General features: G+C 39.1%; 1 protein-coding gene across 15 annotated transcripts; it reads left to right on the top strand.

Moving 5' to 3' along the window:
- Positions 1-20,498: 20,498 nt before the first annotated feature.
- UNC79 (unc-79 homolog, NALCN channel complex subunit) lies at positions 20,499-183,858 on the top strand. 15 transcript variants are annotated; one of them, XM_070753573.1, is made up of 52 exons: positions 20,499-20,681; positions 25,144-25,264; positions 36,186-36,331; positions 38,715-38,885; positions 46,970-47,062; positions 49,923-49,978; positions 52,796-52,925; positions 54,351-54,415; positions 56,891-56,979; positions 59,858-59,898; positions 63,005-63,033; positions 66,812-67,041; positions 67,668-67,839; positions 69,434-69,664; positions 69,879-70,069; positions 71,623-71,746; positions 75,053-75,193; positions 76,267-76,494; positions 81,283-81,510; positions 84,121-84,262; positions 85,759-85,841; positions 86,171-86,319; positions 88,070-88,227; positions 91,638-91,819; positions 91,958-92,159; positions 93,126-93,305; positions 96,550-96,615; positions 97,025-97,314; positions 103,488-103,670; positions 104,835-104,997; positions 107,624-107,776; positions 108,843-110,078; positions 113,099-113,206; positions 124,110-124,226; positions 130,458-130,541; positions 132,426-132,528; positions 134,387-134,527; positions 135,331-135,369; positions 137,297-137,409; positions 137,491-137,576; positions 140,121-140,294; positions 141,620-141,688; positions 145,303-145,413; positions 151,517-151,621; positions 160,115-160,192; positions 163,642-163,731; positions 168,191-168,366; positions 170,789-170,975; positions 172,926-173,123; positions 174,443-174,541; positions 178,784-178,825; positions 181,499-183,858. In XM_070753573.1, the coding sequence occupies exons 1-52, from the start codon at positions 20,660-20,662 to the stop codon at positions 181,697-181,699; spliced, it is 8,016 nt and encodes a 2,671-aa protein (XP_070609674.1). In that variant the 5' UTR covers positions 20,499-20,659; the 3' UTR covers positions 181,700-183,858. The 15 variants fall into 15 exon arrangements, with proteins under 15 accessions (XP_070609674.1, XP_070609586.1, XP_070609566.1 ...); XM_070753485.1 differs by having other exon boundaries at positions 36,027-36,331; positions 96,553-96,615; positions 97,028-97,314; XM_070753465.1 differs by having other exon boundaries at positions 36,027-36,331; positions 96,553-96,615.
- Positions 183,859-226,535: the final 42,677 nt, after the last annotated feature.

The raw sequence follows: 226,535 nt of genomic DNA, 5'->3' as shown, positions 1-226,535 counted from the left end.
TTTTAACTAATTAGATTTGTTTGTATGCATTGTTTTATGCCACTCTGAATCCTCGGAGAGGGAAGACATACAAATCTAATAAATTATAAATTATTATTATATTGTATCTTGTAAGCCACCCCAAGTCTTCGGAGAAGGGCAGCATGCAAATCTAAATAATAATAATAATAATAATAATAATAATAATAATAATCATCATCATCATCATCATCATCATCTATAATGAAATAGGACTGAGGAAAATGCCTGCCCTGAAGTTTTATTTCTATTGGGAGTGATACTAACCTACTCATATATCTAGAATCCTATGTGTGTTTTAGTGGCTGGGACCACATAAAGTAAATGTCTGCCTACTTTATTTATTTTGGGTCAGTATAGCAAGTGGGATTAATGATGAATTGCCTTCTAATTAGTTTCTGTTCCCCATTAGAAGACTGATTTAATTACTGGTTTGCCCATTTAATTACTTCTGTCTGCTTTGGGGAAGCAATATTATTTGATAGCACGATGACTAATTAATAAAAGAACAATTCATCACTAATCCCCGAGGTAAATTATAAAAGAAACAACAAAAGGAATCAAAAGAGCAAGGAGGGAACTATTAAATAATATTGGAAGGTACTTTAATTAAACACTCTTCTCTCAAACATAGAGTGAAATGTAGCCATGGAAATCATTGACAGTAGAGGATATATGAAAGGGAAATGAAAGCTAGTAACTATAATCTAGATGAAAAGATGTCAGTAATGGCAGAGAGATTAGCAGGAAGCTAATTAGCTGATCAGGAGTAAATGGAGATTTTGCAATAACCTTCCCCTGGGGTGAGGTGGGAATGGAGATTTTATAGTATCCTTCCCCCTGCCATGCCCACCAAGCCACGTCACTCTCACCAAATCATGTCCACATAACTGGCAGTAAAAGTTTTTTAATTCCATCACCGTCCCCAAGTCATGGATCATTCATTGGTAGGCAGGAGCCAGGGGAATAAACATTGCATAATAAAAATGCCAGTAGTCTTCAAAGAAAACTGAAGTGCAAGTAAGTATCCCACCACCCCTTTTATCACTTAGAAAAGCAGCTCATGAATGTACAGGTTGTCCTTGATTTATGACTACAACTGGAACCAGAACTTCTTTCACTAAGTGAGGCAACTGCTAAGTGAGTTGTGCCCACTTTTACAATATTTTTGCCATTGTTGTTAGGTGAGTCACCACGGTTGTTAAGTGATACTTATGATCATTAAGTGAATCCAGATTCCCCCATGTGTTTTGCTTGTCAGAAGACCACTAGGAAGGTCGTAAATGGTGATCACATGGCCCCCGGTTGCTAGAACCATTATAAATACATACCCATTGCCAAGTGCTCAAATATCAATCATGTAATTGTGAGAATGCTGCAAAAGTTGTAAGTGTGCAGACTGGTTGTAAATCATTTTTTTCAGTGCTGTTGTAACTTTGAATGGTTGTTGAATGAATTGAGGGCTGTATGTAAGTTTGGGACTAGATGCAATGGCAAGTATAATAATATTCCAAAAGTTGAATTCTTAAATAAAATGTCAACATTGAAAGATCTAAGCATAAAAATGAAATGTTCTCTTCCTTGTGTTTACAGCTTTCTCATTCATTTTACCAGTTTTCATAAAATTAAGAAACATTAATGTAGCATGTTTTTAACCAGTTTTCATAAAGTTAATCAAGATTGCCTAAAGTAAAACTAAGATCACCAGATGGCACTCTGCAACAGAAGGGTGTGACATCCACAACATATACTCAAAACAAACAAACAAATAAATAAATAAATATCCTCAAAACATCTTAGTCTGAGTTTGTGACTACTTTTAAGCCTTTGACAAAACATGCCTGAGCAAGGACCTAGCCAAACATGATTGTTGTTGAAAAAAGTAAGCAGGACTGAAACTGATTATATTTGATAGGGAACCTGCATTGAATACCTGTAGACAGATGAATTATGATCGTAGAAAGTTTAATTTTTCCATTTCCAAACTGTGAAAGGTGGATTATGAGTTTTGTTTGCTGAGAAATAAATAAATAAATTAGACCAGCTCTTAATTTGCTTGGCAGCCTCACTCACTGCCAACAGTAACTACAGTGTACTAAGACCAGTCTTTGAAGCAGCCATTCGCATTTCCCACAGTGCACCTGATGGAGAATTTAAGTGTGATCTTGGATGCACAGCTCAATGTGGTATCACTGCTGGAACTCTTAATTCTGATAAAGGAGTCTCATTGTTCCAGCTATTCATGTTGCTCTTTTCTCTGTGATCTGTCTGTTTCTGTTGGTGAGTTTGTTATGTCTTCCTGATCACCAGTATTCCTCAATAGCAGCTTGGAACAGTTCAGCATCTTTCTTGGATACTGCAGCTACAGGTAATCCTTGAGTTATGACAGTTCACTTAGTGACCATTTGAAGTTACAACATAACCCGTTCTCCCAGTACTTACAACACATCCACGAAGTTACAAATGTTGTAGCACCAGCATGGCAATCGTTCACACTTACAAACAACCACAGAGGCACTGCAACACTGCCTATTCTCTCCCCCACTCCACTTGCTGGGTCTTCAGTGATCCTGTGGATACTCACTTACCTTGCAACAATCTAGTGAGCTGTTGGTTCCTTTGCCTGCTAGGTGTATTTGTAGAAAACAAAGCCTTAAAGTAGTGTGAGATCATTAGTGCAAGATCTCATGTGACTGATCTTGTACTACAGTACTTTAGGCCTCCATTCTCAGTAAACCAAGGCCTGCACCAGATCTGACCAAAGAGTGTTTGCAAGACAACAAGACTTTGGGGCAACGAAATTGCATTGCTTCAACCCTCCCATCATCTTGAAAATGCTTTTTGTTCTGATATTGGAAGCTTCTGGAGGCCATGATCTTGCGCAAGAAGCTTGCAGTCTCAGCGCGAAAAGCATCTGTATGCCAATGGGAGGCTTGAAGCAATGCAATTTCATTGGCTTGCAAATGCTTTTCACACTGAAATTGCAAGCAGGCAAAGAAATCATGACAGAGAGGCTGGAGAAGAGGCAGCTCATTAGATCTTCATAAGGTAAGCGATCCAACATGGGAGGACGGGGGTTGGGGTTGGGAAGCAATTGTGGGGATCCTATGGGACGGAGCATGAGGTCTCTCAGTGGGTCATGGGAGGCCTTGGGTGGTCTGAAGCAGGTGAACTATTGCAGTGCTAGGTCCCCCATGGCCTTCCCTGCCTTGAGTTAGCTCATGTGCACTTAACGACTTGCACATTTGATTAGCGAATGCGTGGGCGAAAGCAGGGTGTGATCACGTTCATTTGATGTGATTTACTCCAACAAATCCTTGGGTTATGAATGTAATTGGCAGGCTACATTACATTCATAGAAACATAGCATTCCTGCATTGGAGTTTTGCTTGCTATCGATCTATTACCTGGAACCCTTCAAAGGTAACTTATTGTTCCTTTTGCCTTTAACTGGCTTGACTGTAGAAGATTCATAGCTCAACAATTACCTGAATTATACTGGTGGGAAACCATTTACCCAGCAAACTTTTTTCTTTTAGAGAGGCCATACACAATAAAGCAAAAACAAAACTGAAACGTCCCTAACTGGTAGGGGTGGAGGTGGATTCATGATTTTGCTGTTGACTACCTGCTAATGTTCTACAGTACATAAGACCTACTGTGGTTTGCTGGCTGAACCCTTTCCCCTAGATATCTGGAAAAAGGCTTCAAGCCACCTTTACCTGGTCATCTCTGTTGTAAGCCACCCCGAGTCCTCGGAGAGGGGAGGCAAATAAATCCAATAAACAAACAAACAAATCTTCTACAGTCAAGCCAGTTAAAGGCAAAAGGAACAATCAGTTACCTTTGTAGGGTTCCAGGTAATAGATCGATAGCAAGCAAAACTCCGATGCAGGTGGATTCTTGAAAGGATAGCTTTATTGGAAATACCATATCTGGTGAAAAATGACTCCGAGGGTTCCCATATGTTTCACCTAACTAAAAAGAAAGGTTTTCTCATTTTCTCAAAACAATCAGTCACATGGTCAATCACAGGTGATCTGGTTGCCCAGTGACCTCCTTTTTCCAACCAAGTGTGAGAATTTCTTTGATTCGCAAGATAAAGTACAGTCATACCTTGTCTTACGAACCTAATTGGTTCCCGGGGGAGGTTCGTAAGATGAAAGGTTTGTAAGACGAAACATTGTTTCCCATAGGAAACAATGTAAAGTCAATTAATCCATGCAACAACAAAAAAATCCCCGCAAAAAAACGCTGCCGCCCGGCTGTCACCTTTTAAAACAGCCCGGGGGCTTCTCAGCGGCCTCCCGAATGCCGAACGCCAAACCCGAACTTCCGGGTTCGGAATTCGGGAGGCCACCGAGAAGCCCCCCGGCTGTTTTAAAAGGTGACAGCCGGGTGGCAGGGCTTCTCGGCGGCCTCCCAACGCCGAACCCGGAAGTTCGGGTTTGGCGTTCGGGTTAAGGAGGCTGCTGGGAAGCCCCCTGGCTGTTTTAAAAGGTGACAGCCGGGCTGCAGGGCTTCCCAGCAGCCTCCCGAACCCTGAACTTTTGCCGAACTTCCGGGTTCAGGGTTCGGGAGGCTGTTGGGAAGCCCCGCAGTCCGAATGTCACCTTTTAAAACAGCCGGTGGGCTTCCCAGCAGCCTCCCGAACGCCGAACCTGGAAGTTCGGCAAAAGTTCGGGGTTCGGGAGGCTGCTGGGAAGCCGCGCAGCCTGGCTGTCACCTTTTAAAACAGCCAGGGGGCTTCCCAGCAGCCTCCTGAAGCCAAACGCCAAACCCGAACTTCCGGGTTCGGCGTTTGGGAGGCTGCTGGGAAGCCCCCCAGCTGTTTTAAAAGGTGACAGCCGGGCTGCGTGGCTTCCCAGCAGCTTCTCGAATGCCAAACACGGAAGTTCGGGTTTGGCGTTCGTAAGACGAAAAAATTTCGTAAGAAGAGGCAAAAATTTTCTGAACCCCGGGTTCGTATCTCGGGTTGTTCGTAAGACGAGGGGTTCGTATCTTGAGGTACCACTGTATTTTGTTTTGGCTACAGAATCTCAACTATCCCAATTCCCGCCTCCTGATCCCTTAGCTCCAGTGTAGCAACACTGTAGCTCCAAGATGGTTTCAGTCAGGTCAGCTTCAGGCTTGACAACTTTTTTATTTGGTCTTACTGTCATCATCCAGTTCAGCCTGGATGATCTGGGGCAATAGTTTCATAGCCAGCAGAAGATCAACAATGGCCCAGCTTATCTAAAAGACATATAATTGGGAGAAGACATGGTTTTTATACCTCCCAAAGTCCTTCTCACTTTAAAATTTAAATTTATGTCTTGTGAAATGCTCTGTTAAGCACAGTTAATTATTCTATTTTAGTCTTTATGCTTAGCAGCTATCAATTGCTTTTAAAAAAAAGATTATATCATAACTTGTTTTTATTTATTTGCCTTAAGAGTATAATGCCATATGGCAACTGCCAGTAATATTCTTTCAAAATAAAGACTTGAGAAAGCTTTTGTCCTAATTTATAAAAAGATTGTAGGATACAGAGTTCTCGGAGAGGGGCGGCATACAAATCTAATAAATTATTATTATTGTTATTGTTATTGTTATTACTACTACTACTCCTAACTTTATTTATTTATTTATTTATATTTATTTATATTTATTTATATTTATTTATATTTATTTATATTTATTTATATTTATTTATATTTATTTATATTTATTTATTTATTTATTTATCTACCAATTTTCTGCCACCCATCTTACCTACACAACTGTTTCCAACCTTCTTGCATGTGATTCAGAAAGATTAGGAGAGAGAAATTGAAATTTATCCTGCTGATAAATAGATCACTTTTATTTTCATAAGGTATTTCCTCATATATAACTTGATTCCAAAGCAAGACTGTGGATAATAAGTAGTCTTAACTAGACAGGAGGTAGATGTCTTGGGTAGTGTATGTAGGTTCCATATACTGGCTACAATGGAATATACATGATTGCTTCAAGAGCAATGCTTGAGTATTGTTTTAGATTAGTATAATTTTATATCTGGTTTGAGATATTATTTTTGTTAGGTTTTAGTTTTGATCAATATTCTAAGTTGGACAGATCTAAAGCTACAGTCAACTAACACAACTGATTTAGCTCAGAAATGTGGCTATTCAGTCATATATCAACAAAGACAAGTTGTAGAAGCTGATTGGAAAGGCATTGAAATGGGTTGCTCTATTCTTAATTCGATTATTTCATATAGTAAGTTAGTACTTCATTATTCCACAGCAACAGGAAAGCGTCAGTTCAGAATTTTTCTGGAAATCTTGTACTTTTAGTATTTCAGCTCTAAAGTAGAGCATGGCCTCAACAGAGGGACCGAGATTTTGCAGGTACTGTATATGGGAAAACTCATTGGGAGTTGGACACTATATAAATTTAATATGTTATTGGTTTTTAAATTAAAATTCCTAATGCTTTTAATTTCTTAAATCTGAATTGTTCCGTGCTGATAGCAGTTCTAGCCTATATTTCTCAAAAAACCTCAAGGGGTTGACATGTATATAAAGGGATCTTGGGGTTTTGGTGGACAGCTCAATGAAGATGTCAACCCAGTGTACAGCAGCAGTAAAAAAAAAAGCAAATTCCATGCTTGGCATGATTTAGAAGGGAATCGAAAATAAGTCAGTGAGTGTTGCATTGCCTCTGTATACATCGATGGTGAGACCACACTTGGAGTACTGTGTACAGTTCTGCTCACTTCACCTCAATAAGGATATAATAGAACTGGAAAAGGTGCAAAAAAGGGCGACAAGTATGATCAAGGAAATGGAGCACCTCCCTTATGAAACCAGGTTGCAACGCCTTGGTCTCTTCAGCCTTGAAAGACGGCGTTTAAGGGGTGACTTGATCGAAGTGTATAAAATCATGCATGGGATAGAAAAGGTGGATAGAGAAAAATTATTTCTCTATCACACAATACTAGGATGAGGGAGCACTCCCTAAAGCGCATAGGTAAGAAAGTGAGGACAAATAAAGGGAAATATTTCTTTACCCAGAGGGTCGTTGGTTTATGGAATTCACTTCCAGAAGAGGTCATGACAGCTGTCAGCCTTGATAGCTTCAAGGCAGGATTAGACAGATTCATGGATGCCAAGTGTATTGGTGGTTATTGAAATGGATGTCCATGTGCTGTCTCTATATTGGTTGAGGTAGGCTGGATTCCCTTGGGTACCATTCGTTGGGGGTCAAGGGAAAGGGAGGGTTTTGCCTTCTCTTTCTGCTCAAGATCCCCATATACAATTGGTGGGCCACTGTGTGACACAGAATGTTGGACTCGATGGGCTTTGGCCTGATTCAGCATGGCTCTTATTATGTTCTTATGTTAATATGCCTATATATATTGTTTTATCGTCTGTTGTGAGCCGCCCCGAATCTTCGGAGAGGGGCGGCATACAAATCTAATAAATTATTATTATTATTATTAATAAATCCAACATTTTAACTTACCAACATATCCATGCATAAATTTAATAATGTGAATTAGAATCCTTGAAAATCAAAATAATCATTAATGTAGGTTTTTTCCTCTCTCCCTTCTTCCCTTTCCTTTCACCTCTCTATATAAATATCATACAAAAACAGCTGTTGTGACTTCCTGTAGTTAAATAATGGCAGAAGATGAAATGTGTGTGTTTTTAAAAATAGAAATGTTTAATTTGCCTGGGAACAATTATGTTTATCTGAAATTGCCTCTGTTGTAAACGGTTGCAACTGTTTGAAATCCAGATAGACACCTTAGCATATTTTTGCTATGATTTGTCATCCATTTTTGGCCAGTTAAAAGATGCCTCTAGGTTTCAATAAGCTGCCATAAGCTTCTATAGAACAACCACAACTCATGCTGTCCCAATGTTTTTGGGCTATTGGGATATCACCATTCCATTTTGTGTATAAAAACTAACAAGGCAACTGTACTGTGTTGCAGTATTTTCATGAAACTATACCTACCATAGAAGGTAACTTTGTAGTACCTCAATGGGATAGTATAGACTGTAGTGACACAGATACAGTATATCTGTATTGCAACATCTTCCCAACATCCCTTAATGCTTAATAATATTGCCCAGCCTAATTTTCTATGACTGAAGAGGGTATGCTAAGAAAATTGGAAAGAGCATATAGTTATTCCAACTCCGTCAGGAATTGAACAATCAGATCATGGAGCACACACTTTGTTAAATTGAGAGGACTTTCCTGCAGTAATCCCACATATTTGCAACAATGTGTGAATCGACAACCCCTTTACAATAAGCCTTTGAAAATCTCTAAAGTTGTACATTGTATATAGTCATTTCTTAAAACGAGTTTTTAATGGAAATGCAATAGTTTCTATTGGTATTTTGGGTCAGGGTTGTCATTTGGCTTTAGTCTTCAGAGAGGGACAGCATAGAAACAAACAAACAAACAAACAAACAAACAAACAAATAAAACTTTGTTATTTTGTTTTATTCTGAAATGCTCCTTAGAAACTTTAAGACCATGATAGCTGGCAGACATACTTTAAATTCTCTGTAAATAAATAAATCAACTGAGCAAGCAAACTAGACAAAATTATAAAGATGGTGGGAAGACTGGGGGCAGTTTTTGGGATGTCTATGGAGAGTCTCATTCATCCAGGTCATGGTTGTCTGAAGAGCTAAAGAAACTTCTTGGATGAAAAGCGAAATGTCTTCAAAGAAAAACTCTTCCAGTTGCCTCTTGAAAAAGCACCTTTGGGTCAGCTTTTGTGATGGTACATCTGAGGCCCACAGCATATTTGTTCTTTGCTTGTGAAGTTTTTGGTGCTCCTCAAACTTAATTGTTTGCTTGAAGATGTTTCATTACCCAACTAGGTAACATAATCAGTATGAGACCTCTTTTCACATCTCGCAAGAACAGGGAAGGCAAACTACTGTATATAAATGGGCAACAAATTCCACATTTGCCCACACTGATGATGTTACCTAGTTGGATAATGAAATGTCTGTGAGCAGACAACCAAGTTCAGAGCATATCAAGAACTTCATAGTTCAGTCCTACAAACAATGCCTTCCGCTGTAATAAAATCCAGAAATAAAATCCAGAGTACAGAAAATGATTTCTAATGTTATAATTTAGCTGCACACATTTATCAATTCAAGATGTTAAAAAGTTGTTATATTATAATAATAATAATAATAATAATAATAATAATAATAATAACAAAGCAAGTGCAGCCATTTTTTTTTATCCAAAGCTTTTCTTAGTTTAGCTTTTTAAATATTCAACTTTAATTCACAGAAATTTCACCCACCATTTTTAGGGTGTTTATTCACTTAAAAGAAATGGTAGCAAGATGAGTGAGAAACTGTTATCTTCTCAGGTACAGAAACTTGTGAGTCAAGTGCTGGGAAAAGGTGAGATTTCTCAGCAATATTTTTTAGCAATGCATCTCATTCCCTGATGACAATGAGTTGCCTTTATTATGGAGAGAGAAAGTATTGTAGAACTACACTAAACAAGCCATGACCTGTTGGGTCATTGTTTCAGAGGTATTTTTCTTATCTAAGACAGAATGACTATGGGTGAGCAAAATTGCAGGAGCTACTTTGACTTCCTGCCAGTTTTCCCATTAACGTCCTTTATAGGAAGTTGGCTGAAAATGACGGTCAGTGGCCACAGCAGTGGCAGTGTAAGAGCACTGAATTGGCCACAACTTTGCTAAATTTCAATCCCACAAGAGTAATCGGTCCTAGATTTTGGACACATTGTATAAGTTAGCCCAACCTTGGCCACTTGAAGATAGAGAGGGTAAAAGCAGCTTCCCCATGGAGCCCTTCTGGAGGATGGAAATGGCCTGTTTCCCAACTTTTGGTGGGCCCAGTAGGTTCGTATTTCACCCTCCCCAAGTTCCAAATGCTTCTCTGGAGCTGGGGAAGGGTAAAAACAGCCTCCCCCATCCTCCCAGAGCCTCTGTGCAAGCCAAAAATCAGCTGGCCAGCGCCCACATACATATTGGAGCTGCGCTATGGCAATGGCTTGCGTGCCAGCAGATATGGCTCCATGTGCCACCTGTGGCACCCATGCCATAGGTTCACCATCACTGGTATATATAGTAGCTGCACTGAGGTAGGAATCCCTTACATAAGTCAAAGCAATACTGAATGCCATAACATGTGAATTGGCTTTTAGATACTACAAAGTTGAAACTGACTAGGAGTTTTCCTACTTTTGAATTATTTATAACAGGGTTGGGAATCTGCAGGCAGGTAAGGGTGAGTTAAGCAGAGCGGGCAAGGTGTGGAAGTGACTGGAGAGGGGAGGAGCTGGGCTGCGTGGTGAAGTGAAGGCAACATATATAGGACTGGAATGGGTGGGGTGAGCATCAAGTGGGTGAGTGGGGAAAGTGAGCATTAAGTGGGCAAGCACCAAGGAGTTGGGGTGAGCAAGTGTTGAGTGGGCAGGCAGGGTGAGCAAGCACCGACTGGGTAGGGGGCGGAGCCAAGCAGAGGTCGCTATTGGTTCGGTGACCCGGGCCAAATTACTGCAACTGGTTTGGCTGAACCGGTGAGAACCAGATGAATACCACTTCTTATTTCTCCCCTCCTATCAACACTGACTGAGAGTGGCACAGAGAGGTGGCTCCAGAGGAAGGAAAGATAGAACCAGGCCTCCTTCTCTCATCTCCCAATGCCGCCCCAGGAGAATACCATGGTCGATGGTATCAAAAATCATGAGATTAATTTAGCGATATTTGGGATATACTATATGGTGGCTTCTCTTTTTTCTTTTTTCTTTGACCCCTTTATATATATTTTAGCTATCTTTTTTATATAGTAATTTAAATACCATATTGGAGATAATTGGAAATATTTGCTCCTTTTCTTTGCCTTTAAGGTTCTCTTTTTTTCCCTTTTTGTTTTAAAGGGCATTTATTATAGAAGAGGGTTTAAAGTATATATGAAAATTGATATGGAGGAGATTTTTGAGAAAATTGAAACATTTTGATCTAATTACTTCGATGTGATTAAGAATAGTAACAGCCTAAAATGTATACAGTTCTTTTTTTTTTTAACTTTTTTTTAATCATATGAGGAATTGGAATAATTATTTTTGGGTCCAGATGTTAAATCGTCAGGAGGTGGCATTGGTTTAATCTGTGCATACCGAAATTGTAAAAATGTTATATTCTAAATTAATTTGAAATTAATGGTATCTTTTTTTCTGTACACGTGATTGGAGAAGAAAAATTAAAAAAATCCCGCCCCCCAAAAATCATGAGAGGTCAAGTAGAGCAAGGTGGGGGGATGTGACTGAGTGGGTGTGGCCAACTTGACATCACTTACACCCATGCCTACTCAGTCACATGACCCCTCCACCTAGTCCTGCCCACAGGAAAAAGGTAGGAAATTTTTGGGAATTTCCACTTATCTATTCCTCCCTCTTTTCACCAGTCGCCCCTGTTTCACCTTCTTTAGTGGCCCAGGCCTTAGCCTCACTTCCTCCCCCACCACTGCCTCTTGGTTTGGGCTGCTTACCTTCTGCAGCAGCTGGTCCAGAGTCTGGAAGACAAGCCGGCTGGAGCTTTCGGGGGCCCTAGGCAGTTGTCACAGCTGCAAAGCAGCTCTCAAAGAGGTGGCTGCAGGCTGCTGAAAAGTACCAGAGTTCTCAGAAAAAGCTGCTGCTATTCCGTAGCTGCCATGTTCCTTGCACATGTAAAACCCATTGAAGTTGCAATGCAATGGAATGAGCATGTGCAAAGAACATGGCGGTGACAAACATGTTGTGCAGGGTGAGTGACTGGCAACTGGGGGACCGGTTTGGGGATGTGGCAAGATGGCCATTGCTACCAGTTTGATGATCTTGGTCAAATTTCCGCCAACGGTTCATATGAACAGGTGTGAATCAGCTGAATACCACCTCTGCTCAGCTCCTTATGGAACCCATCTGGGTCCATTAGTCAATGTGAGTAGATGAATCTAATAGATTCTGTCTCCCTGAGGGGAGGGAGGGGTACAGCTCTTGAGAAACATTGCCACTTCACTGTGATCCAACCATGACAAGGGGACAAAGGAAAGGTCCACCAATTCAAGGTCACATAAGCACGGCTCTGACAAGAACACCAAATTAGGTATTACTAGTCGGGCCCTGGATGATCTAGGATAGGCCCATAGAAGTCATGATTTTCATTAAATCTCGTGCTACCTCTGACTCTGCCCCCAAGGATGGGAGGTTGAAATCCCCCAGAACTATAAGCCTGTGGAATTCTACCGCCAGCCCCATGGCAAAATATATGTTAATATTCTTTGTACCCAATTTGTAGTAACGGCATTTAAGTTTAATTAAAAGGTATATTATTACATACACAATTTAATGAGGACACTTGCTGTTATAAAGAGGAGTTTTATTTTCATTCACAGTCTTTGAAAATAACATTTCCTCCAAATTTAGCCTGAAATAATCTTAGATAGTATTGAATAAAAGTACATAATTTGTTGCTATAGGAATAAGCAGTATGAGTTGATATCCAGGTCTGATGGTTAGAAGAAATCTAATTAAATCACACTTTGTTTGTTTAAAAAAACCACAGGGCTACTTTAAAGGTGGAAAAAACAGTAGTATCTATGTTGAATATTTTTTTTTCTATTTTGATTCAGATATGTTGATTAACCCTACCTATCATCAAGTTGGAGAAAGCTGATCCAGAAATATATATCTATAGAGCCTCGATGGTGCAGTGGTTAGAGTGCAGTACAGTGGAACCCTGACATAAGAGCTGCTCTACTTAAGAGCAACTCGAGATAAGAGCTGGGAGGGGAGAGATATTTTTGTTCTACTTACAAGCCCAAATTCGAGATACAAGCGCCAAGGAGCTGTCTCCTGAAGCCAAACGCTAACTTCCGTGTTCGGCTTCAGGAGACAGCTGCGAAGCGGCGCGCGTGTTTTAAAAGGTTGCAGCCGGCCTGGGGGGCTCGGGGGGGGGGGGGGTGCTTGCAGCTTTCTTTCTTGCTCTTTTTCTTTCTCTCTTTTATCTTCCCTTCCTCTATTTCTTCTTTTCTTTCTCCTTCCCACCTTCTTCCCTCCCTCCCTCCCTTCACTCATTCCTCTCTTACTCTCCCCTTTCATAAGTTTCCTTGCTTCCTTCCTCTGTTCCTGTCCCTTCCCCCTTTCTTTCTTTCTTTCTTTCTTGCTCTTTTTCTTTCTCTCTTTTACCTTCCCTTCCTCTATTTCTTCTTTTCTTTCTCCTTCCCACCTTCTTCCCTCCCTCCCTCCCTTCACTCATTCCTCTCTTACTCTCCCCTTTCATAAGTTTCCTTGCTTCCTTCCTCTGTTCCTGTCCCTTCCCTCTTTCCTTCCTTCCTTCCCACCCTCCGTCCATTCATTCACCCATTCCTCTCTTGATCGCTTAAAGCCGGTCCCTGGTGCAAAAAGGGTTGGGGACCTCTGTCCTACAGGATTGGGTGGCAGAGAAGTTGAACATATGTAAATTTAAAAGTTTAAGAAAGTTTACAAGTTAAGTGAAAGAAACTTCATTATTCATTTATATGTACATGTACATTTCTTCATTAAAAACATGTCTTTCTGCATAATTTAGACTAACTTTGTGAGTTTTTTGAGGGCTGGAACCAATTAAAATTATTTACATTAATTCCTATGGGGAAAAGTCGTTCGAGATAAGAGCTGTTCGACTTAAGAGCCCAGGTCCGGAATGAATTAAACTCGTATCTCGAGGTACCACTGTACTGCAAACTACTTCTGCTGACCACCGTCAGCCAGTACTTTGGCAGATTGAATCTCAGTAGGCTCAAGGTTGACTCAGCCTTCCATCCTTCCAAGGTCAGTAAAATGAGGACTCAGATTGTTGGGGGCAATATGCTTACTCTCTGTAAACCACTTAGAGAGAACTAAATCTAAATGCTAATGCTAAATGCTATATGCTACAGTTGTTTTTCCTGTGAAGAGGAAATAATGTACTGAATTTAAATGCTTTTTATATTGTTTTTCCTCATTATAGGAATTTATATAAGGCAATTAGTGATTTAATGTTCAATTAAAAGAAAATAAAATATATCTAAGACTATATACATAAACATTTATATACACACACGAGAAGACTGAATGGATGAAAGATTCTACTTTAAAAAAAATACTGTATTTTTCAGAGTATAAGATACACTGGAGCAGTGTTCCCTCTAATTTTTTTTCGGGGTGAGCGGAAAAGTATAGTGTCTGAGCGGCAGTCCCTTTGGGACTGGGCGGAATATAAGTATAAATAAATAAATAAATAAATAAATAAATAAATAAATAAATAAATATAGAAAGAAAGAAAGAAAGTGTGGGCGTGCGCTATCACACATGAGCGAGTTCTTGCATCCATAATTCTATCCTTTCTATGTCTCCCTCCCTCTTTCCTCCCTCCCTCTTTCCTCCCTCCCTCTTTCCTTTCTATCTCTCCCTCCCTCTTTCCTCCCTCCCTCTTTCCTTTCTATCTCTCCCTGCCTTTCCTTTGTATCTCTCCCTCCCTCTTTCCTTTCTATCTTTCTCTCCCCCTGCCTTTCTCCAAGCCCTTCCTTTTCCCCCTCCCTATCTAACTACCCCCTCTCCCTCCTTTCTATCTCTCCCTCCCCTTTCTCTCTCTCTCCCTTCCTTCATCTTTCTTTCCCTCTCTCTCTCCATCCCTCTTCTTTTCTCTCTTCCTTCCTTCCTTCCTCTCTTTTTTGCTCTTTCTCTCTCCCTCCTTCCCTCCCTCTATGTCTTTCCCTCTCCCTCCTTCCCCCTCTTTCTCTCTCTCTTGCTTTCTTTCCCTCTCTTTCTCTCTTGCTTTCTTTCTCTCTCATTCTCTCTCTCCCCTCCTTTCTCTCTCTCTCTCTCTTTCTCTCTTGTTCACCACGCCGGCAACAGAGAGAAAAAGAGAGAGAGAGACGGAGAGAGAGTGGAGGGCACCGTTGTCTTCGCCTCTGCCCGGCTCTGCAGCTAAGAGGCAGCAACGGCTCCGGCAGCAGGGAAAAGTCGTCCGGGCTTCGGGAACGCCTGCCCTGCCTCTACTGCAGCCCCCTTGCTGGAAGTCTGGGACGAAAGCACTCCCAGCGAAGGGCCTGCAAGAGGGGTGGGGTGGGCATTCCCAAAACGGACAGAGAAAGCCCTCTCTTGCAGCGAAAGCGCTCCCAGCCAGGGGGCTGCGAGAGAGGGCTTTCTCCGTCTGTTTCGAGAATGCCCGCCCCGCCCCTCTCGCAGCCCCCTGGCTGGGAGCGCTTTCGTCCCGAGGAACTGAAGCGGCCGCGGCCGCCACGAGAGAACTCGCACCCCAAGGCAGGGGAGGGCGGAGGAGAGGGGGCGGGCGGGGGGCAGGGCCGAGAGGCCAGGAGCGCTAGGGGGCCGGAGGCACCATGGAGAGGCAGGGGCGGCCGCGGCTCCTTTCTACTGCCCGCGCCTCCCCGCCTGCCCCCCCGTGCACGACCAAGGAAAAGGGTGAGCGCGCGACCGAGGAAAAGGGTGCGCGCGGCGGTATTTTGCAGTGCACGCACGCTCACGCGCGCAGCTTACAGGGAGCAGTCCACTGGAGTATAAGACACACCTTAGTTTTGGGGGAGAAAATCTACCTACCAGGTATTCATCTGGCTAGTGTTTTTAGTCTGTTCAGCTTCAGCACATTATTTTTCAAAGTTTTCAGAGAGGGGCGGCATACAAATCTAATAAATTATTATTATTATTATTATTAATAATTTATCCCCTGATTAGAGCTGAAAAAGCCTTTTTTCAGAGGGAGTAGGAATGAAAGCAAGCCTGCAAAGACTTAGGGCTGGACAAAATCTTCTTCAGAGGGAGTAGGAAGCTGGGAAGATTGTTAGCACCTAGTTAGAGCTGAGAAAAAAAGCTTCTAAAAAGCTAGATTTGAAGTATAAGACGCACCCAAATTTTCAGCTTCTATTATTATTATTATTATTATTATTATTAATATTATTATTATTTATTTAGATTTGTATGCCGCCCCTCTCCGCAGACTCGGGGCGGCTCACAACAATGCATCTTATACTCTGAAAAATATGATACTTGATGGGCTGTTATACAGAAAGGGCACGTTTTGTTTTTGCTTCACTACAAGTTCATGTTTAAGTTAATAAGTACATGTTTAATATGAACTTTAGAGCAAATATTGGTTGAAATCTAGGCAAATCTTAACAACAAAACCAATTATCCTAAATAATCCCTAAAGTTTTAAAACTCTTATTCTCTAAAGATGTTCTTTTTTGGACAGCCTTAAGTAAGAGGAAATCCAAAGATGCCTCCCAGGCAAGCAATTAAAAGACTACCCACTATTTTTGGATAGGTATAATAAAGAACCTGTTCCTACCTGCTTCTTGCCCCACCATTTTTTCAAAGTATGTAAAATATGCAACATTTTATCACTCTTAACCTCAAAGGTGAGGCCAGGTCACCTGTTAGGGTGTGATTGCTTTTGGAACCCTCACTGGATTATTTATTTATTTATTATATTTCTATGCTGTCCCTCTCCAAGGACTCAAAGACTTATGTTTGTGACCTCAGGATTTCCCCCCTACTATTCTTGATTTTATTTTGCTAAAACTGTGTATGAAATTGACTCTGTCACATTTTTTCTAATTCATCTCGATTAGATACTTATTTTATTGATAAAATTGAATGGGTCCAAAGATGGGGTACAAAAATGGTGGAAGGTCTTAAACATAAAACTTATAATGAAAGACTTAATGAACTCAATCTGTATAGTATGGAGGACAGAAGGGAAAGGGAGGACATGATCAAAACATTTAAATATGTTAAAGGGTTAAATAAGGTTCAGGAGGGAAGTGTTTTTAATAGGAAAGTGAACCCAAGAACAAGGGGGCACAATCTGAGGTTAGTTGGGGGAATGATCAGAAGCAACACGAGGAAATATTATTTGACTGAAAGAGTAGTAGATGCTTGGAACCAACTTCCAGCAGACGTGGTTGGTAAATCCACAGTAACTGAATTTAAACATGCCTGGGATAAACATATATCCATCCTAAGATAAAATACAGGGAAGAGTATAAGGGCAGACTAAAGGGACCATGAGGTCTTTTTCTGTCATCAATCTTCTATGTTTCTATTTTTGAAGTTTCTTACATTCAGGATAGGATTTATAATTGATAATTTCTTAGAGCAAAGTGTTCATAAGACTTATTTTAAAGTAACCTTGAAATAATGTGATATGCATAGCTGACTTCTATGGAGTGAATCATTTCTAACTCAGAAATATGGGAGATACAGTATATATTAAATTCTTCCTTCTGGGAAAGACTTCCTGAACATAGAAAATTGGCAATTCTGGGACAGAAATCTCTACTGTGTTGTGGAATATTTATTGAAACAAAATATGTTCTTATATTTTGGCTAGTTATTTTAACATGCTTCATGTTCAGTTAAACTTTTAATATGTCACTTGTGATAATTAGAATCAGAGTAAACATAATTGAAATATTATTGCATAAGAGCTGCAATTTTACATGATTTGGTAATACATTCCATGATTTGGTAATACATTCCAATGGAGAAAACTATTTTATTTATTTTCAATGTTTGAAGACACATGCAAATGACTCTGGGCAGCTTATAATATATAGTCTAAAAACAATATTATATAATACGTCATTAAAAATAAATAAAACTGCTGCTATCTAATTAAAAGTTTCTAACTTAATTTAGAAATTTAGACCAGAATTTGGTAATTTAGACCAGATTTTTTCCCCATCCATTTTCAAGAGATTACCTGTCTGATCAGTTTTGAAGATCACAAAGGCTTGCATATTTTCCTATTTCAGGTTGTCTGGTTGCTCTAATACTGATTCAAGGGTTTCACATGCACTTTCTAGCCTGAACACCTGCACCTGTTAAAAAATCCTACTTCCCCCCTTTTGATTCTGGGACAGCAATTAAAAATATTGAGATTGGTTTGAGTTTATCTGAGAAATGTATTATGTTGAAATTAGAAGAATTAAATGACTTGGAATAAAGTTGATAAAATAAGAAAGACTATTTGAGAAGCATAATGATAGTTTAAGAAAATTATACAAATGAGTAAGGTTTCCTATGGGGCATTTGGTTATGATAAAACAGGAGAAAAAAAGAATGATAAATAAGATTTAAAAAGTGAAGAAGCAAATATGGCATAATTATTAAATGGCAAGAGAAAGACTAACTATTTTGGTAAATTAATCTAATAGCGGTTAATTGGGGGGGGGGGGAGATTTTTGAGACCTGAGCTGCCTTCCTTCTATAAATACTGGTGGCTGGGTGTGGTTTGATGGCTCAGCAATTGCCTGCTGTGTAAAAAATTCCTGGTGAGTCAGTGGGAAGGCAGCTCAGGTCTTGCTGTGCTCGCCTTAGAACAAGGACAGAAGCACCAGCCTGAAGATGACGAGTGGGACCTCGTCGAAACGTCGCCAGAAATTTCTAAATCCTACATGGGAAGAAACCCGAATATACCAAGACTGTCATACCTGTACCTGTGAAAATCTATGAAAACATATATATATGTTTTTATGTCGGATCACCCTGGTATATTGAAGGAACGTCACAGCTCCTTTTTGCCTCTAGGCCCAACCCAGGACCATTTCAAGGCAGTTAATTTATTCATAGCTGACAACTATATTCTGTATGTATCAAATGTTTTTAGCTGAAATTTTAAAATTAAGGGAGACTAGGATGGAACCATTTCGGCTATGCCCCTTCCAGTCCTCTTAGAAAAGTGGAGAGGTCAACTGTAGACAATCTAAGGTTAAAGATTTTGGGGTTTGGGGAAGAAACAGATTCGGGAAGTGCATTCCAGACGTTGATCACTCTATTGCTGAAGTCGTATTTTCTGCAGTCTAGTTTGGAGCGGTTTACATTTTAGTTTGTATCCATTACGTGCCTCTGCATTATTGCGGTTGAAGGTGAAGTAGTCACTAACAGGAAGGAGATTTTGGCATATGATTTTACGAACTACAGTTAGATCAGATTGGAGGCAACATAATTGTAAATTGTCTAATAGCAGTATTTCAAGTCCGGTGGAGTAAAGTATTTTATTGTGAGGGGAGGAGTGAAGGACTCTTCTTGTGAAATATTTCTGAACTGTCTTGATTGCATCAATGTCTGATATGCAATGCGGGTTCTAGACAGGTGAGCTGCATTCTAGAATTTATCTGATTAATAATAATAATAATAATAATAATAATAATAATAATAATAATAATTTATTAGATTTGTATGCCGCCCCTCTCCGAAGATTTGGAGCGGCTCACAACAGTAATAAACGATGTACAAATCCAATATTTAAAAAACATCTAAAACCCATATCATTATGCCCTACGAAAGCAGAATATCAATCCTAGGTCTAGAAAGCTTAGAACTATGACGCCTAAAACACGATCTAAGTATTGCCCACAAGATCATATGCTGCAACGTCCTGCCTGTCAATGACTACTTCAGCTTCAACTGCAACAACACAAGAGCACGCAACAAATTCAAACTTAATATTAATTGCTCCAAGTTTGACTGTAAAAAATATTACTTTAGCAATCGAGTTGTCAAAGCGTGGAACTCATTACAGGACTCAGTAGTGTCAACCCCTAACCCCCAACATTTCTCCCTTTGACTATCCACGATTGACCTCTCCAGGTTCCTAAGAGGTCAGTAAGGGGCGTACATAAGTGCACTAGCCTGCCTTTCGTCCACTGTCCAATTGTCTCTCCTTATCTCATATCTCATAGATCTTTTCTTCCTTCATAGATCTTCTCCTCTATTTTTATATCTTCTCTTTATATATAATATTTCATGTCTATTCTCTTCAATATGTATTGTGTATTGGACAAAATAAATAAACAAACAAATAAAAATTAATTAATTAATTAATTAATTAAAAACCATACAACTCAGTCATACCATTCATAAACCATAATAGCCTGGGGATCTCTCAATTACCCCATGCCTGGTGACATAGATGGGTCTTCAATAACCGTATGTTTTGTATGCTCTGGTTTAGTGTAATCACGACGGAGGCAACCAGGTTTCGTTTCCCACAACAAACTTTGCCTCCCCCCCCCCCCGCTTCAGAAACAAGCCGCTCTGCTCTTTCCTCAGAGGACGAGAAAAGACGCCTTCCCCTTTAAAAGGTTGGCGCGCTTGAGACACCCATCTTCATGAATGGACCTTCCCCTCCTCGTGTGGGCGAGCTCATTCCGCTCATCGCCGGGGTCCTTTTCCTCGAGGGGGGGGGCGCGCAAAATGGTTTCTTCTTGACGGCGCAGTGTTGTTTTCCCTGGAACCGCACCGGCGGTGTAAAAGGGGCTGCGTGGAGGGGGGGCCGCGTCCGGCGCGCCTCGGGTTCCGCTTTCAGCTCGTCTCGAAGCCAACGCTCCCTTCGAGCCGCTTCTTCTCCTTTTTCCGGGGCGGGCGGGCAGGCGGGCGCGGGGGGTCCGCCGTGCAGTTTTGCGGCAATGGCAGAGCTAGAGGAGGGGGAGGGACGCAGCTCGGGCCAGAGCGGTCTCGCTTCGCTTCGGCTCCGGCGGATGGTCGCCGTTCTTCGCTAGCCGGCCACTGAGCCCCGCCGCCCGTGCTGGGCAACCACCGAGCAGCCTTTTCCCTGAAGGAGAGCACCGCCATGTCGACCAAAGCTGAGCAATGTAAGGAAGCCACGGCGGCGAGACGGGGGCCCGGTTTTCTCCGCGGGGGGAATTAAAAGACGCAGGACGCCGACGCCGCCCGGAGCTTTTGGGAGGGCGGACGGAGAGGTTGCGAGGAGGGAGGCCGGGGAACCTTAGCAAAAGGTGCGGGCGCTGTCCGTGGTGCTGAAGACGGCTAAGGTGTCCAAAGCCCGGCCCTGCTTTTGGCAAGCGGCGGGATGGAAGAGGAGCGGGTCGAAAAGCCCAGGCTTCCCCCGGGCGCAGCAGTTTTCCGTGGTCCCGTTTGCGGATTGCTTTTTTCTGGCGTGGCGTTTCGAAAGACCGCGATTTTAGGAAGAGGGAAAGCTTGACCGTTGTAAAATGGCAAGAGAAACCCAACCCGAAGCCAGGCCTTGAGACGTGATGTTGTTAGGATGGAATCATTTCCTTTAGAAAAGGGCCTAGCTTAATCTGTTTACTTCAATTGTCAATGCAGCTCTACCTTGGTGCTTATCGTTAATTGTGATGAGTACCAAAAATGATGAGTACCAAACAATCCCCCCCCCAAATAAGGAATAATATAGTAACAAGGCAGTCGACACTGACAAGTTCTTAACTGTGCATTGAGTAATCATGAGTGAATGATTACGATTGGATTTTAGTTAAATGGTTTATAATTGTTGGGGGCGGGGTTAGATTAGGTTGTACATTGGGTTTCTTCTATTTTGTATCCTGTATTGATTTTATCGTGTAAGCCGCTCTGAGTTTGCTGGAGAAGGGCAGCCTAGAAATCCAATAAATAAATCAATGAATTAAATAAATAAATAAACAAACAAGTAGTATTGAGACAAAAATTTTGCATTAAAATGTGTAGAGTACCAAATCTGATGACTTTCAAAGGAATTGAGTACCAAAGGGCCACTGTATATGAACATGTCTTCCTGCTGTGCTAGCTTACTCAACCTTGTCAACATCAGCCACAGCTCTATTGTTACTTCCTCTCACATCTACTCCAGTTTTACTTGCTGTTTTACCAAATAACACTGTCTTTCAGTATGGCTTTATGACTTACCAGTCAGTTAATGTTTACATACTTAGATAAATTAATATGTGATAAGAAAAGGAAGTAAGAGACTGGTCACAGCCATATATACAAGACAAATGTTTTTAAGGCTTCATCTCAAGTTACCATGATATATGGCTAATTATTTATGTGGTTTGGTTGTCTACTGTTGAATGAAATAGTATAATAGGATCACAGAAATATCAAATTGTATGGAACCTGTGGCTAGCTGCACTATTCTCCAGTGTAAATCTAAAAATGTTGAAATGTTCTGCAAATGTTTGCAGGGAAAATTAATTCATTTTGGGTGAACTTCTTAAACATCTTACTGATATAGTAAACAAATTCTCTTTCAAATTGGAATTTTCTCGCTTCTTAAACAAAACATTGCAGCTGCTGCTAGTAGTTGGCCAACATGCTTATCACAGGGCTACAGAAACATAAATCTGTGAAGGAGTACACAGTTGCTATATTCAAATCAGATGGCGGATATTTCTCAACAGGTATCTTTCTGAAGTTTTCTTAGAAACCATCTGGGAAGAGAAACATTGTACCAGACTATTAATCAGATAATTAATTATAGACGGTTTAGCAAATATCAGGAAATTGGTTTTTTCCCCTTTCCAGAGGAGGGATAGTAGTTTTCTGCACTGGATTTCTCAGAATACGTGTGGATGCTCCCTTAAAATGGCTGCCATAAAGGGGTTTCTTTCTGTTTATTTTTTCTTTTTAACAAAGAAAGAAATCCCTTATGGCACTATGGCATTTTATTTTGTAAATAGTTGTTCCCTCATACCCCTCTAGCTCTTCTTCTGCTTATCATTTTTCTTGGCAATGAGCACAGTTCTAGTGAAAATACTGAACTGTAGTCTTGCTCCAAATTTATAGCTGATTTTTCCTAAAAGGTCTGTGTGAACATTCTTGGAAATAAAGGATAATGGAGATTAGATCCTTGTATCCATTTCTCATTTTAATTAAAAACAGTTCTCTCAGAAACTCTCAGTTAAGCATAACACCAAAATAAATATGAGCGAGTACTTTGTTAATAATAAGACATGTTTAGATAATTTTATGTCTGCAGTAATTTTAGAGGATATTAGTACATGTAGAATTTAATTCATTAAGTGTTAAGAGAAAGCATCTCAAATCATGTGTTGATCATTAACAGAAACACAGTTGTAGTGTGTCTGGGAAATATAGTTCTATAAGTGAAATAAACTATAATTCCCAGGATTAGTTGGAGAAAAACATGATAGATAAGCAATCCATGCATCGTGGTGTTAAAGAAAGATTTGTTACAGGATAATCAAGAGCTCTTCAAATCTATTACACATTATCTACACTAGAAGGTACCAAACTAGAAAGCAAGAGAGTAACCTTGGGCCAGTTGAGTAACCTTGAGCCAGTCACTCTCTTTCTCTGTCCAACCCACCTTGCGACCATTCTTATAGTGGAGAAAATAGGAGGAGGAAGATGTGCTAGGATTGTTTGCCATCTTCAATTTTGTAAAAGTAATAAAGATGGGATATAAACAAACAAACAAACATTTCAAGGCTCTTGGTTCCTGTCGGGGAGCAAGAAAAGCCAGAAGATAGCCATGACCTTAATTCCTCTTTGTGATCAGAGTATTAGAATTCCAATACTGTATTTTTTGGATGGTTGGCACATTTGGAATTAGTAAAACATATTGTGGGTTATTTTACAAAAAGCTGCCATGATGGATAAAGCTAACCCATTTACTAAAGAGATATTGGCAAGGTTGCTCCCCCATCTTGATTTTTGCCTCCTAGTAGATTTTACTTTTTCAAATTACCATTCTTTCTTTTTTTAGTAGATGAACACATCCCTAGTTTATATATCTGCAGTAAGCATCTATTTCTTTTCCTCCAGGCATACATATCTAATTTTAAAAAGAAGGTTTGAATTTCCTGTAGAGGATTCAGGACCTGTGGTTGGTGATGTGATGACATCATCAGAATGAACATGGTTAAATATTCAGGTCTTTTAAATATTTAAGAACACACAGAAATATGTGCATTAAACCTTAGGATATCTAAGAGCATTGTTCCACCGAAAACTACAAATTTGCCTTTAATTCGATAACATGATTCTGGAACTGGAACACCAACTGAGTTGCAGACCATTGAATATTCCTGCTATAGAAGAGGGAATGCATACCTCATGGCTGAGTTTAAACTCAGAATTAAACAAAACCATTTTATGGCTAGAGTATGGTATGACAATAGTAGAGAATTCTTGTGCTGGATTAAGGCCATCCAATGTTTATCATATATTTGAATGCACTGCAGAGCAAATCTACCATATTTATCCTGTCTGAGAAAAATCATGGAAATTTTGGTAAATTTGTCATTGGATCTGTGGGTTTTGAATCAGTTCTCTTCGTTTAGTTAGTCAGTCAGACAGTAATGCATGGTGATGCCTAAATGTGGTGATACCTAAACATGGGAGTCTAGAAGAGAAGAGCTACCTTATTTGTTTCCCATATGCCTCATCTCACTTTCACGTGCATTTTTTCCCTTCTTAGTTGATCTACGGGTTGTTTTTTCTTCAGTTTGAATCTTTTCTGTACCTTTCGTATTATATTAGATTCAAGTCTGAATATTATGGTTGTGTTTCATAGTAATGTTGTTTGCTTGCATGCTGATTAGATTATTGCGATTTCAATGGACAAGGATCAAGAACCAGATAAATGATAATTACTGGTACACAAATGCTAATAATGGTTCTTTTAATTTGTTCTCTGTATTTCCAGTGATTAGGAACAGTCCAATAAATGGAAGAAGAAAATAATCAAGAGACCACAGAGTTAGGGGGGTATTGAAGACATATTTTTCTATGATTCATTGTCCACAATCATACAATTACTAAGTGTTTTAAAAGGATAAATGCCATAGTAACCAGAACTGAAGCTGCTAAACATGTTAAATAGAATATCTTAAAAACTAAAGCTACTACAAGTAGGTTGTAAGATGCAGAATTAAATAGTATGTTTACTATTGATTGGGTCTGTACATCATGTTAAGCATGTAGTTAAGTGTGTTGTGTAAATTGAAATTTTGTTACTCTAGTAATAATAATCCTGGTGCAAAAGGGTTTGAGTTACTATGCTAGGAAAGTTTTAAGCAGAGATCAAACATTAAGCCAGACCTGCAAAAAAATTTTTTGGGGAAAATTGGTTGGTTTACAAAGTACTTTGAATGCATCTTCTCTTCGGGTGCCCCCTTCCTTCTGCATCAACTTCACTAGATTTACAGCTATACTCGCTGGACATACTCAGTTAGAAATTAAATTAGTGAGCAAAGGGTTGTGGGCAGAATATAATAGAGTACATTGTTTTCTGAGGGAGAACTAAGCTAAGCATTTTCCCCATTTTCTTCTTTCATGCAATACAAAATCCAGTTGCTTCCAAGATCCGATACTTGCAAGAATACCATAATCGTGTTCTTCACAACATTTATCCTGTCCCCTCTGGAACTGACATTGCCAATACTCTGAAGTACTTTTCTCAGACATTACTAAGGTAAGTTTTAAATTATGATCTCAAAGAAAAATATTAATACTGTATGTATACAAGTAGCCTATTGACAAATGGTATGGCATTTTACAGAAGGGTCAAAGCTCATTGAAACAGTTTGAATTAAGTAACTATGGCAGAATCTGGTTAGATTGGGCCTTTAAATGCAGCAGAATAATATGGAATGAGATGTTTGAATTCTTTCTTACTTTTCTTCAAAGGAGTCATAAAATGAAAATAAGCAGAGAGAAACCCTATAGCCCAGATCAGGCCTTTCCTGGCACACTATTTTTCAGGATGATATTAATTTACTGGAATATTAAACAGTGATGAATTACATCAACCTTCACAAACTGGTCCTCTGGTTGTGCTAGGCTACAAAAGTCAGAAAAATTTAGTGTATATTTATGCTAACTGGAAATTCTGGGAAATGTATCCCAGAATGAGAAGGTTACATTTTCTAACTTGTTACCTTTCAGATGGATTACACCATATTTCCTAGAAGCCTATGGAGATTCTCAGTCATTGAGGTCATAGTTGTCTCAAAGGCGCTTTTTCAAGAGGCAACTGGACTTTTTTTTCTTTGAACACATTTCACTTCTCATCCAAGAAGCTTCTTGATGAGAAGCAAAACATGTTCAAAGAAAAACAAGAATGTCCAGTTGCCTCTTGAAAAGGCACCTTTGAGACAACTATGACCTCAATGACTGAGAATCTCCATAGGCTCCTAGGAAATATGGTGTAATCCATCTGAAAGGTAACAAGTTAGAAAAGATAACCTTCTCATGCAAAGGGAAGCATTTTGTTCTATTTTACATACCTTGGTTTTATTTTTATTTTTATTATATTATTCTGCTACATTCTGTAGACTGGGCCATGGCTTGCCAAGGTTAACTGCATGCTACCCAACATCCAATTCTAAATTCACAAATAAAAGCTTGGGTTGATTTTACTGATACTCAGCTTTAGAAAATCCAGAGGTTTATCAACCCAATTGATAGCCTTCTGTAAACTAGAAAATGTACAGTACAGTAGTTATATTATTGCCCTGTAAGGCTAAGCGAGTAAGTTATAATTAGAAATGCCCTCAATGTTTGATTAGTCTTCATTCTGAAAATATTATGAAAAGCAGTAATCTTTATAAGATTTTATAGTAGTCTCAGTTATTCTAGATACTTTTGATAATGAAATTAAAATTTGGACTCTGTCTCAAGTTTGTCCTGCATTCAGGATTTGGTTTAATCCCATCTGCAGTCAATAAAATTAGTAAAAAGCTTGTTTGCTGCATAGCTATAAAGCAGGAATTTTACTACGAAGATTCTCCAGTGCAGATAATCCTTGTCATCAAATTATCTTCTCCTCAGTAATGATGTTATCTTTGAAATGTCAGACTTCACCCCGCATATATTTACCCCAGGCTTTTAATAGCAACTTGATTTATTGAAATTATAGGCAACTATTTGTGACAAGATTTTCCAGCTGATTGATGCAGATCATACTGTTGATAAAAGTAGAGGAAAATGTTAGACTTTTTAAAGCAATTAGTAAACCAATGGTCTCTCCATTTACTCAGTACTCATGAATTTATGGCAAAATCAAAATGAATTCGGCTATTCTAAATAGTTCAATGCGGAAGCTAATATTAACACGCATGTATCGTATAGTAATCGTATAGTAATCATTTTTCATAAGCATATTTTAGATGGAGCTAAAGTTTAGGAATAGAAATCTAAATAACCCCAAACTGTTCTTTGAGCCAAGCTTGATCTGGTGATTTTTTGGCTGCATCCAGATAGCGAGTTTTAGAAATGGTTTGCCACTGGCCTCTTCCAATTTCCTAATATTGTCTTAGCTAAAAAATTACTTTGGAAATTAGAAATAAGATAGAATAATAGGACTGCATGGTTGATTACTCAACCACGACCCTCTGGAAAATAATGCTTCAAAACTGTTGCTAAGATTTTGTAAAACATTTTATGGAAGGAAGATCCATACTTATCTGAATGGCTACATTACCAAACACTCATAGTATCTCTTAATATTTGATCAGAACTCTAACCAAACTTACTGCAATTCTTTTTCTGATCTTAGACATATTTTTCCCTTTAAACCTCAATTTTCCTTCAGGAGCCAATGTATAGTAGTAACGATGAGAAGTAGAATGTGGTGGACTGAGAAGAGATGAGATCCAAATTCTCATTAGACATTGCAGTGTTTTGGGTAATATGGGTTAATAGAATCTCTCAGCCCCACTCACTTCATAGGATAGTTAGAACAATGAAATATTTGGATTTCATCCCTGAAATATGCAAACCTAGCACTTAAAAGTTCTAAAACCATGTGTATCCTTTCTTTAGATTGCATGGCTGCACAGCATAGTCCACTTAGAACTTCTAAAGAATATACAGCATATTAAATTAGTTTTCTTAAAACTAATTTCTAATAGATTAGTTTTCTTAAGGAATAGGTAGCAAACACTGCATTAACATAGCCACTCTTAAATATATATATTTCTTTCGTATATGATAAACGTTAATATGAATAGTAATGGGACAGATGAGAAGAACACACAGTTCAGTTCTTAGCAATGTCAACCTCTCTCCATCAAAACTTGTAGTCATATAGGAAGACATTTTCTGTAAAGAATTCAATGCCACCAGCATAATATGAAAATAGATGTTGCTCTATTAGCTGAATGTATCTTAACTTCCCATGTGCTCAAATGAGTTTAAACCAAAATCCTGTTGCTCATTATGACTTCAGAACAGTCATGATCAATTGAGTGATCTTCAGATGTGGTTGGCTAAAGCCACCTTGAAGTCTCAGAAAAAAGCTAAAATAATCTTAGGCCTGAAGAATAAGGGAGCTAATGCAACTATATATAGAGAGAATTCTCTATTCAGCAAAGTAAATTCTTTATATTGTAAATTAAATAAAAACTAAAGTTCAATCCAGAAATTCCTTTTATATATGTGTGAGTGTGAGTGTTTATATGTATACTATAATGTTTATATGTACACACACACGCACACCATTTCACTGAGCCCTTATTTGGCTGCTAGTCTTTACAAGTATGTTGCAGAGTTCTGTGTGTTGTGGAAATGGGTAGAGATTATGGAGGATGACTTTAATAGAAATATGAAGGGTCCCTTGTCTACGTAAAGGTTTCTGCATACAATATCTCCATCAAGGGTATCTTTCATAATCTCTACAACATTGTCAAAATTCTTGTAGTTACCTTAGATCTAGTCTAGAGGTAGGAAAGCTGTGTTTCTCCAGGTGTTCTTGATCTTTATCATCCCAAAACAATGGAATGCAAGACCTGGAGCCCAGCTATATCTGCAGCTGCAGAGCCCAGCTATATCTGCAGCTGCCACAAAAATTGTTTCATACAAAAAGTGGCACACTGAAAAATCAAACTGTTTTGCCATAGTTTACTCAATTATTTTATAAATGAAGATTGAATGGAACCAATATATTTTGTTGACTTTCATTAAGGACGATCTGGGTTGCATTTCAATTTGCTCCTAAAGTATCTTTCTTTTTAGTCACCCCAAGGATAAAAACATGACCCTTGATTTACAGACATCTTGAGAGGGTATCAAATTTGGGGAGGGGAATTGGGCTATGCTGGTTTTAATTGGAAAGATGGGAAAATGGAAAGAAATTGCATTGAATTTTTTGACAAACAAAACATCACATAAAACAATCACCATGCACAGCGCATAATACATTGATTCATTGAGCTCCTCCTTAAGTTTTTGGCCAAAAGCATTTCTCTGCATTTAAGCATGAATTTAATTTTCATGCATTGTTCATTTCCAACCTGTTTTATCCCAAGTTTCCACTGTGATTATAAAAATTATAAAAATGTAATAATTTACCTCATAAAAATAAGTTCTTAATAGGTTGACATTTCTATTAGTAGATTTCTGTTATTCAAAAACAAGTCAGGGTCTAAATAACCTTTTAAAAGCGTCTGCATACACAGTCAGATTATTCAGTTTTGTTTTGTTTGAAAATGACAGTGTGTCCGAAAGAGTTGATAAATGCAATTTGAACTTCAGAAATTATTTTTGAAATGGTGATAGTGACTTACAGTTTTCACTTTAGGATGCCCAAATACAAAAGTGAAGATAAGATAGGCTAGAAGAATCACAGTTACACAGAAGCAAAGGAAACTGTTCCCACTCTCTTACACAGGTGCCATTAAATATACAAAAGCCCTTTCCTTTTTTTGTTCCCTCTCCATATGATCCTAGAGAAATGTAAACTGGAATGGAATGAAATAATAGAATAATAGAATAGAATAACAGAGTTGGAAGAGATCTTGGATGTCTTATAATCAACACCCTGCTTAGGCAGGAAACCCTGTACCATTTCAGACAATGGCTGTCCAATCACTTATTTAAAACTTCAAGTGTTGGAGCATTCACAACTTCTGGAGGCAAGTTGTTCCATTGATTAACAGTAAGGAAATTTCTCCTTAGTACTAAGTTGCTTCTCTCCTTGATTAATTTTCACCCATTGCTTCTTGTCCTACCCTCAGATGCTGTGGAAAATTCCCTCTTCTTTGTGGCAACCTCTGAGATATTGGAACATTGCTATCATGCCACTCCTAATCCTTCTTTCCATTAAGACAGCAACTTTATATGTTTTAGCTGCCAGTCCCCTAATCATCTTTGTTGTTCTTCTCTGCACTCTTTCCAGAGTCTCAACATCTTTCTTACATTGTGACAACCAAAACTAGATACAGTATTTCAAGTATGGCTTTCCTAAAGCTTCATAAAGTGGTATTAACACTTCACGTGATCTTGATTATATTCCTCTGTTAATGCAGCCTAGAACTGTGTTGGCTATTTTGACAGCTGCAGCACACTGCTGGCTCATATTAAAGTGATTGTCCACTTGGACTCCAAATCTCTCTCACAGTTATTGAGCCAGGTACCATCTATGCTATACCTGTGCATTTGGTTTTTCTTGCCTAAATGTAGAAACTTACTTTTTTCCACCTTTGCATTTCATTTTGTTAGATAGCATCCAGTGTTCAGGTCTGTCAAGATCCTTCTGTATCTTAAGCCTATCTTCTGGAGTGTTCCTGACAGCTTCGTTAATCTACAAATTTGATTAGGTCCTTATCTATCCCTTCATCCAAATCATTGATGAAGATGTTAAAGAATACTGGGTCTAAAACAGAGCCTTGGATACTCCACTTGATACCTTCCTCCATGTAGATGCAGTTTGGTTGAGGACTAAATGTTGAGTACAGTTGGGCAGCCAGTTACAAATCCATCTGATTGTGATGCTGTCTAACCCACGTTTGTCTGTCTTATCAAGTAGTAGGTTGTGGTCTACTTTATCAAATGCTTTACTGAAATCTAAGTAGTTATATCTACAGCATTTCTATGGTCCACTAATTTTGTCACTTTGTCAAAGAATGTAATACAATTTGTCTGGCATGATTTGTTTTTAACAAACTCATGTTGGCTTTTGGTTATGACTTTGTTTGCATTTAGATATTCACAGATTCTTTGGTTGATTATCTTTTCCAGAATTTTCCCAAGTATTGAGAGAAATCTGGCCGATAGTTTCCTGGATCTATTTCCCCCCTTTTTTGAAGATGGGAAGTACTTCAGCTCTTTTCCAGTCCTCTTTTAGTTCTTTGGTGCTTCAGAATCTTTGAAAGATATAGTTTAGTGGTTCTGAGATCATGCATGCCAGTTCCTTCAGAATCTTGGGGTATAATCCATCTGGTTCTTGTGCTTTGAACTCACCTAGGGTAGACAGGTGTTCCCTTACCATTTTCTTCCCTATTTTAAATTGTATTATTAATCTGTTTTTTATAGTACTGTTTTTGATAGGTTGGATTAGTTTTTCCTTTTGTGTAAAGACAGACGCAAAAAATTCAGTTAAGCAATTCTGTTCTCTCCCTGTTGCTTGTCATCTTCCTGCCACTTTCAATATCCTAACTACATCCGGTAGGAACATCTTTGGAAAGGCATAATTGTGTACAGTTTTTACACTCAAATGTCCTTTTGTGACTGAAATTTTTGAGCACATTGAGAATTCTTTATGTTAGAGCTGTGCATCTTTAAAAAGATGCTTTGCAATATATAAGAGCAGATATAAGTCACCTCTTTTTAAATAACTTACAGCAGCTGTACCTTGAAAAGTGCATGTCGCTGCCTTGGTATCGGCTCCTGGGGGTTGCATAAACAAAATGTTAAAAAGTTATGATATTTATATAGTTACTTACCAAGCACATCTAAATTATATTAAAGTAACCAAAATACCTTTATAATTCCCAAGACATGTCACAACTTTTGAACAGCCCTAATGGAAATTGAATGTTGAAAAATTTGACACACCCTAACAAGGGGTTAGTCTAGAAGACAGCTAAGGTCCATTCCAACTCTTTTATACTGAAATTCTGAAATGTTGCATGTACGTGGACAGCACCTTTGCTTTCCTGGCAAACCTAGAGAAAGAGTATATTTGTATCTGTAGCATACAGAAACAAGATCATCTTCTAATACAATCCTATGAGGTTGCAAACAACAATTCAGTTCCAAAGAAGTGCTTTATACACCTCCTCATTCACAGTGAAGCATTATTTACATAAAAGTTGTTTGTGGAAATGTGAAAACCAAGTATATGACAAATCCCAACATGCAGTGCAACACTCTTTTGGCTAAGGAGATAAAAGGCTTTACCACAGGGGTGAAATTCAATTTCCCCCCCTTACTGGTTCTGTGGGTAAGGCTTGATGGGCATGGCAGGGGAAGGACACTGCAAAATCTTCATTCCCACCCCACTCTGGGGCCAGCCAGAGGTGGTATTTGCCAGTTCTCCAAACTGCTCAAAATGCCTGCTACTGGTTCTTCAAACTACTCAAAATTTCCAATGCCAGTTCTCCAGGACATGTCAGAATCTACTGAATTTCACCCCTATTGTACCATCAGAATTTAGAATAGCAAGAGAATAAGTCTAGCCATTGTATTGGAAATCTTAATAACTGATAGAGAATCAGCGATTGAAACTGTTGCCTCATTTATGTAGTTGTCCTTTACATGGAACTGCCCTACATGCAACTATTAAAACAGCAGTTCCCAGTTTGACATTCTCCAGATATGTTGAGCGTTCCTATTTGGCATGGGAATAGTAGTCCCAATATGTCTGTATTAGTAGTCCCAATATGTCTGTATTAAACAAAACCCTTATTGATAATTAAATAATTACTTTTAGGGAAACTTAAAACTGATTTTTGTCTTTAAACTTTCTGAGCAATACCCTAGCCGTATCTGAAGATACAAATGACACAGCCAGGTGGATCCAGTAGCCCCGTAAGTGGAAGTTTAATTTTGGAATGCTTCTGCTGGAGGAAATGCATGAGATTCCAAATTTTTCATCTTCATAAAAAGCTGCTCTATATATGGAAGTCAGCATGTAGGAATACCAGAAGGAGGAAAAGCCACTCAGATATGCCTCTTCCACTTATATCAGCAAAATCTCCTTCAAATCTCAGTCCTTCTGGAATGGAGGGAAGCTTTTCAGCCATGAATGGAAACTAGTCTGTATTGTTAATACCTTCTAAACAATTTATCTGATGAGATTTATTAGATTGTGGTTAACTCTGCATTAATATTCATATGAAGGAAAGACTAGTTTTGAAAAACAACAGAAGGGGATGAAGAAGCAGAGTGTCTTGTAGATTTGACTGTCCAAAAACCGAAAGGCTTCTTCCATATATAAAAAGCATTTATTCTTGTTTCTTATTTGGAAACAAGCAAAAGACAGAAAGTGTCTTGCAAATCCACTAACATTATTGCTAACAACATTAGTGAAAAGGGAAAGAAAGGAGAGAGTTTGAAGAAGGGTCAGGAGAATTGTTTGTTCCCTTTATCATACAAAATGTTGTGTTGGTAAACACAGATGTAAACGGAACAAGATATGATGTGAGTGCTTATTGGTCAGAATGGCTTTATAGCAGCACAGACTTCATATGCCTCTGCATATTTTTTTTTAAAGAACATGAATAAAAGCATGATATTGCCCTCATATTTTGCTATGGGACTTTTATTTGGCACATGTTTTGTTGTGGAAAAAATATTGACCTAGAAAAGCTTTTGACCTGAACTTTATGTTCTCTTATCCTTAGAGAATATATGAGAAGAAGAATTGTGGGAAACAAATCAAAACATAGTTTTTATCACTGAGATATTTCAATAATAAAAGTCATTACACTTTTAGGAAACAGACTGGATGAGGGTGGATTACTGCATGATGGGATATGTAGTCTCTGGACACAACAGTTCCATATTGAAGAGGACAACCTTGAGTCAAAAATTGGCATTGAGTGCACAAATACATATGAAAACTAAAGCTCAATATGATTTAATTATTGCTGCCAAATAAAGTGAATAATTTAGTGAAAATCAGAATGAAAACTAATAAGAAAGCAAGTAGAAAGATACAGCACAGGTGATCAATTAAAAAACTCTCCCTCCTTTGGGCTTTTATTACGATTAAGGTAGACAAGCTACTGGTCTAATGTAATAAAAATCAGTATCTTTTATCCCTACATTTCTGTTTATTACAATTTAGCATTGCTACTAGGGTAATTTTTGGATATGTTGCATTTAGATGATTTTTTGGTTTTATTTTATTAATAACTTTCATGGCAACTGGATAATAGTTAACTAGAAATCAATTTAGATGAACTGTTATACAAGGCACAATAAATATTTTAGAATTTAAATATCTTAGTATTCTCCAGCTACACAAGTTAAAGCTTTGGGACTGGGTCCATTCTCTACAGCAGTTCCCCACAGTTTGGTGCATATCAATTATGTGGGCCCCCGAATTCTCAGCAAATGACAAATTGAGAATTCTGTGTATTGTAATGCTAACTAAGCTTAAGGGTACCAAACTGGGGAAAGTAGCTTTGTACACTGGATGAAAAAAAAAGGGCACACTTGAACACACTTGTACATTTATAGACTGCAGCGCCATAATATGCTGTCTTTGTCCTAGAGCTATCTGTTACTTTCCCCCTGCTATCTTTGAAGATATCATTTGGGAATTTTTGCTTCTGAATAATCAAATAGTTGAGTCTAATAAAAGAAGGACTTTAAAAAATATTAAGATGTTTTTCTACACTCTTCTCAATAACCATCAGTGGAAAGTTAATTTCTGCAGTATGTAGAAAATTAACCATAGTCACAATGATAAGTGATTTTTCAAATAGTTTCTCTTTCATCACACAAAGATTAATGGATTTGTAATTTGGTGTAATGTAAATACACTTTTTATAACTTAATTCTCTAACACAAATCATTTTTGCAAGAATGGCAAATATCTGTAGCTCGGGTGTAGGACAAGTGTGAAGGTTCGTTTTTCAAACATTTCATTACCAGGCTAGGTAACATCTTCAATGCAATTTAAGGAATCCATCCCCTTAAACTCCACTGAAAATTTTACCTATCTGGTAACAGTACATTCACAAACAAGCCCACGCGAAATGAAACTTCACCCTCACAAATAATTTTATAATAAAGTAGCTTTTCTGATTTCAGTAGGAGTCAGGGTGTGCTTAAGATAATAATGCTAAACTTACTTATTTGGTGCCCAGTTAGACTACTTTCTGATTGTTGTTATACTCTTTTTGCAAGTCTCAGATTATAAAGCGCTTTACTAGCTAGATTATGGCCTTTTAGTTTGCTTACTTAGCAGCAGTTTTAAAACAGTTGTTTTTTTAAAAAATAGCATAATTTGATTATGAGGATTTTCAGAAGATGCAGCAGTCTATTTTTTGCTTCCCATGAAGCTTTTCTTTCATTCTAAATTATTTTTCCTTTAGTTTGTAAATTCATTAAATAATGTAAGTAGCAAAACAATGAATGCTAACACCTTTTCTGCTATGCAGTTATATATAACTGATAATGCTTGCTTAGTCCTTAGAAAATAACCACAATATAGAACAGCATTATGTTTCCTTCCTGCCCCCAATTAAAAGCAGACACAAATTATCATTCTCATTAGCTCACAAACATATGCTGCAGCCCATCAATTATATATTATTTTAAAGCTTACCTAATGTAGTTTAGCTAACATTTTAGAAATATATATTATTTCTAAATCCATGTGCCTGTTGAAATCTCATTATCTCAGATGATACTGAAAGACTGTCATGAAACAGTATCATGTATTACATACAGACATTATTTTAATGCAATAAACATGTGATTTTTAAGGTTCTCTTAACAAACACACATGTTTATTTTTTGCTAAAACATGTTTCTGTAAGTGTCACACCTATCTTTTGCAAGTATTTTATCTTTGGTTTTCCAATCATGAGTTTCAAAATTTATCTCAATATTTATTTGATAAAAGGTCAACAATGCAAACAATTAACATCGTGCTGCTGTAGCTTTTGTTTTCTTTAACAAATCACATCCAATTCCGTAGAACTGTAAAACATAGGTGTGCCACTGAAACATGCATTTTTATATTTTTGCTCCTTATGAACCAGATAACACATGAGATGCAATGGAAATTTCCCCACTTGTAGTAATTTTTGAACTGTATTTCTCCTAAGCATGGAAGTAAATGGTTGCTAGATTTTTCAAGATGCCTTAGTATTGGTAGAGACTGCATCTCATGTGGGATGTATCTGGAGTTTTATTATTTGTTTTATAGTGTCATTTCAATGTAATGTGCTGTTCTTTGTGTCTTTGTTGTCTCTTTTTTTTCTTTGTCCCCCCAACAGCATTTTGTCCCGCACAGGGAAGAAGGAGAATCAAGATGCCTCCAATTTGACAGTGCCCATGACCATGTGTCTTTTTCCTGTGCCATTCCCACTCACCCCATCTCTAAGACCACAGGTCAGTTCCATCAACCCTACTGTTACTCGCTCCCTCCTTTACAGCGTCCTGCGAGATGCTCCTACTGAACGAGGCCAGCAAAGTCGGGATGCTCAGTTATCTGACTACCCATCATTGGACTATCAAGGACTATACGTGACATTGGTGACTCTGCTGGATCTAGTTCCTTTGCTACAACATGGCCAGCATGGTGAGTGAATTCTTCTTATACTCAACACGATTCATAAAAATTGTAGGCATGTTCAGGCATATTTGGTGGTGCAGTGGTTAGAGTGCAGTACTGCAAGCTGCTTCTGCTGACTGCTGGTTGTAGTTCACCAGTTCAAAGCTCACCAAGCTCAAGGTTGACTCATCCTTCCAAGATGGGTAAAATGAGGACCCAGATTATTGGGGGCAATATGCTGACTCTGTAAACTACTTAGAGAGTCAGGCACTGTGAAATGGTATATAAGACTAAGTGCTATTGCTATATTTCAAAATATCTCCAAATCAGATGCCTTCAGATGTATATGGACTAAAGTGGCCATTTCCCCAGTCTACAGCCTATTAACCATACTACCTCTTATTATGGATTTTGTTTTTTGTAATCCAAATAAAGTCTAGGAGGGGAAGATTGGCTTAATATTACTTTGTAAAACTTAAGTCATTTTTAATTGCCACAGATAAAAATGTGTGTGCATGAGTATGTAATTGCACATGCACACACAGTCTTTTATATATTGAATTCAGCAATGGCTTGTCAGGATTTCTTTTTATAAGCCGTATGTTTGGATTTTACATTAATATTTTGTCTAAATAAGGTAAGAAATTATGTAACTGATTTTTGGTAATAATAATTCAAGAGACTGAATAGATTGACAAAAATATTAAAGAAATAACCTGGAAGCTCCAGGGTTTCCATATCTGCACCTGGAATAAAAAATAAACAGCCTGAAATTAATACACACACACACACACACACACACACAAACACACACACACAATATTAATTCCTGTATGTATGCAGTATATATAGCAATATTTGTAAACTTTGAAGCTGCAGTGCTATCCATGTATTTTTTGTCATTATTTCTTTTGTGTGAAAAGTGTATATATATGTAATGTATATACAGTATATGATTCATCAGATCAATGTGTGACCGAAGCATAGCAGTATATTAATTGTTTTCAGTGTAAATTTATTGTCTTGTTTACTGGGGACATAAGGAAACAAAGATTTTTGTGGTAATTGGCACAAGTGCTATAACTGAACTAAAACCCATTTTGAAATATTAGGATCATATTTAGCTGCATGTCCAGAAATCTCACGGACTAAAATATTAGATATTACAATATTGTAAAACGTGGCTGTATTGCAGCCAACACTAAATAGGTTCATGATCTACTAATTTTAATTGGATCAACTATGATTAAAATCAATCATAGATACTTCAGGTGTAGTATTGCTACTAGTATCTGAATATTTGGTCATTTACCGTTTAATGTTGCAACCCATAGTTCCCTCTAAGCTGAGCAGTGAGCAATCGCTCACTTAAAAATCATCATCAACTCAGAGTTTTCCAAACCTGCCCAGAAGCCGAGAAGGAAAGAGTGAGATGGAAGGAGAGAGAGTGGAAGAGAGGAAGAGAGAGAAACAGATAGAAAAAAGAGAGGAAGGAAAAGAGAAAGAAAAAGAATGGGAGTAAGGAAGAGAGAAAGAAAATCAAAATCTAGTTTGAAACTAGCTCAACTATTCAAGTGGCATTTTGATATTGATAGAGTTGCCCTATTATGAGCTCACTGTTATAGACACACAGTACAGTATTTTATTTTGAAATTCTCTGAGGCAAAACAGGGTGGGTTTTTTATTTGTTTGTTTGTTTGTTTGTTTGTTTGTTTGTTTGTTCGTTCATTCATTCATTCATTCATTCATTCATTCATTTATTTATGTGCCGCCCAGTCCCAAAGGGACTGCCGCTCAGACACTATACTTTTCTGCCCCCCCCCCCAAAAATAGAGGGAACACTGTTGCAACCTTCAATTTTGCAGACAGTGTTATTCAATGAGTTAGCAGGAAATATCATTAAGTACCAGGAGTTCCATATAAGAAAGATGGATCCCATTATCAGTTTTCAGAGACAATCCAAGGATCTTCTGGATATGAGTTGTTTCTTATCAGTTTTTGAAAGTGCAAGGATAACAGTGCATGAAGTGATGATAAAAAGTTTCACAAGAATTTTCCTGTTCATTGGTGGGGGTGTTAATTTTGGTTTTAGGCTACTTTGGGGCATAAATTCTAATTTCCTGCCACTTATTGTACCTTCTACCAATGTACTTAGAGGTTGTTTCATAGGTGGTTAAATAATTTCCACTTTTTTTCCTTTTTAGTAAGTAATGATAGACCAGGCAGTGTAGACGATTGAACAATATGTTTCAACTCTAGTTTTCCCGCCATCATCTTCCTTCCCATTTCAATCCTTTTACCTCTTCTGCTAAACCTGTTTAACTAATAAGGACATAAAATAGGAAAAAAAACCTTCACACAGTAATTGCCATTGTGTATTCATATTGGTTGTTCTTTGTGCCTCTGACAGATCTTGGACAGTCCATTTTTTATACTACTACATGTTTGTTACCTTTTCTCAATGATGACATCTTGAGTACTTTGCCGTACACAATGATATCTACTTTAGCTACATTTCCACCGTTTCTGCACAAAGATATCATAGAGTATCTCAGCACATCATTCTTGCCCATGGCAATATGTAAGTAAATTTGGTTTATTTGTATTTGCATGTAAGTGAATTTGGCTTTGGCTTGTGAAGGCGAACAGCATATTCTGGTTCGGAAGGTTGATTTTTAGAATACCCAAAGAGCTATAAATGCATGGGATGAATTGGCCAAAGGATTCAAATGTATTTATTTATTTATAAAATTTATCGGGCACAATCTTATCATAAGGTGCCTCTGAGTGGAATACATTCATAAAAATATATTTACATTAAATCATAAATAAATTAAAGCCAAAATTTAAAATCTAAAGACATGTGGGATGGGCAAGGAGGTGGAATTGGGGAGGTAGAATCTGCTGTTAATTAATCACCCCCAGTGTATTTTCCCCCCTTTGGGGCTCAAGGTCACCTGGCAGAGCCAGATCTTTAAGCTCTTATGCAAGGATAGGACTGGGGCCAACCTCACATTAGAGGGGAGCAAGATGTTGCAGGAGGCAGGAGCAACAGCAGAGGAGACCCTCCTCCTTGACCCTGAATTCAGGAAGGAGCAACAGCAGAGGAGACCCTCCTCCTTGACCCTGAATTCAGGAGCATTTGTTGTACTTCTTATCTTCTAGTTTTTGTTTTTAATAATTAAGGACTGCATATGGATGATTCTAGGCAAAAAGAAAATAGTTTCCTCACAAGTTTGTTTCAGGCCTTTTGAATCTCTTAAATATGTGTACATCCCCATGGGGATTCCACTATTTCCACATGCCATTGGATTGGGACTTTTTTGCACTGATATACAACATCCGTCTTCAAGAAAATAAAATTCAGAAAAGACAATAGTTTTAGGGTTAATATAATAGCTGGTTCTTTAATCAATTTAAAATCTGGTAACCATTCTCAAAACAATCAACAAATTCAGTCTGCCCTTCTATCACAAAAGAGAGGAATTAATATCAAAAGAGTAGGAGAAAACTTTCATACCCTAATTTGTTTCTCATTTGAAGGTAGATTACTTACCAAAATTTTGGCACTGTTATTTTTCCCCAATACATCTTATTAAATAGATTTCTGTCATTTTTTCCCTTGAGGTTTACAGTATTCAAACTGGGTTGCATGCAGCAAAACAGGTTTCATGTTAACACTTTAGGAAAAGGGAGCCCAATCTGACTGCTGTGAACAGTTTCTCTGATGCCCAGTGGATACTTTTCCATTTTAAAAAGACTTTTCATTTAAAAAAATAAGGTGATGTGCCTTAAATTAAATTGCATCCCCAGAAGCCCCATTAATATTGGAAAATACAGGGTAATTGCAATCCAATGCCTGCTTGGAAGTATGCAGCAATATGGAAGTATGCAGTATATACCAATAATATATTAATTGCACCTTTGTTTTATGTGTATTTTATCAGAATACTATTGGGAGAACTTTATTTCTCTTTTAAAATGTCCTCTCCTCAAATGTTTGATTTTCTTTTTAATTGTTTTGTATTCACCAGAATAAGCTATTTGCAATGTTTGAACAATATATCCATCTCCCAAATTGTGTAGCTTTTAGCTTTCTGTGAGAATCATCCAGAACTTCTCATCTCCATTAAAACTCCTAACAATGCATTTTTTTCAAAGAATAACACCTGAAATAATTGGCTTATGAGCCTCTGGTCGACTGAGAAGATGGTTTGCCTTATATTTGTCTACCCTTGAGCTATATAATTTTCTACTTGCTCTTTATTCTCTCTAAATTATTGTGACTTGTTATTCTTTTTTATGTGAAGCTCCACATTTACTATACGCTACGCTACGATACACTACGCTATGCTACGCTACTATACTATACTATACTATACTATACCCCCCCACACACTGTAATAAGGTTGATATAGAAATAAGCAAGCTTTAAAATTGGGTGGGAATATCAAGAACGAAGTTGAGAAGGCCATAGAATTTGTACTGCTAGTATGGTGGGCAGGTATCCTATTAGGGGTTCCCAACAAGGGTGCTTGTACCCTCACTAGGTAGAGGATGGAATTTTCTGGGGTACAACAAAGATTGTTTGTGTCCCTTATGAGATGGAACTTAAGACAAAGAGTACCTTGTGTCCTTAGTGATGAATCACAATTCACAATTTATTGAATAGAACAGAACAGAATAGAATAGAATAGAATAGAATTTTTTTATTGGCCAAGTGTGATGGACACACGAGGAATTTGTCTTGGTGAATATTGTCTCAGTGTACATAAAAGAAAAGACACATTTGTCAAGAATCATAAGGTACAACACTTAATGTTAATTTGAGTACAAAGAAGCAATCAAATTATATTAGGAACCAGTCAATGTAAATCATATGGATACAAGCCCTTCATGGCACCGGACCAGAATATCTTCGGGACCGCCTCCTGCCGCACGAATCCCAGCGACCGGTTAGGTCCCACAGAGTCGGCCTCCTTCGGGTCCCGTCGACTAAACAATGTCGTCTGGCGGGACCCAGGGGAAGAGCCTTCTCTGTGGAGGCTCCGACCATCTGGAACCTGCTCCCCCCTGAGATTAGGATTGCCCCCACCCTCCCTGCCTTTCGTAAACTCCTTAAAACCCACCTCTGTCGTCAAGCATGGGGGAACTAAAACATCTCCCCCTTGCCCATGTTGTTTTGCCATTTGATTGATTGACTGTGTGCCTGTTTTTTATGTATATTGGGATTGTTTTATGAATTTTTTAATTTAAAATTGTAATTAGATTGGTGGGAATTTGTTACTATGTACTGTTTTTATTATTGTTGTGAGCCGCCCTGAGTTTGCGGAGAGGGGCGGCATATAAATCCAATAAATCTAATCTAATCTAATCCACAAGTTACAGTCATACAGTCATTAGTGGGAGGAGATGGGTGATGGGAACAATGAGAAGATTAATAATAGTGCAGACTTAGTAAATAGTTTGACAGTGTTGAGGGAATTATTAATGATGGTGTTCGGGGGAAAACTGTTCTTGTGTCTAGTTGTTCTGGTGTGCAGTGCTCATTTTGAGGGTAGGAGTTGAAACGGTTTATGTCCAGGATGCAAGGGGTCTGTAAATATTTTTACAGCCCTCTATTTGTCTCATGCACTATACAGGTTCTCAGTGGAAGGCAAGTTGGTAGCAATTGTTTTTTTCTGCAGTTCTAACTGTAATGACTAATAATAATAATTTATTAGATTTGTATGCCGCCCCTCTACGAGGACTCGGAGCAGCTCACTAACTATCCTCTGAAGTCTGTGTCTGTCTTGTTGGGTGGGAGTTCAAACATTAATGAAATATTTCCTAGGGATGTGGAGAATAGAAAAGATTGGGAACCACTGCTAAATGTCTGTTCGAGGTTTGAAATTCTTACTAAAGTCTGTTCAATTCCACTCTGGTTTAGAGAAAGAAATGTTTGAAGTTGTCTTTTCCAAATTTGTAGTAACCTCAGTCACTATGGCCTAAACATGTATTTTTTAATTGTATCTATTTTCTAAACAGTACAGAATTGATTCAAAAATGAATATTTATTTAATTGCTGCCATTTATTTTTGGCTACTTCCATCTATTGGTGGACATAGCATTGTTCAGTTTAGATGCCGAAGTAGCAACCATTGTTAGAATGTACATATTTACATTTTAAAAAGCTGAAAATATTTTCAGAAATCAGCTTTCATATGACATTATATATTTGTGGATTGCAATATCTAAAAGCTGAAATGGGTCTTTGACATTTTAAATAAATAACTGGAACATTTGTGAGTATTTTTCTTCAATTGATTTTATTTTATTTTCATGGTGTGGATTCTTCACTAGTTTAATTAAGGAATCATATGTGTGCCTTTTTCCTAGTTAAGCAAAGACAAACCACCATATTTTAAACTATTTCAAGCATTTTAGAATTTCAGTTTGAGCTCCAGTATATATGTGTAATAGGTAGAACTGTATTCCTGTATCAAAGAAGTAAGTTCAGCATCATGGTCTTACCCTGGCAGGGAAGTGGGTGGTTCATTAAAATTCATTAATTAAACGAATGGAGTGGAAAAGAGCAAAAACCAGCCAGGTAACTTTACCAGCATACCTGAAGGGCTAGAGATTAATGTTCTGTGGGGAAGGGACACAGAACAAAATATCTTGCAAAATCTACTGATTTTTTAAAAAAATCACTACAAGTTCTGTCATGTTGTCAAGTTGAAAAGAAAAAGAGATCTCTATAAGCATTTCATTTTGGGAATAACAATACACTCTGACAAAATATTCAAAATAAGACCCCCTCTTGCAGGTCTTGGGCAATGAGATTTAACTTGTGTGACATATTTTATAACCAGACTCAATTGTAACTGATCTTGAGCTGAGCAAAATGGACTCTGCTGGGCACTTAAATATGAGTATGATTATATACCAGATCTATTGGATAGTGAGGAAATGAGGAAATCCTACTGAAAGAAAACACATTACTTTTTAAAAAACAGTATACATTGGGGTTTTTTTAAAGTACCGTAAGTTATCAGAAACCAAGCAAAATTTTAAAATATTATATTTTTATTGAATATAGGAGAGGCAGGGAAAATGAATTTGAAGTACAAGGAGTCCTTGACTTACAACAGTTCATTTAGTGACCATTCAAAGTTACAATAGCACTGAAAAAAGTGACTTAACCATGTTACTAATTTAACAACTGCATTGATTCACATAACAACTGTGGCACGAAAGGTTGTAAAATGGGGCAAAACTCACTTAACAAATGTCTCCCTTAGCAACAGAAAGTTGTGTTTTTAAGTTGAGGACTATCTCTGTGTATGCTTCTGTACCAGGAGGCATCTACCACAGTAAATTGCGTATACTATGTGGAAGAACTCTCCAGAGGGACATGAAAAGAAATATGAATCTTGAACATTCCTCTAGCAAACACTGTGTTTAAGGGAAAAGCTATTTTTTCTGCATGATAACAATTCTACTATTCCCCAGAGAAAAAGCAGAATTAGGAGAGATAGAATTGAAACTATCATTAAACCGACAAACTGATATCCATATTCACTTACCAAGAAAAGTGATTTTCATTGCTTGATTAAGATGGAGTGAAGCCAGATACTAAGAAACTGAAAACAATTTTTTAAAAGAAATGTAATTCCACTGCTGTCATTCTTCAATGACAAGGGGGATATTGTGATACTAGCAACTATGGAAATGGGAGAGCATTTCTTTAAGATCCTAAAGGTAAGCTGAATTCAGTAGCATATTCTTCCAAAATATTCATGGTTCCAGAAAAATTTTATGGTTTCAGAAAGACTTTATTGCAAAGATGTTTGAACAGTTCTGAAATGTTGTGCGTGTGTGTGGATAGACAGACAGACAGATTTGGAGTAGGTATCACCGAGATGTCAGAAGTCTTTTCTTCCAGCTTTGAAATAGCAACTTCAAATAGAGTGATTTTTAAAACACATGAAGATCCATTTCTAGCGCTATTAAGTTATAAAACAAATCTCATTCCAGAAATCAAGTATATATGAGAAGAACTGACTTTAGATCAACAGCTTCCACCCCTAATTCCAGCCTTGGAAGCAAACAGGCACACTCCCGGACTTGATTTCAAGGAAGTCCATGCAATGGATACAAAGAGAAGAACATGTATGGTGTCAGGGTTCTAAGTAACAGACCCAAAGAAGCTCTGTGGCAGCCCTGAAGCCATTTTGGGAGCATCTTCAAGGCTGCCACATGAGTTGATTAAAGAATAAGGAAAAACAGGCAAAGACCATAAGCCTTGTCTCCTGCAGGTATATTTAATAGTTACTATAACTGTAGCTAATTCTATTTAATCTAAGGCAGCTTGTGTGGAACAAAGATGAACAAACTGATCTGCTACCCATTCTGATACACCTAAGCACATAGTTGATTGTGGCTTATTGTAGAAATCAGATCATTGCCTATCAGTCATTTAACATCACCGAGCAACAAAATCTGGACATTGTTGAGAATGAGGTTCAGAAAATATGGAAAAGGCACATCAGTGGCAAATGTTGTCATTCTTCTACCTAGTCAGGTATGAGAATAGTAACTTCTTCACTGAGCTATTATTTGGTAGGAGTTTAATAATTATTTTGTACTGCCCTGCAGTCTTGAAAAAGACTTTCTTAAAGACTGCAGGGCAGTACAAATACAGTATATGTAATAATATTGGCATTTTCTCATTTGTGCCTAACATATATTCTGGCAGCCCTTTTTCTGTTCTGTCCTCGTGATTTTACCTTCATCACATGAGTGACAGACCTAAGTTGTCCTTGTTTCTATCAACTGTCCTCTTTATTTTGATGCTGTTTAAAGGAATACTGAAATTGTATAAAGTTTATTAGATTTGTCAGTTTGGAGGGAAATCAGGTGATGATTTGAAATGGACAGGCTAAAAATTGCAGTTGGGGACAATAGATTTCATGTTGGCATAGTTAGTATACCATATTTTTCAGAGTACAAGACGCTCTGAAGTATAAGACACACCTAGCTTTTGAGGAGGAAAACAAGGGGGAGAAATCTGCCTCTGCCTCCCAGCAATTTGTCTCCTTGCAGAAAACAGCAGGCAGCCTGTTTCAGTTTGTTTCAGCACAGCCTGATTAGCACAGGCAGCTGATTGTTGCTTGGAGCTGTCTCCCCACAATCAGCTGTTGCAGGCTGCAGGGATTGCCGTAGCCTATTACGGCCTCCGCACCCAGTTTTCAGCCTTCCTACGTCCTATTTTCAGCTTCCGCGCATCCCATTTTCAGCCTGTTTCGGGTGGCGGGGATCAGAATGGGTAGGAAATGGAGTGTGAGGAGGCAGAAAATAGGACATATGGGATGTGGAGGCCAAAACTGGGGTGCACAGAGGCAGCAATAGACAATGGCAATCCCTGCAGCCTGAAACAGCTGATGGTCAGGAGACCAATCCATCCGACAATCAGCTGCTTGTGCTGACTAGGCTGTGCTTGCTGCAAGGAGGCAAATTGCTGGGAGCAGAGGCCATAGGGTGGGGGCTTGTAGGTGGGCGGGCTACATTCAGTGTATAAGATGCACCCAAAATGTCACCCTCTTTTAATGGGGGAAATACATCTTATACAGTGTTCCCTCGATTTTTGCGGGGGATGCGTTCCGAGACCGCCCGCGAAAGTCGAATTTCCGCGAAGTAGAGATGCAGAGGTAAATACACTATTTTTGGCTATGAACAGTATCACAAGCCTTCCCTTAACACTTTAAACCCCTAAACTGCAATTTCTCATTCCCTTAGCAACCATTTAGATTATTACTCACCATGTTTATTTATTAAAGTTTATTAAAAAAAATATTTATTAAAGGCGGACAAAAGTTTGGCGATGACATATGACATCATCAGGCGGGAAAAACCGTGGTATAGGGGGAAAAACAGTGAAGTATTTTTTAATTAATATTTTTGAAAATCCGTGGTATAGCCGTTTTGCGAAGTTTGAACCTGCGAAAATCGAGGGACCACTGTACTCTGAAAAATACAGTAGTTTTCCACCAGCTCAAGAATGAATGGCTAGTACTAATTCAGCAATGTTGAAAAGCCTTCTGTATGCCACAATAAAATGGGAGAAATCAGATACATAAATAAAGTAGACCATTTGAATAATACAGGAACAACAGAGAAAGATATTACAGGTAGTCCTCAACTTACGATCACAATTGAGTCCAAAATTTCTATTGTTAAGTGAGACGTTAGTTAAATGAATTTTGCCCTATTTTACAATTTTTCTTGCCAAAGTTGTTAAATGAATCACTGCAATTGATAAGTTATTAACTCAGTTGTTAAGGGATCAGACTTCCCTGTTGACTTTGCTTGTCAAAAGCTTGCAAAATATGATCACGTGACCTTGGGACACTGCAATGCTCATAAGTATGAACCAGTTGCCAAGCATCTGAATTTTGATCACAGGATCATGGGGATGCTACAAACGTCGTAATGAAAAATTATCATAAGTCACTTTTTTCATTGCCCTTGTCACTTTGAATCGTCACTAAATGAACTGTTGTAAGTTGAGGACTACCTGTATAGGTAAGGTATTAATTCCATATTTGAATGAACTGCTTAGGATATTAATGAGACAAAATTTATATTGCTAACTGCTAATATTTTCTCTTGTTTTCTTTGAAGTGGGTTCTTCAAGGAGAGAAGGGGTACCGGCTCATGTTAATCTTTCTGCATCTTCAATGCTAATGATTGCAATGCAGTATACGACCAATCCTGGTATGTACTAGCTGCCATGGCTGTTTCTTATAGGAACAGAACTATTTGAGGGTGTTTTTAATCCCTCTCACTGTGCACTTATTTTTAAAAGGAATTGAAAATGGCTCTTTTAACTTCTCTAAGCCTAGTGCCTGAAATAGCTATTTTGGTGCTAATTAATTTCACAATGATGCAAAGGTACACTTAGAGATCTGGAAACAGGACCATAAGCTCTATTTTAACACCAAGAAATGGGACAGTTTTTTTTTTTAATCACAATGTCTTTAGTGATAATTGTTAACAACTCTGAAGTTCATATTAAATTTAGATTAAAAGGTGTTGATTGCTTCATGTTTCACATTGGGTAAAGTTTGATATGATAAGGCCTGCTTGGAAACAGATAAATTTTGCCTCCTTCTGTTCAATAAATTGATTGCAGGTAGAGAGAGAGACGAACAGTGGTTACATCAGTACAGTGGAACCCCGACATAAGAGCTGCTCGACTTAAGAGCTACTCGAGATAAGAGCTGGGAGAGGAGAGACATTTTTATATTTTATTTTATTTATTACTTGGATTTGTATGCCGCCCCTCTCCGCGATACGAGCCGAGAAGAGCCGGGCTGGCTTACTTTCCTTCCTTCCCGCGCTGATGCAGAGCCACTCGAACAAAGCGTCGCGCCCCTCTGATGCTTTCGGGTGCTTCTGAAGCGACGCTGGGCTCTTTTGCCGCCAAAAGCGTCAGGGGGGCGTGACGCTTTGTTCGAGTGGCTCTGCATTAGCGCGGGAAGGAAGGAAAGTAAGCCAGCCCGGCTCTTCTCGGCTCGTATCCCGGCACTTGGTGAGTGGAGAGGTGGTCGCCTCCCCTGCCGCCCCACTCTGGGGGTCCTTGGCTTCTGCTGGGGGTGGGGGGATCCGAACGCTGTTTTGAATTTCACATTCCGAGTGGCCCAAACGCCAAAGGCGAACTTCCGCACCTCAGGAGTTAGCTCGCAAACGGCGCGGCTGTTTTAAAACATCGCTGCCGGCCTGGGGGGGGAGAGGGAAAGGGGGGAGAGGGGGGAGAGAAAGAGAGAGGGAGAGAGAGAAAGAGAGAGGGAAAGGGGGGGAGAGGGGGGAGAGAAAGAGAGAGGGATAGAAAGAGAGAGAGAGTGAGAGATGCTCAGTGAGCCTTCCTCTATTTCTTGCTTTCCTTTTCCTTCCTCCCTTCTTTCCTCCCTCTACAGGATTGGGTGGCAGTGAAGTTACTCTCCCCTTTCATAAGTTTCCTTGCTTCCTTCCTCTGTTCCTGTCCCTTCACCCTTTCTTTCTTCCTTCCTTTCTTTCCTTCCTTCCTTTCCTCCCTCCATTTCTTGCTTTCCTTTTCCTTCCTCCCTTCTTTCCTCCCTCTACAGGATTGGGTGGCAGTGAAGTTGAATAAATAACTACAGTTTAATGAATAAAAATAAAAGTTTGCCATGTTGATTGTTTTGGGTAAAAAGAGGAAGGGAAGGAAAGCTCTCAGCTTATCATCTTATTAATAAGTAAAGTTACATTTATTCTTGCAATGTAACTTTGTGAGTTTTTTGAGGGCTGGAACCAATTAAAATTATTTACATTAATTCCTATGGGGAAAAGTCTTTCGAGATAAGAGCTGCTCGACTTAAGAGCGCAGGTCCGGAACGAATTAAACTCGTATCTCGAGGTACCACTGTAATAATAAATGGTTCATGTGGGTGTCTATTCAGTTATTATTTATGGTGAGCTTTTAAAGAAAAAAATAACTGAGCCTAATGTTTAATTAATTAAATTTTACAACTACAGCGATCCCTCGATTTTCGCGATCTCGATCTTCGCGAAACGCTATATCGCGATTTTTCCCACCCGATGACGTCACTCTCTTCCTTTCTCATCTTTCTTTCTCTCTCTCTTTCTCTATCTTGCTTCTTCCTCTCTCACACTCTCTTCCTCCCTCTCTCATCTCTTTCTTTCCTTCTCTCTCTTTCTCTATCTCTCCCCCTCTTGCTCTCGAGCGGCGGGCGGCGGGCGGGCGGGCTAGCGGCGGGCGGGCTAGCGGCGGGCGGGCAGCAGCGAGGAGCCGAAGATCGGGGTTTCCCCTTTGCGTGGGTGGCGGGGAAGACCCAGGGAAGGTTTCTTCGGCCGCCCAGCAGCTGATCTGCTCGGCAGCGCCGCAGCAGCGAGGAGCCGAAGATCGGGGTTTCCCCTTTGCGTGGGCGGCGGGGAAACCCCGATCTTCGGCTCCTCGCTGCTGCGGCGCTGCCGAGCAGATCAGCTGCTGGGCGGCCGAAGAAACCTTCCCTGGGTCTTCCCCGCCGCCCACGCAAACTCCACCATCTGCGCATGCGCGGCCATGGAAAAAGGGCGCGCATGCGCAGATGGTGTTTTTACTTCCACACCACTATATCGCGAAAAATCGAGTATCGCGAGGGGTCTTGGAACGTAACCCTCGCGATACTCGAGGGATCACTGTATTATGTGGATATGCTTTTGAAAAGAGGGGGAAATGATCAGTTGATCTCTGTGTATTAAGTAGCTGGTTACTGATGTCCTTCCTGATAAAAAGAAGGCAATGCCATTACACAATGGCTAGCTGCAAAGTATTCAGACCTTAGCGAGTTCTGCTATGGTAAAATATTTTTACTGCTATGGTAAAATATTTTTGAAATGGCCTGCTTTATTTCTTCTTCGTTTATTGTTGGGTATGCACTAAAATCTTTGGGGAAATTCAGATTGTTAGCTTTTGTTCTAATTGGATAGCAATTATCCAATTTGACCTTTGAAATCTCTCAAGCTATTTGATTTGCCAGAAAGTTAGTAATTAAACAATAAATACAGTGTTTTGTCATTTAATGAGATTTGCTTCTGGTTGTCTCTTCTTTTCCAGTGTATCACTGTCAGTTACTGGAATGTCTTATGAAACACAAACAGGAAGTATGGAAAGTAAGTTTGGGACCAGATGGCTTTTATGGAAACAGTACTGTATGGTGATTAATATGTCGGTAACTTTGAATTACTAAATCGTTTTGAAACTGCACTTCTAATTCCTTTCTTGGTGTTACAGAATACAGATCTGTTGTAGAATGACATAAATTTATGCATGTATTTTCCCTGTTTTAGACTTTCCACTGAAATTCTAGGTAAACATAAACAGAAATACGGAGAAGAAACATTGATTCACTCTTTTAGAAGAATCATGTATGCTATATGAGCAAGTTTCTCTTCCATCTGCTGTCTCTCCACCCACCATTGCCTGTCTGTCTCTGGGCTTTTCCCCATGGTTCTTTCTGACCATTTGGACGCGCTTGTTCTCACAGTATTAGTGGATTACAGATACACCATCAATTTATCACCAGCTCTATTGTGGTCATGTGAATCTGCAGCAAACTTAGCCCTTGAAGAATTTCTCCTGCCTTCTGCCTCCTCTGCCTTAGCATTAATCCCCCACCCCCCGCCGCCAATTTATATTCCTGGAATTCAATAGAGATGTTGGGTCCTTTAGCCTGGCTTTTTGATGGATCATGTCTTTCTTATTTGTTCATTTTCTCAGGTTCAATACGTTTATCCTACTTTATATAATTGTTAGATAGGGTGAATGGAAGAGGTGGACAGAAGTGGCTTCAAAACAACAGCTCTTTATTTGGCAACTATTTATAACCCAGCCAAGGCTCTATCTGACAGCCAGCCCTTTTATAGAGAGCTGCCAGACAATCTAGCCAATCAGCAGTCAATATTTTCCCTCTAGAATGGAGGACCTAACTGGTGCCTATCAGTCAACCCCAGCTATTGGTGCCACAGTTGTTTCTTCTGGATCCATGGGATTGCTTGTTGCAGCGTAGCCCAGGATACGATGGTGAGAGAAGACCTGGTGTCAATCGTCATGCTGCATGGTGACCCCTTGAGCAGGATGGTGACTCGCAGCTTCTTTTGGTGTGACGTGGTTGCTTGCCAGATTGTTGTTTGGCAGCCTTGGTCATGCTGACCCAGTCGGTTCTCCATCTTGGATGGAAACCATTGTGTTGAGGCTGCTTGGCATAGTCAGGCTTGCTTGGTGCTCTTCATGTTGCCTGTGGTGAAAGCAGCATGGTGCAGCAGACTCTTATTAGGTGACCGCGACGGTCATATCATTGATAGATGTCCTCATGGGAACAGTAGTTAGAGCGGTGATGATGCCCTCTGCACCTGGCACCTGGTGGAAGTCAGTTGTTGGGTGTGTTTGCCACTTTGTGCTTTTTGAATCAAATGCAACAAATGTCCTTATCACTGTCAGGTGAGAAGTCTCATGCCAAACTTTCGTGATGTACGCCAACCATCTTTCACATTCTTTTGGGGCTGCTTGTTTGCTGTAATGCCTCAATCGACCTAGCAGATGCCTCTGCTTCCCTGGCTTTGTCCAGTGCAATCTGGAGAGTGAAGGTGGTCTTTGAAAGTAACCTCAATTGGAGGTTAATGTCCTGAATTCTGCAGATCCCTCAGTCGAGCAGTAACTCATCTAGATCGCAGCCTTGCACAGTGCGGCAATGTATTCATTAATGGATTCCCACTCCTTCTGGTTCCGCAGATTGAAGGCATGGTGCTATATGAATTTGGAGGGTTTCGAGGCATATGGGTCTTGAGCATTGCCTGTAGGGGGACCAGGTGACCATCTGGATGGCTATTGGTTTAGCAAGTGCCTGGGCCATCTCAATCATGTCTGTGCCATAGTAGCTCAGGAAGAGCACTCGTCTGCAGTTGTCCAATAGCCCAATTAGGTCATTTGACTCTATTAAGCATTCAAAGTAAGTCATGTAAGTGTCCCAGTACTCCTGTGCTGGGTTAAAGTGACTTTGTAGGGCATGCGTCATCATGTCACCCGAGTTGGTGTTTTTGAAAGGCTGTTTGTCGAAAACAAACTGCCCAGGCTGGATTGCAAGGTTGTCAGCTCTTTTCTGGCCTATTTGCCTTCCAATCCCACCTTCGTCACCAGTGTTAGTTTATTTGGCAACTATTTACAACCCAGACAAGGCTCTGTCTGACAGCCAGCCCTTTTATTGGGAGTTGCCAGACAGCCTAGCCAATCAGCAGCCAATATTTTCCCTCTAGAATGGAGGACCTGACTGAAGCCTATGTGCTTCAGACTGAGAATATAACAGTAACATTCCTTGTGGCCAAAAAAAGAACTGCACCACTCTGAATTAGAATAATAACAAGCTGTTATAACAACTCCTATGTTAGCAGAAAATGTTTGGGGAAAACATGATATAGATTTTCATATGTAAAGTTTGTGAGCAAAGTTCTGGAACTGTAAACAAATTCATGGACTGATTTGGAGGCACCTTGTTCCTTAAATCTAAGTTTCTATTCCCCTTTGCTGTGGTATATAAGCATGAAAACAATAACAATAGGTTTAAAAGCGGAAGTAGTCATTGAATGGATTTCTATAGGTAGATCAGAGTATTGGTAATATCAGTGGTAATTAATTTTATTTAAAACTTTGGGGGTTGGAATATTCTCAGGAAAGAGACAATGTTGCAATTGTGTACATGACTATTTAAAAAAATATGTTCTATTTACCGACCAGTATGTAGAGTACTATACAGGATTTCAATGCTATGAATGTCTACTCAACTCATATGTGCCACTGAGTTCAATGAGGCTTATTTTTTAGTCTAACTTCCTCCAAGTCTTGGGAAGGATCATTGAATTGCTAATTGTTTTCACTTTTCTATTACTGTGCCATTGCCTGAAATTAAATGTGTTGCACCCTTTGAATTTCTCTAGGATTTGCTATATGTAATAGCATATGGTCCATCTCAAGTAAAGCCACCTGCAGTCCAAATGCTTTTCCATTACTGGCCCAACTTAAAACCTCCTGGGGCAATAAGTGAATACCGAGGACTACAGTATACGGGTAATCAACCTATGCATTAAAGTTAATACAATATATTGGCAGAAGTTATCAATAATGTCACTGACATATAATTGTTGTTTTTAAGCTTTGACTCCTCTGTATAAAATGTTTATCACTCTGTAATGAGCTCTGGGTTAGAACTTTTGAAATTAAAAATTGGGAGAAATAGAGACAATTTTCTCTAATTTCTCCTAATTAGGAAAGCACTTCTAATAGTTTCCAAACTAGAAAATTAGTTAAATGCTGTCAAAAAAATAGGGTGCAAATTCTTCTATAAGCATATGATGTTTTACTAAATGATGCATAAGAAAAAGATTGAACTGATAATTGAACTCTGTCTGTTAATACATAGTTCTGCATTTTAAACTAGACTTCTTTTCTAGCTTTTAAGTGCAGAAATATGTACTAAGAGACTGAGTTGTCGCTTGATGTTCTGATAATAGATTTACCATGAATTTCCATTTTTACTTTGACCACTTTAATTCTGTGATGAATTATACTGTATATCCATTGGATTGAAAAAGTAATTAACATTGATGGGTGAACCAGGCCTTAAAAATACTTTATACAGTGTTCCCTCGATTTTCGCGGGTTCGAACTTCGCGAAAAGTCTATACCACAGTTTTTAAAAAATATTAATTAAAGAATATATTGCAGTTTTTCCCCCTATACCACGGTTTTTCCTGCCCGATGACATCATATGTCATCACCAAACTTTTGTCCACCTTTAATAAAAAAAAATTTAAATAAACTTTAATAAAGAAACATGGTGAGTAATAATCTAAATAGTTGCTATGGGAATGGGAAATTGCAATTTAGGGGTTTAAAGTGTTAAGGGATGGCATGTGATACTGTTCATAGCCAAAAATAGTGTATTTACTTCCGCATCTCTACTTCGCAGAAATTCAACTTTCGTGGGCGGTCTCGGAATGCATTCCCCGCGAAAGTCAAGGGAACACTATACTGTGATTTTGTAAAGATATGCAGAATGATAAACAATACTTTACATTTAACATTTGTTTGTTTGTTTGTTTAGACTTCTATGCCATCCTTCTCAACTGACTCAGGGTTATCTATAAAACATTTAAGAAAATGTTTTATAGATATATCCTATCTAAAGTCCAACCCCAATAATTTAATCTCTGGAGTATCATAGCTCTTTTTTATAAACAATCTGGCATAGTTTAAAAGGCATTGTATGCTGAATCTTAATTGACAATTCAGTACATTGTTTTATTATGCTTCACTGTATTTTCCAGAGCTGACCTAACAACCCATGGTTAAATATTTAAGACATGAAACTGATATATTATCTGCTGAAATTCCTTCAGACGATATTGATGGTTTCATATAATGTTGAATATTACCAATGTTTAGCTTGTAGTAAACCTATTCAACTTTATCCCTCATGGCTTTATTTTTCAGCATGGAATCCCATTCATTGCCAGCACATTGAATGCCATAATGCAATTAACAAGCCAGCTGTGAAGGTAATGAACACTTCTGTATCCTGTAAAACATGCCCTGTGAGTAACCATTTCAGCCTTATCCCAGCTATTCATGGCATAATAAGCTCATTAAAAACAGAATGGAAGGTCATTGCCTACCACTCAAACTATTGCCAAGTATAGCCATGATAATCCCATTATACATTTCCTGGTAAATCCCTCTTTTCTATCAAGAGATTGTGAAAATGATTCTTTCTCCAAGTCTATTTTGTGTACCTAAAAATTCTACAAATAGTTCTGTAGTGATCACACATCTTTAGTGATCACAGTTGGAATTAACAACCTTGCACTATATCTCTATACCAAGTAGTATTATTTTCCCTCACAAAGACACTTATTTCTCCCTCCCATGTCCTTTGCACACATCCAAATGAAAACCAGAAATCTAATGAGAATGCAGAAAAGCAAGGAAAGTCCGAAACTACTTTTGCTACAGAACTGGATTTTTAAAAAACAGAAACAAGAGCTGTGGTGATATAGTGGTTAGAATGCAGTATTGCAGGCTAATTTTGATGACTGCCAGCAGTTCAATCCTGTCCAGTTCAAGGTTGACTCATCCTCCCATCCTATGGAAGTCAGGCGTCCTCCTCGATCCACAACTGACCTTAGAACACCATCTTTCGGCTGTGGCGAGGGGGGCATATGCCCAGGTTTGCCTGGTATATCAGTTGCGGCCCTATTTGGACAGGGAGTCTTTGCTCACGGTCGCTCATGCTCTTATCACCTCGAGGTTCGACTACTGCAGTGCTGTCTACATGGGGCTGTCTACATACCTTTGAAGAGTGTTTGGAAACTTCAAATAATCCAAAATGCAGCCGTGCGAGTGTTATTGGGCCTCCAGAGGCATGCCCATATTTCAACATCACTCCGCGGACTGCACTGGCTGCCGATTGGTTTCCGGACACAATTCAAAGTGTTGGTTAGAACCTATAAAGCCCTATGTGGCACAGGACCAGATTATCTCTGAGACCGCCTTCTGCCGTACAAATCCCAGTGTCCGGTGAGGTCCCACAGAGTTGGTCTTCTCAGGGTCCTGTCAACCAGACAATGTCAGCTGGTGGGGCCTAAGTGAAGAGCCTTCTCTGTGGGGGGCCAGGCCCTCTGGAACCAGCTCCCCTCAGAGATTCGCACTGCCCCCACCCTCTTTGCTTTCCGAAAAAGTTTGAAGACTCATCTTTGCCACCAGGTCTGGGGCCATTAGATCTCCCCCCCCCCCAACCAACGAATGTGTTTAGAATAATCTGTGGATTGAGTGAATGAGAAATAAATGTTTTTAAGCTTTTAGGATGTTTTTAAAGTCTTTTAACTGTTATTAATTGGATCAAATTGTTTTATTATGTATTCTATGTTTGTTGGGAGCCGCCCCGAGTCCACCGAGAGGGGCGGCATATGAATCCAATAAATAAATAAATAATAAATAAATGTCTAAGACCGCCTTCTGTCTAAGTGCTAAGTGCTATTGCTAATATTATTGCTAACTATAAATCCAACACTCCATTTTGGATAGAGTAATGGGTATAATTTATTCAAAATTAAACTAGCTATGAAAAGTAAATACATATTCTCTCTACTGCAGTTGTGTTTTGTGGTCTTTAGTATCTGGATGCTTGTGATGCTGTTGAAAAGAGTTATATGTCTGATTCTTATGAACTGATCCTTTAACTTTCAAACCAAATTTTAATGCAAAGCTAAGTTTATGATAATCAGAGCAGAATTACTCTACACAAATTTTTTTAGACTTAATCCTTATGGTAACTGTTGTTCCCACTTGTAATCCTAGTATGTAAGTGCTAAATATTTTGTGAGTAGGAAAAGAATTCAACCCATAGATTCTAGTTTGAGTAACACACGACTATAAGGAGTAAGGAATGATAAATTTCATACATCACACTTAACTATGATTTTATGAATTATGTTTTGTTGACCTACAAATGGCTGGGAATACAGGCATTAAATGACACTGTGAACCATCCTTTACAAAAGCACATGGAATGTGTTAAATAGACTATATTATAGCATATTGGCATAACATGCTATGCAACTCAAACAAAGTCATATCCTCTTTTGATAGTTTACTTAACAATATGCTCTTTTTTCCCCAGACCAGTTTTATTTGCATATTAGTTTGCTTGCTGAATCTCAAAATTGCCAGACTACTTTATTACATATGATGACATTATTTCTTAATACAGTATCTTCTTTACTGAATCTGTGCCGCAAAATATATCAAACAAGTATTCAAAATAATAATAATAATAATAATAATATAGCCCATTGTTGCCATTGTCAGTCATCCCAAGTAATTGTTTTTCCATATTCAAGCACTAGGGTAAAAAGGAAATCCAGGATCATATAATTTCTTTCATTCCAAATATACCTGTCCTCTAATGAGGCTTCATGTCGGGAGGGTGCTTTTGGGGAATGAGAAACTAATTCCATGCTTCCTGTGTATTTCAGATGTGCGTAGACCCTTCTTTATCTGTGGCGTTGGGTGATAAACCACCCCCTCTCTATCTTTGTGAAGAATGCAGCCAAAGGATTGCAGGGTGGGTAAATCAAGAGATGTGCACACACAGAAAGAGAGAGAGAGAAAAAACTGGAGATAAGCTTAAGAGACATTTTTTTTAAAAGTTGTGTTAATCTTTGGAGCCTGATTAAGTTAAAGCCGCTCCGAGTCGCTGGAGTGGGGCGGCATAGAAATCTAATTAATAATAATAATAATAATAATAATAATAATAATAATAATAATAATGTGACACTAAAATAGAAAGCAAGCAGAAAAAAACAACTACAGTGGTACCTCTACTTACAAACTTAATTTGTTCTGTGACCAGGTTCTTAAGTAGAAAAGTTTGTAAGAAGAAGCAATTTTCCCCATAGGAATCAATGTAAAAGCAAATAATGCGTGCGATTGGGGAAACTACAGGGAGGGTGTAGGCCCTGTTTCATCCCAGGAGATTCCTAGAGAGGCCCCACAGAGGCTTCTTGCCGCCTTTTCTGGCCCTGTTTCCTCCCAGGAGATTCCTAGAGAGGTTTCTCCCTGTCTTTTCCGGTTACAGTTTCAGAGGCTTGGGTGTGTAAGTGGGAAATGGTTCTTGAGAAGAGGCAAAAAAAATCTTGAACACCCGGTTCTTATCTAGAAAAGCTCGTAAGTAGAGGCGTTCTTAGGTAGAGGTACCACTGTACTTAATTTACAGATCTGTGTAAATACAACAGTTCGATTTTCTAAGTTGAATAAAAAATTACATTTGCTTTATTAACGCACAAAGTATATTTGACACTGCAGAAAATATGTTATAAATAAAAACAGAGCTGGGAGTAGTGTCCATGTCCTGACTCCAATTAAGCAAAAAGAATTAAGATTCAAAGATACAAGGAAGTAAAGAACTGTGATAGAAGGAGTTGGGATTTTCCAAGTATTTAAAGGAAAATTTTCCTGCTGTATGCCTCTATAATGATATAGTTGGCTAGACTATTTTTGATCTCAGTCTTTAGTAAAATCTATATATTATTACAACTCATGTCTAACTTTTAACTCGGTGAAACAGTGTATCATGGGCAACAATTTTTGTACCAAGGTACCTTACATGGGCTAACTTTGAGAATGTTCCCAAAATTGAGGACCCAGGACTCATGTGAAATTTGGCAAATTTGTGGTTGCTTCAGTGCTGTCATACTGTCACATGGATCTGTAGCAGAGATGGGAAACCCATATAACCAAAAGTCATATATTTTCTTTCATCTAAGTTCAAGCATCTGTTAGCTACTACTGTTTATAGAATCTCTGAAAATAAATCCAACTATCATTCAGCTGGTTGTAACAGAACATGTGGATGGGCTTTATTGGCTGCTGAGTGGAAAGAGAAGTCATAAGTCAAAAAGGGTGAAGAAAGGAAGAGGGAAAAAGTGACTTTTCTACGTACTTTAAGGTCTGGTCTTTATGCTGTAGCCTTCAGTTTAACTCTTATCTACCACTATTACATTCCCCAAAGGAATTCAGTATTGGTAAGAAAAAAATAAATCCTCTTCCTATTGTATAGCATTAAATTGTAAATTGTAATGTAAGCCATGTATTCCCTTTCATTTTTTGTTTAAGTATATAATAGGACTTCTCCCGTCACAGTATTTGCTTTAATGAGATACTCAAAATGGAACACATATTATTTTATTAAAATAGCAGTATTAAAAATGAAATTTAACCCAGGGTTGTTCATTAAGTGAATAAAATACATTATCATCAAAATTGGAAGTATGTGGCCACCAATTCCTGAACAAAAATTCTTTTCTCTAACACACAACACTAGGACAAGGGGCACTCCCTAAAGCTCATAGGTAAGAAAGTTAGGACAAATCAAGGGGAATATTTCTTCACCCAGAGGGTCATTGGTTTATGGAGTTCACTTCCAGAAGAGGTCGTGACAGCTGTCAGCCTTGATAGCTTCAAAGCAGGATTAGACAGATTCATGGATGCCAAGTGTATTGGTGGTTATTGAAATGGATGTCCATGTGCCGCCTCTATGTTGGTTGAAGCAGGCAGGATTCCCCTGAGTACCATTTGTTGGGGGTCAGGGGAAAGGGAGGGTCTTGCCTTCTCTTTCTGCTCAAGATCCCCATGGACAATTGGTGGGCCATTGTGTGATGCAGAATGCTGGACTCGATGGGCTTTGGCCTGATTCAGCATGGCTCTTCTTAAGTTCTTATGTTCTTATGACACGTCGGGCTGCTGCTTTATCATTGTTTTAGCATTATAATGATGCCACTTGCAAAGGATTCCTAAAAAGTCTTTTATTTTTTTATAAAAGCCACCTGTGTGTCAACATAATCCTTGCTTTAAATCTAAAGCAAAAACAATTAATTTGGAAAGAAGGCTAAGCTTTATACAGCGATGAGGTGTTTGACAATTAGAGCTACTAATTCGCTTAGCATTTTATCTTTTCACCAAGTAGATTTTCTTCTCTGTATATTTTAGTATCTTCTAAATTAGAATCTTCTTTGTAACATAAAAAATAGGCAGGCAGACTTGGAATAAATGAATGACAAAGAGGCTAAAGTTGTCCAGCTGCCAGCTGCCATTTTAGAAGTAAAAATAAACCTTGGATCTTAATTAGATATCAGGGAGCTCTTCCCTTCAAGTATGTTTAATGGAGGTTCCATTCCATTAAAGGCATCTCTTTCCCTTCATTCTCCCAGCTGTGTGAAACAGCTTTTCAGAAGTGTAAGATTAGCAGAAGTAGAAGAACTAATTGGTGGGAGTCTTCCAATCTCTTCCCCTCAACTTGTAGAAATACCTGCAGGAATTCTTCTCAGAGAATTCTTAAGAATTTAGCCGACATACACAATCATTATATTCAAACTATGGCTGTTTCATTGAAGAGATAGATGGCGTCACAGTCCATTCTAATTCTTTTCCTACTTTCTTTTAAGGGACCACAGTGAATGGTTGGTTGATGTTCTTTTACCACAAGGTAAGACAGAATTTAACATGAGAGAAACTAATATTCACAGTATGGATATAGTAATATTTATAAAATAATGGACTTGTAAAATGTTATAAAGATATTCAAAGGGCATTCATAGCTGGATGGAAGGTCTTTTATACAAAATCTCAGGTTCAGTTTCTTCCTTTTTCAGCTCAGCAGTTAAATAGTGGTGAAAGCAATTTTATCATTCTTAAAATTTAAGAGCTTTGGTGAAGGCAATCCTGGGGTAAATGGACATACAATCTTAAATAAAATACCATATTTGTTGGACTATAAGACAGTAGCATAGCATAGCATAGCATAGCATAGTATAGTAGCAAGATTTTGAAGAGGTAAACGAGAAAAAAAGGTTTTTGCCCTCCTGCTTCCCAGGAACACTCTGCAGGCCCGTTTTTCACAAAACTGGGATGCGCAGACGGTTTGGGAGGTCTGCAGAGTACTCCTGGTGCTGGGGAGGGCAAAAACGTGTAAGGGGGGGTGTTGTGAGGGAAAAAATGGGCCTGTTTTTCATGAAAATAGGCCCATTTTTTTTTTTCAAAACTGGGATGCACAGAGGGATTGGGAAGGCCTGCAGAGTGCTCCTGAAGGATGGGGAGGACAAAAATGCCTCCAATTTTGCAAATAACTGGAATGTTTTTGCAAAAACAGGCCAGTTTTTCACCTCCCAAACCTCCCACCCACTATGTTTTTGCCATCCCCAGCCCCTAGGAACACTCTACAGGCCAGCCAAACCCTCTGTGCACTGTTTTTTTTTTTAAAAAAAAATGGACCTGTTTTTGTCAAAAATTGGATGCATAGGGCAGGGTTTTGGGAGGCCAAAAATAGCTGTATTCAGTATATAAGACGCACCAACATTTTCACCTTCTTTTTTTGGAGGGGAAAGTGCGTTTTATACTCCGAAAAGTATGGTAGTTTTCTAAGTTGCTATTTCAGGATTATACTTTCAGAGGAGATATGAATGTTATTATCAAAGTGATTAATTCTTATTCTTGCAAACCTAAGACCCTTTCTCTCATTAAATAGAATCTGAACTTAGTCAGATTCGAAATAGACTCAATATAATCCTTAGACCTTGGTTAGCTTTATTTTAACTATGATTACATTTGGATTCATGAGGTTTAATAGGATATGATGCCCATTGGTTTTAGAGCTAATGTCACAGTAAACCATCACAATATATCTGATTTTTAATCAGATATAATGATGTTTGATTGGACAACCTATGGACCTCTACATATTGCTGTACTTTTACTCCCAGAATCCCTCACAATTGATCCAATGGTTGAGAAGTGAAGCGACATTTGCATATCCTGTGTTTTCTGAAAGATTAAAAAAAAAGAGAATCTTTGCTTCAGATGTTCCAATTGATAAATGGATGGCCAGGATGATATAGAGACACATTTAGTAGCTTTAATACTCCTTTATATGTACCTGTAGATAGTAATGGAAAGGACTGAAAATATTTTTTTACCTATCTCTGTTCATCTTTGTTCTCTGTAGGTTCAGGGATTGGCTGTTAAATTCAGGGGTTGGGGGAGCAATTTTTTGGTTCTGAACTTTTAATGAAACTGAATTGTCTGTCACAAATGTATTGTGCTTAATTGTTGATTATCCTCCCCTGCCAAATCCAATGGTATTCACTATTCCTAAAACTTTCACTTATAATTGCACTTCTTCCTTTTATGAATATTTTAGCTTCCAAACTTAGGAAATGAATGAGTTTATACAAAAATTTCTGTTATGCAAGTCAGAATCCAATACTGTACCTGGGCCTGGCCTACTGTTAAGACTGTGATAGTTATCTTAGGCAGCAGTCAGAGACAGTTATCTCAGGCAGTCGATATTAGGAAATAATATCAGAGTGCTGGCAGACAAAAATGTAGGTGTCATTTAACAAGTTCTGTAACCTCTAAATTAGGAAGTATTGTGTAAGGAAGATTTAACTGCCAGTTTAGTTGGCTTTTGGGCATAGAATGGGAAGAGTAATTATCTTGCTTTTGCCTCTGACAATAAAGGTGTTGTGGGCTAGCCCAAACTAGTTCCAGGAAAGAGAGAAATGGGCAAGATTTGCCTTGTTTTGAATGGTAGAAGGTGGAAGATTTGAGCCATGAAGGAAAACAATTCACTCTCTGTTACATACTTCCATACCTTATAATGCAGGGGTCCCCAAACTTTTTACACAGGAGGCCAGTTCACTGTCCCTAGGACTGTTGGAGGGCCGGACTATAAAAAAAACCTGTGAACAGATTCCTATGCACACTGCACATACCTTATTTCTTTCTCTCTCTCTCACTCACTCTCTCTCTCTTGCTTTCTCTCTCTCTCTCTTGCTCTCTCTCTCTCTCTCTTTCTTTCTTTCTTTCTGTCTCTTGCTCTGTCTTTTGCACTCTCTCTCTTGCTCCCTCCCTCTCTTTCTCTCTCCCTCTCTTTCTCCCCCTATCTTCTTTCCCTCCCTCCCTTCCCTCCCTCCCTCCCTTCCCTCCCTCCCTTCCCCCTTCCCTCCCTCCTTCCTTCCTCTCCACTTCTTTCCCTCACTCTTTTTCCCTTCTCTTTCCCTTTTCTTTCTTTCTCTCCACTTCTCCCTCTCTCTTTTCCCTCTTTCACCCTCCCTCTTCTCTCCCCGCGGAGGACTCACCCAACAAGCCTCCACCCTCCAACTCCGGACTCCCATTCAATCCCCATTCAGAAAACGGGAGCTAGCAACTCAAAAGAGGAGGAGGCGGCTGGTGTGTGCGTGTATGTGTGTGTGTTGTGCCCAGCTCGGCTTTCAGCAAGCCTTACTTTACCTCGGGTGAGATAAGATTGAGAGGGACGTTCTCACTGCTTTTCCAGTGCGGCCTTGGAAAAGACCCACGGGCCAGATAAATGGCCTCAGCGGGCCGCATGTGGCCCCCGGGCTGTAGTTTGGGGACCGCTGTTATAATGGCTTGATGTAAATCTGTTTCTAATCTGCTTATATAAGGTACTGAGTAACCCAATAAGATCCAGAAGCCAGAGACCATCCTAGAATTATGTTTTACTGAATACTCTATCATATTGCACTTGGTAGCAGTGATCATAACTCTTGATTTTAATTTCCCTTCCCTTCTAGCTGAAATTTCTGCTATATGTCAAAAGAAGGTAAAGTAGACGTGCATGTCTCATGGGATATAACTCAGCTTTTTGTGGTTGTTGTTTGGTTTCTGGTTCACCTCATCATCACATGCTGTATAAAAGTTTTTCTGTGCAAATTATCTTTATCTTGCAAACACATCTTGAAATTGTTCTGATTATTATGTGTTGACATAAAATTGGCCTACAATTCTAAGAGCTGTTTTACTGCTATTAATAGTACAATGTCTGGTTAAGTACGAGCATGCTTCATATAAAATTGTTAAACCAGGAGACCTGTTGAAATGAATAGAGACGGCAAAGGTAGGTTGGGTATCAAAGATATGCTCTGAAAGGAAGAATGTTACATTGTTTTTCTTCTCCATGGCATTTTTTCACCCAGGGGTTATTTGCTCAGTCTGAACTATTGTGATTGTCCTCTATGAGGATGGTAGATATCTTGGTAATGGGCAAAGCAATAGCAACAGAATTTCACAACTGTAAACAAAGAATAGAATCTTGTAGCACATCAAGATAAAAGAAGTTCCATCTTGCTTCATTTTTCATTTTTTGTCTTTTGTCATGTTATGCAAAGATTTTTTTTAAAAAAGATCTTTCTTGGTAGTAAAATTATATAGTAAGAACTGAATATCCAAATTGCAAGGTCTCCCTCTGTCTCTCAAAAATACTTGTGAATTTTTTTGTGTGTGAATTTTTCTGAGTGATTAATGATTTAGTGCAGTGATGGTGAATCTTTTTTCCCTTAGGTGCCGAAAGAGCGTGGGTGTGCGCTATCACACATGCGTGAGTGCCCACACTCATCATTCAATGCCTGGGGAGGATGAAAACAGCTTTCCTCGCCCAGGGCCGCCGATAGGCCAGTATTACTGCTACTAGCATCAGGGGCCCGGCCAAATTGAAAAATGGGGTTTAATACATAATTGGTATGTTGCAAAATGAAGTAGTTTTAAAATGGCGGTGGGGGGGGGGGCAGACACTTAGGCTGTATGGGGCCCCAAAATTCCTGATGGCGGCCCTGTTCTCACCCCCCCCCCCGAGACCCTCTGGAGGCTGGAAATGGCCTGTTTTCCAACTTCTCGTGGGCCCAATAGACTCAGGTTTTGCCCTCCCCAGACTCCAAAGGCTTCCCTGGAGCCAGGGGAGGGTAAAAATGTCCTCCTCCATCCCCTCCAAAGGCTCTCTGGAAGCCAAAAACGCCCTCCCAGAGCCTCTGTGTGAGCCAAAAATGAGCTGGCTGGCACACACATGCACGTTGGAACTGAGCTAAGGCAACAGCTAGCGTGGCAGTAGATATGGCTCTGCGTGTCACTTGTGTCACTCATGCCATAGGTTCACCATCACTGATTTAGTGCAAATCTCTCCACAGTATATTTATCCTATACTATTATGGATGGAGGTTAATATAAGAATAGTATTGTTCATACCTTCAGAATGTGGGTCTTGAACAAAGACACAGGTAAAGCACCTTTTCAAAATTTATTCGCAAAACAATACAGCCATCAAATGTCTAACAGGAAAACAGCCATAACCTTTAGTTTTAATGACTTCAGAAGCTAAAAATGTCTACAGATGCTTAGAATCTTCATTTGGAGCTTTTGACCAGTTTTCTACAGTCAGCTGCACAAAGCCTGCAGTTCTGCAAGAATTGCCAGACAAAGTTTCAAAGTCACACAAGCACCTTGTTTGAAATGAACCAAGCCATCTCTCATAGGCTTAATGAGGAACAGTGTAGAAAGGGGTGTTAGACTCAATTTCATTTAGAGCCACATCAGGGTTGTGTTTTATTTTGGGGGGGGCTGGGGGTGTGGCTAGCTTGGCATCAGTTGTTCAGGGGCGCCCGAATGCTCTATCAATGAAAACGGTCTCCTGAGTTCTGATTTTTGGCTGCGATTGCCTCCTACAACCCTCTGGCACCTGCAGCCCTTTTGAACTCGATTTTAGGATGCAATGGCTTCCTGCAACTCTCTGCCAGCGAAAATATATCATCATGACAGAGACAGAGCAGGCAGGTCCTTTGCTGTTTCCAGGGCAGCCCCAGGGGCCAGACCTAGCCCATGCTGTTTGAGTTTGATACCTGTGGTATAGAACAGTGTTTCCCAACCTTTTTTGAGCCGCGGCACATTATTCACATGTACAAAATCCTGGGGAACATTGAGCAGGGGGGGGATAAAAAAAGTTTGGACAAAAAATCTCTTCCTCCCTTTCGCTCTATTTCTCTCTCTCTCCCTTTCTCTCCCTTCCTTCCTCTTTCTTTCCCTCTCTCTCTCCATCCCTCTTTGTTTCTCCCTTCCTTCCTCTTTTTTTGCTCTCTTTCTCTCTCCCTCCTTCCCTCCCTCTATGTCTTTCCCTCACCCTCCTTCTCCCCTCTTTCTCTCTCTTTCTTGCTATCTCTCTGTCTCTCTCTTTTGCTTTCTCTCTCTTTCTCTCTCTCCCTCTCTCTCCCTCTCTTTCTCTCTCTCTCCCACTCTTTCTCTCTCTTTCTCTCTCTTTCTCTCTCTTTCTCTCTCTTTCTCTCTCTCTTTCTCTCTCTTTCTCTCTCTTGCTATCTCTCTCTTTCTCTCTCTTGCTATCTCTCTCTTTCTCTCTCTTTCTCTTTCTCGTACACCACGCCGCAGCAGTGGCATTGGGCAGTAGCCGTGGGGCAGCGGCAGGGTGGTCAGCTGTGAGGCGGAGCTCTAGAACGGAGGCACCGACGGCGGCAGCTGGACGTGTTGCTAGACACCGTACATGCTGGCGTTGCGCTGGGCATGGGTGTGGGGCTGGAGCCTCCGTCCCGGCCCAGCCAGCAGGCAAGTGCCAGCCATGCAATGCCAGCATGTACGGCGTACAGCAACATGTCCAGCCACCGTCGGTGCCTCTGTCCTGGAGTTCTGGCTCGCTGCCACCCACTCTGCTGCCGCCCAGCGGCTACTGCCTGGTGCTGCTGCTGCCCTCCCATTACCACCGCCCTCCCACCGGGCCCCAAAGCTCACCTGCTGCCGCCACCAGGGGAGCTCCAGCTGGGCGGGGTGCTGCAGTTGCCAGAAAACTTGGAAGGCGCAAAGAAGGAAGCTCAGCTTCCGGTCTCACAACTTTTTGCTCTTTGCACTCTCAGCAAAAAGTTGCGAGACCAGAAGCTGAGCTTCCTTCTTCGCGGCACACCTGACCATGTCTCGCAGCACACTGGTTGGGAAACACTGGTATAGAACACTAAATACCGGTACTAGGAGCTTGGTTATCCATTGCTGAATAGGGTAACAATTTAGAATCTAGTACAGATAATCCTCAATTTACAACCATTTATTTAGAAACTATTCAAAGTTACAATGGCACTAAAAAAGTGATTGTTTTCCACATGACCGTTACAGCATCCCAGTGATCATGTGATCACAATTTGGACAGTTGGCAACTGGCATGTATAGTTGCAGTGTCCCAGGATCATGTGATCACCTTTTGTGACCTTCTGACAAGCAAAGTCAATGGGGAAGCCAGATTAATTTAACAACCATATTATTAACTTAACAACTGCAGTGATTCACTTAACAACTGTGGTAAGAAAGGTTGTGAAATGAGGCAAAACTCACTGAGCAACTATCTTGTTTAGCAATGGAAGTTTTCAGCTATATTGCGATCATATGTCAAGTATTACCTGTCGCTCACATCTGAACTCTGCATTTTCCCACTCTCTATTATTATCCCACCTTTTCAACCCATTCCAAGGTAGTGTTTTAAATGTAATTTTCTATGACTGTCAGCTAGCTGCGTTTTGCTTCTATATCACATTTGTCTTGTTTTTGTTTTTTTGCAGAATTGCAGCTCACATGTTAGGAGAGCTGTTGTGACATGTTTCTCTGCTGGATGCTGTGGTCGCCATGGTAACAGGCCGGTGCGTTACTGCAAAAGATGCCACTCAAATCATCACAGCAGTGAAGTCGGAGCAACAGCAGAGACCCACCTTTATCAGACATCACCACCTCCTATCAATACCCGTGAATGTGGTGCTGAGGAATTAGTCTGCACGGTGGAAGCTGTCATTAGGTAACCTTCACCAGCAATTAATACAGTGGTACTTCTGTCTAAGAATGCCTCTACTTACAAACTTTTCTAGATAAGAACTAGGTGTTCAAGATTTTTTTGTCTCTTCTCAGGAACCATTTTCCACTTACAAACCCGAGCCTCTGAAACTGTAACTGGAAAAGGGAGGGAAAAGCCTCCGTGGGCCTCTCTAGGGGTCTCCTGGGGGGAAACAGGGCCAGAAAAAGCAGGGGGGAAGCCTCAGTGGGGCCTCTCTAGGAATATCCTGGGAGGAAACAGGGCCTCCACCCTCCTTGTGGTTTCTCCAACCGTACACATTATTTGCTTCTATATTGATTCCTATGGGAAAAATTGCTTCTTCTTACAACCTTTTCTACTTAAGAACCTGGTCAAGGGACGAATTAAGTTTGTAAGTAGAGGTACCACTGTATAGTCAAATATCCCTTTCTGCCCTCCATCATCTGTCCCATTATTGCAGCCTTTCCCAATTGCTATCACCCAGACTGAACCCACAATGCCCAATCAGATTTACTCATGGTTCCAGCCCAAGAAGCCACACTGGCTGACATTCAAAGGTTAGTATGGTGAACAGGATTTGGAGTACATCTTAGGTGTTCTTCATCTTTTAGCTTGCTGAAAGAGGCTGAATTCCATGCTGAACAAAGAGAGTACGAGCTCAATCGCAGGAGGCAGCTGGGCCTGTCTTCCTCTCATCATTCTTTGGACAACACAGATTTTGATAACAAAGATGATGACAAGCATGATCAGCGCCTTCTGAGCCAATTTGGAATTTGGTTCCTGGTAGGTGTGCTTTCCTCTTTTCCTTAAGATTCAAATTCTAGGAGAATTATTAGAAGCATCTCAGAGATTAAAACAATATTTCCAAATGTGGTACCTTACAGATGCCCTGTACTTTAACCCCATCATCATAGCCAGTCTTCCCAATATCTATTGCTGTCTGAACATTATTTGAGTTGAAGGACAATACATCTGTAGAACTGAGACTAGGGTTCTGAATCTCTGCGAATAGAGAAAGTTTATGGCTTCTGATGTTCGTTTTGCTAATATAAGGGAATGACTGAATATTGTTGTTCACATTTTTTAAAAATTTTGTTTGAAGGTATAATATCTGTAGAAGGTCTCTTTATAAACAACTTTGCAGGCTATAGAATTATAGACTAGAATAAAACCTAAATAATATGCATGACCGCAGCAAAACAAATACATGGATGTACTTCATTAGCTTAGTTCAGTCTTCACATCTTTAAACTCTCTTTTTATAATACTCTACTAAAAAACATTTCTGGAGAGCTCAAAAGCTTTTTTGTCAACTCCCCCTGAAAATGCTTAGTTAATCAAAAGTCGTTCAAGATAGCATCAATAACAATCTGTTAACCAAGACAAGTGATGTATAGATGGTTCAGATTGATTCCTGAATATGTAATCTGCTTAGCTAAAGTAGGAATCTGAGAAGCATGCCTTTTTATCAGACATGTTTCATAATAATCAGGATAAACAACTATTAACTGGCTTCCTAAAGGGAATGGTATTAATAGAATAGAATAAAAAAAATTTATTGGCCAGGTGTGATTGGACACACAAGGAATTTGTCTTGGTGCATATGTTCTAAAAGAAAAGATATGTTCATCAAGAATTACAAGGGACAACACTTAATGATAGTCCAGATACAAATAAATAATCAAATCATATTAGAAACCAGTCAATGTAAATCATAAAGATATAAGCAAAAAAGGTTACAGTCATACAGTCATTAATGGGAGGAGATAGTGATGGGTACGATGAGAAGATTAATAGTAGTTCAGACTTAGTACCTAAATAGTTTGACAGTGTTGAGGGAATTATTTGTTTAGCAGAGTGATGGTATTCAGTGAAAAACTGTGCAGTACTCTATAGCCTTGTTTTTAGGGTAGGAGTTGAAACAGTTTGTATCCAGGATGTGAGGGGGTCTGTAAATATTTTCACAGCACTCTTTTTGACTCATGCAGTATACAGATCCTCAGTTGAAGGCAGGTTGGTAGCAATTGTTTTTTTTCTGCAGTTTTAATTATACTCTGAAGTCTGTGTCTGTTCTTTGGGTTGCAGAACCAAAGAACAAATAAGATGGTCAAAGGGACTATAATCTGTGCTGAAGGTAGATGGAAGATAATTTTGTCTGGAGTTGCTTTTTTAATATTTTTGGCTTTTTTAATGTTATTTTTTAAATGTTATTGCTTTTTTAATGTTTTTGGCTGAGCTTAATAGTAATATAATAGTTCTCCTCCCACCCCGAGTTTTTGTTCCTTTGTTAGTCAAACTATCTGAAAGCATACTTGTTTCTTGTTTCTCTGCAATTTGATAAAGATAAAGAGAAAAATTGAGAACATTTTGTTTGCAGGTTAGCCTCTGCACCCCTAGCGAGAACACCCCAACAGAGAGTTTGGCTCGGCTTGTCAGCATGGTTTTTCAGTGGTTCCATTCCACGGCATATATGATGGATGATGAAGTTGGCAGCCTAGTGGAGAAACTCAAACCTCAATTTGTCACTAAATGGCTGAAAACGGTGTGCGATGTTAGATTTGATGTCATGGTGATGTGCCTTCTTCCTAAACCAATGGAGTTTGCAAGGGTAAGAATTATAGTTCTTGATTTATAGCAGTGTCAGAGATAAACATATTTAGATCCATAGGTAACGAACGTACTGAACAGTCTTAAATTACAGGGTTTAATATTTTGAGTGCTTGTACACAAAAAGAAAATGATGTGCTGGTTGTCTTCAGTATTATATATATAACTATATGACATTTAATACAGCCTTTTCCCCCTCTTGGCAATGTCCTCAGGTAGGTGGATATTGGGATAAGTCATGTAGCACTGTGACACAATTAAAGGAAGGTCTGAACAGGATCCTCTGCTTAATTCCATACAATGTAATCAATCAACCTGTGTGGGACTGTATTATGCCAGAATGGCTGGAAGCCATCAGAACTGAAGTGCCAGACAATCAACTGAAGGAATTCAGGGAAGTATTAAGGTAAGGGGAACAATATGCACTCTTTTTAATTCCTGCTGGAGGAACTGAAGTTTATATATTAGTCATCTTTCAGACAGTAATCCAAGCCTTACATATCTAAACTGCAACTTTATAAATGGAGCGTCAGACACGAAATAAGTTCTGTAACATGACATTTCAAGCCTTTTGAGAAAATGTTTTTCCCAAAAACATCAGATCTGGATTGGACCCAAATTTTGAATTGCAAGAAAACACTTTCAAATTCTATATTTCTTGTGATGCCTCCTTAGCCAATGGTTTGGTTACAATGATTGAGGCCCATGAATGTTATTTAGGAACTTATAGGTTGAACATTAGTTCTTGACATTGATATATCAATAAAATTCCAAGTTGCAGAAGAGCAGACACCTACAATCATAACTCTCTATGGTATTGTTTAATTTGCATCTTTTAAAAAAGGTGGACAGCCGAAGAATTGAATTAATTGATGTATCACACTTTTATTTTGATTGTAGAGAGAGCTGCTGACATATATTTACTTCAGTTGAATTTGTTCATTCCCATTTTATTATCAGTTCAGAATGGTTTACACATGTAATACAAAAAGAAAAGCATCCACAAATTATATAGTTACATTATTTTTTAAAGTGGGAATTAGAAAACTCTTAAACTTCCTAATGGTCAGGAATATGCATTATTGTAGCTTGTAGGAGTGATGGTCCTTTCCCACTGGAGATATTTGAGCAGAAATGCTATAATTCTATATTACCTGCACTGATCATAGTTTGGGCCTCAAAAATTGAGATTCTAAGGTATTCTCTATCCTTTCATATATGTCAAACTTTTTCATTGTCCATCATGCTTCTCATAGAATTTTCTTACATAATCTTATTTCTTTTCAAAATTCCATATGACTGTTTGCTCTTTTCATGATTACCAATTGGCATAGTCTCATTTGGAAATTATTCCAGTAAAAACTATTGCTATATGATGTAGAACCTTTATATATATATATGTCATATTTTCTTGATCAGGTGTCTGATGAAGCAAAATCTCACTGAAGCCAAATGTCTACCTAAAATAAGCAGTATAGCTATGTATGACATGGTATGAATAGAACATGACGTTTGTTTACTTTATATAATGTATTACAGAATTTCAGCCTTTAGTGCCGAATTTATTTTATAAAGTTCCAAAGTTTCCAAATGTGCATAATGTTTTAAAATAAATTTAAAATATGGTGTGTTTAAAAATAAATAAATAAAAATTATAGTGTATTATTTGAAATCAAAGTTGAAATAGGGTTGCTTTGATCTCAGACTTCTGGAATTTTTAGACTAGCTGTCCTAAATCAGTGCAATTTGAAATGTTTTAAAAATAGCTTGTTTTAAATAATAGATAGATAGATAGATAGATAGATAGATAGATAGAGATAGATAGGGGAGAGAGAGAGAGAGAGGGAAAGAGAGAGAGAGAGAGAGAGAATTGTTTGAGTGTTGTTTTTAAAGTTTGTGGACAATCTTTGCTCTTCTAGGCAACTGTCTTAATCAATCTTATGTCTTTCTGCATTGTAGTAAAATGTTTGATATTGAGCTATGCCCACTCCCTTTTTCTATGGAGGAAATGTTTGGATTCATAAGCTGTCGATTCACAGGATATTCATCCTCTGTACAAGAACAAGCTCTACTCTGGCTTCATGTGAGTGCTTGTTAAGGAGTGTGTAGAGTGATCTCTGAGTTGTCAAAACAGAGGAAACATGAAGTTCCAGCAGATATCCATCTGATAGCCCAGAGATATGAGCAATGGTTCAGTTAGACAAACCAGATACATTAAGTGTATAAAATATTATTTACTTTGGCAAATATCTTAGTCAAGTACAATCCTAGTCATACACAGTCAAATCAGTCAATACATATATAATACGATAAGTCTTACTTGTTCATCTTACAAATATATAAACCAGCATTTAATACACAGTTTCTACTACAGCAGTCGCAGAGAACATAGCAGAAATAGCAGAGAGAGAGAATTGTGCTTCTGGCTCCCTCTTATGGTAAACCACAACACTAATTCTTAAAGCTATACTGTTTTAACACATTTAGACATACATTGTTAGTTTGCTTATATATTGCCAAATCCAATCAGTTATGTACATATTTTTGATCAAGGCATTCTATAGAAATACATTCCAGTGTGTTGATAAGACATAGTTCCCAGGTATTATTGACTATGTATATTAACAAAATTTAATATATATTAATCCTTGCTAATTATTTAATGTGTTTGTCATGTTTTTAATTATTAGTATTAATTGATATTTTGGCTCACTATCGCAAGCAAATATTAGATGGCTTTTATTGTTATTGTCTTGAAACTACCTATGATCAAGCTTTGTGATCTGTGAGATGCTTTCACAAAATAGCTTACAGAGTCTGTACTTTTACTTCCTTTTCCTTGCCACCTGTTATGTTAATACATCTCAAGAAATCACATAGAGGCATCTGATGCAGAGGCTAAGCAAATCACATTTAGGTGTGTCTGGTTAGAAAGCAATGTGGCCATTCTCTGCATAAATTTTGTCATGACAGAAAGATGTGCATTTAAGAAATTAAGGCTTGCATTAAGAATCTTTTTGAGGAAGCCAACCTAAAAGCAAAAGTTGGGTTCACATATATAAAACCATGATTATTTGATTCTGATTTATTGAACAAATAATAAAAATTGGGTTTGCATAGTTTGCCAAACCATAAATTGTAGTTTCGATGGCACAATCAATATATCATATCATATAGCAGGGTGTCAGAGGTTGACTCCGAGGTCCTTTCCTTGTGGGGTTCCTCAGGGGTCGGTCCTCTCCCCGTGAAATCTCTGGGTGAGGTCATCCGAGGACATGGGGTGAGTTACCATCAGTATGCTGGCAATACTCAGCTATACATTTCTACCCTATGTCCACTCAGTAAAGCAGTGGAAATGATTTGCTGGTGTCTGGAGGCTGTTAGGGTCTGGATGGGTGCTAACAGGCTCAAACTCAATCCCGACAAGATGGAGTGGCTGTGGGTGCTGCCTCCCAAGGACACTTCCATCTGTCCATCCATCACCCTGGGGGGGGGACGTCTGACCCCCTCAGAGAGGGTTCACAACTTGGGCATCCTCCTCAATCCACAGCTGACTTTAGAACATCATCTTTCGGCTGTGGCAAGGGGGGCATTTGCCCAGGTTCGCTGCTGCACCAGTTGCAGCCCTATTTGGACAGGGAGTCTTTACTCACAGTCACTCATGCCCCTATCACTTTGAGGTTCGACTGCTGCAATATGGGGCTATCTCTGAAGAGCGTTTGCAAATTGTGCAGAACGCAGCTGCGCAAGCAATCATGGGCTTGTTCAGACATGTACATATCTCTCCAACACTCCACGGGATGTATTGGCTGCCAATTGGTTTCCAGACGCAATTCAAAGTGTTGGCCTTCTCCAGGTCCCGTCAACTAGACAATGTCAGTTGATCGGTCCATGGGAAGGAGCCTTCTCTGTTGGGGGATCCGGCCCTCTGGAATAAGCTCCCCCCGGGGATTCGTACTTCCCCCACCTTCCTTGCCTTCCGCAAGAGTCTTAAGACTCATTTATGCTGCCAGGCTTGGGGCTATTAGATTCTTGTACCCTGGCCGATGAATGTGCTGAGAGAAAGTTGATTGAATGGGAATGACTGCTCTTTATGGCTTGGGTTTTTAGATTTTATATTTAATTAATTGAATTTAAAATTGTTCTGCCGGGCTCTATGGTATGAGTCTCCCGAAAATTCAAGGGTACAAATTTCAGACACACACACACTTGAAAGTTCAAAAACAATGTTCTTTATCACAAAAATTCAAAAGAAACAAAGCACCTTTTTTGTATTGCAAAGAGCACTCGTCCCAAAACAACCTGGTAGTCTGTACAATCCTCTTAATCAGTCCTTAAGTACTTAGCTAGCAGCTGTGAAGGAACGTCACAGCCCTCCTTCTTCCACGAAGTGAGACCCCCACACTTTGCTCTGCTTTGGTTTCAAAGTCGTGAAAAATCAACAAACAAAGTCTGGAAACAGCAAGGCATGGTCCTGAAGAAACAACGATCAGATAATCTTCCACAAGGCCAAGCCAGCACGCTGCTATTTATATCAGCAGCTCTAATTACTGGAGCCCCACCCAAACACAGGTGGCCTCTCTTATCTCCTGTAATATTTTTTCAATTGGTTTCTTCTATGCATAATTCTGCGCATGCGTGGGTCTAACACTTCCTCATCTGAATCGATTGAAGATAATGGAGATTGGCTTCCTGGGCTGTGTGCCAAGCCCCCCTCTTCCAAGTCACCCCCACCTTCTTCTTTGTCCGAGGAAACTGCACTACCTGACTCTGTCAGCAATAAAATAGGCCTATGACATGTTGATGTTTCCCCTGCATCCACCTCCACATTCCTTGGGGCAGGAGCTGGGCCAGAGCCAACCACAACATAAAATGTTATACTTTTTTTTAATGTTGTAAGCCACCCCGAGTCCTCAGAGAGGAGCAGCATAAAAGTCCAATAAACAAACAAACAAACAAATATCAAGCCTACATCAACCTCCTCACACAAACATCATTAATATCATGAATATACCAACTAGGCTAGGGCATGTTTAATTTTTCAACTTTCAGTTTCCAAACATTAGGGGTACTCAAAAGTTGTGGCATGCTTTGGGGGTTGTAAAAATATTGTGGTTCCTTTAATATATTTTAGATGTACTTGGTAAGTAACTACATAAGTATCATAACCTTTTAATATTTTGTTTGTTTTATTTATACACACTTCAGTTGATCATCACATAGATTGCGATTCATTAATTCTACAACTACAGTTTCAACCCCCCAGGCTCTAGATCTTAATTTGTATAAAGACTAAATTAAATGCATGTTTAACATTCATTTTTTTTTCTTTCCTAGCACTTCAGTTTTTAGTTGAACCTGAGAACACTGTGTTCTTCTTCTTTTTCAGGTATTATCTGAATTAGACATTGTAGTTCCACTTCAGTTGGTAATCAGTATGTTTTCTGATGGTGTTAATTCTGTGAAAGAACTGGCAAATCAAAGAAAACCGAGAGTCAGTGAGATAACTGGGAACCTTGCAGCTCGAAGGGTAATTCATTATCAATTTCCTTTATAATAGGAGACACATTTTGCATGTAATTTTTTGACTAAGTCAGCAGGTGCAATCAGTGAAAATGAAGTGTGATTAAACTAAAGACCTTTGAAATGAGCGGGCTGACAATGCATTTAAGCATAAGACTGAACTTGGTTACTTAACAGGACACTGTTGAAGATTGCAAATTTATTCATTGTAAATAGATGCATTTAGAATCAGGTTCGAAGTAGGCAGGATGCTTTTTCACAGAACTAGCAGTTACTACGGGTGGTTTTTTTGTTTTTTGTTTTGCAGAAACCTACTAAATAGCAAATTTAGGTCTTTGACCTGGATCAAGACATTAATTATTAGGAGTGAAAGCTTAGTCATTTGCTATCTGTTGCAGACCCATCCTAGATCACACTGTTTCTTATTCATATTATTTGTATAGGGATAAAATTACAATAGAGAGTATATGGATTCCGCAAATATTGCAAGTAGCATGTGTGGAAGCATGAAACTGATGGGACACCAGCAAATGTTGAAAAGTTCTAGTATGGAAAAGGATTGTACCTCCATCAGTCTTAGTTATTGTCAACTATAAAGGATTCTGAGCATTTCAGGGTAACTTCAGCTGGAAGGTTATAAAATATGGCTATAAAATATAAATATAATAATATATCATTCTGATATATTATATAATAATATAATATGTAATTCTGGCAGGACCTAGAATTAAGGTTTTAGAAAACACTTCCTGCTTGTTTAAACATGTTTAAATTGTGTATGTTAATATTCCAAATAGAGGTGTCTATGTGGAGAAGGGTGGCATAGAAATCCGACCAAACAAACAAACAAACAAACAAACAAACAAACAAACAAACAAACAAACACCATCTCCCCATTATTAAATTACGCTTTTCTGCTTTTATGACTGCTTTATTAATAACAGGTAACACTATGTTCATTCTGGGGCAAAAATGTGTCTTCTCCAACTTTTTATCATGAAATGGATGTATTTTCTTAAATTAAATATAAAGAAACTTGCCTGCAATTCTGTGTATGTTATTTTATTTGGCTTCCTCTAGGTGAGCATTGCTTCCGATCCAGGACGCAGAGTTCAGCATAATACATTGAGTCCATTCCCAAGTCCGTTTCAAAGTCCATTTCGCAGCCCCATGCACAGCCCTTTCCGCAGTCCTTTCAAAAATTTTGGACCCCCTGGAGGAGGAAGGACCACTGACTTTGACTGTGATGATGATGATGAAATGAATTTGAGTTGTTTCATCCTTATGTTTGATCTAATCTTGAAGCAGGTAATAATATACATCCTGGTATTGTAAACATGGTCAATATTACAATCCAGATATAACCTCATCTTGTTTAGGAACATTTTAAAGAATATTTTAGTGTTTTATACAGGTGTCAATTTGCAAACCAGAGATTATTTATATACATTTAGAAAGATTCCATAGTATACAAACTTAATAGGGTCAAGAGTTCGCTAGGCCTGAGTGAGTTCCCTTGGCCTTTTGATAAGCATCATGGTGCAAAAGCCCAGATATTTTAACAAATCAAAATATCACATATTCATGAGATTCTGTGAGTATTTAATTTGGTGGCTAGGTGGAGGGTCTCTGGAGAGCTAGAGAAGGATCATTAATGACCTCTGATCTATTTTGGAGGGTTATAAAGTATAATTGATAAATATTGATTAAAAAGTACTGATTTCACACAACATACTGTCTGGAATTTGAACATGTTGTCAGAGATCTATATTTAGTTTACTTATTTATTAAATTTGTATGACATATCACCATTTGAGGCAACGTTGTTGAGTTGAATCCTATATTAAGTTCAAAATAAAACAGTTAATCCTTTGGAGATGCAGCATTCAAGATATAAATAGTCAATTGCTCAATTGACTTTTTCCCTATCAAAACTTCCTACAGCTTTCTTCCTACCTCTTTTTGAAGGATTGTGGATTACTCCAAAGACATACAGTAAAACCTCTGATCACAACCATAATTCATTCCATAACTTTGGTCACAAACCAATTTGGTTGTGATCAGAACCTAATTTTGGAAATTTGACACTTACACCCCCCCCCCAACAAAAAAGGCATTGAAGGGGAAATCGGCCACACAAAAAAAGTGAGGAATTTTTTGGTCGGAACCTGATTTGGTTGTGGACAGAAGCATTTGTAACTAGAGGTTCTGCTGTATTTACAAGTAAATTCCATCCAGAAGAAGCTTTGCCTGCCCAGCCTGAAACCAAGGAAACCAAGATTGAGGGTGAGGCTACTTGGGAGGAATGAATCTTTCTAGCCCAGGGGTAGGCAAAGTTGGCTCTTCTATGGCATGTGGACCTCAACTCCCAGAATTCCTGAGCTAGCATGATTGGTTCAGGAATTCTGGGACTTGAAGTCCACAAGTCATAGAAGGGCCAACTTTGCCTACCCCTGGGCTAGCCGGATACTATAGCTTTATTGCTATACTTACTGCTTTACCTTACTTTCCTGCTAAAGGGGAGGCTCTTAAGGAAGGGGAAACTAGTGGACATTAATGTCATGTTAAGAAAAGGAGTCTACAGAGAGGGGTGGCATACAAATCTAATAAACAAACAAACAAACAAACAAATAAATAAATGTTAAGAAAATGACGTGAACAAACAAGAACTCTTGTTTATAGCTTTTGTTTTTAAAATGGAATATGAATACAAATAATTCTTGTTTATCAGTTGCATTAGACAGCAACTGTTCACATTTACAATAGTGATGAAAAAGTAATTTTTCAACCAATCATGTGTTTATGATCTTTATAGCATCTCTTTCTGTGTCCTGTGTTTACCATTACAGTTAATTAATACAAGTTGTCTTGGCTTGACCTATCACCACCCCAGAGTGGAGAGAGTGTCTAAATAAGATTGTCTCTTCCTCAGCTGCTTTCCCCGCACTCCCTAAAAAGTGCTAAGGGCAAGTTAACCTGCTCAGCTCTGTATTCTTAATTAGTTGATTAAAACCTAGTTGGCTGACAGCTGCTGCCTGAAACTACTAATCAGGTTTACATTAAAGGCAAACAGCTGGCACCCATTCATTCCTTTTCAAGTGTAGTCTCTATTGTGTGCTTGCTTACTCTCTTTTTATCCCTTTCTCTTCAATGCATGTAAATACAAATATTCTCTTTTTGTTAATTGTTCCAATGGCAGATGAGCATCTCAAAGGTAGGGTGTTTGTGTGGCGGGGAAGAGCTGTAAAATTTGCCCCTTAAGCCAGCTTCCCCATGAGATAAGTTTCAGAAATGCTGACATTTCGGCTCATCCAGTTTTTTGGAGTGGTATCCTGAAGCAAAGCAAAGCAAAGCCGAGCCGCAAAGCAGAAATAAAATCATAGTTGCAGTCACATTATTTTTTCCACTTAGCAACAACTTGCTTAATGATCAAGTTGTTGGTTTGAATTGTGATCGCTTAAATGAGAACTACCTGTAAGACATTTTTTGCACTGATGTGACCAGATCATTCGAGCTTTTTCTTGTATAATGTAGTGGCTGTTGTTCTGTCTTTTCATCATGAGGTGGGGAGTTCACCTCCTGATAACTTAGCAAATACAACCATGTAGTTTTCTATGGAACAATATAGAAATGTGATATTTTTTCTAGTTTTCAGCCCCAGAATTCCCTATCTATATATATGGCTCTATTTGATATCCGAATAGCACTAAATGCTGCCAATTGCTGAGAATTCTACCATTCTTACTATTTTCATTTTCTTTCCAAAGCAGCTTCAACAATTTTGATATTTTCCTGTTATAATGAATCCTATAAATCCTATATTCTATAATGAATCCTATAAAAAGATTATCAAAGTAGTTTAATCAATTTAAAATTATATCATAAACTGCAGCTCAAATGGAATCGTATCTTGAATTGAATCACAATAAATACAGGCTTTATTTCTAATATGGAGAAGTCACTTTTATAATTCTTATCTGTATGTTGCATATCATGATTTGTCTGAACATATATGCCAGCTTTTAGAGGTGACTAACACAGAATCTCTGATGCATTCATATGCCAAACAGTATTACATATATGATATTGTTTTTAATCTAAATTCAAGTCAGATAGATGGATGTCTGATTAATGTATTCAGCTAACTAAAACAAGAACAAGAAGAACTGAAACAATAAGAGACAGTGTGATTTAGCTGGAGGCTTTTATAGTGGCTGACTATAATAAATCTAATTATCTACGGGACCGCCTTCTGCCGCACAAATCCCAGCGACCAGTTAGGTCCCACAGAGTTCGCCTTCTCCAGGTCCTGTCGACTAAACAATGTTGTTTGGCGGGACCCAGGGGAAGAGCCTTCTCTGTGGCGCCCCGACCCTCTGGAATCAGCTCCCCCCAGAGATCAGAATTGCTCCCACCCTCCTTGCCTTTCGTAAGTTCCTTAAAACCCACCTCTGTCGTCAGGCATGGGGGAATTGAGAATTCATTCCCCCCAGGCCTATACAATTTGTGCATGGTATATTTGTGTGTATGTTTGGTTTTTAATAAGGGTTTTTAGTTATTTTAAATATTAGATTTGTTATATGTTGTTTTATTACTGTGGTTAGCCGCCCCGAGTCTACGGAGAGGGGCGGCATACAAATCAAATCAAATCAATCAATCAATCAATAATGATAAGGTTTGAGTTGGATTGGGCCCGGGAAGCCTCATGTTCAAATTTCCATTCAACAATAGAACTGGGTGATTTTGAAACAACTATTATGTCTCAGCACAACTATTTCACCAGGTTGTTATGAGGATAAAAATCAGGCGGATTTCTCCATGTGCAATATTGTAAATTCACAAATGAAAGATAAGATATTAAGACAAGACATAAATGTAACAGTAAGGGTTGATGATCCATAACCACACTGAAATCACCATACAACTGGACTATTTATTTTTCAACTTTTCTAAACACTCGTCTCCCTTGTAGAGGGGCTCAATGCAATGGGACTGTCTTTGAAAGTGATTTTGAATGGTTAGTGCAGAATACAGAAATCATATTCCTAACTGGGAGAACCCATTCTTGTGTCCATTTAAAAGTCACTGTATTGGCCACTAACAGATTTATGAGCTAAATTGGAAGCACTATTTTAAACCTATAAACCAATGGTTCTCAACATGGGGGTCGGAACCCCTTTGGGGGTCGAATGACTGTTTCACCATTTGGTGTCACCTGAAACCATGGGAAAAGACAAATTTCCCATGGTGTTAGGAACTAAAGCTTCTATTCTGGCACCTTGGAATATATTTTTACAATTAGGCATTTACAGTGCGAGGGGGTGTCCCTCTGATCTTCCTGCCAATCAGCTTCAAGCTCTGTTGGGAGAATTGGCGCTAGTCCTATGATTGGGGGTCACCACAACATGAAGAACTGTATTATGGGGTCACAGCATTAGAAAGGTTGAGAACTACTGAAAGCCTTATAAGGTATAACACTGGTTTATAACTATCTTACCAAATGCAACACTGCCTATCTGACCCAGTCACCAATTGACATCTGTTTGAGGGTTCTATGCCCAGGGGAAGTAAGAGAAGTTAGACTGTGAGTGAAACCTATCTGCAAAACATAATATAGGATTGCAATATTTAGTGCCCACAAGCAGCTGTTATGTGAATAGTTGTTTGACAGGAAGAAATTCAACTGAAACTAATTTTTAAAGTTTCAAAGTTTTCTTTTCTTTTCAGATATTCAAATAAATGGAGCTTTTAAAAGCCGGAATGCTATTGTATATTATTTAGTAGACTAATTTAGTTACTTGGACTAGGAAGGGCTAGAGTGACTGAAATTTAAATACACACAGAGACATGGAAGATGACTCAGTGGGTTTGTGTATGTGTGGCTAATATGGTCTCTCTCTTTATGTAATCTAGCACACAAAGTTATTGTGGAGTAAAACGTAATTATGTATGTTTTCTTGAGCTCCCAGAAAAAAATAGGATATAATTTCAATAATATATTAAAAACACCTTTAAGAGGATATTCTTAAGGTGGGTACTCTTCTTTTTGCCAATGTTTGTATATAAGTAGCTTTGTTAATGATTCCTGTTTTTCAGATGGAATTACAAGATGATGGGATTACCTTGGGCTTGGAGAACAGCATTTCCAAAGACGTAATTTCTATCATCAATAATGTATTCCAGGCACCCTGGGGTGGCTCCCATATTTGTCAAAAAGATGAAAAGGCAGTAGAATGTAATTTGTGCCAATCTAGTATCTTGTGCTATCAGATGGCTTGTGAACTCTTGGAAAGATTAGCCCCCAAAGAAGAAATCAGACTGGTGGTAAGCAAATGAAAGAAAGGGTTTGAAAAAGTGTCCAGAAAAAAAATCCTATTGTATTTATATATCTAGGTTATGACTATATAGGATATAGTCATATGCTGTTTTATTATTGTTAGCCGCCCCGAGTCTACGGAGAGGGGTGGCATACAAATCTAATAAATGAATGAATGAATTAATTAATTAATGAATGAACGAACAAACAAACAAACAAACAAACAAACAAACAAATGATATTTTGCCTTCTATGTTCCATACATTAAACATACAATATGCTATTTGATTTGTGCAAAGATCTATTTAGAAAACCAGTGGAGTTATGAACTTTCAAGTTCTCAAAGCCCCATTGAACAATAACTAGAAAAGGGTGTTACTATCATATTCCCCCCCCCCCCAAAATAAGACCCTCTCTTATATTTTTGGAACCCTGAAATAAGCGCTTGGCATTATTGCCATGCACTCAAAAGTCCCGATTGGGCTTATTATCAGGGGATGTCTTATTTAAGGGGAAACAGGGTATCACTGTTCAGATATTGCTACAGTTTCTAAATGTAATTACTATTACTTAGATTGGTAAAGTTGCTGGGTGCTGTAGTTTATTTTATTTATTTATTTATTTATTTATTTATTTATTTTATTTATTTATTGGACTTGTATGCCGCCCCTCTCCGCAGACTCAGGAACATCTGGGGGGTCATTATTTTTCACCTTAGTACAGGTGGTCCTCATTTGCTTAACAACTGTTTAAAGTTACAGTGGTCTCAAAAAAGAGCCCTTTTGGAGTTGGGTGGCAGATAAAAACAAACAAACAAACAAACAAACAAACAAGTACTTACAACCTGTCCTTGAAATTATATCTTCTACATCACCCCTGTAGTCACATGATCACATATCAGGCACTTGACAACCAGTCACATTTATGACTTAATTGCAGCATCCCACAGTCACATGATTGAATTTTGCAACTTCTTTTCCAGCAAAGAAATGCCTGTTGGATAAGCTGGATTTGGACTAATGACAATGTGATTCACTTATTGACCATGTGGTTCACCTAACAATCACAATAAAAATGCCCATAAAAATCAACTCCACATTCTCTGCCACCCCTTTGTTGTGCAATAAAGATGTTTATTTTTCTGAGAAAAAAAATCAACTCCACATATGTGGTGACTTGATTTATGACCAAAATGACTTATGACCAAAATTCTGAGCTCAGTTATGGTAATCTGTCGAGCACTACCAATAAAGGCAAGGATCTTATTTTTGTTCAAAGATTACAAACTACAATAAAACTAAGTGAAAGTGGGATACTATATATAATGATGTTGAAATATGGTAAACAAATTTTACACAATTATTACCAATTATTTAAAACATGGTTGCTTCTCCTAATGTGACCCTCAGCAGTTTATAAATGTCAACTTTGTGAAGGTTGTAGGGCTTGTGATAGTTATAAAAATTATGCAAAGAAACACAAGATAAAATTGAAAGGCTTTAGTATCTGTTGATTAGTTCTCTTTGTAAAGTATGTGCAAGAGGGGGGCGTTTGCCCAGGTTTGCCTGGTGCACCAGTTGCGGCCCTATCTGGACCGGGACTCATTGCTCACAGTCACTCATGCCCTCATCACCTCGAGGTTCGACTACTGTAATGCTCTCTACATGGGGCTACCTTTGAAAAATGTTCGGAAACTTCAGATCGTGCAGAATGCAGCTGCGAGAGCAGTCATGGGCTTACCTAGGTATGCCCATGTTTCACCATCACTCCGCAGCCTGCATTGGCTGCCGATCAATTTCCGGTCACAATTCAAAGTGTTGGTTATGACCTTTAAAGCCCTTCATGGCACTGGACCAGAATATCTCCGAGACCGCCTCCTGCCGCATGAATCCCAGCGACCGATTAGGTCCCACAGAGTAGGCCTTCTCCGGGTCCCGTCAACTAAACAATGTTGGTTGGCAGGCCCCAGGGGAAGAGCCTTCTCTGTGGCGGCACCGACTCTCTGGAACCAACTCCCCCCAGAGATTAGAACTGCCCCTACTCTCCCTGCCTTCCGTAAACTCCTTAAAACCCACCTTTGCCGTCAGGCATGGGGGGACTGAGACATCTCCCCCGGGCATGTTCAATTTATACATGGTATGCTTGTGTGTGTGTCTGTTAGTATATGGGGTTCTTTTAAATCTTTAAATATTTTAATGTTATTTGGATTATTTATGATTTGTTCTATCTTGTTGTGAGCCGCCCCGAGTCTTCGGAGAGGGGCGGCATACAAATCTAAATAATTAATAAATAAATAAATAAATAAATAAATAAATAAGAGATGATCAAGTTGAGCCTGATGGAGGGATCAGTCAGTCATGAGTTCATGGATGCCCACAAGAGATCTAAATTCAGCCCACCTTGAATTCCTTTCTATTCTTAACTCCTGAAAATTTCCCTTGACCGTTAGATTCAGATTAACTCAGATTCCTGTAGAGAGTTTAAACTTCCAATAAATCTTTATATTCATTTGAGCTGCCTGAATCTCCAGACTTCCTTGGCGCTTGATAATATGTTTGCCCTGAGATATATACATATGGATACTGAACATTATTTGTATTTGATCTTACGTTTTGAAGGAACCGACAGATAACTTAGAGGACAGCCTTCTTGATTCCAAATCAGAGTTCATTATACGAACTGAAGGGGTTGAAGGAAACAAATCTGCCCCAGAGCATGTAGAAAACCCAGGGAACCACTCAGAAGGAACAGAAAATACAGGTATTCCTTTTTAAAGTGTTAAAATTAAAATTCTATAATGATCAAAATCAAAAGGTAGCCAATACCTAATATTTAATTTATAGCTTGCCACAATCTCATGACTCTGTCTTCATATATTTGTAGATTTTCACATGTATAGGTATGTAGGTCTTGGCCTATTCAGCCTTTCCCCCATGTAAGATTGATAGAACCTTGGTGACATTTGGTGAGGTCTCTCTCATTGAATTAATTAATCACTATAGCTTATCTTCCATACATATTCATTGTCTCTTGTACCTCTATTTTTATTTATCCTTCATGTCCATCCTGTTGATATATTTTAATTTTAGGCCATACTCCTCCCTTTCCTCAATTTATATCCTTTGTCATTTTATTTTTATTCTGTCATTTATTAAATGCACTAAATTTCTAATCTCAATTTCCCCTTATTACTCAATTTTTCTTATTTTAGTTCATCCTCAATATTTAAACATATTCTAAACTTGCCGCTATACCTCCATCCATTGAAACTTGCCGTTATACATCCATCCATTGGCTGGTAGCATTACCAACTTCCCAATATACTATAACCCACTAATCATCAAAAATCTCTTCAACATGCCCAGTGGAGCAGTGATATCTAGTTACTTTTATACAGTTCATAGCAAGAAAACATGGAAATAACATGGTTAAAAATTATCATTGGTTAAATATACATTCTAAAATTCCCAGATGACCTAAGCTTTCTTATCAAAAGAGGTGTGCCTTTTAGTATTATAACACAAATGTTACCAAAATTTATATAATTAGATGCTATGTCAGTCATGTCTTCCTAAGTTGTAACTTTCTTTTAAAAAAAATTTTTTTTTTGTTTTTTTCATATAAACAGACATATTTTGTTGACAGTATATTGACTAGGTAAAATCTTTTTACAACAATGTTAACAACAATAATAAAAATCCGTATACGTAGTGCTAATCTTCCAGCTTCAATGATGCTATTCTCGTTTTATAATCCTTTATCATTTTTCCATTAATTCATTTAAAATTAAATAACATTTTTATGCCATGTATTTGTTTCCCTACTAAATGCTATTATTTAATATTTCAAAAATTACTCATTATACCGCCATAACGTCTATATTCCAAATGTGTAGGATTATTAATAATGCCAAATATTAGCAATATTTAATCAATCCCGGGAGTGTATCTCAAGGTCGCCACAATTTCCAATCCTTAATGTATAAAATTCACAATATACTGTAGCACCCTGTAAATATTAATAATGCAACTAATCTTTGCTATACAGTAAATTAGGAGCCAATTCAAGTAGCAATTATTTCCTCAGGTTTGCATTCCCTTTCTACATATAAAAGCAATTGAAGTATCTTCATTTAACATAAAAGTGATATTGAATTGTGGATATACTCAGTGCAAAAAAAAAATTGTGGGAATTATAAACTAACTGTTTTAAACTTATTTTTCAAAGGTATTGTAATCTTTTATGTTAATTTTTAGCACCCATAAAAAATGACACTGAAAGGAAATTTTGTTACCAGCAGCTCCCAGTGACATTGAAACTCATATATACAATATTGCAGGTAAGTTTCACATTTATTTTTATTTCAGAATATCTTTAGGCATTTAACAATTTAGAACAGCAAACTCAATAAAGCACAATTTTTGGGACTTGTATGGAATCTTTTAAAACATACAAATCTGAAAAATTTATGCATCAAAAAGTGAAAAATATATAATGAAAGAGAATCAAACTTATGTCAGTGCTTAGATAAGTTTGATTCTCCTTCACCATATCTACTAAATCGAGTTATGTTTTGATGGTTACAATTTTGTTTTAGTTTGTCATTTATTATTTTATGTGAAATCCAAGATTAATTTTACTATATTTTATTTACCAAATTTTGCACAGGAAATGGCACGTTTTGAGGAGCCGGATATTCTCTTTAACATGCTTAACTGCTTGAAGATTCTTTGCCTTCATGGGGAATGCTTATACATTGCAAGGAAGAACTATCCTCAGTTCCTAGCATATATTCAAGACCATATGCTGATTGCCAGGTATACATTTTATCAAGAGAAAGCTTAATTTTTGTTTGTTTGTTTTATTTTATTATTTTATTTGATTTGATTTGATTTGATTTGATTTGATTTATTTTATTTTATTTTTTTATTTTATTTTATTTTATTTTATTTATTTTATTTTTATTTATTTTTATTTATTTTTTATTTTTTATTTTTTTATTTTTTTATTTTATTTTTTATTTTATTTTATATTTTATTTTATTTTATTTTATTTTATTTTACTTTACTTTACTTTACTTTACTTTACTTTACTTTACTTTACTTTACTTTACTTTACTTTATTTTATTTTTTGATTTGATTTGATTTGATTTGATTTCTTCTATGCCGCCCAATCCCGAAGGACTCAGGGCGGCTTACAACAATAGAAATATATAAATACAGTAAAAAAGAAGTCAAATATGGAAAAAATCTCAAACTATAACCCCAGTTTAAAAACCCCATAACTCAATCAATCCAGACAACGCACATACATAGCATTCAATATAATTTGGCCATGACAAATGTCAGTTCATGACCCCCAGGCCTGCCGGCAAAGCCAAGTCTTCATAGCCTTTCGGAAGGCAAGTAGAGTGGGAGCAGTATGGACATCGGAGGGGGGGGGAGTTGATTCCATAGAGCTGGGGCAGCCACAGAAAAGGTCCTCCCCCGTGGTCCCACCAACCTGCATTGCTAAGTTGATGGAACCTGGAGGAGGCCAACCCTTTGTGATCTTATTGGGCTCTGGGATGTATACAGCAGGAGACAGTCCTATAGATAGTCTGGCCCTAAGCCAGGTTAATAGGTTCTTAGGCTATCCCCAAACAAGTTTTGGTGGTCATAAATCAATGGTTTTATTTTTGGTGCAATTTGGACTATTAAGTACATTAAATCAACATATTGGTGGATAAAGACTGGATCTATACTCATCAGTAGTTCAAAGCAATGTTTCTCAACCTTGATTGGCTGGGGAATTCTGGAAGTCTATACATCTTAAAGTTGCCAAAGTTGAGAGACACTGGCCTAAAGCATAGTTGAACAACCATATATTCAGACACTTAAGCCTGCTCTGGGGGTTTCTCTGCTGGATAATTGGGTTTTGGAACCATCATTTCCATTTTCCATAGTGCTCTAGGAAACCTGATTAAAAGAGCATTGTGGGAGATTAAAAGTTACTTAAGGTGCCTGTGATTGGTTATAATAATTCTGTTGATGCCATGTAAGCTTAACACAGCTAGTACAAATACACTATCAGAGGGTATTTCCCCAGATTCCTTCAAATCTGAAGTACAAAATTATAGACAATGCAGATTCATTCACTATCACATAATTTGTACTAAGAGAATTGAAATCAATTCTACTTTGGGGCCAAAAATTAAAACAGCTTTGAAATAAATGTAATAATCTACTTTTCCAGAATTCTTATCTACAAAGACATTGATACAGATATAAGATCCAATATGCTGTCTTGCTAGATCTCTTCCACTATAAGTGGAAAAAGGGGAAAATTAAGACCCCAAAATGGAACTTAATTTTGATTCCTAATTAAAAAGTACCATTTAGGTAATAGAGTTATTCCACAGCTAGGGGGAGATGATTGACCACATCTTTATGGGCACAAAAATTATTGATTGCAGAAATCAGTTCTGCTTGATGTAGCAGCAAAGGTAACAAAACTACTGTAGTAATCTATTCATGGAATCATGATAATGTGTTCTGAGTTGCCTCTCCCCTCTATTCTGTCCCCAGCTTATGGAGAGTTGTAAAATCAGAGTTCTCCCAGCTTTCTTCTCTAGCAGTGCCACTCCTTCTTCATTCTCTTTCATTGCCTCATGGAGCTGATATTTTCTGGACAATCATCAATACCAACTTCAATAGCAAAGACTGGAAAGTTAGATTTGAAGCAGGTATGTCCTTTAACACAGTGTTTCCCAACCGGTGTGCCGCGAGACATGGTCAGGTGTGCCGCGAAGAAATAAGCTCAGCTTCTGGTCTCGCAACTTTTTGCGAAGAGAAAAAAGTTGTGAGACCGGAAGCTGAGCTTGCTTCTTTGCGCCTTCCAAGTTTTCCAGCAGCTGCGGCGCCCCGCCCGGCTGGAGCTTCCCTGTCAGCAGGTGAGCTTTGGGGCTTGGTGGGAGGGCAGCGGCAGCGGGAGGGCGGCGCGCAGTGGGAGGGTGATGGCGGCGGCAGCGGCAGCGGGCAGGAGCCATGCCGTGGGGCGGTGGCAGGGTGGTCCCTCTCTCTCTCTCCCTCTCTTGCTTTCTCTTTCTCTCCCCCCTCTCTCCCTCTCTCTTTCTCCCAGTAGCTGTGGGGCGACATCAGGGTGATCAGCTGTGAGGTGGAGCTCCAGAACAGAGGAACAGAGGCACCGACGGCGGCGGCTGGAAATGCTGGAATTGCGTGGCTGGCACTTGCCTGCTGGCTGGACCAGGACGGAGGCTCAAGCCCCACGTCCATGCCCAGCGCAACGCCAGAAATGTACGGCGTCTAGCCACCGCCGTCTGTGCCTCCGTTCTGGAGCTCCGCCTCACAGCTGATCACCCTGCCGTCGCCCCACGGCTACTGGGAGAAAGAGAGAGGGAGAGAGGGGGGAGAGAAAGAGAAAGCAAGAGAGGGAGAGAGAGAAAGAGAGAGGAAGAGAGGGGGGAGAGAAAGAGAGAGGAAGAGAGGGGGAGAGAAAGAAGGAGAGAGAGGGGGTAGAGAAAGAGAGAAAGCAAAAGAGAGAGAGAGAAAGAGAGATAGCAAGAGAGGGAGAGAGAGGGGGGAGAGAAAGAGAGAAAGCAAAAGAGAGAGAGAGAAAGAGAGAGGGAGAGAGAGGGGGAAGAGAGAAAGAGAGAAAGACAGCAAGAGAGAGAAAGCAAGAGAGAGAGAGAAAGGGGGGAAGGAGGGTGAGGGAAAGACAGAGAGAGGGAAGGAGGGAGAGAGAAGGAGGGCAAAAAAGAGGAAGGAAGGGAGAAACAAAGAGAGATGGAGAGAGAGGGGAAAGAAAGAGGAGGGAAGGGAGAGAGAGAGAGAAAGAGGGAGAGAGAAAAATAGAGCGAAAGGGAGGAAGAGAGATATTTTTTGTCCAAACTTTTTTTTACACCCACCCCCACCCCCCCGCTCAATGTTCCCCAGGATTTTGTAAATGTGAATAATGTGCCGTGGCTCAAAAAAGGTTGGGAAACACTGCTTTAACAGATGAAATCTATGGTTCAAAAATGTACATATTTAGAGGGGAGTGGGGAGAATAAAGATTGGGACAGACTCAGTTATGGGCTCCTTTGGGAACGGTCAGGAACACAGTTCTGGTAGCAAAATTTGGAGCTCCACCCCAGAGCACCCAATTTGCACTGAAAGATGTTGAAACAAAATGCATAAGCCATGCCCAGGATGTGGTAGTAAAAATTTTGGTAGCCCATCACTGGACAGGCTGAATAATAAAGATTAAAATTTGGAATGTAATTTAGGTTACTGTATTATTGTTTTCAAGAGATCATATATGCATATTGATTTGTATTGAAGATATATGTGATGTTATGTATGTTTTTAAGGTGGATAAATATATACAGTGGTCCCTCGATCATCGCGAGGGTTCCGTTCCAGGACCCCTTGCGATGATCGAATTTTCGCGAAGTAGCGGTGCGGAAGTAAAAACACCATCTGCGCATGCGCAGATGGTGTTTTTACTTCCACCGCCGCCCGCCCTTCGCCCGCCCACCCCGTTGCTCGCGCCTGGGGTTTCCCCGCGCGCGTGCCGCCCGCCGCCCACGCCGTTGCTGGGGCGGCTTCCCAGCTGGGAAGCGGAGCTGGGGTTTCCCCAAGCACGCGCGCACCGCCCGCCTGCCCACGCCGTTGCTGGGGCCGCTTCCCAGCTGGGAAGCGGAGCTGGGGTGTCCCCAAGCGCGCGCGCGTTGCTGGGGCGGCTTCCCAGCTGGGAAGCGGAGCTGGGGTTTCCCCAAGCGCGCGTGCACCGCCCGCCTGCCCACGCCGTTGCTGGGGCCGCTTCCCAGCTGGGAAGCGGAGCTGGGGTGTCCCCGCGCGTGCCGCCCGCCTGCCCACGCCGTTGCTCGCGCCGCCGCTGGGGTCTTACGGGGCAAGAGGGGGAAGACCCAGGGAAGCCGTCCAGCAGCTTATCTGCCCGGCGGGAAACTCCACCATCTACGCATGCGTGGCCATAGAAAAAAAAGGCACGCATGCGCAGATGGTGTTGTTTACTTCCGGGTTGAAAACTCGCGATATAGCGTTTAGCGAAACTCGAGATCGCGAAACTCGAGGGATCACTGTATATATATATACACACACACATATATACGTATATATGTCTTCGGAGAGGGGCGGCATACAAATCTAATAAATTATTATTATTATTATTATTATTATTATTATTATTATTATTATTATATATATGTGTGTGTGTGTATCACATGTTTTTGCTGAATTTTTTTATTTTAAATTAAGGGAGACTAGGATAGCACTATTTTGGCCTATATATATTTATCCATCTTAAAACATACTCACAAATATATATATGTTTTCGTAGATTTTCACGGGTACAGGTATGATGGTCTTGGTATATTCGAGTTTCTTCCCATGTAGGATTTAGAAATTTCTGGCGACGTTTCGACGAGGTCCCACTCGTCACCTTCGGCAGAAATTTCTAAATCCTACACGGGAAGAAACCCGAATATACCAAGACCGTCATACCTGTACCTGTGAAAATCTATGATAACATATATATACATATACATATATGTATGTATGTATGTATGTATGTATGTATGTATGTATGTATGTATGTATACATGTACACATTTTAAGGAAATCTTCTCTAAGATGTTAATGAATTCCCCCATAGATGATTGTTGGTATAAGTAAAAGTAAAAAAATTGTTTATTTATTTATTTTTAAAAATTTATATGGCTGTGTGCCTTTAAAAAAAAATCTGGGTGCGAGATTCAGATGTTTTAAGAGTTCAAGGAGTTCAAGGCCTCCATGGCAACCATGCGCCCCAAGTCCAGTCCAACTCTTACATGTAGCCACATGCTGTTATGTTGGATTAGTTGGCTTGAAATCTGAAATTTTAGTTTCTTGGCATGGTCAGGTCACTTTCTAGTCACTATAGAGTCTATTAATAGTGAGGGAAGTTTAGAATGGAATTCCCTAGGACCTTATGGGTCCTATGGCCTTTCACAATGATCTGATAGCAATTTTGCTTTTACAACTGTTCAAGCTATGGAATGCAGATACAAACATTTTAGATGGCTTTCATGATTTCTCTCTCAGAAAAGGTGCCATGACTCTTAACATGCTTCTTAAATTTGCTGTTTACTTACAGTGGAGAAAGTAGCAGTGTTGTGTAGATTTCTGGATATTCACTCAGTGACCAAAAACCATCTACTGAAATATTCCTTGGCACATGCCTTTTGTAGTTTTCTGACTGCTGTGGAGGATGTGAATCCAGCTGTGGCCACCAGAGCAGGGCTTCTGCTAGACACCATAAAAAAGCCAGCCTTGCAGGTATGTTAAACACTGAAGAAACAAACATGGCCCCAGATAAGTTGCAGGCGTAACATTTCTTGGTAGATTTAAACTTTATGACAATATTGGTGGCTTCTTTGATAACTCAAAAGTAAATGCTTTTATTCTTCTTTTTAGGGACTATGCCTTTGTCTTGATTTCCAGTTTGATACTGTTGTGAAAGACAGACCCATTATTCTTAGCAAGCTTTTGCTACTACATTTTCTCAAGCAAGATATTCCAGTGTTGAGCTGGGAATTCTTTGTGAATCGGTTTGAGACACTCTCTCTTGAGGCACAACTGCACTTGGACTGCAACAAGGAATTCCCCTTCCCAACAAGTAAGAAGCATGATTTATTTTTTACAATTAGGGTTCTAAACTAAAACGTCTCTTCTTTGTTGAAAAATAAGTGCACATCTATAGTGAAGAACCTTTATATTTAAATTTTATATCCTGTTTCCACCAAAATAAGACATTCCCTGATAATAAGCCCAATTGGGCTTTTGAGTGAATGGCAATAAGGTCGAGCGCTTATTTCAGGATTTAAAAAAAATGTAAGACAGGGTCTTATTTTTGGAGAAATACAGTATTCCCTTTGTAAAAAAAATAATTCCCTTTGTAAAAAATAAGTAATATTTAGTCAGTTATTTCAGTTACCGGTGTGGTATTGATGAGCATGGTACCACATCTTAGGCTGGTAATGAAACACAAATAAAGTACCTTTACTGCTTGAAAGAATTTATATGAAATAAAAAATAGTTCAGAAGTAATGATCTTGGCCTGATAAAGTATAGTTTATTAAACCAGGAACGAGAATTTTCCTGTAAGCTCCTTCATGATCCTTCTGTTTTTTGAGGCCAAATTTAGTGGTACTGTTGTATTACTTAAATCATGGTTTCCTATCACATCCAAGGCAAAAAGCTGGGTCACATGGAATCTGTGGTTTGAATAAATAAGAGAACTTTGTAAAAATTGGATATAAAAGTTTATGGAAGAAAGATGCAGTTACATGCCTTATTTCTGGGTCAATATTTATCAGTCGTATATCATTTCTTTTTGATGAAGCAACTCTATCAGCCTAAAAAAACATGTGCTAATATTGGATGAGGAATATTCTGTGCTACCTATACATTATCTCTCTGTAAAAGGGAAATTGAAAGCATATACCACACTGTTTGAAAGTCCTGCATTACAAATAAATTCACATTTTTGAACCCAAGCATGAAACCTGCAGAGTGTGCTATAAAGGTGTGGGTTTACAAGTTAGTCTATGAAATGAAATTTGGTTTTATTCTGTTTGAAAAGCAATCACAGCAGTCCGGACCAACGTTGCCAACTTAAGTGACACAGCAATGTGGAAGATCAAGAGAGCTCGGTTTGCTCGGAATCGGCAGAAGAGCGTGCGCTCTTTGAGGGACAGTGTGAAAGGTCCAGCAGAATCTAAGAGGGCACTTTCTCTTCCAGAAACCTTAACAACCAAAATTCGTTGAGTATTTTATTTTATTCTCTTCTCCTTTTTAATTATATTGCACAATTGCCACTAGGTGGAGATGAAAACTAGGATATGGCCAGATTTTTTTAAACTGACAGAACAGTAGGTTTAACTGATTGTTTTGTTCACAATTTACAGGATGCTACTGAAAGATCATAGTGATCTATGGAATAATAAAATACACTATCTATTTCTATTTCTGTTACTACCGGTTCTGTGGTGTGGCTTGGTGGGTGTGGCAGGGGAAGGATACTGTAAAAATTCCATTCCCTCCCCACTCCAAGAGAAGGTTACTTCAAAATCCACATTTCCTCATGATCAGCTGGGACTCGGGAGGCAGAAAATAGATGCCTCCTGAGATCGGCTCTCTGAACTATTCAAAATTTCCACTACTGTTTCTCAAGAACTGGACAGAACCTGCTGAAACCTATCTCTGAGTAGTACTGATTTGCTATCTATCTATCTATCTATCTATCTATCTATCTATCTATCTATCTATCTATCTATCTATCTATCTATCTATCTATCTATCTATCTTTCTATCTATCTATCTATCTATCTATCTATCTATCTATCTATCTATCTATCTATCTATCTATCTATCTATCTATCTTTCTATCTATCTATCTATCTATCTATCTATCTATCTATCTATCTATCTATCTATCTATCTATCTATCTATCTATTTATCTATCTATCTGTTCTGTCGGGCTCTCTGGTAGAATCCTCCCAAAAATTCACAGGTACAAATTTCAGACACACACACGTTTGAAAATTCAAAACAATGTTGTTTATAATGAAAATTCACTTAAACCAAGCCCTCTTTTGGTATAGCAAAGAGCACTTGTATCCAAACAAACTGGTAATTTGTACAAGTCCCTTATCAGTTCTGTGATACTTAGCTTGCAGCTGTGAGGCAATTCACAGTCCTTCTTCTTTCACAAAGTGAAACACACTTTGCCCTGGTTTAGTTTCCAAGCGGGGAAAAATCAGCACACAAAAGGTCAAAGTCAGTAAAGCAGTCACGAAACACAACGATCAGATAATCCTCCACAATGGCCAAATCCACAGGCTGCTATTTATAGCAGCCTCACTAATTACCAAGCCCCACCCAACCACAGGTGGCCTCATTTTCTTTGATAATAATCTCTCAGTTGTTGTTGCCTATGCATCGCTCTCCGCATGCGTGGCTGTATCATTAACTCTTGTTCTGAATACAAGGAGGAGCTAGATAATTGATCTCCTTCTGAGCTGTCTGCCCCACTTTCCTCCTCCCTGTCACTAATGTCTTCTTGGTCAGAGGAGCCTTCATCAGCAGATGCCACCGGGGGCAAAACAGGCCTGCAGCATGTGGATGTCTCCCCCACATCCACAGTCCTTGGGAGAGGAGCTGGGCCAGAGCTAACCACAACACTATCTAATTAACTATTCTAAAAACCCCAGATCATTAAAAAATCATTCATTCACATTCAAACAACAAGCATACATCACACTCGTCGGCCAGAAGCAGGGTCTAGTAACCCCAAGCCTGGTTACATAGATGGGTTTTCAAGTTCTTACGAAAGGCGAAGAGGGGGGGGACAGTATGAATCTCTTGGGGGAGCTGATTCCAGAGGGCCAGAGCCCCCACAGAGAAGGCTATTTCCCTAGACCCCGCCAAGAGACATTGTCTAGTTCAGTGTTTCCCAACCTTTTTTGAGCCGCAGCACATTATTCATATTTTCAAAATCCCGGGGAACACTGAAAGGGGGGGGCGGGGCGGGGGGGAGGGCTAAAGAAAAGTTTGGACAAAAAACCCCTCTCTCTTCCTCCCTTTTGCTCTATTTCTCCCTCTTTCTCTTTTCCTTCCTTCCCTTCTTTCTCTCTCTCCATCCCTCTTTCTTTCTTCCTCTCTTTTTTGCTCTCTTTCTCTCTCCCTCCTTCCCTTCCTCTATGTCTTTCTCTCTCCTTTGCTCTCTCTCTCTCTCTGTCTCTCTTGCTATCTCTTTCTTGCTTTTCTCTCTCTCTTGCTCTCTCTCTCTCTTTCACTGTCTTGCTATATGTCTCTTTCTTTCTCTTTGCCTCTCTTGCTATCTCTCTTTCTTTCTCTTTCTCTCTTTCTCTCTTTCTCTCTCTCTTTTTCTCTTGCTATGTCTCTCTTTCTTTTTCTCTCTCTCTGCCTCTCTTGCTATGTCTCTCTTTCTCTGCCTCTCTTTCTTGCTCTGTCTCTCTCTCTCTGCCTCTCTTGCTATGTCTCTCTTTCTCTCTCTCTTTCTCTCTGTCTCTTTCTCTGCCTCTCTTTCTTGCTCTGTCTCTTTCTCTGCCTCTCTTGCTATGTCTCTCTTTCTCTCTCTCTCTGCCTCTCTTATATGTCTCTCTTTCTTTCTCTCTCTCTCTCTCAGCTGACTGCAAGCGGGAGCCCTGACGGCGGCAGCTGGACGTGCTGCTGGACACCGTATATGCCAGGCCCGCAGCGCCAGCATGTACGACGTCTAGCAGCACGTCCAACCGCCACCGTCAGGGCTCCCACTTGCAGTCAGCTGAGAGAGAGAGAGAGAGCGCTCCCTCTCGCCGCCGCCATCTCCCCACGACTGCCTGCGGCCACTGCGGCCGCCCCCGCCCCCCGCTCCCATCGCCAGTGCCCTCCCGCCGGGCCACAAAGGAAACTTGCCGTCGACGCAGGAGAAGCTCCAGCTGGGCGGGGCGCTGCCGGTACTTCCGTCTTGGGGCTCCCGCTCGCAGCTGTCAACCGGCTCCTGCTCAATGCCGCGGTTTTTGGCGCTCTCCTGCTGGGTCCCAAAGAAGGAAGGCGGGGAAAAGGCGTGAAGAATAGAGCTCTCCTTCTTCCTGCCTTCCTTCTTTGGCGCCCAGCAGGAGAGCGCCGAAAACCGCGGCATCGAGCAGGAGGCGGGGGACAACTGCGAGCGGGAGCCCCAGGACAGAAGTACCGGCAGCGCCCCGCCCAGCTGCAGCTTGGCGGCACACCAGGCCATGTCTCGCGGCACACCAGTGTGCCGCGGCACACCGGTTGGGAAATGCTGGTCTAGTTGATGGGACCTGGAGAAGGCCAACTCTGTGGGACCTGACCAGGCGCTGGGACTCATGTGGCAGGAAGCAGTCCTACAAATAATCTGGTCCGATGCCACGTAAGGCTTTGTGTCTCAACTTTCTGCACATGGTATGTATGAATAAAGCAATGGCTTCTGAAGATACCACAACTCTATACAAGCTAATGATAGCTTTCCATTTTTTTAAAGCAGCAAGACTGATCAGACACGAACAATCTGCTCCAGCCCTTGGCGGAACACCAGAAAAAACACAAGGTAAAAGTCGCCTTTATATATTCTACAATTACATAAAGAAAAAAGAATGATTCCTAATTTTGAATATTCTATTGCTAGTCAAATATATGAATCAGAAGGACTTTGGAAATCCCATGATATTTTAATCTGCACATCTTTTGAACTATATTTTCCCAATAAGTTTTCATTATCGGCTCGTGATAATTTTGACAAATGTTCCAAGGAATCATTTGGATGTCTTTGTTATGTCATTGTTTATAATTATGATTGTGATATTGTTATAATTGTTATAATTTTGTCCTCTGGCCACCAAAAAAAATAAAGATATCTAGTGATTGCTGCCATTTTTAAACTTCTTTTAAAAGAGACATTTAGTCTTTCTTCCCAATGATAATTTCTATATTACATTTTTTAAAAAAAATTCTATTAGCAGGGCAGCCTTCTCCAGAGAATGATAATACCATAAAAGACCTTCTCCCAGAGGATGCTGGGATTGATCATCAAACTGTCCATCAACTCATTACCGTGCTGATGAAATTTATGGCCAAGGACGAGAGTAGTGCAGAGTCAGATATCAGCAGTGCTAAAGCTTTCAATACAGTCAAGAGACATCTATACGTTTTGCTGGGCTATGATCAACAGGAAGGATGCTTCATGATTGCACCTCAGAAGATGCGAATCTCAACCTGCTTTAATGCCTTTATTGCAGGAATTGCACAAGTGAGTTATATTTTTTCATTTGGTACAAACTGACAAATTATCCAGCATGGTCTGGCTGAAACCCCTATTGCAATTCCCGAAGATGAAATTTATAGCCATAATCAGAAGAATTCAATGGAACATGAGGCATTTATTTCTATGAAAAGGAAAAAAAGGCACTGTTCTGTGCATTGTTTCTGAAAAGTCCTAATCTCTCATTTATGTACATAGTGCTTATATACAGATGTACATAAACACATTTCTGTACAAACGTTTAGGTACAAATGGTCAACTTATATTTTAATTGATGTCTAAATGAACAGAAATTGATGCAATTTCTATAAATGAAAAAAATACTTTCTTCAAATTTGAATGGAACAAATGTGAGCAGTTGTTTAAAGATTAAAAATAAAAAAACAAACAAACCCGAAGATTAAAAAGAGTCTCTTGGGATTAGGAAATGAGCCTTCTCAGTCATGGTCATTCTTTCCTGAAACAGAATTCATCCAGAGATGACAGTAGCTTCTAATATATGAGGTTGGTCTGTCCTTTCTTTTTTTTTTAGAATGGCATTTAAATTTGTTTATTCCATCTGTCTGTCTGTCTAGCTATCTATTAAGTAGATATGTGATAAAGAAGACCCTGCTGCTATGGATTTAATAACTATAAAATGTTCCTTAGGTATAGTTTTTGTCTTGCTGCTGTTATATTTCAATGTTTGTTTTATTTTATAAGACACTTAGAGACTTGTTTTGATTAAGTTGGTAGATGTAAATGAGTGAGAAAGAAAGAAACTACACTAAAGATTTAACTACACTAAGTAGTCCAAGTAGCAATGAATAACTGAAAATGGCAAAAGCAAGTGAAGCTCATATTAGTCTTTGGATTTAGCCTGTAATCTAGATGTTACCTATTTCCATTGATGCCCTAAGAATCCAGGTTTCTCATAGCATATGAGCAAAGACCGGAAAGTGAAATATCAAAGCTTGTTAGGAGAAGAAATTGGCATCCCCTGGGCAACAATGATGTCATTGTTCCTTTCAACCTGGAAGCACCTTGGTAGATACTTCCAATGTGAATGCGGTAGTAGTAGTAGTAGTAGTAGTAGTAGTAGTAGTAGTAGTAGTAGTAGCAGTAGTAATAGGAGAATAAATATTTATGTTTCCTTGACCATGGTGTAATAGACTGGACCCAACCGCATTTTCATTTGTAATAGATTAATACTTCATTCATTTTTAATTTTGTTCATTTTTAGATTTATTTCTAATACTTTAAACATTCTTTTAATGTCAGCTATTGTAGGGATTAATCCGTTAAGCTGTGAGTATGGCCAAATTGCAATAATAGTTGGTTGTTTGCCTCACAATTCTTGCAAAGGATGTCTACAAAATGTGGATCAGACCAGGACAGGAAGACACACCCAAGATACAGTTCTTTAGTGCTCAGTTTAATTCTGAAATTATTATGTACAATGGTACATGGCATGGATTTGCATAGTCGCCACTGATTGGCTAATCTAGTGGCGTGGAAGCCTAAAGGAAAGCCTTTAAAAGTGGCTTTTTTGTAGCCGGCCAACAGACTGTATTCTTTCTAGCTAAGGAGAAATAAAGGTGCTGAACAGCTCCTACGTCTCATCTCTTAATTCCCGCACAAATCTAACACTGGCAATGAAGGTGGTTGAAGACTGACAACAGGACAAAGGCATCTCGTGCCATCCATGACCATCTTAGAAGCAAGCATCGACCTGCTCTGGCCAAACTTGAGGATGGCTGCTCAAACCTCTTCTGCTCCAGCAATCTTCAACCTGAAGACCGAACATGTTTCTGGAAGCCAACAACTTCCAGGATCTGCCGGACAACAGGGAGGAGGCTCTTTTCCTAACCTGCTGTGGGCCAAAAATTAATAAAATGGCTCAAACCCTAGTGGCACACTCTGGCATCGAGTCCATCTCTTGGACAATGCTCCAGATGATCCTAAAGGAACACTATATTTCTGCAGTAACCCCGATGGTCAGCAGAAATGAGTTTTACCACTGCTGCTAATGCTATGACTTCCCAAACCCTGGGAAATAGCTACCAAATGCAAATGCTTTAACCAGGATGAGATGATGAAAGATTGAATCATTCCAGGAATAAGAGATCTAAATCTATAAAAGAAGTTGCTGATAAGAAGAGGGGCAATGTTCAAGGATGTTGTAGAGGACACTAGAGCCACCAAATCATCAAACAACTCAAGCACAGACATCCAAAAGTCTGGCACAATTCACCACACATAAAGGGAGCCTGACTGGATGATCAAGGTTCCTGCTGGCCCATCACATCACCCCATGTGCGGCCAAGAATCAAAGCCCTGCCAAAATGCTATTGGGCCATAAACTAAGGTCGCAACTAGACCAATTGAACCCAAACTATCACACAGAGAAACCCTTGGACTCTAGACAAAGCCCTACATGGCATCGGGCCAGATTACTTGCGGGACCACATCCTGTCACATGAGTCCCAGCGACCGGTTATATCCCACAGAATCGGCCTTCTCCAGGTCCCATAAACTAGACCAGTGATTTTCAACCTTTTTTTGAGCCGTGGCACATTTTTTACATTTACGAAACCCTGGGGCACATTGAGCAAGGGGGGGTGGGGGCGGCTAAAAAAAGTTTGGACAAAAAAATCCTCTCTCTCTCTCTTCCTCCCCTTCACTCTATTTCTTTCTCCCTCCCTCTTTCTCTCCCTTCCTTCCTCTTTCTTTCTCTCTCTCTCTCCATCCCTCTTTCTTTCTCTTCCTTCCTTCCTCTCTTTTTTGCTCTCTTTCTCCCTCCCTCCCTCCCTCTATGTCTTTCTCTCTCTCTCCTTTCCTCCCTCTCTTTCTCTCTCTCTCTCTTTTTCTTTCTCTTGTTTTCTCTCTCTCTCTCTTGTTCTCTTTCTAGCTCTCTCGCGCTCTTTCTCTCTTGCTTTCTTTCTCTCTCTCTCTCTTGCTTTCTTTCTCTCTTGCTATCTCTCTCTCTTGCTTTCTTTCTCTCTTTTTTTCTGTCTCTTGCTTTTTTTCTCTCTGAGCTTCGCGGCACACCTGACCATGTCTCGCGGCACACTAGTGTGCCCCGGCACACTGGTTGAAAAACACTGAACTAGACAATGTCACTTGGCAGGGCCTCGGGGAAAAGCCTTCTCTGTGGGGGCTCCAGCCTCTGGAATCAGCTCTCCCCAGAGATTCATACTGCCCCCACTCTCCTTGCCTTCCGCAAGAGTTTGAAGACTCTTTTATGCCGCCAGGCTTGGGGCTGTTAGACTCCAGCCCCCTGGTTGACAAATGTTTGTTGTTTGAGTGGGAATGACTGACTTTTAATGTAACTGGGGATTTTAGATTAGATTAGTTAGTTGAAATTAATTGGATTTGGGACACTTGTATTGTATTGTTTTCCTTTTATATGTTGTAAGCCACTCCAAGTCCTTGGAGAGGGGCGGCATATAAATCCAATAAATAAATAACCTGGTCATTGGAAACAGGCGACCTCATCTTTGCATATAATTACACTGGAGATACCAAATGGGTGAAGGCAAATGTAAGTGGACAGCATATACTGTAGATCAGCTCAGAAGGAGGCTGGGGGATTTGTGACTAAACCAACCGGATGAATTCCAGCCTCTTGAAAACGGCCTCCAAAACTACCGAGCATGAAACTCCACAAGACAAACCAGCCCTGACTACCAGACACCAAGAATCCCTATGCTCAACACTGGAGGAGACGAGTGGACACCTCTTGGCAGGGATGGGCTGCTGGCCGGATGGGGGGAACACAGTGGGGTAGCAAAAATGGAGCTCAACCCCAGAGCACCCAATTTGCACTGAAAGATGTTGAAAGAAAATGCAGGACGTCCTGCATAAGCCACACCCACAGTGTGGTAGTAAAAATTTGGGCAGCCCTTCACTGCCTATTGGGTTTAGTCAGAATCCTGCAAAGTCATCCCAGATCCAAGGAAAACGACCCAAGAGCGGCTGCTGCCATGTCTGGTAGCAGGTTACAGCTAATTCCAAAGATGGAGCCAAGAGCAACGGACGGCATGTCCACCACCAATGAGTTCCCAAAGACTAATGAATTGCACAAGCCCAGAAAAACTGTATGGCACATTGCTTACCTGTGTAACCATGTAACTTGTATACAGAGACAATTAGAATATCCACAAACTAAGAGGGGAGGGGTGTGGCATGGATTTGCATCATTGCTGCTGATTGGCTAGTCTAGTAGCAGGAGAAATAAACTGCTGTCAGTGGCCAGCTGGCTACAGGAAAGCCTTTAAAAGCAGCTTCTCTGTAGCCTGCCGGAAGACTGTATTCTTTCTAGCTAAGAAGAAATAAAGGTATTGAACTGTTGCTACGAATCACGTCCTCATTCCCGCACAAATTTAACAGAAACCTTTTAATTCAGAGAACATAAATGAAACATTTCTCACAGATACTCTTTTTTCATTGTTGCTATTGTGACAGCATTCTGGAAAGGAATTTTCTAGTAGTAAGAACTGATGCACTATATAATAGTAAATTTTTTGTTTTGGATGCTAGTGTAGCAGATGGTGTTGTATCTCTTTCCTTGAAAGTGACTATCACTGTGACTGAAAAGCGTTTGGCAAAGTGATATTGTGTTAAGCTCTAGCAGGAATAAATTAATTATTAGGCTGAAGATGAATCCTTGCAACCCACTAGAGGTTGCTGCACTATAGTCTGTAGCTAATGTGGTCGCATCAGATGACGGTGTGGGTTCTAGGACTATTAATTCAGCAATATATGAAGTGCCTTATGTTCCCCTTCTCAGCTTAGGCTAAGGCAAAGGGATTGATCATTTGGCTGAGAGATTCCCAATATCAGGATTTAGCTTGAAATAAGTACTGTACATGCAGTATGTGGATACCTAAAGGGTTCTTGATGTGTATGGAAGTGCTGACCACACAAGAATTACATGTTTATGTATTTACCAGAATAAATCTTCTTCAGAATGAAGGACTGAATGTCAATCAAGAGAGGGCATAGCTGGAATACATATTTATGTTTAGGAATTTGATGCTATCCTATTTGTTTCCCATTATTCTTTTTCATACATTTCATGAGTATTGAATAATTAAGTGAAAAGCTTATAGAATTTATACATGATATGCTTGTATGTATGAATCGTTCTTTAAATTGGGGTTTTTTAGATTATTTTTAATATTAGATTTGTTTACATTGTCTTTTTATATTGTTGTTAGCTGCCCCGAGTCTTTGGAGAGGGGTGGCATACAAATCAATCAATCAATCAATCAATCAATCAACAAATAAACAAATAAACAAACAAACAAACAAATAAAAACTTGAATTCCAGGGCTATAATTGATCAGCTGTTTGGCTTTACAGCTATTGTTTTATTTTTCCACACTATTGGGGGTTGGGGAATCTTTTCACTATTATTCATTTTTAGATCAAATTTTGTTAGGACATTTATCCTGTAAAGTGGCAGGCATAGTGATGGCAATTAAAAAGATTCTGAATAGTATGATATGATCTACAGTATTATAGTATGGTATAGCATGATACATACATGTTTGTACATTTGTGTGGATACATGAGGACCCAGATTGTTGGAGGCAATATGCGGACTCTGTGAACCACTTAGAGAGGGCTGTAAAAAAGCACTATGAAGTGGTATATAAGTCTAAATGCTATTGCTATTGATATATTGCAGGTATAAGGTTTTAGTTTGTGCCAAGATATCTGCTAAGCACAGTGAGCATTGCTTCATATTTTGTCATGCAATAAGAAGGGGAAATTTTGCTTACAAGGAACTTCAAATCAAGAGCATTATCCTTCTATAGAGATGACTTTTCACTATGATGCTATAGAAATAACTAATAGAAAGGTCATCTTGTATTAATTCCCAGTTGATCCTAAGAATGCAAACTTTAATTTCACATTTAAATTCACATTCAGGGGCATGAATGACAATTAATTCCTCTCCGCCAGATGCATACATCTTTACTGTACTGAATGTGCTGTTTAATACAATCAAGTGATTATAGGTTTGTCTTAATGAGCCACTTATATTTAACCTGGTAGGTTTATTTCTGCAACCACTGCTAAGATTTTATGCGAAATTTATTGGCGCAAATCTTCAAAGAGTATTTTTTCCTTTTTAAAGAGTGTTCTAAATTCTAATCTAATGTTAATTTTAGGTGATGGATTACAACATTAACCTAGGAAAGCATCTTCTTCCTTTGGTGGCTCAGGTGTTGAAGTACTGCGCGTGCCCTCAGCTCAGACATTATTTCCAACAGCCCCCTCGTTGTTCCCTCTGGTCCCTTAAGCCTCACATTCGGCAGATGTGGTTGAAGGCCCTGCTTGTCATCCTATACAAGGTAAGCCCTTCCCTTATTCCTTTCAGTTACTCCAAATCTGTGTCTTATCAGAACCCCAGGACAATTGTTTTAATGAAGTTAATACATATTGGAGTGAGTTACCTTTTCTTCATCTTGATCACTCTTTGTTTTGCCTTTAGGAGGCGTGGCCTTTGATTAAGGAAAACACTGAAAGACAGAACTATTTTTTTTTTGTCTCTTAAAAAAAGAAACCCTGGAGATTTTAAAACACAAAATGGATTCATTAAACTTGTAGAGGTGTTCAATGCCCATTGTATTCTTTTAGTGATTTCCAAATGTTGAAAATTGGCTTTCTGGGTTTTTTAAAAAAATCACTTCAAACTTATAGATGGGAAGCTTCTGGCTAAAATGGCAAAGTCGACTGTTTTGATTAAAGAAAAGAATATAAATACCGGTACTTTTGTTTCCACATGGGGACCATTTCTGAACTTTGTGGTTGAAATGGAAAAGAAGGAAACTTTGATTTTGGGTTTTACCAATTAGACTGATGGATCCTTATAGAAATAGCTAGTTTATGTTATTATGAAAAAGCAAAAAGTTGTGATTTGATGGTAATGCTTAATTTTACTGCAATAGAGAAAGTTGTAAGTCAATGATTTATTTATTTATTATTGTGATTTATAAGCCACTCAACTACTTCTGGACTCTTCCTCCCCCCCCCATCCCTCCTCATTCTTCTTCCCCCTCTTCCTCCCCATTGTTTTCCTATTTTCTTTTGTATTTTGTATCTTATTTTATCTTATAACTCAATAAAAAGGTTAACAAGAAGAATTTGACTCTACCAGCTTCACCAGAGACTGTAGACAGGAAGCTTCTGGGGTTATCTGTGAATGCAGGATTGTTTATCCTTGATATATATAAGTCAGATGCTACTTTTAAAAGCAAAAATTAACTTAAAACTTATTTTACAATTCCTTCCTATCAGTAAAGTACAAACATGATTTAATTCTTAGCACTGCTAATCATAATTGTTCCTCCTTTGGCTTACGATGTGCTAAAAGAATAAAAGAGCTGAAATAATAAAATTATTGCTTTGTAGATTTTTTTCAGAATAAATTAAAATATTATAATTGAAAATAATCACAATGTTTAAAAATATTTCCTTCCTTCCTTCTTCCCTCCATCCCTCCCTCTCCTTTTCAGTATCCTTACAGAGATTGCGATATCAGTAAAATTGTGCTGAGTCTCATCCATATAACCATCAATACATTAAATGCCCAGTATCACAGCTGCAAGCCTCATGCCACAGCAGGCCCTTTGTATAGTGACAACAGCAATGTAAGCCGGTACAGTGAGAAAGAAAAAGGTATTACATCATATGATTCCACCAAATATCATTAAAGATTTTTTTTAAAATTTCATCTTCTTGTTTAGGTTCAGTTTTTTAAGAAAAAAAACACCTATACTACATATGCATTCCATAGAATATAACAAAGAAAAGAATGTAAAGTTTATTTTGTACATGCCACAGTGCGCAGTGAAAACTAGCATTCTCTATGTAATCATATAAATCAGTAACCCTGTTTTTTAAAAGTATTTCTGATCTGAACTAGCTAGCAGCCCAAAGGCATGAGAAAAACTCATTATTATTTATTTGTTTGTTTGTTTGTTTGTTTGTTTGTTTATTTATTTATTTGTTTGTTTGTTTGTTTATTTATTTATTAGATTTGTATGCCACCCCTCTCCGTAGACTCGGGGCGGCTCACAGCAACAATAGAAACAATATATTACAAATCCAATAATTAAAAAATCATTTAAAAAAACCTTATTAAAAAAAACAAAACATACACATAAACATACCATGCATAACTTGTATAGGCCTGGAGGGAAAGGAGTATGTCAATTCCCCCATGCCTGACGACAGAGGTGGGTTTTAAGGAACTTGCAAGGAGGGTGGGGGCAATTCTAATCTATGGGGGGAGCTGGTTCCAGAGGTTTGGGGCCGCCACAGAGAAGACTCTTCCCCTGGGTCCTGCTTTTTTTAGTCGACGGGACCCAGAGAAGGCCCACTCTGTGGGACCTAACCGGTTGCTGGGATTCGTGCGGCAGAAGACGGTCTCGGAGGTATTCTGGCCCGATGCCATGAAGGGCTTTATAGGTCATATAGGTCTTTCAACATGTGGACAGACTGAACCAGTTTTACCTGAGAACTGTGAGCATCCTATACCAAATTTAAATCCAAGAAACTCTAGCAAATTCCTAAACCCTTGGTATTCAGACAAATCAGCCATCAATATAAATATAAAGACAAACCACATTTACACTACCATTCAAAAGACACAATAAAAAGCTAGAAAGGAAACAAAAAGATCAGACTACGTTCTCTCCAGCAAAGGTCTTTGGCACTTGCCTGGATGCTTGTTTTATGGCTGTGATTTGGAGAAGGATGAGGAGGATTTTGTTTGTAGCTGAAGTCACACATTTTGAGCAAATATGCACAACAGTAGGATTACATTTAATAATACCTTAATTAACAGCATCACTGAATGCATTGCTTTAGATCTTCATCAGTCTTTTAAAAAGAATAGTTCTGGAATTATTATGGCATTTGAGTTGAGACAATTGTAGTCTTTTTGCAATCTGCAAGGCATTTTTTAAATTTCTCAGCTGGATTGTAAGGCTGATTTGATGGAGCTGAAATATTTGATGCTGCCTTATTATGATGAACATATCTTGTATTTTATTGAAAAGAGTTATTTGTTAGAAACAATCCTCTATTTGAAGGATTTCTTAATCCAAGCTTTTATATTTAAAGATGCACTGGGTTTATAGGTTTAGAATAGAGTAATAATAGAATTGGAAGGGACCTTGAGGTCTTGTAGACCAATCCCCTGCTTCAGCAGGAGACCCGGCCTATACCATTTTAGACAAATGGTTGTCCAGTCTCTTTTTGAAAGTCTCCGGTGACTTTTGTAAGTAGGTAGTAAATCGAGAATTTTGTTTATTTATTTATTTATTATTTATTTATTGCATTTGTATTGCGAAATTCAAAGAAATATGTAGTCCAAATAATTTTTGTGTTCAAATCTGCTTGCCAAACATACTTTCTCTCTTATTTCTTCCTCTGTCTAAAATAATTTCATCAGTTATCTTAACAATCACACACGATTTTTTTCTCAAATATATAGCCTCAGCTTACCCAAAGTACGCTTTGTATCTTTTTTTTGCTATGAAGGAAGATGTTGTGTTTTTTGTGTAATGTTGTTGTGATATGTCTGTGGAAATTCTCAGATATCCAGGTCATGGTTTCCCCAAAGCTTTTTCAAAAGGCAACTGGACTCCATTTTTTTCCTGAAAACATTTTGCTTCTCATCCAAGAAACTTCCTCAACTCTGACTTGAAGAAGCTTCTTGGATGAGAAATGAAATGCTTTCATTTCTGTAAAAAAATATGACTTCAGTAACAGAATTGTCGAAGCGTGGAACTCATTACCGGACTCCATAGTGTCATCCCCAAACCCCCAACACTTTACCCTTAGATTATCTACGGTTGACCTATCCAGATTCCTAAGAGGTCAGTAAGGGGCGAATACAAGTGCACTAGAGTGCCTTCCGTCCCCTGTCCTATTGCTCTCCTATATCTCCTATACCTTTCTTCTATTCCTATATCTCTTCTTCTATTCTTTCATTGATATGTTCTATTACTATATCTTCTTTTCTATTCTTTCATAGATATATTTTACTATGAGTATCTCCTCTATAACCTTCATCATGTATTTTACTATGTGTATATATATATATATATATACCCACTAAAACCCTCATTGTGTATTGGACAAAATAAACAAATAAATAAAATAAAAAACAAACCCCAGTTGCCTTTTGAAAAAGCACTTTAGGGTTGTTGTGGTATATCTTTAAACTGTCTGAAAATAATTGACCTTTTATTAGGATAAAGGTTGTGATACTGTTGCCTACCTTTTCTCTTTCAAGCAGAGGAAGACAGTGTCTTTGATGAATCAGACATTCATGAGACACCCACTGGAACAGGCAACAAGGAATCACAAACGTTCTTTGCAAGGTTGAAAAGAATTGGAGGCAGCAAAGTGGTGAAATATCAGCCGGTTGAGATGAATGCTCAAAGAAGTATGTATATCATTATGGGTATTGGGTGGGTGGGAGTGATGTCATGTTAGACACAAAGCTTCTGCCTGGAAATACTATGATTGCATGATATATCTTGGTTTACTGTGAATATATTTGACTAACGTAAGCAAGCATATCAAAATCTGTATTTTAAAATCATAGAGAGACTTTGTGGATAGACAATAGTCAGCTCCCTATTCAATGCAGAAATCTTAGATCCAACAAAGAAGAATATCATTCTCACAGAAGGACAATGCACCACCTTTATGGGAAATTGTTCCACTTGCTAGTTGCACTTTTAATAAAGCAGTTTCTTAAAATTTCAGTGGAAACCAATCTTTTGTAATATAAGCACATTAATATTAATTTTGTGTTTTGATCTTATAGCCAAATATTATTGTTAGTGTTCTTCAGACCTTCCTCATCCACCCTTGAAAATCAAAGCCAGCATATAAGTCTTAATTATGCTTCATGCTTGAATAAATTTGAACTTTTAACCTCAATTCAGTCATTTTCTCCCAGTTAGATATATTTAAATTGCACTCTTTATTCTAAAATAAAGATATTGTAAAATAAAATGCAGTAAAATTGCCATTTATAAAATACTAAGTAACAGCTTATTGTATTGTTGTCAGCCCTGTGAGATTGAATGTTATAATTTAGAATATCATTAAAATTATTTTTATTTTCTCCTGTTCAGTATCTAGTTTTCTAAACATAGTGAAATCTACACTAGATTTTCTGTGTTTACAATCTTCCTATAAATGTAAATATTATCAGAATTGATATCATGAGCTGACGCATGAATCAATAACTGTAAAAAAAGATGGCAAACTAAGCTTGATGTTATTAATATTAAAATTAGTGTATTAATGTTGCCATCTTGTTCCTATTAACTGATGCTTGCCCAGGAAAATCTCTTTAGGACTAGAAGTAGAACTATCTGCATCCATTCAATGTAGTCTTGAAGTTATAAACAGGAATTTCATCTAAAATGCCAATATAGCTTAACTATGGAAATGCAGAATGACATTGAATGGAATAGTACCAGCTTTTTCTATTCTAGGTGAAATAGAACTGGCTGAATATAGAGAAACTGGCATATTGCAAGACAATATTCTGCGCTGTATGAGAGAAGAAAGCATTCAGAAAAAGAAACTGCGTTCTCTAAAACAAAAATCTCTTGACATAGGAAATGCAGACTCCCTGTTGTTTACATTAGACGAGCACCGTCGGAAATCATGCATAGACCACTGTGACTTAGAAAAGCCACCTGCCGCTTCCACTTACACCACACTGAGGGAGAATGATTATGGACAACCACAGCAAAATTATTCTACCAAAACAGAAGAGCAAGATACAGGAGAGAAGGAAAATATTCCAGCTGTCCCAGGAAGAAGTCAAACAAGGCGACGACCTATCATACCAGAAGTCAGGTTAAACTGCATGGAACCATATGAATTGACCATAGATTCCCCAGCTAAAACTTCTCCTCCAAAGGAGGACTTAGATCTCATAGATCTGTCGTCTGATTCAACATCAGGGCCCGAAAAACAGTCTGTTGTTTCCAATTCAGACAGCGACTCCTTAGTTTTTGAGTCACTCCCTCCTCTGAGAATAGTGGAAAGTGATGAGGAAGAAACTGATCTCACAAGTCAGTTGTGCGACATAGACTCTAGGATGACATTTGCCTCCTCGCCATCAAGTCCTACTAGTGTTTCTATCCTCAGTCTTAGCATAACGCCGCTGGTGCAGTTCAGCATTGAAGATTGTTCCAAAGTTGTAACCCCATGTGAAGTGAGTCATTTTGTATCGTTTGCACAAGACAAAACTCCCCCAACTAGCCCTGAAAGTCAAAAGGGTGTTGATGAACTAGCTAAGCCAGAAGATGTTCAAGGGATATCCCCTGGCAGCCCCCTGACACTAAAGCAAAAACGGGATATGCTGCAAAAATCATTTGCTCTTTCGGAGATGTCCATTGATGACAATTCTGAATTATGCATAGAAGATATTAAGCCTGTTGAACCCCTTCCGAGTTCAGCTGGGAAAACGGTCTTTATTAAGCTCCCTGAGGACTCTGATAGCCAAGCTGAAAGTCAAAAGCCCGATGCCAGCGCAGAATCTGATACAGAACAAAGCACAGAACCAAAGCAAGAGGAAGAAGCTGAAGAGTCAGAATTTAAAATCCAAATAGTTCCCAGACAGAGGAAGCAGAGGAAGATTGCTGTGAGTGCCATCCAGAGAGAATACTTGGATATTTCCTTCAACATCTTGGATAAGCTGGGAGAACAGAAAGAGACAGGTGAGCAATACCGGTTGCCTAAACATTTTGAAACGATCTGATTGTGACACTAGGTTGCTTTTTTTTTCCCCAAGGAAGAAGAGCACAGCAAAATTGAGTGACTGTAAAATAGAAATTTATAATATAAAGAAATAGAAAACATTGAATCTGAGTAAAGTTCACAATAAGGTCCCTTCTTATTGAAAGTCGGCATTTCTTCCTTATATATTTCATAGCTAAACTATCTAAGCTAAACAAAATCCTTTAGGAGAGAAGGGAAAGTTGAAAGATCAGTAAGACAACATTTATTTCTAGTGAGCTCTCATTTGTTATCAGTTTAATCGTTTCCTCAACAATAAAGGTTTTGTGAAAGGCGTGGAAAGGAGTTGATTCATGGTAAGTTATTCAAATTTTCCATTTGCCACTTTTCCATTTTTCAAATGGTTATTTATTTCTTCATATATATTCTGCAGTTCTTCCAGAAGAATATTGGACTAAGTATATAATAGCAATAATCAGCATTAACCAAAGTAGACGACAACTGTTATTCCAGGCTTAAGATGTGTTGTTACTGTTTTTGTTGTTGTCATTGTCATCATCATCGTCATCATCATCATCACCCCCCAGCCTGATTTCCTAAAATGCTCCAATCGTATCTTTGAATCGTGCTCTTGTGTTTTCAGTTTTGTGAGTTAAATCATTGACAGTAAGGCTGCAGCCAAATATATTTAGGATTGTAGCTGTAGTACTTTATCCGCATCCAATTGTCCCAGCAAAATTGGCTCTGTCTATCGTATGAACAAAGTCACTTTATCCCCATATCTCTTAAATAACAATTGTTTCTGAAGATACTTCATTAGTGAATTTGGGGTATCTATACGGTCCAATATCCACACCGACAATGTGGATATTATAGCTACTTTTTGGCTCCATTTTTACAAGATCTCCTTTAACAGATATTGAGATGTATGTTTTTTTATCTTTTTATTTATTTATTTGTTTGTTGTTTTGTCAAGTGAAGATATGATAATATTAAGATACATGATACTAGTAAAAGTCAAAAAATTTGAAAAAAGAGTATTAGAAATAATAACATTCAAATACATGCAACTAGTAAAAAGAAAGAACATTAAGGACGGGACGGAAGGCACGCTGGTGCACTTATGCACGCCCCTTACAGACCTCTTAGGAATTGGGAGAGGTCAATAGTGAATAGTCTAAAGTTAAAGTTTTGGGGGTTAGGTGATGATACTACAGAGTCTGATAGTGAGTTCCATGCATCAACTACTCGGTTACTGAAGTCGTACTTCCTGCAGTCAAGTTTGGAGCAGTTTACTTAAGTTTGTATCTGTTGTCTGCCCGTGTTTTGTTGTGATTGAAGCTGAAATAGTCGTTGACAGGAAGGACACTGAAACATATGGTTTTATGGACTATGCTTAGATCGTGTTTAAGGCAACATAGTTCTAAGCTTTCTAAACCAAGGATGGAAGTCTACTTTTGAATGGTATTCTGTTACGAGTGGAGGAGAGAAGAGCTCTTCTGGTGAAGTATCTCTGGACATTTTCTAGAGTGTTTATGTCTGAAATAGGGTGAGCTGTATTCAAATATTGGTCTGGTGAAAGTTTTGTATGCTCTGGTTAGTCGTGTGAGATTGCCGGAGCAGACGCTACGTAGGATTAGGTTGACAACTCTTGAAGCCTTTTTGGCGATGTTGTTGCAGAAACAACAGAAGTTCCCTTCTGTTTTGAAACTTTAGTTCTTTCTGGCATCAGGTTTCTAAAATCATAAAGCAGCTTGCTTATAATAGTCAAGCTAGCCAAAACAAATATCTTCCCAATGAGAAGCTATTCATTTTTCACAGTTAATTGTAAAATCTTATAATCAAAGGCAGTACATCAAATCTATCTGGGCTCTTAATCCATTTAAATTTTTTCTTGGATACAGTTTATTTAGCTTTTTACTGTTTGTTTAATTTTTTAAAGTTCTAAAGCTTTAAGATGGTTAATAAGCAGGGGTAAAATCCAGTAGGTTCTGGAGAACCGGTAGTGGCTAGCTCCAGAGTGGGGTGGGAATGTAGATTTTGCAAAATCCTTTCCCCAGGAGTGGGGAGGGAATGGAGATTTTGCAGTATCCTTTCCCTGCCACGCCCACCAAGCCATGCCCATCAAGCCACACCAAGCCACGCCTACAAAACCAGTAGTAAACATTTTTGGATTTCATCACTGTTCATAAGCAATTTCTGAGAATAATTAGAAAGGGGTTTTTGTTAACCTTGTGTCCTTTAAAAGATTCCACTATGGTTGTGAGCAAGATGGCTAAACTCTTGGTCTTCCAGTGCTCAAAACTGCTAACAACTGTTGTCCTGAAGTCTCTTTATAGGAACAGCTGTCCGGAGCATATATGAGTGATCTCCCCTCCTCTCTTTATATGGAAACTCACTGTTTCCTTGGGTTTTGCTGCAGTTCTCAGCTCCACTTTCATGAAGACATTTGAGTTCCCATACCTCCCTTGGAAGTCCCCCCTAGCAGCATTTTCTAACATGCTGCCTTCTAGATATGCAATATAACAAAATATAACAGAGCATTCAAATTATGATGATGCCAACATACCCATTATGATGGCGAATCGTGTATATTAAATATGAGTGTTGTAGAGAGCCCAAGTGTTATTTGCATTCCTCCATTGCTCTTTTCTTATAATCTATGTTGGAAAAAAGTGAGATGGCATTTTTCAATTTCACAATTGTCTTTATAGGGATGCCTGAAAATTAACATTTACATAGGAGAAAGCTGTGCATCGAAAAAGCTTCTGCAGCATATGAATGTGTAAATTTAATTTCAGTGCGATACAAAGGAAAATAAATGGTTTTCTCATTCACGAAGTATTTCATTCCTGTTTTAAATGCCAAGGTGATCAAAAGGAATATCAGGAAGAAAAAAAATGGAACAATTGAAAGTAAAAGAGAGTTCATGAATAATTGTTTTCTGATTTCAAAAGCCTCCAAAAAGTTTCTCAGTTCCAAGCAATATTTCTTTTTGCAGATGTACCAACTAAAGTACTTTCAACCTTAGAAATGCCAAGGGAGTCATCTTCTGCTCCTACACTTGAAGCAGGTGTACCAGAGATAAGTAGCCACTCTTCCATGTCAAGTAAGCTCTCCCCTGACTTTGAGGAAAGAAACCAATGTTTACTGCATTTGTGCTTCTTAGTAGGTTTTGCCATCTGGTGCATTAGTTCTCTCCACTCGTAAATGTTTATGTGTGTATTGTGTTAATTAGAAACATAGAAGATTGATGGCAGAAAAAGAACTCAAGGTCCATCTAGTCTGCCCTTATACTATTTCCTGTTTTTTATCTTAGGATGGATATATGTTTATCCAGGGGTGGGCTACTGCCTGGATGGGAGGGAACACAGTGGGGTAGTGAAAATGGAACTCCATCGCAGCGCATCCAATTTGCACTGAAAGATTATTATTATTATTTATTAGATTTGTATGCCGCCTCTCTCCGAAGACGTTGAAAGAAAATGCAGGGCATCCTGTGTAAGCCACGCCCACAGTGTGGTAGTAAAAAGTTTGGTAGCCCTTCACTGTGTTTATCCAAGGCATGTTTAAATTCAGTTCCTGTGGATTAACTTGGCACTCCATAATAAGTTTTATATTTACAGAAGATTAAAGGGTTGAGAAGTCATTTTGTATTATCATTCATGAACATAGAATAAAAGAGTTGGAAGGAACCTCAGAGGTCTTCTAGTTCAAGCTCCTTTTGAGCAGGAGACCCTATACCAGTGATGGCGAACCTTTTTTGCTTAGGTGCCAAAAGGGTGCGTGCATGTTAAATAGCACATGCACTTATGCCCACACCCATAATGCAATGCCCTCCCCCATGCATGCACGTACAACCCTCCCTAGGCTGCCCGCTGTGCTTGAGCGCAGGCCTCACTGAAGCCGCCAGACTTCCATTAGGCCTATTGGGCCATTTGTCACTTTCCCCAGGCTTCAGGAACTGCAAATTCGGAAACAAACTTCCAGTTGGGCCATTTTTCACAATCCACAGGCTTCAGAGTTTGATGTTTATGTGCTTCATGTTTGATGTGTATGTGCTGTATGGTTTTTAATTGTTGATGTTTTTTTATATATTTTATTATTAGATTTGTTCCATTGTTATACTGTTTTTATTACTGTTGTGAGCCACCCCGAGTCTTTGGAGCGGCATACAAATCTAATACAGTAGTACCTCTAGATACGAACTGCTCCACATGCGAGTATTCCAAGATACAAGCCACAAGGGGAGAGAAATTTCTGTTCCAGACCCCAGCTCAAATTCGGGATACGAGCTGAGCGTCCACTAGGTGATGCAAGAATCCTTGCTTTTGGTTATCTCGGAGGGGAAAAACAAAGTCTAAAGCCATTTGTTCCAGATACGAGTTGTTCGACATACAAGCTCCCTTCTGGAACGAATTAAACTCGTATCTAGAGGTACTACTGTAAATTGAATTGAATTGAATTGAATTGAATTGAATTCAGAGGCTTTCCTGAAGCCTGGGGAGGGTGAAAAATGGCCTCCCCGGCTCTCTAGAAGGCTGAAAATCAGCTGGCCAGTGCACATATGCGTACCGGAGCTGACAAGGTAAAGCCTCACATGCCCTCAGCTATGGCTCCATGTGCCATCTGTGGCACCTATACCATAGGTTCATCATCATGGCCCTATATTATTTTAGAGAAATGGTTGTTCAATCTCTTTATGAAAGACTCCAGTGATGGCGCACCCACAACTTCTGAAGTCTATTCTCCTCTACGTTTTTATCAGAACACAATATTTAGATAAATGGACTTTTCGTAAGTAAGAATGTTCACATTCTCCACTGCATCTGGAAGGAGAGTCCAACATGGGTAGTTTACCAATCCTATTGGTAGAGACTGAGTTAAATATTTACATATTAATTGAGTACCGCCCCCTTGTATCCCCCATGAGCTCAGTTTTAAAAACTCAGTCCAAGTGTAGAGACTGCTGAGTTTTTGCTCTTAGATTAGAAGTGACCTTTTAATCATTTAAAATTGTTTAAAATTGTTTTAAAATTGTTGAAACTTGCCTGTTTAATGTTCTCTCCTTTTTTTGTCTTTCAGATGGAGCTGAAGATTTGGATGGGGTCTCTGCCCTCCGCGGGCAACACCCCCAACGAAGCTCCTTAGGGGTCCTTTTTTCCCTCCGTGGGAATTGCCCCAGAGAGGAGCACCTCAGCCTGGGGTCCCTGGCCTCCGTGGCCACACTAAGGCTGCGAGCCAAAGGTGGGGGGGTCCGCCCCCCCCCACTGGGAGGCTCAACATCGCTCTCGGAACCCGGCATTGCTCCTGGAGAGCCTAATCAGCTGTTTGGCGGCCAAAAGTAAAGCCGCCGCCGGAGCCGCCGCCGCCAGAGCCGCTATAACAGCGCTGCCGCTGAGGTCTCCGAGCTCTGGAGCGAACAAGGAGGCGAGCCAGGAGAGAACCCTGGCAGAGACCCTCAGCTGGCGGCAAGACAAAGGGCGGCAAGCCCAAGGACCGCGGACCGGCATGGGCGCTGCCATTTTGGGACCGCCGGCGTCGCCCGGTGCGAAAGAGTGTGAAAACGCTAAATTCCGGCGGCAGTAGGCACGAAAGGGCTGACTGACCCTAGTGTGCCGGCGCAGGAGGCTAGAACGCCTGAGCGCCATTTTGGGGAGCGGCCTGAGGAAGCAGTTTGGTCCTGCAAATACGGAGCCTCTGCTAAATCAAGTACCTGTGAGTAGAATGGAGGAGCCCGGGAGTGATAAAGCCAGCTCCTCCATCATTAAGGAGAAGGGCAAGGCGAAGGCGAAAGAAAAATCGAAAGCCTCCCACTCTTCGGCTTCCAGCTCCTCATTGAAGGAGGCTAAGAAGTGAATTAAAGCCCTAGAGCAGAAGCTGGAAGCCGCCCTGCACCCCCACCTTCCGGATTGCCTCTAACTCAAAGGCAACAGCTCTCCCCTGACCTGATGACCACCCAGTCTGCCCTGGGGGCTACAGGGATCATGGCTGAGGGGGATTAGTCCCCGGAAAGACATTTGCCACCCCTACCTCAGGTCATGCCATCACCTGGCACATCTTGGACCAGACCGGGCTCTGCAGGCCTCTCAATCCGAAGCCTACAGGGTCCATCAGCCACATTTACCCCCCACAGCAGCTGGCCTAAGGGGCCCTTCAGGCTCATGGCAACAGATGCCACCTGACCTGCAGGAGATCATCTCCAACGCATACTCACAAGGCATTGCAACGGGGGTGCAACAATGTGCTAGACACCCTGAGCAGGCTCAAACGAGGAACCCTTGGTTGGTACCGCCCCCTTCGGGCATGGGGTCCTTGCTGGAGGAACCACAATTTGATGACAGCGACAGAGAATACAACTTGTCAGAAAAGGAGACAGCGCCAGAACAACCGCCAGCAGTGGGTCTTTTCAAACCGGTGCTTTTCAGGACCTTGCTCTGCAAGGTCAAGCAGGTGATGAACTTACCGGGCGCACCCAAGGTAACCGAGACCACAGACGCTGCAAAGACTTCAGCTACCCTCCTCAAGGAGCCTCAACCCGAAACCGACCATTTCCCAGCATCAGAGATCTTTGTGGAAGGAGTCAAGCGGCCTTGGCAGCATCCGGCTGCGGCGCAGGGGCCCTCAAACCTCGAGTGGAAGTTTTACACGTTCGATGAGGAGGTAGAGAAACTCCTTGAGTTCCCGCCAATTGACCAGCCGGTAGTGACACTTGTCTCCAGCACCCTGGTGCCCTCGGAAGCTGGCAACAGCCTAAGACCGGAGGATAGAAAGGGGGAGACGCTGCTGCGGAAGGCACATCAGATGTCTGGCTGGGGGTTCAGAGCGGCTGCCGCGGCGTCCTTCATCAACAGAGCGTCAATTATGTGGTTGCAGGAAATGCAATCTCGGCTTGGGCCGGAAGACGGTCGCCTCCGTCAGGACCTGAGCAAACTGCGGGAGGCAGCGGAATTCTCTGCAGACGCCACCCTCCATGCGGCGAAGTTCTCAGCTAGAAGCATGGCAACCACTATGTCGTCACGCCACCTTCTCTGGCTGAGAAATTGGCAGGCGGACTTGAAATCTAAGTGGCGACTGGCTTCGAGTCCATTCCAAGGATCCATGCTCTTTGGGGAGAGTCTGGAGAAGGTCCTCATAGAGGACAGGGACAAAAGGAAAGTGCTCCCCAGGGCTAATAGGAGGCAAGATCGCAGGTCCGCGCCATACACAAGGCGCCAAACTCCTCGCTGGGACGCCTCCTCAGGAATGGGACAGGCCCAAAGATCCTTCGCTCAGGGTCAATATGGTCAATACAGCCAACCGGCCTTTCGATCCGATCGTGGATCGTTTCAGGACAGGCCCCGAGGCTACCAACAATCGAGACGGCCATTTCGAGGAAATAGCCAGAGGGGGTTTCGTCGTTGTAAATGACTCTGCCCTGATGCCAATAGGAGGGAAGCTACAACATTTCAATCCCTCCTGGCAGCTCACGTCATCCGACAAATGGGCCTTGGCCACTGTTTCACAGGGACTCCGGTTGGAATTTATTCAACCTCCACCCAACCATTGCCCCGTAATACGGGACTTGCAAAAGAGGCTGCAACTCCGCGAGGAGATCAAACGTCTATTGGACATTCACGCCATAGAGCCGGTACCCTGGCAGGAAGAAGGCAAGGGGTTCTATTCAGTGATCTTTATAGTACCCAAGGCCTCAGGAGGATGCCGACTAATACTGAATCTAAAACAACTGAATGTTTTAATCAAGGACAGGAGGTTTCGAATGCACTCCTTACAGACAATTATAGCATCCATACGATCCCAGGATCTATTAACATCCATAGATCTAAAGGAAGCATACCTGCATGTCCCCATTCATCCCAGACATCGGAGGTTCCTCCGCTTCTGTTCCGAGGGGAGGCATTTTCAGTACAGAGCCATGCCTTTCGGCCTGTCATCAGCCCCGCGAACCTTCACCAAACTGTTGGACATTTTGACTGCAGATCTTCGACAGCAGTCAATCCGGCTGATGGCCTACCTGGACGACATAATTATATTGTCCAGGTCCCCATCGAGAGCCAGAACAGATTTGGACACGACTGTACAAATACTGGAATCTCACGGTTTTACAATCAATATGGAGAAAAGTCAACTGTCTCCCACCACCAGATTGCTACATTTGGGATCAGTCATAGACACTTTGGCGAACACGGTATCCCTCTCTCCGGAGAGACAACTCACCATACGCCGCCTGATCTCCAGCATACAGCGCATCAGGAGAGTTCCACTGGCACTGTTATCCAAAATTCTGGGGACCTTGGTGTCAGCCATCGGCATCGTTCCTTGGGCCAGACACCATATCCGAGATCTACAGTGGTTCTTACTTCCCACTCAGAGGACCAAGACGAGCCACTGCGGCAAAAAGGTTCATGTCCCACGGACAGTCAAAGACTCCTTGAAATGGTGGACATCACAAGCCCTAAGCAAGGGCTCTCCCTTCCGTCTACAGGATCCGATAACCCTTATGACCGATGCCAGTCTGTTAGGGTGGGGTGCACACATTGGGCATCACATGGCTCAGGGACTCTGGTCACCCAACGACTTGGACCCGATCAATATAAATTTCCTCGAGTTAAGGGCAGTCTTCCTGGCCCTACGAACATTTGCCCCACTTGTGCAGGACAGACACGTATGGGTCCTGATGGACAATGTCGCAACCAGGGCCCATCTGAACTACCAAGGTGGCACGAGGTCACTATGCCTTATGGTAGAGACCAATTGCCTCTTCAATTGGGCCGAGAACCACTTGGCATCCTTGACGGCCGAACACATTGCTGGCGTCAACAATACCCAGGCAGACTGGTTGAGCAGGACCATTCTGGATCCGTCAGAATGGAGATTGGACCCATCACTTTTTCAACAGATGACTCAAAGATTCGGGACTCCTCTGGTAGACCTGTTTGTGAGCCAGCGCAATGCTCAGCTCCCCAGGTTCTACACACGCTTTCCGGAACCAGAAGCAGAGGGGGTCAACGCCCTGCTTTCCCCTTGGCCACCTGGCCTGCTCTACGCCTTCCCTCCGACAAGCCCCAGAGTGGTGGAAAAGATTCTGGAGGAGAGAGCAGAAGTGCTGTTGGTGGCCCCGCGCTGGCCCCGCCGCCCGTGGTTCTCCGACCTGGTGGCACTATCGGTGTCATCTCCGTGGAGAATTCCGGACCGGGTCATCTCCCTCAGTCAGGGGAATCTACAACATCCGGATCCCCAGTGGCTGCATCTAACCGTGTGGCACTTGAGTGGAGCAGACTGAAACAACAAAAGTTACCAGAGAAGGTCATAGATACAATGCAAGCAGCGCGACGTCCATCTACGTCAAGGATTTACCAAGCGACTTGGCAAGCTTTCTGTAAATTCTGTGAACGGCTTCATTTGAACCCGAAGGAAGCATCAGTGATTGCAGTGTTGGAGTTTCTGCATACGGGAATAGAGTGGGGCTTAGTCCCTAATACCCTAAAGAGGCAGGTGGCAGCCCTCGCAACTATGATACAAGTTCCAGAGGCACGTTCGTTAGCCTTTCACCCGTGGGTAAGAGACTTCTTATGAGGGGCCATAAACAAACACAGCCCTCCAGTCCGAAGGTTCCTGTCATGGGACCTTGCCTTGGTACTCAGAGCATTAACGAAACCACCGTTCAAGCCCTTGAGATCCATCTCACTCAGATTACTTTCCATTAAAACGGCATTCCTGGTGGCAATAACCTCAGCACGTAGAGTGTCTGAAATTGCGGCCCTATCAGTTAGGCCAGATCTCTGTATCTTTTATCCGGACAGAGTCGTACTAAGACTGGATCCCACCTTTATTCCCAAGGTGAATACTGTATTTCATAGGAAACAGGAACTGATACTTCCTGATTTTTGTACTCATGGAAACCACCCATCTGTATTGAGATGGCACAAAATAGACGTCAGGCGAGCTCTGAAGATCTACATCAGACGGACAGAAACGTTCAGGAAATCTGAACAGTTGTTCATTTCATTCTCGCAACATAAGATGGGACTCGGACTGTCTTCTAAATCTATTAGCCGTTGGCTTAAAGACTGTATCACGGAAGCTTACAAAGCTAGGGACCAGACCCCACCACTAGGGTTGACAGGTCACTCGACACGGAGTGCGGCCGCATCAACGGCCTGGTCCACGCAAGCATCCATAGAAGATATTTACAAAGCCGCAACCTGGGCGGCTCCTTCAACCTTTATTAAACATTATAAGTTGGATTCTTTTGCCTCAGCGGACGCAGCATTTGGAAGACGTGTTTTGCAACGAGTTTGTTCTTCCCCGACGTCCCTGATAAGACCTTCTCCCTCCCATGGGCCTTAATCTTTGGCATATCCCATGTTGGACTCTCCCTCCAGATGCAGTGGAGAAGGACCATTGTACCTACCTGAACGGTCTTCTCGCTGCACTGGAAGGAGAGTCCAAACCCACCTGGCACTGCTAGGTTCAGGAACGCCGGAGTTGGGGGGGAAATTGTTTCATTTGATAGTTGACAATAAAAATTGGTTATCCTCTTACATTGTCTTCGTTTTTAAAACTGAGCTCATGGGGGATACAAGGGGGCGGTACTCAATTAATATGTAAATATTTAACTCAGTCTCTATCAATAGGATTGGTAAACTACCCATGTTGGACTCTCCTTCCAGTGCAGCGAGAAGACCGTTCAGGTAGCTACAACGGTCCTACTGTTGCGCAAGATAGCTATATTTCAGTAATTACCACATACACTGATGGCATACCTAACCATGTCCTTTCCTGATTCAAATGTACATGCATGGAGGATGCAGGAATATCCAAAGCAGTGTTTCTCAACCTTAACGATTTTAAGATATGTGGACATCAACTCCCAGAATTCGTCAGAAGTGCTGCCTGGAGAATTCTGCAAGTTGAAATTCATGAAACTTAAAGTTACCAAAGTTGAAAAAATTTGATTAATGGGAAACTCCTTTTAGGTTTTTTCCTAATCCAGATCAGTGTGAGATACTGCAATCTCAGGTGGAACTCTGGTTTCATAATCAGGCAGTTGTGAGTTTGATTCTAGGTAGAGGGAGATGTAAGGGTCCCTTGCTTGGGCAGGAGGTTGGACTAGATCAGTGATTTTCAACCTTTTTTGAGCCGCGGCACATTTTTTACATTTACGAAACCCTGGGGCACATTGAGCGGGGGGGGGGGGCTAAAAAAAGTTTGGACAAAAAAATTCTCTCTCTCTCTCTCTTCCTCCCCTTCACTGTATTTCTTTCTCCCTCCTTCTTTCTCTCCCTTTCTTCCTCTTTCTTTCTCTCTCTCTCCATCCCTCTTTCTTTCTCTTCCTTCCTCTCTTTTTTGCTCTTTCTCTCTCCCTCCCTCCCTCTATGTCTTTCTCTCTCTCTCCTTCCGTCCCTCTTTCTCTCTCTCTCTTGCTTTCTTTCTCTCTCTTGCTTTCTTTCTCTCTCTTTCTCTCTCTCTTTCTCTCTCTCTTTCTTTCTCTTGTTTTCTCTCTCTCTTGCTTTCTCTCTCTCTCTTGTTCTCTCTCTCTCTCTCTTGCTCTCTTTCTTTCTTTCTTTCTCTCTCTCTTGCTTTCTTTCTCTCTTGCTTTCTCTCTCTCTTGCTTTCTTTCTCTCTTTCTTTCTCTCTCTCTTGTTTTCTTTCTCTCTGAGCTTCGTGGCACACCTGACCATGTCTCGCGGCACACTAGTGTGCCACGGCACACTGGTTGAAAAACACTGGACTAGACCTGCAAGGTCCCTTCCAACTCTGTTAGGCTGAAATTTGCAAGGAATGCAGTACCCTTTATATTTTCAACAATTCTATGTCATTCAGGAAAACCAATAGATTTTTCTTTTTTGCATTTAGTTCTCTTTTCCACACTTTTAAATCTTTTTCCTGTTTTAAAACCTTTTCCTGTTTTTCCTGCTTGAACTGAATTATTACCACAGTGAACATTAATATTTTCTTCAAAAAAATTTTTTTTTATTGAAGTATTTGTATTTAAAAAACATAGAAAACATTAAAAACATAGAATATAACATATAAAAAAAGAAAAAGAAACAAGAACAGAAAAAGATAAAAGAAAAGGAGAAAGTCCATCTCTTAATTAATCAATTTATACATATCCATTAAACATAACAAATAAATAGTTAATTCAATGGCTAATACGAATGGTAACATAAAAAAGAAAATAATTTCTGTTATTTGCTTAATTTACATATTTGTTATGCTTTCAACCGCCTATAGTCAATCAAAGGTATAATAATACATTTCATATACATCAAATCATTCATAATTCATCTCTAAGGGTTAATTACTTATATGGATTCCTCCCTTTTATTTTACATCTATTTCATATATATATCTCAATTTTATTTTTTTTCTTGTTTATAACCACTCATAAAAAAATGTTCCAAGTTTTATAATACTCAGAGTGTTCTTTGTTATTTATTTTAAGCGTCAGTCCATATTTTCTTTATCAACATAAAATCATCCGGTAATTCTTTATGTTTCTAAAGTTGTGCGATTAAGATTCTGGCTGCTGTTAAAATATGTAGTGTTAAATAATATTGGGGGGTTTTTCATCTTTTGATCAATAATACCTAATAAGAATGCTTCCGTTTTTTTGCTAATTTCAATTTTAAACTAAAATTAATATTTTCTACTTGATTAGAAGTGAGATGCTTAGGGAGAGAAAATCACGTCTACATTTTCAGTACCAGGTAAAGCATGTTAAAGTAGCACACAGCAAGTATAGACTTGCAGACCAGTTTTAGAAATAACTCATAGGGAAAAATAATCTCAATAAAATAATAAAATAGGTAGAAATAAATTAAAAAAGAATAAAATGGAGAAAACAATTTGATCAGAAATCTGTATATACCTTATTGGTTGTTAAATGGTAATGAAAGATTTTTCAATAATTTTACCCCTCCAACTCCAATATTTAAAATCAAACTTAAAGATAAATATAGAAATTTTCAAAGTTAATGCTTTCATGCAGAAGAAAATACCAGGAAGGGCTTAATTTCCACTATAAAAGCTAGAATTTTGTAAGAGTGTATATTGGCACTTTAAAAGACTGACTTGGTGCCCAGTCTCTGTTGTTTATAATTCTTTAAACTGTTTAGTTTTATAGTTTCAATGTGATTTTATATATTGTTTTAACTTTTGCTTGGGAGCTGCCAAGAGTTGTTTGGAGGATAGGCAGCTATATAAATGTTTTAAATAAATAAATAAAATAAGTTAAAAAATAACTAATTTCCTCTGTTTTTGCAACAATTTATGCACAAAGCAGGAATGTCTGCTCTAAAATTTTAATTGGTGCACTTTGTTGGTAAATTCTGTGGGTAATAAATTTGTTTAAGCATAGCACTAGAGAAGAAAGTTATTTTATTCTCTAATTTGATGTTGACAAACATTTTTAAAATGAAAAATCATATCAATTGGAAATGGAATTTTAATCCATTTTACAATTCAGGATCAATCTTACATTTTAAAAATGCTTTGGAGTATTAAAGATCGAAACAAATAGCAATAGCAATGACATTTAGACATATATTGTTCCACAGGGCTTTTACAGTACTCTCTTAGCAGTTCTCAACATCAGCATATTGCCCCTAAAAATCTGGATCCTTATTTTACCAACCTCGAAAGGATGGAAGACTGAGTCAGTCTCGAGCCCTTTATACAAAAAATATATTGAAATATTTTCAGTGTGATATTCATCAGTAAGATGCCCTATGAATCCAAAGATTATCCTCATAATCTAGAGCAAATTGAGGGAGAGAAATAAAATTGCAGGTACAATTGTAGATCTGTTTGACAATCATCATCCCCTTTGGAGCACACTTCATTAAACTCCATTGGGTGAATGTGTATAGAGCTATATTACAGAGTAGAAAAGTTAGAGTAGAGTAGAAAATTACAGAGTAGAAAAGTAGAAAAACAAGCTGATAATTGTAAACAACATAAATACTACTGAAAATTATAAACATGTATTAACTTCTGACTTGCAGCTCAGTTCCGACAGATGAAAAGAGGTTCTTTGGGAGCACTGACCATGAATCAGTTGATGAAGAGGCAGCTGGAACATCAATCTAGTGCCCCTCATAATATTAGCACATGGGACAATGGTAAGTATTTCACATTGCAGAAAATGAAGGTGAGATGATGAAATGAGGTTGTGAGTGGAACTGGCACCTGTTTTGTGAAGATAGGATACACAGGAACGGGAAGGGTAAGCTAATTTCAGTAACAATGGCTCAGGAGAGTTTTAGTGAGGAACATAGGATAAGCCAGGGTTTCTCAAAATGAGCCCCTTTAAGATATGTAACTTGCAAAATCAACACAACTTAAAGTGGCCCTGTTAAGAAACCCTTGGATAGGGCATTCAAAGAGAAAGTACATTACATTCATTCATTCATTCATTCATTCAAACATTCATTCATTCATTCATTCATTCATTTAATTGGATTTGTATGCCGCCCCTCTCCGAGGACTCGGGACGGCTCACAGCCTATACAAAAACAGAACAATAATATAAATCCAATTAATACTACATTGATGCTGATTTCCATGTCTGACTGTGTAGCTCCCTTAGATTTTCATGGACAAAGTCTGCAATGGTGATTGGAACTTTGTGATATTAGATGGGGTCCTTTTTATTCTATGGACTCTGAACTAGTGGATGGGGCATTGTCTAGTGTGGGGTTTTTTAGATTTTTATTTGCTATGTGGGAGTTAGTCCATGCTCTTCCTGGTTCTTTGGGGGGGGCACATGACTGGTTTTATGAAGTTGATCAGAGTGTGTGGAGGTATCACCTCTTAAAGGAGGCTCTGGTACACTATGGGTAGTCCTCAACTTTCAACCACAATGGAGCACAACATTTATGTTGCTAAGTGAAACAATTGTTAAGTCAGTTTTGCTCCAGTTTATGATCTTTCTTGCCACAATGCGTAAGTGAATCATTGCAGTTGCTAAGTTAGGAACCTAATTGTAAAGCGAATCTGGCTTCCCCATTCCCCATCTTCTTGCCAGAAGATTGCAAAAAGGTGATCACATGACACCAGGACCCTGAAAACCATCATAAATATGAACCAGTTACCAAGCATTTGAACTTTGATCACATAACTGTGAGGATTCTGCAACAGACATAAGTGTGAAAAATGGTCATGTAACTTTTTTTCAGTGCCTTTGTATCCATGAATGGCTACCAAATAAATAGTTGTCAATTGAAGACTTCCTGTACTTGTAAGTTGTGATCCCACTGTATAGAGTGCTGGTGAGACCACATTTGGAATACTGTGTTCAGTTCTGGAGACCTCACCTACAAAAAGATATTGATAAAATTGAATGGGTCCAAAGACAGGCTACAAAAATGGTGGAAGGTCTTAAGCATAAAACTTATCAGGAAAGACTTAATGAACTCAATCTATATAGTCTGGAGGATAGAAGGGAAAGGAGGGACATGATCAAAACAGTTAAAGGGTTAAATAAAGTTCAGGAGAGAAGTGTTTTCAATAGGAAAGTGAACACACAAGAACAAGGGGGCACAATCTGAGGTTAGTTGGGAGAAATATTAGAAGTAATGTGAGAAAATATTATTTTACTTAAAGAGTAGTAGGTGCTTAGAACAATCTTCCAGCAGACGTGGTCGGTAAATCCACAGTAACTGAATTTAAACATGCCTGGGATAAACATATATCCATCCTAAGATAAAATACAAGAAATAGTATAAGGGCAGACTAGATGGACCGTGACGTCTTTTTCTGCTGTCAATCTTCTATGTTTCTATGTTTCTATGTTACTTATTCAAGAGGCCGTCCCTGGCTTAGACTAATGTTGACAACTATTGCCCAAGGTCTGACTTTCTCTTTTATGAAATGGGTGTAAAGAGGAAAGGGTAAAGTTATCTACAATGCTGCACAGAAGAAACAAATCACATGGATTCTTTTCCCTCTGGATTCAAACTTGGGCATGGGGCAGAAACAGCATTGGCTTAATTAAGGGATACCTTTGTCAAATAGAGCAATGTGCCTTTATAGTCCTTCTTAACCACTCAGTGGCTTTCAGTATTATATTGATCACCGCGAGATTGGAAATTAAGAAAACCTCTCTTGAGTAATTCTATTTGTATATGGGAAAAGAGGTGCACCTAATAGCTGCTCACACACGGAGTGCTGCAAGGTTTATACTCTTTCCTGTATTTTTGAACAACTATATCAAATGTCAAGGTTATCCATTGATACCAGTACAGGTAAATTACTATACAGAAAGCTCATATTGATCTGTTGAACTTTACGACATTGTTAATGCTTATAAAGTTTTATTTTGGTTTCTGGAGGGCAAAACAAGCTAAAAATGAAGGGGAAGCACAAATCTTGAAGGATCTGCTGTGGTTTTATGATCCTCCTGGATTTTCAAGCACTGCTAGATGGGCTGGTAGAGACTGCAGCTAATGGGTTAATTCTCAACCCTCATCTCTAATGAGGTTGTGCGAACCTCATAACATCAATTGATGTTCTCATTACTGCACAATTAAATTATGCCAATGGATTCTAACTGGAGGAACTTCTGAAAATTACCCATAAGTTGCAATTGTTCAGATTGGAACAGCTCACTTGCTGGCACACTAAAACACCAGGAACACATAAACTGTGGTGAAAGCCCTAATAAGCCTTTAAATATAATATATATGTAATATATTTTAATATATTCAAACAACAGGTATTCTTTTACAGAGCTCTACATGGCTTGACGCCAAATAATTTTCAATAATAAAATAAAGTTTAAATAAACTTCTTTACATAGAACTAGAGTGTTCATTTCTTAATCATGGAAGGAATTCTTGGGGATGATGCATTTCTATGTGATAAGGAGGATTTAAGCCAGTAAATGATGTCCTTCTATCATGGCTTTGATATTATAGCATGACTTTTCTGTAATGGTTAGATTTCTGCCTAATTCTGCCAGTCTTACAGAAATAATAAAAACTGGATTGTTTTTGAGGACCTTGGACAACTGTGAATGTCATCTTCTTGATAACCATTAATGTTTAATAGTGAGATATTACTGTATTATTATTGTGAGATGGATGCCATGTTGTGAATTTTATTTATGTTAGGGTGTTACCATTGGTGTTCATTAGCTGATTATCCTGGATATCTTCATATTTATGCACATTGTTAATGGTTATTATAATTCTTGTTTATACTATTGTCATTAACATTTATAATTTTTATTTACAGACAAGTGTATATTAATATGTATATTTATTTTTGTTGTTGTTCTGTTCCCATAGAGTAGTCAGTTTTTGTTTGCCATATGGAATTGGTATTCTAAAAACTCCCAATATAGTAAAGAAAGTTCATGACACCATGTCAGCAAAAAAACCGATAATGTTTATAGAAAAGCTATTTCTTTGTAAATGGCTAATTTATGTAAATTTTGTTTAAAACTGGTATGCAATTAGTGTTTCTAGATATAACGAGGATCATGCTGAATCCGTTCATAATTTATACTTGTCAGTTAGATGCTTAGGGATGCTTGAAAGCATAGCATGATAGTCATTCTGTCACTGTTTCCAAAGAAATAGTACAGTAGCAAAATCGTTGCTGATGTTATATACAGAATATAAAATAACAGAGTTGGAAAGGACCTTGGAGCCTTCTAGGTCAACTTCTCAAGCAGGAGATGCTATACTATTCCAGACAAATGGTTGTCCAATCTTCTCTTTAAAATCTCCAGTAATGGAGCACCCACAACTTTGGGATGCAAGCTGTTCCACTGATTGCCACATTTTTCAGACTATAAGATGCACCAAACTATAAGATAGAGGAGGAAAACAAGAAAAAAATAGTATTTGGCTTCTGTGAGTCCCATTTTCACCCCCCTAGCCCTCAGAAGCAATTTACAGGCTCAAAAGAGGCCCCTTTTTGGTGAAAATGGGCTTGTTTTTAGCAAAAATGGGACATGCAGAACACTGCAGAGTGCTTCTGGGGGCTGGGGAGGGTGAAAATGCAACACACGGAGGGATTAGGAAGCCAAAAACAACCCTGTATATGGTCTATAAGACACTCCAAAATTTTCATCCACTTTTGGGGGTGGGAGAATGCATCTTATACTCCGAAAAATGCAGTAATTGTTTTCACTGCAGAAAATATATATATATAATCTTTATGATTGATAGCCATTGGCAGCATTATAAATTATATTCAACCTCTTTGGAAACCATTGCTACCTTTTAGGAGAGTCTATTCCATTGTATGAACACATCCATAGACACATAGAACGCATCCATGAACATCAGGTAGCAGTCAGAAAATATGATGGAAACTCTTTAATTTCATAACGTATGGATAAAGTTAAGTATAGTTTCAACTGGGAAACTGTGACATCCTATATCAAGTCAAGTCTAAAAACACTAGGGAATTTCTAGAAACCTGACATTTTGACAAATTAGCCAACAATACACAGGTTGATATAAACAAAATGTACATAATGTGCAAAAGAGATAATCAACAAGCCAAAAAATAAAAAGACCAAAATACCTTCCCACCAACAATCAATACCCAGATAACAGTGAAGAAGTAAGCAATATCCCAATCAAGGAATTACCAAACAAGCTAATGGTAAACAGCCAAACCAAAGAACCTTGAAGTTTACTTTGACAGGTCAAGCCACTAAAATATACATGAGAGCAAACCCCATTCCTTACTAGCACTGATGATGTTATCTAGTTTGGGTAATAAAATGCCTGCAAGAAAACAGCCAATCTCAAGAGAGCACCAAAGACACTCCCATTCTACTGTTATGCTTTTAATGTATACAGTATGTTGAATAAAGAAATCTATCATTTTGACTCAGCTGCAATATAGGAAAAATGTGTTAACTGGTTATCAAGCTTTCCATATCATCAAGGAAAATTTCCTGAAGACATACTGGCTATAAAATATGAAATCTCTATCTCCTAATTACAATATTCCTTTATTACATAATTTGACTTTCTGTAAAAATACTAATGTGTCCCACTTCACTGAAGATCCTACAGTTTGATTGATTCTGGCACTTTTAGAGAGCAGATGCTTAACTGCAGTTATCTGCCAAGAAAACTCTGGGACTTCAACAATAGAATGGAAGCATTAGGATAATTTCAGTCTTGAAATGTTTCCTATATCAAATTTTGATATCTATGGATCAGAAATGGATATTTAACTTAATCATTTTGATAAATTAACCCTTTTCATATAGCAAAATTATATGAGGAATTGTATTTATTATGAATATTTGCAATGGCATTGTGCAATATAATGTGGAACCCAGGCGGGCAAGAATGGGAAACCTCCTGCTCCTTTGACCGAAAGGCAGCGGCTGCTGCGGCTGCTGCTGCTATCTGCTTCCTCTTCCTTCCCATGCTGAAGGGCTCCCCCCTCCACTTGCTTGCTTGCTTTGTAGCCGGCACCTTTCCTTCACTGTGGTGACTCCTCGGTTTGGCTGAAGCCAAAGGGCTCTTCTGGCAGCTCAGAAAAGCCCGAGATGGCCGGGATTAAAGGGGAAATGGCAGGAAACTGGCTGGGCCTTCGTGCCGCTCTCAAATTTCCTGGGAAATTTTTCCAGGCTCAGGTTCTTAAGTAGAAAATGGTTCTTTAAAAGAGGCAAAAAAAATCTTGAACATTACTTAAGAACCTTTCTAGATAAGGACAGAGTGTTCAAGATTTTTTTGCCTCTTATTAAGAACCATTTTTTACTTAAGAAACCGAACACAGAAAAAATTCCCAGGACATTTGAGAGTGGCACAAAGGCTCGGCCAGTTTCCTGCCATTCCCCCTTTCATCCGAGCCATCTCGGCATTTTCTGGGCTGCCAAAGGAGCCTTTCGGTGGTGCTTAAGGAGGCTTTGGCAGTCCACTGCGAACAAAGCATTTCCTTTCTTTGGGTGCTTGGAGAGGGAATAAACCTTTGTCAGCGCCCAGAGAAAAGAAACGTTCCCTTCATTCTGGGCAGCGACTGTCCTCCTCTTTTTCCTCCTTCTCCTCCCACCCAAATTTCGAGCTTTTATTTCTTTCCTAATGGGTTTGCACGCATTATTTGCTATTGATTCCTGTGGGAAAAATTGATTCTACTTACAAACTTTTCTACTTAAGAACCTGGTCACAGAACGAATTAAGTTCTTAAGTAGAGGTACCACTGTATTTATGTTTTTTCTTTGATCAAAGTTTCCTGTGTTTCTAAATATTTATTCATTTTCCAGTTGGTTTACAGAAGTTGTGTCTTTCAATTATGATGTGCAGCTGATGTATTTATTATTGGAATAGCCCCACAGCCAATTTTTAATGAAACCCAATGGGTTCTCTTTCTAAATACAGAACAGATACAGCATGGGAAGAGACCGTGCAACGTCTCAGTTTGCCTAAATCCGGACCTAGAGGGACAACCATTAAGAATAAGAGGTTAGTTTAGGGTCTGTTCAACTGTGATTTTACTGTGAAGATTTAACCACCAGGGTTCCTGGTTAACACAAATTGAAATTGTGGTCTTGATATTTTTTGAACTAAACAATTTATTTACTCTGCATGGTTTTTATATCTGAACTGGAGGAACTTGAAAATTAAATACATCTCAGTATTCTGTTACAATGATTGCTAACAAAAGATTTATTTCTCTTCAAAAGAGTAGGAAATTGAATTGTTTTCATTCTTGAAACACAGAAGTATTCTAACTTCTGTAACAGAATTTGAATTTTTTTTTCATTATCAATCAGTCTAAACGTGCAGAATATATATTCTTTTGAAATGTTTGCCTTTCCACCCTAGTTATGCAACCACAATCTTCATGCATTAACTGTTTTCTGCTTGAATGAAGCATAATGCATCCACATAATGTCTTAACAAATATCCAGAACAATGACACAAATAAATAGTTTGGGCGAGGCACGATTTCTATTATCTATCTACCTACCTATCTATCTATCTATCTATCTATCTATCTATCTATCTATCTATCTATCTATCTATCATCTATCTATCTATCTATCATCTATCTATCTATCTATCTATCTATCTATCTATCTATCTATCTATCTATCTATCTATCTATCTATCGGATTTATATGCCGCCCTTCTCTGAAGACTCAGGGCAGTTCACAACATATAACAACAATACAAAAAAACAATTTTAAAGCCCAATTATAAAACTGTAAAGCTTTATAATCACACTCATTCATATCACAGTCCTGCTATGGCCAGAGCAGAGTGTTAAAGCTCAACAGCCCCAGGCCTGTCAGCAAAGGCCAGGAGAGCAGGGGCAGTATGAATCTCTAGGGGGTGTTGGTTCCAGAAGGTCAGAGTTGCCCCAGAGAAGGCCCTCTACATCAATATGATTTAGAATGGATGCTTACTGTTATTAAAGCAGTTTGAAGATCAAGAATCTATTGCAGAGCTCAGGATCATCGACAGCTTCTTATGGAGAATATATTTATAAACAAAAAATATTTTGTTTAAATCAGTCACTGATTGAAATTCTTATTTTGCCCATTTTAGCAGCACAAATGAATATATGATTTCAGATTATTGCAAAATAGTAGTAAACAGGGAAAATTAGCAATCTTGTTTTTAATTGGGACATACAAAATTATGTCAGTACAATTACCATTGATTATGGCTTCTTTAGATATTTTAGCATTCCTTTCTTCTTCAAATATTAAATGCGTAAACTTCAGGATAACTTTTAAAAATCTGAGTTAAAGCAAGAAAAAGAAAAAGAAAGGTCTGATTTTTCCCATAAGATTATATAGGTCAGCCTGTTCTTGGTTTCTTAAAGCATTCTTCCAGTATAATAATGACCTATTTGTAATGGCGTATTTTTCTTATGCTTCTAAACACTCTGCGTACAAATGATGAATTTACTTTCATGGATCTCTGCCAAGCAACACTAAGATTAATTTCAACTCTTGAGATTTAATGAAAATGTTTTGCCATTTCTTGATGAGCAAACTTTTTGGCCCTTGCTGTTCCTTTGAAGTAAAAATGTTTCAGGTCATTTGAGACCTGACCTGAAGGTTGAAAAACCAATTGTCCAATTGAAACAAATTGCAAAGGAAAACTGTTACATCCTCTTGATTGTTTGTTTTGTGGTTTTTAGGAGCTTGGATAAATAAATAAAAATACTGTTGAAAATATTACAAGGCTTCTTCAGTGGAGCAATTGTTTAAATTCTGAAAGTTAAAGCATTGTAGTTCTTTATATGTAATCAAATGAGACAAAAATAAATAATTTTGATTTATCATGAAGTTCTTATCTCTCTTTTTTTCTTGCATGTTCTCCCTCTTTCTACAGGTGCCACAAAATCAAGCTTGCTGTCTGCACCTAGCATTGTTAGTATGTTTGTACCAGCACCAGAAGATTTTATTGATGACCAGCCGACCATGATGACAGACAAGTAAACAGTTTCACATTTCTTCTTGTTTTTGCCATTTGAGATCAATGATAAGCTTAAAAGGCTGATTTATTAAAGACAGTGATAACAGCAGCAAAATAATTATATTATTATTATTTTGTCATTGAAGTGAAACCTGGACGAGGTCAACATTAACCCTTTGCCAGCCAAAACAGAGCTCAGGTGGGCCGGGCATGCCCACCAAGCCCTATTTTCAGGCATAATGGCCTCCAGCCTTCTGCCAATGAAAATAGAGCTCCAGTTTTGCTGGTGGAAGCTGCAGGAGGCCGTTACAGCTGAAAATGGTGCCCGAGGCATGCAGGGCCCACCTGAGTTCAATTTTTCCTGGGAGAGGGCTACAGGAGGCCACCAAGGGCACTCTGCTGATTCCGGGTTAGCTCTGCAAACCAGAAATAATCACACTCCAGGCTGGATCTGGTGCTCGGGCCTTGAGTTTGACACAGAGATGGGCTCCTCCCAGCTCAGACCAGTTTGCCTGAACTGATAGCAATCCACTATCCAGTATCTCCATAGAGGTGATATAAGAAATGTAATAAACATAAGAAATCGGGCATAGATCTGTATTAAATTATCGAAATGTGTTTTTAAAAAAAATTGGAAAAATTAATAAACATTTTTAAAAACCAAAATTAAATAGACAGGGAAATCAAGAAAGTGCTTGATATATTTTTAAATGAAAGAAAAAACACTCCGTACTTGGAGCTCATCTGATTAGGAGGATCTGTTTGGCTGTGTATGTGTATCTGTGTCTGTAATTCCCTTCTGAGACCTATGATGAATATGTCTTCCTCAATCACGGGTCCTTCACCAGAAGATTGGGAATTTGAGGGTTCTACACAGTAACCTAGCTATTCTTAGCACTGCACACTTCTGGACAGAAAGCTGCAGTGTTGTTTCTGGAATCTGTTGGAGTCTGTTCCCCAACTTAGGGGTCACAGTTCCAAGTGCTTCTACCACCACTGTGGCCATTTTGGCCTTTACTTTCCATAGCTGGATAGCAACCTAAAAATCTGGCGATAGTTCAGAGGTGGTGATAAATAGGAGCTGTTGAGTTATTTCATGCCTGTCAGCTTCCTTGATTATTTTTAATAGAAAGATAAGACAGAACTTCTAAAATGAAAAAAAAATGATTATCATTTTAGACAGAGTCAAATAAATGCTTCATTATCTCATTTTATGTACCACTAAATACAAGAAGAAAATATTTAATGATGAAGGTTACCTAACTGCATAATTTGTTGGTGGAACAGCAATGAAAGGGGGAGCATGGCTGATAAAGGAGAAATATCCTGTAAGGTTAATTTATTTCAGTCAGTTGGTCTGGTTGTTTTCTAAAAGCTTTGGCAGCAGGTAGTAAACCAGGCTAAATGAGATTGATTTTCATGACCTTGTTGGCATTTTCTCCTGCTGCTTTAGAAAAGGAAAATTGTCCGTACAATCCTATTAAGTTCAAACATCACAATCTGTTGGAGACATTAGTGAGAGGTTGATCAAATTAACCAAACATCCCCATTGGGCCAAGATGTACTGGTTTTCCAAGTCTTTTTATACAGTCAGTAATATTCTGCCTCATCTCATCTGCATTAGACAAGTCCCTGAAGATCAGACATTATAGAACCTTGGCAGAAATTTGAAAGTAATCTCTTGGCAGTACACAAGTTACATCCCATTCAGTGGCCAAAATTGGAAGGAATCAAAAACAAGCTTCTTACTGTTGCACAATTAACTTGTCCCCTTCCTTGCAACCCATAATTCCCTCGCTTATGGAATAATAGCTGCAGCAAATGTAATGTGATTCTTATATAGTAATATTGCATTTTGTCCTCTAATTTTCTTACAGATGCCATGACTGCGGAGCCATCCTGGAGGAGTATGATGAAGAAACCCTGGGTCTGGCCATAGTAGTCCTCTCCACATTCATTCATCTCAGCCCAGATTTAGCTGCTCCTTTGTTGCTGGATATTATGCAGTCTGTAGGAAGGTACAAATGTTCATTTTTCTTCTCATGTCTTTCTTCCTTCTACAGATCAATGGCTTACAAATAAAGAGAGAATTCAGCATTGTTTTGTATTTCTAATGGATCTACTATTTGAACAACCCTAAATGAAATGGAATGGAATGAACCCTGAAAGCATGAAAGATGCTTTGGGAAAGTAGATCCATCTGAAGCTTCTCAATCCAGCTCCTTCCTTTGTCCAACCCAGCTGATTGATACCAAGGAGAAGGCTGAGTTGGTATTACATTGGTCACATCATTTAAGCTTTTTTCCATGTCTACCATTTTCTGTGTGAAGGAGGACGCAGAAAACCATCTTGATATTTGATAAGCACATTTTTAAATGAGCTATCTGGACAGGGAAGATTTGTGTCAGGTTAACCAGGCAGCATATGTGCTTTAAGCCAAAGGGCAGATAAGAAACTGATACCTTTGACAAAAGAGGAACAGCAAAGGAAAGAATTTAGATTGCTGTTGGTATCCGTAACTTACCATTCTAGGAAATCTCCCAGCTTTAATTGAAAATACTATTGACTATTGACAAACGAGACCACCCTTCTCTATTCTTGTGATAAGGAGAAGTAGATTTATTCGAGAGTGCTCCAGTACAGCCCTTTTACAAAAGCATTGTGACAGCTTTTGTCTAACAAAAGATTGTTGAGCTAAGTCATCTTAGCTCAATTGTTATTTGATTGCATAAGTAATTCCAACTGTTTTATAGGGGGGGGGAAATGACATTTTTATTTAATTCTCTCCTTTCCCATCCCCTGGTCTTTCCCCTCTCACCAGGTTGGCTTCAAGTACCAATTTTTCTAATCAAGCAGAAAGGTACAGTATAATGATAATCTTTTTTTTTTTTTGCAACAGGGCTACAGATCAAACAAAAGTATAAACATTTCTTATGAATATTTGATTTTGAACCAAAACTGAATAGTGATATTAGATGCCTAATAGATCCCCTCTTTGAGAGAGATGGGCCATTTAGAAATATGAAAAACAAATGAATAATTTTGGATCAAAGCACTGCAGTATACAGTAAATCTAATATTTTCATAAACTATTACAGAAATAGGGAGCTACCTAGGAAAAAATGGGGGAACTCCTGAATATCCTTGTATACATTTCATTTAGGAGCTATATAACATGATGTCTTTTGTCACATAACATCTGGAGTCTCAGATCATGTAGGAAAAATTCATAACTTAGTTTTACCCATGTCTATGTGACAATTGTGCCATGAGAAGTAATAATGTCATGGATTTATTTCCAGTAGTCTGGAGTTTCTAAGTGGCATAGAAAGGAGCCATTCCACAGTAATTGCACATCATAAGTGTTCTGTCGGCGTGTCCCAACCGCCCGCAATTACAGGGTAATTGGTCCAAAAAGACACACACCACACGATAGAAGGAAAACCAAAAGTCTTTATCAACAGAAAAGAAGAAAAAACTCCCTTTTTTAAATGTCAAAGGGATTTTCTGGTACACACAAGGCACAGGTTAAATGCAATCCAATTTCTCACCCAGTAACTGGGAAATTGAGTCCAATTCCAAAGTCCAGAAAGTCCACACACAATCTTGAACAGGGAAACAGCCAAACCACGATCTTGACGAAACTATGAATTAGATAAAATTCCACTAGGCTAAATCAGCACGCTGTTCTTTTTATCTGTAGCACTAATTACAGCAGCCCCCATCCAACCACAGGTGGCCTCACATCTCCTGTAATAATCCTTCAGTTGTTCTCTCCTATGCATCACTCTACGCATGCATGGGTCTGTCATAAGTTCTTGTTCAGAATCCAGGGATGATAAGGATGATTGATCTCCTCCTGGGCTGTCTGCCAAACTCCACTCTTCTCTGCCACTCACGCTTCCTTCGTCAGAGGAGACTTTGTCGGGAGATTCTATCATGAGCAAAACAGGCCTGTGGCATGTGGATGTTTCCCCCACACCCACCTCCACATTCCTTGGGGCAGGAGCTGGGCCAGAGCCAACCACAACACATAAGTAATTTAAAAAAGTGCATAAAAGTGCATCATAAGGATAAGATACTCATTGAGAAAGGGTACCAACATCTCTTGATTGTGATAATGTAATAATTTACTGTTTGATGACATGTCCTACCTCATAGAGAACAAATTCAGTATAGCGCTGCATTTTGTTGTGATATAAAACATATGATAGGAAATTATTAGTATTAGATTACACCTGTGCTGTTCTGCTTATAGGACAACATCCTATATGGCCTAGCTATATGATATCTAACATATGTTTAATCAACACAAAAATAGGATTGAGAAAGTAAGAACAAATATTCACCTGACCTCTCCACTATCTGGGTCAGAAAGCCTTTTCTATTTATTTAGGCAACCCATATGATTCAGAACCCTGAAAAACTCCAAATCTATGCTTGTATGACATCTAAGGCATTCTGGCACTGTATGGAAGGGTTATTTTATACTTCTTTGTATGGATTAAAAAGAATTTTATTTTATGGAAATGTCTTCACACTGATGGATGTAATGGCTGCCATTTAGATTGAATAACAATAGTTTTTTTATATTAGATCTTACAAAGGATTGTTGTTTTATTTTTCCTAGTTCTTATTTCTTTCATGCTGTAAAGTACAAATAATCTGATTCTTAATGAATGCCCATCTGTGTTCTTGTTGGTTACTTCATGATGAAATATTTTAGTAAGCTCACAATATTTTTTTCCTCCTTTCTCTCTTCCTTTATTTTAACCCCCACCCCCCAGTATGATGATTCCAGGAAACGCTGCAGGTGTGGCAAAACAGTTTCTGCGTTGCATTTTCCATCAGCTTGCTCCCAATGGTATATTTCCACAGCTGTTTCAGAGCAACATCAAGGGTACTTTGCTGTCCTTATAATTTATTTCTGAGACTGCATTATGTTCACATGAAATCCCACTAAAACAATTGTCATTTGCAGATGGAAACTTTTTACGAACCTTGGCCACTTCTCTTATGGATTTCAGTGAGCTAAGTTCTATAGCTGCATTGAGCCAACTCTTAGAGGTCAGTCTGTTCTACTTCTTTAAGGCTCACTCTTGATACCATTTTCCTATTAATTGTATCGAACAAGTGTTTAATTTTCTACTGTTATAGAGTGTGTTTTCCATTCTAAAGTTTGCTTGTTCAATTGTGTAACATAGGAGTGGACATTCTGTTGCCATAAGACTGCATCTAGCCCTTAGTTTAATTTCCAAACCCTTTTGCAAAAAGCTATTCAAATTGCTGGCTAGTGAAGTCTGTTTCTTTACCAGCAGACATCTGGGTAGGGAGGAAGAAGAACAATGAAGGAAGCACAGAACCCCAGATAAATTGCAATGAGATATGAGGACTGGATTGAAAAAAAGTTGTCCAAGTTATGATGGAGTAAACATCCTTTTCTCACTCTTGAAAAGGGTCATTCATGTCCATCTGATAATAGAACAAACTCCAAAGGAGCATACTACCACATTGTTCCCTTTCATTTAGACAGGTGATTGCCAAATGCCAAGGCTAGGAAGGGAATGGAAGTGAAAGTAGTTTATTGTAGTGCATGTATCATATTGCAATTGTATACAGATTTTTTGAATAAAGCCCTGAAATCAACAGGGCTTCAGGTTCCTAGAATAGATCCCATTCAAATGCAACCCCATCCAGAACTAAATATAAAAAGTCTCCAGATCCAAAGAGCCCTATTACTCATAGTTTCTGTCTTGCTTGGTTGAATTGAAGACTGTTCAAAATCGAAATCCCCATAGTCTCCAGCATTGAGATAAAATATTGATTGCTTGGTTGATCCATGGTAGAAATGTACAGTATCTCTTCAATATATTGATGTATTTAATATAACATAGAAACGACTAGACACAAGAACAGATTTTTCCTGAATACCATCACTCTGCTAAACTATTTATTTATTTATTTATTTATTTGCTTACTTACTTACTTACTTATTTACTTATTTACTTATTACTTATTTCTTATTTACTTATTTACTTACTTATTTGTTTGGTTGATTGATTGATTGATTGATTGATTGATTGATTGATTGATTTCTATGCCGCCCCTCCCCGAGGACTCGGGGCAGCTCACAACATATAATACACAAATATTAATTCAATATCTTGAATCCAATTAATTAATTAAAAATCTAAACCCCCCAAAAGCATAAAAAACAATCATTCCATTCACTCCACATTCTCTCAGCACATTCATTGGCCAGGGGGCAAGATCTAATGGTCCCAGGCCTGGCAGCATAAATGAGTCTTCAAACTCTTAGGAAAGGCGAGGAGGGTGAGAGCAGTCCAGGGAGAGCTGATTCCAGAGGGCTTGGGCTCCCACAGAGAAGGCTCTCCCCCTAGGCCCCTCCAAACGACATTGTCTAGTTGATAGGACCTGGATAATCCCCTCAACACAGTCCCCAATGCTGCATTACTATTACTATTAGTCTTCTCATTGTCCCTATCACCCATATACGCCCACTTATGACTTCATGGCTGTAACTTGGTTGCTTGTTTCCTTACAAATTATATTGATATTGATTGATTCCTGATTGCTATGACTATCATTATGTGTTGTACCTTATGATTCTTGATGAATGTATTTTGTCTTTTTATGTAAACTGAGAACATATGCACCAATGACAAATTCCCTGTGTGTTTGTTTCTTTAATAGAATTCTATTCTATTCCATTCCATTCCTTTCCATTCCATTCCATTCCATTCCTTTCCATTCCTTTCCCTTCCCTTCCATTCCATTCCATTCCATTCCATTCTATTCAGTTCTATTCTATTCTATCCCACATAAGCGTAGAGGCCCAAGGAAACCTTCAAAACAGGGGTGTGTTCTAATTAACCTTGCTGCTAGTTCAATTCCCTCTGCACCATACGGCCACGCATGCACTTCATGCATGCATGCATGTGCAGTGCTAAAAATATACCTCCCCCAAAGCCCAAAACAAGATCACAACACATGTGCAGTACCAGAAACTCAGCTTCCACACATGCTCAGAAGAAGAAAAAAACCCCAAATCCCCCCCTTTCAATTTTTTTTAAAAAATGATGGCAGTGTCCATGGACTAGCACTGAACATACAGGTTCTGTGATGTCATCATGAAATCACTCGCTGTTTGCTACCGGTTTGGGCAGACTGGTCCAAACCAGGAAGAACCTACCTCTGCTGCAGAGCAAAGGTCCAGGCCAGACCCCTCCATCCCAACAACACCAAATGGAACTGGCTTTGGAGGAAAGAGATAAACTTTGTCACTGCCGTTCTTAATCTCCAAAGCCAGTTTAGAAGGATACAGAAATCAATGATATCAAAGAATGTTGAGTGATCAAGAAAATCCAGGATGATGGACGTGAAAGATCTCTTTCTCTACACTTTCTGCTCTTTTTCTTCTTAAGAGATTTAACCTACACTGTTACCCGTGAAGCAGAAAGACTGCCTATTGTAGCAGATTTGTGAGAAAAAATGTAAAGTGCTTAGATATATACGTATTTTAAGCAAAATGAAAATACTGTCTGTTTTTATTTTACATCTTTTGCCTGAATGGCTAACTTTTATTCTTAGGGTTTAAACAACAAAAAGAATTTGCCAGCAGGAGGTGGAATGTTACGCTGCTTGGAAAACATTGCTACATTTATGGAAGCTTTGCCAATGGATTCCCCAAGCAATCTTTGGACCACAATCAGCAATCAGTTTCAAACTTTCTTTACCAAACTACCATGTGTTTTGCCCCTAAAGGTAGAGTTTCTAGTTTCATTCTCATATATTCTGGGAGAGACTTGTGTCTAAATTCTTGAGAGGCTAACACTGCGTCCAGTCACTGCAAAGAATACCAGGCATATAAATCAGCTATCTATTAGCTTCTATTTTATCCTGGGCTATATATGTGTATGCATATGTGTATGTGTATATACAGTGGTACCTCATGATACGAACCCCTCGTCGTACGAACAACCCGAGATACAAACTCTTCTTACGAACTTTTTCCTTCTTACAAGCCCGCCGCTGCCGCCGCCGAGAAACCCCACCACCCGGCTGTCGCTTTTTGAAACAGCTGGGGGGCTTCTCAGCGTCCTCCTGAACCCGAACGCCAAACCCGAACTTCCGGGTTCGGCATTTGGGAGGTCGCCGAAAAGCCTCCCGGCTGTTTTAAAGGGTGACAGCCGACAGCAGGGCTTCTCAGCAGCCTCCCAAACGCTGAACCCGGGAGTTTGGCAAAAGTTTGGGTTCGGGAGGCCGCTGAGAAGCCCCGCCGCCCAGCTGTCACCTTTTAAAACAGCAGGGGGGCTTCTCAGCATCCTTCTGAACCTGAACGCCAAACCCGAACTTCCGGGTTCAGCGTTTGGGAGGTTGCTGAGAAGCCTCCCGGCTGTTTTAAAGGGTGACAGCCGGGCGGCAGGGCTTCTCAGCGGCCTCCCGAACGCCGAACCCGGAAGCCCCCTGGCTGTTTTAAAAGGTGACAGCTGGGCGGCGGGGCTTCTCAGCAGCCTCCCGAACACAAACTTTTACCGAACTTCCGGGTTCGGCGTTCGGGAGGCCGCCGAGAAGCCCCCCAGCTGTTTTAAAAGATGACAGCCAGGCGGCGGCGTTTTTTTGCGGGGGGGGGGTTTCGTTGCACAGATTAATTGATTTTACATTGTTTCCTATGGGAAACAATGTTTCGTCTTACGAACTTTTCATCTTACGAACCTCCCCTGGGAACCAATTAGGTTCGTAAGACGAGGTATTACATTGCTTTCAGAGAAGGGGATCAAGTGTAATTTGCCCAGCCTGCTCCAACTCTATAGCTTTGCACCATTGGTCTCTGAAGTTTTCAGTAGTGTTTCTCACATTCTTTGAAGCATTTATTTCATACGCGAGAGATAGGAACTTAGTTTCCTCTCTCTTTCGCTCTCTTTTTAAAATTAAGATATAGGGGGTTTTGCAAACCGGGAACTATGTTTAATTCCCCATTCTGTGCTTGTGCAGCTCTGCTTTTTTTTTGATAAATATGACATTCCTAAATACTGAATGAACATGTGAAGAATAGTTTGTAATTCCTCTGTGTCCTTCTTTGTCTGAAGTGTTCACTGGATTCCAGTGTAAGGATAATGATCTGTTTGCTGAAGATTCCCACCAGTAGTGCTGCCAGGGTAAGTTAAAAGGGAAACAGTGGGAAACTAAATATCTGTTCTAATATTAATGCAGTGAGATTTGTTTTTATTTAAAAAGGTGCAGTGTTGAGTATCTGTATTTACTCTCTATGTCAGCTTTTTACATTTTACAATTCTCCTGGATAAAGGGAATAACTGAAGCATAAAATAAAATCCATTCAGGTGTCCTCTTTGTTATTTCCATTTTTATGGCCACCCATCTCTCAGTGGTGAATCTAGACAACTATCTTAGAAACATAGAAACATAGAAGACTGACGGCAGAAAAAGACCTCATGGTCCATCTAGTCTGCCCTTATACTATTTTCTGTATTTTATCTTAGGATGGATATATGTTTATCCCAGGCATGTTTAAATTCAGTTACTGTGGATTTACCAACCACGTCTGCTGGAAGTTTGTTCCAAGGATCTACTACTCTTTCAGTAAAATAATATTTTCTCATGTTGCCTTTGATCTTTCCCCCAACTAACTTCAGATTGTGTCCCCTTGTTCTTGTGTTCACTCACCTATTAAAAACACTTCCCTCCTGACCACTATTTAACCCTTTAACATATTTAAATGTTTCGATCATGTCCCCCCTTTTCCTTCTGTCTTCCAGACTATACAGATTGAGTTCATTAAGTCTTTCCTGATACGTTTTATACTTAAGACCTTCCACCATTCTTGTAGCCCGTCTTTGGACCCGTTCAATTTTGTCAATATCTTTTTGTAGGTGAGGTCTCCAGAACTGAACACAGTACTCCAAATGTGGTCTCACCAGCGCTCTATATAGCGGGATCACAATCTCCCTCTTCCTGCTTGTTATACCTCTAGCTATGCAGCCAAGCATCCTACTTGCTTTTCCTACTGCCCGACCACACTACTCACCCATTTTGAGACTGTCAGAAATCACTACCCCTAAATCCTTTTCTTCTGAAGTTTTTGCTAACACAGAACTGCCAATGCAATACTCAGATTGAGGATTCCTTTTCCCCAAGTGCATTATTTTACATTTGGAAACATTAAACTGCAGTTTCCATTGCTTTGACCATTTATCTAGTAAAGCTAAATCATTTACCATATTACAGACCCCTCCAGGAATATCAACCCTATTGCACACTTTAGAGTCATCGGCATATAATTTTTAATATGTCCTAATAATTTTTTTTTTCAAAAACTGCCTATCCCAGGTCCTTGGGAAAAAGGCAGATAATAATGCAAAATCCAGTCTATACGGCTGGTGGACTGACTACACAATCAGCTTTAATAATTATAATGTCAACCATCACCATAATGCCAATAAATAAGCATTTACCTTGTGAATCAAATCAACAGTAGCTAAGCTACTGTGGCTGTCACTTTTTAAAGAGATTCCCCCCTCCTCACAATCCAAGGTGTTGTACATACCTAATATTCCTTCTTCCTCCTGTTTTCCTTATACAATGGTTCCTCTACCTAAGAACGCCTCTACTTACGACTTTTTCTTGATAAGAACCGGGTGTTCAAGATTTTTTTGCCTCTTCTCAAGAACCATTTTCCACTTACAAACCCGAGCCTCCGAAACTATAACCGGAAAAGGCATGGAGAAGCCTCCATGGGGCCTCTCTAGGAATCTCCTGGGAGGAAACAGGGTCGGAAAAGGTGGGGAGAAGCCTCTATGGGGCCTCTCTAGGAATCTCCTGGGAGGAAATAGGGCCTCCATCCTCCCTGTGGTTTCCCCAATCACACATTATTTGCTTTTATATTGATTCCTATGGGGAAAATTGCTTCTTCTTACAAACTTTTCTGCTTAAGTTCCTGGTCACGGAACGAATTAAGTTTATAAGTAGAGGAACCACTGTAACTCTATGAGGTGAATTAGACAGAGAAAGAATGACTGAATGAAGTCACCCAGCCAGTTTTTATGCTTTGTTCCTTAAACTCAGATAAAACTCCAGGAGAACTCCCAAACTGTATAGCAGTTCGTGTGAAGTAGTACAATCCCATCTAGAACTAAAGATCAAATCATTGGATCCAGGAAGGCCTAAAATCCAGAGCCACCTAGTTTTGCTTATCTTGGCCTTAAACCTATTGTTGCCTATTAAGGCCCCTACAGACACTAAGAAAGTATCTGAACACTTATCACTTGTAAGCCCAGGGAGGGATGTACAAATAGTTATCATTAGCATACTGAGGAGACTTTATCCCCTGCCAAAGATGAACTCACCCAATTTCTTCATGTAGATGTTAAACAAGAGCATGGAATATTGAAACCTAAGGAACTTTTTTTTTAAAAGACACTTTGGACTAGATCTTCCCTTCCCTACAACACCAGCTGGAACTGGAACTGACCTAGAGCAGTGGTTTTCAACGTGGGGGTCAGGACCCCTTTGGGGGCTGAATGACCATTTCACAGGGGTCGCCTGAGACCATGGGAAAAGACAAATTTCCCATGGTGTAAGGAACTAAAACTTCTATTCTGGTGCCTTGGCATATATTTTTACAATCCGACCAATCAGGCGTTTACAGTGGGGATGTCCCTCTGACCTTCCTGCCAATCAGCGTAAAGCTCTGTTGGGAGAATTGGCGCTAGACTTATGGTTGGGGGGGGTCACCACAACATGGGGAACTGTATTAAGGGTAACAGCACTAGAAAGGTTGAGAACCACTGGACCTAGAGGAAGGAGAAATACTATAACATCCTTCCCCACTTTCAATCTCCTGAACTATCCAGAAAAATAGCATTATGAATGATATTGGAAACCATTTATTATTATATGTTTGTGCATTGATATTTCTTTATATTTACAATGTTCATTTGTTCAATTTATATTACTGCCTATCTCAGGTTGATGACTCTGGGCAACTAACAATGTTAAAAGTTATAAAAAACAGAAAGTTATGTCTCCCTTCCTCAAAGTGCACATAAAGCAGCAGGCCATAAAACAGCAGCCGAGATCCATCCATAACAATTAACATAGTCAATAGCCAAGGCACAGACTCAACCCCGCTTCCTGACACCCATATCCAGTGATGCTTAAATTTTACACCAGATGTATCAGCAGAACAAGAACAGTAATTAGCAAATTTAGCCAAACCGATCTTGAGGGGCTCTTTCTGGAGAATTTTAGCACTGATTTATTTATTTATGAAATGTAGACATTACTTCTGTCCATCTGGACTACAGGAGGTTTCCAGTGGATGTCTACAACTTGTTGATGTATAATTGCTGTTGAACTTCCTTTGCTGTAAAGCATTGTGAGAAGGATCAAAAAGTTTCTGGTGCCTTTCAGTCCCCAAAAGAGTGGCATAAATCAATCCCTTGGTGCTGTTGCTTGCTTTTCTATTGGCAGAGGCTAGCAGTCTGGGCCAACTTTCAACATTTATCTATCGACTATCTCAGAGGGAAAGTTCCATTTTTCTCAGAAACACCAGAAGTTCATTCAAGGTACTGGCTGGGAAGTTCCTGAGTACCAGCCATGAGATGAATCAGCTTGGACAGGCACAGCCTTGCACCTTCCAAGTGAAAAGTAAAAGCTTTGTTAGGGTGGAAAATTTCATGACATGTGCATTGTGCATTTGCAGAGGCATGGAAATCTTCTGACATAATTATGATTATTGCTGTTATTATTACAGAGCCTGCTGGAGCCATTTTCAAAATTGCTGAGCTTTGTCATTCAGAATGCCATCTTTACCCTGGCTTATTTGATTGAGCTGTGTGGCTTATGTCACCGAGCTTTCACAAAGGTAATTCAATTGTAGCTGTTTTAAAATTCTTTAGGGAGAGATGCTTTCCAGTAGAACGGTAATTTACGCAAATCTGTTTTATTTTTTAAATGAAAAATGCTACAGCCCTCTAGTTAGGAGTAGGGTTATGCATGAAAGATTTACAACAATTATTTTAAACAATTTGCCAAATTTAAGTTGACTTCCTTGTTTTCAGATTTAAGATAACTCACTAAGAGACAAAAGGAATCTACTGAATGGGCTTGCATCCTGTTAAATAACTATCAGGATGTGGCAATAGCAGCTAGAGCTGCATATCATATGACAGACTACTATGAATCTGGGGTAAAAATATTGTGATCTGATGTTAATCCTGCAATGTATATATATATATATATATATGCCACATGTTTTTTTTGCTGAATTTGAAAATTAAGGGAGACTAGGATAGATCTATTTCAGCCTTATTTTGGCCTCATCAGCTAGCCATACCCACTGGGACTTGAACCTGCAACCTTTGCCTTGTAAGGCAGAGAATTATCCTCTAGGCTACAGTATCCAATCCCTTCAGCTCTGCACCAGGGAAGGGTTACATATTTTTGTGTCGAATCACCCTGGTGTATTGAAGGAACATCACAGCTCCTTATTTGCCTCTTGGCCCAACCCAGGACCATTTCCAAGGCAGTTAATTTTATTGATAGCCGACAATTCTATCTGTATGTGTCACATGTTTTTTTGCTGAATTTGAAAATTAAGGAAGACTAGGATAGATCTATTTTGGCCTTATTTTGGCCTCATCAGCTAGCCATACCCACTGGGATATATATATACACATACATTGGGATGGGGACCCTGTCTGAAATATTTCCAATCTAGAGGTTTTGTAGATTCTGTCCTACTCTTAATTTGCACTTGGCACTAATTTTAATGAGAAACAGATGATAATGAAACAACATGAGAGTCCATAATGCATCCAATCAACTGAAAAATAGCATGGTGTAGTGATTAAAATAGCAGTTGAACAAGCCAAGTTCAATTTGACATACCCAACATTGCTCTTCAGTTGTGAGTTAGGGAAAATGAGCAAACTTTATTCTTCTTAAGGACACACACACACTTATTTGTTTGTTCAGTAGTCAAAGGCCACAAAAGGTTGGGTAATAATCAATTTTCCAAGGGAGGATTTATTTTTGTAAAGTCTCTCACTTTTGTTATACAGCACAGAGAAACATCTCAACTATTTTATGCCAGTTAAACATTTTGCCCATTAAGCTCTCTGTTTTTTTAATACCAATTTGGCAGCTATTCTCCAGATGTCAAGAAGAAAGAGGTTATTTCCTCAGGCATCATGAACTATGTGTAATTTGTTTAAGTAGAAATGCATTCTAACACTTCCAAATATGTTCTGTCGGGTTCTCTGGTAGAATCCTCCCAAAAATTCACAGGTACAAATTTCAGACATACAGACATTTGAAAATTCAAAACAATGTTCTTTATAATGAAAATTCACTTAAACTAAGCCCTCTTTTGGTATAGCAAAGAGCACTCGTCTCCAAACAAACTGGTAATTTGTACAAGTCCCTTATCAGTTCTGTGATACTTAGCTTGCAGCTGTGAGGCAATTCACAGTCTTTCTTCTTTCACAAAGTGAAACACACTTTGCTCTGGTTTAGTTTCAAAGCGGGGGAAAATCAGCACACAAAAGGTCAAAGTCAGTAAAGCAGTCACGAAACACAACAATCAGATTATCCTCCACAATGGCCAAACCCACAGGCTGCTATTTATAGCAGCCTCACTAATTACCACAGCCCCACCCAACCACAGGTGGCCTCATTTTCTTTGATAATAATCTCTCAGTTGTTGTTGCCTATGCATCGCTCTCCGCATGCGTGGCTGTATCATTAACTCTTGTTCTGAATCCAAGGAGGAGCTAGATAATTGATCTCCTTCTGAACTGTCTTCCCCACTCTCCTCCTCCCTGTCACTCATGTCTTCTTGATCAGAGGAGTCTTCATCAGCAGATTCCACCAAGGGCAAAACATGCCTGCAGCATGTGGATGTCTCCCCCACATCCACAGTCCTTGGGGCAGGAGCTGGGCCAGAGATAACCACAACACAAATATAAGGCATTTCCTCTTTTTCCATGCTCATTTTAAGAGCAAAATAAAAAGAGCAGCATCCTTGCATAATAAGTGTTTTAATTTAAGGTAGGATGGCCTTTTTTGTAGCACTGTCTGGAATGCTACCCTTTCATAAAAGGGCATCAAAGTAGGCTAAGAGTTGCTTGTGGCCTGAGGCAGCAGTTGACCATCATTGTTTCAGAGCTCTGCTTAGGAGCTTTTATAATAACCCTTAGGACATTCATATTCACTTCTCTCTTACTGAGTGCAGACCTTGGATTGAAAGCTTGCAGAAGGTTTGACTGTTATTTTATCCTTGAAAGGTTCTGACTTCAGATTTTGATATCCTAATTTTATTTCCACTACTTTATTTAATATAGATAACCTCAACATTAACTACAGGCAAAAATAATTATCGTGTGATCCCCCCCTCCCAAAAGTGGTAAAGAACTGGAAAACTATGTCCTAATAAAAAAGGAACTTGAACATATTGTTCATATTGTTTGGAAGCCTTATTTATGTATCTACATTTGATTTCTTTTTAAAAAACTAATCATGTTTCAATGTGGCTGTGATATTTTAAATCAAATTTAAAACCATGTTTCTATTTTTATATTTCACTTCTATTTAAAGAGCATTCAGATTAGCTAGCAACTAAAAATATAATTAAAAAATACAATCTGCATACAATGTGTATTTGAAATATCAATCATAATGTTGAGTTGACAAATTGTAGGTGAAGGTTCAAAAATAAAATGTATTTACAAAACCTCATAGAGATAGAAATGGAGACAGAGATGATAGAAATAGATACACATAGGAATGTGGGTATTTGTATATACAGACACACTCAGAAATCTAGACTGTTATAGAGGATTTGTTTTACAAACTTTGCTAAACAGCCCTTAAGCTCTCTCTTCCTATAATTATTTTGCTTTCAGTTAGTTTCTTTTCTTTTTCTTATTTCTTTTCTTTTTAATCCCCTGCCCATTTTTCCCATGATCCACTCTTGATGGTACCAAGTGTGGTGGATCCCACATTCAGAACATCTCATTGCTCTTCAATAATTTTGACATTTTTATTAAAAACAACAACAACCAGATTCAGTATGCTTCTTGATTCATTCTTTTTCCGTGTTTCTGTATGAAAATAATACAAGAGCACGCAACAGGTTCAAACTTAATATCAACAGTTCCAAACTTGACTGTAAAAAATATGACTTTAGCAATCGAGTTGTTGAAGCATGGAACTCATTACCAGACTCCGTGGTGTCAACCCCCAACCCCCAACATTTTTCCCTTAGACTTTCCACGGTTGACTTCTCCAGATTCCTTAGAGGTCAGTAAGGGGCGAGCATAAGTGCACTAGTGTGCCTTCCGTCCCCTGTCCAATTGTCTCTCCTATATTTTATATATCTTTTCTCCCATCCATATATCCTTCCTCTACTTTTCATTGATGTGTTCTATTCTCATATCTCTTCTTCTATCCCTTCCCTGATATTTACTACTACACGTTTTTATTCTCCTTAACTTTCAATTTGTATTGGACAAAATAAATGAATGAATGAATGAATGAATGAATGAATGAATGAATGAATAAATAAATAAATAAATAAAAGAATTATGCTTTTAAAGGGGCGTTGACTTACCTATTACTCCCTTTCTTGTAAGTTGGAGCTAGCATTCAGATAAGGGTTGTCTTCATCCAATCACATCGAGGACTGAGTCAATCAAAATTTCCTGTAGCTCCGTCCATCATCTTGGCCACATCCCCAGTTTAGACAAAGCCAGACAGCCAGACAGACCCAATGGGGAACATTAACCTAAAACTTAAATTTTATTATTTTATTAGCCAAAACAAGAGAAAAGGTACAGATCCAGGAATGGTCTGACTGCTGCAAGGTCAGTAAAATATATGTATCCACAAGAAGCAACAAAACCTGGTGACCCCTTTTAGAAATCAAGCAGGTGGGACTGAATGCTAGTTCCAACTTGAGAAAGGGCATATCAGGTAAGTCAATGCCCCTTCTCAATAGAGGTTGGAGCTAGAATTCAGATAAGCATTCCAGATACCAGGGAGGGCTAATAACCCAGTATAACCACCCCCATTGAGTCAGCCTCCCTGATCTGTTGTAACACACACCAGCCAAAGGTGGCCTCTGCCGACGCAAAGGAGTCTATTTTATAATGTCAAATGAATTGTGTAGGAGATGCCCACGTCACCATTTGACAAACTTCTTCCAAAGAAGCCCAAGTCTTCCAAGTCGCTGAAGTAGAAGCACTGCACGTAGAATGGGCCGTGATGTTGGAGGGAACTGGACGACCCACAATGAGATATGTTTTGACAATTGCAGCCTGGATCCATATGCCCACTGTAGCTGGTGACACCTTTAACTCAAGTGAACGAGGGAGAAAACCCACTAGGAGGGCTTCTGACCTATGAAAGGAAACTGTCATGTCAATATATATCATTTGTGCCCACCTGACATCCATTGAATGCCAAACAACTTCCTGAGGATGGCAGGGATGTGCGCAAAAGGAAGGTATAAACAAGCTCTTGTGAATGATGAAAAAGGGAGTTAACCTTTGGCACAAAGGAAGGACCAAGTCGAAGCACCACCTTATCTGAATGAAATATACATAAATCCTGATGCACTTAAAGGGCAGATAACTCAGAAATATGGTGAGCAGACGTAATTGGTAACAGAAAAGCAACTTTATATGATAGAAAACTGAGACTCGTGTCCCTCAAAGGCTCTCCAGTAATGTTCCAGCCACTTCTTTAAAATAAAGGGAACCGCCAGTAGCTGAGATTGATGGCGAGTCGGCAAACAGCGGGAGAGAACAGCTCAAGGGGAAACAGTGTTCCAAAGCAAGCAAGGAGATTGCAATGGCTGAGGCAGCCCAGTTCCCTGGATAGCTGGACAAGACCTAGCACAGAAATGGTCACATATTACCAGCCGTGACTGCTGGAGCAATGAGAACCGAGGCCCCAAGGAGCCTTTGCCTAGTAAGCTGATTAGCAGTGTTTAAGACTGAAACCAGAAAACCCAGAAATAAAAACTCATAGATAATCAAGCTAGTAGTCAGATAAGAGAAAACCCACGTCTATCCTCCTGGGAGCCTAAACTGGGGATATGGCCAAGATGGTGGATAGAGCTACAGGAAATTTTGATTGACAGACTTAGTCCTTGATGTGATTGGACAAGGACAACCCTTAACTGAATGCTAGCTCTAACCACTATGGAGAAAAAGCACATTTTCTATGCTGTTGCTTACTAGTCACCATTCCCATTTATTTTGTGCCTCATTACTTTTTCTGTACTCTCTTGTCTCATTATTAAACATCCATTTATGTCATATAAAAAAATATTTTCCCCTGGATCACATTCATTCAGAAAGTTGCGCACTTTCCCCACAAATTCATTCCTGGCTCTTCCATAATTTGTGTTCACTGGAGTGAAACATGTAACTGTCAATACCCCATGGATTCCTACTTTCATAGAAGCCTACAATATATGTCACCAATTTATATTTTCTGACAGACATTTAATGGACATATTTTCCATTCATAATTAAATCTCTATCTTCACTTTCTAGAATACATTCACTGACTGCATCATTAATTCATTCATTTATCTATTCATCCATCCATCCATCCAGATTTCAGGTACACCATATATATATGCAGGAAAATATGGGTAGAAATAACTGTGACACATATACACATACACACACACAAACACACACACACTTGCACACCCCTACTTACCGGCTGCTACCGGTACGTCCTCTTGGATTGTCGTGGGTGCACCCACATGCAACGGGCATGCATGCGCCTTTCGGCGTGAGATTTGTAGAAGCCAAATCTCACGCATGCGCGCATCGGGGACGTGGAGAAGCGTGCACATCTCAATTTCTGCCACTGGAACCCCAATCTTAGCTGCAACCCATTACTGCCTATGATACTAAAAGTATGATTAACACTAATTTCCTTTATTTTAGGAAAGAGATAAGTTCTACTTATCCCGCAGTGTCATCTTAGAGTTACTGCAAGCTTTGAAGTTAAAGTCACCTTTGCCAGACACCAATCTGCTACTATTGGTCCAGGTACAAACAAATATTGTAACAGTTTTGCAGTGAACATTTTTGTCCTTTTTCTCTTCACTGTTTGAAAGGTTAGGGGTAGGATTAAAAAAATTGCTGCACTATTGAAGTACCATTGCATGCTGTCATCCATCCTACTAAATTGTGCCGCCTGAAGCAGCCAAATTCACCATTCTGCAAAATACTTCATGCTGTGAAGTGTTTTATTTTTGTGTCAGTTCAAGACTGTTATATTTATGGCTATATGTCCACTGTATTTCCTTATCCTGTATATTTGCTCTTGGTGATCTCACATATTTTAAATTCTCAGCTGGAACAAATACCAAGCAATTTGCAAATGGAATGATCTCCAAGGACAATATAATAAAACCTTCCATTTAGAGTTCTTTATAATCACTTTGTAATTAAAACAAGCATGATATTCCTCTCGCCAGCTCTTCTGATTTGCGTAACAGAAGATGAAAATATTAATGAAGTGCAAGATTAGCACCAATGGTTGAAAATATTTTTTGCAAAGTAGACAATAAATGAAGACAGCTTTTAAATCTTATTTCCCCCCACAAAGTTAGTTTCTTTATGTAAAAATAAAGTAACACTGAAGAACGAACATTTCCAGTGCAGTAGAACAGTGTTTTTCAACCAGTGTGCCGTGAGACATGGTCAGGTGTGCCGCGAAGAAGGAAGCTCAGGTTCCGGTCTCGCAACTTTTTGCTGAGAGAGAGAGAATGAGAGAGAGAGAGAGAAAGAAAGAAAGAGAGAAAGAGAGAGAAAGAGAATGAGAGAGAGAGAAAAAGAAAGAGAAAAAGAAAGCAAGAGAGAGAGAGAGAAAGAGAGTGTGTGAGAGAGAGAAAGCAAGAGAGAGAAAAGAGAGAGAGAGAAAGCAAGAGAGAGAAAGAAAGCAAGAGAGAGAGAGAAAGAAAAGGAGAGGAAGAAAGAGAGAAATGAGCAAAAAGGGGAGGAAAAAAGAGAAATGAGAAAATGATTGGGACAGAGAATGTGAGGAAAGAGAGCAAAACAAAAGAGGGAGAAGTGACTCTTGATTTAAAGCATATGATAAAAAGCACCCAAAGAATAAGAGAGAAACCCCCCCCAGCTCTCACCTGTTTTTGGAAATGGTTCAAGAGTGTATATACATGCACACACACACACACACACACAAGAGGGGGGGAGGAGACAGGGATGGAAAAAGAGAGGAGAGTGTCATTTTGTGTCATTTTGGTTGGCGGTATGCCCCAGGATTTTGTAAATGTAAAAAAATGTGCCGCGGCTCAAAAAAGGTTGAAAATCACTGCAGTAGAAGAAACTGAATGTGATCGCTGTGAAATCAGAATCTCTCATTACTTACTATGCAACAGCATTGAATAAAATTTAAGAATATTTTTTCCTGGATCAAACTGAGGATTATGTGGTTGAGTCACTACTCAATTTGGCGGCTACAGAACCTTTTTTCCCAAGCTGACTGTACTAGCAGAAGTAAAAATTATTTTATTCATAAATCAAATCTGAAGTGCATTATTCATAAAGACATAAATCTAGACATGCGTCTAATAAATGCTGATATATTTCACAATTACACTTTATTTACACCCTTTTGCCCAAGTTGTATTGTTTAGAAGTTACTGTCAGGAATTTTAATGTAAATGGTTCTAGGATTTTTAAACTATTTCTTTCTTTAGGAAGAGTGGGGGAAAGCACAAATTCCTCGTATATTTTACAAATGGGGTCAGAATTGCTCCTAGACATAATAATAATGGCGTGCATAAGCGCACCACTGTACCTACTGTCCCTGTCCTATTGTCTTCTTTTGTTAATTTTTATCATTACTTATCTAATGTTTTATTTGTACAAATTATCACCCTATAATTGTTTGACAAAATAAATAAAATAAAATAAAAATAAATATTATTTCTAGACTATAAGAACTGGTAGGACAGTAGATTTGACCTAATTGGAAATCTGAAATTGTGAACGCAGATTGAGTCCCCAAATTCTGCAGCTACATATCAAATGGTACAAGTTTTCTTCAACAAGTGGGTAATCTGAACAGAAAAGGCTCAATTCCAAAAGATAAACAGAGAGCTCTCCATGTTTGATAAACAAGACCCGGCTGATCTCAATTGTTCTTCTTTGAGGTTAAAGGATTCGCATTACAAGGGCTTTAGTGGAAGAACACAGCAGATGTCACTTATTCAAGTCAAATTGTTTTACGTTTTTATATACAGCCACCTGGCAGTGGCTGACCTCTAACGCAGAGTGACTGATCTGGCAATCACTGGCACTTAACCATGTCAAAATGACAATCAGCTGAAACAGAAGCGACCAGGATGGCCCATGCAAAATGAGGAACTCTGCAGGTTTGCTCCTAGGGTCACCCATCATTCCTCATGATTGACAGCCTCTTCCCCCCACCCCCCATTTGAAGCATCTGGATTATACATATTCTTAACTTAAGTTCCTCTTTGTCAGAAGCAGGGATGCATTTAAAACAAATGATATTGGCAAGTAGGTTTTCCTATGCTGGAATTACACTAGAAGGAAATTTATCAGGGTCCAAAGAGGTAACATAATATTCCAGCATTCTTCAAAAGGGTTGTTTATTGTTATTGTTATTGTTGTTGTTATTATTATTATTATTTATTCGACTTCTATGCCACCCAGTCCCAAAGGACTCAGGACTCTTCTTTGACTGAACAGTTTTGCACATTGAGGAATACAGGAGGCATGTAATGAAGAACTCATCTTTACACCATGAACTCACATCCATACCAATGAAAAACTACATTGATACTGATTAGTTAATATTAACAAAAATGCCAACATATTTATATAAAAATTAACCTGTATATATTTTTTGCTTTTTAGGAAGTGTTGAAAAGATTTATGTAATTGCTAAGGATATTGCATTAAAAACAAAAACTTGCTTGGTGTGGTGTGTTTTTCTGTTGTAGCTGTTCTAAGATGTAGGGGTGTCAAACTCTATTTCATTGAGGGCTGCATCAGGGGGCTGGGGTGGGCATGACCAGCTCATTGTCATTCACATTGGGGGCAACTGTAGTGTTCCAAGTACTCTGTCAGCAAAGCAGGCTCCTGAGCTATGGCTGCCATAGCTTCCTACAACCCCCTGCTTCCATTTTTGCTGGCAGAAGTTTGCAGGAGGCCATGGCAGCTGAAAATGAAGCTCAGGAGCCTGTTTCACTGGTAAAAGCACCACAAGCCGGTCCTTCACTGTTTCCAGGGTGGCCCTGCAGGTCAGATCTAAGTACCCCATGGTCTGGATCCAGCCACCAAGCCTTGAGTTTGACACCCCTCTTCTAAGAGCTGAGTATATGACTGCACATTAAGCCATGGACCATCTTGGTTCCTTCTGTTTCAGATGTTTCTTGTTCTGGTATAGTAAAGTGTTGAATCACTCATTCTGCAGTAGACCACTAATAGGTGGTTGTATTTAAAAATGTAAAACAATTTTCCTTGCATAAGTGACATCTGTTCATTATTTTAATCCATGAATTCTTGGCTCCAAGGAGAGGGAAACCAATAGGAACTTGTTTATCGAGTATGGACAACCTCAGTATATATTTTTTTATTTAACTCTTTGCATTTTTTAGATTGACACATTTGTTGAAGAAAACTTATACTGTTTTGTACGAAGACAAAGCAGAATTTTGGGTTATGATCTGTGTTCACAAGTCAAGATTTATAATCAGTTCAAATCTACTGTCTCGCAATATTAGCTCTAAGCAGTATGAATGTCCTGCACAATGCATCCAAGAGTTATTAAACATAGAAACAGAATCCATGCTAGATAGTCAGACAGAAAGAGATGGAAATGGCACTCTTATGATGGCAAAAAGAATGGAAGAACATCCATCTCTATTAATTTTGCAATGGACTTAATCCCCCATGGCAGGAAACTGGCCGGCCCTTTGTGCCATTCTCAAATTTCCTGGGAAATTTTTCCAGGCTTGGGTTTTTAAGTAGAAAATGGTTCTTAAGAAGAGGCAAAAAATGTTGAACACTTGGTTCTTATCTAGAAAAGTTCTTAAGTAGAGGCGTTCTTAGGTAGAAGTACCACTGTACTTTCTTAATCACAGGCAGCATATTTAAACACCAACTGCTAAGGAGCAACTACCCACTCTACTATTGTTTACAAGGTTCCTGAATATATTTATTGTAAGGCATAAATGTTGGATTAGCAAAGCTTCTCTTAGGTTCTTTGTTCTTAATTTGTACATTTGTAAAAAGTAACTTTAAATTCAAAGAGTACCATCTATCTTCTTTCTTGACAGATGAGTTCTTGAGGAAAGGCGAGCTATAAATCAAATAAGTAAATGGGCAAGGTTACCAGTCTTGCCAATTTTCTGTTATTGATTTACAACATTATACTAAAGGTTACATATTGTGTCTTGGTAAATAAAAACATGTGGAGACAAATTCTTATTTATAAGTAACCTTCCTAAATTAAAGAAGGGAGGAAGAGATCCTGTAAGTAAATATGACTAAGTTTAGGATAAGGAAATTGGTTTTTCCAAGAAAGCTGTTCACGTTTCTATAAGAAGATGTAAACCAAAAATGCTGATGATAATATCTCTCCAGTATTTAAAAGCTATATTTTTTCTCACTTTGCTAATTGAGATTCGGTGACCACATTATCTATGGATAGTCAAGAGAAAGATTAATGTCAAATTGAAAAATATTACTGGTGGCAAAAGCAATCCATTCCTACAGCATAGCTGGCTATACCATCCAACCTACCTAATATTTCTTTCTTTCTTTTGTAAGTTTTGTAATTTAAGCCTATTTGAGTTCCCCCGTCTGCTGCAACAGAAAACAAAAGTGGTGTACTATTTATGTGACAGCATACGCTTCAACAATTTAAAAATGGCTATCATAACTTCCTAATTATCTCTTCTTGGTGCTAATTATACACATCCCATTCTATCTTTCCGTAGCTGTCATTTTCTCCAGACCTGTCATCATAAGCAATGTCTTTCCCCAGTACTTTCTAGAGTGTCATTGTTTTTCTACCAGATCTGTACTTTATTTTCTAGGGCAGAGTTCCCCAGCATGATGCCTTCCAGACATTTAGCAATATTTAACAATGGGAAAGTAGCAAGAGAGAGGATGCCAAGTTAGGCTTAACGCAGCTTGAAATGTTGATGTATTCCGTCACCTTAATGTTCTACCTATTTCAGAATTGAACCTCTGGATTTAATTTCATTGCTAGAATTTTTCTCTTTTCTCAAATGTGCATTGATTAGTCTCCCAGGCCACCATTCACCCACCTATCTCTGAAGCCTTTGTCAACTTTTATCGCAGACAACAGATTTCCAGGAAGAAGCACACCACACATTCATCTCTTTTTTGCTCAATTGTTGTGTGGATTTCCTTTATATCTCTAGCATTAAATCTGTTGCCTGTGATGTCTCAGTGTTTGGAAGCAGTTGATATGGGGACATATCAACTGTACGAGGCACCTTAGAAATACGTATTTGTCTGCTTCTTTTCCTTACAATGTCAGGCAGATCTCTACGTGCTTCCTGAAAGGAGAGTGATAGCATTAGGAAATACATTAATAGCAAAGGAGATTTCTTTTTTACAAGAACATGGTAGGTGTCACCTATTCTCATTTAAATGATCCTGAAAAAGATTTAGCTTAATTTAATTGCTTACTCGTGACAAGGCAAAAAAAAGGGAGGGGCAAATATGTGCTTCAGTGATGGACTCATTGAGAAAAGTTAGAATTCTTCCATCTTTGTTCATTCACAAAATAGTTGTACGCACTGGCAAGTGTTTATTGTCACTGCCAGCATTGAAATATCATAGCATTAATTAATAGCATATTCCAGCAACATTTACTACCACACTTATTTTACGGCAATTATGCCTTAAGAGTCTAATAGAAGTTTCTGCCAGAAAATAGATAAATTTCATATAATTCTTCCTCTTTCCACGTGTTCAATATTATTAAGTTTGCACTTTTCTTGTTCCGAGAAAGGCAACAAATAGATAGATGAACCCAAGGCCCATTAGATAAAGCAGTCAGCATAGACAGCCAATACTGAGCATGTTGGAGAGCTCTTTGGTATCATTTTTTTCTGATGTCCTGAACCTTTTTGTTATGTCCTGGGAAGTTTTCACTCCAGTCCAACAATGAAGTGGAGCAGGGAAATTCTGATTGGCTCCTTTCCAAAAGGGCTCCCTATTTAAACCCCTGCCAAAAGCGGGCAGGGACTGATGTTTGCTCACTATAACCAATAAAGAGCTAAAATCTCACTGCCAATCTCCTGTCTCTTCAGTATCTGAACTCAACACTTTTAAGCAAACCGTTGTGTATATGGCTGCTACACTGGGTGTATCTAGGTGGAATGTGGGGACACCACGTTCCCCCTTTGCTTCAGGCATAAAATACCTCAGGTTTAGGTAGATTTCAGTATCCTCCGCTCCATCTGTTTAGCAGTCAGTCAGCTTTTGTGAAATGTTTATATACTACATTGGCCCAATGGATCCAACTTTGAAGAAATGGCTTATTTACTGCGTTTTATAGATTTAGAATGTGAGAGAAAGTGGGAAGCATCTTATATAATCTGTTTTCTCCTCCTTGTGGAATATTTGTTAATACTAGGTGCACTGTTGGGTCGTCATTCCAGAGATATTTCCTTACCTAAAAAAAGCAGAATGACCATGAATGGCCTTCCTCCCTCCCTCCCTCCCTCCCTCCCATTTTGAAGATCATATGGCTGCAATAGCAGTAGAGCAGCAGCCCATAGAATAGAAGTAGTCACAACTTCCCCAAATTTCATACCTTTGGGAATCATAGATTCCAGATTTTGGACACATTCTATAAGTTAGCCTATTTGAGTTATCTTGGTTCAGAGTTGTTGCCTTGTGAAACACTGTTATGTCCAGGTAAAGATCACGACAATTTGTTTCCCAAGACCTCCCCATTATGTTGGAAATGCAAGAAAGAAATAGGGACCTACTACCACCAATGGTGGACATGTGGCAAAGCTAAAACGTATTGGAAAATGATAGAGAGAATGATAAAAGAAATAGTTATGCAAAATATAGAAATCACCCCGGAGTTTTGTTTGTTAGGAATTACTAACCAGGTTTATAAGCAAGAAATTTTATATTTAATTGTACATATTTTAACCGCGGCAAGAATTATATACGCGCAAAATTGGAAAGGGGAAAATATCCCCAAAGAAAACGAAGTTATTATAAAAATATTAGACTGCGCGGAAATGGATATGATGACAAGACGATTAAATGACCAAGAAGAATCAAAATTTTATGAAACATAGAACAAAGTCTATATATGGATAGACAAGAAAAAAATTAAAGAAAATTAAAGTCAAAATATGTAAGAAGTAAATATATATGTAATGGTTGAGATTTGTTTTGTTTTTTTAAGAATGGTACTAGAATTAGTTTATATATACAATAGTATGTTATTAGCTATTTTTTTTTATGTATTAGTATTCAACTATGTATTCAATTTTGTATTATTTTTTCTATATCTGCATTTACACTTTTGAGATAAGTGGGGAGGATACCTCCCCAAACTATATGTTTAATGTTTGTAAGTTTGTGCGTCTTTTTATGAAAATTAATAAAAAGATATATTTAAAAAAAAAAAGATCACGACAATTAGAGTTTCAGCAGTATATAGATCAGTGATGGCGAACCTATGGCATGGGTGCCACAGGTGGCACGCAGAGCCATATCTGCTGGCACGTGAGTTGTTACCCTAGTTCAGCTCTAACCTGCATTTGTATGCCAGCTAGCTGACTTTTGACTTGCACAGAGGCTCTGGAGGGCATTTCTGGCTTCCAGAGATGCTCCGGGAGGATGGGGGAGGGTGTTTTTACCCTCTCCCAGCTCCAAGGAAGCCTTTGGAGCCTGGGGAAGGTGAAACAAAAGCCTCCTGGGCCCACCAGAAGTTGGGAAACAGGCCATTTCCAGCCTCCAGCGGGCCTCTGGGGGATGGGGGAAGCTGTTTTTGCCCTCCCCAGGCATTGAATTATGGGTGTGGGCACTCTGGCATGCACGATAATGCGCACCCATGCTCTTTTGGCACTCGAGGGAAAAAAAGTTCGCCATCACTGATATAGATTGTCTCCAATAATACAATGTTACTTCTAATTTGAATAAGTATAGAAAAACACCAGAAGCCCTCGGTAAGGAAAATATATGAAAATGGATAAGACATTTTAAATATTTTGCTCTGAAATAAAAACGCACATTGCTTACAACTATAATTCACAATGGCACTAGGATTAGATGCCTGTGTAAAGGGGCCGAATGAAAAACGATAAACATGTGGGTGTGGAATTAGGAAAAATAATACATGGTAATTTTTATATTGTATGAATCTGAATAACTGACATCATTCCCATTAAGCATTTAGTCATTTATAATCTGCAGATTTAACTGCAAATATCAGCAAGATAAGACCTTCCTGATAACTAAAATTTGCCTTTTATTTCTCATTAGTTTGTTTGTGCAGATGCTGGGACAAAGCTGGCTGAATCAATGATCTTGCACAAGCAAATGATTGCTTCTCTCCCTGGAGTAAGTATTTTAAAAGCCCATTTTTCTGCACTCCAATTTTTATACAGAGCCAGATATAGATGTTACATTTTTCCTCTCCGGCAGTCATTGAAAATTACCAGTTTGTATACTGGATTACATCCATGGAATAAATCTGACAAAAAAATGTAGCTTGCTAATTAGCATTACAATTTCAGCCTGATTATTTGCTGTTTAGCTTTTGCCAAAAGTGTTAGATTAATGTTTAAATCCCCAATTATTTCAATAAGCACCGGTGATTATTTTAACTTGATGAAATCGAAATCTATCTCTCTTTTTAAAGTACGGTATGTGTTACAGAAGATAATGGATTTCTAAGGACTTTCCCAACTGATACCCTTCAGTCCTAGTGGAACTACTAATTTTGGATTTTCCTGACAATATGCAGCCATGGAAGGGAAGAGGAATTCTGACAATGAGATTAGGGAAAATCAATTGACAAAAGGAAATCCCAAATCTTTTTAAACTTCCAAGATTCAAATGATAAATATTATTTTCCACATGATTGCTCTCCTATATCTCCTATATCTCCTATACCTTTCTTCTATTCCTATATCTCTTCTTCTATTCTTTCATTGATATGTTCTATTACTATATCTTCTTTTCTATTCTTTCTTAGATATATTTTACTTTGAGTATCTCCTCTATAACCTTCATCATGTATTTTACTCTCTCTGTGTGTGTGTGTGTGTATATATACATACATACATACATACATACATACATACACACACACACACACACTAAAACCCTCATTGTGTATTGGACTAAATAAATAAATAAATAATTTTTTTAAAAAAATCTTTGAGTTGTGATGAAGTGAAACATCCGGTAGAAAGGTAGCAATGTAATAGAATATGCTTATTCTAATTGGAATCTATGTATTTGATACAATGGAGAGAAACAGAATGCAATAAAGAAGAACAGGCATAGAATAATTTGTATTCAAGGGGCAATGCCCAATTTCTCTTAGCATCAAATTGTTCAGCCTGACAGAAGCAGCATATGGAATTCCTCATCCAAACTCACTGGTAGATGGAGAATAGTTTGACAGGACTCTCAGTGACCTTATTTTTATTGTTTGTTGTTCTGTCAAGTAAACTGATAGGCAGAACAGCGGAAAAGACAAAAAGTGTTGTCATTCACCTTCATGTAGATTTTATATTTTATACAGAGAAGTGAGAAGCACTTGGGTCAGTCATTAAAATACAACAGTGGAAGTCCTATTGTTGCTTCCTTATTTTCAGCTTCCAACTTTCAACAGCTAATCTCCAATGAGTTTGTAAATTGAAAGTGCTGCTAGCTAGGTGTAATACATGCCCACCCTATTGAATTATTGCAAATTTATTGGGTCCCTTCTGATTTGGTCCCACCCCTACTTCCAACTTTCTAATTAAAAAATATAATACAGATGGTCCTTGGGTTACAACAACTCTGTTAGTGACCATTGAGAATTACAATGCCACTGAAAAAATGGTACTTATGACTGATCCTTGGCATTCAGCCCTCACCTTCCACAGTAATGTGATTATGATTTCTTATGTTCCCTGCTGATTTTCCACAAATAAAGTCAATGGGGAATTTGGTAGGCCGTCAGAAGTGCAATCACGTGAGGTTCTTGCTTCATATCCCACATGGTCCTCATTTAATAATGGCAACTGGGATGGCTGGAACTAGTGTCATGTAGTATTTTGCTTTATGACCATGCCATTTACATAACCCAAGGCTAATGGTACCTATATTTTATTCTTACTACAATCAGTGGAAGTATTCAGTGATCTATGAATTATTCTTAAGTGAGCAATATTCCCCGTAAGATTAATTAGATATTTTATATGTTTATAACCCTTGACTTATTTATTTATAAAAATTTACAGGCTGCCCATCAAGGTAAATGGGGGCATTTATTGGTTCTTTATGTAGCTCCTTTCTTCTCAGGTGCAAAAGACCAGGGCCACACGTTAAGTTTTAATTAAGATTTAAAATGGTTTATCGCTCATGCTTATGCATAGGCATCTAGTCAACTAGGTAGCACTATTTGGGCACTAGCTAAGGATAAAGGGAATTCAAGAAAAGTTGGACTTAGTTTGCTTGTGGCAATGTAGAGACTCTTGGCCGATTCCTCTTTTGACTCCACCTCGATCACAATCAGTTTCTGTCACTCTTTCTCCTAAAATTCTATATGGGCAAATTTGGACAGGAGGTACTGGTGAGCATATGAACATGTAATGACTGAATTTAGGAATTGGTGTTGTCACTTTACATTCTAAACCAATTTCGTTCAGAAATCCTGGGGTTGCATGGTAGCAGGGAATGAGATTACTCTCTTGATATGTGACATATGAGGAGGGAGGGAGAAATGTAACTTTCTATGGAAACATATTTAGCAACAGGTTTTAGGAAACTAGTTTGAATCATATGACTGCCTGTTACATTAGAACTGAAGTTGCCTTTCAAAGCCCTTAACAGAACAAAGCACATGTTGCTTTAATGCCCTTTTCAATTTAATGATGTCACTTCCCTCATCAAACTCCTAGCATCTTTCGATTTTGAGCCTTCTTCATAGAGCTCTTCATTGAGTCAGCATCAGTCCAAAGCAAACAGCTTCTTTAGTTGAGTGTGGAAAGTATCCAATCAGCAAACTGTCTTACTGGTCTAACCTAATGGTCTAACTCAGGAGTCCCCAACCACCGGGCCGCGGACCAGTACCGGGCCGCGGGGCATGTTGCACCGGTCCGTGGAGTCAGCAGCTGCCGGCCCTCATGCCGCCACCCCCTCCCTCCAGCGCTTCACCTCCCGCCGGGCAAGAGGCCTCGGGAGGCAGGTTCTGCCGGCCACAGGACGATGGATGGGACAGAGGGGCGGGAAGGACCGAGAGGCTCAAGCCTCTTTTGGCTTCTGCCGCGGGGCGCTTTTGCGTTTTTGGCTGGGGGGAGGCAGGAGGGCCAGCCTGACCCCCTCTCTCCAGCGCTTAGCTCCCGCTGGGCAAGAGGGCTTGGGAGGCAGGTTCTGCCGGCCACAGGACGATGGCGGGAAAGAGGGGCGGGGAGGACCAGCACCCCCATGCTTAATCCCGCCCCCAATCACGCCCCTTTCCGCCCCCACTGGGCCATAGAAAAATTGTCCTGCTGAAACTGGTCCCTGGTGGAAAAAACGTTGGGGACCACTGGTCTAACTAACCTAGATAATTGCAGTGTACCCCTGATTCTGGTAGATTGGGCTATCATGGCTTGTGTCTTTTCATTGTGATGTGATCATTTTCCAGAAGCATTAAATGATTTTTTTTTAATGAAAGGGGAGGAAGTTAACTATCTGGTTTAAGGTGGGCAGAGTTCCATTGGTATTGGGTGTTGAGCTTTACTGGTACTGGGTATTAGGTTTTATGTTATTGTGCTTTGGGGTAAAGCTAAGCATTTGCTTTCATATTTTAGTGTGGAACAGCAGCAATGGAATGCATGAGGCAGTACATTGGTGAAGTTTTGGATTTTATTGCTGACATGCATACTTTAACCAAATTAAAGGTGAGTTCAGAAAAATCAACTCAATGTCACCTTACTTCATTTGTATGAACTTCTATATTGTCTATTTAATAAGAATATTTAAGTATCGTGTTTATGAAAGCCTAAAATAAAAAATTATTTATTTATTTATTTATTCGATTTATTTATTCGATTTATTTATTCGATTTATTTATTTGTTTGTTTATTTATTTATTTATTTATTTATTTATTACTTTGATTTATAGGCCGCCCATCTCCTGACAGACTCAGGGTGGCATACAAAGATAAAACAGAAATACAAAATTTAAAACCCCAATATTAAAAAACATTCATCCATCATTCGTTGCTCCTGGCCGGAGAAGAATGTTGTCGCTCAATGGCCCTAGGAGCTCAGCCGGGCTTTTGCATATGTTTGTGCTAGGGGTTATATGTTGAGTTGCTAAGAGTTTGTCTATTTAGGCTTGTTAGTCCCCTGGGCTTATTTGTCCCAGGGCTTCTTTAGTGGCTCTTATTGTGCGTTGCTGCTCAGCTTGAAGGGGGCTATTAAGGTGTGTTTTATTCCTTGACTTGCTAAAAGTTCCTAATGATGTGGATGAGAGCTGAGGCCCATTATCAGACACTATTACATCCAGCAGCCCATGTGTGGCAAATAATTTTCTTAAGACCTTGATAACCGCTTCCATTGTTGTTGTGGGCATTAATGCTAGGGACATGATAGAAACATTTAAATATGTTAAAGGGTTAAATAAGGTCCAGGAGGGAAGTGTTTTTAATAGGAAAGTGAACACAATAACAAGGGGACACAATCTGAAGTTAGTTGGGGGAAAGATCAAAAGCAACATGAGAAAATATTATTTTACTGAAAGAGTAGTAGATCCTTGGAACAAACTTCCAGCAGACGTGGTAGATAAATCCACAGTAACTGAATTTAAACATGCCTGGGATAAACATATATCCATCCTAAGATAAAATACAGGAAATAGTATAAGGGCAGACTAGATGGACCATGAGGTCTTTTTCTGCCGTCAGACTTCTATGTTTCTATGTTTCTATGCAACTTCCAACCATTTAGATTATCTGTCGATGACCATTAGAAATATTTGCCCATGAAATGGCCTCACGAAATCTAAATGTATGTGTAACCAAGGGACCCTGGGTTGTTCCCATTCATACCTGGGAGACTTTGGAGGAAATGAGCTAGATCCCTGACACAGAGTACACCTGCGACTCAATCCTCTGGGTTTTTGTCCATTTTGGGCCATAGCTCCATGCCAGTGCCTTCATTCTGACCACCCCTCAGTGCTCCTCATATAGAGCCCTTAGAATATCCTCTCATGAAGACAGATGAGCGAGGACCCAATCACCCCTCTATAGTTCATGTTGTCATTTTGCAAAAAGTTGCAGTCGGGCTTTACCAGCCCTTGGGGCCACCCCCTCCTCACCCAATATAAAACCATGCGGAGTTCAGCGTCTTTTGTTGTTTTAGTTGCAATGTCCACTGCTGTGATTAGTCCTGGCCTGGCTTGGGTACCTGCAGGACCACTGCTGCAATCAGAATTTTCTGATCCAGCTAGATCAGTGATGGCGAACCTATGGCACAGAACTGTATCTGCTGGCACGCGAGCAGTTGCCCTAGCTCAGCTCCAACGAGCATGTGTGTGCTGGCCAGCTGATTTTTTTGCTTATCCAGAGGTTCTGGGGGACATTTTTGGCTTCCAGAGAGCTTCCTGGGGGATGGTGGAGGGCGTTTTTATCTTCCCACAGCTCCAGGGAAGCCTTTGGAACCTGGGGAGGGCAAAACACAAGCCTAGTGGGCCCACCAGAAGTTGGGAAACAGGTAATTTCTGGCCTCCAGAGGGCCTCTGGTGGAGTGGGGAAAGCTGTTTTTGCCCTATCCAGGCATTGAATAATGAGTGTGGACACTCATGAATGTGCAATAGCACACGCCCACGCTCTTTTGGCACCCGAAGCAAAAAAGGTTCACCATCACTGAGCTAGATTTTCCAGAATAGAGCTTTTTATAGTCCTGTGCTTCCAAGAGGCAAAAGGAACCGAACCAAGAAAGCAATGTTTCTCTATAGCAACACTGGTGCTTTGGAATAGCTTTCCATGAAAATTAACCTCATTTTGGCTTTATTTTGTCAGAAAAATACTAAAACTAGTGTTGTTTTGAAAGGCGTTCTCCTATGCTTAAGTACTGTGCCATCAGTTTCCTTTTCCTTTTTATTTTTAACTTGTTCTGTTAATCTTATTTTTCATTATTTCTCTTTTTGTCATATTGTTGTATTATTATATTGTATATTGTATAAACTGCTGAAAAGGACAGATTATATGGAGTCTACGGAGAGAGGCGGCATACAAATCTAATAAGTAAGTAAGTAAGTAAGTAAGTAAGTAAGTAAGTAAGTAAGTAAGTAAGTAAGTAAGTAAATAGTGCCATATAAGCTTAATAAATAATGATATCAAATATTTTATCTCACATAAAACCAATATAAATAATGGTATATTATTATAGATACCAGTGAGTATGATCTGAAAACTAAATAGTATAAAATGAATATTACTTCTAAACTGATATATTACTTGGAGTGCTACTAGACTACTACTTTTAAATGATTTTAAAATGTAAAAAAAGGGGGGAGAACAAACTCCCAGATAATCTTGGTTAAAAAATTTTAACAGTTCTTTCAGCTTTATGCATCTTGAACATGAGCAATTCATAATAGGAATAAATGAATGGGAAATGAAGTGAATGTGAACAGATCCACTGAGAGAAGAAGTGAAATGAGGATTTTCAGGATTATTTTTCTAATGGCTTAAGTAAATTTTGAGCAGTTTAGTAACGTAAAAAAAATGATGGAATCATTCTTATTGAAATAATAATAATTTTTTAGATTTGTATGCCGCCCGTCTCCGAAGACTCGGGGTGGCTCACAACAACAAAAAAACAATGCGGAACAAATCCAATAATTAAAACTATAGGTAAAAACCCACTATCATTTAAAAACAGTCAACACTACCCAATCATAACCACACATAAATCTTACTAGCCAAATAGGAGATACATCAATTACCCCATGCCTGGCGACATAGATAGGTCTTCAGTGTCTTGCGGAAAGCGAGGAGGGTGGGGGCAGTTGATTCCAGAGGGCCAGGACCGCCACAAACGACATTGTTTAGTTGATGGGACCTGGAGAAGGCCAACTCCGTGGGACCTAATTGGCTGCTGGGATTCATGCGGCAGAAGGCAGTCCCGTAGGTATTCTGGTCTGATGCCATGCAGGGCTTTATAGATCATTACCAACACTTTGAATTGTGTCCGGAAACTGATCGGCGGCCAGTGCAGGCCACGGAGTGTTGATGAAACATGGGCATATCTGGGAAGGCCCATGATTGCTCTTGTGGCTGCATTCTGCATGATCTGAAGTTTCTGAGGTAGCCCTATGTAGAGAGTTTTGCAGTAGTTGAACCTCGAAGTGATGAGAGCATGAGTGACTGTGAGCAGAGACTCCCGGTCCAAATAGAGCCACAACTGGTGCACCAGGCGGACCTGGGCAAACGCCCTCCTCATCACAGCTGAAAGATGGTGTTCTAAAGTTAGCTGTGGATCGAGGAGGATGCCCAAGTTGCGGACCCTCTCCGAGGGGGTCGATAATTCCCCTCCCCCAGGGTAATAGACGGACAGATGGAATTGTCCTTGGGAGGCAAAACCCACAGCCACTCCATCTTGTCAAGGTTAAGTTTGAGCCTGTTGACACCCATCCAGACCCTAACAGCCTCCAGGCACCGGCACATCAATTCCACTGCTATATAATGTGGGAAAACAGAATTAGCTGCCAGATTAATTACGTGATAGTAATTTGTGAATGGATTTCTCAAGTTTTATCACCATAATAGCTCCATGTTTAAAGATATATAGCTATTCACCTTTAATATAAACTGTATTCTGATGCAATTCTGAGAATTGCAGCTCACAACATTACTGGAAAACCCAAGGTTAGGAACATTTTATTGTCAGGCTGAAACCATCATTTTAAGTTGGAGACTTTGACCTACCACAAGCAGAATAGTACTGTGGGAATCGGGGAGGGGTGGTTGCATTAGAGGGAAAAATACTAACCACAACAAATTATTTCCAGAGATTAAAGGTCATCCTTTGTTCTGCACCAGCTGGAAGTACATGGGAGGATCGTGGATGTTGAGAGAACCTAAGTGGCCCATGGCATGAACTTGTGGGTGTGGGGATGAGGGATGAACCTTAACCTGGGTGGAGAACTGACTACAGTTCCTAACCAACATGGCTCTGTTAATAAGTTGGAACTTGGAAGAAGGCCAAGGTTTGGACTCTGATTTATTTCTTGAATGCTAATGGGAATGCTGACATTTATGTAAATAAATAGTGTATTTTCGGTTGAATTGTGCAAGTACCTTGACCTTTAAAATAACTTTGCTATCTAAACATCCTGTCTTTCCACTACAGAGTCACATGAAAACATGTTCCCAGCCATTGCATGAGGATACTTTTGGTGGACATCTCAAAGTGGGCTTAGCACAGATTGCTGCAATGGAAATCTCACGGGGCAATCACCGGGATAACAAGGCTGTGGTTCGTTACTTGCCTTGGCTGTATCATCCTCCATCTGCAATGCAACAAGGGTAAAAAGCCTTGGTCATGACTAAAGTAAAATACAAACATGAAATATATAACCAAATGGTGGACCAAAGGGGAAACTTTGCACATATATGACCAGTATAGATATAGCTATTGTTATCATCAAACTATGGATCCAACAGGTGTTACCATCACAATTTATATATCAAACTGGAAAATATATGCATGGAGAACTACTTCGTGTGGTTCGACGACTAGAAAAACTGAATCTCCTGCAGATAATGGTGGTGGTGGATATCCTAATATTGCTAAGCTATCATTATCCAATGTAGTCAAAAGTAGGAAGCAGGATACTTTTCTGGATTTGCTCTTAAAAGATCACCCATAAGCTACAACTGTTCTAGAATGTAGTGGTGCCAGTAGTTAGTGGATAAACTCTAGTGCAGACATATAATCCTTGTAAATTGCACTGGCTCCAAGGAATATTCCAGTGTAATTTAAGGTGTTGATTATTACATATTAAGTTTTTAATGGATAGCATCCACGTTATTTGGAATTGGCTAATTAATTCCATCCAACCCACAAGATCTTGCAAGGCTTTATTTTGAATAACATATTTATATGGGACCTCAGAAATGTAAATTCTCTGTCACAGGTTATGCCTTGTGGAACAACATTCCCCATCCCCCCACCCCCCAAAAAAGAATCAGGATGACTCTGAAGTTTGTTAGAATTCTGAGTAATAAACCCCTAGAAACATAGAAGACTGACGGCAGAAAAAGACCTCATGGTCCATCTAGTCTGCCTTTATACTATTTCCTGTATTTTATCATAGGATGGATATATGTTTATCCCAGGCATGTTTAAATTCAGTTACTGTGGATTTACCAACCACGTCTGCTGGAAGTTTGTTCCAAGGATCTACTACTCTTTCAGTAAAATAATATTTTCTCATGTTGCTTTTGATCTTTTCCCCAACTAACTTCAGAATGTGTCCCCTTGTTCTTGTGTTCACTTTCCTATTAAAAACACTTCCCTCCTGAACCTTATTTAACCCTTTAACATATTTAAATGTTTCGATCATGTCCCCCCTTTTCCTTCTGTCCTCCAGACTATACAGATTGAGTTCATCAAGTCTTTCCTGATATGTTTTATGCTTAAGACCTTCCACCATTCTTGTAGCCTGTCTTTGGACCCGTTCAATTTTGTCAATATCTTTTTGTCGGTGAGGTCTCCAGAATTGAACACAGCATTCCAAATGTGGTCTCACCAATGCTCTATATAGCGGGATCACAACCTCCCTCTTCCTGCTTGTTATACCTCTAGCTATGCAGCCAAGCATCATACTTGCTTTTCCTACCGCCCGACCACACTGTTCACCCATTTTGAGACTGTCAGAAATCACTACCCCTAAATCCTTCTCTTCTGAAGTTTTTGCTAACACAGAACTGCCAATACAGTCAGAACTGCCAACCCCTACTAAGCAAAACTCTGAGGCAGATAAATTCCTCAAAGAATAGCTTTATTGGATATATCATATTGGCAGAAATTTGATGAAAACAAACTCTGACGGTTCCGATGGATTTCACCTAGGAAAGTTTTCCCACAACCCCAACAATCAGTCACATGGTCCAATTAAGATGCTTAGTGGTCTGAATACCTCAATCCTCCTTCCACACTCCAGGTGTGAAAATGTCCTTAGATCTCTAGAGAAAGGACACTGCTCAAAAAAATAAAGGGAACACTTAAACAACAGGATATAACCCCAAGTAAATGAAACTTCTGTGAAATCAAACTGTCCACTTAGGAAGCAACACTGATTGACAATCAATTTCACATGCTGTTGTGCAGAACACAGTATTCAATGAGAATGTTTCATTCATTCAGATCTAGGATGTGTTATTTGAGTGTTCCCTTTATTTTTTTGAGCAGTATATTTTATTTCGGCTACACAACCACCACCCCCATCTCTAATACCCCCTCCTTTCCCCTCTGCTCCAGTGTGGCAACACTGAAGCTCCAATATGGCTTCAGTCAGGTCAGTTTCAGGGTTGACACTGTTGACATTACACAAGATGCTTAAAACTTTATTTTTTCCCGCAGACATTGTGCCAAAGTGCTAGATAACTCTGTTGTATGAGCTATTGCATAGACTGAGATTGGCCTTGGATGTGTTATGTTTTTCTCTGTGCTGTTTTAAGATGGGGTGGGTTTTTTTGACAAATTGACAAATTTTACCTCAATTTCAACACCCTTGCCATATCTTTTCAACAAAAATAATATCCCTAGAGCAGACATTGAGCCCAAGGGCAGATATCCCAAGGGCAGACACCTGCATTAGAATAGTAATAATGTTATATTAATCATAAATTGATTATCTATAATGGTATTTTTAGTATGAATGCTTGTCAAATAATACATATATTTTATGAACTTGAAACTAATATATATATTCTTTCTTAACAGGCCCAAAGAATTCATTGAATGTGTATCTCATATTCGACTACTCTCTTGGCTGCTGTTGGGGTCTCTGACACATAATGCTGTCTGTCCAAATTCCCCTTCAGCTTGTATGCCCATTCCATTGGATGCAGGTTCACATGTTGCCGATCATTTAATTGTCATCCTGATTGGGTTTCCAGAGCAATCTAAGGTAAGAGACTTATGGCATGATGATCACTTTATAATAGACCACTAAACAAAATGTACAGTCTTTAGCATGATCCTAAAATTCTTCTAGAACATGGGCATAAAATTTGTGCCATTTATCTATTTTATTTATTTTATTTTATTTTATTTTATTATTTATTATTTGATTTGATTTGATTTGATTTATTTTATTTTACTTTACTTTACTTTATACTTTACTTTATTTTATTTTATTTTTTGATTTGATTTGATTTGATTTGTATGCAGCCCCTCTCCGTAGACTGCCATTGCATGACATTTCACAACATTTCTCCCTTCATGGAGCTAAGGGTGGCCTGTGTGTGACTCATCTGACCTATGGCCCGCCAGTTTGACACCCCTGTTCTAGAAGTTGCCATCAAGGTATAATTTTGTAATTTTAGATGGTGCGATATATTAATTGTATCAAAACATTCATAGTCTGACCAATCTCTGCAAGCCATAAAAAGCTTGACTCCAGACCCACTGGATTCAGACCCGCTGAATCACTACTCTTGCTACATAAAAAAGTTTGTTTTGTGAATTAACCTGGTTAATAAAACTCATTGTTAATTTTCTTGTTCCTTGGTGAGATTCAAAGAACTGTTTGCTTGTCAGCAACCCCTCTAACTTTTGAAAAGAAATATTTTTATTCATAATAAGCTATACTCTTCAAACGTGCTCTTTCTTAAAGCCCTCAGAGAGAGGCGGCATACAAATCTAATAAATTATTATTATTATTATTATTATTATTATTATTATTATTATTATTATTTAAAGAGCCTTTCTGCAGACTTTAATTAAGGATTAGAACATTTTCCCCTTTTTGTTTGCTATCCCAGTTACATTCTTTGCTCTAGAGTCCGAAAACAAATTTAGGAACATCTGGCCTCTCCACATTTTTCAAAGTTCAACCATTCTCATCAGTTTGGTCATGAATCATCCAAAATCTTATTTTGCTTATGTTCCCATCATCTCTCTACAACCCTACTCCACCAAACACAGATAAAGAGAAATTCAGTCTTTTATTCTTGGACATATGTCTGGGGTATCTGCGTGTTAGATTTGGTTCATATGGAGCAAATAATCTGAAGATGGATGAGCCCTGGGTGATTCTCTTATCCTGAACACAGTGATGGGCTCCTAGAGGAAAGGTCAGGAACACAGTTCCGGTAGCAAAATTTGAAGCTCCACCCCAGAGACAGTAAAATTTTTGGTAGCCCATCACTGCCTGAACAGATTAGTCACCGATCAGATTTAGACTGACATCCAGTATAAATTGTGGAAATGTTGAGTGCAAAAATGATCATGAGTTTGAGACATGAGCTTCCAGTTTGAGATCTCCCAGGAGCTTCTTTGCAAAGCATGTTAAACAAGTTTTGTTTCCAAGTCTTCACCCAATAGTAGAAGTGCTAAGGGGAATTTTTCTCCTTCCTCCTGAGGTATTCAGTAAGAAAATATAAAAGCTCTAGTTATGAGTAAGCAGGAACACCATTTTTTTTTAAAGGTGGGGGGATCACAAGCTTACTTAGCAAATTGCTCAGCTTTTTTCTTTGGAACCTCTATTTTTAAGGTTGCATAATTACTGTCAAAACTAACAAAAGCTGCGGTATTCCCTCATTAATGAGAATGTTTCTATTATTTATTTTTTCCAACAAGTAGTTTTCAAGCTTGTTTATTTCTTTGGCTTTTTTCCGTGCATGAATATAAACTAGTAATTTAAGTAGGGATGTCATATCAGTCCTCTGACAGGAAAGAGAGTTTCAGAAAATTCTTGACAGATTCATTATAATTTCAGATGATGTGTATGTGTGTGTATGTACTAGAACAATGAATTGTTATGCTTTTGTTATTCTGAAAGACAGTATACACATTCCTTAAAGTGTTATTTCAAGCCAAACAAAGACTCTGTTTTCCTTATTTTTTCTTCCCACAGACATCTGTCTTGCATATGTGTTCTCTCTTCCATGCCTTTATATTTGCTCAGCTATGGACAGTATATTGTGAACAAGCTGCAGTTGCTCCCACAGTCCAAAATCAAAATGAATTTAGTTTTACAGCAGTCCTCACAGCTCTGGAATTTTGGAGCCGAGTAACACCAAGCATCCTCCAGCTGATGGCACATAACAAGGTGGTGAGTCAGATATAATGATCCCAAAAAGTTTCATTGAGTCCAAGCCAATAGACAATTATTTGAAAAGCTATGGCTGTGTATTCACATTCATAATTACATGCAAATACATAGACACACACAAAAATAAACTTGCAGAAGTGCATATTTCCTTAGCAGACCACATGCTTCATTCAGTCATATACATCTTCATTATAGGCTACAAGAGACTTTTGTTAAAACTCAGCTCAAAGATTTAACCTGGTGTAAAAGATGGGTTTGGAAATCCATCCAGGTTATCTTAGTCAAGAATTTTAAAAGGTGAACCGTTTTTTCGCATTTGAGGTAGTAGAGCTTATGGGGGTGGGGGAGATCATACTTTAAATTGCCCCATTATAGTATGTCTTGATTGTACCCAATTTTGGAATGGCATTCAATGGAATTGAAATTATGTGTACCCATTCTTTTATTGTTTTTAATATTTATGATTCTCTCTCTCTCTATCCTTTCTCTCCCCCTCCCTCCACAATGCTATTCAATTAAACAGAAGGAAGGGAGAGTCCTATAGATCCTCTAGCTTTATAAATTGGGTTTTTAGGTAGACAGTTTAAGTATGGGGAAGCCATGGCTAAAAGGGAAAGTTAGCCTACTTTTGCTACAGCTGCTCTATTGTTATAGATTCTTTTGCAGGTTCACATTTATGCTATATTACTAACGATACTTCATATAAATACAGCATGTAACAAACTGTATTCTACCTGCAAAATCCCTACCTGAACATAATGAGTTGTAAATAAATACCACTATGATTGGGTAAAAGTTTTCAATGGAGGATAGGCAGAAAACGATGTGGTCACCAATGCATGTGTGCTTCATTCCATTTAATCTAGAAGCAATCACTTGTCAAGCCCATGGCATGAGAAATGCCTAATATATAAATCCTGTTAGACTGCCAATGGGATTGATTTAAATTTCAAATATTTCCACTGTGTCTGCCTGCAGTGTTTTGAAATGTAATTAACTGGTCCTTCCAAGTAATGACGAATACAGTTCAGCAAGAAAGTAACTTTGTTAGCAATATTATGGGGCATCTGTTATACAGAAGTTGTAAGACACAGTGCATCATTTTGTTACATTTACTGTAGAATGTAATTCTGAATAAGTATTATACAGATGTGATACCTTTAATTAAAGGTAAACAATTTGCATTTTAATTATTTAAACATGAAATCTCAATCTCTCTGTTTATTGAAGAATGTTAATCAGGTTAGAGTAATAGTATGAACCATTTATTTATTTTTGCTTTCATGATATTATTATATTGCTCATTCGTTTTATTGCAGTATGTCTCTCTTTTATCCCAGATGGTAGAAATGGTGTGTCTCCATGTGATCAGTTTAATGGAGGCTTTGCAAGAATGTAATTCCACTATTTTTGTCAAGGTAAGTTAGCTCTGGGGGGAGGGGTTGGGAGTGTAGGAAAGTTTTTAATATGTGCTTCCTGGTCTTTCAAGCACTCCTTTGCATTGTTCTCAGGAAAAAATATATATGAAGATTTATGGGCTTTCTAAAGCAATGTTAGATGAAGTCCTTTTGAGAGAAATTTCACATATACAGTAACCTTCCAGTGATTTTTTTAAAAAAAGGATTCCAATAATTAAATGCAGCTGTTAAAATATTTTTTCAGTTATATAACTTGGCTATTGTGCTGTCCAAAACGGATGTAATTATTAATAAGAGGGAGAACATGTTAGTACTGGTTCCTTTGTGGTTTTGTTCTAATTTCTGAGAAAAAGGATTACATTTTACCAAACAGCATAAAGGATGTTTTGTATTTGGACTATTATGGTATATCAGAAAATGTTCTCAGGAATGGTGCAGGAAGGATTAAAAGGTTTGGCCCGGCTTCTCACTTGTACTCCTCTTCTGGTTTACATTTTGGAAGAACAATATTGCTTTAGGCCATTCCCCTTTCTAGAGAAAACCTTGTGGCCTTTTACTCACTTACACCTAATTACAGTATAAACAAAATGACCTGGGGATGCCTTTTCTTGTGCCAGGTTCTTCATATATCATTTCCGTCACATCTCCAGTTCATCTCCAGTTCACATCTCCTGTTCATATCTTAAGGCATATTTAGCTGCACTAGTGTTAAAGTAATTAATGTTTTCCACCTTAAACCGATAGCATCTCATGGGAGTTTCATGGCATGTAAAATCTAGTGTGTTTTACCATCCATTACTCAGGAGTCAAAGGCAGGTATTCTATAGTGGTGATCAGAGCAGTGCTTATTTTATTTTATTTACTTATTTTTATTTATTCATTTGTCCAATACACAAATACATAGGAAGAAAAATATAATATATATGAGGGTGAAAGTGAACTTAGAGGAGAGGATATATGAAAGGAAGAGAATATATAAGATAGGTGAAAGAAAGGAAAGACAATTGGACAGGGGACGAAAAACACACCAGTGCACTTATGTACGCCACTTACTGGCCTCTTAGGAACCTGGAGAGGTCAATCGTGGAGAGTCTAAGGGAGAAGTGTTGGGGGTTAGGGGTTGACACAATTGAGTCCGGTAATGAGTTCCACGCTTCGATAACTCGATGGTTGAAATCATATTTTTTACAGTCAAGTTTGGAGCGGTTCATATTAAGTTTGAATCTGTTGCGTGCTCTTGTGTTATTGCGGTTGAAGCTGAAGTAGTCATTGACCGGTAGGACGTTGCAGCATATGATCTTGTGGGCAATACTCAAATCGTGTTTTAGGCGCTGTAGTTCTAGCCTTTCTAGGCCCAGGATTGTTAGTCTATTTTCGTAGGATATTCTGTTTCGAGTGGAGGAGTGAAGGTCTCTTCTGGTGAAATATCTTTGGACATTTTCAAGGGTGTTGATGTCTGAGATGTGGTATGGGTTCCAGACAGATGAGCAGTAATCTAGGATGGGTCTGGCAAAAGTTTTGTAGGCTCTTGTGATTAGTGTGAGATTGTCTGAGCAGAAGCTGCGTAGGATCAGGTCAACAACTCTAGGAGCTTAATGGTTGTCCCTCTGATCCCTGGTTACTCTTAGATGCTGCCATTATACTGCTCTCCCTCTAAAGAGCTGGCTTAAGATGCTGGGGATCCACAAAGTTAGAGGTTTGTAAGATCTTAGGCAACCCAGGTTCTCCCTTCTCTTCAACCATCTCAACGACTTTAGACATTGTTTGCAGATATGGGGGCAGGATATGGCAGATTTTAGTCTCATCCATAACCACTTCAGTAGTTTCATACAAATCACCCTATGAATAAAAAAAAGTGGGAATATTCCCTCATCCCACCCCCAATGGCTCACTCATAGAAATTAGTAAGATTGGAAAGTTGACTGCATGGAACAAGTCTCAACTGGCTTCCTAGGGTTTGGGGGAGTAAAAACAATGGCACGGTGTATATACCTTGAGATCTGTAAAAGTGACAGAGAATTTTTAAAAAGCATCTCTGCATGCAAATGTATTTGGTTCCCAATGTTTTGCCTGAAAAAACATGCAAAATAGTGCTTGTTTTCTACAAAATTTATTAGATTATTATTAGATTTGTATGCCGCCCCTCTCCGAGGACTGCACCTACTTAAGGATGCAAGCTGACATGTCATTGCATGCTTCCTAAATTCAAGATAAGAAGCATTCACTCACAAATACATATTTTAAGTGATTATATAAGCAAACCGTTCATGTGGAAACATTAAATAGGTACATTTCATATATCCATGAATGGGATTCTAGAACTTCGTTGGATTCTTAGACACAGTTCCAAAAATAGCTGCATTACTATTTTTCAATATTTCCACATGAATACACTTATGTGATGCCTTTGAAAACTCTGTGCGTGCTCTCAATATATTTTTTTAAATCATAAACAGGGCAAAAATAATGCTCACAAAGAACATTTCTGAGCATAGATACTGCCTTTTTGAATCAGATCATCTATCCATTATTTGTCTAGTTCTGCTTTTTCTCAAAGAGAAACAGGATATTGATGGCCTTACCTTGTTATTTGGCATCAGAAATAACAAGGTATATTGCTTTGGGGTGTGAGGATTCTATTTAGCCTTCACGTTTAGGAAATATTGATGGTAGATCCAATCTGCGTTTAATGAAAAGTGTCCTTGATCACAAGTTTAGATGTCCATGATAAAAAAAGCGGGCACAGTTCAACACTGTTTCTAACAAGAGGATTAATTCATGCTGTGTCAGGAACAATCCATAAATGGTTATAATTGCATATTTCTCCAAGTGGTTTGGTTTTTTTCTTGCACAGTAGGAAGAAATGCTTCCCCCCACCCCCAATTTCTCTTTTGTTGACAATCACTATAATTATGGCTGAACACATTTTTGAAATGGTTATTCCTTCATTGGGTTTCCCTAAACAATGTCATTTTTCATAAGGTGCATTAAATAAGGACCAGCCTGACTCCATCAGTGGAACCCAGCCAAATATTATATCATCCACTCTGGCCAATGAAATCATGTTCTCTGAATATTGCTTTAGCTCACTCTGTTAATACTGATTCAATTTTGCATGATGGTAGGAGCTTAATTGGAAAAAAGTAAAACTTGATATCATTTAGAGGAACATTTTAGAACAGTATGTCCAGTTTTTAAGATAATCTTAGATAATGTATCAAAAAAGTATCTTCACTTTTAAAACAAATCTGCCTTAGGGAACTCTGTTTTCGATGCAACTGAACATCTTTCCTTTTAAATTCCGTCAATGCTGTCAATGAAGTGCCATGAAGAAAAAGGTCTTAATCCGGATGACACATTGACCACTGTTGCATCATATAGTGATGGCAAAATTTAAATTGGATTGTTTCAGTTTAAAAGTATTTGATGTAATATGTTCTCTGCTTTAGTTTAACACATAAATATAAAATTTTAAATAATCATTGGTACTTTGACTACTTTGATAAATAAAAAAAAGTCCCATGATGTCGTCCCTCCCAAGAAATCCTCTATACTTCGGCATAAGGCATAGCAGTCCCGCTTTTCACGTCCATGTATTGTAACTCCTCCCACAGTGCCTTTTACGAGACCACTGGTTACACTCTCAAATTCATCTCGATGGCCCGGAACCATCCCTCTCTAGTAACTTTTTACGAGGCCTTCATCGCACCCCTTATAGTGGTACATATCCCCTCATGTTCTGATCACATATGCCCGTTCCACCCCTGGTAGCTCTTATTTTTATCACAGCTTTCACCTGGCACCCTCTTACCTGCAGCTCCCTCTCAGGTGTGTATATTTCTAGTCAAGGTGGAGCATTCTTATTGACCTGGCATATTCACCCATGGGCAGTGATGAGCTCCTACGGGAATGATCAGGAACGCAGTTCCAATAACAAAATTTGGACCTCCACCCCAGAGCCCCAATTTGCACTGAAAGATGTTGAAACAAAATGCATAAGCCACACCCATGGTGTGATGGTAAAAATTTTGGTAGCCCATCACTGCCCATGGGATACATTCTAAATTTGTACTTAAACAGTAAAATATATTGGAATCCTGTACAGACATACATACAAACAAATAAACACTGAACAAATCTTATTACTAGGTTTATTTTGTAATATAATAATATGGTGGCTATTATAAATATATTATGAACATGTTGAACACAATACACTGAATTTTTTTCTTTTTCTATCAGCTCATCCCAATGTGGCTACCAATGATTCAATCCAATCTAAAGGTAAGTTCAAATTTAATGTGTTCCCAGGATGTTAACATTTGTTTTAACTGAATAACAGTGTATTAAATTATGTATCTATTCCAAATTGAACTCATCAGCTATGATACTCTAAGATTCTGTTTGCATAAACATAGTTTAACTGATGTCTAGTAAATACAAGCATGCTTGGATGTCAGTGAAAAACGTTGAACTGGATCCAGAGCTCTTCTGTCAAGAATGCAAAGATTTTTTTTATAGCCAAAAGAAGCCGGAGTGCAGCAGTTTTCTGTTGAAGGAACTGGAAAGTAAATAGTTATTTCTTTTCCTTTTGGTGTTCTCAGCCATTCACTCACTAGTTCAAGCTTCCAAGGCCAGGGAGACAAAGAAAGGAGGAAGCACAGTTTGCATCCTGTTTGCCTGCCTTTTCTCCCACACCCTGGATCTACTTCACCTTTTTATATATGAATAACATTGTGTGCAGAATGTGTCCTTTCCCTTTTAAAGGGCCAGAGGATGACCAGCATAAACTCACAGGAGATGGTCCAATGTTAATGATATATTTCCATAACTGTATAAAAATAGCCAAAGTAAGCAAAAGTAATAGAAGGAGAAAGAAAATAATGCTTCCTGTGGAGCTGGAAAGAATGACTATGCCCAAGCTTTATAGAATACCAAAAAGAAGGAAACCTCTTAACAGCCAGAACAGAACCAGCTAAATGAAAAGCAAGCATGTTCAGGAATTGGGGGCAGAGAATGAGCTATGATAACTGGATGAAGAGGAAAAAAGAAGGGAGAAAATGAATTGGCTTGCTAAAATTGTTCAAAGCTTATATAGAACTGAAGGAAGGAGAGCATTCTGATCAGTGTTTCAACATTATGTTGCAAGCTTGGTTGCAATAGTGTGAACCTACACTGATTTAAAAGGCGTTATACAGTTCAACATTTGAATTGGCAGCTACTAAAGAAAATTACTGTGCTTTAATGACTTTCTTCCTTTATCCATGTGGCTCAATAAGATATGTTATAAGTAGTCATTTTCTTCAGGTTTATGATGGCGTTTTATTAAATACCATATTTTTCGGAGTATAAGACGCACCTGAATGTAAGACAAATCTAATTAATAAAGAAATAAATAAAGACGCACCTTAGTTTTGGGGGAGGAAAACAGGGAAAAGAATCTGCTTACCAGGTATTCATCTGGCTAGCGTCCTTACTCTGGTCAGCTTCAGCACATTATTTTATCTCCTGGTTAATTTTATTTTATTCTGAGAAAGTAACAACAACAACAACAACAACAACAACTATTATTATTATTATTATTATTATTATTATTATTATTATTATTATTTATTAGATTTGTATGCCGCCCCTCTCCGAAGACTCGGGGTGGCTCACAACAATAATAAAACAATGTAACATTGAAACAAATCTAATATTGAAATAAAAAATATATAAAACCCCCAGCAGTTAAAACCATACAACACATACATACCAAACATAAAATATAAAAGCCTGGGGGAGATGTCTCAGTTCCCCCATGCCTGGCGATATAGGTGAGTCTTAAGTAATTTGCAAAAGACAAGGAGGGTGGGGGCCGTTCTAATTTCCGAGGGGAGTTGATTCCAGAGGGCTGGGGCCACCACAGAGAAGGCTCTTCCCCTGGGGCCCGCCAAACAACATTGTTTGGTCGACGGGATCCAGAGAAGGCCAACTCTGTGGGACCTTATCGGCCACTGGGCTTTGTGCGGTAGAAGGTGGTTCCGGAGGTATTCTGGTCCAATGCCATGTAGGGCTTTAAAGGTCATAACCAACACTTTTAATTGTGACCGGAAACTGATTGGCAGCAACAAGTAACAAGCAACAAGCTTGCAAGCCAGTAAGAGCTGGGAACATCATTAGCACCTGGAAAGAAACAGTCTGAGCAAGTAGAGCAATGAAAAAAACCCTGCAAAGACTTAGGGCTTGGAAAACATTCCTCACAGAGAGTAACAATGAAAGAGCTTGGGAACATTAATAGCACTTGGTTAGAGCTGGGAAAAAACATCTGGAGCAAAGACAGGGTTTGGAAAACATTCTTCTTTGCAGAGAGTAACAAGAAAAGAGCTTGCAAGCCAGTAAAAGCTGAGAACATTGTTAGCACCTGGTTAGGGCTGGGAAGAAACATTTGGAGCAAATAGAGAATGAAAAAAAAAATCAAAGGCAGGGTTTGGGAAACATTCTTCACAGAGAGTAACAATGAAAGAGCTTGCAAGTCGGTAAGTGCTGGGAACATTGTTAGCACCTGGTTAGGGCTGGAAAGAAACTTACTCAGAGCAAGTTAGAGCAAAGGAAAAAACCCTGCAAAGACTTAGGGCTTCGAAAACATTCTTTGCAGAGAGAAACTATGACGAGCCTGCAAGGTGAGAGCTGGGAAGATTATTAGCAACTAGTTAGGGCTGGGAAAAAAAGCTACATTTGGAGTATAAGACACACCCAAATTATCAGCCTCTTTTAGGGAGGAAAAGGGTGTGTCTTATACATTGAAAAATACAGTACTTCTTGCTGGATTATCTCATTACAGCCTCTTCTTATTTTCATTCTTTGATAGCTGCATTGATTCTGAATTCGAAATTTTAGGATGATATGTTGCTTTGAGTTTATTGTTTTTAAAAAAAGAGAGAGAACTGACAGTAAAACCTGTACATATTTTAACAGCATTTATCTGCTGGCCTCCAGCTCCGCCTGCAAGCTATTCAGAACAACGTGAACCACCATAGCCTTCGAATGTTACAGGGATCCGTTCAGATGAACACCAACACCTCCGTCCTTCGCAAGTGGCTGCAGTGTACACAGTTCAAAATGGCTCAAGTGGAAATCCAGTCCTCTGAAGCGGCATCTCAGTTTTATCCTTTATGAGTTGAGTGGAATGCTCTGTGAACCTGTTAGTCTAGCAATAATAGGGCTAAAGCTATAAGACAATGGCCATCTTTAGAAACCATACAACGGTACTGTAGCTCCGTTTTTGTTCTGTTCTTGTAGAGAGGAAAAAGTGACATGGCTAAAGGAAGTGGCCTGTCTGCGTCCCTCTGTCACCAAAAAGCATGTTTTGGCTGATGCATAGCATTCACAGGAACACTCCATGAAATGAAGGGTTTGCTCACCGAAGCCTGAGCCAATGCATATAGTTAGCTGTTTAAAAATATGTATTTTAAAATATTCATTTATAAAAGCAAATGATTGGTTTTGCCCCTAGCATTTATATGCACATATGCACAAGGCATGTATACACATACAGAACGTTGTGTATGTTCAGATAACTATGTATGCTGCTGGTTTTTTTTACATTATGACAAAGTCAGCTGCATTTTCCTTGTCTTCATAGTTAAACTTGGTAATGCAATAAATCAGCCGTCTCCAACCTCATGCCCTCCACATGCAGCGGTGGGCTATTAGCTGGAATACTAAATTGGACTCTCCGCCACGGCTCATGAGTGTTTGCGTGACCAGCACAATTTTGTTTCTGCACCTGTGGAGGTAGAAAAATTGCGCATGGAGCCCCAGGTGCGCCTGTATTTCGACATGTGCGGAAGCAAAAAACCTCACTGAAACACAGGCACACCTGCTGCTCCGTGCGCGATTTTGCTACCTCCAAGCACTTATGAGCCGCAGCGGCGAGCCCAATTTAGCATTCTGGCTAGTAGCCCACCGCTGTCCACATGCTTTAGACTACAATTGAACATGGATGCGATGGGTTTGGATCAGTGATGGCCTGCTACCGGAACGGAAACATGCTACATTCCGGTAGCAATTTTTGGGATGCACACTCAGCTACGCATACTGGGTGCATGCTTGCGCATGCACACGTGAGATTTTGCTTCTGCGCATGCATGGTAAGCAAAATCTTGTGTGAAGACGCTTGCACAAGGAAGATTTCAGCAATTTCCGTGTGTGGATTTTCTGCTTCTGCGCATGCGCGGAAGCAAAACTATAGCCGAAAAATCTCCCAAATCTCGCTTGCGCATGCAAACCTCACACAACATTTCACTTGCTGCGCATGCACAGAAGCCAAATCTTGCACCAAGAGGTGCGCCCCTGCTGGACACGCACACCCCTGCAGTGGCCTTGGAGGGTGCAACGGTAGTGCCAAAGACGGCAGACCATCGCTGGTTTGGATGATGTGAGCTGTACTCCAACATATCTAGAGACCATCACATTGAGGATGCCAAAAAGTGTTTTTTTTCCATTATTAAAATAGTGACTTTGCAATTTCCCAGGATTTGTTATCTGTTTTTTCCCTGCAATTACTATCAGCAACTTGCAAGTATGGCCTGTGCCAAAAGAAAAATGAAAGGAAAGAATGCCTTTCATATAATGAAACATTCATTACCACCCTCCCTTCATGTTATGTACCTCTTGGCTAACAGGTCCCCCTTGCAAGCTGGGGTGGGAGAGGCATCATTCTGGGGTCAATGCTGGCATTTTGCCCAGGGGAACGAGACATCCAAAGCCAATTCTGCTTACTTACAAAGTGCACTTAGAAATTAGGTGGGTAAACTGTGCCAGTTCACTTGTCTTTTTTAAAAAAGAACTACTGAGTAAGTTTAAGAACTTTAACTTGGTTTCATTGCCAGTATTTTTCTTGCAATTCTTAGGAAACTCTCCGCATACTACTACCTGTATTATATATGCTATTTCTTCTTATATACTTGTACACTCTGAGATTTGAAATCGGCCCCACTCATGGGGATGCCAGAGAGAATAGGGATGCTTCAGGCTTCCCTGAGGAAGAGGTTTCAGGTTATAAATTTACATACAGTAAATAGAAAATATATAGAACCACTGCATTAAAAAAATAACAATGTTAAATATTTTTTTAAAGTGAATTTTAATAGCATTGAGAGAAACTGGTCCACTGAGATGTATAGAAGAGCCACCGGTTGCAGTGGACTCTGGATCAGTATCTTTGAATAGCAGAACCTCTTGTAATTAAAACTTTTTGTGTGTATACATAACTGAAATATATTGTATTTATTGCTGTAATCTATTGAAATAAAGATTTAAGCTTTATATGAAAATGCTATTAAAAGCGTAACTCTTTTAATATCCTGAATAGTATTGGTTAATATTCTGTAAAAAGAAATAAAATCATTACCGTATTATGCAGCACTTTTTACCCCCATTATTATTCCCTTGAGTCTCCAGTAACTTGACTGATCTTTTTTTTATAAAGAGAAAAACATAAGGATGGAGCTGGTTCAGAGATGGGTTCCTCCCTGTTTGTCATAATAAAATAATTTTTTTTAATTTATTTTTTAAAATTATTTTATTTAATTTTTTTATTTATTTTACTTTATTTTATTTATTTATTTTATTTTTATTTTATTTATTTTATTTATTTTATTTATTTTATTTTTATTTTATTTTATTATTTTATTTTATTTTATTTTATTTTATTTTATTTTATTTTATTTTATTTTATTATTTTGTCTTCTGAGCATGCACAGAAGCTGAGTTTCCAGCATTGTGCATGTGGTTGCCATCTTGTTTTTGGCTCTTTTGGGGAGGATTTCTTTGGGGGGGAGGATATTTCAGTATTGCGCATGCGTGAAGCGCCCATGAGCCCACAAGGTGCAACCACGTGGTGCGGGAGGAAGCAAACCAGCCGCGAGTTAAGTTAGAACCCACCCCTAAGCTGGTTGATACTAAGCAGAGATGCCACTGGAAGTCACAGGGTTATTCACTGTAGTGGGGAGTGGAAAAGCTGGAACTGAGAGATTGTGTTTACTGCAAATAGAGTTTCCCCATACAATAAGGATAGGAACAAATGGTGCCATACCATTAGCCACTTGCAGGGATTTCATTAGCTGTTTAACGCCGTAAATGGTATATTTTAGTTGCTCATTTGGGAAAAACAGAAGGTGTTTACCGATAGACAAATTCTGCCACTATTAGCCAAAAAATCCCTCTCCATTAAAAAAAAACAAAAAACGTGGAGCTGTCGCATGTTTGCCTCTCTAATGCATTTTGGAGGTGGGGAAGGAGAGGGAAGATAACCAGCAGTATGGTGAATGGATCCAATTACAAGAGCCGGAGGACAGATCATCTTGAAGCTTGTCTATGTGATTGCTAAGACGTGTTACTGACATTAGTTTGATGGCGCTTAAGCTCCAATTAGTGAATTACTTAAGAAAAATGTCTCTCCCTCCCCCCCCCAAATTTTTTTGAAGATTATAATGAAAGATGGACACAGAAGTCCACATTCACTGAATAAGGAAGTAGATTGTATAATACAACCATGAAGCACAGCAAGGTATTTGAAGGGATAATAAGATTGTGCTAAGCATGCCACCTAACTACCCTGTCCTGTGCAGTGCAAAATAATCAATGTTTAGCTCTCAAATATTACACAGGAGGAAAATATATAGTGTACCCAGAACACCCTAACAACTAGTCCACATACTGGTGGGAAAGGAGAGGAAGACATTCAGTTCTGAAACAATACGGCAGTTATATACGGAGTTCTTTACATGCCAGGAAGAAGAATCTAATACCAACCCCGCACGGTGTTTCTCTGTGCAGTGGAATTTCCTATTCTTCCCTAAACTGATAGACCTTCTGCAATCTATGATCTCAAAAAACATGCTAGCTGGAGACTATGAAGATAAACTGAATGTCTTTAGGAAGGTATCAGCTTATTTCTTCGATTTGCTTTTATTATTTTAGGTGCTATCTTTCAACAGTTATTCCACATCAATTTACAGTATATTAAAGTTTTTAAAGTTTAAAAATTTGAAGCCAAGCAATTCTAATCACAGTATATAACAATTATTTTCCCAGAGCAAAAAAATACTGATGGTGAGTCACCCAGAGTCATTGGGAGTTGAGCAGCGTGCATACATGATAAATAAAGCAGCACAGTATTTATTAAATAATTTGTATTGAAACAGTTACATCATAACAGTTAAAATAATCAAGTTATGTCTTGATCAGAACCTAATAGTATGAAATCCCATATATAAATGTTATATCATCTATCTATCTATCTATCTATCTATCTATCTATCTATCTCTATCTATCTATCTATCTATCTATCTATCTATCTATCATCTATCTATATGTGTCTGTCTGTCTGTCTGTCTGTCTATTATCTATCATCTATTTGAATTTGAGGCTTTGCCAACCTGGCATTCTTCAGACATTTTGGCAATGCTTCTGGCCAGATAAGATTGGAAAGAGTTGAGGGGATTTGTAGGCTAGGCGTAGATTGGACTATTTAGCTGCTGTTCATTTCTTACAGTAAATGGAATATTGCTCTGGACTCTCAAAGAGTATTCTGCCTTATCTATCTATCTATCTATCTATCTATCTATCTATCTATCTATCTATCTATCTATCTATCTATCTATCTATCATCTATCTATCTATCTATCTATCTATCTATCTATCTATCTATCTCTATCCATCCATCCATCCATCCATCCATCTATCTTCTCTCTCTCCCTCCCTCCATCCCTCCCTCCATCCATCAATTTGAGTTGGAAGGGACCTTGTAGGTCATCTACTCCAACCCCCTGCTCAAGCAAGATATCTTACACTGCCCCAGACAAATGACAGTCCAATCTCCCCTTGAAAGTTCCAAGCGTTGGAGTGTTCACATCCTCCGCAGGCAAGCTGTTCCACTGGTTGATCGCTCTCATTTTCATCTAATACACAGAGGTTAGTTATGGCCAGCAAACCAATGCTTCCACCATGAAGATGCAGATAAGAAGATAAATACGTAAGATCCAAAATATTTGGAATGGTTGCAATTCATTCACTTGCCAAAGAGTCCACAAGAGCCAATGAAATGAGTATCTTATGACTCTACACAAAATGTTGCAGGCATCTTACTGAATGCTTTTGAAAAGTAATAAAATATTTAAAAGCCATAAATGATTTGTTTGTCCAGCTGTTGAATTATATATGGAAAGAGTTGACCTAGTGTCCCATTACTTCTATCAAATTTGCCACCATGATTTGTTTGCCAGCTTTGGTAGGATATAGCTAAATGCAACTCTAGAGTCCAGACTGCAATGTATATTATTTATTTATCTATCTATCTATCTATCTATCTATCTATCTATCTATCTATCTATCTATCTATCTATCTATCATCTATCTATCTATCTATCTATCTATCTATCTATCTATCCATCTATCTATTTATTGGATTTATATGTCGCCCCTCTCCAGGGAATAGGGGTGGCTTAGAATATACAATGTTACCCTATACCAGTGATGGCGAACTTTTTTTCCTTGGGTGGCGAAAGAATGTGTGCGCGTGCGATTGTGAATGCACAAATGCCAGGGGAGGGCAAAAACAGTTTCCTCTGCCCCCCCCAGAGGTCCAGTGGAGGCCGGAAATGGGCTGTTTCCCAACTTCTGGTGAGCCCAGTAGGTTCGTGTTTCAGCCTCCCTGTTCTGTCGGGCTCTCTGGTAGACTCCTCCCAAAAATTCACAGGTACAAATTTCAGACACAAACACGTTTGAAAATTCAAAACAATGTTCTTTATAATGAAAATTCACTTAAACTAAGCTCTCTTTTGGTATAGCAAAGAGCACTCGTCTCCAAACAAACTGGTAATTTGTACAAGTCCCTTATCAGTTCTGTGATACTTAGCTTGCAGCTGTGAGGCAATTCACAGTCCTTCTTCTTTCACAAAGTGACACACACTTTGCTCTGGTTGAGTTTCAAAGCGGGGGGAAATCAGCACACAAAAGGTCAAAGTCAGTAAAGCAGTCACGAAACACAATGATCAGATAATCCTCCACAATGGCCAAACCCACAGGCTATTTATAGCAGCCTCACTAATTACCACAGCCTCACCCAACCACAGGTAGCCTCATTTTCTTTGATAATAATCTCTCAGTTGTTGTTGCCTATGCATCGCTCTCCGCATGCGTGGCTGTATCATTAACTCTTGTTCTGAATCCAAGGAGGAGCTAAATAATTAATCTCCTTCTGAGCTGTCTGCCACACTCTCCTCCTCCATGTCACTCATGTCTTCTTGGTCAGAGGAGCCTTCATCAGCAGATTCCACCGGGGGCAAAACAGGCCTGCAGCATGTGGATGTCTCCCCCACATCCACAGTCCTTGGGGCAGGAGCTGGGCCAGAGCTAACCACAACACTCCCCAGGCTCCAAAGACTTCCTTGGAGCTGCAGGAGGGTAAAAATGCCCTCCCCATCCCACTGGAGGCTCTCTGGAAGCTAAAAACGCCCTCCCAGAGCCTCTGTGTGAGTCAAAAATCACCAACACACAGGCACGTTGAAGCTGAACTAGGGCAATGGATCGTGTGCCAGAAGATATGGCTCCGCATGCCACCTGTGGGACTTGTGCCATAGGTTCACCATCGCTGCTCTATACTAACAGTGCAAAAGTGTTTCTAGGGACCTTAGCATCTAAATATGAAGGTATTAATTTAATAAAAATTAGAAATTGCTTTTCTGTCTGAAAGCCACTCCGATTCCATGGAGAGGGGCGGCATACAAATCTAATAAATTATTATTATTATTATTATTATTATTATTATTATTATTATTATTATTATTGAAAATAACATGAAAATAATAATTAAAAAAACAGATTTAAAAATGCAACAGAATGCTACCATTAAGTAGAATGGTTCCTCTAGGATTTTTTAAACTATAAATATGTTCATAGTTAAAAATTCCTCAAAGAACTGCTCCAGTAAGTTTAGGGAGACAAACTTTCCCAGAGTTCTCTCTAGGAAATGCCTAATCTTTTGTTTTGTCAACTTTCTTTTCCAAAAGGTTGCAGAGCACAATCTTTGACCTAGGGGTGGGTTCCAACTTACTTTGTTGCTGGTTTGCTTCTTCCCACGCCGCATGGCCGTACTGCATGGCTGTGCCACATGGCTGCACATTCATTTCATGCACACACACACACACACACACAATTTTTTTAAAAAAAAAAGCCAAAAAGAAAATGGCGACCCCGTGCACAGTTCTGGCTTTTGCGCAGGTGCAGAAGAATAAAAAGTTTGGGGGGGAAATGGAATATTTCTCTACTCAAGAGTTTGTTGTGGTTAGCTTTGGCCCAGCTCCTGCCCCAAGGAATGTGCAGGTGGATGTGGGGGAAACATCCACATGCCGCAGGCCTGTTTTGCTCCCGATCCAGGGATGATACAGATGATTGATCTCCTCCTGGGCTGTCTGCCAAACTCCCCTCTTCCCTGTCACTCACCGATGAAGCCTCCTCTGACCAAGGAAGCGTGAGTGACAGGGAAGAGGGGAGTTTGGCAGACAGCCCAGGAGGAGATCAATCATCTGTATCATCCCTGGATTCTGAACAACAATTAATGACACATCCATGCATGCGTAGAGTGATGCATAGGAGACAACAACTGAAGGATTATTACAAGAGAAAATTAGGCCACCTGTGGTTGGGTGGGGCTGCTGTAATTAGTGCTACAGATAAAAGTGCAGCCTGGTGTTTTAGCCTCATGGCAGTTTATCTGATTCATTGCTTCGTCAAGATAATGGTTTTTGTGCCGCTCAAGATTGTGTGTGGACTCTCTGGACTTTAGAATTGGACTCAATTACCCAGTTATAGGGTGAGCAATTGGATTGCATTTAACCTGTGCCTTGTGTGTACCAGAAAATCCCTTTGACATTTAAAAAGGGGAGCTGTTTCTGTTTTTCTGTTTATAAAAACTTTTGGGTTTTCCTTTTATCATGTGGTGTGTGTCTTCCTGGACTAATCACCCTGTAATTACAGGCGGTTGAAACACACCGGCAGAACAGAGTTAAAACAGTTTGCCACCTCTTTGTTTCTGCAAGAGACTGTGTGCCTTTTAGCAGCATCAGAGGGAAGGGGAGCATCCCTAGCATTCTCCCACAAGAAACGGATAGGAAGTTGTTCCTGCCAATTTCTGCCTATATGGCATCTGTCAAGGAGAAAACGAATCTATCCAGAAGAATGGTGGTGAATCATTTGGACCGCTGCATTTCTGGAATGGGCCGCTCTAAACTTTTGCATGCTGGCACAGCAAGCCATAGCATTAGGCAGCAAATTACTTGAAATGCTTCTTTACGGCTTTTATTGCCAGCTTGAAGAGGAGGCAATTTCCTTGCTATGCCAACTGAATTTTGTAATGGCATTCAAGGATTTTGCAATAATAGTTCTCCCTTTCCTTGGTGAAAAGAGTGTGCAGGAGAAGGGAGCCCCCCCCCCCCAAACTGCTTGACTATTAGTGCTTTTGATCCAACTTTCTCTTATTAAATGAAGTCTTTTCGGGACTGGCACGTTTTAATTACGAATCCTGGCATGTTGGTATAATCATGGCTTTATGCCAAATCTTAGCAATTGATGTTATTGATTTAATTAGTCAAATCACAATGCCTTGTAATGTTCAATAAAATCAAATCGAATTTCTGTAATGATGCCCACTTGTTAATTAATTGAGATTTATTTGTATATTTTATAAGTTCTTCACATCCTAAGGATCTCAGAATATGGATTACAATTCCAAAAAATCCATTTTCCAAAGAACATGAAATAAGTTTCTATAAAACCCTAAAAGACTAATCTCCACAGTACAAAACAAAGATATATATATATATATATTACCAATGGGTAAAAATATGCCAGTAGTATATATTTATTTTAGTATATATTTACCAGTAGTATATATTTATTTTAGTTTCTATTGTTGTGAGCAGCCCTGAGTCCTATGGGATTGGGTGGCATACAAGTCAAATTAATAAATAAATAGTGATTATCCTATTGAATGTCCCCAACACTGAAGGGGAATATCAGTGGTTTTCCTGGTCCTCAGTAGGAAATCATGTTGGCACCAGTATTTCTCTATTATTCATATGATTCATGTCATTCAAAACTTTACAAGCAAGTGGAAGTGGTGGACATGGTTGTTCCCTAAACTTTTGAAATAGTATAAAATTCCCACGTCACATGCATTGGTGGTTCTTCTTGCCAACATCTTGAACCAATCACATTTTTCTATGTTATGTAAATTTATGATTCAGCAGGCAGACCACTGAGTTGCATAAAATGGGGAATTAGACATAACTTAAGATTCACTGTTTTCAATAGGCCAGTGTTGTGGTTCAGCCTGAAGCTGCTCAGGGACCGGCTGTGTCTCTGCTGGCTCCATGCCCGGAGGAGGATGACAGCGAAGAGGAGAGGGCTGAACAGTCGGACAGGTGAAAGGAAAATCAGGAATGGGATGAAGGAGAACAGCATGAGAGCCCCGGGGGGGCGCTCTCCCCAGCCAGTAGTTTGGAGTCATTAGGTGATGACGCTCAAGCCGTCATTGACATGCGACAGAGACGGTCAGATCAAAGAAAGGAGCAATTAAAGAAGCATTATCAGCACTGAATTAGGAACAGCTGGGTTTGGGTGTGGTCCTCCTTAGCAGGGTTTAAAAGGCAGGCAAGCCCTTGAAGCCATGTGGAGTGTTATCAGTTTGGAGTTGCGTTATCCTGTTTTGTTTCTCAGCTTCTCTGTTACTGGCTTGTGGCCCAGCAGCTTTGGAAGACCCGTGGGAGGTGTAAGTCTGCTATCTACAGCCTCGGCTTGGCAGCAAGAATTCTGTATTGCTGCATGGACTTTTGTCTTCGTGGATATATCTGAAGATACAGCATTTTCCTGTTTGTAAGGACATTTTCTGTTACCTGTGTTTTTCTTGAATTTTATAAAACTGCCTTTGCCTTTTACCAGTGTGTCTGGCTTCTCTTTTTGGGTTGGTATTGGCTTCTGGAGTGACCCAGACAGAACAGCCAGATGGAGAAATGTATTTTAAGAAGTCCAGAATAATATACCTTGGAAAATTAATTAATAGGACCAGCCAGGACAGAAATCCTATCTGGAGAGTGCTGCTTCTATAGGAATAATGTCAGGTCCCCTTTTTAAGGAGTGATTTACCTGCCTTATTTTCATTAAATACATAAAAACAAATAAGCCTCTCTTGTAGTAGAGGCTGCATTGCTTTTTTTCCCCCACCACAATTTCAAGAGGTTTCCCCTGGTTTCTTGAAGAGGAAAAAGCAATTTCGTCTTCTGCTAGATTGCTTGTTATAGGTACAAATCAGAATGCAATCAAGGCTGAAGCACTAAAAAAAACCCACAGTGTTCTTAGGACAATCAAGACTTAATTCATCAGCAGGGAACCTCCAAATCATCTGCTTCTTAGCAGACGAAAACACTGGATGAATTGCTGAGTCAGTTCCTTCTCCGGTATTGCTTTTTTCTTTTATTCTGTTTTGCACCGCTGAGTATTTCTGAAGGAGAGGAGAGTTGCTTCTGCCAGTACAGGCAAATGTGAGATGGATGTATCTGTCAAAACCTAAGCAAAAATCCTAGATTGTTTTCCTCCTTCCCTCCCCCTTGCTTCTCCACCTGTCTCTCCCATTCTTTCAAATGAAATTAGAAAGAATTAGATTTTTGAAGCATGACTGTAGCCTTGCAAATTATTCAGGGAAACTCAGTCCACCTTCCTGAACATCTTTCTCCACTGTCCAAACTTATTTGCTCATCTTCTCTTTCATTTATTAGATTTCATGATCTAAACTTGATTTGCAGTTGATGGATTTTTTTAAAAAAAATATCATACAGGCAGTTCATCAAGGTCAATCTTTTATATTGGGAATGGAATAGCCTTCAGTCTGCTTGTAGTGAACAGTCGCCTGGGAGAAATGAGCAATAGTTTCTTTCACAGCAGACTAGCATTCTTATAACTGAAAAAAAATATGGCCACAGTAAAAATGATGTAACTGAAAATAATGTGTAACATCCAGGAAATAAGAAGTATTCTAACGACTTCTGAAATGTTTCAGTATAAGGAGAACAGGGATGTGATAGAAAGCCAAGGGGAGAAGGACTCGAAAAAGAAAAGCTTGGGAAACATAAATTTGTTATATCCAGTAAAATAACATATTTTTAGTTTTCCTTTAACAATTATTTAAATGTGAAATTACTTGTTTTATAAACTGATGCATAAATTTAAAAAATCTAATAAGTGTTCTGTCTGGGTCCCCGCAGACGCCAACCCCAACCAAAAAGAGTATCCAGACACACTGGTAAAAAGCAAAGGCAGTTTATATAATTCAAAGCAAACACAGGTAACAAAAACTGTTCTTACAGACAGGAATACGATGAAGCTTCACAGAGGTTTCAGGAAGGCCAGGCAATAAAACAGGATTCTTGCTGGCAAAAACAACGCTGGAGATAATAAAACCCACGCCTCCCCCAAGTCTTCCAGATTTCTAGGCCACAAGCCAAGATCAGAGACGCCGAGGATCGAAGCAAGGTCACAGGACTCCCAATTGATAACTCTCCACAAGACTGTAAGGGCGGGCCTGCCTTTTCAACCCTGCTGAGGAGAACCACACCCAAACCCAGCTGTTGCCAATTCAGGGATGGAAATACCTTTCTAATTGGCCCCGTCTTTGAGCTGCTCGTTGCTGCCTCATGTCTATTATAGCCTGTGCATCTTCATCCAATGAATCCAGGCTACTAGCTGGGGAGAGCCCCCCCCCCGGGGGTCTCAGGCTGCTCTCCCTCCTCCTCTTCCTGACATTCCTCTCCCCCGTCTGCCTGGTCCTCCCCCTCCTGTTCACTGTCCTCCTCCTCTGGGCATGGATCCGGCAGAGATCCAGCCGGTCCCTGAGGAGCCTCAGGCTGAATCATAACAATAAGTAAGAATGCAGGTCTATTGAATGCTAATGGTTTCTCGGGATTCACCAAAACCCAGATTTAGTACCCTTTCAAAATAGTACTTTGAGTAAAAGAATCTGTTTTAGAACAAATATCTATTTTTCTGTGAAAATGTTCAAAAATTTTAAAAGCAGCCGATGGAGCATTAAAATACCTCATTTGAATTTTTTAAAAAGCTAGGAAATATTATGTACTATGTTTAAATTCAAAACAGTCTCAAAGCCATTCTTTACTGAGAAAGAATTAAATTTAAAATGTTCTTAGTTGGGTTTGTTATAATCTAATGGCAATCCTTTATAAATCAAATTTATGACAAAACAGCTCTACGAAACTATTGTCCTTATTTAAGTAAGGACACATGTATCAAGGGAACTAGGTATCAGTGTCACCAAGAGACAACAGAGATGTCAATACTACAGGAGGATCTATTAGTAATCTTGGCAAGGAACAATTATGATTTATAGCCTACTCTAATTTGCCTAAAATGTGGCAGCCATTCAGACATTGCTGATGTAATTGATTGCCAGAGGCCAGCTTTCAGAGGGAACTTCAGAATAATGCTCCAAGGTAGCATTTGTTTTATTATTCCTGTTTTATTGTGCACTGTGAACCTGTAGGTGTCAAAACTAGAATTAAATTCTGCACAGTTATAATTAATCATGGCATCTTCAGACCTCAGTTACAGTTTTGATTGATTATGTTCTCTCACGTTGTTGTCAACTCTTAGTGAGCACATAGATTTTCTTCATGACAATCTGTCTCTAAAGATGTTTCTTTAGGCCTTCCAGCAGTGCGCCCATCACCACTGTAATTGAAACTATCCACTTTGAGGCTGGTCATCCTCTTCTTCCCCCGCTTACATCTTTCCCCACATTGAGCCTTTCCCAGTTAGCTGAACACAAAATTTCAAAATCATCAATGCTCTTCCTATCCTGTTTTTCCAACATCCCACTTTGATTCCCATAAAGTATCACAGAGAATTGCAGATGTAATTGATTGTCCGAGGCCAGCTGGTTTGTACCATTTTTATTTAAATTTAAAGAATTTTGTCTTTGGGTGAAGAAAACAAAGGGATTTTATTTGGTTCTGTATAAAGTGCAACCACTTCTGTTATATTTTGGAAATCCACAATTTGTAGTTTAGTCTTGTCCTTTGTGGTATACTTAATAAACCTTGGCTAAAGAAACCATGGTTTAGCATAATATATAATCTATTTATTTAGTTTAACTTATTTAGTTTAACTTTTAAGTCACCCAGTTCCTTGCGGACTCTGAGCAGCAGTCTTCATGTGAACGAGATTCTAGGCAGGGCCGCCGATAGGGCAGTATTACCGGTACTGACGTCAGGGGCCTGGCCAAATTGAAAAATTAGGGAGGCCCGGCGATTGAACGGTGGTGTGCTGGTGTGATAACATCCTAGGAAAAGAAGAACAAAGAAGAAAAGAGAAAGAAAGGTGTTGTCCTTAGAGCCACGGACATGCTATTTGTTAAGAGACATTATACATTACACATTTAAAAGATTAAATATATTAAGTTATGGAACTCAATAACAGGTACATGTATGAGAAAAAATCTTGGATTTTTTGCACATTTGCTTCATAATATGGATTTGATGATATGAGGGTATGTTCTTTTTTATAAAGCAATTTTAACATTTTGCAAACTTTGGAAAATGCTATAAGGAGATAGGTGGAGAGGTTAATGAGGAGAAGAAGAGGGAAGGGTTTTTTTGCTCTTCCATCCTCTTTCTCTTCTTTTTTTCTTGCACTGTGCTTTTTACACCTATGGTGGAGTTTACGTATAGTTTTAAACATTATTGCATATAAATCTTCTGGTTACCTGTTATTTATTGGTATTATTGTGAAAACAAATATTTTTCTAGTGTGATGCAGAAGTATTTTGTCTTTATCCTTTGTGCCATCTTATTGCTGCTTTTAATATTGTTGATGGCAAAATTAATAATATTTTGTTAATTTGGTGTATTTGCACTGTTGTGGTTATTTATTTATATGTATGTAATATGTTGATGTCACTTGAATATATTTTCTGCGTTATTAACATATTATTAATCTGTCAAACAAGTGTACCTTGTAGTAGTGGCAGGGTTTAATTTTTTTTTTGAAATGTAAATTTAATATATAATTGGTATGTCGCAAAATAAAGTAGTTTTAAAATGGTGGGGGGGCAGACACTTAGGCTGTATGGGGCCCCAAAATTCCTGATGGCGGCCCTGATTCTAGGTCTTCATGTGAAAGGGATTCTCCCCGTCTTCATATATTAAAAATTGTGGGTGTAATAAATCAAGGTATTTATTCATTAATTCATAAATCTCTATGCAGAATCTAGCTTCCAGTCTTTCCTTTTGGAGGATTCCATCTAGAAGAGATACAAGCAGAATCTTACAAATTACAATATCTTAGAAACTTCTTCAGGAGTTGGAAAAGTTTGAGTCTCATCTCCAAGCATTATCTAAGGGGGAAAAAAGAATACTGGAACTATCAAGCCAAGTCTTAGTAATGCAAGTCAAGGAGCACAGTGGAAAAAAAAGGGATTAAAATTAGATATAAAAGAACCTTAATGACAATAGTTACAATAACCAGCCTTAGAATGGACAATGAAAACATCAAGAGGGTAGTTACTTCTCTGATTTTTAAGATCAACTATCTACTATATTATTATTGTTGTTGTTGTTGTTGTTGTTGTTGTTATTATTATTATTATTATTATTATTATTATTATTATTTAGATTTTTATGCCGCAGCTCTCCAAAGATTCGGAGCGGCTCAAAACAACAAAACAGTTAAAAACAATTTTAAACCCCTTAATATAAAAAAACAGTCATACATCTCAGAAAAACTATACTATAAAGGAGCAAGAGCAAGAAATATGCTGCAGAATATCATTTGGTAGTGCAGTCATGTTGCATTGGCATCCTTCAGTCTCGAAAGACCATGGTATCATGCTCTGGATTCCCCAGAGCATGAAGCCTGGGTAGGTTAGTATGGAGGATAGACTGTTACCCAAGCAGCAGATCCCCCCTCTAAATGTCTCTCAAATATTCTAATGGAATGGCAAAGGCCAATACGATTGGTTCCAGCTATGTCACAGGAGTTATCAGAATGTGGCTATACACAGTCACGAACTGCTTCCGGGACTCCAGCTCCAGATTTTGCCTCAAGGTTTATTCCTGAAGCCTTTTCCGATGATGGATATAACTACAAGGCAGTGGAGGTTTCAATCAGAGTTTCCCTTCTCCTAGTGGTTGACCAGGGCGTCTTTCATGTCTTGTCCTGCTCTTAGCATGCCACATCCCTTGCAGAGACTGCCTTCAAGACTGTTGACCTATTCTAGTAGGTTTCATCCACTCAGTCCACCAGAATCTGTCTTCACATGTTCGGGATAGACAAGTTCCTATCTCGACAAAGGTCAATGACCCATCGGCTACTCTCAGCCTGGTTTGGCCAGCCTGTCAAAGCCGTTGCCCAGGGTGTGGCCACTGTGCATTCTATAACTACTAGGAGCCACAAATTAGAGCTGAATGACAGGTGGGGACCAAAGGTGAACGAGCTTCCCTAAAAGCTTCCCTAAATGTGCTGCTGTAAAAGGACACAACATGCTCCTATGCCAGAGGTGCTACTGCTCCCTGAGCTCCCCATATCTCCCAGAGCAGTCATGAAAGTCCTGGAAAACACATACAGTGATACCTTGTCTTACAAACTTAATTGGTTCCGGGATGAGGTTCTTAAGGTGAAACGTTTGTAAGACGAAACAATGTTTCCCATAGGAATCAATGGAAAAGTGATTAATGCGTGCAAGCCCAAAATTCACCCCTTTTGCCAGCCGAAGCGCCAATTTTTGCGCTGCTGGGATTCCCTTGAGGCTCCCCTCCATGGGAAACTCCACCTCCAGACTTCTGTGTTTTTGCCATGCTGCAGGGGAATCCCAGCAGGAGAATCCCAGCAGTGAAATTGCAGCATCGCAAAATCACCAAAGTCCTTGAAACCCGTGATGCTGTGATTTCACTGAGGCTCCCCTCGCTGGGAAACCCCACCTCCGGACTTCCGTTGCCAGCGAAGCACCCATTTTGCACTGCTGGGATTCCCCTGCAGCATCAAAAAAACACGGAAGTCCAGAGGTGGGGTTTCCCATGGAGGGGAGCCTCAGGGGAATCCCAACAACGCAAAAACGGGTGCTTCGCTGGCAACGGAAGTCTGGAGGTGGGGCATCCCAGCGATGGCGGCGGGTTTGTAAGGGGAAAATAGTTTGTAAGAAGAGGCAAAAAAATCTTAAACCCCGGGTTTGTATCTCGAAAAGTTTGTATGACGAGGCATTTGTAAGATGAGGTTGTCATGCTGTGGATTGACAGCCTCCAAAGACATTAAGAAACATCCTATAGTTAAATGGTTAACTCTGTTTGTTAATGTAGCTCCTCCCTCTCTATGATGTAACAGTGCTTTGCTCACTTCCTCCTCCTTGCAGGAAGAGAAGCTATTAGCAGCCATTCTGGTCTTTCACTATTAAAGATGTAAGACGCCTGTTTGAGCCTCTCTGGCTAAAACTTATTTTTTTCTACTTTTTCTAATAAAAGTTTAATTCATTTTAATATGAATCCTTGTGCTTTAATATCCAACGACCTCCGGAAAGCCTTACTTCAGTTTTAACAGGCTGAGCACTCTGCCGGTAAGATTCCTCTTTCCGACATGGTACCGAGAGTTTGGCTCACAATTAAAGCAACAAGCGCTTAATTACTTTAAGCATACTGGGCATACCCCGATGCCGGCTAAAAGGAAGAAGAATCCTCCTTTAACTCAGAGCTACATCGATGGAATTTCAGAAGGCCAGCTAGCTGACCTCAAACAACTCATTCGTACAACGGAAGAAAAAAGGAATTTTATCATGTCTCAGCAGCAAATGCTGGAAGTCTCTGACGCCGACGATCCTCAACAAACCGTAAGTCATTCTTATCTGATTGAGAAGGGGAATGAAGAAGAAGTTAGAACAGTCCTTGGGGTCCCCATAGACAGTACTTCTACCCAGCCAAGTGACGACGAGGTAGAGGATGAAACTCTAACCCCCTCCCAAACTCAAAGCTTTCAGTCATCAACTTTGCCTTCTAAAGCTAGCGCTAAGACAAAGCACATTGATGATCAGGTTTCCCAAGCTTCTAGCAGAACTAGGACCCCCCCCCCCCGCATTTGGATAAAATCGAGGGCATAATTGACAAGCTTGAATGTGAAATTCGGGATTTAGAGTCATTCTGTATTCACCTTGATAATCTACCTTGTGGCAAAACAGTGCAGCAGCAAGATTCATATGTGTGCTACATGCAACAAGTTACTGAATCCAGAAAAGAGTTAAGGGAATTAAAGAAATTGCAGTTTAAATTGATAACTGAAAAGATGGAGTGCGTTTCTCTGGCAAACCGTACGCATGCGCAATGCAAAGAAGCTGATAGCGATGGAATTCTATTGTCTTGTCCAGCCGAAGGCAGTCATGCGCAGTACAGCCAAGCCACCCACACAATTTCTGCGGATGACCCAATTAACACTGAGCATGCGTCTATAATTTCCCATTACTTTCCCGCTGCCACGTTGCAAAGAGAAGCCTCTTTGTTTCAAGCCAAAAAAGAAAGGGGGCCCAGTTTGCCCACAGCAGCAGATAATGCAACAGCGGCCTCTAGTGGATGGTATGCCCACAAAGCGAAGGCATTTCCTGAAACTAGAGCTCATGAGATGTTTCATCATTTTGATGCTAAACCAAGTTTCTCACAAGCATTTCAGGCTGCACAAATGCAACGGGATGGACCTCCTCAAATTCCAGGAACCTCTGCATCACAACAGAGACCTCCAGTCCTGAGTCCTCAACTGCCAGCCCAACTTCCCCAGCCTTCAGCCTTGCCACTGGGTGCTGTGGCCCAACCGCAGCAACCGCAAGCAGCAATGCCAGCTGCATCTACAAGGCAAGCTATCACCTCATCAATCCTGAAAGGTGAGTCTGTTTTGAAGGGGAATGGGCAGAATTATAAGATTTAGCTCCATAGGATAAGATTGCTCCTACTGGCTCATCAGATAGATCAAATCGCTCTGAATCCTCCAGTAAGGCGCTGGACTGAAGAAGAAAGAGAAGCTGACATAAAAGCAACACTTCTCATTCTTATGAGTATTGACTCAGAATTATCAACCAGGTATTCACCTGACATTACTTCCACTGAGCTGTTAGAGTCATTGGACGGTATGTTCAGGCCAATTTCAGAAGAAGGCAACTTCATTCTGCTATCCAAATTCCATAGTGTCAAACTTACTACTGGGAATGAACTTGCTCCACACTTGTCCAAGATGTTATCAATGCACAAGGATTTGGAGGAGAGAGGATATCACATGAACTTTGTGCAAGTCAATGCTGCTATCATAAATTCCCTTGGCCCTGAATGGAAGGAAGCAATTTACAAGTTTAATACCTTCCCATTGGCCCAAAGAACTACACAGAGACTCTGTAACATGCTAACTGAAGAAGAACAGTTGCTGCACACTAACTTTAGGCCAATGTCAGCAACATACAAACCTAGCTTGGCCAAGAGCGGTCAACAGAAAACTAGCACACCGAGATACACACGCCAGAAACAATCTAAGAAAGATGACACTCATAAGTCTAGCGATTTGCAAAGTGTTCAATCTGGCGAATCTGATTCTCCCACATATCCAACTCACCCCAAGGCGGTGCAGAAGAAAGGATCCAGAGGAAAGAGTTCCGGGACTGCTAAGTCAACTCCCAAAGACTCCAAAGGTGAGAAACGTGTTTATGTTAACACTCTCTTCCTCAACACTGTTCCTGACAAGAGTCCACAGTACGACATACGCCAATTATGGACACTAGATAGAGGAGCAGCCGTGCACATCACATACCAGAAGGGATTCTTCACTGAGCTCCACCAGACAGATGTCAAAGAGGTGTTTGGAGTTGCAGAATATCTCTGCAAAGTGGAAGGAGAAGGAAAAGTCTACGTCAAAGAACTGGACTGCTACATCTCATGTGTTTTCTACGTTCCAAGTGCCAAAAACAACATTCTCAGCGTGTATCGCATGCGAGAATAATTAGGGACTGTAGTAACCCATGAACTTTCAGAGACTTACATTACAAAGGATGGCAAAATCCTTGCCACTGCCATTCCTATTAGAGGTGTTTACTATTTAAAACCTAAACCTCCACCCAAGGGTGATGTAAGTATAAAAGTTCCAAAGGGCGAAAGCACAGGTCCAGAGAGAAAACCTGTTGCCACCATAGATTCAGAGGCTCCTAAAGCCAATAAAGTCTCCAAGGTTCCTAATGCTGTTATAAATGTTAAACCTGTATTAACAAACAAATCTTTTCATTCCAGGTGTGTTCACAGATGGCACCGTCGCTTGGGGCATGCTTCTTACCCCGTTTTAGCAAAGATGCCTGAGTTTGTTGATGGTTTCAAAGTCGATGGTGCTTGCAAAGTTCATCTAGACTGTAAAGTGTGTAACACAGCCAAATCTAGGACTGCTCCAGTAGCTAAGTTTGCTCTTAGATTGTCATCACGCATTTTTGAATTGGCCCACACCGACATTGTCGGTCCATTTCGGCCTACAAAAGGTAACTGTAAGTATTTCTTAACTGTTGTTGACAGTTACTCTCGTTATGGTTTTATTTTTCTAATGAAACACAAATCTGAGGCGTTTCAGGTCTTTAAAGACTTTGCTGCAGAGGTACTTACCCAATACGATGTCTGGATCAAGCGAATTCAAAGTGACTGTGGAGGCGAATTCATGTCCAAACAATTCCAAGGATGGATGACAAGGAATGGAATACGTCAACAGACCTCTCCTCCTCACTCGCCCCCTCAGAACGGTATTTCTGAGAGACGTAATGGAGTCCTGCAGACAATGTTTCGTTGTCTTCTTGAGGATGCAGGCATGGACTTTTCATATTGGGGCAAAGCATTAAGGTATGCTAATTACATTGTTAACAGAACATGGAGTAGCGTAATACAAGAGACTCCTTATTACTTGCTTCATGGTAAGAAGCCTGATGTTCAAAACATCTACATTTTTGGCTGTTATGCCACTGTTAACATTCCACTTGACCAAAGAAGAAAAGGAGGTCCTGTGTCAGAAAGAATGAGATTCATCGGTTTTGATGAAAGCTCTAAGTACTATAAATTTGCTGACACTCACCATAGAGCTGTTATTTCCAATTCAGCCAAATTTGAGGAAGACACTAATTGGTCCAGTATACATAGTAATGATACTTCAGTTTATTTTCCTAAGGACACAGACGGTATGGCGGAACCTGATTCTCAGGTAGCTGTTCCAGATAATCCTGATGTTCCAGATGATGAACAGTCTTCGACAGTCGCAGAGGGAATCCCTGATGATGAACTTGGAGACGGAGATGATGATGAACAATGGACCAAGGTTCCAAGGCGTTCAAAGAGATTTGCACAGCAAGTATCTCAATCTCCTTTTTCTTTCTTGTGTAACAATCTTACCCTCCCACCTGAACATTTTCATCAGATTAAACTTTTGCCTGAATCTGAACAAGAAAAATGGTATGAGGCTATGGAACGTGAACGTGAACGTGTTTAAAGAAACTTAAGGTGTTCCAACAGGTGGAGCCTCCAACAGACAAGAAAGTCATTGGCACACGCTGGGTGTATAGAGTCAAACAAAAACCTAATGAAGGGAAGCTGTACAAAGCTAGACTCGTAGCTCAAGGATTCTCTCAAATTTATCCAGATGACTACACTGACACATTTTCATCCACAGTCAGAAATGAGAGTGTAAAGATTGCCCTGATCACTGCTACTGCTTTGAACTTAGAGGTTTTTCAGTTCGATGTAGAGACTGCCTATTTGAACGCTGATCTGAATGAAGAGATCTACGTCAAGAGTGCTCCCGGGTTCCAGGACCGAGAAGGTGATGTCTGGTGCCTGCACAAGTCTCTGTATGGCCTGAAACAGAGCGCCCTCATGTGGTATCGCCACTTAACTCAAAAGCTAAATTTAATGGGCTTTATTAAGTCCGTCTCAGATGAATGCGTGTTCACAAAAGGGCAAGGTAAGACTTATGAAATTGTTCTTGTTTATGTTGATGATATTGTTTATATTGGTCCCAATGAACGCATGAGTGAAACTTTTGCAAAGGGTCTTGAGAAAACATTTCACCTTAAAGAGCCTAGGGCATATTAATGATTATCTAGGTGTTCAGATTGAAAAGACCGAGAAGGGGTTCTCTCTTTCACAATAAAGTAAGGTTGACCAGCTTTTGCAGAATTGTAACATGTCTGATGCGAACACTTGTCGTTCCGCTATGCAGACTGATTTTTACAGGTTAGCCCGAGAAGAACATCCTGAGTTTGAGAACCAAATGCTGTATCGGTCAGTGATTGGATCGCTATTGTACATCAGCAGTTGGACAAGACCTGACATTTCACTGAGTGTGAATCTGCTGTCCAGATACGTTGGCAAGGCAACTACGTTCCACTGGTCTTGCATAAAGAGACTGTTGAGATACATGAAGCTTACAAAGGACATGAAGTTATTCCTTGAGCCGAAACATGATAAGTACCCTGAAGTGATTTGCTACGCAGATGCTGACTGGGCAGGTGATGTAGAAACACGAAAAAGTACTTCTGGTTACATACTGTTTTTAAATGGTTGTCCTATCTTTTGGAAAGTTAGGAAGCAGAAGTTTATTTCTTGCTCTTCAACTGAGGCTGAATATGCATGTGTTTCTGATTGTTGTAATGCATTAACCTGTGTTTCTGCTCTTATTGATAGTATTTGGGAATGTCCAAAGAAACCAACTGTCATCATGGAAGATAATGTTTCAGTCACATATATTGCTGAAGCTGAATGTGTTGGAGCTCGATCATGGCACATTGATATCCAGTATAGAAATACCAGAGAGAGTGTGAAAGCAGGATTCGTGAAAATCCAGTATGTGCCTACTACTGAACATATCGCTGACTTGCTGAATAAGTCGTTGCCAGCTGATCAACATGAATACCTCTCCAACAAAATGTGCCTTAAATGAATTGATGCCTTGATGTCTTGATGTCCCTTATGTCTCTGACGACTGCCAAAGAAGGGGTGTCACGCTGTGGATTGACAGCCTCCAAAGACATTAAGAAACATCCTATAGTTAAATGGTTAACTCTGTTTGTTAATGTAGCTCCTCCCTCTCTATGATGTAACAGTGCTTTGCTCACTTCCTCCTCCTTGCAGGAAGAGAAGCTATTAGCAGCCATTCTGGTCTTTCACTATTAAAGATGTAAGACACCTGTTTGAGCCTCTCTGGCTAAAACTTATTTTTTTCTACTTTTTCTAATAAAAGTTTAATTCATTTTAATATGAATCCTTGTGCTTTAATATCCATCGACCTCCGGAAAGCCTTACTTCAGTTTTAACAGGCTGAGCACTCTGCCGGTAAGATTCCTCTTTCCGACAGAGGTATCACTGTACAACTATTTTGATGTGACTATATTTCATAAGCCTGAAAAGAAATTCCTCCTATCAATAAATTAGCACTAGTTTGGTTAACTAAAGGCTATATTAATCCTCTCAACCCCATCAATGCAACCCTTCCTTCTGGCTATTATTTCCCTTTGACTTCTTGAAAGTTCCCTGAGTTTTAAGAATGTAAAGTGGCTTTTGGTCACACTGGGACCCAAATCACTAATTTCAATCAGCCTCACATTTGTAAGAATTTTGCTCCCTGCTGAACGTTGATTAGTTTCATTGGGAATAACAGTGGCCAAATGTCCTGTGGCAAAAGGGAATGAGCACTTTTGCCACCAATATTAATTCATGTCATTATTCTCTTGATGTAATCCATAATGTTAGTTTTATTACCCACATTTGCTGATGGGTGGGTACTTAAACTCATTTAATAAAATAAAAACATTTGCAGTTCAGTCACTTAGCTGCTCTGCTGCCCTGGACCTCATCTGGAGGTAACCCAGCCCTCTGTTTTTCCACAGATGAGCAAATTGGTATGAGAGCATCTATGGGGATTAGAATCTATGGGCAAAATATATATAGGGATCATGCATTTTTACCACATTCAAATCCAACCATCTAGTCTAGCCTCTCCCAATCCTCTACTCTTTAGATGTATTTGATTAAAGTTCTGATCACCCCAAAATTATCTATATATAGAGAAAATCTTGGGGACTATTGAGTGGTATTTATATGGTCTTGCTACCTGTTCAATATTTATTTATTTATTTATTTATTTATTTACTTACTTACTTACTTACTTACTTACTTACTTACTTACTTATTCAATTCGACTTCTCTTGCCACCCAATCCCAAAGGACTCCGGGCAGCTTACAATAAACAATATAAATACAAGAACAATAAAAAAGAAGTTGAATGTAAAATCTAAAACAATAAACCCCTCATTAAAAACCCATTATAGAACAGTCACGACAACATGCATACATACCATTCATAGGATTTTGCAATTTACTCAAGACCCACCTATATCGCCAGGTATGGGGGAATTAAGACATCTCCCCCAGGCTTTCTTATATTTTATGTTTGGTATGTATGTGTTGTATGGTTTTTAAATTGTTGGGGGGTTTTAATGTAATTTTATTATTAGATTTGTTCCATTGTTATACCGTTTTTATTGTTGTTTTGAGCCGCCCCGAGTCTTCGGAGAAGGGCGGCATACAAATCTAATAAATTGAATTGAATTGAATTGAATGATGGTTGTTAGTTTATGGCCCTCAGGCCTGCCGGCAATGCCAGGTCTTTATGGTCTTATGGAAGGCCAGTAGGGTGGGAGCAGTACGTACATCGGTGGTGGTGGTGGGGAGTTGATTCCATAGAGCTTGGGTGGCAACAGAGAAGGCCCTCTCCAGCGGTCCTGCTGACCTGCTGACCTGCATTGCTTAGTCAACGGGACCTGGAGGAGGCCAACTCTGTGTGCTCTTATAGCAGCTATTTACTGAATTGGTATGCCTATTGCACTTGAGCATTCCCAACATGATTTCAAAATGTCATTTTGTTCATTGTCCACAATAAGAAAAGGATTGAAAAAGATGAAAACTGCAGTTGCAACACATTTGAAAGATACCATTGTGTAGATAGCCTTTGAATGGTTTTTATTGTGTCTGTCATTTACTAATTAACAACATGACGGCTTCCTTAAAGTGGGATATTGGTCCTTCAAATTTCTGGGTAGTGCAATTACAAGCAGCAAAAATATAGGAAAGGTATTGAAAGCTCCACTCAGTGAGACCCTTTCCTTTCCTTTCTGTCCCTAAGTTAGGGACTAAGCATTTGCTGCAATATCCATTATTCATTTCTATGAAACCTAATTTATTTCCCCCCTGCCCACAATTTATACCCCCCTGCCCACAATCCCCCGCCTCCTTGAACAAACAACAAACAAACAAACTGAATGGAATGAAATATTGAAGCAGTAAATGGACAGAGCTGAGCCTTGGCTGAGAAGCCTTTTAGATTCAAAGAGAATTAGATTATACATTACTGCCAATTTAAGAGCTAACTGATGTTAAATATGTGTTTTGCAATAGCATCAAAACTTTGAGGGGGGGAAATGAAAACAGACCTAATTTGGTTTCACAGCAAGTGGAAAATATACTGTAGGTTTAAGCATTTCTCTGCCAAATGCAATTTTTAAGAGCAAGGGAAATGACTGATTTGCTGAAAAGGCAATTTTAATTCATTTAATTAATTTCAGTCTCTATTGTTGTTAATGGGAGATTTCACATCACTGTATGAAACGGACATTTAAAAGTGTGTGTTATTTTTCTTCTAGAATTGTGATGTGACTAGAATTGTGACTCATGCCTTTATAATCTCTTATTTAGAGTACTGCATCAACTTCTAGTCCAGTGATGGTGAACCTTTTTTTTCCTTGGGTGCCAAAAGAGTGTGGGGGTGTGCTACTATGCATGTGTGAGTGCTCACACCAGTGATGGGCTACCAAAAATTTTACTACCACACTGTGGGCATGGCTTATGCATTTTGTTTCAGCATCTTTCAGTGCAAATTGGGTGCTCTTGGGTGGAGCTCCAAATTTTGCTACTGATACTGCGTACTTAACCGTGCCCGTAGGAGCCCATCACTGGCCCACACCCATAATTCAATGCCTGGGGAGGGCAAAAACAGCTGCCCCGCCCCTTTGAGGTCCCCTGAAAGCCAAAAATGGCCTGTTTCCCAACTTCTGGTGGGCCCAGTAGGCTCATGTTTCACTCTCCCCAGACTCTAAAGGCTCCCCTGCAGCTGTGGGAGGGTAAAAATGCCCTTCCCATTCCCCTGGAGGCTCTCTGGAAGCCAAAAATGCCCTTGCAGAGCACACATTGCACTCTACTTGCATATTGGAGCTGAACTAGGGCAACAGCTCGCATGCCAGCAGATATGGCTCTGTGTGCCACCTATGGCACCCGTGCCATAGGTTCGCCATCACTGGTATATGCTATAGTTCCAGACTTAGTTAGGCAGCTACAAGAGTGGTTTTTATTTTTAAAAAGTAGTACAAGGGAAACATTAAAACCCAGTTACTAGAGTAGATTCCTCTCCCCCAATTGTTGGGCTCACCACTTTATACCAGTAGCATATTATTGGGAATGCTGCCTTGATGCTACAGTGTTTTTACAGTCCCTCCAACCTTTGCTAGGAAAACTGGGTATCTTTCATTTCCTACCACTTTTCTTTTCTTTTTTGCAAGACAAGCTAAGAAAAAAATCTGCAGTAGTGCACAATCACCACTACTGTTGATTGGTTTGGAAGCAGTCTTATTCATCTTCCACAAATTTCTGTTTATAATCCATGGAGGGGAGAATAAAAGTGAAACAGGCATAGAGATAAAGTGCTTAGAAAGATTTACTGTCATAAGGCCCCATAGGGGTTCAATCTGATCATAAGACATATAAGCATCATTAATCCTTCTATAAGCTATTATATAAGATTGAGTCTGTTTAATGGTAAAGTCTTATTCCACTGACCTTAGTAAACTGTTTGATATTCCTGTGATGCATTATTTCATACTATTGGTCTAATTAATTGTTTAATGGGAATATGGTCTTTATATCACCTATACTTAGAGCCTTAAGGGATACATAAATAGGCAGAGGAATAATCAAGGGATGTGCATGCATAATATACCTTGTGTCACCAAGCTTTCCAGCATATCCAGGGATCTGCCATTTATTTGTTTATGAAACTTGGTCTGTTGGTAGATTACAGTAAAATTCAACATTTATTTATTTATTGGACTTTAATGCCACCCCTCTTCGAAAGGGGAGAAAGGTTGAATTTCTAGCATACTTTAGAATATGAGTCCAAAAGTTCTGTAATATACAGTACAAGTGGATAAGTCAAAATAAACTATGTCACATTTATTTATTTATTTATTTATTTATTTGTATGCCGCCCCTCTCCGGAGACTCAGGGCGGCTAACAGCAGCAATAAAACAGTGTACAATAGTAATATGATGTTAAGAACGATTAAAAACCCATTAATATAAAAAACCAAACATACATACATACATACTATGCATAGAATTGTAAAGGCCTAGGGGGAAAGAGGATCTCAATTCCCCCATGCCTGACGGCAGAGGTGGGTTTTAAGTAGCTTACGAAAGGCAAGGAGGGTGGGGGCAATTCTAATCTCTGGGGGGAGTTGGTTCCAGAGGGCCAGGGCCGCCACAGAGAAGGCTCTTTCCCTGGGACCCGCCAAACGACATTGTTTAGTTGACGGGACCCGGAGAAGATCCACTCTGTGGGACCTAACTGGTCGCTTGGATTCGTGCAGCAGAAGGCAGTCCCTGAGATAATCTGGTCTGGTGCCATGAAGAGCTTTATAGGTCATAACCAATACTTTGAATTGTGACTGGAAGCTGATCGGTAACCAATGCAGACTGTGGAGTGTTGGTGTAACATGGGCATATTTGGGAAAGCCCATGATTGCTGTCGCAGCTGCATTCTGCACGATCTGAAGTTTCTGAACATTTTTCAAAGGTAGCCCCATGTAGAGAGTGTTACAGTAGTCGAGCTTCGAGGTGATGAGGGCATGAGTGACTGTGAGCAGTGACTCCCGGTCCAAGTAGGGTCGCAACTGGTGCACCAGGCGAACGCCCTCCTCGCCACAGCTGAAAGGTGTTTCTCTAATGTGAGCTGTGGATCGAGGAGGATGCCCATTTATACAAAGGAAACTACATAGTTCTGTTGCAGTAAATAACCCATCGGCAACCAATGCAGACTACCCACCTTGCTGCATACTGTGTCACTTGCAGCTTCTGAGTAGTCTCCAAGACTTAAAAATATGATTATAATAGTCAGACTGAAAGCTGATTAAAATATGAGTGAGCACAAGCAGATCTCCAAACCCAAGAGTGGGTGCAATTGGGGTCCTTGACAGAGTTGTGCAAAGGACTTTGGATTTAGATCAGCATGCCTTCAAGTATTAATTGCAGAAGAACTACAGTGAAAGAAAAATATATCTCTGTTTCCTTCTTCTGAGCATCCCAGAAGTATCCACTATCCATTGCTGACTGCTCCTGATTCCTAAGAGGTCAGCAAGGGGCATGCATAAGTGCACCAGCGTGCCTTCCGTCCCCTGTCCTAATGTTTCTCTTTTACTAGTATCATGTACTGTATATAAATATTGTTATATCGTTGTATACCACCAATACATAATTGACAAAACAAACAAATAAATAATAAATAAAATCTTGTTGGTCACTGTGAGAAACGAAATGTGGGAATAACAGAACTTCTTGGCCTAATCCATCACAGCTGTTCAAATCTTCACCATTCCACCATTCTGCCACAGTATTTTGTTGCATGTATAGAACTGATTTGAACTGGAAAATTAAAAGGTTGAGATAAACTACTGAGGAATCAGTGGCTGGGCATACAATATGCCAGATATGATTAGTTTGAGTATTCCCAGACTGGGGCTGAAGGGATATAAATAGGATATTTCATTGATGGAGGTTTGCACATTCTTATAATGGTGCAATGACAACATTTTGTCTTCAGCATAAATACTCTGACTCTCTGCCCTGCAATGCTTATCACACAAATAACAGAGCAGCCCTTCTCTAGACGTTCTCCTGGGCGCCAGTTTATCAGCACTTACATAATAACCATCTTTATCCACAGGATCTTGCTTCTCCTTCAAACCAATCTCTTGCTCAAGTCTTTAAATAATGGAATCTACATGAGGCAGCAGCTGATAATCTTGCTTTGCAATGGTTATTGTGTCCCTCTCCTCTTTTTCTTGAGATGAAATTGCTGTTGTTTTATTTCAGTATCTACTATGGGAGCAAGATTCTAAGGAGCAGAGTTGTAAAAGTACTTGTAAATTCTAAGGAGCAGAGTTGTAAAAGAGAAACGATGTACTGTAATTGCATTCAGAATTTCAAAACCTTATGCTCGTTTCCATGTCATATAATATAATGTACGTACATGCATAATTCTATCTATCTATCTATCTATCTATCTATCTATCTATCTATCTATCTATCTATCTATCGCCTATCTCTCTCTCTCTATCTCTATCTTTCCATCTTTCTATCTATTTATCTTGTCATGTTTATGTTTATATTAGAGGTTAAGACCCTTTGAGAGCTGTATGCAATGTAATTTCATTTTAATGTATGCCGATTAGTGTACATTCAAAGTGACAATAAAGTTATTCTAAGTCTAAATCTTCTTATTTCAGAATCCAAGCTGGCTCTGGTTGTCCAGAATAATGTTGCCTTGTTTGGAGAAGAAAGACTTCAATGGAATAGAGAACACAATGTGTACAATAATGTCACAGACAACATACCTTTGCAATGGAAATATATTTCTTAAGGTCTCAAGGAGAATTGGGTAATGGTCAGCATCAGGATCAGGTACATTTATTTGTTATACTACACTGCTCAAAAAAATAAAGGGAAGACTTAAACAACACAATATAACTCCAAGTGAATCAAACTTCTAAGAAATCAAACTGTCCACTTAGGAAGCAACACTGATTGACAATCAATTTCACCTGCTGTTGTACACATTCAACTTTGTACAGAACAAAGTATTCAATGAGAAGATTTCATGCATTCAGATCTAGGAGGTGTTATTGGAGTGTTCCCTTTATTGTTTTGAGCAGTATACTTTAATTATCTCCGATTCCAAAAGGACTCTTGGTGGCATCCAACTAGTGGTGAGTTCCTACCAGTGTGGTCTGGTATGCTGCTCCGGTAGCGACCCGCTATTTGCGCAATTCTGGCACAACAGCTCTGGTCTGTCTTGGCTGGTCCGTGTGTGCCACCATCTTTTAAAAATAATTTTCCATGATTTTTGGCTCTCTGCACATGCACAGAAGGAAAATTGTCCCTCTGTGCATGCACAGAATCAAAATTGTGCTGGGGATGTATGCGCACCCTAAATGACGTGATGAGCACACAGCACACCGGTAAGAAAAGGTAAGGAACCTGTTGTGGTTGGCTCTGGGCCAGCTCCTTCTCCAAGGACTGTGGGGGGTTGATGTGGGAGAATCCACACATTATCAGAGGCCAGTTTTACTGCCAACAGCTTCCGACAGCGAAGCGTCTGTGTCAGGGGAAGATTCTAGTTAAGTAGGATCAACGGAGGAGGTAATTACAGGCAGCCCATTCGCTAATTACCCCATTAGTGAACCATAATCATCATCATCATTATCATCGTTAGGTTCAGATGAGAAGGCATTCATAGATGTTCGCAGATGCAGGTTGATGTCAAGGAAGGAACAATTGCACAAGTATTACAGGAAATAAGGGAGAACACCTGTGGCTGGGGCAATTAGGCTGATGGGGCTGCTGATAAATTGCCAGCATTGTTGCCTCTTGGCGTGGGAGTTTATCCATTTGGAGAGAGAGAGAGAACTGTGTTTTACATCTGGATTGTACAAGGACTCTGAACTGTTTCAGGATTTTACAGGACTCTTGGACTAATTCACAGTTAAGTTTACGCGTGAGGACTCATGAAAGGGGGTGGCTGTGACGTCTTCACAGCTGCTTTTTATTGGCTTTGCTTTTTTATGCTTTTCACAGCATTCAAGGCTTGTTGTGTGTGTGAGAGCACTTTGGCTGATTAAAAGTGCGTTTTGGACAGTATTTTCCTTTTCATAAACCAACTTTGTTTACTTTACAAACATGTGTGATTGAATTTCTCCTTTGAACTTAATTGGGGGCTTGTGACGTGAAACCTGGCACAACAGAACCCATACCTGCATCCAACAGTAACACAAAAATATAAACAAACTATATGAAGAACACCACAGGAAACAAAGACAAAACCCTAAATAAACCCAAGATAGGCTTCCACAGTCAACCAGCTATGTCTAAAAGCACACTAACATTAAAGCATATGATCTGCTACTTAAATTGCGGTAACATGTGATTGCAAGTATTTTTGTTGGGGAGACTATTCCATGAGACAGTATTATTACCAAGAAAACTCACAATGTCACTCAAAACCTATAAACCTCATTGGGAATGTCAGGTTACAGTAGAAATTCCAATCAGCTGTCAGGGAAAAGCTTGAGACGACCACCTCTTCTACTGAAGACATTGTTTATGTATCCCAAGCCATAAACCTGGATTGACCTATGATGCCCTTTTCACTGTTAACTTTTTGGAAAATACAATTGCTACTAAAACCCAAGAATGACGTGAGTATGGAGTGTTAGCAGTAAATATCTATTTATCTCAGACGGTGTATTTTATTCCCCTTCATTTGGGAAATAAATAATCTCTTGCTTGGGATTAGATCTAAGAGTGAATTACAATCACAGCAGCTATAAAGTACATGACAAACTACTTTGGAAACTAAAATCTTATGTTTATGCCAATAAGATAAAATCTTACGTTTGGAAAAAAAAATACATTTTATATTTTAAGTAAAATAAAATCTTATGTTTATATCAGTACCTGCTATCTTGTATATGTTCTGACAAAACAAATAAAAATCAAATAAATAAAACTGGACACATCATTTTTCTTTTTGCCCTATCAAACTTTTCTAGAATGGCTAAGAGATGTATTTATTATTTATTTAAAAACAATAACAAGGAAAAACAGAAAGATAATTACAATGCATACATTGTCAAAGGAAAAAACACACAAACATAAAAAGTGAAAAAATATGACAAAGGAAAAGATATTTTAATAATAGTTACAATTCTATATATACTTACTGATATATAATGCAACCAATTATCAAATATGAATATATTTCTGAAATATTTATATAACTATCATGTTTTGTAACCTACTATTTTGTGTAAATGGACACATTTCATTATATTTGTCTATACAAAATCTATATTTATAAGCAATACATCCATAGGTGGCAATGCAATCATGTTTTCAATCCATTCAGTGAAAGGGGCTACAATGTTGGTCTTTTGGCCATAATAACGTGGTTGTTGTCACTGTATTATGTAAATAGAACATATCCGAGTCAGCTCTTCCATCTCTTGAATTGATGGCATTCAACTTCCTCTGAGGCTGATGGCAAGTAGCACATGCTGTTGTTACCCAGAGATGGAATGCCAGCTGTGATAATGGGAGGCCCCATTATGCAGGTCTGCTAAGTCAATGTTTCCAGGAGAGGGGAGGGGGAGAGAGGCTGTTGTTGAGAAGATCACATTCAATTAGAAGAGAATCAAGTGAGTGTGTGGCGTTGCACATCAGGCAGGCAATACCGCAGAAAAGGGCCTAGGATTAATCTGGATGGGAATTCAGCTTTAAGTAATAATGATTACAAATGACTGAAGGCAATTGAAATTCTTGTATTTAGTCTGCAGGCAATTTTCAGAATACATATAAAAGCAGGGAAGACCCAAACCAAGTAAGCACTTTCTCAGCGAATTGGCACATGTACAAGGGAGTATAAAGATAAGAGAAGGTTGTGGAGATCTGAAGGAAGACATTCATTTTTAACTGATTTTGAATGATTTGGGCACATTTGAAAGCCCCTAAAAGAGCAATGGGAAAAGATGCTATAGCAGGAGTGTCAAACTTGTGGGCCATGGGCTGGATGCGTTACACGCAAGCCACACCTATCTCAGCTCCACAAATGGGAAAAATGTCATGAATTGTTGTGTGACGTCAATGTGATGCCACAAGTATGACACCTGTGTGCCATGGCAATGATGGGAGGGATAAAGCTCATTAATTCTGTTTCTGTCAGGCGGGCTTCCATTCAAAGTCCAGGAAAGAAAAACCCCAACTCCATGTTGATAGAGATGAGTACTTTTACTAGACAAGAACTGATAGCGACAAAAGGAAAACACGTAATGAGGCAAAAGGCGCATAAATGCATATACAAAGAATCCCAAACCCCTCCCTCATAACCCCCCTGGGCAAACCATCCAATCCCCATGTCCCAAAATGGCACGTGGATAGGCTAGTTGGGTTTCCACATCTGGTCCATCGAAGCCATTGACCTTGAGGAAGCTATAAACACGTCCATATACCCTGGTGGTAGGTGATGTGAACTTTCCTCCCTAACTTCCTAATCAAACACAACTAGAGACATCTCCAGCACACTTCCCCTCCCCCTCCCAAATACCTAACCTTCCCTCATCCCCCACCCCCATTTCTATGGCAGCTGAAGCAAGCAGGCAGTGTGGAGGCTGACATTTTCAACCATTTGGATCTTGTGGGATTCAGGCTCCTACTGGGGCCCTTCCACAACATTCATAGGGCTGTGTCAATTCAGTGTTGGTGGTGGCCTTGTTGGTTTCTGTAACTGAAGGGTTTTGAAAGTTCAAGGAAAGTGGCCCCCCATAAGTTGGGAAACAGACCATTTCCAGCTTCCAGAGAGTCTCTGGGGGGCAAGGAAATATCTTTCCGCCCTCCCCGGGCATTGAATTATGGTTGTGGGCACTCGTGCATGCACGCTCTTTCGGCACCCAAGGAAAAAAAGGTTCACCATTACTGATCTAGGGGAAATTGCTGCATTTACAGTATAATTGTATGAAGTGTTTCTAGGCTGAAGGAACTTGGGATGTTCAGCTTGAAGGGGGAAAATATAAGATTGGTGCCCAGGAACAAGAAGTTGTCATTTGGAAGTTGATCAGGAATTCTTTTCCCGTCACTCATTGCAACTACCTCAATTGGAAAAGGATGGTAAGATGTTTACAATAGTGGCACTATTGGGGCTTCTCCATCCCTGGAAGCTTTTAAGCAGAGGTTGGATAGCTACCTCTTGAGCATCATTTAATTGGTTTCATTGCAAAGAGCTATGTCATATTTCTGATTCTATATTTCTATAATTCCATAGAGAAGCTTATTCTTTAGTAGATAAATTTATCTACAGATACCATGTAGGTATGCTGTAAGTAACCCCCCTCCCCATTTTAAACATGGGGATTTTAGCTTGCTGAGACTGTCAAATCTTGTTTGCTGCTGAATTGTTCATGCTTTGGCACTGGACAATACATAAATGTTTAAATTGCTCGATATGTCTAACTGAATTACCTTCACATTGCAAATAAAAATGGGAAAGGCCGTCTCTAGCACTTCAGCTTATTCACTTAGACATGTCTGCTGCAATGCCACTTTGTCTTTTCACTATTTCTTTCTCAGTGAAAAAGAGAAAGTAGAAAAATAAATTTAAAATAATGGGAACATGTCTTTTGCAGGAGAAGTGAGTTAGATTTTAAAGTGGGCTCGTGTCCCATTCAGGAGACTCATTCAATTTTGGTGAGCAAAGAGAAGCATCCTTGAGTGATTTGTTACTTCCAGAATATATCAGGAGATGTATCATTCCATTGAGAGAAATTCCTTCAGATTCCCCATTAGCCTTAAGAATGCAGGATTCAGGGTCAGTGGTTTCCCTTAGAACAACCATTTCCTGTATCCTTAGATCAGAGAAATACAGTCCAAGAGATCCCAGCATGACCAATGAAGACTTCCACTTATTATCACATTGTAAATTCATTAGTTGGAAGTTCAGGAGGCCATGGTGACTCATGTGGTTAGGATGCTAGGTCTAAAGACTTCTGAGAGGTTGACAGCTCAGCAGTTTGAAACCCAAGAACGCACGACGTGACAAGAGCTCCTGTCAATTCGCCCCAGCTCCTGCCCACCTAGCAGCTTGAAAGCATGCAAATACAAGTAGACAAATAGGTAGAATTTTTTTGGGAAAATATCAGGGTCACAAAAAGGAGCCACATTAAGCATTTCCTGGGAAATGGTGATATCTCTGGCTAACCTTTTCAACTTGGAAGCACCTTGGCACGTGCTCCAACACCAATATAGTACCGGTGGTATAACTCAGAAGTGGAAAGTTATTAAATATCTGTATGGAGAATAATCATATCAACCATATTTCACCTTTATTATATATAAAGCAGATTGAATTTTTCCTCTGCTTTCTCCCACAACTTTTCCTGGTAAGCAATTCATTTTATTTATTAAATTTATATAGCCATCCAAGTCACACCTAGGGTAAATTTGAGCAACTTACATCATTTTAAATTTTTACAAGGAGATGCAGCCCAGAAAAAGTTGTGCATGTCTGTACTGAATTATTGCAGCTAGAAAAAGTGATCCAGTAAGTCCAGCTATCTGGTTGTGAATGTGACACACTAAGTAAGAAAAAACCCATGTTAAAATGATGGTAGTTTTCTATTTTATAATTTGATAGAGTTAATTCTAATACAATGTGTTTTGTTTCTCTGTTTCCGTGGAAGCCAAAAGTTGCATAAACTTTTGTTTTTACTGTTTTTATACAGATTTTTTTTCTTTAATGGAACTTTATTGAGTTTAATGAAACTGTTGGATTTTATGTGATCTTGTTTGGAAATTCTTATTAAAAAGAAAAGATCACAAGAAACAGATTTGTAAAAATATTTTGCTATGAGCTACTTGCAAGGATCACAGAAATTTCATTCCATGTAATTGATGATCTGATTCAACAAATACGCTAATCTACAATGTATTTTATTTGACAATCCCTATGACAATCTTTAAATGTTGTACCTCATGATTCTTGACAAATGTATCTTTTTCTTTTATGTACACTGAGAGCATATGTACCAAAGACAAATTCCTTGTGTGTGCAATCACACTTGACCAATAAAGAATTCTATTCTATTCTATTTGGCTTGATCTTAGTTTGCAACTGATTGCGTTTTGTATAACCCTGATTAAAGAATCATGACCTATTGCAATAAATGAACCCAGGGAGTAGATGTGTTCAATTCAAAGAATGAAGTTACCTCAATATCTAGCATTATTTTTACCCATTATGAGATTCAGGGTGTGGGAAGAGAGGGCAGTAGGATAGTGGAAAGATAACCACAATATGTAAATGGTTGGCTGTGACTTAGAACAATGACAGATGGTGGATGGATAAATTGCTATCCATTCATTTTTTGGATCAAATGGTAACCCATGATGCAACACCAAAGTGCAGTATGTGACAGAAGACAAAATTAGAGCACTGTATAAATCAATGTTTCAGTACATACTACTTCCCCTAGAGCCCAGGTTTAATATAAGACAAATTTTTATGTTCCTATGACTGAGCTATTACTCAATTGTAATTGTTCCCTACAGCTTAGGAATGTATGGATTTGGGTATGGCAGCCTCAAGAATTCAAAATAAATTACATACAGCAAGAAAATGAATCTTAATTAACAAATAACAAAAACAGATTAAAAACTTTTAATAAGCATATTTTTATTTAAAATAAAAAGTTATGATCTTTTTAATACGGTACTGCACAATCTCTATATGCAACACAGGGTTTTTTTTGGTACAGAATGTTATGTATTGAGCAATATCCTTAAATACTAAATATATGTTAATGGCTTTGTCTTAAAAACATAGCATTAATTCTAAAATTGGTATTGGCCATGATCCAATGAACTCCATGAATATTACGTGACTTCCGGTTTTCCCTTTCCCAAAACGGACGGCCTGTTGCAGGTACAAGATGCTTTTATTTAGTTTTAAAGGAACTCTTTGGATCACGGCCATTCTCATCAGTTACTTAACCACTGCTACAGATTTTCAAAGAACAAGAGCTGTTTTAATCTGTAATGTGGCATACACTCAAAAAGGCAGATCTTAAAAGAGTTATTTACATTCATGCATTAGCTTTTAACACACTATCCTTGCAGTTTAAAAACCATATATTTTAGTTTCAGAGATGCAGGAAATGCTATAAAGAATATATAAAAATATATTTATAACAGTCACAATTCTCCGTTGCCTTACACTATGAATTATTTTAGGTATTTGTGCAAAGCCAAGAGCAAAATTGGTACAAAGATATCATGTGAAGAGGATAGGTTTACACCCATTTTGCATGATAGAAACCAGTTGGAAAGTGCGAGGCAATGGAAATTCAACTCCATACACATGTTATATATGGCTATGTTCCAGCCAAAGTGAAGCACTCTCAAGACCAAGAAGGAGATTTTAAACACATGCTTTGATCTACTCTCTCATGGAAATGAATGGGACTCAACAAATCATATTTTTGGGCAGAATCACTCTCTCTCCATGTATAGATTATAACACATTTGTTTCTAGTAACAAGATTGCAAACTGAGAAAAATCTCAGCTGTTGTGTGATGTACAATCAGCTTGATATAAGCAGAGTAATATAAGATATATTAATAAACTGAAAAGCTTGCTTGATATATGGCCATTGGTACATAAAACCTTTCAATCTGTTTTTTTTTAAAAAAAGATTAAAAATAAAAAATTTAATCCTGTAAATTGTTATACTGAACTATGCTTTCAGCATGAGGTTATCATTATGAAACACACACTCACTCACTCTCACACATACACACACCCTTTATAAATACTTGTATATTTCATTTATATTTAATTAAACACATTAGAGAACACATTATTTTTTATTTATTTTTTCAACCAGTAGTTTCAAAATTATTTTGGTTATACAATAAAACACTAGAAGGCATATACCTATTCCGTTTGGAAAGCTGAGAACAAGATATAACTTCAGAAGAGCTAAATTATTTCTAGGGTTTACAAAAATTGAATGCCCCTTAATGTACTTAATATTTTTGTTATCCTTTAATCAAAACTTGTATTTTAGTCTAAACGTTGTACAACAAAAGTTGTACGATAATCTTTTGTAAAAGATTGACACTGAGAAATAACGAAGTTTAAATTTTCTGAGACCAAAATCAAATGTAAATCACAATGTAAGAAAGATGTTGAGACTCTAGAAAAGAGTGCAGAAAAGAGCAACAAAGATGATTAGAGAACTGGAGGCTAAAACATACGAAGAACAGTTTCAGAAATTGGGTATGTCTAGTTTAATGAAAAGAAGGACAAGGGGATGTTCCAATATCTCAGGGGTTACCACAAAGAAAGTCAAACTATTCTCCAAAGCACCTGAGAGTAGAACAAGAAGCAATGGGAGAGAAGCAAAGGAGAGAAGCAATTTAGAACTAAGGAAAAGTTTCCTGATAGTTAGAACAATTACAATTACAAAGTATAAACTTTCTATATATCCCACTTTCTTTCATACAGTCTTCTATTCTAAGAATTAGACACGATTGAATTAAAAAGTTACAAGTACTGTATGTAATTTTAGCTTCCACTTGAGTCTTGGGGAAATCTACCCAGTTCTATCTCCTATATTGCTCTCAGGTTCAATAAAAACAAAAACAAATAACCTCTCAGCAAGAGACAACTTGGCTTGGCAAGCAGCCAAAATTCTCTCTATTTGCAATTAAAATAAGAGCAGTTATTAGTAGCCAAGTTTTTAGTTCTTCTATTTTTTTTAAGTTGGATTGGCTTGCTGTTCAAAATCATTTTTCTTCTTTTTGTTTTAATATTTTTATGTGAAACTTTATTGTGCATTTTGAACTGTTCTTCACTATTAACTAATGAAGTGTTAAGATTAAATTAAGTTGGAGTTATAAATCATATGCTTTTGTTAAAATGAGAATTACATATGTCTTCAAAATAATGTTTTTGCTGTTCTGATTTTACTTGAGATTTGTGTCAGTGACTATAATAAAGAGAGTATGTCTTAAGATTTCTCTGAAAATAGTTTCTTACATGGAATTCAAAAGGCTTTCAGAATAAAGGACTAACAAGACATTCAGCCCAAAGGTATTTTGATTTAAAATGATTTGCAGAGCATTTTAAGTACTGATGGATGTAGCAGATGCAAATAATTAAGACTGATATCCGCTATGCAATTTCTATTAACTTCAGTGAAGGTTTAATGGGACCTCTGATCCTTTTAATGAATGAAAGCAACAAAGCAACACAATCACAGTGTAGTTGGGGACCCACTGCAATCTGACTGACATGGCGAGATAAGGTCTGAATGGAATTATCAGAGTATGTTTTTCCATCCTGTACTGGGCATTGAATTGTGTGGAAAAAATGAAGTTGTCATCAATGTACATGTTAATGTCTTATCTAGTATACCACTAACAGTCTGGTGATCTTCACTGGATTCAGCAGTAAAACATGTTTAGCATTTAGCATAATCTGGATTTAATCTGTCATGCTTGGGGGCCAAAAGGCAAGGAAGCTGTTGCTGCAGTTGAGAAAGAGTACATGGACTGATTGCTAAACTAACAAACTTGCATTCTGTGTTTTCATATAACTCATGCATTGTATACTTTTTGCTCAGTCTCTCCACCATCTGAACTACGGAGCAAAGGGGCTGCATTTTTTCCAAAATAAAGGAGAGCATTAAAACCCTTGAAAAGTGTTTGGAAACTTCAGATCGTGCAGAATGCGGCCGCAAGAGCCATCGTGGGGCTCTCTAGATTTGCCCACGTTTCTGCAACACTCTGTGGCCTGCATTGGCTGCCAATCAGTTTCTGATCACAATTCAAAGTGTTGGTAATGACCTTTAAAGCCCTACATGGCATTGGACCAGAATACCTCCGGAACCGCCTTCTACCGCATGAATCCCAGAGGCCGATAAGGTCCCACAGAGTTGGCCTTCTCTGGGTCCCGTCGACCAAACAATGTCGTTTGGCGGGCCCCAGGGGAAGAGCCTTCTCTGTGGCGGCCCCGGCCCTCTGGAATCAACTCCCCCCAGAGATTAGAACGGCTCCAAACCTCCTTGACTTTCGCAAATTACTCAAGACCCACCTTTATTGCCAGGCATGGGGGAACTGAGACATCCTCCCCCAGGCTTTTATATTTTATGTTTGGTATGTATAAGTTGTACGGTTTTAATTGCTGGGGTTTTATATATGTTTTATTTTTAATATTAGATTTGTTTCACTGTTATATTGTTTCTATTATTGTTGTGAGCCGCCCAGAGTCTTCGGAGAGGGGTGGCATACAAATCTAAGAAATAATAATAATAATAATAATAATAAATCCTATGGAGGAAAATTATAGTTGAATTATTTTTGTTTTTGCTGTCACAGAACTATTACATTTAGTCTTAAAATTAAATGACTGGTTTACTAAAATTCTTCTGAGAAACATAATAATTGCACCCTGCATACACACAAAGTTTATGCTGTAAAGCATGTCTATTCTTGCCCACGGGATTAGATGGCATAGAAGTCAATTAAATTAAATTAAATTAAATTATTCTCTTTTAAGAAAATATATATATATATACTTTCTGCAGATTATAACATTGAAATCTGAGTGAAAAAGAGCAAATTTCCCCATGAAACAATCAAAGTAGGATTGAGGGGGCAGTAAAGTACTGTAAGTGGCTGTGGAGTATGGTTATAAGAGTGTGCCTTTCATCCCCTGTCCTAAAGTTTTTTATTTTTTCTAGTATCATGTATATGACTATTATTATATCTTTACATACCTCCAATATGTACTTGACAAAAAAAAGAAATAACTAAATAATTGTTTTTGAATTGGCAATTAATTCTGAACAATTATGCCTCCAAGAATCCAAATTATATTATTTTTACTGTTGCAATTACAATATGCCAAACTAGTCAGAAAAGAAAACCCCAGAAACCTGAATACTGTACTTTGATTCCTCAATTTTCACTAAGTTTTAACAAGATACTAACTATATTTTTAGAAGGGAAGAAACTTAGATAAGTAGGTTAATTTAAATGTTTTCTCCCCAGATCTCTCCTTAAGAATCTTTTCCCTTCTGGACAATGTACATATTTACAAACCCTCTATTACTCAGTAACATTTTTACTGAAATATAATGATTGGGCAGGCCCTCCAGTGACTAATAGCCACTTATACTAACTATTGAGGAACTCCTGGCAAAAATATGATGGGAAAGGCTGTTCAATGAACTAGATACAGTTCAGCTTTTCTTATTCTTGTTTTTTCACTTATGTTTAGGGACACTGTAGCCTGCAGTCCTGTTCTGCAATGTTTTTAAAAAACAGCTGTCATAATCACGGTGCTGCTATTTTGTCCATGTTTTCTTTTGCGGGGCCATTAAAGTAGGTGGAGGTCCAGTATAAGGCTGCTTTATTGAGGCCTGGAGAATAGCTAATAGCTAAACTACGGAGAAGCCTCTAAAAGTGATACTGTTATGCAATTCTCACAATAGATTAATTAGGAGGAAAGAAGGGACATCAAACTGCCAAGCAAGCTTATTATTCGTCTAACATTCTCTTTATCATAAGCAAGAACTGCCTATGCTAACACTGATTGTTTTTAAAAGAAATACTTTTATCCAAGTGGAGATCTTTTATTGCTTTCTGGCATCTGCTTTCTCCCTTTGTACTTCTACTTCTCATGGTTCTACCTGCAATTTCATAGGGTCTGATTTGATACCAGTCCTTGAAGCCTCTGGAGAAAGGAAAATTTCTTGTAAGATTAACTGTAGTATAGACTAGCTAAAGGTTATGGACTTCTCTTCTCAAATGCCTATTAACTCCAAGTTAGTGTAGTGAATGAAGGACAAGAGAATGAGCCTTCAAAATCTGTTAGTGACCCTGCTCATCCTGGGGAATAGCAGGAATGAAAATCAAGTTTGTGGCTGATCTCTCATCTGTTAGAGAAGCAACCGGTGAACTTCCTTGAGTGAGCAGGAGATTCTGAAATTCCACTAATAAAGTTCCTCTTGACAGAATGGAGAGCCTTGTTAACAAATGTAACCAAATAGCTACAGAAATGCTGAATCAAGCAGCAAATATGAAGCCCAGAAATGGAAGATGATATCAGTCCATGCTATTCTATTCTCAATTTTACCACTAATAATTGAACACTCCAATATTTAAATAGCTGCACAATTTTAAACCAAATATTTTAGTATTTTGTTCATTTTTATTTTAGTTTATATTTTTATGTTTCTCTGCATAAAACATTTAAAATATATTTTAATACTGCACTGACAGGTCTCCTTTATACATATCATATTATATATTACTTTATGTATTTTCTTACATTAATTAATCCGACTATTTGCACGAGCAGGCCTCAATTTAACAACCATTGAAAATCACAATGGTGATGAAAAAAAGTGATTTATAATCGGTCCTTGCATTTTCTTTGCAGCATCTCTGGGGTCATAGGATCAAAATTTGGGCACTTGGCAACTGGTATGTATTTAGAGGGCCACATGACTACCATTTGTGACCTTCTCAGTCAGTTGCTAACAAACAAATGCAATGGGGAAGCAAGATTTGCTTAATAACCACATGATTCATGTAGCAGTAGCATTTAGACTTATATACCACTTCACAGTGCTTTACAGCCCTCTCTAAGAGGTTTACAGAGAGTAAGCATATTCCGCACAACAATCTGGGTCCTCATTTTACTAACCTTAGAAGGATGGAAGGCTGAGTCTACCTTGAGCCTACCGAGATTCCATCTGCCAAACTGCTGGCAGCCGGTGATCAGCAGAAGTAGCTTGCAGTACTGCACTCTAACCACTGCACTTAAAGAAACTGATACATATTTTTGGTCAAGAACGTAGGCCTAAAAAAAGTGAGTATAATCCTAAGAAAAATAATATTGAAAGAATCAAAAACAAAAAGATTCAAGATTCAATCCAGGAGCCATGATTGATGCAAGAAGGTTAAACAAAAGATGCCCATGTCAATGATGGGTATCTGAGATTTTTTTAAAATGATAGTCTTGTTTGTGTTTTATGAATATTCTGCTGGTTCACTGTAAACTCTTTACATAATCCAGGCATCATCATCATCTTCATAACAATAATACACTTTTAATTTTTTTATTTGAAAATAAAAAAGAGAGGATATCAGCAATTTAAAGTACTTGAAAGAAAGAAAATTAAACAATAAAAACCTGAAAAATAGTTTGCACAAAAAATACAACCTGTAGGAAAAAACAGTAACAGAAATCATGGAAGAAATAAACTGATGTGTAATAGCAATAGCAAAAAAAATTGAAAGATATAAAGGACGAATAAAACAATATTGTGAAGATATCAGTTCAAAGAAACCAATGCCTCTTCTACCAATTCCTTCATGCAATACAACAAATCTGCCTTCTGGATCAAAGATATTCAACAACAAACATCACGAAACAAAATGGAAAAATATTATAACAACAACTGACACAATTGCAAAACAAGCAAAGAAATTTAAGAACTGGAGTGCTGGAGTGCATCTGGCCTGGATGAATTTCATGGATGCTGGCTAAAATACCTGACCCACTTCCATCATCGCATGGCCACTCAATTTGATAAAATGCTTCTAAATGCAACAAGCAAAGAATGGTTAATAGCTGCTGAACATACTTGATAATAAAAGATGCACAGAACCAAGCAACTATTGCCCAATTGCTTGTCTGCCAACAATGTTCAAACTTTTTACAAGAATATTGGCAAATTCAGTATTCAATCATCTGATTGAAAAATGTAGAACAAAAGGAACAAAAAGGAAATTATAAAAAATCATTTAATCTACTGATGCCTCAATTGATGTAATTTTATTGGTTTCCATTTTCATAAGTTACCAGTAGCCACTGCATTTTCCACCATCGACTTATACTCGAGTCAATAAATTTTCCCAGGTTTTTTGTGGCAAAAGTAGGTGCCTCGGCTTATAATTGGGTCAACTTATACTCAATTATATACAGTATGTTATAAGGTGCAGAAAAATAAAATAAAACTTTATACAAAAATAACATCAGACAAGGAATCTTCCAGGGAGACTCATTTTCACCACTACTGTTCAACATCACATTAATTCCACTGACAATAATCCTATGAAACACAAAACTAGGATACCAAATCTCAAGCCAACCCATCTACTCTACATGGATAACTTAAAAATGTATGCAAAAAGCCCCACTGAACTTAAATCAATAGTCAACACAGCTGAACTGTTCAGCAGTGACATCAAAATGAATTTTGGACTTGAAAAATGTGTTATATTATCCATGCAGCGAGGAAAAATGAAAAAAAAAATAGAAGGAATAAAACTAGGAAATGGAAGCATAATGAAAGCATTAGGGAAGGATGACAGTTACAAATACCTAGGCATATTGGAAGATGATACATCTTGAATTGAAAAGACTTTGGCTAAACTGGAAAATTTTGACTGGAAAATGTGCAAACTTTTGAATATGTACCACGCTTTACATCCACAAAGTGATACTGACAGGTTGTACCTGCCAAGGAAAATAGGAGGCAGAGGGCTATTGCAAATCCATCAAATTGTAAAAGAAGAAAAACAAAGTTTGAATGATTATGTGAACCAAAGTTCAGAAAAATTGCTGTGAAAAAATAGAACATTATAAAAACAACAGAAACAAAGGCATAATATAAGGAAAAACAGTTGGATGAATGATTAAATAGATGGAAAACCAAAGCTTGGCATGGACAACACTTGAAAAACATTGAAAGAAAATATGACAATCTTACATGGGCATGGCTTAAAATGGGAACCGTCAAGAAAGAAATGGAAGGTTTAATTCTCACTGCTCAAGAGCAAACACTACAAACTAAGGCCATGGAAGAGAAGATACAAAAATCCACTGACAATCCAAACTACCAACTTTGCAATGACAAAGTTGAAACTGTTTCACACTAAATATATGAGTGCAGAAAAATTGCGCAGATTGATTACAAAGCTAGACATGATCGAGTTGCTAAATTAGCCCACTGATCATTATGTAAAAATATGAAATACCTGTATCTGAAAAGTCATGGGAACACAAAGTGGAAAAAGTTACTGAAAATGAGTTGGTGAAGATCTTGTGGGACTTTCAAATACAGACAGATCGTCATTTGGAACACAGCATGCCAGATATCACAGTTGTCAAGGGCTGAAGACTACAGTTTATTGATATCGCTGTACCAGGAGATGCCAGAGTCGTAGAAAAAGAACTGGAAAAAATTATGAAATATCGCAACCTGGCCATTGAAACTACACGGCTATGGATGAAACATGTAACAGTGATACCCACTGTCATTGGGGCACTTGGTACCATGTCCACGAATTTCACAAAACACATCAAGAAATTACAGCTTCCTGCAATAACACCAGCGGAACTACAAAAACTGCGCTACTTGGAACATCATATATTTTAAGAAGATACTTGGTCGATACCTAGGACGCTGGCAGCAACCCGTATCAACGATTAGCACCAGTCAGTAGTATTTGTGACACTTTTTAAAATGTTCAGTTAATTGAGTTTCATGTTTAATGAATAAAAGAGATCACCATCATGATCAGCATTGGCTGAAAGATATAAGTTTCTAAATAACAAGTTTGTAACATTGACAAAAAGCTATGCAGCAGAGAGTAAGAAGATTCCCCAGCCATGATGTTTGGAAAAAAAGTTTTTGATATTTCTAGAAATAAAGGCAAACAAATCTATTATTTCCAAGGCTATTGGAAGGTATTCTATAAAATCTCTGCTGGAACTTGAGAGCCACTTTTTTTGCAATTTAGAAACACAATCATTTTCTTGAGTCCACTGTGTTTCTTATTACAAATCCCTCTTCCTTCCTCCCCCCCAGGGACACTTCTTGACTCCTTAAAAAATGAAATTGATAAGACAATACCCCCAGATCCTATAACTTCAGAATTTATTAAAATCAATTCA

The sequence above is a fragment of the Erythrolamprus reginae genome, chromosome 1, assembly GCF_031021105.1.
Source record: "Erythrolamprus reginae isolate rEryReg1 chromosome 1, rEryReg1.hap1, whole genome shotgun sequence".
Taxonomy (NCBI): domain Eukaryota; kingdom Metazoa; phylum Chordata; class Lepidosauria; order Squamata; family Dipsadidae; genus Erythrolamprus; species Erythrolamprus reginae.
Note: the sequence above shows the minus strand (reverse complement) of the source record. Positions and strands in the feature narration are given on the sequence as shown.

Coding starts and splice junctions, on each gene's coding strand:
- UNC79 (XM_070753446.1), top strand. CDS start 20,660: ATGTCGACCAAAGCTGAGCAAT. Junction 69,665..69,878: donor AACCAATGGAGTTTGCAAGG/GTAAGAATTATA, acceptor CAATGTCCTCAG/GTAGGTGGATATTGGGATAA. Junction 88,228..91,637: donor GAAAGTTAGATTTGAAGCAG/GTATGTCCTTTA, acceptor GTTTACTTACAG/TGGAGAAAGTAGCAGTGTTG.